This window comes from Sardina pilchardus, chromosome 21 (assembly GCF_963854185.1).
Source record: "Sardina pilchardus chromosome 21, fSarPil1.1, whole genome shotgun sequence".
Classification (NCBI taxonomy): Eukaryota; Metazoa; Chordata; class Actinopteri; order Clupeiformes; family Clupeidae; genus Sardina; species Sardina pilchardus.
Window position 1 is genome coordinate 31140796 of NC_085014.1, and position 288358 is coordinate 31429153.

Below are 288358 nucleotides of genomic sequence, written 5' to 3' on the forward strand. Positions count from 1 at the left end.
TCCTTTGCGTTTCACCCTTATCCTGTTGAGCAGCTCCGCAAATGGCACATCATCTTTCTGGCGCATGATTTCTGTGAGAGTGACTACTTGGAACCAATCCTTCCAGATATCAAGAACATGATCTTCAAACACACAGAGAGGTTTGGCTTTACCAGGAGGACTTAACTGGTTGAAATCACCACAGGCCAGGATTGAGACTCCACCAAAAGGTTTCTTGCTGCCTTTGATTTCTTGCAGTCTCCAATTGACATAAGCAAAGAGTGATTTTGATATCATGGACACTTCATCAATGACAATTATTTCAACATTAGACAAGGTTGCTCTCACTTCATCTAGACGGTTTCCGAGGCACTGGTAAGGTGGTTTAAGACTTCTAGGCAGTTTCAGGACTGAATGCAGTGTCTTGCCAGATATGTTGAAGGCTGCTGTGCCAGTAAATGCTGTGAGAAGGACAGTGGGCATAGACATGTCTCTCTCCTCTGTGATGCGAGGTAACTTGTGGAGTATCTTTGATGCCTCTGCGTAAATGCATTTGATGAGGTGAGATTTACCAGTTCCAGCTCCACCAGTGACAAAGTAAAAGAACTGATCGGCACTCTGTCCCCACACGCGTCTCATGCACCATTTACGCACTGTATAGAATATAGATGCCTGCGTTTGATTTAGATTTTGATACATATTACGGACCACAGTAGGATCTATTTGAGGAGCCTCAAACATTGGTGCTACACTTCCTCTGTTTGTGGTACTTGAGCTATATTCAGGAATGTCATCCCGTTCATTCATTTCGTCTGGATTTATTTCCTCACGCTCAGAAATGCACTCAAGTCGAATAAGCTCTGTCTCAGGTGCAAGTGTTGTCCATGCATCCTCCATAGGCCCATTTTCTTCTATGTTCTCAATAGCTTTCTCTATTGCATCACTGTTCTTTTCAAATTGTGACCTGTTCTCCCTGATAACAGAAACCACTCTCTCATTATAGTCTCTTCCAGGACGTCTTACAGAACCTGATGTGTAAAATGACTCATATGTTGGAAAACCTGTGGGTTTCAACTGTGAATCTGAACGATAAGGGACGTACAGTTTGAGCAATGTGCCATAGAATTTCTCTGGAGTTTTTTGTTCTGAAAATCGGGCATATCTGATAATTGCAGGCTTTCCTTTGGTTCGCTTCTGAATGAAGCCCATTTCATTTTGAAGTGGTAAAACATTTTTTCCTTCTTTCTGCCTTCCATACACCACTCTATAAGTGGAAGCAAACTCTGCCATACACATTGTCGTAAATTCTGGTGTATCTGGTCTGTTTTTGTATTTGTCTGCCATTCCAGACATCCAAACATTCTCTGAATCAGGAATTCTGTCATTCAGGTACCTTAATGGGACGCTCATTTTCAAAGCATCGTCATCAGTGGGTATAAATATCACATTTCGAGAGCAAGACTTCAGTTTCAAGCTACAGACTCGTGCAACAGCCTCTTGAACACTAACCTCTCTGTTTTTTGAGTATGCTTGCATGATTTGTTTCATTTCCTCAAGGTCAGAGGTATTGGATTGAGAACTGTCAGACACAACTGTTTTCAAATACTCACTCATCTCATGTTCAGCTTTGGAAATATAGGATAAAATGTACATCAGACAGGAATAAGGGTTCAAGATGAACTGAATATCAATATTTGCATTCCAGGCCCTCAACAAATGCTCATTATAGCCATTAATCCAGCAGTCCTTTGGTTGACGTTTCATCACCAGCACACTGGACGTTGTTAATGAGCTGACACAGTTTAGGTATTCCTCATAGCTTAAGTTGCATTGGGCAAGTAACTGTGGGATGCTTTCAAATGATGTTGTTGAATTATTCAGCAGTTCCCATAAAGGCCTCAGCTTAGTTTTGGCTTCTTCAGGAGACATGGAAGAGCGGTCATGATCAGATTCATCCTCAGATTCGTCCATGAGCTCTGCTGGCATTGGGCGTGTTATAAATGTGCTCTCGACAGGCTGCTTTGGAAATCCAAACCGACAGTGCTTATTTCCTTTCTTGCATGACTTAGAGTGCCTTTTGCTGTGGGTTTGCACCTCTGTCACTATTTTGAAAAGCTCAGGGTCTGTATTTGGGTCAGGCAGCTGACATGTTATGTACTTGTCCACAAATTCACACACTTTCTCATCTGGGTCCTCCTCAAATACAGGTGCGTTCTTACACCAAACCAACATATGTATATGTGGCGAACCTCTAGCTTGATACTCCACTCGAAAAAAGTAGTCAATGACCTCACCGATGGGCTGTGCTGGTGACAAAAGTAGGTGTCTGAGAAGTGCATCAACACGCTTGTCAAACATGCGCATGGTGGTGACAGGATTGCTTCGTAAAATCTCACATTTTGATGCCCAGTCGAGCTCAGAAAATTCAACCTGCTCTCCTTGCTGTGCCTTTATTGCTTCTATGACCTCTGGCCATCTCATTTCGGCAGCACTAAATGTACAGAAGAATGTTGGGGTGCCCAGCTGGCGAAGCATTGCAAAAAGGTCTCTTAGAGTTTTTTCCCAGTAAGCAGGTGATCCTCTCAAAGGCTGCATGAATCGAGTAGCATGTCTGTTCCGTATCAATTGTTCAACTTCACGTTTGTCTTGGAGCATTCTTGCCGTTATTTTTCGTCCATCTCTGGTCATAGGTTTTCCTTTACGCAGTTGAATAGACATAGAAGACTTTGCCAAATGCATTTCTGTGATAAATTGTGCGAAAAAAATATAATTGGAGTCAAGAGCAAATCGGTTGTCAACACAAAAGAGACGTGCATTGAAATATCTGCTTGGCGATAATTTCTTTGGTCTTTGCGTTTCATCCAAAGTATTAATTCCAGTAGGAAACTGCACAGGGAAAGCCATTGCCTCTAGTTTAGGAACTCTGAAAAAGCTCACTGGTCTGTTTCCTTCAGCTGGTGCCACAGTGAATATACCTTCACCAAATGTTATCATTTCCTGTGCAATATCAGCTGGCTGTAAGCATGAATCTATTGAGCATCCTCCATTCTGCTGACTTGTGTCCTCCTCAGTGTCAAGTGTATTCTGGTTATCATGTAACTCGTGGCTTTCATTATTAGGCTGATTGCCTGCACTATTTATCTCTGAGTGTCCTGGGTCACTAATTTCACACTCATCCATTGCATCAGTCTCCATTAAATCAACTTCCTCTGCAGCACTGATGTCATTTTCATCTGCCACGATATTCATTCCACCCCCAAAAGCTTGTGTATCATTAGTTATGGTTATGTCCTTGTACTCCGAATGCATCTCTTTCAGTTTTGATAAGGCACGTAAAACTTTAGTCATGTCTACAGTTTGGAACTGGTAATGCCCTGTATAGTTCATTCTTCTTTTCAACTTCACTTTCAAAAGCTGTGACTGGCTGCTGGGTCTAGGCAAAGCGTTGACTGTTGATTCAACGTCTGAAGGGACACACACAACTCCACCTTGTATTAATTTCTGCTGGCCTTTGGGAAGACTGATTATTTTTGCAAATGGTATAAACCGTGCTATGATATGCCTCTCAAGTATATTCAGATTACTGAGCTCTGGAGGAATTGGTGATAGCTCTAACATATTGTTTACAGCAATGGCCGGCATTTTCCCCATCTTCAGGTTTTCATGACAGCTGTAACAAATCCACTCTGTTTTTTCATCTGATGCACAACATGATTCAAGTGCACGGCACTGCTCGTTGCATGTATGTACATATTTGCCTGTTAAGCATTGATCAACCATGCCTCGATTCTTTCGATAACATTCATGCTTGCACTCTTTTACCTGGTTATAAAACAAAGCTCTGTGACACACTGTACACACAAAAGTAGGGCCGTTCTGTACATCCATTTGAAAAGATGTGATGGCATCATGCAAAAGGGTGCTTTCTGCTGGTGTGTCTTGTTGTTCAACCTCTTGCTCTGATTGAAGTCTGGACTGTTGTTCAACCTCTTGCACTGATTGAAGTCTAGACAGGCGTGTAAGATGATGGTACTTACGTTGTATATATAATGCACAACGCATTTTGTGAAGGATTCTCTTGAAACTGTTGTTTAGGCCCACATGTGCATTCTTTTTTGTTTGTAGAGAACGATAATGTCTGAATAGGGGGTCATTTCGGTATCTGTCAGTGTAGGCTTCCTTTTTTCTCTGCCTGTATGTTGGATCATTTGCATAGTGATGTTTCATGGTCAACTTCTGTTTTGAACAATAGGTTATATCGTGGGTATAACGTTTCTGAATGTAAGCCTTCTGCCTTGCTCTAAAATTCAGGTCATTTAAGTAACGTTTCTGTATGTAAGCCTGCTGCCTTGCTCTAAAATTCAGGTCATTTAAGTAACGTTTCTGTATGTAAGCCTGCTGCCTTGATCTATAACTCGGGTCACATGAGTACCGTCTGTTGATGTATGACTTTTTTTTCAATTTATAATGCGTTTCATGCATGTAACGGTCTCTGAGGTGCGATTTCTTTTTGTTTTGAATGCAGTTTGCGTATCTCTTTCTTTCATATTCCATTTTTTTCAGTCTATTCTGTTCATAATATTTTCGCTGTCTGATTCTGTTATTCTCACTGAAGGACATGTGTTTTTGTGCTTTGGCAGCTTTTCGGCGCCTGCGATCCTTATCACATTTAATAAGTGAATTCACAGAAATGGCTGCAACATGGAACTCTGCTGTCGGAGATGGTTGCACATGGTCAGTGTGGCGTCCTGGTTCATTATTACAATCAGATGTAAATAACACTGGCATTAACTCATAAACCCATTCATCAGATGTGTCAAAGAAGGCCCAGAATGCAAACAATTGATCAATTAAATCGCTCAAATGAACAAAGGTCAGCACCACCGCAGTGCCATCGTTTGCTGGAAATCCCTGAGATGTCCTTGGATGTGGATCAAAGATTCCGTATCGATCATTGTTTTTAAACAAGGCCATTGTTAGGCTACCTACAGTCAGCAGTGCAAACTGTACATCACCTGACAAGCAGTGTAGTCTTTCAGACAGCCTTAAAAAGTCTGCAGCACCAGCTGGTCCATCTTGTCTAAAGTAACCATACCGTGACAAACACTTCTCAATGTGATACAGCTGTCCATAGATCTCAACACTATCAGGTAGTTCATCAAGAGCCAAGTGGTCAGGTGCTACATTACCTCTGGAGCTCAATCTTTCCTGTACTTCACTGTACATTGAGTTACCTTTTTGCAAAATGTAGTCAAGATCATCACTGTTAAGTTCAGCTCTGTAATGGAGAGTGGCGAGAAATACCAGGGAGTTGCAAGTGCACTGCTTGCCTCTGTTGTTCTCGTACCTCAAATCATTTTGACTATGACTTGCCTGAACACAGGTGCCTCTCTGTTCCATCTCCACATCAGCAGCACCAATTACCTGATGTACCTCACTCTGGTCACATGAAGACTGGCATTGTGTTTGCAAATCAGAGAGGTCCAACTTTCGCCAGCGTTTTTTCTGAGCCTCTGAGCGACGGCCTCTCCTTGGCATGTTTTGAAATGTTAATTTAACACCTGTAGTATGCAACTGGATGACTGGACTACTATAGGGTACCTAAGTGCAATATAAGCTTTACAACTCGTAGTATTATTACTTACGGGTTTTACACAGTATTATTTTACTCCACTTACAGGTGATACAAACTTGAGTGGATGGAAGATTAAATATTAAAACACAATATTCAAACAATACTCTTTATTTTAGTATGTTAAGTTATTGCACTGGATGTCAGAGAAAGAAAATAACTGATAATTAACTGGTGAGGAATAAACAAATGTCTACTGCAGTTTAACAATTTCAGAATTTGATACTATTACCAATACTATTATGCTCAAAACTTTATCTGATGCTTAAATGTCAGCAATGTATCGCTGGTAATTGTGAATAGGCAGCACTGGAGTGGAGGTCACACTTGATGATGGAGGCAGCTGTCAAGGTTATGCAGACTCTGGTTGGAATATCAAAATCTTCACACTGCACAGCAGATCTTGCAGGACAGATCAGGTCTAAAAGCAGAGCTAACAGCACAGATAATTTTCACAGAATATTGTCCAAATGTGTAAATGTTTGAAAGGTATAAATGACAGATATAATCCACAGATATACTGTATATATACTTCTCTGTGTGAATGGTTCCCAGGTGTAGTTCTCAGTATAGATCAGAGTATATGTTTGATATAGACCATAGGCTTGATTCTGGGTATATTCAGAGTATAGGCTTGATTCAGAGTATAGGCTTGATTCAGAGTATAGGCTTTAGTCAGAGTATAGGCTTTAGTCAGAGTATAGTTCAAGTATGTGCAGCAGGTATGTACATTCAGGTATGTGCAGCAGGTATTTGCAGCAGGTATGTATCAGACAGTGTTAAGAATTCTTGTCAGCAATATGTATGCAGGTATGTAGGTAAGTGGGTTATGTTGTCAGAGATGATGTCAGTGATGTCAGCAATGTTGTCAGTAATGTATCTTTCGTGCACAGACAAGACAAACAGTATGTGATCAAAGTATGTGCCAGGTATGTGCAGCAGGTATGTAATCAGACAGTGTTAAGAATTCTTGTCCCAAATATGTATGCAGGTATGTAGGTAAGTGGGTTCTGTTGTCAGCAATGATGTCAAGTAATGTTGTTAGTGTGTATGCGTGTAGTGTGGACAGACGTAGACGTGTACAGGTGCGTACAGACAAACAGACACAGGTGGCAGACAGACACCCCTCTGGTGGTGAAGGCTGGTCTGGAACGAGCCTAAAAGAAAACAAGCAAATTGCATACTTACAAACACAAGCAATGCATACAATTACGCATTACCACTTAAATGTTGTAGCTTCCCTATCAAGCTGTACTAGTAATCAAGACGCTACAATATTGTAGCGTTATTGTGATATAGGTTGGTGAGTTAAGTGAAATAACACATTTTGTAGATGGCCATCATTGACATTAGCTGCTATCTTTGATGGGTTAGAAGATTCCAAGACTAATGTGATGGTTAATCAGTTCTTTTTTTTAGTAAAATGATAACCTTGCCATGTGTTGTTGGTGCTGATACATGTGACATTTAATCATAAATTGAGTTTGCAGGATTGATCATTGTGATATTAAGCAAAACAGTTGTTAAAGTTTAATAGCTTAAAGTCAACTAATTTAACTAGCTTGCTAGTTCTGTCAACCTCAATAGATTAGGACATGCCTATGCAAAGTGGGGGAAACTTAAGCCCATCAAAAGGTCAAATTAACATTAGAAAAATCTGTCTGGTTAGATAAAAAAAAGCAGCATAGCCGGTTTAGATCAAAAAAAAAAAATGAGATTCATACCTGAGACGTCACCACCTTAAGGGACTGAGGGTATATAGCTGCTGTAACCGCTGTCTTGAGGCAAGCCTGGAGTTTGTCTGTTTTCTGTAAATGAGACAAAAGGAGAAAACAAACATAACGCACAAATCTCATTAAAATGTCATAATTCAGAATGAGTCATTCTTATAATAAAATGTTCAACCATCAACTCTTTATAAATACACAATTTTTGTACCACTGGTGTTTAATCTAATATCTCTGCCTGGCAAAGATAGTGTGCATGGTGTGTGTGTGTAAGCAAGCCGCATAGCTGGTCTGTCTAGCAGTAAAAACTCACTGAAATGACATACCTGAAAAGTCTGTAGCACCGCAAGGGAAGACAAGATGGGAGGAAAGTCTTTGGAGAGTCTTTGGAGAAAGTCTTCCACAGATGGATGCGAGGGTAGAGACGGAGAGAGTCTTTAAAAAGACTATTGCTTTCTGTTGTGAATAAAGACAAAATTTTAGAAATTGTGACCACTGCTATAACATTACAATGCAAGGCAATTATGTTAATTTAACAAAATGCAGGACAACTTGTAATATGTATGATCAAGTACTATAGGTTACATGGCATGACTTGTATTCGTGCCACACTTGGAGATACATTTGTTTGCTGTAACATTAGAATCAAAATTTAATTGAATCAGTAGGTTGATAGGCTACAGTAGATTTTTTTTTTCCAGTTCAAGTCGACACGTCTGTTCTTATTTATGTATCGTTTTATAAATAAAGTGACAATATATGATAGTATTGGATTCAGGGTAGATTTTTGTGTTTTATCATTCTGTTGTCCATTGCTCTTAAGTCTATGGAGGTTTATATTACAGGCATTTTGGCAACATATAGCCTACGTTAGCCTGATTGCCATCGACTTGAAAGGCAACGCCGAAGGTGTTAGCCTTGCACGCCCTTCCAGTGACGTAGCCTAAGCCTACGTAGCCTACGTGCTGACCTTTTCATGTAGCCGCTCTAGTTCAAGACACACGGTCAAACACTACCAGATTCATTTAAGATACAAAGAATGCCATTAACTTTACCAAAACACCTTTAATGTTAACGTTAAGGAAATCATTTACTATGGAGGTAAATGTGAAGAGTCTGTATCAAGGCACAAATCTTAATAGTAGGCTACGATAAGACCACTCAGCTGCAACACGAATGAAGCGTAGCGTAGTAAAGAAGACGGAGGCTAGTCAGGCCACCACAGGTGTCAATAGAATGGAATGATTTTAAACACCGTAATGCTATGGAATACGTACGTTACCTCTCGTTAGCGAACCACGACAGTTTCGACATGTCAGACTTTACGAATCAACTATACTGACACATAGCTGCTACGTCGAATACAAGTGAGGATAATGAATGTCACAAAACACGTCTTGTTAAAAGTAGTTAATAGCTAGACACACAGTTAACGTTAGTTAATAGCCAAGTAGACAGACAGTTAACGTTAGCAGTTAGCCACGTTAACAAGCACATTTTACTGCTACCTCAGCTTGCCAGCTATGTTTCGATCATTTCCAAATAGCAGATTTAAAGTCGGCTATACTACTACCCTAGCAATTGTCGGAAACAATTCGTAAACATTTTTGACTACATAACACGTCGAATAAAAGTGATATGGAGAGGAACATCTCAACGTACGGGTCTAGTGCATAACGTGGTGGTTAGCGTTAGCTCGAACGTTAACGTTAGCTAGCCGCAACTGCTACCAGACTCATTAAAGATACAAAGAACGCGGTTACCCTTACCAAAATACCTCTACTGATAACGTTAAGTGAATGAAACTTACTTTGAAGGTGATGTGAAAAGTCACTTCAGTGCGTTTTGGACGGCTCGATCAAGCAGTGGCGACGACAAGGCGACTCAGCTCAGCTGCAAGTAGATCTAGCGTAGTGGAGGAAACGGGATTGATTGTTGATTTCAGTCAGCTGTGGAGCGCGCGACTGTGAGGACGTCATTGCTCATTGACGGAAAAGTTAGGTTTGACAGGCCAGTCACTTCACACAACATACCGTAATATCAATAATAATAGGAATATAAAATAAAGTACAATGACTACACTTCTAGTTCAGGGGAATAGCTTCAGCCTAATGTTAAAATTGACATTATATCAAACAAGGTCAGTTGAGCGTTTGATGGAATAAACAATATCTTTGATTGAATTCAAGCATATTCAAATTGCAGTTCATACTGGTCGCACCACATGATGTTAAATAAATCTGACACCCACGGAGAAAGTTTGTAAATTATGATGAATAATGTATAAATACCAATTCTGTAGAATTTTCTACATAGCTGCAAAACATTCCAACATATGCCAGTAGGGCAGAACATAAGAAATGATGCAGTGAACATACAGGCCTACTTTAAAGTGATTCTTGTAACGGTCTGTGTTAGCTGGGGATACTTTACCCGTGGATCTTTTCACACACCTAAACCACAAATGTATTATCCATACGGCCTACGTGACAGGCAAGACACAGCAATTAAGCCAGGCCTAGGCTACTATCAGTTCTGTATCAGTCCAAGAAGACTGTCTGTACATGCCTGTAACTAAATTACTATGATCAACATATACAATGCCTCATTACATGTATACATTTTTGTGTATTCAACTACCTTACCTTGCTTACTATCTTGAACTCAATTGCTGTAAATGAGCTTAACAGCCTCCCTGATAGGCATTATAAGAAGGTTAATGTAGCCTGTTCTAGATGATCTATTTTCTATTGTTTTAATGTCACATCATAACAATTGGTTGACCCAGATTTCATCCTGTCGGGAATTATTTTCCGATAATGACCGGCGTTCTATAGGCCTACATTATCCCTTTGGCTACTTATTGAAAACAATTATTGATGGATGATTTTCCTCTGTTAGGCCTAGGCTACTAGGGCAGTGCCCGTGCAACAATGTTTTCCAAGAAATATTGGCCAATGACTTTGATGCAGGTAGATCATGTTAGATTGGTGATGATGTAGCCTAGAATCAGGCCCGTGCAGATTTTTACTGTCTTAAGTTTGCAAAGTAAAAAAAGTGAAGGGGAAAGGCGTTTGAGTTGCAGCTCAATGGCAATATCAGACGCATTAGGCCTGTGCGTTTTTGCTGTTGTTGGGAAATTATAGCCTAAAGTTAACCGCATGACCATGGCCATACAGCCAGTGCTATGAACTCGAAGTGATGTTTGAATGAATGTTATGCTGAGAGTTCTAAATCAATGTTCCCTCTTTTTTTCTTTTCTTTCTCTTCTTTTTTAAAATCTAAACTCAAGCCTAGGCCTTATTATTTTTTTGGTAGGCTATTCCAAATATGAATTTCTCTGAGGAAACAGTGGTGGGAGTCAGAGTTGATGACAACTGGCAGTTGGATAAACAGTTAAATAGTTGGATAGTTTAAATATTTAAGTTTTGTGAATAATTTTTGTGAATAATTTTTGTAGTACTTCTATTATGAAACAGTTGTGGGCAGAGGAAACAGTTGGCGGGAGTCATAGTTGATGACAACTGGCGGTTTGAATAGACAAAATAGTGAGTAGTTTAAATAGTTAAATTGTTTGAATGCAAATTATTGTAGTAAGGACTTTTATTTTTAAATAGTTGTGGATAGAGGAAACCGTTGGCGGGAGTCATGGTTGATGACATATCACAGTTGGAATGGCTGAACAGTTAAAATGTTGGATAGTTTAAATATTTAAGTTATTTAATTGTGAATATTTTTTGTGAGTGCTTCTATTATGAAACAGTTGAAGGCAGAGGAAACAGTTGGCGGGAGTCATAGTTGATGACAACTGGCGGTTTGAATAGACAAAATAGTGAGTAGTTTAAATAGTTAAATTGTTTGAAAGCAAATTATTGTAGTAAGGACTTTTATTTTGAAACAGTTGTGGGCAGAGGAAACAGTTGGCTTGAGTCATAGTTGATGAAAACTGACAGTTGGTATGGCTGAACAGTTGGATAGTTCAAATAGCTAAATGATTTAATAATGAATGCTTGTACTGAGGACTTATTTTGAAACAGTTCTGGGCAGACAAAATAGTTGGTGGGAGGCAATCATACTTCATGACAACTCACAGTTGGAATAGCTGAACAGTTAAATAGTTGGATAGTTTAAACTGTTAAACTATTTGATAGTGAATCACGGTAGTGAGGGCTTTTATTTTGAAACAGGTGTCGGCAGAGGACACAGTTGGCAGGAGTCATAGTTGATTAAAACTGACAGTTAATCTCCAAATAGTTAAACAATTGAGAAGTTTCAATAGTTAAAGTATTCAATAGTAAATGATAGTGAGGACTTTTATTTTGAAACAGTTGTGGACAGAGGAAACAGTTTAACAGAATATGTAGTCTTCAGAGATATTGATACATTCTCTTTTAAAACATATATATTTGCAAACTAGTTGATTAAAGGTTTCTAATGGTGCCACGTATATGTTTCTAGGACAAAAACTAGCAGAGATTGAGATGTGTTATTGGAACAGTTTTTCAAATCCCAAGAGGGGGATTTAGACTCCAGAGGGTTAAAGCTGAAACATTCCAGATCTAACTTAACTAATGATTTCTAACAGGTATGTTAATGTTAATGCTAATAATGATAACCAGGTTGATTCGATAACTTAGCTAATGATTTCTAGCAGTTATGGTAAAAATGTTAATTATGCTAACAATGCTAACCAGGTTGATTTACTAACTTAATTGATGATTTCTAGCAGTTATGTTAAGAATGCTAACTATGTTAACAATGTTTACTATGTTAACAATGCTAACCAGGTTGATTAGGTAACTTAGTTGATGATTTCTAGCAGTAATGCCAAAATGCTAACTATGCTAACCAGGTTGATTAGCTGAATTAGTTGATGATTTCGAGCAGTTATGCTAAAATGCTAACAATGCTACCGATGCTAACAATGCTAACCAGGTTGACTAGCTAGCTTAGATAATGATTTCTTACAGTTATGTTAAAAATGCTAACTGTGCTAACCATGCTGACCAGCTAACTTGCTAGTGAGGACTTTTATTTTGAAACATGTGTTGCTAGGGTATCCATGGTGGCCACTATCAGGAATAAAGAAGTTCCGGTAGTATAATCATGTTGGTTGCTATGGAAACTGTCATAACCACTTCATTTTAATGGTTGCTATGTTGGTTGCTAGGTATGTGGAGGTTTCACATAGTTGACTGGAGGCATATTTGATGATAACTGACAGTTGGAATGGTTGAACAGTTCAATAGTTGAGTAGTTTCAATGGTTAAATGATTTAATAGTGTATTATTGCAGTGAGGACTTTTATTTTGAAACAGTTGTGGAAAGAGTAAACAGTTAACAGGATATATAGTCTTCACAGAGAGATTGTATGCTTAAAGCCTGAGAGAGAGAGAGCTGCTGCAGCTGGCCTGGCCACCTGGCATAAGATTCTAATTGCCCTATTATGATGTCATAATCACAATGTTAAGTCTATGGGGAAATTGTCATTTTAATTAATTAATAGTTCAAAAAGTATAAAAGTTACAAAGTTGAAAAATACAAAGCCCGGATGGCCTAAGTAAGACCTACGCAGCGCAGTTTGAATGAAGTTTCTACGTTAAACGGTTGAAGCTCCATTAAGTGCGTTAGAAGAAGAATAATAACTAGAGAAAGCAATTCCAGGGAATTACGAGTGCATGAAAATTGAGACAAAGATAGAGGTGAAGTAGAGAAAAGGTTGAGGGGAGTCATAGTTGATGACAATTAACAGTTGGAATGAGCAAAAAGTTAAACAGTTGAGTAGTTCAAATAGTTGAGCTGTTTAATAGAGAATTATTGTGTGAGGACTTTTATTTTGAAACAGTTGTGGGCAGAGGAAACTGTTGGGTGGGATACATAGCTGATGACAACTGTAATTCGGAATGGCTGAAGAGTTAAATAGTTGCATAGTTTAAATAGTCACATTATTAAATACGGAATTATGACACTGATGACTTATTTTGAAACAGTTGTGGGCAGAGGAAATAGGTGGTGGGAGTCATAGTTGAAGACAACTGGCAGTTAAAATGGCTGAACTGTTGATTAATTGAGCAGTTTAAATGTTTAGTTCTTTAATTGTGAATAATTGTAGTAAGGACTTTCATTAAGAAGCAGTTTCAGGCAGTAGAAACAGTTGGAGGGAGTCATAGTTGATGACAACTGACAGTTAGAATGGCTGAACAGTTAAATAGTTGAGTAGTTTAAATAGTTGAGTCCTAGTTTAAATAGTTGAATTAATTAATACTGAATTATTTTAGTGAGGACTTTTATATTTGAAACAGTTTCAGGCAGTAGAAACAGTTGGAGGGAGTCATAGTTGATGAAAGCTGACAGTTTGAATAGCCAAACAGTTAAATAGTTGAGTAGTTTAAATAGTTGAGTAGTTAAAACAGTTGATGACAACTGACAGTTAAAATGACTGAACAGTTAAATAGTTGAGTAGTTTAAATGGTTGAACGATTTGATAGTGGGCACAGGGAACAGTTGAGCAGGATCTGTAGTCTTATCAGAGTCAGACTGCTGAGAAGCCTGAGAGAGAGAGAGTTCTGGCATACAGTAGGATTCTAGAAGCCTGAGAGTTCTGGCATAGGATTCTAAAAGCTTGGGAGAGAGAGTTCTGGCATAGGATTCTAATCGGTGATGTCATAATCACAATGTTAAGTCTATGGGGAAATTTTGATAGTTTTAATGAAATAGTTTAAAAAGTATAAAAGTTTCAAAGTTGAACAATATATAGCTGAAGTCACCTAAGTGAGATCTACGCGACACAGTTTGAATGAAGTTTCAAAGTTAAACCGTTGAAGACGCATTAAACGCACAAAAAGCGTTAGAAGAAGAATAAGAACTATAATAATAAGAATAAGTGGAATAACAATAGAGTGCATTTTTCATGCACTCTAATAACTAGAAATGCAATTCCAAGGAATTACCAGTGCATGAAAATGCAAAAATAGATAGATAATGTAGATATGGTTACTAAGGTGTAGCTAGGGTAAACATGGTGGTTGCATAGTTTACAGAGTGTTGATAGTGTGAAGGTAGACAGTTTAAAGATGAAACATTCCAATTCTAACTTAACTAATGATTTATATTCATATTAAAATGTTGATTAGCTAACTTAGCTAATGATTTCTAGCAGTTACGTTAAAAATGCTAATTATGCTAGCAATGCTAACTTTACTAACAATGCTAACCAGGTTGATTAGCTAACTTAACCAATGATTTCTAGCAGTAATGCTAAAAATGCTAACAATGCTACATTTGCTAACAATGCTAACCAGGTTGATTAGCTAACTTAGGTGATGATTTTTTGCAGTTAAGCTAAAAAATGCTAACTATGCTAAAAATGCTAACCAGGTTGATTAGCTAACTTAGCTAATCATTTCTAGCAGTTATGCTAAAAATGCTAACTATGCTAACAATGCTAACTATGCTAACCATGCTAACTTGCTAGTGAGGACTTTTATTTTGAAACATTTGTTGCTAGGGTATCCATGGTGGCCACTATCAGGAAACAAGAAGTTACTGTAGTATAATGATGTTGGTTGCTATGGAAACGGTCATAAACGCTTAATTTTAATGGTTGCTATGTTGGTTGCTAGGTACATGGAGGTTTCATGTAGTTGACCGGAGGCATGGCTGATGATAACTGACAGTGGGAATGGTTGAACAGTTAAATAGATTAGTAGTTTCAATGGTTAAATGATTTAATAGTGTATTATTGCAGTGAGGACTTTTATTTTGAAACAGTTGTGGACAGAGGAAACAGTTTAACAGGTATATGTAGTCTTCATAGAGAATGTATGCTTAAAGCCTGAGAGAGAGAGAGAGCTGCTGCAGCTGGCCTGGCCACCTGGCAGAAGATTCTAATTGCCCTATTATGATGTCATAATCACAATGTTAAGTCTATGGGGAAATTGTCATTTTAATTAATTAATAGTTAAAAAAGTATAAAAGTTACAAAGTTGAAAAATACAAAGCCCGGATGGCCTAAGTAAGACCTACGCAGCGCAGTTTGAATGAAGTTTCTACGTTAAACGGTTGAAGCTCCATTAAGTGCGTTAGAAGAAGAATAATAATAAGAAGTTTTGGAATAACAGTACAGTGCATTTTCATGCACTGTAATAAGAAGTTTTGGAATAACAGTACAGTGCATTTTCATGCACTGTAATAAGTCCTCCTAATTCCATTCAACTTTATATCCATTCATCTTCTTCAAACCATTCACTCATCCACCCATTCTAAACAGTCTGCCTATCAACATCAATTAGACGCTCTACATTCAACTTTTAAACAATCTACTCTGTCTCAGGCTGACTAGCCAGTTAAATTGATTACACCTGTATCTGTATCCACTACTCTCAGTAGAGAGCTGTGTCTCTCCATTCTACAAGAATATAAGGCACATTCCATCCAACATTCTATCCATTCATCTTCTTCAGACCATTCACTCATCCACCCATTAAACTGTCTATCAACATCTATTAAACAATCTGTCTATCAACATCCATTAAACTCTCTGTCTATCAACATTAATTAGACTATCTACATTCAACTTTTAAATTATTTACTCTGTCTCAGGCTTTAAGAGTAGGCTACTCTGGCTCTCTTAAGACTAGCCAGTTAAATTGATTACACCTGTGTCAACTACTCTCAGAGAGCTGTATCAGTGTCTCTCTAACAAGAATATAAGGCACATTCCATCCAACCCTCTATCCATTCATCTTCTTCAGACCATTCACTCATCCACCCATTAAACTGTCAATCAATATCTATTAAACAATCTGCCTATCAACATCCATTAAACATTCTGTCTATCAACATTAATTAGACTATCTACATACAACTTTTAAAGTATTTACTGTGGGTCCCTCTCAAGCAGCGTTTATATGTCCTCCCTCGCTCCTCGATCCTCAATGATCTACATAAAGAAAGATAGAAGAAGGGCTAGACTATCCCATTGTTGCCGCTCCATCATTCTTTATGTAGATCAGTGAGGAGCGAGAGAGGACGCGTAAACGCTATATGAGAGGCACCTTCTGTCTTAGGCTTTAAGCATACAATCTCATTAAGACTACAGATCCTGTTTCACTACGTCCTCTGTCCACAACTGTTTCAAAATAAAGGTCCTCACTGCAATAATGCACTATTAAATCATTTAACCATTGAAACTACTCAACTATTGAACTGTTCAACCATTCCAACTGTCAGTTATCATCCACTATGCCTCCAGTCAACTACATGAAACCTCCATGTACCTAGCAACCAACATAGCAACCATTAAAATTAAGTGTTTATGACCGTTTCCATAGCAACCAACATGATTATACTGCAGTAACTTCTTGTTTCCTGATAGTGGCCACCATGGATACCCTAGCAACAAATGTTTCAAAATAAAAGTCCTCACTAGCAAGTTAGCTAGTTAGCATGGTTAGCATTGTTAGCATAGTTAACATTTTTAGTATAACTGCAAAAAATCATCAACTAAGTTAGCTAATCAACCTGGTTAGCATTGTTAGCAAATTTAGCATTGTTAGCATAGTTAGCATTTTTAGCATTACTGCTAGAAATCATCGGTTAAGTTAGCTAATCAACCTGGTTAGCATTGTTAGTAAAGTTTGCATTGCTAGCATAATAAGCATTTTTAGCGTAACTGCTAGAAATCATTAGCTAAGTTAGCTAATCAACATTTTAACATGAATAGAAATCATTACTTAAGTTAGAACTGGAACGTTTCATCTTTAAAACGTCTACCTTCACACTATCAACTCTCTGTAAACTATGCAACCACCATGTTTACCCTAGCTACACCTTAGTAACCATATCTACATTATCTATCTATTTTTGCATTTTCATGCACTGGTAATTCCTTGGAATTGCATTTCTAGTTATTATTGTTGTTGTTATTATTGTTATTGTTATTACAGTGCATGCAAATGCACTGTTCTGTTCTTCCTGGGCATCTTCTTTTTCTTCTTCTTCTTATTCTCCTAACCAGGTCCTAATTAGCTTCAACCGTTTAACGTAGAAACTTGGTTCAAACTTTGTTACGTAGGTCTTGAAAATAAGACTAAGTCTATGTATATTTCAGTTCTGTAAACTTGATACTTTTTGAGATATTAGCAAAATATGTTTCCCCATTGACTTTTCATAGACCTCTGAAGCTGCTATCCTTGCCCATATAAGGAGATCCGGGAGTTAATTGAAGCCAACTGCCCATATATGGCAAGCTTTTTTGTAGGCGAACTTCAGAGGTCTATCGCACTGCACTGCTGATTAAGCTGATTTGCACCTGTGTCAAGAGCCAGGTGCTCAAGGCCCTATCAAGTTTAATTGACAGCCAGTTAAATTGAACCTGCATTATCAGCTCTCTCTGTCTACCCATTCACTCATACACACACACACCTGACTGCAGCACTTCTTATACCACACTTCTCCATGCACTCCACAACATTCTAACCTAACTCCCCCATTTCACTGCATCATAGAAAGCCATGCTCCTTACATCCACTCACACACACACACACACACACGCACGCACACTCACACGCACTCACACTCAGAGGTGGAAAAGTCAAGCTTCAGAGAGTAAAAGTCCAATCACGTATTGGTTTGGTTTGTAAATTTAAGTTTGTTTCACATTTTATCTTATGTCTTGCTTTTGCATGCACTGGTAATTTCCTCGAAATTACGTTTTCTAGTTATTTTCTTCTTCTTTCTCTTCCTTTTTCATCTTTTCTTTTCTTTGCCATCATAGTAACAGTCATTATAGAAAATATGGCATTCACATAATTCATGAGAAAACAAGAAGATAATCCAAATAAAGCAGAAAACAAAGAATACAAATAAATGAATACCTCCTCTTTTCTTCTAGGAAGTGTTACCTTTTTTATAAATCGTCGTTGCCTTTTAGCTTATTAGTTATCAATTTATCCATCTACCAATCTATTAATTCAATCTTTCCAACATTCTGCTTCTTTGAGTTTAGTCCACCTTTCAACATATATAACATTTTTAGATTCATATGCCATTTCACATTCAATCTTATAATACAGTTTAACATAATTTTATTAAATCTATTAATATGAATTGTATTTTTACTATTTGATCTGAAGAGAAAATGTTTTCCAAGTAGAATAATTATATTTTTTATATTATCTGTCTCTGACAGGTTACCAAGTAACACTGTAAACATATCTATATGTAATTGGATGTTATATTCAGTTAGCCATTTCTGGACTTCTAACCAAAATAACCCCGCTGTTGAACAAAACCAAAATAAATGCTCCACTGATTCTTCCTCTTCTTGGCAGAAACGACAATTTGGAGATGATTCTATTCCCCATATATATAGCATCTTTTTTGTTTCCAAGTATTTATATATCAGTCTATATTGGAAATATCTAGCTTTATTATCCAGTGTTGTTTTATTTAACTCTCTAAATACTTGTCTCCATGGTATGGGGATATCCAGAAGTCGTTCCCACTTATTAAAAAGTGTATATGGTACATTTACAATTTTATTATTTTTTAAATTAAAATAATACATTTCCTTATTTATTTTTGTTTGAGTGATCCATTTGGGTGATTTCATATGAGGTCTGCATACCAGATATGATCCGAGCATGTTTTTTATATATTTTTTTCCAGAGTTGAGGTATTGATCCGATTAGCTGGTTATACTGTTGCAATGTACCTATATCACCAAACCTCTGTGTTACTTGTGTATATGACAAGATTCTACCCTCCTCAACTATATCCTTAACAAAAATGATTCCTTTTTTAAACATATTCCCCCAATAAATAATATTTCCTCTCAGCAATATATTAGAATTTAACCATAGCATTTGTTGTAATACTTGCTCCGTGTTATCAGGTGGATGGTACTGAAATTGTAACCAACTCATCAAGGCCTCTGACAGAAAACTTGAGATCTTGGTGAAAATATTTTGTATCAATGTATATTGTATATTTTCCTATTGTAAAAAAGGAAAATAATTTTCAAATATTGGATGTGCCTTTTGCAGAAGTTGGCTTGAAAACCAGTTTTTATTAAAGTAAAGTTTTGGTATAAGGGAAGCTTTCAAGGATATATTTAAAGCCTTCAGATTCAATAGCTTAATGCCCCCTATTTCATAGTCGTTATGTAAATATATGCGCTTAATTTTATCTTTTTTATTATTCCATATAAACTTAAATATCTTTTGCTCATATTCTTTAAAAATTCCTCACCAGGGGTTGGCAATGCCTGCATTAAGTATGTGAACTGTGACACTATCAATGTGTTAATTAAGGTAACTTTACCATAAATTGTTAATTTATTACCATACCATGGCTGCAAAATCTTAGAGACTCTACTGAGCTTATTACTGAAATGTATTATTGAGAGTTTTTCTATATTTTCTGGAATATGAATACCTAATAAATGTATAGGTCCATCCGTCCATTTGATGGGCATCTCACAAGGAAGAGTACAATTTGTGTTCTTCAATCGTCCAAGCCTCAAAATATTACATTTATCATAATTTGGTTTTAAACCTGACATTTTGGAAAAATTATGTAAGTCTATTATAAGATTTTGAAGAGATATAATATCAGGATTAATCATAAAGGTTGTGTCATCTGCGTACATAGAAATTTTGGATTGTAGATCTTGTATTTTTAATCCTTTGATATTTGTATTAGCTCTAATCTTATTTGCAAGTATCTCTATTGCTATAATAAATAGATAAGGTGATAAGGGGCAACCTTGTTTCACACCTCTTGTGAGTGTAATAGGGTTTGACATATCCATAATTCATTTTGCTTATTGAACCATTATAAATAACTTTGATCCAAGAAATCAGGTTCTCCCCAAAATTAAAATATCTTAAACATTTATGTAGAAAATCCCATTTTATTTTATCAAAGGCTTTTTCAAAGTCTGCAACAAAAATTAATCCAGGTTTTTTTTGCATTGTCATAATATTCTATTATTTCCACTATCTGTCTAATATTGTTTGAAATGTTTCTTCCTTGTATGAAGCCTGTTTGATCTTGGTGTACTATCTGTTGTATAACTGTTTTAATCCGTGTTGCAATACATTTCGCCAACATTTTTGTATCATAGTTTTGTAATGTAAGTGGTCTCCAGTTTTTTAAGTGTACTGGATCTTTATAGTGTCCATTCGGATCCTGTTTTAAGAGCAAGGAGATGACACTTTCTTTCTGCGTGCCAGAGAGAACCCCTTGCTCATATGAATAGTTAAAACAGGTGAGAAGTGGGTTTTTAATCTGTTCGTAAAAAGTTTGATATATCTCCACAGGGATTCCATCAAGACCTGGGGTTTTCCCTTTCTGAAAGGACATGATTGCTTGTAACATTTCAACACTTGTAATTTTGCCTTCACACGCTTCTTTTTGCTGATAAGATAATTTAACACCACTTTCTGGGAAAAAGTTGTTTTTGGTTTCCTTATCCTTTCCAAAATCCATTGTTATATCATCTGTAAATAAGTCCTTGTAATATTTTTCCATTTCATTTAAAATTTCTGTCGGGGTGCTCAATATATCTGACTCATTCACAATAAGTTTCTGTATGTTTTTTTTTGATGTGTTCCTTTTTTGCAATTCTAAAAATAATTTATTGCACCTCTCCCCCTTTTCCATCCATATAGCTCTTTTTTAATATATGAAATATTGGATTTCTCTGTTATAATATTTTCATATTCTTTTTGTTTTTGCTCCAATTTATCCAATTTTTGGGTGTTGGGATTTTGTATTTAGCATAGCAAGCACCATATCAATCCCTGCAACACCCTATAATAATCTGAATGAATTTCATAGTATTGTAGCATGTCTAAGTTCTTAAAAAGTATGTGGGTACAGTTAATGTGTTAGATGTTCTGATAGGCTCTGTTACCTGGGCCAATGGTTGGGGTGCCACCCCCTTCCGGGGTATGATGTGTGTGTTTTGGGGGGAATCAGTGTGGTGATTATGAGGAGACGTGTGTTGGGCTCCTACATCATGTACATGTCAAGAGTTGTGGCGTGGCTGTGGCCAACAACAGTCAATATTAAAAGTACCGGTTTGTGATAAACTGTCTCGTCATTGACACGGGACGTTACAGTATCAATAGTATTAGTTATAAGTTATGTAGGCCTACCTTGCATTGACAGATTTGCCCAATTATGTAATGTTAATTCAACTTCATTGCTAGCAAAATTACCATGCAATCAAGCCATTTATTAGACCTAAAAGCCTGAATAAACCAGATGAGCAACCAAACAATACGGTGCTGGGTAATATGGCGTAGGCTGTCATTTTTTCCCGATCTAAAGTTTTGCAAATGCACAAATCAATATGAAATGCATGCATTTATAAACCAGATGAGCAACCTGAATAAACCAGATGAGCAACCAAACAATACGGTTCCGGGTAATATATGGCGTAGGCTACAATTTTTTCCCCGATTTCATCAGTTTTGCAAATGCACAAATCAATACAATAACAACGCAACGAAACGCAGCTCACTTCCTTTCCCCGATTTGAATTCTTTGTTTTAGGTTTTCGGTGATTTCGTTTCCGGGACAGTGTCTAGTGTCTCGGGACAGTGCTTGGGTGTCCCGGGACAGTGGCTGGGTGTCCCGGGACAATGTCTGGGTGTCCCGGGACAGTGCTTAGGTGTCCCTGGACAGTGTTAAGTGTCTCGAGACAGTGCCCGGGTGTCCCGGGATAGTGTCTGGGTGTCCTGGGACAGTGTCTAGTGTCTCGGGACAGTGCTTGGGTGTCCCGGGACAGTGTCTAGTGTCTCGGGACAGTGCTCGGGTGTCCCGGGACAGTGTCTGGGTGTCCCGGGACAGTGCTTAGGTGTCCCGGGACAGTGTCTAGTGTCTCGGGACAGTACTTGGGTGTCCCGGGACAGTGCTTGGGTGTCCCGGGACAGTCCACAGGCCACCAGCAACAGTACAGTACAGTTATTGCTCTAACTGCCTCTCGATAAAGAGCTGTTCTGTCACGTAGAATAATTAGACTAATAATTTATAAGAAATGAAATAACAAATAATCATATAAGATACAGCTGTCGCCTATTTGGCCCCTTCCTGTTTCGTGTTGGAGCGAGGTCACTATGTTCACGTCACTATTTGCATGAGCCACGACTGAAAAGACTTCCGATAATATCAAACATGTTTGATATTGTCGTAACGGCAAAACTAGAAAAAGACTGACTCCGACGGACTTAAAACCGCTAAGATTGGCACCTTACACTAAACGATTTTGTTGACGGGAGCGCGACGCGATTCCATTACAACTCCCATGATTTCCGCCCAATTTGGAAATCTAGTCACCAACTGTTAAAACAGACCAAAATCGTACAATGTAAGCCAGCCTTAAAGGTATACTATGCAGGATTGGCGATTTCATCGCCGGTTTCGCTTTTCATTTTCGCTTGTTTTATGCTTGCATATTTCTCTGCAGAACTTCCCCTACAGCTTTAGCGTGTATATTTGACAAAACTCCTCAATCGGTCAGTCTGCCGTGCCTTTTCATGAGACTTTACATGACACTTCCTGGAGTAGAGCATGGGTGCGTGCCCGGTGTCTCCTGAAGTTGCAAGCGTGGTTCTACCGCTACAGACCACTAGAGCGGCCAAAAAAAAACACTGTTCGACCGGTAATGACTCATTTAATCATATATAACAGTATGGAACGAATTGATTAACTGAAAAATGTTGCATAGTATACCTTTAACACTTGGAGGTCCCAGGCCTTTTCAGGCACGTTGAGACAGTCAGCTATACCTTGAGATTTTTAAGTTTTTCATCTAACTAAAAACATATATGCAAAAGTGGCACATATTGTTATATTCTAGAGATCCTCCTCAATAATTATATGAGAGTAAAGTGGATGTAATGAAATTAGTTTTTTATTATAATTCAGTGTAAACACAACTACTTAAAAAAGGATTTTCGAATGTCAGAGATCAAAGGTAAAAAAAAACACTATAAATATATCAAGCTAAGACTTTTGAAGTTTGAACCTTGAAAACAACGGTGTTGGCTCCATATAAGTAAAAAGAACATTCAAAATGTTATGTAGTTTTACTACAAATTAGAAAAAAGTCAGGCTAAATGGGCCACTTAGTGAGTGTTTCTTTCAAATGCAAATTAAGTTGAATGGGCATTTTAAATTAAATGGGCCTGCTGCAGGTGAGAGGTCTGAAATCCTAGGATTTTCTTTTATTGTTTTTACAAAGTGCCATTGATACATTCTCTTTTAAAACATACATATTTGGAAACTAGTTGATTAAGTAAGGGATAATCAACGACGCGCCGTACGTTTCTTGGAAAATAATGCACGTTCGAAGTGGTAATAAGGACCCGACGCTGCAGGCGGAGGGGACTTTACACTTCGATAAGTGCATTATTTTCCTAGAGACGCACGCCGCGGAGTGTTTTTACCATTACATTCACATCGGTGAAGTGTAATAAGCCCAAAAGAAGGGAACTACTTCATAGCTGTGCGGTATATAGAAAAATAATGCACGTTCCAAATAGCGCATCACAATAGGAAATTTGACCAAGCAGTGGTAAAAAGGTTTCCAATGATGTCACTTATATGTTTCTAGGACAAAAACTAGCAGAGATTGAGATGTGTGTTTGGAAGTTTTTCAAATCCCCAGGCATAACGACCCCCCCCCCCCCCCTCCGTTTTACCTGGCAGCGTTTCAAGAGTATTTGCGTCCAAATGGATCTATCTCAATATGACTCAACACGCTACTTCATATTCCAGGCCTATATGTGGCGCTGTTTCAGTTCACCAAATCACCAAAAACGGAGGGGAAGAAGTTTTAATGAGACGTCGAGGTGAAAACTATTTTTACAGTTTATGAGTGGAAGGCTAGAGCATACCTGCCAAAAACTCCTGTTTCCCCCTTGTTTCTCTCCTATCTTAAGGTCATCTACTGCCGCCCTCCCGTTTTGTTGTTTCTCCCGAAAAACTCTCGTAATTTGCATGGACATCATACTTCTTTCGAAAATCACTGATCCGTTCATTTTCTGACAACAGGTTGCCATACACCCGACACAAAGCCTACGCCATCACTCAGTCTACTTTCAATTTATTTCAACCGTTCTGTCATAGGCTAACACCTGGCAACGTAAACCCAAATAAGGAAACTGGTGCAGTTCACAGCCGAGTCTCGCAAGCAAGCGGGCTAGTTAGCCTAGGAAACTCCAGAATTAGCAGTTGTGAAATGGTTGGAAATTGAATTGATTAACACAAACTGTTCTTGAGTGTTGGTAGCCTAACTTGTGTCCTCGGAACAAAATCTGACAGCAGCTTTGGAGTTTTGGAAGTAGGCTGTAGGCAGCAGTTGAATAGGCTGCATAGGCTCTAGGTAAGGTAAAAACAACGATTCAGATCGATTCGTTTTAGGGCTATGCGTTTGCAGTATTCGTTTGGATGAACGGCCAAAACGATGCAAAACAGCTGCGTTTAACCCAAAATGCGTCTCCGTGTGGACAGGCCCTTAGACTCCAGAGGGTTAAAGGTGTGAAAATGTGTTTTTTTACATTTTGACATTCACTGTGTGTAATGTTTTGCAAAAAGTGTCAAGCTGAATTTGTGCTTACTGTTGTACTACTCTGCGCAGGTGTTTTGCTTCTTAAGTGTTGGAAAAAACTGTAGTTTAAGGTAGTAGGCCTATAGGTACATGTGTTTGAGGTATGGTACAAAAGCTTCAAGTTGTGTTACTTTAGGCTAAGCATGGGTCTATAGTGTTCAAGCAACGCACAACAACTGTAAGTAAAAGCTCAGTTATAACTAGAAATGCAATTCCAAGGAATTACCAGTGCATGAAAATGCAAAAATAGATAGATAATGTAGATATGGTTACTAAGGTGTAGCTAGGGTAAACATGGTGGTTGCATAGTTTACAGAGAGTTGATAGTGTGAAGGTAGACAGTTTAAAGATGAAACATTCCAGTTCTAACTTAACTAATGATATCTATTCATGTTAAAATGGTGATTAGCTAACTTAGCTAATGATTTCTAGCAGTTACGTTAAAAATTCTAATTATGCTAGCAATGCTAACTTTACTAACAATGCTAACCAGGTTGATTAGCTAACTTAACCGATGATTTCTAGCAGTAATGCTAAAAATGCTAACTATGCTAACAATGCTAAATATGCTAACCAGGTTGATTAGCTAACTTAGTTGATGATTTTTTGCAGTTATGCTAAAAATGCTAACTATGCTAACAATGCTAACTATGCTAACCATGCTAACTAGCTAACTTGCTAGTGAGGACTTTTATTTTGAAACATTTGTTGCTAGGGTATCCATGGTGGCCACTATCAGGAAACAAGAAGTTACTGCAGTATAATCATGTTGGTTGCTATGGAAACGGTCATAAACGCTTAATTTCAATGGTTGCTATGTTGGTTGCTAGGTACATGGAGGTTTCATGTAGTTGACTGGAGGCATAGTTGATGATAACTGACAGTTGGAATGGTTGACCAGTTAAATAGTTGAGTAATTTCAATGGTTAAATGATTTAATAGTGTATTATTGCAGTGAGGACTTTTATTTTGAAACAGTTGTGGACAGAGGAAACAGGATATGTAGTCTTCAAAGAGATTGTATGCTTAAAGCCTGAGAGAGAGAGAGCTGCTGCAGCTGGCCTGGCCACCTGGCATAAGATTCTAATTGCCCTATTATGATGTCATAATCACAATGTTAAGTCTATGGGGAAATTTTAATAGTTTTTAATTAATAGTTCAAAAAGTATAAAAGTTACAAAGTTGAAAATTACAAAGCTCCCATGGCCTAAGTAAGACCTACGCAGCACAGTTTGAATGAAGTTTCTACGTTAAACGGTTGAAGCTCCATTAAGTGCGTTAGAAGAAGAATAATAATAACTAGAAATGCAATTCCAAGGAATTACCAGTGCATGAAAATGCAAAAATAGATAGATAATATGGATATGGTTACTAAGGTGTAGCTAGGGTAAACATGGTGGTTGCATAATTTACAGAGAGTTGATGGTGTGAAGGTAGACAGTTTAAAGCTGAAACATTCCAGTTCTAACTTAACTAATAATTTCTATTCCTGTTAAAATGATAACTATGGTAACAAGGATAACCAGGTTGATTGTTAACTTAGCTACTGATTTCATGCAGTTATGGTAAAAATGTTAACTATGCTAACTATGCTCACAGTGCTAACCAGGTTGCTTAGCTAACTTAACTGATGATTTCTAGCAATAATGCTAAAAATGCTAACTATGCTAACAATGCTACAATTGCTAACAACGCTAACCAGGTTGATTAGCTAACTTAGGTGATGATTTTTTGCAGTTTTGCTAAAAATGCTAACTATGCTAACAATGCTAACTATGCTAAAATGCTAGCCAGGTTGATTAGCTAACTTAGTTAATCATTTCTGGCAGTTATGCTAAAAATGCTAACTATGCTAACAATGCTAACTATGCTAACCACGGTAACTAGCTAACTTGCTAGTGAGGACTTTTATTTTGAAACATTTGTTGCTAGGGTATCCATGGTGGCCACTATCAGGAAACAAGAAGTTACTGCAGTATAATCATGTTGGTTGCTATGGAAACGGCCATAAACGCTTCATTTCAATGGTTGCTATGTTGGTTGCTAGGTACATGGAGGTTTCATGTAGTTGACTGGAGGCACAGTTGATGATAACTGACAGTTGGAATGGTTGAACAATTAAATAGTTGAGTAGTTTCAATGGTTAAATGATTTAATAGTGTATTATTGCAGTGAGGACTTTTATTTTGAAACAGTTGTGGACAGAGGAAACAGGATATGTAGTCTTCAGAGAGATTGTATGCTTAAAGCCTGAGAGAGAGAGAGCTGCTGCAGCTGGCCTGGCCACCTGGCATAAGATTCTAATTGCCCTATTATGATGTCATAATCGCAATGTTAAGTCTATGGGGAAATTTTAATAGTTTTTAATTAATAGTTCAAAAAGTATAAAAGTTACAAAGTTGAAAATTACAAAGCTCCCATGGCTTAAGTAAGACCTACGCAGCGCAGTTTGAATGAAGTTTCTACGTTAAACGGTTGAAGCTCCATTAAGTGCGTTAGAAGAAGAATAATAATAACTAGAAATGCAATTCCAAGGAATTACCAGTGCATGAAAATGCAAAAATAGATAGATAATGTAGATATGGTTACTAAGGTGTAGCTAGGGTAAACATGGTGGTTGCATAGTTTACAGAGTGTTGATAGTGTGAAGGTAGACAGTTTAAAGATGAAACATTCCAGTTCTAACTTAACTAATGATTTATATTCATGTTAAAATGTTGATTAGCTAACTTAGCTAATGATTTCTAGCAGTTACGTTAAAAATGCTAATTATGCTAGCAATGCTAACTTTACTAACAATGCTAACCAGGTTGATTAGCTAACTTAACCGATGATTTCTAGCAGTAATGCTAAAAATGCTAACTATGCTAACAATGCTACATTTGCTAACAATGCTAACCAGGTTGATTAGCTAACTTAGGTGATGATTTTTTGCAGTTATGCAAAAAATGCTAACTATGCTAACAATGCTAACTATGCTAAAAATGCTAACCAGGTTGATTAGCTAACTTAGCTAATCATTTCTAGCAGTTATGGTAAAAATGCTAACTATGCTAACAATGGTTACTATGCTAACCATGCTAACTAGCTAACTTGCTAGTGAGGACTTTTATTTTGAAACATTTGTTGCTAGGGTATCCATGGTGGCCACTATCAGGAAACAAGAAGTTACTGCAGTATAATGATGTTGGTTGCTATGGAAACGGTCATAAACGCTTAATTTTAATGGTTGCTATGTTGGTTGCTAGGTACATGGAGGTTTCATGTAGTTGACCGGAGGCATGGCTGATGATAACTGACAGTGGGAATGGTTGAACAGTTAAATATATTAGTAGTTTCAATGGTTAAATGATTTAATAGTGTATTATTGCAGGGAGGACTTTTATTTTGAAACAGTTGTGGACAGAGGAAGTTTAACAGGATATGTAGTCTTCAGAGAGATTGTATGCTTAAAGGCTGAGAGAGAGAGAGAGCTGCTGCAGCTGGCCTGGCCACCTGGCATAAGATTCTAATTGCCCTATTATGATGTCATAATCATAATGTTAAGTCTATGGGGAAATTTTAATAGTTTTTAATTAATAGTTCAAAAAGTATAAAAGTTACAAAGTTGAAAAATACAAAGCCCACATCGCGTAAGTGAGACCTACGCGACAAAGTTTGAACGGAGTTTCTACGTTAAACGGTTGAAGCTGCATTAAGTGCGTTAGAAGAAGAATAATAACTAGAAATGCAATTCCAAGGAATTACCAGTGCATGAAAATGCAAAAATAGATAGATAATGTAGATATGGTTACTAAGGTGTAGCTAGGGTAAACATGGTGGTTGCATAGTTTACAGAGAGTTGATAGTGTGAAGGTAGACAGTTAAAAGATGAAACGTTCCAGTTCTAACTTAACTAATGATTTCTATTCATGTTAAAATGTTGATTAGCTAACTTAGCTAATGATTTCTAGCAGTTACGCTAAAAATGCTTATTATGCTAGCAATGCTAACTTTACTAACAATGCTAACCAGGTTGATTAGCTAACTTAACCGATGATTTCTAGCAGTAATGCTAAAAATGCTAACTATGCTAACAATGCTAAATTTGCTAACAATGCTAACCAGGTTGATTAACTAACTTAGTTGATGATTTTTTGCAGTTATGCTAAAAATGCTAACTATGCTAACTATGCTAACCATGCTAACTAGCTAACTTGCTAGTGAGGACTTTTATTTTGAAACATTTGCTGCTAGGGTATCCATGGTGGCCACTATCAGGAAACAAGAAGTTACTGCAGTATAATCATGTTGGTTGCTATGGAAACGGTCATAAACACTTAATTGTAATGGTTGCTATGTTGGTTGCTAGGTACATGGAGGTTTCATGTAGTTGACTGGAGACATAGTGGATGATAACTGACAGTTGGAATAGTTGAACAGTTCAATAGTTGAGTAGTTTCAATGGTTAAATGATTTAATAATGTATTATTGCAGTGAGGACCTTTATTTTGAAACAGTTGTGGACAGAGGAAGTAGTGAAACAGGATCTGTAGTCTTAATGAGATTGTATGCTTAAAGCCTGAGACAGAAGGTGCCTCTCATATAGCGTTTACGCGTCCTCTCTCGCTCCTCACTGATCTTCATAAAGAATGATGGAGCGGCAACAATGGGATAGTCTAGCCCTTCTTCTATCTTTCTTTATGTAGATCATTGAGGATCGAGGAGCGAGGGAGGACATATAAACGCTGCTTGAGAGGGACCCACAGTAAATACTTTAAAAGTTGTATGTAGATAGTCTAATTAATGTTGATAGACAGAATGTTTAATGGATGTTGATAGGCAGATTGTTTAATAGATATTGATTGACAGTTTAATGGGTGGATGAGTGAATGGTCTGAAGAAGATGAATGAATAGAAGGTTGGATGGAATGTGCCTTATATTCTTGTTAAGAGAGACACTGATACAGCTCTCTGAGAGTAGTTGACACAGGTGTAATCAATTTAACTGGCTAGTCTTAAGAGAGCCAGACTACTCTTAAAGCCTGAGACAGAGTAAATCATTTAAAAGTTGAATGTAGATAGTCTAATTAATGTTGATAGACAGAGAGTTTAATGGATGTTGATAGACAGATTGTTTAATAGATGTTGATAGACAGTTTAATGGGTGGATGAGTGAATGGTCTGAAGAAGATGAATGGATAGAATGTTGGATGGAATGTGCCTTATATTCTTGTAGAATGGAGAGACAGCTCTCTACTGAGAGTAGTGGATACAGATACAGGTGTAATCAATTTAACTGGCTAGTCTTCAGAGAGCCAGCCTGAGACAGAGTAGATTGTTTAAAAGTTGAATGTAGAGCATCTAATTGATGTTGATAGGCAGACTGTTTAGAATGGGTGGATGAGTGAATGGTTTGAAGAAGATGAATGGATATAAAGTTGGATGGAATTAGGAGGACTTATTTTGATACTGTTGTGCACAGAGGATACAGGGGAACAGAATATGTAGTCTTCAGAGAGATTGTAAAGCCTGAGAGAAACTGACAGTTGGTGCCCAGGTGGCTGACCAGCTGGGGTAACATTCTAATTGCTGCCGTGATGTCATAATGAGCCATGTTAAGTCTATGGGGGAAATTGTAATAGTTTTTAACTAATAGTTTAAAAAGTATAAAAGTTACAAAGTTGAAAAATACAAAGCCCACATCGCGTAAGTAAGACCTACGCGTCAAAATTTGAATGGAGTTTCTACGTTAAGCGGTTGAAGCTGAATTGCGTGCGTTAGAAGAAGAATAATAAGAAGAAGACCGAGGAAGAACAGTACAGTGCATTTTCATGCACTGTAATAAGAAAAAGCCTAGGAAGAACAGTACAGTGCATTTTCATGCACTGTAATAAGAAAAAGCCTAGGAAGAACAGTACAGTGCATTTTCATGCACTGTAATAAGAAAAAGCCTAGGAAGAACAGTACAGTGCATTTTCATGCACTGTAATAACAACATCACCTTTTTAATCACCTTATGAGGACCGTAATTGAGGAGGCCGATGAGAGGAAGAGCGCAAAATACGCTGAGCTAGTGGAGGAGTGCCAGAGCAATGGGTGGCGAGCCCATCAAGGTGGGATGCAGAGGGTTCGCTGGCCAGTCTCTCTGCAGGGCCTACAACATCTTAGGCATCAGGGGCCAGTAAGAGAAGGGCCATTAAGGAGGTCACAGAGGCAGCAGAGGTTGCCTTAAAGGAATACGCCACCCAAAAATGAAATTAAGCTAGTCTCGGTCACCCCCAGAGTTAGAACAGTGAAAAAAACCCGGTTAAAATCCAGCCTATATTCAGCCTCATCGCCGACGAAGCACCGGGATTCAAGTGGTGCTACGTGAGAACTTTGCGCCTAGCTAGCGGTGCTTCGTCGGCGATGAGGCTGAATATAGTTCCAAGTAAAGATCTGCCCAGGTAATAGTCTCGTTCGATTTTGCATTATGATTTGTACTCGTTTTGAACACACGGCTCCCAAGATATATTTAGAAAAAAATGTAGACGTCTCGGTCACTTTTTTGGAGGACGTTCTCACTGACACCCGTCATCTACAGCAACTGTGCTAAGCTAAAGCTAACATCGCTGCTCCCTAAGCAGGAGAATGCCCGGACGGATTTTAACCGGGTTTTTTTCACTGTTCTAACTCTGGGGGTGACCGAGACTAGCTTAATTTCATTTTTGGGTGGCGTATTCCTTTAAGGTGGCTATGGTTAAGGAGAGGAGAACCACAGGTGCGGTAGCGTTAACTGGACACAAGCTAGGGCCTGATCAACCCCAGGTGGGTCACCTGGGTGAGAGTATAAAAACAGAGAGGTGAGAGTATAAAAACAGAGAGGTGAGAGTATAAGAACACATCAGGAAATGTGTCCTTACTGAACTGATCATAGTACAATGAAATTTGTTGTAAAGACCTTGACATTTGGGGGTGACAAAAACATAGGATTAGCAACACAGTGCAATAACAGTACCCAGTTCAAAATCATGATCCTATCCAATCAACAACTTTACGAAGAGCAATATCAAGTGGTCCAGGTACACATTGACTAAATGTTAAAAAAAGAAAAGGGTCATAAAAACGAAAACAGAAGAGATGAAAGAAAAAGGAGAAAGGAGGGGGGAGTAGAGGAAGGGAGTGTTGTGTTGATACATTCAAATGTTTCACATTGACAGTTAAAATGTTAAACATTAAATCTCGCAGGCATTACAGTTGGTATTTTGTTGTGTCCTATAGGTCTCAAGAATAACTGGACTAGATCATATTTTTTGTTTTAGAGTTGATTTTTTCTCATTTAGCTCCGAGTTTTGAACATGCCAAATGTAATTAAATTAAGTAAATTGCTAAATGGTTGTTTGATTGCATATTTGCAGTGAAAGATGGCACTCTTAAATGCCACTGTATTTTGTACCCCTAACCTGTAGCAGCCTTTGCCAGAAATGTGTTACTGTGCATTGTGATGCAGTACTGGTCATAGATAGATAAGATAGATAGATAGATCGTCTTTATTGTCCTATAAGGATATTATTTTCCACACATATCATTACATTCCACAAAAAGACAGAGAAAGAAGAAATCATCTGCACACATATGTATGTAAAGGGGATTTGGATTTTATTGTTAGATTAATTTATAAAACGATGTTTGGATTGCTATGTTTTGAACATAATGGATAGTAAAACACTGTTTTGGACGCTGTAAGTAAGTAAGTTTATTTGTATAGCACATTTCACATGCACAGAGTGCAATCTAAAGTGCTCCACACACAAGACATTCACAAAAGAACAAAAGATGCCGGACAAAGCGGCGTAGTCCCCAGCGTACCCACAGCACCAAGACATAAACAAACAAATGAACAATGAACAAATGTTAATAACAAATGACACACAAATCAAAAGATGTCAGATGGAGCGGCGTAATTGTCAGCGTACCCGAGACATAATGGTAGACATAGACAAGACAGACATAAAACAAACAATTAACAATAAAACATAAATAAGAAAAAAATTAAAAATAAAGAAAATATTGTGGTGACGAGTTCCCAAAATAAATCCATCTTATATGAACCAAAACCAAACAAATGCTTGACGTTACAGCTTGGTATAATCTTTATAGAATAGATATAATAATAATAATAATAATAATAATAATAATCCTGTACCACATATACTAAAAATGTTCACTGAGGTAGGCTTTGTATATCCTGCCAGTATGCACACACTGATTAGCTAATATGCTATTCCCATCACTGGCCAGGTACTGTTGTTCACTGACAGTGAGACTAGTCTATATTTGAATTGTGGAGTCAGCGGAGGGGGGTGGAGGGGCTATAAATTGACACCACCCATATCTTCCTCGCCACACCTCCATCTCCACCCTTTCCCATCGTGTTCCATCTTAGTAGCTCTAGCGTTTTAAGCATGCTCCACCCCCATTTCTGATCCACTGCAGATGTCAGTCTCTCAATGACTGAAGTCATGAGAAAGACCTGTGAATGCTTTAGCAGTGAGAGGGGGTGACAGACAAGGATACTAAGGGTGAAGCCCCTGCTGCGATCTATTCTCACTCTTTCAGCCTCCCCTGGAATTAGTAGCATTGGTGGTGGCAAGTTGTGGGTAAGGGTCTTGTAGATTTTACAATACTCATGTATGTTTATATTTCTTTGTTGTAAAGATTAAATAGATGGAAGGGTAAATACTTTGTGAACTGTGATGTGAACAGTTGTCTGAGCATGACAATTTCAGTGCACAGGATCAACTTTGAGTGGCTGTATGAGATTTGCTTTTGATTTTAGGAGTGGTTACACTGTGCAGACTGCAATGCATGTGAGTTCAAGCATTCAGGCTTAGGTTTAACTAAAGGTCTCAAAATACTCAAAGCAGTTGTAATACTTTTTTTCGTTTTGATAAATGAATTGCTCCTAAAGGGAGTGGGAGAAACTCAAGCTTTAATAGCTGACAGGGTAAAGACAGCAACAATCTTCCTCTAGTGTTTTGCTTTAACTTGAGTTACTTGTAATCATTAACCTACTTTGCATAATTGTATAATAATTGCATAATATAACTTCATGGTTATATTCCTTTCTTGTTATGCATCGTAAAACTACTCACAGCAGAAACTGTTTGTGAGATTTATCTGTCCACAAGTGTTTCTAAATTCACCACACCATTGGTGAAACAGAATTAGACTAGCATTTGTCTCAAATTACCCCTGCCCCCATTTGCTGTCTCACCCAGTGGATATAAGTGGCCTCGTCCTCTGTCGAAAGAAAGACATTGGATCCTCCAAGTCAGCCTTGGAATAGTGCAATGCATGGTTGAATCACAAACGGCTTTGGAAAAATCAAATTTTCACCAATATATTTTGTGAGGAACACAAAAAAGCAGACACATAAGGAATATATGTGTCATAACATATGGAATTCCTCCAGTTACAGTGTGCTGCATTGTATTAAAACATTTCCATACTTGATGTAGTGTGAAAATGTTGTGTTGACTGTAGTGCTAGCCTGGGAATTCCCATACGAACATTTGGCTCATTTGAGATTTGCTCTTTGAGATTTGCTTAGAAGCCCATTCCCAATGTCCCTAAAACGCGGGCACGCAAATACAATGGCTAATCTGGCATGGACGTGTATTTATTTGGAACTGAATAAACAATTGCATTTAAAACCTTTGTTTACAAGATTGCCACACTTCTGAAGCAAGTTTAATGCACCAATTGAAGTTTCATTTCACTGCTAGTGACGCCCCTGCTAAGAAGTCGTAAGTCAATGATCCTTTCCCAGACCCGCTCTCAATAACAATAGAGAGGGTCTGTGTGCTAATCCGGCTACTATAGTGCAGTTGCAGGCAAAGGACTTAGAAGTCTGTAATTCTGGTGAAAGATGAGTTAAACTAACACTAAAGTCCCATTCCTGTGTAGGCCTAATACTGGAATACTGACTTCGGCTGAGCCACTTGGTATCCAAGACTGTCAAAGAATATCAGATGTTTTTGACTACACATTCACACAGAGAATAGATTAAAGGAGCCGTATGTAGGAAATGTATTTCAATTAGGCTAATCATAAAATGGCCCTGATATGTCACTAGACATTTAGATGCTAATTTCAAATACTTATATCACTGACAACAGTAGTCCGGCCAAGATATTTTCATTTAAAAGTGAAGTTGCAGCCCTCAACTGATGTTGATGTTGTTATGTTGTGTTTTGGTTTGATGCGCCGCCCTACACTTATCTACGAATCACGAAGTCAGTAGTATTTCGCCATCCGGGTTGCCAGCTATGCTAGTTACCACCATAGACAGCTGCAGCTACAAACGTGTTGGATAAAATATGTCTACCGTTATGGAACCTAAAAGACCTTGTTATGAATCCGAAATACGTCTAAATAAAACAAGGATTTAGGAGATTGAGACGGCTGAAAACGGAGAAGAATTTGAAGACAGACGTCAGTGTTGTTAATTTGCTCCTGGACAGGTAAAGATTCATCAGTTTGGCTAACTTACTTGTAAGCTACTGTAAATGGACATTTTAAATAGCCTATTCATGACAGTTGAACAAATTATGCAAGTTTGTGCAAAGTAACGTTATGTTGACCATATGGAGGAGGTGGGTCATTGAATTGAAAAGGTAGGCTAAGGAATTGTTTGGGAAATAAAAGCAGCTATAGTCATTGCTAACGTTAGCAATGCATTATCTGAGTGAGTTCGTTTCTCTGTCATTATGCTGAGGAAAACTTGCCATTGAAAGCTAGCAGCCTACGTTCCTGCTGCAGCTAGCTGGCAACCGTGACTCAGAGGGGAGGGGGAGGCGATTCACCGCTCTACAGTATTTTGAAAGTAATTGCAGTACTCGTTTTGGCCAAAATCCTACATACGGCTCCTTTAAATGTCCATTGGGTTCAATATTCATATTTTAGTGATAGAGAAAATATTTGTGAAAGTGTATAAGAGATGTGTTCATTTTTCAGACTCGCTTACCAGGTATGCCAACATGCTGTCACTTAAATTTTTTGGTAACACTTTACTTGATGGGTTCGTTCATAACACATTCATAACAGTTTTCATGAACTGCATATGAAGCATTCATGACTGTTTCATGAAACATGACTCAACATTCACACCAACCCTTTCATGAATGTGGAAGGCAAAAAGTCAAAAACTTGTCAAAATAAAAGTCCAACAATCGCAAAGCAGCATTGCTGTCTTTTTTGTTTTAGCCAACCTGATCATGTCACATCTTAGTCATCATCCAGTGTCCAGGAGAATTTCGTTTTTTGTTTGTCTGTTTGTTTATTTTATGATAGTAACCTCTGAAGAATGCATAATTGTCTACACCAATGACTATATAGATATATAAAACAGAAATGTCAAACCATTCAGAGGTCCACATATGGTCAGACCCATAGGCCTATTTGTGTGACCTGGAACGGTTTGACATCTCCCAGTAGGAAAAGATGATAAATTATCAAAGGTTACATTATGAAACAAATACATTTCATAATGTAACCTAGACACCAAAAATAACTAGAGAATGTAATTCCAAGGAAATTACGAGTGCATGAAAAATGTACAGATAAATCATGTAGATATGGTTACTAAGGTGTAGCTAGGGTAGACATGGTGGTTTCATAGTTTATGAAAGTTGATAGTGCAAAGATAGACAGTTGAAAATTGAATATGGATAGCTTATTATACGGCTCTCTAGAATGTTGAGAGAGCTCCCATTCACTTTGAATGGGCCTCCCCAACGTTCTGCGGTGAGTTAAATATATATAATCACCGGTGAAAGTATATAATGACCGCTGTCAATGGCAACGGGTTTTGTGCTTCTAATTCACGTCTTTCATATCAATCCGCAAAAAAGCCGTTCGCTGGTTGCAATGGAATTTCATTGAAAGTTACGAAGTATGTTGCCAGGCAACACCGCACAACTGTCAACTGTGGCGAACTACAGTATTTATTTTCTAGAAGTAAGCGGAAGCCACCAAACGGTAGCCAAGTCATTGCTAAAGACACATTGAGTTAAGTTTCATTTCTCGTTTTGGCAAGTAGCCGTATAATAAGCGGGATAATGTATAGAACGCCGGTCATTATCAGAAAATAATTCCCTTCAGGATGAAGCAAAACTTTGTTCTGTTCATCCTGTCGGGAATTATTTTCCGATAATGACCGGCGTTCTATACATTATCCCTTACTTAACCCTTTGTTGACTGCCCCGAACATTCCATTTTTTCCACACTTGATGACCTCGTGGCACAAAAAAAGCTTACTGTGTGGCCATACTACATGACAGAGATAAAATATACACAGCATTGTAATCAGAAGAAAGAACACTTTAAAATGGTATAAAACATAAATAATTATGTGTGAGGGTAGCATAATTATGTCTAGAAATATGCTCAAAATTAATCCGAAAAAAATAAAAGAAATACAGTTTTTCAACATAAATCTTATTTTTCTCTAATTTCTGTTGTAGATAGAGAAAAACTTAGAGTATATGACAGACCAGCAATGTTGTCCCCTACTCAAGGAAAAAAACAGAATCCATTTATCACTTTCTGCTCAAAAGTTATGGTCAATTCATTATGTCCTGTACGTTTGCAGAAAATTGTAGAATCTTTACAGGGTAGAATGTCTTCACTGCCCGATTTGACATTTGACCTCAAAATCCAGACAAAATGGTCAAAATAAGTTATTTTGGCCATATATCCATGAGACAGAGCTATATATGGTATGTTTCACTATACTTTAGGACAGGTAATACAAATCCTTATGGAAAAGAAAGTGTTAACCTTTTAGTGACCCACGAAAAGTTGCATCTAAATAACCCAAATATGTACATTTTAACTTTTTTTTGTAAACCACCACAACACCCAACATCTATTTTGATTGTATTTAGTTGATTTATTTGCAAACATAAATTATTACAAATCATATTGCTTTAGTCATTTGTTTTTAGATGTGGTAACTCAATAAAGAAGTGCAATTATCAAATCACGAAAAATAACATAAGCAGCAATGGACAAAAAGTCAACCATCAACTAAAAAAGTGCGTTTTATTTAGGATGAAAAAGCATGTTATGAACAGTCAATCAATAAAATCTAAAAAAAAACGTCTTATTTATGATCAACAATAAATGTAAATTCATTGATAAGTGCATTTCCAATAAACAATCAATAGTGAATGAACACTCAATGTCAGATCAATGGTAATGGAAAGTGCCTCCTGCTGTCATGTGCAATAAACAATAATCTCTTGTCAATAACTATAAACAGTACCCAAGGAATGTGATCAGTGACAAATTCCCCAGGGTTTTGTACAGAAGCATAAACTATGTTTTGATTTCACCATTCCACAGCAACATGCTGGAATGGTTGGTAAAGTGCTTTACTACACGTCACCTTGAAAGTCTCTAACAGGCCAGTGATTTTACACAGTTTATCACGCTCATCTTCAGCACCAGTATCTACAACATGGAGCATTGGCATCAATGCTTTGAACCGGTCTCTTGACATTATGCTGCGTGCCCACAGGCCATGGTACATGGTTTTGGGGCTTCAGTATCTGTAAAAAGAACTAACTGGGACAAGGCCACAAAACGTTACAAGGGCCATCAGTCATGCCAATTCATCTGGACTGGTTTCTTTCCTTGTACCATCTGTGCCACCATAATAGGGCTTTCTGAGGATTTGCTCCCAGGCATAAGCATTTGTGTAGGTGCATTTGTAGCAGGAGGGCATCTGTATCTATGGCTTTGGTCATGGTACCTCGTGTTACTTGTACGTACATCTAGGTGAACACCAGGCTGGCGTACAGGACTGAAAGATAGCAACTGGTTGAGCATGTCTGGATCATCATAGCTATATGTCTGGACAACAGGTTGATTCACTGGATGTGCAGCTCTCCCTCGTCCTCTCCCTGCGCGCGGTCGTTCTGGCATTCCTTCTGGTCCTTTCAGGTTCAAGGCTCAGGGCTACTTTCAGTCAGAGAAGGCTGCTACTTAGGCCTACTAGACATGCCATTACTCTCTTATAGGGAGCAAAAATACACATTTCTGGAACTAAACAGAACTAGTAACACTGATATTTATTTATTCCTTCCATCCTATATTCAGCTCTTCATCCAGACATGCCCATAGAATATGCTAGCAACACTACAATGTTGACAAAGAGCGAATAATTTACCCACGAGTGAGATAAAGCGCAATCAAAAATAAACACACACGAGGCGCGATTTCTTTCAGTTGTGACAGACAAAAAACACACCATACAAAAGGCACAGTCTACTCACGAAAATATAATGTTTTATGAAGCTGTAAGTAGTGTAAGTAGTAGTAAAATACAATCTTGAGTTTCAAGAACTTTATTGTTTACTCACATCGTTGTTGTCGTCGTAGCAGCTAGTCGTCGTCGGAGTCAGTCACGAAAGTCTTCATCCAGTTCACGGTCCAACTTGTACTCTTTTCCACTAGATAAGCCACCTATTTCACTGTCTTCACTGCTATTGTCATCATTTATGTGTTGACAACACATTTCTGCCACCTCAGCAGCTGAAAAACGGCCTTGAGGATATGTACGGTCCGACATGTTAATTCATTGTACAACGGCGAATGAGCCGAACGCGGAACTTTCGGAGGCGGGGCAATCACAAGATGTAAAATTACATAAAACTAAGCCAATAGGCTATCAAAACGAACTAAACTACTTGACAGTGATTGGCTAGCTGTTGACAACGTATCTACATCGTTTTTTTCATCGGTGAGGTTAAATGCGTGCATATTTCAATGGGCCGTCCTCAAAGGGTTAAAAGCTGTTGATAAAAAGATAATTCAATGAATGTTGACAGACCGATAATTATAATTGATGTTGATAGGTAAATCATTTTAAATGGATGGCGAAAGGTATAGTTTAATGGATGTTTAATGTTTCGCTAATGTTTGCTAGCAGTTATGATAATAATGTTAATATGCTAATCAGATTGCTTAGCTAATTTAGCTCATTTTTGCAAGCAGTTTTGCAAACAATGCTAACCAGGTTGATTAGCTAACTTAGTTTATGATTTCTAGCAGTTATGCTAAAAATGCTAACAATGCTAATTATGCTAACCACGGTGATTAGCTAACATTGGCTAATGATTTTTAGCAGTTATGTTAAAAATGTTAACTATGCTAACAATGCTAACTATACTAACTAGCTAACTTGTTAGTGATGACTTTTATTTTGAAACATTTGTTGCTAGGGTATCCATGGTGGCCACTATCAGGAATAAAAAAAGTTACTGCAGTATTATCATGTTGGTTGCTATGGAAACTATCATAAACGCTTAATTTTAATGGTTGCTATGTTGGTTGTTAGGTACATGGAGGTTTCATATAGTTGACTGGAGGCATAGTTGATGATAACTGACAGTTGGAATGGTTGAACAGTTAAATAGTTGAGTATTTTAACGTGGTGGGCCGTTATCGGCGTTAACGTGCTGCGTTAACGTGCAACTCTTATCGGGCGATAAAAAAATATCAGCGTTAATCTATTCTCAAAGTTGGGCTGGGAGCTGGGTCTATACCACGCAAGCTATATGATCACTTTCACCTTGATATTTTAGCGCGAACGCGAAATGTTTATGAGTGCGCCTGAAAAAAGTCTACATGTAGGTCGCACTGGTGCACCTGACGCTGCTCAGCTGCTTCCTTTTACAAGTTGTCATTGTAGACTATGCGTGTAACTTTACCAAAAAGTAATCCCCCTCTTCCTGGCCTGCTTTCTCTTGCTCTCCTTCTCCCTCACTCTCCCGTGCGCGCCCAATGGACACCCGCGACCCGCCCCTCGACATGCACATTCAGTGTTTCCCACACATAGACAAATTTGTGGCGGTGCGCCACAGATTCAGCACCGGCCGCCACATATTGCGTTTCGTTATTCTTTTATTTATTTATTTATTTATTTATTTATTTATTCTTATTTTGAAACGCTATTGAAAAACATGCAGCATTCGTAAAGCTGAATTTCCTTTCCCTGCGCTCCCTCTCTGTCACTCGCGCGTCTGTCTCTCATACACACACACACGCACAGCCCCTACCCTCCGTGCACACCGCGGCTGTCTGTCTCCATGAAAACCAACGAGATCACCCCTGGAAGCGTGGTCGGTGGTCGCACTGATGCACCTGACGCTGCTCGGGTAGAAGCATAAAGTTCTCCCGCAACGTTTGTAGTCTATGCGTGCAACTTAATTACCAAACAGTAGAAGTAAACTTTTTCTCCTTGGCCCGCTCTCGTGCGCGCTCAATGGACAGCCGTCCTCCACATGCACATTTAATCCAAATAAAACATTCACAATCGTGGACGCATTGACGCTCAGAAGACGGCTAGCTAAATTACTGTTATATTCGGTTAGCATCATTAGTAGGCTATACTGCAGACATTTGATTAAAACTCTTGCATTCAAGTTGACTGACCAACATTGTTTTTCAACTCCAAGACTTAAAAGGGCCTGTCCCAAGGAGAAAAAGTATTAGCTTACCTTGAAACTTAAACACATGTGGGGAAACTGAACAGTCCAACCAGTAGAGTATGATAAGCTTAGCCTGCTATGTTTACAATATTTTGAGGCTTCTACCAGAACGCTGAATTTAAGAAGTGGAGTTGTAATATGAATAGTAGGCTAATCTGCATAAAGTAAATAATTACATAATGTGTGTGTGTTTCAAATAAAGACAAGCTTCACATGTTGGTAAAAAAAAAAAAGTTACATCATATGAAAGGAGAGCGATAAAAAGGCGATGCAATGAAAAATATGGGTGCACCCCCCCCCGTCAGACGTGGGGCGACCACCACACATTGCCTTCTAATCTGTGGGAAACACTTAATCCAAATATAACATTCACAATCGTGAAAGCAATGATGCTTATAGAAGACGTTAGCTAAAGCTTAATATTAATTCCGGTTAGCATCATTGCTGCAGAAAGTGGCATTGCAACCATAGGAAGACGTAGGCTATCCATCACACACAGGCTACACGATGGACCGTACTAGTCCACACTGCCCTCTATTTTGCGGTTCGGAATAGGCAATTTATCCTGTTGGCAGGGCTGGCAAGTTTCAGAAAATGGCAAGCGTGAGAGTTTGTCCGCCGACCATAGGTCGGCGAATAAATTTTTTTTGACTGTCTACTCAAAATCGTGACATTTGGCAGCTCCAATTAGAGTCGATTTTTCAAGTGTGAACTTATCAAGAAAGAGGCAAATAAATGTTACACAGCTCTGCAACAAGTACAGGACAATGGTAGACTTAGCAGCCTTAACGTTAACTTGGAAGATCAAGGAGAAACAGCGAATCAACTGCGAAAACTAGCAAGGAGAACGTTTTAAATCTAATTGTCGGAGTCGGCCCTGTTGTGTTTGAAAGACAAGTTAGAGGCGCCAAGACCCGCCTTACGTTGCTTCTGATTGGTTTATATTGCGTGATGCCTTCAGTGGTTGGTGAGATTTAGGCACAAGGGACTGATGGATTGGTTATTGCTGTCAGTCAATCAGAGCTCGAACCACGCAAGGAATTGACCAAAGTTTATCATAATGAAATATATATACATACATAGTCTATAGCGCACTGAATGGGGAAATATTTTGCGTGAGAAATGTCAAGTATGGCGTGTGGTGTGAGAATGGGTCAAATTGCGTGACTGTCACGCTCAAAGCGTGGAGTAGGCTACAGTGCCGCGCCTCCATTGCAGTGTAAATCCAACACATTATGTCAATCTTTAAATCCACAAAGCTTGCAGCCAGATAACGTTGATTGTAAGTTCCAACACAGAATGCAATCTTGCCAATTAAACAGCGATACCAACAACCATAGTCTCACGGGCGTCTGTCAAGCTTTTACATGATCACAGCCACGTAGGCTAGCCTATAAACTCTATAACGAACATAGCTAAACGTAAGGACAACGAATTCTTACCTTATGGTTTAAGTTATCCACAGTAGGCTAGTCCATACGGAGCCCGGGAAGGGTCAGGTGGGTGAATACTTTTTAAGTGCACTTTTGCGTTCCCTCGCAATAACTTTTGCGTTCCTTCGCAATACTTTGCGTTCCCACGCAATAGTTTTGCGTTCCCTCGCAATACTTTTTGCGTTCCCTCGCAATAACTTACCGTTCCTGTCAACTTGGGCTCCATACATTAGCCTACCATACAGGTTTACATGGACTGCAGTTCATCTCATGGATAATTTGGACATTATTAAGTTTTACGTTAACCTGGGGCTCACATACAGCAATATACTGTCTGTTTTGTCTGTTCTGTCAGATTTGTCTGTGAGACACAATGTGATCATAAGCATGAAAACTCTGAAGCGTCTGCTAAAGAAAAACGGCTTGTTTCGGTGCAACATGAGAGTTGACAGCGCATTAACCTGGCGTAGCCTAGGCTAGCCTACTGTATTGCGCCCAATGTTGTCTTTATGGCTTAGAACCAAGTATAGATTTAGAACGTTTGAGATTTCAGGGGTGACTTATTTGGCTGCTCCTAGGGCCGAGGTACTTGAATTGACTCGGGTTAACTCCCTCTCTCCTTCACAACAGCATGCAGGTTAATAACTTGCACAGTGGTTTGGATCCATGGACCCATGATCGAATAGTCACTTTGGTGCATATTTAACTTGAAAATTGAAACTGCACTATAGGTGAACTTCAGTAGGCTACTAAACAAAATGTCAGCGCTTGCAACTCTTGTTTTAACTTGGCAACTTAATTTCAGTCCTTTATAGTGTCATATTGTCTTTTTAACTTATATAATGCTTACAGCAACCTGTTTGCATTTACATGCAATGGTAATTACATTGCATGTAAATGCAATGCACTGTTATCCAGTGACGTGCGGTCAGGGAAGGCAGGGTAGGCAGTGCCTACCCTGAGTAAATTTCATTTTAAAAAGAGGGACGACACGTATTTTTAAAAAATATTATTAAAAGCTCACACTGAGGTCACAAACAATACAATTAGAATGCAATTTCAATTCTAAAAAGTAAATTTACGTCTTATTTAAGGTCAAAAACTCAAACAATCCGCGCAAATATAGGTCTGTTTTTTTCTTACTTGTAAAAGATGGCTGAAGCTGAAGCAGGCTCGACGTCGGACAGGACATGTTCAAGACGGACATACTTTCATTACTTTCAGTTTGTTAGAGACAAAGATATGAGGATGGGACATAGTAAGTGCACTTTATGTGCGAAACCAAAAGATCTACCTCACGCAATAGCAAGTAATTTCACGAAACGTTTATAGCGATACCACGCTAACATTACGCGAGTAAAAAGAAAGCAAACTGAGGACGAGTCGAGACTTAGAGCAGCATTATCATTACATTATCTCGTAATCTCGAGCAGCATTAGCATTACATTATCTCGTTCCGCGATGCCACTTGAACCTCAAGAAGTAAAGAGACTTGGAAGAGTAGCCTATGGTTGAAGATATGCATCCGCTGTCAGCAGTGGAGTCTCCAGCTTTTAGCAAGACCCCCGTCCAGACTAGCAATGACAAGGTAAGGTGTTGTTGCCTCAACAGGTTGTCACTGCTGTAAATAACAACATCATGTCAATCTGTAATCCAGACAAAAACGTCTGTTACACAACAAACATTAGCAATAAATAGTAGCTGCCACAAGTCTCCTTACTTCCTGAGGTTCAAGTGGAATAGAAATGCAAAAAAAAGTGTATCTTGTCAGGTCTTTGGCTTTAGGTTATTATAGTGGGCACTGATTTTAATGATCTCTAGTGCAATGTATCAGACCTTTGTCGGTTTCAAAAAATTCTACCTATGATTGAGCTGGATCAAGCATAATAAGCTACATAAAAAAATAATAAATATATATGTATATTAAAGTTTATATGAAAGTAATTCAAAAGTAATGCAATAGTAGTGTAATGCTTTACAATTCAGAGACAGTAATATTGTAGTGTAACACATTACTTTGAAATGACAGTAACAAGTAATACATAATGTATTATGTTTTTGAAGTAACTTGCCCAACACTGCGTATTAGGCCTACATGATTCATGCGAAAGTTTATGGGGAGAATAAGCATGCAATTCCCGCCAAGCGCTGCCTTTAGAACGCAGATAAGCCAATGGCAGTCCGGCCTCAACGGGACTCGGGACATCAGCTCGGACAACTCCAGATATGAAACGGCAGGGAGGAGGTAGCCTACAATTACAAATTAATGGTGGATTTATTTAGTTTAGCTAATTAAAACCCCAGACGGATAACCATGGTCAACCAAGTACACCGAGAGCCTAGAAAACGAGGTTATATTTCATCAACAGTAGCCTACAAGATGTCTCACGTTTGCAGCAGGTCTACTAAAGAAGCCAACAACGCACCAGGTATTCACTAGCCTATCCAGCATGTCACGGGCAGAAAAAAAAGTTTGGGTCTCAGTTAAAACGATTTCCCCCCTCTTAATCCCCCATAAATACCAGTAGGTCTAGTGAGGGAAATTAGCTTAGGCTATTTGTTATTAAAATATGATGAGGAGGACCCCAACGAATTTTCTTCCTTATTTCCTTCTCAAACTACGTTGAAACTGCATCTTTAACAGCCCAATTTTCAAAATTTCCCCCGGACCCCCGTAGGGTAAAAAAAAAGTTTAATTTAAAAATGCACACCTAGTGACGCCTCTGAATCTGTAAAATGACTAAGTAGGAGGAGTATTACCATGAAAATATAGTAATATTTGCGAGTGTATGGATGGAATTTACATATGTGAATGGCCACTGCCTACCCTGCCACAGACCTCACCGCACGCCACTGCTGTTATCCCTGTTCTTCTTATTATTACATTGCATGTAAATGCAATGTACTGTTATCACTGTTCTTCTTCTTATTATTATATCTTCCGACCAAAATCAACGATCAAAGGCTCTAAAACCACTGAACCGTTTGACGTCACAACACTCCTACACAGGTCTTGTAACGGAGATTTGTTCTATGATTTTTCAAATGTGTGAACTTTATGCTTTTTGAGATATTTACGATAAAAGATTTTAAAATTCCCAAAGAGTTTACATTGAGACCCTTTGGCGGCAAAGATTAATTGTTACGTCAGTGCTCAGCTGTCAGTAATCAAGGATCTCTGATCCAAAGCCATGCCGCCACCACCACCAAACCAGGCTAAACGTGAATGTTACGTTACATCTACTCATTCAGCAGTACAGCTGTGAAAACATTCTACCATGCCACGGCTGACCAGGACGTTATCATCTTGTCTCATGTTAGGCTACTCCTTACTTGATTTGTTTATATCGTTACAGTAGCCTAAAGCCCCATTCATGCTCAACGTAAAACACGGATACGGATACGTGTGGAGTGTTTCAAACGTTCATTCCGTTGATTTCGTCCGTACTTTGACACAAAATTGAGGGGCTTATGATTACGGATGAAACGGATGAAACGTTGCAATACCGAGCACTACCACACGAATATCACACGAAAAAGTGGGGGCGCTATGCATTCACACGTAAAATACGGACGGAGGTATGAAGACACCACCGGATAGAACGTGCGTACAAAATACGGACGTAAATTGCCACACGTTGAGCATGAATGGGCCTTAACTGGTTTGCTCTCGGTAACGTTATCAACAGCTAAAGACAATCTAACCTAACGTCAACGTAAACACTGTAGCAGCTAGCTAACGACAACCAAACTTACTCCAGGCTAACGTTTAACGTCGGGGTAGGCTGCAAGGCGAACACAGCTTATGGCTTTTAGACATCTCAACAGAGCAGCCTAAACGACACTGATCTTCACCCAGCGTTTTAAGTTAAGCCCAACCTGATAGACAGGCCTAGTAGTTGCACCATTTAAGTTCAAGCCTTCTTATCGCAGTCGTTTCTAATACAAACTGCATTGCTATCATTTTCATGTTTGTTTGTTAGCAATAGTCGTTTCAGCTATAGGGACTTGCCAGCCAGGCAATCATTTAAAGCTTTCGGTATTATTCACAAATTAAAAACCTTTGTTAACAGCTTATTGTGCATTCCTATTAGGACAATCACACACCTGGAGACACTTCGAAGAACATACTAGCTCGTCATCCTATAATATAGCCTATATAACATATCCTACTGTAAGCTAACGTTACATGTGCTAGATATCCTACCTGTTGCTGCATCATCGTTGATTGGCGTTGTTTGAGATTGTAGGTATTCCAATTCCTATTCTGTATTCCAATGGTGTCTAAGCCTATAGCCTAGGGCTGGGCGATATGGCAAAAAAATTTATCACGATTATTTTTCCCATATTGAACGATCTCGATTTTTAATCACAATTTTTTTTATCAGACGCACTTTGCATCCGTCGGGCTCATAGGGTCAGGGCTCCAGACTAACTTTTTGCGTTGGTTGCACCGGTGCGCCTAGCTTTTTTTTTTAGGTGCACCAGCACAAAATTTAGGTGCACCCACATTTTTCATTGCATCGCCTTTAACGCCAAAAGGACACCTTTTATTGCACTCCTTTCATATGTATATAATGTGAATGATTTTTTAACAATAAAAAATCATTCACGTAGAAAAAGCTTGTCTTTATTTGAAACACAATATATAAGGAATATGCATATTCTTTATAAAGAATTATATATATACATACAGTACATATATATATATACGTATATATATACACACACATACACTGTATAATGCTTTCTACATAGGCCTACAGAAATTTTGGATATTCATGACATTCATGACTATTCATATTACAACAACGCCTCTTTAATTCAGCTGTCGGCTTGAAGCCTCAAAATATTGTAAACAAAGTAGCATAGCATTAGTTGGCTAGCTTATTATAGTCTACTGGTTGGACTGTTCAGTTTCCCCACGTGTGTTTAAGTTTCAAGGTAGGCCAATACTTTTTCTCCTTGGGACAGGCCCTTTTGAGTCTTGGAGCTGGAACACATTGAGATGATCAGTCAACTTGAATGCAAGAGTTTTAATAAAATGTGTGCAGTATGCTATGATGCTAACCGGATTTTAATTATGATTTCGCTAGTCGTCTTCTATAGGCCTACGTCATTGATTTCACGATTGTGAATGTACATGTCGAGGGGGGGTGTTCATTAAGCGCGCCGCGCACGAGAGATAGAGAGAGAGAGAGAGAGAGAGAGAGAGGGAGAGCGAGAGAAAGCGGTCCTAGGAAAGAAGGTTTACTTCATACAGTTTGGTAAAGTTGCACGCATAGTCTAGCCACGTTTACATGGCAACTTGTGAAAGAAATATATGCTTTCACCAGTGCGACCTAGAAAAATGCACTGTTGCACTGTTGAAAAATGTGGGTGCATGCAGACAGTGCGGTGCCAGGAAAGCGGGTTGTGATGGTTGTCGTGCACTTTGCTGCAGCATGTTATGCACGTGATCGAGAAAGTATACCCACAGCTGATCACCGTGATCGAACTTAATTTGATCTCGATCACAAATCGAGATCGTATAATCGCCCAGCCCTACTATAGCCTATGGCCTAGGCCTACTTTTAACCTTCATTAGTGTAGATATGAAGGCTATAGCTATCCTACCAGTCGTTTCAATGTAGGCTACTAAAGTGTCAGCTCTTGCAAATCGTTTGAAGTTGGCAACTTCATGTCAGTCTTTTAAATTCTAATAAATGAAGAGTTATTTTCCATAATAGCCTATATCCACAATTTTGATGCGTTTTCATATACTGTATCACTTTTTAAATGTGACTTTTCAGTGGAATTGTAATTGGGTTATAGTTATTTATCTATTCTTCTGTGTAGCCTAGTTGTCTTTTTAACTAGGCCTAATACAATGTTTTACATAGTCAGCAACCTTTTTGCATTTACATGCAATGGTAATTCCTTCCATGGAATTACATTTTCTAGTTCCTTCCATGGAATTACATTTTCTAGTTTTTATTTAATAGTTCAAAATGAAATGAAAAATACATAGCTGAAGTCACCGAAGTAAGACCTACGCAGCACAGTTTGAATGAAGTTTCTAGGTTAAACGGTTGAAGCTGAATTAGAAGCACAAAAAGCGTCAAAAGAATAATATCAAAACCTATAAAAACTATGAAAATAAAAAGATGTCGGATAACAGTAGAGTGCATTTTCATGCACTCTAATTAGAATGTCTTTATTGTCATTGCATTTAAGTACAATGAGATTCATAGAGCCACTCCAGCAAATGCATCAACACATACAATATGAAAATCCATTTACAACACATTCATTGCAGATTTACACCCTCCACACACACACACGCGCGGGCGCACACACACACACACACACACACACACACACACACACACATGCATACACACGTTTCAATAATAAGAAGATATCGGATAACAGTAGAGTGCATTTTCATGCACTCTAATTATTGACCATTCTGTTTCTCTGCCACTGGACTAGCCCATTGACTTACATGTGACGGGTTGGAATAAATACTGCAATGCTTCTTTACGATTGTTGGAATTTTATTTTGACAAGTTTTCGTCGTTTTGTCTTCCACATTCATGAAAGTGTTGGTTTGAATGTTGAGTCAAGTTTCATGAATCAGTCATGAATGCTTCATGTGCAGTTCATGACAGCTGCTATGAATTTGTTATGAATGAACCCGTGAAGTAAAGTGTTACCCTTTTTTTTTTTACCTCCGCCAAGGAGGTTATGTTTTCATCTGGGTTTGTTAGTCTGTTTGTTAGCAAGATAACTCAAAAAGTATTGAATGGATTTCAATGAAATTTTCAGGGAAGGTCTGAAATGACCCAAGGAAGAAACATTTATTTTGGGGGTGATCAGTATCACCGTCTGGATTCAGGAGGGCGTTATGGTTTTTCTCTTGGCGGTGTAATTGCTTGGTATGGCCACGTGGTGGCGATCTGAATAGTTTAGGTTCAAATGTATGACAACCAAGGAAGAAGTAATAATAAAAGTTATCTAGGCTTCTGGTAATGCTGATCGTTGTGTCCTTAGATATATAGTTAGAGGAACAATACATGGTGACAGAAGCTCATAAGTCATAACAGAAGGAGTCTAGAGGCACAGATAACGTGTTGGAGAAGTTTTTTGGTGTGGAGAGTGAAAACGGGTGACCTGTGGAGCAACCAACTTCCAACCAAGCTCGTGGCCCGCATGGATAAAAAGATTCAAATTCTTCAGAATGGCTTCAGGTTTGATAGAAAAAGAAGGCAAATGCCTGGTGAATTCTCTCATTTACACAGTGGGTGATGGGCTGACGATCTCCTGAGTTCATTGCCGTTGACAAAAGCCAAACTAAAGGACTATAAGCAGGCTTTTCACGGACATTTTATCGGAGTGCATAACGTTATTTTATGAGTTGCACCCAGTAGTCAGGGAGCCATGGGGTCAGACCTGGCTTTGTCGGTTAAAGTTTTTTTTTTTGCAGAATCTAGTAGACTAGGGGTACCTCTTTAAGATTTAAGAGGGTGCCCGGTGATATCCCTTGGGCAATTTCGTATATTAAGCCTTTCTTGTCCAATGTGTTGACTATAAGGCGGATATACTACAGGTGAATAGGGTAGAAAAATTAACAAGCAGATATCACTATGAAACTTCACCAGTTGATTACTTAGATCAATATGAAAAATAAATGTATTACAAGTTTTCTGAAATTTAATGTTTGGATATGCAAATTAGGTATGATGTAATTAAATATGCGCTGATTTGCATAAACGTAAAAAGATCAAATCTGAACATTGGGTAAAGCCAGTTTCAATTTTTTTCTTTTCATTTTGTTGACATAAGAAATGAAAAGTATTTTAGAGAGGGAATTATGGATATCTCATTTAGTTATTCAGTAAATCAGAAAATACTATACCAGCCTTTAAAAAATCCATTTTCGCCATGTTTTTTGGAATAAAATGTCATGTAAATCAGGCTAAGAATAATATATCAACAAACCCCTCTGCAAAAACCTTCTAAACATGGTTAGGTATAAGACTGAAAAGTTTGGTGTATGTAGATGCTTGTGAAGTGGAGATTTTGTTCTCCGAGTGAGAGAGGAAACTCATCCATATCCGCCTTATATTCAACACATTGGACAAGAAAGGCTTCATATACGAAAATGCCCAAGGGATATCACCGGGCACCCTCTTAAATCTTAAAGAGGTACACCTACTCTACTAGATTCAGCAAAAAAAAAAACTTTAACCGACAAAAGTGAAGTGTTCCTTTAAGGTTCTCGTGAGCTTTTGGCAGACCAGACCATCACTAAGCCATGGGGTCAGGTTGCAACCAACCCAGGTCAGACCTGGTTTTGTTGGTTAAAGTTTTTTTTTTTGCTGAATCTAGTAGAGTAGGTGTACCTCTTTAAGATTTAAGAGGGTGCCCGGTGATATCCCTTGGGCAATTTTGTATATTAAGCCTTTCTTGTCCAATGTGTTGAATATAAGGCGGATATGGATGAGTTTCTTCTCTCACTCGAAGAACAAAATCTCCACTTCACAAGCATCTACATACACCAAACTTTTCAGTCTTATACCTAACCATGTTTAGAAGGATTTTGCAGAGGGGTTTGTTGATATATGATTCTTAGCCTGATTTACATGACATTTTATTCCAAAAAACATGGCGAAAATGGATTTTTTAAAGGCTGGTATAGTATTTTCTGATTTACTGAATAACTAAATGAGATATCCATAATTCCCTCTCTAAAATACTTTTCATCTCTTATGTCAACAAAATGAAAAGAAAAAAAATTAAGCTGGCTTTGTCCAATGTTCAGATTTGATCTTTTTACGTTTATGCAAATCAGCGCATATTTAATTACATCATACCTAATTTGCATATTCAAACATAAAATTTCAGAAAACTTGTAATACATTTATTTTTCATATTGATCTAAGTAATCAACTGGTGAAGTTTCATAGTGATATCTGCTTGTTAATTTTTTTACCCTATTCACCTGTAGTATATCCGCCTTATAGTCAACACATTGGACAAGAAAGGCTTAATATATGAAATTGCCCAAGGGATATCACCGGGCACCCTCTTAAATCTTAAAGAGGTACCCCTAGTCTACTAGATTCTGCAAAAAAAAAAACTTTAACCGACAAAGCCAGGTTCACCTAAATTATGGCATTTGGCTCCCGGACTACAGTAGCCTAGTTAGAAGAGCAATACAGGCGGAGGTCTGCGCTCTCTGAGCGCTGTTCTAATTGTTAGCTGCAATCATTTCAACTGACATCGGTGTCTCCAGTGTCTCTCCAGTAGGCTTGAGGAAAATTCCGAATTTTAAAATTGGCCACCATTCAATTCATGAATTGGAAAATGAATTGAATCGGCCCGCCCAACAGGAAGTTGAATTGGAATTGGAATGACAGGAAGTGGATTTAAATTCATGGCAATTCAAAGCAATTCCACAGTCACACAACAGAAAGAATGTTTTGAATCTCACATACATTAAGTTTTGGGAAGGTTATACTGTGAAAATGTAATTGGTTGCTGTTTTAAGTTATACAGTAAGTTGTGTGTTTGATGCAATCATATCTGACATACCGTGAAGCTTCATTGTTAAACACTGCCCTTAAATATGTATAATAATATCTTTGAATTTCTTCTTTATTTCAAATTTGAATTGTAATTCTACTTCCTGCTTTTGACATCAATTAAAATTCAACTATTGAATCGGAATTTAGGAGTCATTCTCAAATCAATTCTGAACTTTGCACAAGCCTGCTCTCCAGGGAGGTTGAGTACAAAAACCCAGTATATTAGATGATGTGGGCCTATTACATTATACTACTGGCACAAATGTTAATCAGTCAGGGAAATTAAGATTTTACACTGTTGTGAACTGTGTGTGTTGTTTTGTTAAGAGTTATATGAGAATTCACAGTGTGTGACCTATATATAGCTCTGGAAAAAAATAAGAGAATACTGCACATTTTTCTCATGTCATCCTACTTTTGAATGTGTTGACGGATACTTAGATACAATTATGAGATATAAAGTCATAATTATGAGATACAAAGTCATAACTATGAGAAAATAAGTCATACTTTTGAGATATTAAGTCATTATAACGAGATACTAACTCATAATATGAGATACTGAGTCATAATTAAGAGACACTTTCTCACAATTATGAGCTAGGGTAAACATGGTGGTTGTATAGTTTAAAGAGAGTTGATAGTGTGAAGACAGTTTAAAGCTTAAACATTCCGGGGCAATTGCTCTGTTGCTAGTTTGGAGTTTAACACGGTTTTAAACTCGATGGTGACGCAAGAAGTCATGTGACGACTTAAGCTCCATTGCTGTGTCATATGCACCTGGTTTAACCTGCCGCTGCGTTTTACCTTGATCTCAATTGCTGTCTTCAAGGAAATTCAAATCACCCACTAGAGGGCGCATTTAGTGCGTGTAATCTCGAAAGGGACATGGTTGTCCGGTAGACTAAACCATAGTTTGCAGGATAGCTAGATAGGTGACGGCTTACGCTTCATAAACTGACACACACACACACTGTTGGCTAGTTTGGACTTATTACAACATACACAGTAGGCTACAATAAAAGCTACAAGATAGCAGTTGCTTAAGTAACAAACAACGAGTATTCGTAAAATAAAAAGCCTAATGCACGGTAGATCGTACCGTCAACCCTCAATTATGGTCTTTATTTAGGCTACTTAGGCAGCGCAAAGCAAAGGCCTTTGAGGCAGACTTCCAGGCAGGAACTATTTGTTACGTGCATTTTATTGTGAGACCAGAGACACATGTGTTTTGTTTCTAGTGGCACCGGTAGGCTATTAAAAGCAGTAGTTTTCGGTTTAGTTTGGGGTTTAATTTACTTTTGGACTGTTTGGTGATGTTGCTAAATGTTGAGACTGATGGGCACTGAAATATGGGGGGTATTTGAAGGTTCACTATTAAGTTTCATGTTGTTGAAAAAGGATTTCCACCCGCTTGTTTGCTTGTTCCTGCTTGTTTGCGGAGGTGCTTTGATTTGGTTTCATTCATTGACTGTGTGCTGTGAAACCTTATTGCATAGTCTAGATTGAGTTTTTTTAATTATCGGTAGGCCTAGGCTATTTATATGAAACAATGCAAGAACCGCATAAACATAAAGAAAAAAAATAATTGAAAAAATAGGACTATACTGTTTGAATTGCGGTAGGCCTACTAAAATGTGTCGGGATGGCAGCATGCTGGAATCGGGGCATGTCTGACAAAAAAAACATGCCAAAGTGGAAGCAACATGACAGACTGGCGGCAACCAAGTATAGGCTAGATTAATCTACTGGCCGAAACGAACAAACAGTCACATTTAAGGCTGGCTTACATTGCACGATTTTGGTCTGTTTTAACAGTCGGCGACTAAATTCCCAAAAAGTTGTACTAGAATCTCGGCGTGCTCCCGTCATCTAAATCGTTTAGTGTAAGGTGCCAATCTTAGCGGTTTTAAGTCCGTCGGACAAGTTTTGCCGTCACGACAATATCAAACATGTTTTCAGTCGTGGCTCATGCAAATAGTGACGTGAACATTAAAAACCAATAGTGACCTTGCTCCAACACGAAACAGGAAGGGGCAAAATAGGCGACAGCTGTAGCCTATATGATTATTTGTTATTTCATTTCTTGTAATTTATTAGTCGGCTATTCTACGTTACAGAACAACTCTGTTAGTGATGTCACACATCAAACAATGCTGCAGAAACACGAAAAAATTGATATGAGTAGGCTATCATGTGAGTTCCTGTTGATGATGACGTGTAGCCTAGTGCACGATGGAAATAATTTGAAGGAATCTAGCAGCAATCTTGTAAATAGTGACCCACAGTCTTTGCAAAATCCTAATCTGAGACTGGCCTGTAACTAGACTGTGACTAAAAAATCAATGAATTGTCTTTAGATGTGAGAGGGTCTGAGACTGTAGTCTTTCAAAAATCTTTTCCAAATCTTTGCAAAGTCTGTCAATGTAAGGTAGGCTTTAGTTATTTTGTGCAATGGATTTGTGGGTATTGAAGTGTAGCCTATGTGAGCTGAGTTGTGTTTGTTAAATAGTTTAGCCTACACAGACTACAGTCTGTGAGTCGACTTTCGTTTTGACATGTCGGAGGCATAGCGGGCTTAACGCAAGGATAATTGTCTCATTGGATATTCAAAGAACTAACTCTCCACTAGTAGAGTTGAATTTGCCTACTCTTACTACAAAATATCTAGAGAGCACTCTGTTTGCGGGGGTACAGTGACCTGTTTGGGCGGGCCTGGACTCGTAAGGCCCCCCCTTGATGCTGACGCTGACTAAACATCACCTAAATTTTACAGAAAATGAACATTCATGCTTAACACAAAATGTAACATTTATTAAATTAGAACTGCAAACAAGAAACAGAAAACAAGAAATCAGAAAACCTTTACAGGATAAACATCAAATCATACTAGGGATGTTTTACTACTTTCCTCCCTGTCTTTCAAACACAAATATACAAAGAGAGAAGGGGGGTGGGGGACAACAAATGAAACATTGTCTTGCAGGTCTAGGTGTGAGATGTCGAGTGTGTCCTGCCCTCCAAGACCGGAGTCATCAAGCCCTCCTGTTTTCTGTAAATGAGACATTCTAATTAGAGTGTACTACTACCCAACAACACATGCCTCGAATAGAAGTGATGATAATCAATGTCACACAAACTACATATCTAGCTAAACGTAGATAATAGCTAGACAGACAGTTAACGTTAATCAGCCATGTTAGCAGCCAAACTTTCCCTCGGGGTTCGAGCAATGTAACTTAAGCCTACCTTACATTGACAGACTTTGCAAAGATTTGGAAAAGATTTTTGAGAGACTACAGTCTCAGACCTTCTCACATCTAAAGACAATTCATTGAGTTTTTAGTCACAGTCTAGTCACAGGCCAGTCTCAGATTAGGATTTTGCAAAGACTGTGGGTCACTATTTACAAGACTGCTGCTAGATTCCTTCAAATTATTTCCATCGTGCACTAGGCTACACGTCATCATCAACAGGAACTCACATGATAGCCTACTCATATCAAAGTAATTTTTTCACGTTTCTGTCACACATTGTTTGATGTGTGACATCACTAACAGATATAGAGTTGTTCTGTCACGTAGAATAGCCGACTAATAAATTATAAGAAATGAAATAACAAATAATCATATAGGCTACAGCTGTCGCCTATTTTGGCCCTTCCTGTTTCGTGTTCGACCGAGGTTACTATTGGTTTTTAATGTTCACGTCACTATTTGCATGAGCCACGACTGAAAAGACTTCCGATATTGATATTGTCATAACAGCAAAACTAGAAAAAGACTGACTCCGACGGACTTAAAACCGCTAAGATTGGCACCTTACACTAAACGATTTAGATGACGGGAGCGCGTCGAGATTCTAGTACAACTCCCAAGATTTCCGCCCGATTTTGGAAATTTAGTCGCCAACTGTTAAAACAGACCAAAATCGTGCAATGTAAGCCAGCCTTTAGTCAAAGATCCAGATTCTCTGAAGTGGCTTCTGATGAAGTATCTTGTTCCGCCCTAACAATCTTTCGCTTAGCTTCCTAGCAAGCTATGCTGCCGTACAAAGGCAAAACCCCTTAACATCATATTTTGTCAAAAATGAGTTAATGTCATTTTTGGGGTATTTGAGACCTCCTTTATCATGTGAATGAATATCGTTAGTCAATTTAATCGTTTTAGCGAAAAAATAAAGGGCTCTGACAGCCGTAACTTCCAAAACCGTAAGACAAACCACAATAGAACGCCTTAACAGTTATGATAAGGCTTTTAGCCTTTGTGCGGGCACGCTGAAGTTGAGTTAAGCTGTTCTGGCTTTGGTAAACCAGGCTTCACGACAGATGTTACTGTACCGCCGTGATGTTACGGCTACTCTAGCTTTGACCTACCGTCAAAGTTTGCCGTCACCAAACCACATAAGCTAGTTTGCGAGAACAACACTTAGCTAGCCAGACAAACTGCTCAGTATGCAGTAGGAATTAAAGCAAGGTGATCAAGCTATAGATTGTATGTTTTACAGGTTGTCATACATGTTGTGATTTTCGTTCAGGGCGATGGTTCAGATCTGTCGATGTCTGTGACAGCCCGGAGCTAATCTGAATCACGTAGCAGCTAACGTTGAGGCTGACACACCTCCTCATTTAGCGGAGCCTCATCAGACGCCGAAAACCAATTATTAAAACAACATACAGGCATCCTACCTTTCCATGCAATCCGATGTAATCAATGGAAGATATAATCCATAGCAAAGCACGTAATCTGCATCCAAAACAATCCGTACATGTTTGAACCATATTTTCTTCTTGCAGATGTTCATGCCAGATCTTTCACAAATCCATATTGCTAACAAAGTAAGCTAACCCCGATGGTAAAAGTAATTCCAACTTTTTTTCGGTGGACCCTGTCCATGTTAGCCTATCTCTGAATTAAAAAGTAGTAGCCTAATCCAAGTCGAGTTTGCTGACTGTGCATCTTGAGCAGTTTGGTGGCATTTAACCTTTAACCCTTAAATTTGATTGACCACGTTTGTAAACATGGGACATTGTTTTTCTCCTGTATGGGAGAGACTAAACTTCCTTCCTCAGGTGATTTCAGGTCCTTATGCAAAATAGCCTATAGAATTAGTTATGGGCCTGTGGCTCATCAAGGGTCAATCAGTATTCAATATCAATGAGATAGGTATGTATATATATATATATATAGTATATATTTTTTTTATTATAATAGAGTAATACAATAATAATCATTATCAATTACTCTAATTATCATCATCACTGAACTGGCTATTTGCAGACTGTGCGCCCCCTACTTATCCAACCTGGGCCTTCCGGGTCTCGTTGCTTGTGAACATGGAGGATGAGGAACGGTCTAATCAAATGTTTAATTAATTATTACTCTAAAATCAATAAATATACTGTACCTTTGTATTAAATTATAATTTAATTATCTGTATTGAGAAAATATCTCTTGTATTTTAGGTAAGTTTAGTGTTGCTGCGCTATCCTGATCATTATAGCACTTTGTAGGAACAACCAATGGTCTATATAATTAAAAATAAATACCATGATGACTAGACTTGGTTAAGTGTTCTTATATTGGATGTAAGTATGTTGAACAGCAGGCAAATATTTATTTTATGTCAGTTAATGCCTTTTGCCTTTGCACCACTCCTCCATTTTGTGCATATGATACAAAGGCAGGGTACAGTAACAGCCAAACAAGGGTCAAAGGTCAATTTTGAGCTCAATTTTTTTTGTATACAAACATTTCTTCACCTTATCAACAACTTGCCAAGTTTTGGGAGTCCTACCTAAAAAACTTTTGTCGGGACAAAAAATAAACTTTAAAGTCATTTTTCTCAGTTTCACACTCTAGCGAGTTAAGGTCTTTTGCCTTTGCAGGGCAGTATGGGTGTAAACAAATGAAAGTCCATTTTCCATTTACCATAATTCAGAAAATCAAGGTACTTGTCACCCTTTAATGGGTCCCTGTTGCTTTTGGAATGACATTCTCGCCTGTAGGACAATACCTGGAACAGTTTTGAGGAGATGCATGTACAGTTAGGAACAAAACTAGATGTACTGCAAAGCGATACACAATATGACCGCCGCTCAGTCCTGCACATTCTCTCCGCAAATATCAATTACGCTTTTGTTTCCATCGCCTACTCCATCCCTTACTGCAACTTTTATGTATGTAAATGAGTGTGTGTGTGCGCTTGCTTTTGTGTATGAGTGCTTCTCTGTCTATGAGTGAGTGTGTGTCTGCTTGTATGTGTGTGTTATGTGTCTGTATGTGTATATGTTCACTGTGTTCTCTGCTGTCACTGTCACTCCAATATCAGATCACACACACACGCAGGCACACACTCACACACACATGCGCGCGCGTGCACACACACACACACACACACACACACACACACACACACACACACACACACACATACACAGGCACACACTCACACATGCACACACATGCACACAAACACACACACACACACACAGACAGACACACAGATACACCCACAGAGAGAGAGAGAAAGAGAGAACACACACAGAATACACACAGATAACACAGAACACACACAGACACAGAGAGAGAGAGAGAAAGAAAGAGAACACACACAGAACATGCACATACACACATATACATGCAAACACACACATGGGCACACAGAAACCCCCCCCACACACACACACACACGCACACACGCACACACGCACACACGCACACGCGCGCACACACACACACACACACACACACACACACACACACACACACACACACAGGCTATAGTACATCACACACACACACACACACACACACAGGCTATAGTACATCACACAAACACACTCACTTCTCAGCTCTGGTGGTCTCACACAGTGCTGCATCTCAGAAAACGTACTCAAAGATGTGTGTGTGTGTGTGTGTGTGTGTGTGTGTGTGTGTGTGTGCACTGTGCATCTCGTGTGTGTGTGTGTGTGTGTGTGTGTGTGTGCACTGTGCATCTGTGTGTGTGTGTGTGTGTGTGTGTGTGTGTGTAGGTGTGTGTGTGTGTGTGTGTGTGTGTGTACTGTGCATCTGTGTGTGTGTGTGTGTGTGTGTGTGTGTGTGTGTAAGGGTGTTTGTGCATGTGTTTGTGCAATTTTTTATGTACATGTGTGTATGTGCTGGTGCGTGTGTGTGTAGGTATGTGTCTGTGTGTGTGTATTTATGTGTGTGTGTGTGTGTGTGTGTGTGTGTGTGTTCCTGCATGTTTGTATGTTTGTTGCACCCAGAGCAACCATTCTCTTTTAAAACATATATATTTGGAAACTAGTTGATTAAAGGTTTCTAATTGTGTCACTTATTAGGACAAAAACTAGCAGAGATTGAGATGTGTGTTTGGAACAGTTTTTCAAAGCCCCAGGGGGGGATTTAGACTCCAGAGGAAGATACCACCATCTACAGGCCGATGGGTATACAGTCCTGAATGTACACATAAATCCATTTATTTTATAGCCCCCCATGGATGAAATTCCACAAAACTTGGCATACTCCCACAGGGTGTCAGGTTAATCATACACATGAAATTTGGCGCAGTTCATCTCATCTGAAGATAGGGGCAATTGAAGCAATATTACATTGCATTTTAAATTTTTACCATGGGGGTGCAAATCACAAATGACTGGTTATAAGCTAAGTTGATGCGAGCTCTTGAGACCAACATACCATAAACATTTTGTCATCCTCTGTGCCACGGTTCAGGTAGTTATGTAGGAAAAACTGCAATTTTTGGGCTTCGGGCGGGGGCAGCATGGGGGGGGGAGGGAGTGACCCTCGGGGACGAAGCAAAATTTTTCCGCACAAATCTACTGGGGCTACATGCCCACCAAGTTTCATGTGCCCCGGTGTTACGGTGTCCCGGGAATCGTTGACGAAAAAAAAAAAAAAAACTTTGACAACAACTATATGACCGCTTCGCTAGCTACGCTAGCGGCGGTCATAATTATTCACACCCCTGGCAAATATTGATTTAACGTTGATTTTCTCTTCACCAAAAATTACACCCAAACGGTTGTAAGACAATGCAGGAGAAACATAGAATAAAAACATTTAGGAAAAATGGTGTGTCCAAAATGATTCATAGCCTTTTTAAATAATGAATGGAAATATCTTTATCTTTGATATATAATAATTCACAGCTCTCAAAATAATACCTACCAAGCCTCTCAATGTCTCCATAATGATTCTAGACCACAGGCAGGAATGATTCTTTGTCATCACTCTGGCCTTGCGCTCACTTATTTGATGGATTGAGGTCTGGACTCTTCCCTTGTTGGGCTATATGTTTTGCATCATTGTGTGGTTTAATGGTCCAATGATTCCTATTGGGGCGGTTCTCTCTGCCGACTGCCTGATCTTTTCCTCTAAAGATCTTAGGTGGGGATCACATTAGCCAGCGGCAAGCGGCAGGTTTCCTATTGTTCTCTATCGGTTCGGCAGCGGAATGGTGACAACGCTGGCGTAACGCTAGCGTTGAGCAAACTGTGAGTTGAACTTGGTTCAACTTTGAAGCGCAACGCTCGGCTCGTCACAATCAGTTTTGGAATGTTTAGGTATTTTAACCAATCAGATTCGTCTAAGGACGTAGCAACAAAGATTGAACTTAGTAACAAGATAGAATGTTTTGGATTATCATTATGGTCTGAGCGTTGCGTTGCGCTTGCCGCTGCCGCTTGCCGCCGGCTAATGTGATCCCTGCCTTAACGTAGCCCCTTGTTTTAGTGTTACCATTTACTATGAGAAGTTACCAGGTCCCAATGTCTGAAAAAACAATGACTCTTGGATCACAATGAAATGCTATTTCCATGTCCCATGCATGACGCTTGCAAAATAATCTATCAGCATATTTTGGGCCCTAATTTAAAAGTATCACCACTCTCATTTTAAAAGTTTGAAGGTCAATGTCTAACATACCCAGAACGCAGATAGAACCTTATAATTCTGGAATGTGCATTCCAAGAGCAAGGTGAGATACAATGCACATCACACTTTTATCGTTGTAATACTCAAGATAGTTTAATGAATATCAAATTACTGCTTGCCTAACAAACAAGCCAATCAACCAAAGGCCACGGATGAAAACATCCTCCTTGTCAAAGGATCTGTTACATGTTATGTCCGCAATATGCCATTGTATGTTGTACTATTTTTTATCTAATGTTTATGTTGCTGCCTTGGAAAAAATATTTATCTGTAAGAGTAACCTATTATCATTGGGCATAAGGGTCACCAGCGCTATCACATGATCAGAGGGTGGAAAGCATTACCAGGCCCAAGATAGGATAATCTGCATACTGGCACTCTTGCTCCCCAAAGCAAAAACTCACCAGACAAACAAATGCAATGATTGTTTTTCTCTGAGAAGTTTTACCATGCATTATTTTCAATGTATTTTCATCATTTCATTAGTTTAGTGGTTACCCAGCTAAACCTCATCACTTACATCTCTCCCTGTGTAGGAATAACCAAGACCACCTCCCTTAAGTATGGCACAGTAAGTATTGCTTAACCACAGTATACTCTATATGATATGACACGTATTTTCTTTGCCATTTCAATCAGCATTTGATTATGAACATTTACTCTTTTCTAGAATCTATATTAACAAAATGGCCTTAAGATGTCTTCAGGTGTGATACTGCATTTGTAGAGATGTATGAGGTCTGTAAATGTAAAGGTAAACCTAGAACATGAATATTGGCTTAAGAAACCCTCTTTATTCCAGGGTTCAGAAGAAGACTAGCACGGTGTCCTTGACCATTTCCCCATGCTCTAGAGAACCTGCCTCATCTACGGTCATCCAGCAGGATTCAGGCCAGGGCCAGGCCCTTTGTAACAACCCTCAGAGGGTGGGCACACACACACAACATACATACAGTAATGATACATACCTTCACAGGCATACTCGCAAGACATTTTTGAGTAAGTCAAATGTTTTGGCTTATTTGTATCTGAACAGATGCACTGACAGCTAAATGCTTTTAAGGCTATATTATTTTTGATTCACCATGCAGAGTTATTAACAAGTAGGGGACAGATGATTTTCCTTCAATCATTCAACCATCTTCACCTGCTTAGTGTACTTGACTGACAAGTCAATAGCACTGTTTAATAGTAGCAGCTCCTCGGCCGAACACTTGGTAGGGCAGATCTAGTCTAATGAAAGAACTGAACTGAATTCAAGTTATATTGTGAAAGCACAGCATGAGATGCCACTGGACCACAGGGGGTGCACCGGGGTCCGGACAGTCAAAGATGTTTTAATTCATTCATGAAGGGAATTCAACAGCATGTTATTTTCTTGATATCCATGTCAAATCCACCACTGCCTGCCTTATCTTCTATATTCTTGTAAATCATCTAGGTTTGTACATGAGGATGATATAATCCAACATGTTATAATCCACAGACTAGCATGCCACAGACTTGCTGGCCTTATTTCTTTGCCTTCTTTGTGATATGTTTGCCATGATATTATATGATGTAAACAAGAAATGACCTTATCTAATTTTAAACATTTTGGATGAGTTTTGTAATGCTAAAGCATAGGTTACATTGCTTACAGGCCATTTTTGAATACCATCTAGGCTACTAACCACCAAACTTTATGTGGAGTATATGTTTCAATAAGCATATGTTAATAATAAAATGCCCAAACCTCATATGAGCCAAGTGCTTGGTGCAGTTCCATATCTGGCCAACAGATCTACATAGGGAAAACTGTGTGGCGCTGTGGAATTTCCGGGCAGAGACGTGTGCTGCCCCATGTAAAATGTACTGTTACTGTTACAGGGGAGCTACACCAGATGCGTAACTGAAGCGTTCCGTTAGCGACGGGTAAAATCTATTTTTGAAGATGGTTCTATTTTTTTCCGAATGTACGCGCCACTGTCGCGTCTGGTGTAGCTACTTCCATTGACTACGGTGGTTATTAACTGCTGCGACCGGCTGCAACATATGCGTCATAAGCAATTTGTCGATGTCAGGCGGACACCTTGTCACTCCATTTAATTTTTTATTTTTTAAAAAAAATCAGAAATCAATATTATTTGTCAATCCTCACGTCAGTCTGATCTGAAGTTTTATACAAATGTAAGAGCCCATGAGTCACAGGGGCAAGGAAAAGCTTCCTAAAATTGTGGATACATACAGGAAGAAACCTCAGACATATCCACAACTCAAGGGCCCAAACCATCTGCCTAGGGTCAGTTACAGTACAGTAAGGTAATTTTTAGTGTCAGAAAGTTCAAATAGTCCAGTGTAGGGAATAAATTGTCCATAAGGATTAGGTCTTAAGGAAAGACTTGGTTCGCTAGGATGCATGGGCAAGGAATCAGGGCAAGGGGACAACAACAGGTAGTAGGGCAGGGATGGCTGATGACTATGGTTTACCTCAAATGTGAGGTATGGGGGAAGAAAGAGAGATATAGAGTTGGTTAGTATTACTATAAGTCATGATGGTTAGTGGTAATAGGTATATCAATGGTAGTATATAATGTGATACTATAGATAGAGAGAAAGAGGCAGAGTGAGAGTTAAGAGAGCAAGGGGAGCAGAGGGAGATTGAATGATAAGACATTCCAATAAGACCCTCAGGTGGTTGAAGTTCCACACTGCACCATACCTAACTATGGGAAGCAATTAAATTTATTCATGTGCGCTGCCATTTATGGCTTTGTTTTCAATGTTACAGTAGTTTATTGCTACTATTTTGTAATATGTTTGAGCCAGATGTATTCAACCACAGACGCTAAATTGAGTAACATGGCTTTAGCATACCTGTTAAACCTCTTAGACCTCAAGCTACTTAGAAAATGTAGTGAGCTAAGCTACCAGTTACTCAATATTAATTGAAGCTTAGCTACACAAAAGCTTCCTAAAGACAAAATGTAGGCCTACATTTTGCAAAAACAGTTTACTACATCAGAATTGTGATTTACAAAACAATGAACATCACTAATAAAGTGAACCAGCTCAATGCCAAGTCAGTCCTATGGCAATGATCTAGTCAACATAACTCAAAACGCTAAACAGATACAGTAACTTCATTACCTTGATTTACACGTGTGGGCAATAATGTTCAGTTCAAAAACAATAACCAAAATCAATTTGAGAAAAACAGGCTCCTTGTAATAGTGAGAGGAAGGTAGAGCCTATACTGAGAGAGTGTGCATATGTGTCCCAAATTACATTTGGCCATTTCAGGGTCAGTTCATTTTGCTAGGATACCAACATGGCTCAATTTAGCATGATAGCCTATTCCTGACCTGCACTGATATGAAGAACCTATTTGATAGTTACTTTATTTGTCATTCACACAAGTGAAGTTGTGTTTTTTTGTTGACAATCAATGCCTGTTCACTGTTAGACTGTAGACATTCTATGAAATTGAAATGGTGTTAAGGTGGTGTTAAGGTGCTACATTTTCTCTTTAAGGCTATAGAAAGTGCAGCCTCCAAACAAATCACAGAACTTCTCTCACAGAACGAGCTTCTTGATCCCAACCAGACTGGGTTCTAAAGTGGCCACTCCACTGAAACGGCTCTGTTGTCAGTGACTGAAGCCTTCAAATTTGCCAGAGCAGCTATTCAGTCCTGATTTTGCTTGATTTATCAGCTGCTTTTGACAGAATCAACCATCGCATCCTACTATCCATACCATACTCCCAAACACGGGCATTTTAGGCAAAGCACTCTTTGTAAATAAAAAGCAATTCTTTAAATTGAACACTAGAGGTCATATCACTTGTGAAGTAACTCGTTCCAGAAAGGAACTCCCTCTTCCACTCAGTCTGTCTCTCTCTCCCTGGTGTTCTCGCCGACACTTCACATATCCTTCCAAATAACACTCCCATAATGACCCGATTTGTGTGGTTGATTGGGATGTTACGTAGGAAACACACATAATTTTAAAATCAGTGTGGGTGTTAAAACCATTAAAGTATGTATGAACCTGGCTAGTGCTGCTTAAGCCTACCTTACATTGACAGACTTTGCAAAGATTTGGAAAAGATTTTTGAAAGACTACAGTCTCAGACCCTCTCACATCTAAAGACAATTCATTGAGTTTCTAGTCACAGTTTAGTCACAGGCCAGTCTCAGATTAGGATTTTGCAAAGACTGTGGGTTTATTACAAGATTACAAGAATTTACAAGACTGCTACTAAATTCCTTCAAATTATTAGGCGAGTTCATGATGGCTGCGCAGCACAAAAACTGCGCAGCACAAGATTCACGTGGTTAAAAATCTGTCCACTATGGTCTAGATGGGTGTTTACGACTCGGCAGTCGTTATCACATGGCCTTAACTTATCGCGGGAGCAAGGCGTGGCAAGGCGGCTGCAGAGCAGCGGCGCAGCAGCTCTCTAGGGGTGCCTCTCATGCAGCGTTTATACGTCCTCCCTCGCTCCTCGGGCCTCGATCCTCACTGATCTACATAAAGAAAGATAGAAGAAGGGATAGACTATCCCATTGTTGCCGCCCCATCATTCTTTATGTAGATCAGTGAGGATCGAGGCCCGAGGAGCGAGGGAGGACGTATAAACGCTGCATGAGAGGCACCTTAGGTACTGCGGAGCCTAGACCCTGCCTTCATGACGTCAGGACTTTGCCCTAATTGGCTTTTACATCAATGCCTCTTCATATCCACAAGGGTTCGTGTGCGTCCGTGCCTCATGTTTCGTCACATGGTCAAGTCTAGACTACGGGAAGTAGAGAGTGTACAACTTAATAGCAGCGTTTGTATCCCCTCCCCTGCTATCACCGGCACTCCACCATTTGGAGTTGAACTTGAACGCGCCGATTTCCATCATGCACTAGGCTACACGTCATCATCAACAGGAACTCATGTGATAGCCTACTCATATCAAAGTCATTTTTTCGCCTTTCTGCAGCATTGTTTCATGTGTGACATCCCTAACAGATATAGAGCTGTTCTGTCATGTAGAATAATTAGACTAATAATTTATAAGAAATGAAATAACAAATAATCATATAAGCAACAGCTGTTGCCTATTTTGCCCCTTCCTGTTTCATGTTGGAGCGAGGCCACTATTGGTTTTTAATGTTCTATCACTATTCACTATTTGCTTGAGCCACGACTGAAAAGACTTCCGATAATAGGCGCATTCGAGTTCGGATACGGCTGACTTCGGCTGGCTGCATACGTCAACGTGAGCTTGAGTCTCACCGGGAGGGGCGAAAGTTGACGCAGATGGTCCCGAACACAATTTTGCAAATTTGACAGACGTGATTCGTGTGAGACCTCGCGGGAGATATTGCGGGATTTATTTATGTATTTATACAGTAGGCTATTTAACTTTCATTCTTACTCATTAAAATGAGCATGATGACTAGTGTGACATTAATTAGTGTTTTCCGTATGTATATGTAACCAACAGCATAAAATAGCAGAATATCAAAACCTTCTCAGTAGGCTAGCCTACCGCTGTTCCAGAAATCACAAATAAGAAGGTATCCCTTCCATATCTGTTCATTTTAGTACATTCTAATGTAAGGGCAAAGATTCTACAACAGAACAAGATGGATCACTTTTGACAAGCTCAGGTATCGTCCCAGACGCTGGCTACAGTGCTGATCCTAAAATGTTAACTGATCCATCTTGCTCCGCTATAGAATCTTTGTATTCTATTGGTAAGGAGGCAGAACGAGACCCCTGTCATAATCAGTGTTGGTCATCTTACTTTTAAAAAGTAAAAAGTAATTAGTTACGTTACAAATTACTTCTGCCAAAAAGTAATTGAGTTAGTAACTCAGTTACCACACTGTAAAAGTAATTAGTTACTCAGCAAAGTAACTGACGTGAATTTTTATGTTCTATAACGCTATTACATTCTATAACATCTTTAACGTCAAACATATTTATTATAGCCTAACTGATTGAAGAATAAAAACAATTATTCGGTACAATTAGTGGGTGGAAGTCAGAACGTGCGCATGGCATCCGCCCACCCAGCCCAGGCCCGGGGTGGCTATCGGGAGATGCGGGAGGATTCCCGGTGGGCCGTTAACGTTTTGGGCCGGTCTGATTATTGTGAGCTTAAATATATTGTTTCTGACTAATTGCTGCGCTCTCGCGGTACTTCAGCAGCCAGGGCTGTGCGGTCACGGCCCCTTACTCGCATTTTCCCAAATATTAACAAAGTAGCACTCACAAAACTGTTCGGAAGTCGCAACCAAGTCTATATTTGCAATCTACAGGAGTAAATGAACAACCCCTTCTCCAGTTGAACGGCCCTGACGAATTGTAGGCTATGCAGCAGAGACGTAGCCTAGAAATCTAGACGCACCCTAGCGGGCAAAAATATTTTTGCCTAGCGGGATGGTCTAGAGTCGCACCGTTGAGGACAAGCCTGCGCCAGGCTCGAGTTCAGCCTGGCCAATCAGAACGCTCTATCTGTGTACGGAGTCCTTGAGCCCGAAGGCATCACGCAATAAACAAATCAGAAGCAACGAAAGGCGGGTCTTGGCATCTAACTTATCTTTCACACACAACAGCGCCGACTCCGATAATTAGATTTAAAACGTTCTCCTGCTTGCTAGATTTTCTTCACTGTTGATTCGCTGTTTCTCTTTGAGTTTCCAAGTTAACGTTAAGGCTGCTACGTCTATCATTGTCCTATACTTGTTGCAGAGCTGTGTAACATCTATTTGCCTCTGTCTTGGTAAGTTCACACTTGAAAAAGCGACTCTAATCGGAGCTGCCAAGTGTCACGCTTTGAGTGTGACAGACAGTCAAAAAAATGTTCGACGAACGCATCTCACTGTCGCTTGCAATTTTCTGAAACTTGGCAGCCCTGTTGCCGTTTTGCCGACCGGCTACGATTGGTCACAAATGCTGGCCTATTATGTGCAGAGGCAGTTTGAAAGACAACTGTTCATCCCACCCACAGGCTTCAACTCGGTGAATGGTCCGACCCCGGACTATACATTTCTGTGTAGTTTGGCTTGCCAGGCTAGCAGAGACGTGTAATAGGCTAATAATTAATTTTACTGTAAGGTAACCCCCGATATCAAAAGCCCTCAAAAATAAAATAGGCTATCTTTAAAATGTATAGGGTCCTCCTTTGAAGATAACGTTCAGTTGCAGTGAAGTAGCCCTGTGAGAAACTATAGAAATCCGACAGACAGAGAAAGTGCACATTTACTTGTCACTATTATGCCTATAAGCTATCGTGGCAAGTTCGCTATATATGTGTAAATGAAATGGCTTGGATTTGGTGAGTAGCCTATTCAAGTCTTTTTTCCTCTCCTGAAGTTGGAAGTGGGCCTATAATGAAATGATTTCCAGATTCCACTCTGATGTACAGTATCTTGGTAGCTATGCCTAGTCTGTCAAGGGTGATTAGGCTAATATAGATTTATTTATTAGCTGCAGGGGAGGGTATTCCATCCTATATGATCCTATCCAGTGAACGCGCTTCATTCAGCCAAATTGTAGTAACGCGACGCTTCAAATTCTCAGCAACGATAACGGCGTTGCAACGATGAGAGAAGTAATTAATTAGATTACTTCGTTACTGACAAATTAACGCCGTTAGTAACGCCGTTATACTTAAACGCCGTTCCTACCAACACTGGTCATAATCGTCATGGGGAGATTCCTTCCAAACCTGTTCCAAACGGCCCTATCACGTCTTTGAACTGACGTCATGGGGTAGGATCCAGCCGGTTGCAGGCGTTTGAAAGCAGATGCAGAGAATTGCGAAATGTGACTGTACGCGTCTTCATCCCGCGAGTTTTGAGTGACGTGACATGGTCGCATTTTTGTGACATGATCACAACATTTCTTCAAGTTGAACAACACGTCTAACCATTTGCATATTACGCAAATTACGTTTCTGTTTGCAGTCGACTGCATCCGACTGCAGTCGACTTGACAAGTCGAGTTAGCCTAATATCAAACATGTTTGATATTGTGGTAACGGCAAAACTAGAAAATGACTGACTCCGACGGACTTAAAACCGCCAAGATTGGCACCTTACACTAAACGATTTAGTTGATGGGAGCGATTTTGGAAATTTAGTCGCCGACTGTTAAAACAGACCAAAATCGTACAATGTAAGCCAGCCTTTAGAGGATAAGTCAAGCAGTCTGTTACAGTAGCCTATGACCCATGTGACCATGACTGTTGACCCCATGGCCACCTTGATCATAGTTGCCGTTCATTTCCACTCTAGCATATTCTCTAAAGTGAGTTTTCAACAAATTGGGTAGCGGTGTGCCGCTGATGAATCCATATAAGGGTAACACTAGACGATGTAGAAAGGGTTAAATGTTGTGTAATAAGTGTAGCCTATCATTGTTTCAGTATTTTGTAAGCCTTAGCTTTGAGCTTAACGTTTAAGTTCTATGCATCTACACTACATCTACAGCAGATTTTCATGAGGCAGGATATTTCATTCAGTATAGTATAAATACTTCCACACCAGACTTCACCACATCATCTCTTAGGGTTTGTAGTTTTACAAAAGCTATTGCAAACAATTTGGTTTTATTATCATGTGTTTGAAATTATATTGTTTTATTGATAATATTGTAATTTTTTGTAATTGTTCGCTGTTAATTTAATTTGTATTATTATTTATTTGTATGTCGCTTTGGACAAAGGCAACTGCTAAATAACAATAACCATAACCACCATGATGTGTTCCATGCCAATCTCTTTATGATTGGTGTTAACCCAGATAACAATTTCCTTTGGGCCGGATCCGCATAAAAGCCTTTAGATCCGCATGTAGCGGACCTACGGTATCTGACTGTGGGCCAGATGTGGCCCACACACAATAAGCGGACCCGTATTGCAGATCCGTACAACACAGAATAAGCGGACCCGTGTCACACACAATAAACGGACCCATACCACACACAAGAGGCGGACGCGTATTGCAGATCCGTGCAACACAGAATAAGCGGACCCGTGCCACACACAATAAACTGACCCGTATTGCAGATCCGTACCACACACAAGAAGCGGACCCGTAACACACACAAGAGGCGGACCCGTATTGCAGATCTGTACCACACACAAGAAGCGGACCTGTACTACACACAATATGCACACCCGTATTGCAGATCCGTACCACACACAAGAAGCGGACATGGTCAGTAGTCAATGAGTTAATTGATTACACCTTCCAGCATCGGAAGTACATCCCACCCTCCTGCGATTCAGCCACTCAGCACAGGTTTTTTTTTTACTTTTGATCGTGGCGGCAACATCAAAGAGTGTCGCAACTCTCTCTTTCTATGGCTCTGTAATAACCTAACGCCACACAATTAGTGACAAATCACCTTGGTAAAAACCTAAACGGCGTAAACGCGAGTTGGTTAAACTCGTGGAAATTATTTTTTTTTCCTCTTTTAACGTCGCGGTGACAAAATACGTTATTTAAAATGCTCTGAATCATCGCCGGGACGTTATCTTGTTTGTTGGGAGCAGTCTTAGCCCTTATTGGCACCAGATCAGTAAAACCGATACAAAACAATTTTAAACCGATGTGCGTTTAGACGCCGGATCAGGTCCACTATTCAGATCCGTGCCGGATGTCGTGGTAGGTGTGTTTTGCTATCTGGGACGGACCTGGACGAGTGAAAGTCCATATCTGCCGCAGATCCATCAAACGGATCCAAGACAATTTTGGACCGATGTCCGTTTGGACGCCGGATCAGGTCCATTATGCAGATCCGTGCCGAATGTTGTGGTAGATGTGGCCCAGTTCCGTCCCAGTGTAGTTTTGCTATCTGGGAAGCCATGCCATCTATTTATAGGGAATTATTATTATTTATTTTTTAGATATTTGACTGTCTTGTAAATCTTTTCTTCTATGAAGTGCCGTTCATATACTTTTCAGAATTTGAGCCCATCATGCAGTCACCAGGCTGGAGTGGCACCCACGTTGGTAAAGGTAATGGACTATCATGACAACAGTAGTGGATATGCCTTAGTGTTTCACAAATGCTTCCTTCAAAATAACATGAATGATACTGTGATACTGTACATGTTCTAGAGTCTTCATGATATGAGTACAGTGAAGGGCCAGCTGGTGGTTCTGGAATGCCGTCTTCGTGGAACACCCCCATTACAAGTCCTTTGGTACAGAGAAGATGAGCAAATTGTGGACTCTGCGGACTTTCGCATCTTAAGGAAGAGTAGGTGACAAAATCACTATGCAACAAATACTAAAGTAATGCACAGCCTGTACAGTTACTTTGTTGAATATTAATTTTGCCTACTTTCATACTCAAGAAAATATCCAGTTAAAGCATCTGTGTAATATACAGTGCCCTCCATAAGTATTGGAACACATAGATAGATAGATATAGAGAGATAGGCTACTTTATTGATCCCCAAGGGGAAATGCTAAAGTTGACTCTGAAGAGGAATATAAAACCATCTCTTGGAAATCGACCTTAACGCCTTGAATGAATGAATGAATAAAACCTTCAAGGACATCAATTTTCTTTGTGAATGAATAATCTATTGTAAATAAATACTGTAAATGTTTTCTTAAAATACAGAGGTCATATTGGAACGTCTATGTTAACCCTATGTGTAAAAATCCCTGGCACCTGCACTGCACACCGGCGACCTGGGTTCGATTTTCGCCCCGTGGTCCTTTCTGGATCCCATCCCCGCTCTCTCTCCCATTCACTGCCTGTCGCTTTCCCCTGTCACTATCAATAAAGGCATAAAACACCCAAAAAATATACTTAAAAAAAAAGAATCCCATGGAGGCAGGCAGATTTTTATTTTTTATTCCAGTTATTTCATGGATCCAGGACACTATGCACCCTGATAAAGTCCCCTTGGCCTTTGGAATTAAAATAGCCCCACATCATCACATACCCTTCACCATACATTGGCATGGTTTTAATTCAGTTAGCTTATTAGCTGGTATCATTCTCATTGAGCTCAATGTAAATCAAATCATAGCCAACTTTAGCATGTGTTCCAATACTTATGGAGTGCACTGTATACAAAGTATTTTTTGTAACACATTCTATGAAGATCATTGTTCAAATGAGTCATGCAAACATTCCTAACGCCATATAATGTGTCATTATAATAATCAAAATGCAGTATGAAAATTGCTATGGAGTCTCATGCTTGTTTGTAAATGATTATAATAATTATTGTATTCACTTATGATAGCATAATTGGTGTTATGTATGTATGTATGCATAACTCATTATAAAAATGACCATATGAACCATGTTACCATATTTTCTTTACTTTGACATTATTATCAAATTAGGGTCATGAGAGATACAAGTAATAAGAAATATAATCTTGCCATTATTAATTGTTGCAATATATATTTTTCTGAATCAAGGTCTTATTTCTCTTTTCATCTCTGTTAGAAGCTAGTTCAACTTCTGTACCAGGTAAGTGACCAAATGACAGTAATGACATACAGAGGGTTCTTCAGCTGTTCAACACAGAGCAGGGTTCTGATGGAGAAACAGTAATTAAGCAGAATAAATAACAGAATAAATAATATGTGTTACAGTGCCTATAGAAAGCCATCATACCCTTTTGAAATAGTTACTTTTTTTGTCTTACAGCCTGAAATCAAAACCCATAAAAAAAAAAAAAAATCCTTTTCCAGTTTTATTTACAAATGTAGCTGTACAACATCAAAATAATGAAAAAAAAGTCAACAGTTCTGAAAATTACAAAAAGAAACTAGAATAACAGGGTTGGAAAAGCTATCATACCCCTGACTTAATACTTTGTAGAGCTTCCTTTTTCTTTCTTTACAGCCATCAATCTGTTTGGATATGTCTCTATTATAGCTTTGCACACCTAGATTGGGGAATATTTGCCCAATCTTCCGTGCAAAATTGTTAAAATTTAGTCAAATTCTGTAGGGAACGGCGATGGACTGCTCTCTTCAAGTCAATCCACAGATTTTCTATAGGATTTAAGTCAGGGCTCTGACTTCGCCACTCAAGGATATTCACCATCATATCCTTAAGCCACTGCTTTGTTCTTTTGGCAGTATGTTTAGGATCATTGTCGTGTTGGAAGGCGAATGACCTGCCCATCTTCAGCTGTCTAGGAAAGGGACGCAGGTTTTCCTTAAGAATTTGGGTGTACTTGGCAGCATCCATTTTCCCCTTCTACCCTAACCAATTGCCCAGTCCCCGCTGAAGAGAAACATCCCCACAACATACTGTAATGTTGCCCCCACCATGCTTCACAGTAGGTATGGTGTGGTTTGGGTTGTGTACTGTGTTTGGTTTTCGCCAAACATAGCGCTTGGAGTTCAGTGCAAAAACACATCTGGAATATTCTGCTACCATGTGGAAAAAGCTTTTAAGGTCAGATGAGACTAAGATTGAATTTTTTGGACTGAGCTCCAGGTGCTAACCAATTACAGTATAAACAAACACACCATACCTACTGTGAAGCATGGTGGGGGCAACATTATGTTTTTGGGGATGTTTCTCTTCAGCGGGGACTGGGCAATTGGTCAGGATAGAAGGGAAAATGGATGCTGCCAAGTACACCCAAATTCTTGAGGAAAACCTGCGTCCCTCTGCTAGACAGCTGAGGATGGGGAGGTCATTCGCCATCCAACACGACAATGATCCTCAATATACTGCCAAAAGAACAAAGCAGTGGCTTAAGGATAGGATGGTGAATATCCTTGAGTGGCAAAGTCAGAGCCCTGACTTAAATCCTATAGAAAATCTGTGGATTGGCTTGAAGAGAGCAGTCCATCACCATTCCCTACAGAATTTGACTGAATTTTAACAATTCTGCACAGAAAATTAAATATTCCCCAATCTAGGTGTGCAAAGCTATAATGGAGACAGATTGATGGCTGTAATGAAAGCAAAACGAAGCTCCACAAAGTATTAAGTCAGGGGTATGATGACTTTTCCAACCCTGTTATTCTATGTGTAATTCACACAATTATCTTAAATTTGATTGACATATCTTAATTTCAGCATAACTCTTTTGTCTGTAATATGAATAGAGAATATGATTTATCTAGATGCAACTAATGAGAGGTATGATCAATCACAAATATCAAGGAGAAATAACGGACTTTCTGATCCAAGTGCCCTGGAAGGCTGCACACTGGTGAACCCACTGCTATTTGAGGCTTGATATATTACACACAAATGAGGTACTTTTGATGACTGTGGCCTCTGCTTTCATGTAGAAGAACTGTGTACTTTGGTCATCACTGAAGCCATACCTGAAGATTCTGGAATATTCAAGTGTATTGCTGGAAATCAATTTGGGACAATCTCTTGCAGTTGCTTTGTGGAGGTTCATACAGGTAAGACATGTTTTAAAAGTATGACACTTTGTGTATAAATCTAGTTGTTAAAACACACAAGTTCAGTATCACTTCCAAAGACTTTAACATCCCTTTGAACAGCTGGAAATGGAAGAAGTCAGTATCTGAAGAGTATACTGGAGTGTTATGATTTCAGGCCAGAAGGGGTCCTCAATTTACTAGCATAGCAGGGCAGAGGTAAATGTTAATGGGAAAGAGAGTGATTATGCCACCTCGGAGGGATATGCCCTCCCAGGAACTAATGTAAAGAAACCTCTAAGTGTATACCCAAAAGAACACGTTTGTAAACACTGAGAGTCGAGACATGGTTCTATAAGACAAGGCACACGTTTGACAAACTAACAGTAACATGTCCGTTATGGACTGCACTTAGATAACACAAACAGAAATACAACCACAGGACCAGTGTTGCCACAGTTACTTTGAACAAGTAATCCGATTACTGATATTTCCTTTTTAAAAAGTAACTTAGTTACTTTTAAAGTAACTAAGTTAGATTACTTAGTTACTTTTTAATCTAAGGCCCCTCCGCCGCCTCAACATAAAAATGGCAACCGGTTTTGCCAGTACTCACTTTATTGGAAGTGCATTTTAACAGTAACATCAACAATATAGACATCACAACCTGCAAAAAGTAATTTCAGGGACGTATCTAAAAAAATACTTTAACCTACTGAGCTACTGAAATAGCCTACAGATGAATATGTTTGTTCAATAATGTCTAGTCAGTATACTAAGGACGGCCTATAGATGAACTGAGGTAGGCTAATAAAATATGAAGATTTTGGTAGTTTGGGCTTTTCCTGTATCCTTCTATGTAGCCATTTAGAATATGCCAATGAAATTACACTTGTTAAACTCACCTCGACAAGTCTTTTGCAATCATTTAATCCACCATGGGCAATGCTAAAATCAGTGTTACTAACAGTGCAGTGTGCAAGACTATCACTATTTTTTACTCTTATGAGACAAGGGTAAACTTTCGTGTACTCTGGTGTTAGATGCGGTCTTAAATGTTACTTAAGGGGGTCACTGACTGACGCTACTGTACCATATTGAACTGATTAATTTAGTTCGGGAGAAAAGAGATAAAAGCCCGCCTATACTGAAAACGTATTGGTTGATATAGCGGAACAGCTCACACAGCACCCTCTCTCTCTCTCTCTCTCTCTCTCTCCCTCTCCGTTGTGTGCGTCAGGGAGCCGCTATATGCGAACTCGGGATGTTTAGCTAGATAGGCCTAGCACTTTGTCTACGTTTTATCCACCCGTCGTACCGGATTGTCAAGAATGAGGGATTTAAACACAGTCATCGCAATCGCGCTCGTAACATCATGGATTATACACAACAACAACCTGGCGCTGGCATCACTGACCAGCGACCGGAGACCACTCACCTACAGCCGGGCTGATCTCCTTCAGCTGCGCTCCTCTGCACTTTGCCTGCAAAAACCACCAGTTGAACTCCCAGAGATCAAGCCAAGGCGAAGAGGCAGACGAGGAGGCGTAAGAACCAGACTCCGAAAGCGTCCCTTCAGGCCCCCTCTCCCTTCCATCATACTAGCAAACGTTCGTTCGCTCAGGAACAAAATGGACCTGCTGCACGCCAAGTGCTCCATGGAGAGAGGCTACAGGGATGCCTGCATCATCGCGCTGACCGAAACCTGGCTGGACGAGGAGGTCCCGGAGTCCGAGGTCAGTCTTGATCACTTTACCATCATAAGAGCTGACAGGACCCATCAGTCAGGCAAGGTGAGAGGTGGTGGGATCTGCATTTATGTGAACAACAGATGGTGTGATAACATCAAGATCCATAACAAGATCTGCACACCAGATGTGGAGATGATGGCTGTGAGCCTGCGCCCTTTCCACCTTCCGAGGGAATTCCAGACGGTGGTTGTCACCTGTGTTTACATCTGCCCAAGTGCCAACGCTAGGGTAGCAGCAGAGCAGGGGCCTGTACTACGAAGGGAGCTCAACCTACCCAGATGTAACCCAGGGTTACTTTGCTAAACCGGGGTTGACAAAACCTGGTTATCTTCATTGGTGCTAATCGGTACTACGACGCTGAGTAAGAAGTTGATTTGTTGAACTGGGGTTAACCTCATCGGAGTTGGTGCGCGTTCACATAAAATGGGCGGGTTGCAGCGCATATCACCACTTTTAATGATGACGCGATCACGCTATTTTACGCATAAGGAATGAGCAATGATTATAAAAAAGTTGCGAGGAATTAAAACCCACTTTACGATACATCAAATACGTCGGCAGCAAACAAAGCAAGACAAGGCTGTTGGCAACGTAGGCTATTGCAGATCGGATATATGAAAGTAAAGTTTTATTTCATGTTCCTTAAATGGCCTATGTGTTACGGAGGATTAATAGCTTGCGGAATGTCTGAAATGTGTTGAAATAAATACATTTTGAGTTCATAAGAGTCCTACAGATGCAACACAATTCATGCCATGTATATTAATAAATATTAATAAAGGATAATTGAATGTTTAGCCCCATTGACTGATTTAGTGTATGTAGGCTATCCTGTGAACATTTTAGATGCAACGGCAGTGCCGCTGGCAGCAGGTGAAAATGAAACTCAAGAACATTCATAAGGTTTATAGGCCTAGTTATAGCTTGCATTAATATTTCTTAATTATGAAAATATGTTATATTGCCAATGCTTATAGCCTCCACTTTGCCTCGATCAGCTGACAAATGCAACGAATTCCCTCGGCTGAGAATGTATAGGCTATCTTTCATAGAGAATATTATATGGAGAAAGATTCTGGCGGTCTTAAAAAAAACTCTCGCCTTGCGAAGAGAGGCGCTTACAATTTGCGCTCCAATAATGTATCTTCCAAGTAGCCTACGTCGACATTGTGGGGTATGGTTAACCGCAAACCTCGGGTTAACCAAGATCATAACCTGCTCGGAGCAGGTTTGAGATGCAGCGTAAATTGCCATGGCAGCATACCTAGGTTAAAACCTATCCACCTTTCGTAGTACGGGTTAACCGGGAAGTTACGCCACACGTGATCAACTTACTCTCGAAGTTACCCAGCTAAGCCAGTAACCCCGCTTCGTAGTACAGGCCCCAGATCATTAGCAGGAAAGAATAGCGGAGATATTAGATGGCTACATACCACAGCGGAAAGGGTTAGCACACACTGGACGACGACCAAACAATGCGTGGGGAGGAGGGGAACGAGTCTGCCCACGAGATCTATGTGACTAAAAAGAAGTGGATGTCACAGCAGTTTCAAGAGTTGACATGACTATAAAGTTGTAAAGTGTAAAGTTCAGAGCAACGGGATGGAGTACCTGCGGTCACGATGATCAAAAACACTCAGGGGCGCAAAGCCCTTAGAACGCAACCAGTGCAAATCACAGCACAGCACAGCACAGCACAGCACAGCATAACACAACGCAACGCAACGCAACGCAACGCAACGCAACGCAACGCAACGCAGAGCGATTGATAATCCTACCAAAGAAGAATGGGGTTTAATGGTAATCACTGCAGTGATGTAATAACAAACAGCATTAGCCAATATGTAGACCTACCTTTGTACCGGAGCGAAATCTCAAAACCGGCTGCCACCCAGGAGATAACCACCGACCGGAACAGCCTAATGACCGGAAGAGTCACCACCACCGGAAAAGCCAAACGACTAGCTTAACCCCTGCTGCATACCTGGCCCACGGTGGCAGTCACCTTATAAAGAGCCCACCCCGCTGTGTCCACTCAGTTTACTAATGACAATGACTGGAGAGGAGAGCCCTTAAAGGCACAGGTGCACTATTCCACACCGCTACATAACCCCGCATTCACACTGTCTCCGTCCGTCAACGGATCTCATTCACTTTGCATGGGGCAGACTCGAAATGCATTGTGGGTCCGTCCGTCGCTTCAGCTCCGTTGCCTCCGTCAAGAAAGTTGAGAAATGTTCAACTTTTCAGGCAGCGACGGATCCGTCAGCCAATCAGATCACGTGTATGCAAATACACATACGGCAGATCCAACCTCCGTGATCCGTTGACGGACGGAGACAGTGTGAATGCGGGGTTAGGATTCAAGCAATTGCATTTCAGTGACGTCATGAACGTGACCTACGTGACTAGAGAGTAGTAGAGTAAGAACACCGTGCTGTGCCTGTGTATATTTGCTGCAAGTTGAACAAGTAAAAGAGTTACAACGAATTCCACCATCTCTTTATTGGACCAGCAAAAAGCACCAGAAACATTACACTCGTTACTGAAAAAAGTGGTCAAAATACAGTAACGCGTTACTGGCATCACTGCACAGGACACTAGTCATACACACACACACACACACACACACACACACACACACACACACACACACAGAGAACACAAATATTGCAGAAGGCCCAATAGTAGGGCTCTTAAGTCTCACGCATTGAACATGAGACACACGCATTTCAATGACTTCACACGCTCACACGCCATACATGGCATTTCTCACTCCAAGAAATTATTAACTTGCCTCGATTGACTTCTAAGGGCTATATTTTACAAACGTGTCACCAGTGTTGGGCAAGTTACTGAAAATTAGTAATCAGTTACAGTTACTAGTTACTTCTTTTAAAAGTAATTGAATTACTAGACCAGTTACTGTATATCAAAAGTAATTAGTTACTAGGTAAAGTAACTTTTAAGTTACTTTAATGTCTGCTTTTTAAATGTAAATATGAACAGTGCTGAACAGTCAAACACAATAAACATATATTTTTAGACCTATTTATTGTAATCAACAGGGCAACAGGCCTTCAAAACAAGCAGTAGTACTTAATACAAATAACTTAATACAAAATACCTGTCTCAGCCATTTAACACCAGTGTTATTTTAGCCCCAATGAAATAAAAGTGATTGGCCTACAGTATTACAACAGGGCAACAGGCCTTCAAATCAAGCAGCAGTACTTAATAATAACTTAATACAAAATAACTGTCTCAGCCATTTAACACCAGTGTTTTCTTTGTTTTTTGGCCCCAATGAAATAAAAGTGATTGGACTACAGCAGTGGTCGGCAATAGGCGGCCCGCGGGCCAGATGCGGCCCGCAAGCAAAAAACATCTGGCCCGTGAGATCTTTTGAACCAGAGAATGAAAAAATAAAAAAAAACTTTTTAAAAATCGGACTGCCAGTCTCAAACATGCTCTTTATTTTGAAACGTAACTTTCCAGAACAGAAGAATTTCAATCAATCTAAATGCTTAGATATTTGTTTCATCTGAATACGAGTGAAGCACGCAGCGAGGTGCAGCGTGAACGCACAACATGCAAAATCAAATGAAGTCAGTGGACAGCGCTGGTTCTCAAATTCCAAGCTAGTCCCTATAACACATGTTGTCATTCAAACAACGGACATAGGCTTATGGTGATAATTAAAACACGACTTCTTTTAAACAGGCCTGACATCAAACAGGCAATTTACGCACATAGAACTGTGAAAAGTAAAACACGAGTTTCAAACATTAATAGCGTGCGTGTTATTTAGGAACGCAACCTTTAAATTAGCATGCTTACTTTCGTGGTGCCGTCTTGTACTCTTTGCATGCAGAGAAACCCCCGTTAGTTGTTACAGATCAGGCATGTGGGCTTTGCATTAATACAATTAGGGAGGATGAAGGCATAGTTCTCTGTCCATTCATCATTAAAGATCCTGTTTTCGCTGTTAACTTTTCTCTTCAGATTTTTTCATAGTGCCATTTTTTGACAGCTAACAGCAACGCGTGGAAATGTTTTTCTGGTGTTTTTTATTATTATTTTTTAAAGACACAGGCATATATGTCTCTGCTCTGTCATTTCAAGAGCGCCTATCATTTTTACCTCCTCCGATATTAATTAATTAAATTAGCCATTGTTTTGGTTGTGAACTTGTGGCCCGCTATGTAATGGCTCGGAAAATATCTGGCCCGAGGCCAAACTTAATTGCCGACCCCTGGCCTACAGTATTACAACAGGGCAACAGGCCTTCAAATCAAGCAGTAGTAGGCCTACTACAAATAACTTAATACAAAATAACTGTCTCAGCCATTTAACACCAGTGTTATTTTAGCCCCAATGAAATAAAAGTGATTGGCCTACAGTATTAAATGAATTAAAAGAGAAAACAAAGGTGCCTTAAGGTGCTGCATATAATTGAAGGTGATTTCAAACAAAACGATTGATGATATGGTATGATGGAAGTATCTCAGTGCATGCCAACTCACTTGATATGTTGTCTAAAGGTCAATATCTTCCTTATGTGACTTGGCATATGACTTGAGATACTTCCATCATACCATATCATTGACAATCATTTGTTCTATAATGTACTTCCATTGAAACGCATTGATTTTGACTTGACTTGATTTCCTCATTTCTTAGGTGATATGAAGTGATATCTAATATTCCCTTTGCATAGGCTTTTGGTATCCAATATAGAAGCAAAATGCACCAGTTATTTTGAAGTTGACTGTACCTATTGTTCAGATTTATTTTTTCTAGAAATATATGCAAATTATTGCATATTTAAGTAAAACTGGTCTCATTTGCATATCTAAACATCACATTTCAGAAAACTTGCAATACAAAAAAGATTTGCCTTAATGTGAGTAAACAACTGTGAAAGTTTCAATTTGATATCCATAGTTTAACATTTTACCCATTTCACCTGTAGTAAATCCCAATGGCAAAATGCATTGGAAATTGCTACCTTTGACCTTGAAAAAAAGTATGTTCCACTAAATATAAATGGGTAGATTTTTAATATGTGATGCAGGAGGGTTTAAGGATCAATAAAAAGTATGAACCATTACTATTGCAATTAGTTTAAGTTTTGGCCCTTTTTTGAGCTAGATTGACTGGCCTATAGGCATCCTCCTCACTGTCATCGAAGTTAAAGAATTCATCTTCTTTGGTAGATGGCTGGCGCTGTGTTGTTGGTTCCTCTGGGTGCTCATCCTGCACTGGAACATACTTTCGGCATTCTGCCACAAGACTTGCTTTTACCAGGTCCTTCCTCTCCTGGTCACGCAGCCAACGCAACTTAAACTTGGGTAGGGTTGCAGCAGCCAGTAGAGCATCATTGTTATCAAGAACACGTGCAAATCGTGTTTTGATTGCCTGAATTACATGACACAAAAGACACAACAATAGTATTAAAAGAAGTTTTAAAAACAAGTGTGTTATACAATGCATATTTGGCATATAGGCTACTGTAGCATAAATCTCACAACAGAGCAGTCACTAGGCTAGCTTACTACATTGACCTGCACTCGTAAATAATTCACATTATCTAGACAAAAATAAATGCCACTGAGTTATTGTTTGGATAAATAAATGCAAAATAAAAAAAGCTGCTCTTACCTCAACAATTGCCTCTGGTAGGCCATCAAGGATTGCCAGGTGTTTTTTCAATTCCAGAGTGGGCAAGAGTGTTCCGTAGAAACAATTGTCCTCTCCTTGCAGAATGTCAAGTGCCACAGTAAGTGGCTTCATCACAACACAATACTCTTTAAGAACCTGATGTTCTCTTTCACTGATGGATTTCAGCTTAAGTTGGGAGGATATTGTATTCAGTTCGGCCACAGGAATCTCAGAACTCCGAGCAACCACGTCATAAAAGGAATTCCACCTGGTGGAACAAGGTACAAGCAGCTTCTTAGCAATGACGTCGTTAACAATCTCCGATGCCACGGTAGACCGACTTGCCTTGTTCCATAGGCCTGCGCATTTTGTTGTCGCATTTCTATAGATGGATTTCGTTTCCGGCTTTGACATTAGCCACTTTTCGACATCATTGCATGATATGAGGTTCAAAGTGTCCGATGCGCATCTGTGATGCGGGGGTAAAACCACGTTATTGACATCAGCAATATCATCTAACACATCCCCAATGTTTGTAGAAGTCGCCTCATCCTCCTCCAAATTATCTTCAGTGTCTGACTCGGGTGGCTGGTACATTTGAAACGCTTTGACAAAATTAGAACCATTGTCCGTAACAGTTGCTGTCACTTTGAAAGATAGGCCGTAGGATGAGTGGATGTTGTCTATTTCGGTTGCAATAATGTCATAGGTATGTCGGCCCTTGAATCTCTGGCATGCCAAGTTCTGATTTCCCACGTAGCATATTGTTCGGGTTAATCCAGTGTGCAGTTACACCTAGAAAGCTTTTATTGTAAGCCATCCAGATATCTGCTGTGGTGGAGACGTATTGTAAATCCTCAAACGTTTTTCTTAGCTCAACCTGCATTTTCGCATATTCTCTGTCTAAATAACTGGAAAACGTCTTCCTGCTCATTTGCCCCGAGCCTCCATTTATTACTGGTATTTTGCTTATTAGTTGCCTAAAGGCAACTGACTCCACAGTAGACAGGGGATGCATGTCATCGATAACGTATCTAGCAATCAATCTATCCAGCTCTGCCTGGCTTATCGGCTGCACTGCAGTCCGTGTGAAGTCTAGCCTTGGTTGCTTGCATGGAGTGGCTCCTTCGGCATTAGGGCTGGGGTCTTTAGCTACTAGCGTTGTTGAAGCGTGTTGTTTCGACAGATGCTTCATTAGGTTAGAATTGCTACCCTTTGATGTGGATAGGGTCTTTGAACCTGCACATAGTTTGCAACTCACCACTACATTTTTGTCTCTAATTTCGACGAGCGAAAAGTAATGTCCATATTTCCAGGAGGAAAAGCTCAGTCTATCCTCACTGTCGGCCATGATGTCGTTTAATGCTCATTGATTGATTCGATCAGTGTATCATTGCGCCACCGTGCGACGTCAGATCCGAAGCAGCTAAATAGGCTTAAGCCTATCTTGACTTCTTGTCTGCAAGTGTTCATTTTTCACAAAAGAGAGTAACGCGAGTAACAAACTCATTTAAATTTCAGTAATTGTAATTGCGTTACTTGATTAAAAAAAATACTTCGTTACATGCTCGTTACCGCTAAAAGTAGTGGAATTACAGTAACACGTTACTTTGTAACGCATTACTCCCAACACTGCGTGTCACACAACGTTGCTGTCTGTGCGCTCATTCAGCTCAGAGAGCTGCTGTTCAGTTACTAACCTATCGGCCAATCAGAAAATAGAATTTCTCAAATCTCAACCAATCAGGAAATAGTTTTATTGCCGGGCGAGATCTGAGTTTCAGTTTTATGAACGGTCTCGGCCGCGGAGGTGGTAAAAGAGGTGTAGGTGTCATCAGGTAATAACTTCATTCATTTCAATCTGTCGTTAGTTACAATAGTTTTCCTACTCATTGTTTAAGAACAATATAATTCAAGTGTTCGTTTGAATAGTAGCTTAAGTATTACGAGGATGATGAACCGTTTGTGCTGTTTATTCAGAAAGATAGGGAAGAGGCAAAATAGCCCTCTATCCTTCTGGAAGGCTCAGCCATCGAAAGAGGGTAGGTCAGAGGCCGAGGCAGAGACTAAAAGAGATACTTTATGGTTATGGTTATGGTTATGGGTATGGTTATGGTTATGGTTATGGTTATGGTTATTTAGCAGAAGCCTTTGTCCAAAGCGACATACAAATAAATAACAATACAAATTGAATTAGCCTAATAGTGAACAATTACAAAAAAAATAGGGAGAATAGCAATATTATCAATAACTGTAGCTCAAAAAAATGCTCAATAGACTAAGTAGATGAGTTAGTGGATTCAGAAGAGGAAGTGAGAGAGGAGGAGATGGCGGAGGTGAATGAAGAGGAGACAGTGGAAGTGAGAGAGGAGGAGACCGTAGAGGTGGAAGAACAAAGTGTGACAGACGATGTGTACAATAGGTCACAGTTGTCCCTAAAAAGAGGGCCTTAAGTGGATTTGCCACATACAGGTGCACCTTTAAAAATTACACAATGGCCATTTATAACAATAGGCACCACCAGCTCCTACTATTATTATTATAATTTATGTTATTATTATTCATCATTATTATGACGGCCGCTAGCTAGTTTTTTTTTTTTCTTTTTTCCCGTCGATTCCCGGGACACCGTAACAGGAGACTTTTACGGGAAAATTTTGTTTGGTCGCTGGGGGCCACTCCACCCCCGCGCTGCCTACGCCCGAAGCCCAACAATTACAGTTTTTCCTACATAAATACCTGAACCGTGGCGCCGAGGATGACAAAATGTTTATGGTATGTTGGTCTCAAGAGCTTGCATCAACTTAGCTTATAACCAGTCATTTGTGATTTGCACCCCCATGGTAAAAATTGAAAATGCAATGTAATATTGCTTTAATTGCCCCTATCTTCAGATGAGATATTATGAACGGCACGAAATGTCATGTGCACAGTATGATTAACCTGACACCCTCTGGGAGTATGCCAAGTTTTGTGGAATTTCATCCATGGGGGGCTATAAAATAAATGGATTTATGTGTACATTCAGGACTGTATACCCATCGGCCTGTAGATGGTGGTATTAACCCTCTGGAGTCTAAATCCCCCCCTGGGGATTTGAAAAACTGTTCCAAACACACATCTGAATCTCTGCTAGTTTTTGTCCTAGAAACATATAAGTGACACCATTAGAAACCTTTAATCAACTAGTTTCCAAATATATATGTTTTAAAAGAGAATGGTTGCTCTGGGTGCTGAATGCTACGGTCATACACACACACAGACATGCAGGAACACACACACACACACAAACACAGACAAGCACAGGCACACACACACACACACACACACACACACACACACACACACACACACACACACACACACACACACACACACACACACACACACACACACCCATACCTACACACACACGCACCAGCACACACATGTACTGTACATAACAAATTACACAAACACATGCACACACACACCCTAACACACACACACACACACACACACACGCACCAGCACACACATGTACTGTACATACAGATGATACGGGTTGAGAATGCACCTTCTCCCGCGGGACTCCCGAAGAGATCCCGCAGGCTGTCAAGCCGATTTTTTTCGAGGCTAAGGCAATGTACCCAAACAACCACCAGGTGGCAGAAAGTTTCAACCCACATGCATTTAATGATGAAGACCGCATATCCGTCAATAGTCGACTCCTTAATCTCATTTAATCATTAAAATGAAGGTGATGACTGGCGAAATGAATCAAGCGACGTTTCAATAAACCATTGTTGAAATTAATGAAAATGGTTATAGAAAATCGCCTACAGCCTAACGCCGACACAGCTGATTCTTTGATTGATTCTAAACTGTTTTGATGTAGGGGATGGGTAAACTGGCTACCAATCAAATGTAATATTAGTAGTATTAGCCTACTTAGACACTTTAGTCATAGGCAACGTTGCCATGTTAATTTGGGCTAGAAGTGCTTGCTTGTGGTGGTGCTCCTGTCCGCTGCTTCTCCCGAATTGTGTTTGGCAAATTTGTCAACAATCAGCTTAAATGTCAAATCATATTTATTTCTCTTTGTCGCCATGGTATTGGGGGAAACGAGATGGTCAGTCCTCGTATTTTTGCTTCACGTTTCGTTATAAGAAATATAAAAGTAATAGTTAAAGTCTTCTTCCGTATTGAACAGATACGGGACGCTCTTTGTTCCGTTTTTTAAGGAACTACTCAATGCACACACACTACAATGAAAAACACACAAAGAAAACACTAAACATATAGCCTACAACCTAATGACACTTTAATGCAGCGTTTCTCAAACTATGGGCCGCGAAACGTGGAGACTGCTGCTGGTCCGCGAGACATGGAGTGAAATTAGGTCCGGTGCTTCATCTGATAATTTGCTGCGCAATTGACCAAGCAACCGCGGACCGACAGAAAAAGAAAGCAAACGTTGCTTGAAACGTTGTTTGAAACGTTGGAGGAAATGCTTGCTAATTTGATGTGTTTGAACATAGAGCCATACAATTAGGTGTGTCTGTTATTATGAGAATTTATTGTTTTTACAAAGTGCCATTATCATTGCCATATTCTCTTAAAACATAGCCTAGGCTATATATTTGAAAACGAGTTGGTTTCTAATGGTGTTTCTATAATATGATAAAAGCAGATATTGAGATGTGTGTTTGGAACAGTTTTTCAAATCCCCCGGGGGGTATTTAGACTCCAGGGTGTTAAGCACTCATTCACAACTGTCCCATCGCTAAATGCTCTCTTGTGTTGCGTGATCACACAAGTATACCTGTCGTAGTGTGCTTTTAATTTGATAGGCCTAATTATTATCTCCGCCAAGGAGGTTGTTTTCATCGGGGCTCAGTGTGAAAGGAACAGGTCAACCCCGCGATTAGGGGTGTGTGACTGATGACTTATTTGGCAAGGCTATCATTAGGCTTACTATGCATGGCTGTAGGCAGCTATGAGGCCACTGAGATCTGGACCGCATCGGTTTTGAGAGCTGGAAATACATGTGTTTGCTAAATATCGGTATGCCATGGTAGACAAAAACACTCAAATAAAACAATAGCCTAAAAAATAACTGTAGTGCGTAATGGACACGGCTCTACAGTGGGTACGGGTTGAGAATGCACCTTCTCCCGCGGGACTCCCGAAGAGATCCCGCAGGCCGTCAAGCCGATTTTTTTCGAGGCTAAGGCAATGTACCCAAACAACCACCAGGTGGCAGAAAGTTTCCTCCCGCATTTCAAAATGATGAAGACCGCATATCCGTCAATAGTCGACTCCTTAATCTCATTTAATCATTACAATGAAGGTGATGACTGGCGAAATTATTCAAACGACGTTTCAATGAACCATTGTTGAAATGAATGAAAATGGTTATAGAAAATCGCCTACAGCCTAACGCCGACACAGCTGATTCTTTGATTGATTCTAAGCTGTTTGGATGTAGGGGATGGGTAAACTGGCGCGCTACAAACATGCTACCAATCAAATGTAATATTAGTAGGACTAGCCTACATAGACACTTTAGTCATAGGCAACGTTGCCATGTTAATTTGGGCTAGAAGTGCTTGCTTGTGGTGGCGCTCCTGTCCGCTGCTTCTCCCGAATTGTGTGGCAAATTTGTCAGCAATCAGCTTAAATGTCAAATCATATTTATTTCTCTTTGTCGCCATGGTATTGGGGGAAACGCGGAGAAACGAGATGGTCAGTCCTCGTATTTTTTCTTCGCGTTTCGTTATAAGAAATATATAAGTAATAGTTAGTCTTCTTCCGTATTGAACAGATACGGGACGCTACAATGAAAAACACACAAAGAAATCACTAAACATATAGCCTACAACCTAATGACACTTTAATGCAGCGTTTCTCAAACTATGGGCCGCGAAACGTGGAGACTGCTGCTGGTCTGCGAGACATGGAGTGAAATTAGGTCCGGTGATCTGATAATTTGCTGCGCAATTGACCAAGCAACCACGGACCGACAGAAAAAGAAAGCAAACGTTGCTGCGGAAATGCTTGCTAATTTGATGTGTTTAAACATAGAGCCATACAATTAGGTGTGTCTGTTATTATGATAATTTTCGAGCATAACTGCTTGTCCATAGCTCAGTGACAGGTGTTAATAGCCTTGACATAAGCACTGCTGCAGGTGCTTCTTTTATTATGCGGTTAGAGCATAAGCGCTTACTCATATAGACTATAACTCAGGGACAGGTGCAAAACCACCAACTGGGATGGATCGAAGGGCAAGCAAGCACTGCCACACAACGTGAAGGCCTTTGTGTTGTCAACACTAAACGTTTCCTACGATGGGGAGAAGTGGCCGCAAGGACTGCATCGATAAGATCAACGAATACAGTAACAGTAATGTCGGCGGTAGGCCTAGGCCTATTTAACTTTTTTTTTTTCAAACAACGTGCCATTCCGACATGAGGTCATTAATAGGCTATTAATGTCATAACTATTAGGCTATCATTAGGCTTACTATGCATGGCTGTAGGCAGCTATGAGGCCACTGAGATCTGGACCTCATCGGTTTTGTGAAAGCCGATTGGAAATACATAAGTTTAGAGCGAACGTTTCAACTATGTTTGCCATGGTAGACAAAAACACTCAAATAAAACAATAGCCTAAAAAATAACTGCATGCGTAATGGACACGGCTCTATATCCTAAATAATTTTCGAGGTTCGCCATTTGGTAATATGACCTATCCTTACTGACAATGATTTAGATTGAGCACAACTAAAGTTGCACGAAGGCAAAATACAGTCCTAAAAGCCTATTCATATAGCCTGGCCAATATTGTAGATGTGCAAAAGCAGCATTTGCGTGCGTGCTTGCCGGTGAGGTGTAGCCTACAAAAATGAGCATAACATCTGATTATTAAAGTATGGCTATAGGATATAGGCTAGAGAAGAGTTGGTTTAAAATTCAAGTGTAGTAAAAAAGTTTGTGCACATCCCCGGTCAAGGTGCAGAACAAGAGTAGGCTAAATCATAAAAAAAATGGAAAAAGGTTCGCACACTTGAAATCCTTCTTTTTTGATTTGATTTGTGTGGTCTTCTTCAGATTAAAATTCAAGTACGTGCGCTATTTAACCCCTCGAGACCGACTGCAGTCTGCTGACACAGCCAGACGACTCTCCCAACCCATTCATTCGTTTTGGCCGATATAACCCATTCATTCGTTTTGTGCGTATATAGATTCCTGCATGCTGCATTACCGTGACCCTTAGCCTACCTTGTGGATGATTTTTTTCTCATTGGAATACAGCAGGACAGAATGCCTTTTATCTAACAAACGCAAAAGCTGAGATTGTTGGAAGGACTAGGCTACTCAACAAACTTGTTTTTCGTTTCTGGGAGATCTCGTTATCGTTTTGGATTGTGGGATTTTTATACTTATTGTTTGGACTTATGGACAATGAACTTTGAGGGGTGGTTGTTAGTGCTTTACAAAGCTTTGTGTTAATAAGTGTCGGTCCTCCTATCCTTCAGCTCACTGCGCGATGCAGTTGCGCATAGTGGCCACGAAGTCATTAACTGTTTTACGACACAATACATGATATTTGTGTTTTTCGTTTCTTAGATTTAATGCATGTTTCACATGTAAACAGGCCTTCAGTCCGTTAACTTAAGGCCTTCTTTTGCATGGGGTTGCTCGCATCCGCCCGTAACCTAGACTATTATGTGCGTAGTGGCTGCATACTCTTGATTATAATAAGAGGCAAATTGTTACAGGACAACTTAAACTGACTTCCCCAATGCTTCCCCGCAGCACATTACATTTTAATATAGGCTAATATAGGATGAACAAAGTCTATGCTATATTAAATCCAGTAGCCTAATAATTATATGTGCCACGTCCGATTTCGCAAGTGATGTAGTAGGCTACGTTTAAACATCGACAAACGTCTGTGAGACTACCCATTTCATGAAGAGCAATTGTCTTGTCCGATCATTCCCCCTCCCCCACACTTGTCTAACCAGTTCACTAGACATTATAGGCTACCTATATGCGGCATTGAGGACGATTGCCTCCCTCCCCCCTCTCTCTCGACAGACACTTCCTGACACTAGGGCTCGGGATCATGACATCAAAACTTCGCGGGCACAGCCACATTGGCAGCTTCACTCCTTAGTTTACTATGGATTACTATGGATTTACTCCCGCCTTTTAGTGTGTTCCTGTTACTTAGTTGTTGCCTTCTTGGTCGTATGTTGCTGTGTAGTGGGGTGTAACAGTGCAACCCACGATCGCAAGAGGAAAAGAATAAATCGCTACTATTTCTGCTTCTTGTCTTGTTCATCTGAATGAATGGATATTACGTTCAGTGCGCTACCAAATGGCGGCGATATTCCTAGAATGCAAGGCGTGTGCCCGAGCCCTATTATGTAAATGTAAAAATGTGTGTGTGTGTGTGTGTGTGTGTGTGTGTGTGTGTGTGCGCTGAACCACGAATTCACATATTAACGTTTCTTTTCAGCAGACATCGCAATCATAAAAAAAATCGCAAAACTTTTTAATAAAATAATGCCTCTTGTCTTAACGGGTTCCGGAGGTTCGTAGAGTAAGTTTTGAACCCCGGTCGCTGACGTATGATTAAGATGCCTCAACCAGTTACGACAGTTCGAGTGTCAATCTCTTTGCACTTAGCCAAGAAATATAAAGGATCAGTCGAGTTCATTTATTCGCGGCATGCACTTGAAACGCCGGTCAAAAGTTCTGACATGTTAAACTGACGTTAGTCATTAATTCACCACATGATAAAATGCTGTTATATTGACGCACAGTAGCCCACGGTAGTATGTCTATCTCTGAATCAACATGAACATGCATAACGAGATCCATATATTCTAAGTTGCTAAAAACTTCTTTTGCGGAGCTAGGCGTACTAGTCGATGGTTACAATGAATCACCCTCACTGCCCTATCGCACATCTGACCATCCAATGTTACAGTGTTACAAAATGCACGATCTTCTCCATGCATGTAGCCTACGGTTATAAGTAAAGTGACATGATAGGCATGTAGGCCTATTAAAGATAATTCTGTTAAATGCATTTTATTTTCAGTTGTCAAAAGTGGTGGGGACAAAATCTGTGATAAAGTGCTGGGTAAGCTACCCAGCGTCGCCGGTTAAAATGAACATGCCTCCGTTTTAAAATAGCCTATAGGCCTACACATTTCTAAGTATTCCTAGCATAAATGTAGCCTAAATGTCCATCTTGTCCATCTCTTTCGTCTTCGCCTTGACAATAATAGCCTATTCACGGAAATGCGGTCTTGTAACCGTAATGAATTAATGAATTAATCTAAGGTTGCCTATATCGAGTCTTTCAGGTTGAATTGAAGGCTTCTAAAACCATTTTCATTAATTTCAACAATGGTTTATTGAAACGTCGTTTGATTATAATTTCGCCAGTCATCACCTTCATTTTAATGATTAAATGAGACGGATTAAATGAGACGGATATGCGGAGCATTTCTCTCCCTCTCCATTGACCAAAACGTTGCTCTGGCATCTCTGCTGGACTGACTGAGTTATAGGCTACGTCGAGTGAGAGAGCCAGCTGTGCGGTACGCTGTAAAACATTCGAAAACTCTGAAACTGCAATCTGACATGCCGAGCGTGATGTCTCTTTTCTCCGCTTGTCACCAGCGCGGTGTCTTCGGGTTTTTCCGTGTTTTCCGGTATGAGCCGAACCTTCATTTTATTAAGGCGGTCTTATGTTGCCCCCTTGCGGTTGCAGTTTTAATTAAAGTCCCGATGCTTCGGGAGTCCCGATGTGCGGGAAAGAAAGGAGCATTCTCAACCCGTACCATCTGTATATCCTAAATAATTTTCTAGGTTCGCCATTTGGTAATATGACCTATCCTTACTGACAATAAGTTAGATTGAGCACAACTAAAGTTGCACGAAGGCAAAATACAGTCCTAAGCCTATTATATATATAGCCTGGCCAATTAGCCTATATTGTAGATGTGCAAAACCAGCATTTGCGTGCGTGCTTGCCGTTGAGGTGTAGCCTACAAAAATGAGCATAACATCTGATTATTTAAGTATGGCTATAGGATATAGGCTACTGGTAAGAGAAGAGCTGGTTTAAAATTCAAGTGTAGTAAAAAAGTTTGTGCACATCCCCGGTCAAGGAGCAGAACAAGAGTAAATCATAAAAATTGGAAAAAGGTTCGCACACTTGAAATCCTTCTTTTTTGATTTTATTTTATTTTCTTTAGCACAAATGAATGACATTTCGACTGTGTGGTCTTCAGATTAAAATTCATTTTTTCATTTTTTTAATAAATCGATGGCTTTTGTCTTGATGGGTTTCGGAGTGATTCGTAAAGTGAGGTTTGAACCCCGGTCGCTGACTTACTATGCATGGGCCTTAACCAGTTACGCCATTCACGGCATGCCTAATAACTTTGATCAAAAGTTCTGAGATGTTAAACTGACGTTAGTTATTAATTCACCACATGATAAAATGCTGTCATATAGCTTGACGCACTGCAGCCTACGGTAGTCTATGTCTATCTCTGAATCAACATGAACATGCATACGATACATAAGTTGCTAGAAACTTATTTTGCGGAGCTAGGCCTACTAGTCGATGGTTACAATGAATAACCCTCACTGCCCTACCGCATATCTGACCATCCATTGTTACAATGTTACAAAATGCGCGATCTTCTCCATGCATGTAGCCTAGGGTTATAATGACAAGCATAGGCATGTATTAAAGATATTTCTGTTAAATACATTTTATTTTCAGTTGTCAAAAGTGGTGGGGACAAAATCTGTGATACAAATCTGTGCTGGGTAGGCTACATGTAGGCTGGTATGCACTGGTAAGGCATGGCAGGCTATACGACCGGATAAACTACCAATATTTAGTTTCACTGTCCTCCGCTGCTCACAGCGCAATTTCGAATAGCCACAGAGATTAAAAGAGTTAAGCTTTGAAGGCTACTATTTTGTAGAGGGCATAGGTATTAACTTTGAAAAATGTCTCTGCCCCCTGTGAAAGTAGGCATATAGCCTATATTTTCATGAGGATTACTCTGCAAACTAAAGCATGCTAACTAAGCATAGGCGTTCCAGAGCTAAAAGACCACAGCTGTAGCGCAAGTGGTTCGGGCGCCTGCACTGCATGCCAGCGATCTGGGTTCAATTCCTGCTCTGTCATCCACTCCACTATGAGAAGACAAATTTGCTCTTAAAATATATATATTTCAAAAATTAAAGATGTTTTAGTTTTGCAAATCTTTTTTATGTTTGCAATATCTGCTGAAAAGAGCTAGCCTATTTTTTTCTACATTTTAAGTTAACTTCTATGTGAATTCGTGGATCAGCATTCACACACATTTTCACATTTACATAATTAGTGTCAGGCTCAGTGACACGGAGGCAGTCGTCCTCAATGCGCATAGGTGAAGGACTGGTTAGACGAGTGTGGGGGAGGGGGAATGATCGCATAAGACAATTGCTGTTCATGAAGCTGTTACAATGGATAGTGTTATGTAGGCTACTGTAGGCCTAAAGTGCTGCGCCGACATCGGCCGCAGGCCTATACTGTCTTTAAGTGTCTTTGTCCGAATCCAATGGAGACTGAAAGTTGGTACAAAAATAACTGGGATGAAGTGGTACAAAAGTAAATGTTTCAACACAAAGTCTATGCCACTGCTCAGGGTGAAAGGATATAGTGAAAGCCTAGGCAGCGATTCTCAAACTTTTTATTATAACGCACCAACTTCAACATCTTCATCTAGGCTTTAAGCCACACGCTAAAAAGGCAACACGGGTAAAAAGGCCCTCGTTTAAGACACGACCACACAACAGCATATGCTCATTCCCACGCAACATTTCGAATTTATCATTCTGAACGTGAGCTAGATTGAGCGCTATGAAATGTCAAGTCATGCCCTATACGGGACATTCTAAAACGCTTAACGTGGCTTAAGGGCGGAAAACAACGGTCAATCATCACCAAATTTCTCATGACCATATATTGTCATGGACACTTAAACCTGTCAAAAAAACTAAACTGTAATCCAACGATTATAGAAGATATCTCACATTTAGGCTACGTTGCCTTCTTCATTGGCGCCTATGGCGAGAAAAAAGCTTTGGTTTAATGTATCTAAACAACGATGTCCACCAAATTCTCTCTCATATTGCTCATCATAATCACTTTAAACTATAGGCTTAATATATCGAGCCCAAACTCAAATTATTATGGACATTATGTCATAAAGCGTTTCTGCCCCATTGAAAGGAAAAAGCTTAACGTGATTTAATGCAACTAAACAACGATCATTGATCACCAAATTTCTCTCTCATATTACTCGTGTTAAGCACATCAAACTATCAAAAACTCGGACCCAAACTCCATGGACGTTATCTGACATAGGCATAGGCCTACAAAGGAAAGTTCTGCGTGCTTCTGTTGTGCGACAATCTGGTGCAACCAGGCCAGGACAGAAGTATACAACAATGATGAACAACTTATGTATACGACTCTAATGAAGACGTTTGTAATGTCGAAACCTTAGTCAATGTTTTGTACCTTTTAAATAAATACAAAAGAAGACATCTGTGTTGCACCTGCATTCCTCTTCTTTTCATAAGCATAGGCCTATTGCTGCCTACAAAGAGGCTTAACGTGGAATAAGTTTGGAAAACAACGACCAATGATCACCAAATTTCTCTCTTATAGTACTTCTCATAAGCACATAAAACTCTCAAAATATCGAATCCAAATTCCAATCATTATGGACGTTACCTTAATTTTCACGTTAAGCTTTTTCATGTTTCATGTTTCAGAATGTCCCAGCAATGCTGTAGCCGATTTCACAGCGCAGCAGAGCGCGGGGTTAAATGTAACATGCACTTTTTATGTAGATGTAACACGCACAAGCCTTCTTAAACTGCATGTTTTAGTTAACGTAATGGAAATGTACAAAATAACTAGCCTACTTTTTGGCTAGCAAAGGCATCCCCGTTTAGCTAATTGTCCTAAACATTGCGTTCGTTTTTGTGACTTAGCCTATGAAGCATATCCGTGATAAGTTGAGCAGACACTGCTGTTTCATTGAAAGAAGGTAGGCCTAATAAGCATTTCTCTCCCTCTCCATTGACCAGAGTGTTTTTCCGGCATGAGCCGAACCTGCATGCTATTAGGGCGGTCTTATGTTGCCCCCCTGCGGTTGCAGTTTTAATTACAATACCGCACCTTCGGCATTCCCGATGTGCGGGGAAAAAAAGGAGCATTCTCAACCCGTACCATCTGTACCTGAATTGGATACGAGGCTGCCTAAAGCAGAAGCTCAAATTAGAGCAAGTTAAGTCTACCTTACATTGACAGACTTTGACAAGATTTGGGAAAGATTCTTGAAAGATTGTAGTCTTTCAAGTAATGGCCCTCATTCAAGCTTTACTCAAAAGACTACAATCTTTCAAGAATCTTTCCCAAATCTTGTCAAAGTTTGTCAGTGTAAGATAGGCTTTACTCACTGTTGAACCACGAGACAAATGTACTACAATGCAAAAATGTCTCTTTTCCACCAGGGCTGTGCCGGTGCTGACGTTGAGCTGGTTCTGGTAAAGCACTGGCACCAGCACCGGCACGCATTTCCATAGGGTTCAGCACTGAGCAGAATGTTACTGAGCAGACGGGCACGGAACACTCTAGAATCGTGGCTGTATCAACATTTGTTACCAGGGTAACATTTACAGTGGCCTATTACATAACCATGGCGGACCGAAACCTGGGTCTAATTCTTGTAATGTTGGTGAACGTCCTTAAGAAGTTTGTTCAACTTCATTTTGAAGGGTGGTTGCATTTAAAGGATGAGTTGATACATACCTCTCACGTTTCAATGCGTGCACTCACTGGCTCTGGCACGCGGCGCAACTTTGATAATGATAGCACTTAGCTAGCCCAGTTCATTCATTAGGATCCAAACAGAGATGAAGTTAGAAGCGACCCAACACCTCCATGTTTTCCCTATTAAAATACAGTTACACGAGTAGTCACAATTATATTGTGTGGCGGAATAACAATTGGGAGCACTTAGACTCGGTGCAGTAATATCTTCACTCCAAAGTGAAACTGGAAGTACAAGAGTGAGGATATTACTGCACCACACTATAGTTATCCCTCTTACCTGCTTAGAAATGCACCATGTTTTATTTTGTCTCACCACACTTGGTCATGTGACTACTCGTGTAACTGTATTATTATAGGGAAAACATGGAGGTGTTGCTGTCGCTGGAAGGATTAGATTTATGCTAGGTGCTACATATGATGTGCTCCCATCTCCCAATAACTTAAGTCAATGGTTTGGTGAGGATGATAAATGTACACTTTGTTCGTGTGTGGGCAGCCTCCACCATATCCCATCAGGGTGCAAGGTAAGTCTCACCCAAGGGTACTGAAATGTTTAGCTGCAGCAATTGATTCAAGTTAATTCATTAGCAGCTAGTAAAGAGGTTAAGCAAATTAACTTTGTACGTCAGGGGAATCAACCTCTTTCCCACGAAGGCCAGGTGTAAAACCGGCTCTTTGGTAAATGGAGCGGGTTGGGAAATTAAGGTTGATCTAGGCTAGCAGGTGGCGGTACCTTCACATATAGTGAGCACTAGATTAAAGGGATATTCCGCCATTTTTGGAAATACGCTCATTTTCCACCTCCCCCCGAGCAAAACAATCGATATTTACCTTGTTCCCGTTCATCCAGCCATTCTGTGAGTCTGGCGATACAACTTTTAGCTTCAGCCTAGCATAGATCATTGAATCGGATTAGACCATTAGCTTCTCGCCTGCTAGCTTCATGTTTAAAAGTGACTAAGATTTCTGCTAATTTTCCCATTTAAAACGTGTCTCCTCTCAAGTTAAAAAGTGCAGTAAGACCAACTGAAAATGAAACCTGGCGTTTTTCTAGGCTGATTTGACATGGAACTACACTCTCATCTGGCGTAATAATCAAGGCAACTTGCAAACGTACCATAGGCGCAGTAATATCGTACGCAGCACCTGAAAATAGTCCCCATAGACAACAAGCAGTAGTAGTGCCAGTGGTCTGCAAGTTGCCTTGATTATTACGCCAGATGAGAGTGTAGTTCCATGTCCAATTAGTTAAAGAGAGCAAAATACATTGAAATAGCAGAGGAGACAGTCCATCAAGGTTTGAGTGTGAGACAAAGGTCTATTGAAATTGGTGCACGAGGGTTTGTGGCCAGATCTGCTATTGGCTTGCTGTCTGAGTTGGGCATTCGTGGACGAAGTCTAAGGCAGGTGGTTAGTAACATGTCTTTGGCAGCAGAACGAGCAAGTGAATTGTTGTGGGTAAAGAGAAGCTCTACTTCCTGGGGGGGCAAGTTAAGGTAAACTAGCTGGCTTATTTTCATTAAGTTCAGTCCACCACAACAGGACGGGCCAACTAACCAACCTAGACCATGCCTAGCTTGATTAAGAGTATTGGGATATTTTGTAATATGGTGGTAGCATGTAGCGCAAGCTAAGATAAGCCAGCTGGTTTGTTGCAATGTGGTAGCATGGTAGTAGCATGTGGTCATAGCATGTAGCGCAAGCTAAGATAAGTTAGTTGGTTTGTGTTGCAATGTGGTAGTATGGTGGCAGCATGGAGGAGAGTGTCTCTAGGACGCTGGTTTCACTGTTAAGCCTTCATGAGGTGTCGTGGGCCTAACTTAATGAAACATCAGTGAATGAGGGTGCCCACTTGATAACCCCAATGACATATACTGTAGGCCTATAGCCTACTACTCTTAGATTGGCCATTTGTCTGTCTTGTGTTTGTGACCATTGGTTGACAGATTGGTGGGTAGCTTGCTTCTTTAAGTTAACTTTGGACAGGTGCTTCTTAATGTGTTTTTTACCTTGGATTTTGGCACAAGGGATTTTAATACCTACAGTAATCCTGTGAATTAATGTAATTAGTTTGGCTCCTCATTGATGAAAAAAATGTTATTGTTATGATATGTTCATAGCAAAAATGGATGCATGTGATTCATATAGATTAGCTAATCACAGAGATTACGATAATTCATTCATTCCAATTTAATTCAAATTTTTTAATTGACTGATATAAAGACTTACTAAATATTTTCATCACCATTTATTCAAATCACTATTGTGAAGGAAAATGTTGATATGGCCTACTGCAACTGGCATCCACACAGCTCATGCTCATATCCCTCACTAGTCATGGCGCCTACCAGGGTCACAGTTGTGCCTTCCGTGCTAATGTAATTCAAACCCACCTTTCACTCTCACCTCTCTTCTCTGAGACTACACAGTACTTTGAAGGTCTTTGGGCACATGTGTATATCGTAAAAGATAATAATAATCTAAGAATGTAATTATTAAGTGAATAGAAGATTAAATAATGACTTGTTCAGGACTCAAAAAAGCTTGGGACTTGGACGTGGACTCGACTTAACTCTGGTGTTACTTGGACTTGGACTCGACTTGCCCTTCTCTGTCTTTACTTGGGACTTGGACTTGACTGCTAAGACTTGGGACTTACTTGGGACTTGCCAAACAGTGACCTGGTCCCACCTCTGAATAGGGTATTTTATGTTACAGCCTGTGCATAGTTACAGCCTCTGAAACATTTCCTTTGCTTGATGTCTTCAGACTTGGAGAAGGTGTTGGCAGATGAAGCTGAGTTTTTTCCTGGGCCAGGTGAGGCAGAGCTTGATGACTTTCCCTTTCTGGTACAAGATGCAGCTGGCATTCCACCACCAAAATGGCAAGAGTCTCCAAACGAGATGATCCAGACACTGTGAGTCACTGGCATTGTTTTCCCATTGACTGCAATATTTTATTTGAATGAGACAAATATAACGCTGTCAGAGTGATGACTGAATACATTTTTATTAGAACACATATACAGTGCCCTCCACGATTTGCTGCCTCGGTAGAGTATAATTTGGTGATTTGTCTTTGTGTCTCAAAGGCTCAATTCACACTAAAGATTTGTGATGCGATGAAACCAAGTTGCAGCGGTGTGAATTAAATGTTGCATAGTTGCAAGCCGTCGCAAAGCATTCAACATGTTTAGTCGCAGTTTTAGAACATCGCAGCTCGTCTCATTGCAAATCATTGATCTAAACCCCACTAAAGAAAACACGGCTCTAGTAGACTATTTCAACACAGTGTCAGTAACGTTGATAGTCTCAATTATTGCGAATGAAAACTAAATGGTATTTTAGCATTAGTTTTGGGGTAACACTTTACATTACGGCTCACTAATAAGGTGGTAATTGTATGGTAATTTCTATGTAATTTCATGGTAACAATCCCTTGTTACCACTTATTACAAGTAATTTCCATGCAGTTTCTAGTGCAATTACTCTGCAGTTTCTAGGTAATAGCAAATGCAAACAGCATTAATTAAGGTGGTAATTTCTATGGTATTTTTATGTAATTTCATGGTAATAATATTTTGTAGCCCCTTATTACTAGTCATTTCTATGCAATTTCCAGTGCAATTACTCTGCAGTTTCTAAGTAATAGTGATGCAAACAGCTTTCATTTTAAGTTTAATAAAATGGTAATGATTTAAAATGAATCTATAGTTCTTGAAATGATAGTCCAGGATTTACTTATTGTTTTTGTTTAATTACCTGACAAACAAGGAGGTAATTTCCAGGAAAATACACAGCATCAGGGCCGTAAAATGCATTATCACTTATTTCCACTCAATTACTTAGTTATTACCAAGAAAGACATAAATCAAGTCATTGTAGTAGCAAGCTGGTAAAGAAGACAGTATGAGCCTGTAACTAAACTGGAACGAATGAAGTAATTTCATGGAAACTATATGGTATCAGAGCTGTAAAATACACCATTGCCTCTTCCTAGTTAATCACCTAGCTGTGTTGGTAAACCCATCAATTATCCTTATGACATTTTTGGGGGCCAAGCAGCGAAGCTGCGAGGAACCCATTGTGATTCTTAGTTTTCTTATTATTATTATTCCTCCGCCATGGAAGTCAATGGCAGCCCATAGAACCGACTGGTGAAAAGTTGTGAAATTTGGCACACTGATTAGGGACAGTCCCATGATGCATGTCACCACATTTCATGTCGGCACCTCGAACCCTCTAGCGCCACCAACAGGTCAAAGTTGGACATGCGTTCACGCACGTAACTTTTGAACCCTTGGGCCAATTTTCAAAAACCAGGTATCTTTGGAATCCTTGGACCAGCCCGAGTTAAACGCACCCTGTGACGTCATTTTCCGCCATGATGGATTTCCCGCCATTTTGGATTTTGTCAAAAACACTCAAAATGTATCAGGGGTCACAAATTTTGTCCAACCGACACCAAACTTTACATGGAGCATCCTCAGATGATGCCTTACCAACGCATTGCTTTTTGTCTTCGGAAGTATTACCGTTCGCCCAAAACAGCGAATCGAAATTCGCGGCGAGGCCGCCAAACAGGAAGTGGGCTCATATTTCAGCAACCCTTTCACGCATCAAAACTAAACTTAGTACGTGGACTCATAACCCCATCTGGAGGACCCTCAAGAAATTTGGTGACCTTTGACCTCTAGGGGGCGCTGTTATTCAAAAACAGGCTTTTTGGCCTATAACTGCTGTTGTGCTTAGAATTACAATGTACTAGTGATGTCTAGTAATACTTTGGAAGATACTGATGTTGACAGATGACAACTTGTGACATCAACGTAATTGATTCGGCCGCCATATTGGATTTAATCAAAAACACTAACAAATTTCCCTAGGTCACAAATTTCAACTGATCCTCACCAAAATTGGCACAGACCATCTTCAGACCATGCCTTGTTAGTGTTCTGATTTCTGTAAGAATTGACAGAAGCGTTTGCCCGTCGCAGCCAATCGAAATTCGCGGCGAAGCTGGCAAACAGGAAGTGAGCCCATATCTTAGCAGCCTTTGCATCTATCAACACCAAACTTAGTATATGGGCTTGTGACCTAATCGGGATGACACCCAATACATTTGGTGACCTTTGACCTCTAGGGTGTGAAGCCGCCAAATAGGAAGTGAGCTCATATCTCAGCAACCTTTGAATCTATCAAAACCAAACTTAGTGCATGGGCTCGTGAATAGATCGCGAGGACTCTCAAGAAAATTGGTGACCTTTGACCTTTAGGATAGCTTCAATTAGCAAAAATGCAAGTTCGCTTGTAACTTTTGACGTGTTAGACATGAAACTTGTTCTGACTGCTTACGGCCATATGTCTCATTGCGGCATTGAGCCAACAGTGTCGAGTTGCCGTAGTTACTCCGGCCTACTGCTTGGCCCCCTCATTGCTGCTTGCAGCTATATTTAGTGTTGTTTTTGCTTAATTACCTGAAAAACAAGGAGGTAATTTCCAGGAAAATACACAGCATCAGGGCCGTAAAATACACTATCACTTATTTCCACTCAATTACTTAGTTATACTGTAGGCTACCATCTCTGATCTGAAATACAGTAGGTTACATGTAGCCTACTGGCATTCAACACACAACCACATGTTGAGCACAACCTTTTGTTCTGCAAAAAACATTGTTTTCACACATTTAACATGTTCTGCGATAATAAAACAACACAATCAAATTCTGAAACAGTAGGATAATTTTTTTTATTTGCAGTGCACCCTAAACCTACCAAAACATTCATACAGGTAGAGGTGACGTGTTTGTTACAGATGAAAATATTTCGTTGACTGCTCTTATCGGAATAACGAAGTCGTCCTTCTCAAAATTATGACTGCAGACACGGTAATCCATCACTTTAGCGTTTCGATTGACGTGTCAATGTCCACATTCAAAACAATAAGCCACTGGTTCACCAGAGACCGATCGTATCGCAATGACAGCTGGATTGTAAACTTTAATTTTTTGTTTCGCAGCCGGGAAAGGAACAAACACGAACCGCTCTGTCTTTCTTGTCCTTTTCCTTCTGTCTGTAGCATGTTTCACGAGAGAAAAGACGGGCTCTGAACTCACTGTAATTTGAGCACTGGACTACCCGTAGTGTCTTCCGGCAATAGCTCCTGTGCTTCCGTGTGAGAACTCTCGTGAAATTTTCTGTGCTTCAGATAGAGTTGCGGTCCTGAACTACACTATGTCTCGAACGATTTCTAAGTGTGTACAGACTGTTCCAAACTTTACAGACTGACTGATGCTTTGTTTTATGTTTAGACACCTCGAGTTAGCTGCTGACGAGGTTTTGCGCTGTTTTGAGCAATGTTAGTGGTTTAAAAATGCGATTTTGAAAGCGTAGCCTATGCCACTGTTAGCGACTTTGGGCTGTAGCTCTTGCCCGTGCTAGCTTTGTAGGCTACTGCGTGATCAACGAAAAATACTTCTTCCACGTCTTAGTTCAATTTTCGGCGGACTTATACTTTAAATGTTTTATGTTAAATGTTCACAATTTTTTTTTGCAGAACAAAGTAATAAAGGTCGTACTCAGCATGTGTTTGTTTGTGTGTTGAATGGCAGTAGGCTACATGATAGCCTATTTCAGATCAGAGATGGTAACAACTAAGTAATTGAGTGGAAATAAGTGATAATGTATTTTACGGCCCTGATGCTGTGTATTTTCCTGGTAATTACCTCCTTGTTTTTCAGGTAATTAAGCAAAAACAACACTAAAAATGTTATAAGGATAATTGATGGGTTTATCAGCACAGCTAAGTAATTAACTAGGAAGATGCAATAGTGCATTTTACAGCTCTGATACCATATAGTTTTCATAAAATTATTCAGTTTGTTCCAGTTTAGTTACAGGCACATAATGTCTTCTTTACCAGCTTACTACTACAATGACTTGGTTTGTCTCTTTCTTAGTCTTGTCTTAGGCTAATAACTAAGTAATTGTGTGGAAATAAGTGATAATGTATTTTACGGCCCTGATGCTGTGTATTTTCCTGGAAATTACCTCCTTGTTTGTCATGTAATTAAACAAAAACAATAAGTAAAGTCTCAAATAATTACCATTTTATTATACTTAAAATGAAAGCTGTTTGCATCGCCATTACCTAAAAACTGCAGAGTTATTGCACTGGAAACTGTAAAAACTTGTAATAAGTGGCTATAAAGGATTATTCATAAAATTATATCAAAATACCATAGGAATTACCACCTTAATTAATGCTGTTTGCATTGCTATTATCTAGAAACAGCAGAGTAATTGCACTAGAAACTGCATAGAAATTATTGGTAATAAGTGGTAACAAGTGGTAACAAGGGATTGTTACCATGACATTACATAGAAATTACCATACAATTACCACCTTATTAGCGAGCCGTAATGTAAAGTGTTACCGTTTTGGCATGGGAAAAATCAAACTGTCTTTCAATTCATTGGCTACATGATGGGTGAACAAAGATTTTTCAGGAGAGTTAGTGAGGAGCAGGAGAGAGACAAGGTAGCTGATGCTGAGGAGGTCTGCATGATTGAGGTCAGTAAAGGTCTACAGAGAAAACAGGGGCGAGTCCCATTCACCGTTATGAATGATGTGTTTGGCCGCATCGTAGTGGAACACTTTCCTCGAGTTAAAGATGATAAAACATTGCAAATAAGCTGAATGGGAACTGTAGAAAAAGTTTCAAGATGTTGTGGCCACTGAACTTGCCATTGCATCAGGCTTCTGACTGAGTTTGTTTTATTTTGTCTGATGGGTATGTGAGAAATGTCACCCTATCCACATTTATGTATAGCCTATTTAGGCAACATGCACAGGATCAACCTCCAGATGAATGACATAATAACAGTGAAAAGTTGAAAAGGAAATAATCCCCATATGTATATGCACGTAGCTTGGATACAAATGAAAAACTAATAGCAAGTGATGACTCATGTGTAGGCCTAAAGTATTTTTTAATAAGGTTTGAATACAATGTTTTTTGTTTTTGTCTAGGCCCTCAGAGTCAGAGGATGAAAGCATAGATACGCTTTGCAGAGTTACTACAGAGCAAAATAACTGCTCTGTGGGTCAAGTGTCTTCTCAAACTATCCATACCCCCTGCTCCCCATCATCAGTTGAGATAAAAAACAGTGTGGCCAAACCATTCACTCCTCCTTGCAAGCTCAATAATGTTGATGTATCCAGTGGCAACAAGAGCGTTGCCAATCTACCTACCTTCTTACCCTCACTCTACCCACCCAGTGCTTTCAATTATGAGAGGCCAAGCCACTTCATCCAATCTCAATCAAACCCGAAGTCCCCAGATGGTACACAGGCCAACAGAAACGCCAGAGCATCTTCACCTCCCTCCACCTCATCATGGCTGATCTCTTCAAAATCTTCTTCCCAAACTGTATCCCACTCCATGTGCCCCAGTGAGACAGCAATCACCAGAGTTTCCAGTGCCAAGCTGGGAGACAGGACTTCTCAGACTATAAATATATTTCCAGCACCGAGGCAGCACTCACCATCCATGAGATGCTCTCCTGTTTCTCCTGACCCCGTTCCTAAATCAACAGCAATAACTAGCACCTCCCCTGTCTCTACTCTGCAAGTGAGTCCACCTCCAGCACGTCCAAGTATATCTCCATCCCTGCCTAAGACAATGAGTCCACCACAGCAGAAAACATACATTTCCCTACCAGTGGGATATAACCAAGGGACCACTAATGTGTGAGTTTTCTTGTCTTTCTTCATCTACGCTCCAAAAATTTTTTCAGTATATACATAAAATGGAAAGTTTGGGCAGTCTCTTAAATTCAGACTTTTTTCTTTTCTGCGAATTAAGGTTGCCACGGCAAACAGGAGCTATAATTGTAGCTAAAGGTGGTCCAATGTGACTTTTTGGCCAGGCAGTGTCTTCAATATGTTTTGCCCAAACTTCTAAAATTCTACAATAAAATTAAATATAAATATAGCCACAAACAGTGATGGCGGGCCCAAGCACCTGCGGTGCGGACCTGTGACTTTTCGGAATCTAACAAAGCAACATGTGCGTGTTGGTGGGCATGTGCATGAGCAACACACATGCCCACCGAATTTGGTTAATTTTCCTGAATGTGTGTGTCAACCAGACAACACGCTAGGTGGCGCTTTAGAGTCCCTAAGCCACACCCTAGGCCAGAGCTCTGTCCTTGACTAGTGGTTGCAATAACATACATGCCCACCAAATGTGGTTCATTTTCGTGAATGTATGTGTCAACCACAACAGACAATGCGCTAGGTGGCACTTTAGAGTCTCTAAGCCACACCCTTGGCCAGAGCTCTGTCTCTGACACACATCCCCACCAAATTTGGTTCATTTTTGTGAATGTACAGTAGGTGTTGAAATGTGATGGCCGTTTCTCTAACGTTTTGCATGATCCACGCTCTGCGTGAAATGTATTACAACTGTATTACACCTTACCGCCACGAGGTGGCAGTACAGTCCGCGGTAGCACTTTAGCGTTTTAGGACTCCTATTTTTTTTCACTAAAAGTCATTCACGAGGCATAGCCTAGGACAGCTTAAAATAATTTGAGAAGACTCCTAACTCACCAAGACATATTTACAAACCGCTTTTAGTGGCATTTCACGTCGTGATGTAGCCTAGTGAAATGTAGGCCTACGTGCGGTTACAGCTGTCATGCGAGGGAATAATTGCATTGCAACTAAGGGATACAATAACGCCACCGACAATCAAAACCATGTAAACTAAATGTAACGTCTCATTGTAGGCCTAAATTAAATTAAATTGTTTCTGCTCTTTGCGAATGTAGGCTACGTGCTTTCATACAGATTCATTCAAAGCATCTGGCAAAGAAACTGCATCTCTTCGTGTCTGCAATTGAGTAGCTCAATGACATGAGGAATCGAGGTTCGCGTCTCTTGCACGGTGTAGTGCAATGTAAAAGAAACCAATCGTTATTTGGCATCATCAAACATGGAGAGAAAACGCCAATGAGGAATACTAAAGCCAATTTATGTAGCCTATTTGTCTAATTCTCTGCACAGCGCTGTCTAAGCATTCAGCATTCACTGTTCTGGGCTGTGTTTCTAGAAAGCCTTGTATTCTTACTTGCATCGCAACCTTGAAAGTTCCCTGGATTTGGTGTTTCTAGAAAAGGTAATTCAAACTCTCAATTGCAAACAAGGACTGGACAGTCACACCTGTGGCGTATAGGCTACCTTGGGAATTGCGGTTGGTGATGTCGTCAGTGTCAGTAGCGCCTAACCAAAAATCACAAGCGTCCAACCAAAAATCACTAAGTTGATGTTTTTTTCTCGTGACTCAATGATTGCACTTTACTGCAGGCTAATATAAATTAAAATACCGACTCCCCTGTTGGGCTTATTCTTGCTACTTGTGTTATTTTACGTTAATTTGCGCATTGGTTTAAGTTTTGGTGAGCTTCTATTATGGAATGTACAAACCCACATTTCATGCATACCAGTCTTTAGTGCAGTGGCTAGAGCGGGAGACTCGTTATCGATTCATTGCAGGTTCTAACCCCGTATGCAATCAACATGCTTTTGTTTCTGACTACAGTGAAACGTGGAAATAACCTTGTAATGCCGTGGAGCTATTATTTAATTCATTCATTCATTCATTCAACCTTTATTTATTCTCGGAGAGTCATTGAGGGTAGCCCTCATTTTCAATGAAGCCGAGATTACAGAAACAATGCATGGAGGAACAAGAGATGTTCAAATAAGATAATAATAAGAAAATATACATTGCATTATAGAGGAGGAAGGGGAAAATAAAAAAATAAAAATAATAATAACAATAATAACTAGAAATGCAATTCCAAGGAATTACCAGTGCATGAAAATGCAAAAATAGATAGATAATGTAGATATGGTTACTAAGATGTAGCTAGGGTAAACATGGTGGTTGCATAGTTTACAGAGAGTTGATAGTGTGAAGTAGAGCATGGATACCCGACCGAAGCCCGACGGGACCCGTCGGAACCCGACGGGTTCGGTCGGAGTCGGACAAATATTTAGAACTTATGTTCGGGCTCGGGTCGGACCCGGACACACCAGCGCGATAAAACATTTGAAATGTAAAATGAAAAACAGCTTATTTCACTTGATGTTCGTTTTTGTGATAGGTTTGTAATAGATTATCCTGATTATCTTGATTCCTGATCCTAACAGCATAACATATTTCCTCCTGTGCGCGAGATTTTTCTATTGAATGCGACAACGAAACACGTACAGTAAGTGCAGTTGTGAGCCGTGCTAAGATGGAAGATTGCAAACAGAAGTTAGCCTCTGGAGAGTTTAAGACCATCAAAAACGAGAGAGGGAAATCATAGCATGTAGACATAGCCTACATAACTGTGCCCGGCCTCTTGTTCTAACGTGTGCACTTCTTGCTTCGTGTGTGTGTGTGTGTGTGTGCTCATGGCTCCGCTTATCTGTGCTGATGTTTCCGAATGCCTTTCAATTGATACAATCGGACTTTCCACACAAGCAATATCCACGTGTGTCATTAGTATGCCTATGCAAATAGTGTGATTTGAACTGTGTCGGGCCCGGTCGGGCTCGGACACAAATATCTTAATGCCTGTCGGGTTCGGGTCAGATTCGATCACTGCGCTGTCGGGTTCGGGTCGATCGCGGACAGAAAAAAACGGCCCGATCCACACTCTAGTGTGAAGGTAGACAGTAGATGAAACATTCCAGTTCTAACTTAACTAATGATTTATATTCATGTTAAAATGTTGATTAGCTAACTTAGCTAATGATTTCTAGCAGTTATGCTAAAAATGCTAATTATGCTAGCAATGCTAACTTTACTAACAATGCTAACCAGGTTGATTAGCTAACTTATCCGATGATTTCTAGCAGTAATGCTAAAAATGCTAACTATGCTAACAATGCTAAATTTGCTAACAATGCTAACCAGTTTGATTAGCTAACTTAGTTAATGATTTTTTGCAGTTATGCTAAAAATGCTAAAAATGCTAACTATGCTAACAATGCTAACCATGCTAACTTGCTAGTGAGGACTTTTATTTTGAAACATTTGTTGCTAGGGTATCCATGGTGGCCACTATCAGGAAACAAGAAGTTACTGCAGTATAATCATGTTGGTTGCTATGGAAACGGTCATAAACACTTAATTTTAATGGTTGCTATGTTGGTTGCTAGGTACATGGAGGTTTCATGTAGTTGACCGGAGGCATAGTGGATGATAACTGACAGTTGGAATGGTTGAACAGTTCAATAGTTGAGTAGTTTCAATGGTTAAATGATTTAATAGTGTATTATTGCAGTGAGGACTTTTATTTTGAAACAGTTGTGGACAGAGGAAATAGTGAAACAGGATCTGTAGTCTTAATGAGATTGTATGCTTAAAGCCTTAGACAGAAGGTGCCTCTCATACAGCGTTTACGTGTCTTCTCTCGCTCCTCGATCCTCACTGATCTACATAAAGAATGATGGAGCGGCAACAATGGGATAGTCTAGCCCTTCTTCTATCTTTCTTTATGTAGATCAGTGAGGAGCGAGGAGCGAGGGAGGACATATAAACGCTGCTTGAGAGGCACCCACAGTAAATACTTTAAAAGTTGTATGTAGATAGTCTAATTAATGTTGATAGACAGAATGTTTAATGGATGTTGATAGGCAGATTGTTTAATAGATATTGATTGACAGTTTAATGGGTGGATGAGTGAATGGTCTGAAGAAGATGAATGGATAGAAGGTTGGATGGAATGTGCCTTATATTCTTGTTAAGAGAGACACTGATACAGCTCTGTGAGAGTAGTTGATACAGGTGTAATCAATTTAACTGGCTAGTCTTAAGAGAGCCAGAGAGACAGAGTAAATAATTTAAAAGTTGAATGTAGATAGTCTAATTAATGTTGATAGACAGAGAGTTTAATGGATGTTGATAGGCAGATTGTTTAATAGATGTTGATAGACAGTTTAATGGGTGGATGAGTGAATGGTCTGAAGAAGATGAATGGATAGAAAGTTGGATGGAATGTGCCTTATATTCTTGTAGAGTGGAGAGACACAGCTCTCTACTGAGAGTGGTGGATACAGATACAGGTGTAATCAATTTAACTGGCTAGTCTTAAGATCCAGAGTGTATCCTTAAAGCCTGAGACAGAGTAGATTGTTTCAAAGTTGAATGTAGATCGTCTAATTGATGTTGATAGGCAGACTGTTTAGAATGGGTGGATGAGTGAATGGTTTGAAGAAGATGAATGGATAGAAAGTTGGATGGAATTAGGAAGACTTATGTTGATACAGGGGAACAGAAAATGTAGTCTCAAGAGAGCCAGTGTATGTAGCCTGAGAGAGAGAGAGAGCTGCTGCACCTGGACTGGCCACCTGGCGTAACATTCTAATTGCTGCCGTGATGTCATAATGAGCAATGTTAAGTCTATGGGGAAATTTTTAATAGTTTTTAATTCATAGTTTAAAAAGTATAAAAGTTACAAAGTTGAAAAATATATTCCACAGGTCTCCTAAGTAAGACCTACGTAGCAAAGTTTGAATCAAGTTTCTACGTTAAACGGTTCAAGCTGAATTGCGAGCGTTAGAAGAAGAAGTGGAATAATAACTAGAAATGCAATTCCAAGGAATTACCAGTGCATGAAAATGCAAAAATAGATAGATAATGTAGATATGGTTACTAAGGTGTAGCTAGGGTAAACATGGTGGTTGCATAGTTTACAGAGAATTGATAGTGTGAAGGTAGACGGTTTAAAGATGAAACGTTCCAGTTCTAACTTAACTAATGATTTCTATTCATGTTAAAATGTTGATTAGCTAACTTAGCTAATGATTTCTAGCAGTTACGCTAAAAATGCTTATTATGCTAGCAATGCTAACAATGCTAGCCAGGTTGATTAGCTAACTTAACCGATGATTTCTAGCAGTAATGCTAAAAATGCTAATTATGCTAACAATGCTAAATTTGCTAACAATGCTAACCAGGTTGATTACCTAACTTAGTTGATGATTTTTTGCAGTTATGCTAAAAATGTTAACTATGCTAACAATGCTAACCATGGTAACTAGCTAACTTGCTAGTGAGGACTTTTATTTTGAAAGATTTGTTGCTAGGGTATCCATGGTGGCCACTATCAGGAAACAAGAAGTTACTGCAGTATAATCATGTTGGTTGCTATGGAAACAGTCATAAACACTTCATTTTAATGGTTGCTATGTTGGTTGCTAGGTACATGGAGGTTTCATGTAGTTGACTGGAGGCATAGTGGATGATAACTGACAGTTGGAATGGTTGAACAGTTCAATAGTTGAGTAGTTTCAATGGTTAAATGATTTAATAGTGTATTATTGCAGTGAGGACCTTTATTTTGAAACAGTTGTGGACAGAGGAAGTAGTGAAACAGGATCTGTAGTCTTAATGAGATTGTATGCTTAAAGCCTGAGACAGAAGGTGCCTCTCATAGCGTTTACGCGTCCTCTCTCGCTCCTCACTGATCTACATAAAGAATGATGGAGCGGCAACAATGGGATAGTCTAGCCCTTCTTCTATCTTTCTTTATGTAGATCATTGAGGATCGAGGAGCGAGGGAGGACATATAAACGCTGCTTGAGAGGGACCCACAGTAAATACTTTAAAAGTTATATGTAGATAGTCTAATTAATGTTGATAGATAGAATGTTTAATGGATGTTGATAGGCAGATTGTTTAATAGATATTGATTGACAGTTTAATGGGTGGATGAGTGAATGGTCTGAAGAAGATGAATGGATAGAAGGTTGGATGGAATGTGCCTTATATTCTTGTTAAGAGAGACACTGATACAGCTCTCTGAGAGTAGTTGACACAGGTGTAATCAATTTAACTGGCTAGTCTTAAGAGAGCCAGAGTATCTTAAAGCCTGAGACAGAGTAAATAATTTAAAAGTTGAATGTAGATAGTCTAATTAATGTTGATAGACAGAGAGTTTAATGGATGTTGATAGACAGATTGTTTAATAGATGTTGATAGACAGTTTAATGGGTGGATGAGTGAATGGTCTGAAGAAGATGAATGGATAGAATGTTGGATGGAATGTGCCTTATATTCTTGTAGAATGGAGAGACACAGTTCTCTACTGAGAGTAGTGGATACAGATACAGGTGTAATCAATTTAACTGGCTAGTCTTAAGAGAGCCAGCCTGAGACAGAGTAGATTGTTTAAAAGTTCAATGTAGAGCGTCTAATTGATGTTGTTGATAGGCAGACTGTTTAGAATGGGTGGATGAGTGAATGGTTTGAAGAAGATGAATGGATATAAAGTTGGATGGAATTAGGAGGACTTATTTTGATACTGTTGTGCGCAGAGGATACAGGGGAACAGAATATGTAGTCTTCAGAGAGGAGCCTGAGAGAAACTGACAGTTGGTGCCCAGGTGGCTGACCAGCTGGGGTAACATTCTAATTGCTGCCGTGATGTCATAATGAGCAATGTTAAGTCTATGGGGGAAATTGTAATAGTTTTTAACTGATAGTTTAAAAAGTATAAAAGTTACAAAGTTGAAAAATACAAAGCACACATGGCATAAGCAAGACCTACGCAACAACGTTTGAATGAATTTTCTACGTTAAACGGTTCAAGCTGAATTGCGAGCGTTAGAAGAAGAAGAATAAGAAGCCTAGGAAGAACAGTACAGTGCATTTTCATGCACTGTAATAACTAGAAATGCAATTCCAAGGAATTACCAGTGCATGAAAATGCAAAAATAGATAGATAATGTTGATATGGTTACTAAGGTGTAGCTAGGGTAAACATGGTGGTTGCATAGTTTACAGAGAGTTGATGGTGTGAAGGTAGACAGTTTAAAGATGAAACGTTCCAGTTCTAACTTAACTAATGATTTCTATTCATGTTAAAATGTTGATTAGCTAACTTAGCTAATGATTTCTAGCAGTTGTGCTAAAAATGCTAATTATGTTAGCAATGCTAACTTTACTAACAATGCTAACCTGGTTGATTAGCTAACTTAACCGATGATTTCTAGCAGTAATGCTAAAAATGCTAACAATGCTAGATTTGCTAACAATGCTAACCAGGTTGATTAGCTAACTTAGTTGATGATTTTTTGCAGTTATGCTAAAAATGCTAACTATGCTAACAATGCTAACTATGCTAACTAGCTAACTTGCTAGTGAGGACTTTTATTTTGAAACATTTGTTGCTAGGGTATCCATGGTGGCCACTATCAGGAAACAAGAAGTTACTGCAGTATAATCATGTTGGTTGCTATGGAAACGGTCATAAACACTTAATTTTAATGGTTGCTATGTTGGTTGCTAGGTACATGGAGGTTTCATGTAGTTGACTGGAGGCATAGTTGATGATAACTGACAGTTGGAATGGTTGAACAGTTAAATAGTTGAGTAGTTTCAATGGTCAAATGATTTAATAGTGTATTATTGCAGTGAGGACTTTTATTTTGAAACAGTTGTGGACAGAGGAAACAGTTAACAGGATCTGTAGTCTTAATGAGATTGTATGCTTAAAGCCTGAGACAGAAGGTGCCTCTCATATAGCGTTTACGCGTCCTCTCTCGCTCCTCACTGATCTACATAAAGAATGATGGAGCGGCAACAATGGGATAGTCTAGCCCTTCTTCTATCTTTCTTTATGTAGATCATTGAGGATCGAGGAGCGAGGGAGGACATATAAACGCTGCTTGAGAGGGACCCACAGTAAATACTTTAAAAGTTGTATGTAGATAGTCTAATTAATGTTGATAGACAGAATGTTTAGTGGATGTTGATAGGCAGATTGTTTAATAGATATTGATTGACAGTTTAATGGTGGATGAGTGAATGGTCTGAAGAAGATGAATGGATAGAAGGTTGGATGGAATGTGCCTTATATTCTTGTTAAGAGAGACACTGATACAGCTCTCTGAGAGTAGTTGACACAGGTGTAATCAATTTAACTGGCTAGTCTTAAGAGAACCAGAGTGTACTCTTAAAGCCTGAGACAGAGTAAATAATTAAAAAGTTGAATGTAGATAGTCTAATTAATGTTGATAGACAGAGAGTTTAATGGATGTTGATAGACAGATTGTTTAATAGATGTTGATAGACAGTTTAATGGGTGGATGAGTGAATGGTCTGAAGAAGATGAATGGATAGAATGTTGAATGGAATGTGCCTTATATTCTTGTAGAATGGAGAGACACAGCTCTCTACTGAGAGTAGTGGATACAGATACAGGTGTAATCAATTTAACTGGCTAGTCTTAAGAGAGCCAGCCTGAGACAGAGTAGATTGTTTAAAAGTTGAATGTAGAACGTCTAATTGATGTTGATAGGCAGACTGTTTAGAATGGGTGGATGAGTGAATGGTCTGAAGAAGATGAATGGATAGAATGTTGAATGGAATGTGCCTTATATTCTTGTAGAATGGAGAGACACAGCTCTCTACTGAGAGTAGTGGATACAGATACAGGTGTAATCAATTTAACTGGCTAGTCTTAAGAGAGCCAGCCTGAGACAGAGTAGATTGTTTAAAAGTTGAATGTAGAACGTCTAATTGATGTTGATAGGCAGACTGTTTAGAATGGGTGGATGAGTGAATGGTTTGAAGAAGATGAATGGATATAAAGTTGGATGGAATTAGGAGGACTTATTAGAGTGCATGAAAATGCACTCTACTGTTATACTGTTTATTCTTATTATCGATATTATTCTTCTTCCACACTTTTTGTGCGTTCAATTCAGCTTCAACCGTTCGACGTAGAGACTTCATTCAAACTGCGCTGCGTAGGTCTTACTTAGGTGACTTCAGCTATGTAAATTTCATCTTTGAAAACTTTATTGTTTATTTTATATGAATTTTTAAAAACATTTTTTCTCCCATAGACTTAACAATGGATTATGACATCACAATGAAGTCGTTAAGCAATTAGAATCTTAAGCCAGGTGTTCAAAGCCACCTGGCAGCAACTCTCTGTCTCAGGCTTTCTGGCTCTCTTAAAGAGTACATATCCTGTTCAACTGTTTCCTCTACCCACAACTGTTTCAAAATAAAAGTCCTCACCATTTTTGCATTTTCATGCACTCGTAATTTCCTTGGAATTACATCTCTAGTTTTGATACTGTTGTGCACAGAGGATACAGGGGAACAGAATATGTAGTCTTCAGAGAGATTGCCTGAGAGAAACTGACAGTTGGTGCCCAGGTGGCTGACCAGCTGGAGTAAGATTCTAATTGCTGCCGTGATGTCATAATGAGCAATGTTAAGTCTATGGGGGAAATTGTAATAGTTTTTAACTAATAGTTTAAAAAGTATAAAAGTTACAAAGTTGAAAAATACTTTGCCCACATCGCGTAAGTAAGACCTACGCGACATAGTTTGAATGGAGTTTCTACGTGAAGCGGTTGAAGCTGAATTGCGTGCGTTAGAAGAAGAACTAGAAATGCAATTCCAAGGAATTACCAGTGCATGAAAATGCAAAAATAGATAGATAATGTAGATATGGTTACTAAGGTGTAGCTAGGGTAAACATGGTGGTTGCATAGTTTACAGAGAGTTGATAGTGTGAAGGTAGACAGTTTAAAGATTAAACATTCCAGTTCTAACTTAACTAATGATTTCTATTCATGTTAAAATGTTGATTAGCTAACTTAGCTAATGATTTCTAGCAGTTACGCTAAAAATGCTAATTATGTTAGCAATGCTAACTTTACTTACAATGCTAACCAGGTTGATTAGCTAACTTAACCGATGATTTCTAGCAGTAATGCTAAAAATGCTAACTATGCTAACAATGCTAAATTTGCTAACAATGCTAACCAGGTTGATTAGCTAACTTAGTTGATGATTTTTTGCAGTTATGCTAAAAATGCTAACTTCGTAACCATGCTAACTAGCTAACTTGCTAGTGAGGACTTTTATTTTGAAACATTTGTTGCTAGGGTATCCATGGTGGCCACTATCAGGAAACAAGAAGTTACTGCAGTAAAATTATGTTGGTTGCTATGGAAACAGTCATAAACACTTCATTTTAATGGTTGCTATGTTGGTTGCTAGGTACATGGAGGTTTCATGTAGTTGACTGGAGGCATAGTGGATGATAACTGACAGTTGGAATGGTTGAACAGTTCAATAGTTGAGTAGTTTCAATGGTTAAATGATTTAATAGTGTATTATTGCAGTGAGGACCTTTATTTTGAAACAGTTGTGGACAGAGGAAGTAGTGAAACAGGATCTGTAGTCTTAATGAGATTGTATGCTTAAAGCCTGAGACAGAAGGTGCCTCTCATAGCGTTTACGCGTCCTCTCTCGCTCCTCACTGATCTACATAAAGAATGATGGAGCGGCAACAATGGGATAGTCTAGCCCTTCTTCTATCTTTCTTTATGTAGATCATTGAGGAGCGAGGGAGGACATATAAACGCTGCTTGAGAGGGACCCACAGTAAATACTTTAAAAGTTGTATGTAGATAGTCTAATTAATGTTGATAGACAGAATGTTTAATGGATGTTGATAGGCAGATTGTTTAATAGATATTGATTGACAGTTTAATGGGTGGATGAGTGAATGGTCTGAAGAAGATGAATGGATAGAAGGTTGGATGGAATGTGCCTTATATTCTTGTTAAGAGAGACACTGATACAGCTCTCTGAGAGTAATTGACACAGGTGTAATCAATTTAACTGGCTAGTCTTAAGAGAGCCAGAGTACTCTTAAAGCCTGAGACAGAGTAAATAATTTAAAAGTTGAATGTAGATAGTCTAATTAATGTTGATAGACAGAGAGTTTAATGGATGTTGATAGACAGATTGTTTAATAGATGTTGATAGACAGTTTAATGGGTGGATGAGTGAATGGTCTGAAGAAGATGAATGGATAGAATGTTAGATGGAATGTGCCTTATATTCTTGTAGAATGGAGAGACACAGCTCTCTACTGAGAGTAGTGGATACAGATACAGGTGTAATCAATTTAACTGGCTAGTCTTAAGAGAGCCAGCCTGAGACAGAGTAGATTGTTTAAAAGTTCAATGTAGAGCGTCTAATTGATGTTGTTGATAGGCAGACTGTTTAGAATGGGTGGATGAGTGAATGGTTTGAAGAAGATGAATGGATATAAAGTTGGATGGAATTAGGAGGACTTATTTTGATACTGTTGTGCGCAGAGGATACAGGGGAACAGAATATGTAGTCTTCAGAGAGGAGCCTGAGAGAAACTGACAGTTGGTGCCCAGGTGGCTGACCAGCTGGGGTAACATTCTAATTGCTGCCGTGATGTCATAATGAGCAATGTTAAGTCTATGGGGAAAATGGTGATAGTTTTTAACTAATAGTTTAAAAAGTATAAAAGTTACAAAGTTGAAAAATACAAAGCACATATGGCATAAGCAAGACCTACGCAACAAAGTTTGAATGAAGTTTCTACGTTAAACGGTTGAAGCTGAATTGCGAGCGTTAGAAGAAGAAGTTTAACTAGAAATGCAATTCCAAGGAATTACCAGTGCATGAAAATGCAAAAAAAGATAGATAATGTAGATATGGTTACTAAGGTGTAGCTAGGGTAAACATGGTGGTTGCATCGTTTACAGAGAGTTGATGTGATGGTAGACAGTTTAAAGCTGAAACATTCCTGTTCTAACTTAACTAATGATTTATATTCATGTTAAAATGTTGATTAGCTAACTTAGCTAATGATTTCTAGCAGTTGTGCTAAAAATGCTAATTATGTTAGCAATGCTAACTTTACTAACAATGCTAACCAGGTTGATTAGCTAACTTAACCGATGATTTCTAGCAGTAATGCTAAAAATGCTAACTATGCTAACAATGCTAGATTTGCTAACAATGCTAACCAGGTTGATTAGCTAACTTAGTTGATGATTTTTTGCAGTTATGCTAAAAATGCTAGCTATGCTAACAAAGCTAACCATGCTAACTAGATAACTTGCTAGTGAGGACTTTTATTTTGAAACATTTGTTGCTAGGGTATCCATGGTGGCCACTATCAGGAAACAAGAAGTTACTGCAGTATAATCATGTTGGTTGCTATGGAAACGGTCATAAACGCTTAATTGTAATGGTTGCTATGTTGGTTGCTAGGTACATGGAGGTTTCATGTAGTTGACTGGAGGCATAGTTGATGATAACTGACAGTTGGAATGGTTGAACAGTTAAATAGTTGAGTAGTTTCAATGGTCAAATGATTTAATAGTGTATTATTGCAGTGAGGACTTTTATTTTGAAACAGTTGTGGACAGAGGAAACAGTTAACAGGATCTGTAGTCTTGATGAGATTGTATGCTTAAAGCCTGAGACAGAAGGTGCCTCTCATATAGCGTTTACGCGTCCTCTCTCGCTCCTCACTGATCTACATAAAGAATGATGGAGCGGCAACAATGGGATAGTCTAGCCCTTCTTCTATCTTTCTTTATGTAGATCATTGAGGATCGAGGAGCGAGGGAGGACATATAAACGCTGCTTGAGAGGGACCCACAGTAAATACTTTAAAAGTTGTATGTAGATAGTCTAATTAATGTTGATAAACAGAATGTTTAATGGATGTTGATAGGCAGATTGTTTAATAGATATTGATTGACAGTTTAATGGTGGATGAGTGAATGGTCTGAAGAAGATGAATGGATAGAAGGTTGGATGGAATGTGCCTTATATTCTTGTTAAGAGAGACACTGATACAGCTCTCTGAGAGTAGTTGACACAGGTGTAATCAATTTAACTGGCTAGTCTTAAGAGAACCAGAGTGTACTCTTAAAGCCTGAGACAGAGTAAATAATTAAAAAGTTGAATGTAGATAGTCTAATTAATGTTGATAGACAGAGAGTTTAATGGATGTTGACAGACAGATTGTTTAATAGATGTTGATAGACAGTTTAATGGGTGGATGAGTGAATGGTCTGAAGAAGATGAATGGATAGAATGTTGGATGGAATGTGCCTTATATTCTTGTAGAATGGAGAGACACAGCTCTCTACTGAGAGTAGTGGATACAGACACAGGTGTAATCAATTTAACTGGCTAGTCTTAAGAGAGCCAGCCTGAGACAGAGTAGATTGTTTAAAAGTTGAATGTAGAACGTCTAATTATAGTGCATGAAAATGCACTATACTGTTCTTCCAAGTCTTCTTCCGCAACTTCTTATTATTCTTCTTCTAACGCACGCAATTCAGCTTGAACCGTTTAACGTAGAAACTTCATTCAAACGTTGTTGCGTAGGTCTTGCTTATGCCATGTGTGCTTTGTATTTTTCAACTTTGTAACTTTTATACTTTTTAAACTATTAGTTAAAAACTATTACAATTTCCCCCATAGACTTAACATTGCTCATTATGACATCACAGCAGCAATTAGAATCTTACGCCAGGTGGCCGGCCACCTGGGCACCAACTGTCAGTTTCTCTGGCTTTAAGCATACAGTCTCTCAGAAGACTACATATCCTGTTAACTGTTTCCTCTGTCCACAACTGTTTCAAAATAAAAGTCCTCACTGCAATAATACACTATTAAATCATTTAACCATTGAAACTACTCAACTATTGAACTGTTCAACCATTCCAACTGTCAGTAATCATCCACTATGCCTCCAGTCAACTACATGAAACCTCCATGTACCTAGCAACCAACATAGCAACCATTAAAATTAAGTGTTTATGACCGTTTCCATAGCAACCAACATGATTATACATGATTATAATATGTTTCCTGATAGTGGCCACCATGGATACCCTAGCAACAAATGTTTCAAAATGAAAGTCCTCACTAGCAAGTTATCTAGTTAGCATGGTTAGCATTGTTAGCATAGCTAGCATTTTTAACATAACTGCAAAAAATCATCAACTAAGTTAGCTAATCAACCTGGTTAGCATTGTTAGCAAATCTAGCATTGTTAGCATAGTTAGCATTTTTAGCATTACTGATAGAAATCATCGGTTAAGTTAGCTAATCAACCTGGTTAGCATTGTTAGTAAAGTTAACATTGCTAGCATAATTAGCATTTTTAACGTAACTGCTAGAAATCATTAGCTAAGTTAGCTAATCAACATTTTAACATGAATAGAAATCATTAGTTAAGTTAGAACTGGAATGGTTAATCTTTAAACTGTCTACCTTCACACTATCAACTCTCTGTAAACTATGCAACCACCATGTTTACCCTAGCTACACCTTAGTAACCATATCTAAATTATCTATCTATTTTAGCATTTTCATGCACTGGTAATTCCTTGGAATTGCATTTCTAGTTGATGTTGATAGGCAGACTGTTTAGAATGGGTGGATGAGTGAATGGTTTGAAGAAGATGAATGGATATAAAGTTGGATGGAATTAGGAGGACTTATTTTGATACTGTTGTGCACAGAGGATACAGGGGAACAGAATATGTAGTCTTCAGAGAGATTGCCTGAGAGAAACTGACAGTTGGTGCCCAGGTGGCTGACCAGCTGGAGTAAGATTCTAATTGCTGCCGTGATGTCATAATGAGCAATGTTAAGTCTATGGGGGAAATTGTAATAGTTTTTAACTAATAGTTTAAAAAGTATAAAAGTTACAAAGTTGAAAAGTCATAGCACACATGTCCTAAGTAAGACCTACGTAACGCAGTTTGAATGAAGTTTCTACGTTAAACGGTTCTAGCTGATTTGCGTGCGTTAGAAGAAGAATAATAAGAAGAAGAAGCCTAGGAAGAACAGTACAGTGCATTTTCATGCACTGTAATAATAACTAGAAATGCAATTCCAAGGAATTACCAGTGCATGAAAATGCAAAAATAGATAGATAATGTAGATATGGTTACTAAGGTGTAGCTAGGGTAAACATGGTGGTTGCATAGTTTACAGAGAGTTGATAGTGTGAAGGTAGACAGTTTAAAGATGAAACATTCCAGCTCTAACTTAACTAATGATGTCTATTCATGTTAAAATGTTGATTAGCTAACTTAGGTAATGATTTCTAGCAGTTACGCTAAAAATGCTAATTATGCTAGCAATGCTAACTTTATTAACAATGCTAACCAGGTTGATTAGCTAACTTAACCGATGATTTCTAGCAGTTACGCTAAAAATGTTAATTATGCTAGCAATGCTAACTTTATTAACAATGCTAACCAGGTTGATTAGCTAACTTAACCGATGATTTCTAGCAGTAATGCTAAAAATGCTAACTATGTTAACAATGCTAAATTTGCTAATAATGCTAACCAGGTTGATTAGCTAACTTAGTTGATGATTTTTTGCAGTTATGCTAAAAATGCTACCTATGCTAACAATGCTAACAATGCTAACCATGCTAACTAGTTAACTTGCTAGTGAGGACTTTTATTTTGAAACATTTGTTGCTAGGGTATCCATGGTCGCCACTATCAAGAAACAAGAAGTTACTGCAGTATAATCATGTTGGTTGCTATGGAAACGGTCATAAACACTTAATTTTAATGGTTGCTATGTTGGTTGCTAGGTACATGGAGGTTTCATGTAGTTGACTGGAGGCATAGTGGATGATAACTGACAGTTGGAATGGTTGAACAGTTCAATAGTTGAGTAGTTTCAATGGTTAAATGATTTAATAGTGTATTATTGCATTGAGGACTTTTATTTTGAAACAGTTGTGGACAGAGGAAACAGTTTAACAGGATATGTGTAGTCTTCAGAGAGACTGTATGCTTAAAGCCAGAGAAACTGACAGTTGGTGCCCAGGTGGCCGGCCACCTGGCGTAAGATTCTAATTGCTGCCGTGATGTCATAATGAGCAATGTTAAGTCTATGGGGGAAATTGTAATAGTTTTTAACTAATAGTTTAAAAAGTATAAAAGTTACAAAGTTGAAAAATACAAAGCCCACATCGCGTAAGTAAGACCTACGTGACAAAATTTGAATGGAGTTTCTACGTTAAGCGGTTGAAGCTGAATTGCGTGCGTTAGAAGAAGAACTAGAAATGCAATTCCAAGGAATTACCAGTGCATGAAATGCAAAAATAGATAGATAATGTAGATATGGTTACTAAGGTGTAGCTAGGGTAAATATGGTGGTTGCATAGTTTACAGAGAGTTGATAGTGTGAAGGTAGACAGTTTAAAGCTGAAACATTTTGATTTGCTGATTTCTATTCATGTTAAAATGTTAACTATGGTAACAATGATAACCAGGTTGATTGGTTAACTTAGCTACTGATTTCATGCAGTAATGGTAAAAATGTTAACTATGCTAACTATGCTCACAGTGTTAACCAGGTTGATTAGCTAACTTAGCTAATGATTTCTAGCAGTTATGCTAAAAATGCTAACTATGCTAGCAATGCTAACTATGGTAACAATGCTAACTTAAACTAACAATGCTAACCAGGTTGATTAGCTAACTTAACTGATGATTTCTAGCAATAATGCTAAAAATGCTAACTATGCTAAAATTGCTAACAATGCTAACCAGGTTGATTAGCTAACTTAGTTAGATGTTTTTTGCAGTTATGCTAAAAATGCTAACTATGCTAACAATGTTAACTATGCTAACCATGCTAACTAGCTAACTTGCTAGTGAGGACTTTTATTTTGAAACATTTGTTGCTAGGGTATCCATGGTGGCCACTATCAGGAAGCAAGAAGTTACTGCAGCATAATCATGTTGGTTGCTATGGAAACGGTCATAAACGCTTAATTTTAATGGTTGGTATGTTGATTGCTAGGTACATGGAGGTTTCGTGTAGTTGACTGGAGGCATAGTTGATAACTGACAGTTGGAATGGTTGAACAGTTAAATAGTTGAGTAGTTACAATGGGTAAATGATTTAATAGTGTATTATTGCAGTGAGGACCTTTATTTTGAAACAGTTGTGGACAGAGGAAGTAGTGAAACAGAATCTGTAGTCTAAATGAGATTGTATAGAGAATGGGAACGGAAGTTAGCGGCGCAGTGCATTCTGGGACAAAAAGGGCGTTTTCCTCCATTAGGTGAGGCCGCGGCGCGAATTATAAACAAGAAACCTATGGAAACCTATGATATTTCGAACAAGATCGGCTAGCCAAAACAGTAACACTAGATGTAAACATTTAGGCTACTATGCTAAAAACTAGTAGTAGAAGTAGTAATGGACCGTACAGAGACAAGCTCCTGCCAGACGCGAGGAAACGTTATATAGAAAAGATATCTTTGATCGGTAACATGGATCCCTATGACAGACCGTCTGGAGAGTGGACGTGAGACCCTGAAAGTAATACAAAGACACTCCGTTGTTGATTTTTTTTACCTGACGATCGTGGGCACGGACGTTACATCCAACAACACAACAGGTTCGTCCCATGATGTGTGAAAAACAGTGTTAGAAACAGCGAGTTAGCAATGTTTTACGATGTTTACAATGGTACAGCATTGGCAGCAGCGTACAAGTGGCCTCACGTATGTATCCCAGACGCCACCGCGGCGCAACCGCGAAATGTCCGCGACGTCACATTCCCATTCTCTATTCTTAAAGCCTGAGACAGAAGGTGCCTCTCATATAGCGTTTACGCGTCCTCTCTCGCTCCTCGATCCTCACTGATCTACATAAAGAATGATGGAGCGGCAACAATGGGATAGTCTAGCCCTTCTTCTATCTTTCTTTATGTAGATCATTGAGGATCGAGGAGCGAGGGAGGACATAAACGCTGCTTGAGAGGCACCCACAGTAAATACTTTGAAAGTTGTATGTAGATAGTCTAATTAATGTTGATAGACAGAATGTTTAATGGATGTTGATAGGCAGATTGTTTAATAGATATTGATTGACAGTTTAATGGGTGGATGAGTGAATGGTCTGAAGAAGATGAATGGATAGAAGGTTGGATGGAATGTGCCTTATATTCTTGTTAAGAGAGACACTGATACAGCTCTCTGAGAGTAGTTGATACAGGTGTAATCAATTTAACTGGCTAGTCTTAAGAGAGAGTGTGCTTAAAGCCTGAGACAGAGTAAATCATTTAAAAGTTGAATGTAGATAGTCTAATTAATGTTGATAGACAGAGAGTTTAATGGATGTTGATAGGCAGATTGTTTAATAGATGTTGATAGACAGTTTAATGGGTGGATGAGTGAATGGTCTGAAGAAGATGAATGGATAGAAAGTTGGATGGAATGTGCCTTATATTCTTGTAGACTGGAGAGACACAGCTCTCTACTGAGAGTAGTGGATACAGATACAGGTGTAATCAATTTAACTGGCTAGTCTTAAGAGAGCCAGTGTATGTAGCCTGAGAGAGAGAGAGAGCTGCTGCACCTGGACTGGCCACCTGGCGTAACATTCTAATTGCTGCCGTGATGTCATAATGAGCAATGTTAAGTCTATGGGGAAATGTTTAATAGTTTTTAATTTACAGTTTAAAAAGTATAAAAGTTCCAAAGTTGAAAAATATATTGCACAGGTCTCCTTAGTAAGACCTACGTAGCAAAGTTTGAATCAAGTTTCTACGTTAAACGGTTCAAGCTGAATTGCGAGCGTTAGAAGAAGAAGTGGAATAACTAGAAATGCAATTCCAAGGAATTACCAGTGCATGAAAATGCAAAAATAGATAGATAATGTAGATATGGTTACTAAGGTGTAGCTAGGGTAAACATGGTGGTTGCATAGTTTACAGAGAGTTGATAGTGTGAAGGTAGACAGTTTAAAGATGAAACATTCCAGTTCTAACTTAACTAATGCTTTCTATTCATGTTAAAATGTTGATTAGCTAACTTAGCTAATGATTTCTAGCAGTTATGCTAAAAATGCTTATTATGCTAGCAATGCTAACTTTACTAATAATGCTAACCAGGTTGATTAGCTAACTTAACCGATGATTTCTAGCAGTAATGTTAAAAATGCTAACTATGCTAACAATGCTAAATTTGCTAACAATGCTAACCAGGTTGATTAGCTAACTTAGTTGATGATTTTTTGCAGTTATGCTAAAAATGCTAACTATGCTAACAATGCTAACTATGCTAACCATGCTAACTAGCTAACTTGCTAGTGAGGACTTTTATTTTGAAACATTTGTTGCTAGGGTATTCATGGTGGCCACTATCAGGAAACAATAAGTTACTGCAGTATAATCATGTTGGTTGCTATGGAAACGGTCATAAACACTTAATTTTAATGGTTGCTATGTTGGTTGCTAGGTACATGGAGGTTTCATGTAGTTGACTGGAGGCATAGTGGATGATAACTGACAGTTGGAATGGTTGAACAGTTCAATAGTTGAGTAGTTTCAGTGGTATTATTGCAGTGAGGACCTTTATTTTGAAACAGTTGTGGACAGAGGAAGTAGTGAAACAGGATCTGTAGTCTTAATGAGATTGTATGCTTAAAGCCTGAGACAGAGGGTGCCTCTCATATAGCGTTTAAGCGTCCTCTCTCGCTCCTTGATCCTCACTGATCTACATAAAGAATGATGGAGTGGCAACAATGGGATAGTCTAGCCCTTCTTTTATCTTTCTTTATGTAGATCATTGAGGATCGAGGAGCAAGGGAGGACATATAAACGCTGCTTGAGAGGCACCCACAGTAAATACTTTAAAAGTTGTATGTAGATAGTCTAATTAATGTTGATAGACAGAAAGTTTAATGGATGTTGATAGGCAGATTGTTTAATAGATATTGATTGACAGTTTAATGGGTGGATGAGTGAATGGTCTGAAGAAGATGAATGGATAGAAGGTTGGATGGAATGTGCCTTATATTCTTGTTAAGAGAGACACTGATACAGCTCTCTGAGAGTAGTTGATACAGATGTAATCAATTTAACTGGCTGGTCTTAAGAGAGCCATGAGTGTATTTTAAAGCCTGAGACAGAGTAAATCATTTAAAAGTTGAATGTAGATAGTCTAATTAATGTTGATAGACAGAGAGTTTAATGGATGTTGATAGGCAGATTGTTTAATAGATGTTGATAGACAGTTTAATGGGTGGATGAGTGAATGGTCTGAAGAAGATGAATGGATAGAAAGTTGGATGGAATGTGCCTTATATTCTTGTAGAATGGAGAGACACAGCTCTCTACTGAGAGTAGTGGATACAGATACAGGTGTAATCAATTTAACTGGCTAGTCTTAAGAGAGTGTGTGCTTAAAGCTGAGACAGAGTAGATTGTTTAAAAGTTGAATGTAGATCGTCTAATTGATGTTGATAGGCAGACTGTTAAGAATGGGTGGATGAGTGAATGGTTTGAAGAAGATGAATGGATAGAAAGTTGGATGGAATTAGGAAGACTTACGTTGATACAGTTATGCGCAGAGGATACAGGGGAACAGAAAATGTAGTCTCAAGAGGGCCAGTGTTTAAATCCTGAGAGAGTGAGAGAGCTGCTGCACCTGGACTGGCCACCTGGTGTAACATTCTAATTGCTGCCGTGATGTCATAATGAGCAATGTTAAGTCTATGGGGAAATTGTTAATAGTTTTTATTTAATAGTTCAAAAAGTATAAAAGTTACAAAGTTGAAAAATACAAAGCACACATGGCATAAGCAAGACCTACGCAACAACGTTTGAATGCAGTTTCTACGTTAAACGGTTGAAGCTGAATTGCGAGCGTTAGAAGAAGAAGTTTAACTAGAAATGCAATTCCAAGGAATTACCAGTGCATGAAAATGCAAAAATAGATAGATAATGTAGATATGGTTACTAAGGTGTAGCTAGGGTAAACATGGTGGTTGCATAGTTTACAGAGAGTTGATAGTGTGAAGGTAGACAGTTTAAAGATGAAACATTCCAGTTCTAACTTAACTAATGATTTCTATTCATGTTAAAATGTTGATTAGCTAACTTAGCTAATGATTTCTAGCAGTTACGCTAAAAATGCTTATTATGCTAGCAATGCTAACTTTACTAACAATGCTAACCAGGTTGATTAGCTAACTTAACCGATGATTTCTAGCAGTTATGCTAAAAATGCTAACTATGTTAACAATGCTAACTATGCTAACTAGCTAACTTGCTAGTGAGGACTTTTATTTTGAAACATTTGTTGCTAGGGTATCCATGGTGGCCACTATCAGGAAACAAGAAGTTACTGCAGTATAATCATGTTGGTTGCTATGGAAACGGTCATAAACGCTTAATTTTAATGGTTGCTATGTTGGTTGCTAGGTACATGGAGGTTTCATGTAGTTGACTGGAGGCATAGTGGATGATAACTGACAGTTGGAATGGTTGAACAGTTCAATAGTTGAGTAGTTTCAATGGTTAAATGATTTAATAGTGTATTATTGCAGTGAGGACCTTTATTTTGAAACAGTTGTGGACAGAGGAAGTAGTGAAACAGGATCTGTAGTCTTAATGAGATTGTATGCTTAAAGCCTGAGACAGAAGGTGCCTCTCATAGCGTTTACGCGTCCTCTCTCGCTCCTCACTGATCTACATAAAGAATGATGGAGCGGCAACAATGGGATAGTCTAGCCCTTCTTCTATCTTTCTTTATGTAGATCATTGAGGATCGAGGAGCGAGGGAGGACATATAAACGCTGCTTGAGAGGGACCCACAGTAAATACTTTAAAAGTTGTATGTAGATAGTCTAATTAATGTTGATAGATAGAATGTTTAATGGATGTTGATAGGCAGATTGTTTTATATTGATTGACAGTTTAATGGGTGGATGAGTGAATGGTCTGAAGAAGATGAATGGATAGAAGGTTGGATGGAATGTGCCTTATATTCTTGTTAAGAGAGACACTGATACAGCTCTCTGAGAGTAGTTGACACAGGTGTAATCAATTTAACTGGCTAGTCTTAAGAGAGCCAGAGTACTCTTAAAGCCTGAGACAGAGTAAATAATTTAAAAGTTGAATGTAGATAGTCTAATTAATGTTGATAGACAGAGAGTTTAATGGATGTTGATAGACAGATTGTTTAATAGATGTTGATAGACAGTTTAATGGGTGGATGAGTGAATGGTCTGAAGAAGATGAATGGATAGAATGTTGGATGGAATGTGCCTTATATTCTTGTAGAATGGAGAGACACAGCTCTCTACTGAGAGTAGTGGATACAGATACAGGTGTAATCAATTTAACTGGCTAGTCTTAAGAGAGCCAGCCTGAGACAGAGTAGATTGTTTAAAAGTTCAATGTAGAGCGTCTAATTGATGTTGTTGATAGGCAGACTGTTTAGAATGGGTGGATGAGTGAATGGTTTGAAGAAGATGAATGGATATAAAGTTGGATGGAATTAGGAGGACTTATTTTGATACTGTTGTGCACAGAGGATACAGGGGAACAGAATATGTAGTCTTCAGAGAGGAGCCTGAGAGAAACTGACAGTTGGTGCCCAGGTGGCTGACCAGCTGGGGTAACATTCTAATTGCTGCCGTGATGTCATAATGAGCAATGTTAAGTCTATGGGGGAAATGGTGATAGTTTTTAACTAATAGTTTAAAAAGTATAAAAGTTACAAAGTTGAAAAATACAAAGCACATATGGCATAAGCAAGACCTACGCAACAAAGTTTGAATGAAGTTTCTACGTTAAACGGTTGAAGCTGAATTGCGAGCGTTAGAAGAAGAAGTTTAATAACTAGAAATGCAATTCCAAGGAATTACCAGTGCATGAAAATGCAAAAATAGATAGATAATGTAGATATGGTTACTAAGGTGTAGCTAGGGTAAACATGGTGGTTGCATAGTTTACAGAGAGTTGATAGTGTGAAGGTAGACAGTTTAAAGATGAAACGTTCCAGTTCTAACTTAACTAATGATTTCCATTCATGTTAAAATGTTGATTAGCTAACTTAGCTAATGATTTCTAGCAGTTACGCTAAAAATGCTTATTATGCTAGCAATGCTAACTTTACTAACAATGCTAACCAGGTTGATTAGCTAACTTAACCGATGATTTCTAGCAGTAATGCTAAAAATGCTAACTATGCTAACAATGCTAAATTTGCTAACAATGCTAACCAGGTTGATTAGCTAACTTAGTTGATGATTTTTTGCAGTAATGCTAAAAATGCTAACTATGCTAACAATGCTAACTATGCTAACCATGCTAACTAGCTAACTTGCTAGTGAGGACTTTTATTTTGAAACATTTGTTGCTAGGGTATCCATGGTGGCCACTATCAGGAAACAAGAAGTTACTGCAGTATAATCATGTTGGTTGCTATGGAAACGGTCATAAACACTTAATTTTAATGGTTGCTATGTTGGTTGCTAGGTACATGGAGGTTTCATGTAGTTGACTGGAGGCATAGTGGATGATAACTGACAGTTGGAATGGTTGAACAGTTCAATAGTTGAGTAGTTTCAATGGTTAAATTATTTAATAGTGTATTATTGCAGTGAGGACCTTTATTTTGAAACAGTTTTGGACAGAGGAAGTAGTGAAACAGGATCTGTAGTCTTAATGAGTTTGTATGCTTAAAGCCTGAGACAGAAGGTGCCTCTCATATAGCGTTTACGCGTCCTCTCTCGCTCCTCACTGATCTACATAAAGAATGATGGAGCGGCAACAATGGGATAGTCTAGCCCTTCTTCTATCTTTCTTTATGTAGATCATTGAGGATCGAGGAGCGAGGGAGGACATATAAACGCTGCTTGAGAGGGACCCACAGTAAATACTTTAAAAGTTGTATGTAGATAGTCTAATTAATGTTGATAGACAGAATGTTTAATGGATGTTGATAGGCAGATTGTTTAATAGATATTGATTGACAGTTTAATGGGTGGATGAGTGAATGGTCTGAAGAAGATGAATGGATAGAAGGTTGGATGGAATGTGCCTTATATTCTTGTTAAGAGAGACACTGATACAGCTCTCTGAGAGTAGTTGACACAGGTGTAATCAATTTAACTGGCTAGTCTTAAGAGAGCCAGAGTAGGCTACTCTTAAAGCCTGAGACAGAGTAAATAATTTAAAAGTTGAATGTAGATAGTCTAATTAATGTTGATAGACAGAGAGTTTAATGGATGTTGATAGACAGATTGTTTAATAGATGTTGATAGACAGTTTAATGGGTGGATGAGTGAATGGTCTGAAGAAGATGAATGGATAGAATGTTGGATGGAATGTGCCTTATATTCTTGTAGAATGGAGAGACACAGCTCTCTACTGAGAGTAGTGGATACAGATACAGGTGTAATCAATTTAACTGGCTAGTCTTAAGAGAGCCAGCCTGAGACAGAGTAGATTGTTTAAAAGTTCAATGTAGAGCGTCTAATTGATGTTGTTGATAGGCAGACTGTTTAGAATGGGTGGATGAGTGAATGGTTTGAAGAAGATGAATGGATATAAAGTTGGATGGAATTAGGAGGACTTATTTTGATACTGTTGTGCGCAGAGGATACAGGGGAACAGAATATGTAGTCTTCAGAGAGGAGCCTGAGAGAAACTGACAGTTGGTGCCCAGGTGGCTGACCAGCTGGGGTAACATTCTAATTGCTGCCGTGATGTCATAATGAGCAATGTTAAGTCTATGGGGGAAATGGTGATAGTTTTTAACTAATAGTTTAAAAAGTATAAAAGTTACGAAGTTGAAAAATAAAAAGCACATATGGCATAAGCAAGACCTACGCAACAAAGTTTGAATGAAGTTTCTACGTTAAACGGTTGAAGCTGAATTGCGAGCGTTAGAAGAAGAAGTTTAATAATAACTAGAGAATGTAATTCCAAGGAAATTACGAGTGCATGAAAATGCAAAAATGTACAGATAAATCATGTAGATATGGTTACTAAGGTGTTGCTAGGGTAGACATGGCGGTTTCATAGTTTTTGAAAGTTGATGGTGCGAAGATAGACAGTTTAAAATTTAATTAGCTAACCTGATTACCAGATTAGCTAACCTGGCTAATGATTTTAAGCAGTTATGCAAAAATGCTAACTATGCTAACAATGCTAACCATGCTTACTATGCTAAAGAGGTTGATTAGCTAACTTAGTTGATGATTTCTAGCAGTTATGCTAAAAATGCTAACTATGCTAACAATGCTAACTATGCTAACCAGGTTGATTAGCTAACTTAGCTAATTATTTCTAACAGTTATGTTAAAAATGCTAACTATGCTAACCATGCTAACTAGCTAACTTGCTAGTGAGGACTTTTATTTTGAAACATTTGCTGCTAGGGTATCCATGATGGCCACTATCAGAAATAAAGAAGTTACTGTAGTATAATCATGTTGGTTGCTATGGAAACTGTCATAAAAGCTTAATTTTAATGGTTGCTATGTTGGTTGCTAGGTACGTGGAGGTTTCATGTAGTTGACTGGAGGCATAGTTGATGATAATTGACAGTTGGAATGGTTGAACAGTTAAATAGTTGAGAATTTTCAACGGTTTAATGATTCAATAGTGTATTATTGCAGTGAGGACTTTTAATTGAAACAGTTGTGGAAAGAGGAAACAGTTTAATGTAGGATATGTAGTCTTCACAGAGAGATTGTATGCTTAAAGCCTGAGAGAGAGAGAGCTGCTGCAGCTGGACTGGCCACCTGGCATAAGATTCTAATTGCCCTATTATGATGTCATAATCGCAATGTTAAGTCTATGGGGGAAATTTTAATAGTTTTTATTTAATAGTTCAAAAAGTATAAAAGTTACAAAGTTGAAAAATACAAAGCTGAAGTCACCTAAGTAAGACCTACGCAGCGCAGTTTGAACGAAGTTTCTACGTTAAACGGTTGAAGCTGAATTGGACGCACAAAAACGTTAGAAGAAAAATAATAAAGATAAGAAGATATCGGATAACAGTAGAGTGCATTTTCATGCACTCTAACTAGAGAATGTAATTCCAGGGAAATTACGAGTGCATGAAAATGCAAAAATGTAAAGATACAGTAGATAATGTAGATATAGTTACTAAGGTGTAGCTAGGGTAAACATGGTGGTTGCATAGTTTAAAGAAAGCTGATAGTGTGAAGGTAGACAGTTTAAAGCTTAAACATTAGTTCTAACTGAACTAATGATTTCTAGCAGTTATGTTAAAAATGCTAACAATGCTAACCAGGCTGATTAGCTAACTTAGCTAATCATTTCTAACAGTTATGCTAAAAATGCTAACTATGCTAACAATGCTAACTATGCTAACAATGCTAACCAGGTTGATTAGCTAACTTAGCTAACCATTTCTAGCAGTAATGCTAAAAATGCTAACAATGCTAACCATGCTAACTAGCTAACTTGCTAGTGAGGACTTTTATTTTGAAACATTTGTTGATGGGGTATCTATGGTGGCCACTATCAGGAATAAAGAAGTTACTGTAGTAAAATCATGTTGGTTGCTATGGAAACAGTCATAAACGCTTAATTTTAATGGTTGCTATGTTGGTTGCTAGGTACATGGAGGTTTCATGTAGTTGACTGGAGGCATAGTTGATGATAACTGACAGTTGGAATGGTTGAACAGTTAAATGGTTGAGTAGTTTCAATGGTTAAATGATTTAATAGTGTATTATTGCAGTGAGGACTTTTATTTTGAAACAGTTGTGGACAGAGGAAACAGTTTAACAGGATATGTGTAGTCTTCAGAGAGATTGTATGCTTAAAGCCTGAGAGAGAGAGAGCTGCTGCAGGTGGGGCTGGCCACCTGGCATAAGATTCTAATTGCCCTATTATGATGTCATAATCCAATGTTAAGTCTATGGGAGAAAAAAAGGTTTAAAAAATTAATATAAATTCAACGATTAAGTTTTCAAAGTTGAAAAATACAAAGCTGAAGTCACCTAAGTAAGACCTACGCAGCGCAGTTTGAACGAAGTTTCTACGTTAAACGGTTGAAGCTGAATTGGACGCACAAAAACGTTAGAAGAAAAATAAAAATAACTAGAAATGCAATTCCAAGGAATTACCAGTGCATGAAAATGCAGAAATAGATAGATAATGTAGATATGGTTACTAAGGTGTAGCTAGGGTAAACATGGTGGTTGCATAGTTTACAGAGAGTTGATAGTGTGAAGGTAGACTGTTTAAAGATGAAACATTCCAGTTCTAACTTAACTAATGATTTCTATTCATGTTAAAATGTTGATTAGCTAACTTAGCTAATGATTTCTAGCAGTTACGCTAAAAATGTTAATTATGCTAGCAATGCTAACTTTACTAACAATGCTAACCAGGTTGATTAGCTAACTTAACCAATGATTTCTAGCAGCAATGCTAAAAATGCTAACTATGCTAACAATGCTAAATTTGCTAACAATGCTAACCAGGTTGATTAGCTAACTTAGTTGATGATTTTTTGCAGTTATGCTAAAAATGCTAACTATGCTAACAATGTTAACCATGCTAACTAGCTAACTTGCTAGTGAGGACTTTTATTTTGAAACATTTGTTGCTAGGGTATCCATGGTGGCCACTATCAGGAAACTAGAAGTTACTGCAGTATAATCATGTTGGTTGCTATGGAAACGGTCATAAACGCTTCATTTTAATGGTTGCTATGTTGGTTGCTAGGTACATGGAGGTTTCATGTAGTTGACTGGAGGCATAGTGGATGATAACTGACAGTTGGAATGGTTGAACAGTTCAATAGTTGAGTAGTTTCAATGGTTAAATGATTTAATAGTGTATTATTGCAGTGAGGACTTTTATTTTGAAACAGTTGTGGACAGAGTAAACAGTTAACAGGATATGTAGTCTTCTGAGAGACTGTAGGCTTAAAGCCAGAGAAACTGACAGTTGGTGCCCAGGTGGCCGGCCACCTGGCCTAAGATTCTAATTGCTGCCGTGATGTCATAATGAGCAATGTTAAGTCTATGGGGGAAATTGTAATAGTTTTTAACTAATAGTTTAAAAAGTATAAAAGTTACAAAGTTGAAAAATACAAAGCAGGCATGGCATAATCAAGACCTACGCAACAACGTTTGAATGAAGTTTCTACGTTAAACGGTTGAAGCTGAATTGCGTGCGTTAGAAGAAGAATAATAACTAGAAATGCAATTCCAAGGAATTACCAGTGCATGAAAATGCAGAAATAGATACATAATGTAGATATGGTTACTAAGGTGTAGCTAGGGTAAACATGGTGGTTGCATAGTTTACAGAGAGTTGATAGTGTGAAGGTAGACTGTTTAAAGATGAAACATTCCAGTTCTAACTTAACTAATGATTTCTATTCATGTTAAAATGTTGATTAACTAACTTAGCTAATGATTTCTAGCAGTTACGCTAAAAATGCTAATTATGCTAGCAATGCTAACTTTACTAACAATGCTAACCAGGTTGATTAGCTAACTTAACCAATGATTTCTAGCAGCAATGCTAAAAATGCTAACTATGCTAACAATGCTAAATTTGCTAACAATGCTAACCAGGTTGATTAGCTAACTTAGTTGATGATTTTTTGCAGTTATGCTAAAAATGCTAACTATGCTAACAATGCTAACTATGCTAACCATGCTAACTAGCTAACTTGCTAGTGAGGACTTTTATTTTGAAACATTTGTTGCTAGGGTATCCATGGTGGCCACTATCAGGAAACAAGAAGTTACTGCAGTATAATCATGTTGGTTGCTATGGAAACGGTCATAAACGCTTAATTTTAATGGTTGCTATGTTGGTTGCTAGGTACATGGAGGTTTCATGTAGTTGACTGGAGGCATAGTGGATGATAACTGACAGTTGGAATGGTTGAACAGTTCAATAGTTGAGTAGTTTCAATGGTTAAATGATTTAATAGTGTATTATTGCAGTGAGGACTTTTATTTTGAAACAGTTGTGGACAGAGGAAACAGTTAACAGGATATGTAGTCTTCTGAGAGACTGTATGCTTAAAGCCAGAGAAACTGACAGTTGGTGCCCAGGTGGCCGGCCACCTGGCCTAAGATTCTAATTGCTGCCGTGATGTCATAATGAGCAATGTTAAGTCTATGGGGGGAATTGTAATAGTTTTTAACTAATAGTTTAAAAAGTATAAAAGTTACAAAGTTGAAAAATACAAAGCAGGCATGGCATAAGCAAGACCTACGCAACAACGTTTGAATGAAGTTTCTACGTTAAACGGTTGAAGCTGAATTGCGTGCGTTAGAAGAAGAATAATAATAAGAAGAAGAAGAAGAAGACCGAGGAAGAACAGTACAGTGCATTTTCATGCACTGTAATAAGAAGAAGAAGAAGAAGACCGAGGAAGAACAGTACAGTGCATTTTCATGCACTGTAATAAGAATAAATCGGATAACAGTAGAGTGCATTTTCATGCACTCTAATAAGAAGCCTAGGAAGAACAGTACAGTGCATTTTCATGCACTGTAATAATAATAATAAGAAGAATAGGAAGAACAGTACAGTGCATTTTCATGCACTGTAATAAGAAGAAGACCGAGGAAGAACAGTACAGTGCATTTTCATGCACTGTAATAAGAAGAATAGGAAGAACAGTACAGTGCATTTTCATGCACTGTAATAATAAGAAGAAGTTGAAGACTAGGAAGAACAGTACAGTGCATTTTCATGCACTGTAATAAGAAACCTAGGAAGAACAATATAGTGCATTTTCATGCACTATAATAAAGACATTTACTTAAAGCAGGTACAGATTGGCATAGGAAGGTTTGTGACCACATACTTGAATTGACTATATGGAATTATAGAGTTCTCTTGATGAGCTTCAAGAGGTAGTCACCTGAAATGGTTTTCACTTCACATGTGTGCCCTGTCAGGTTTAATAAGTGTGATTTCTTGCCTTATAAATGGGGTTGGGAATCAGTTGTGTTGTGCAGAAGTCAGGGGTGATACACAGCTGATAGTCCTACTGAATAGACTGTTAGAATTTGTATTATGGCAAGAAAAAAGCAGCTAAGTAAAGAAAAACGAGATTACTTTAAGAAATGAAGGCAGTCAGTCCAAAAAATTGGGAAAACTTTGAAAGTGTCCCCAAGTGCAGTCGCAAAAACCATCAAGCGCTACAAAGAAACTGGCCGTCCCAGGAAAGGAAGACCAAGAGTCACCTCTGCTGCGGAGGATAAGTCCATCCGAGTCACCAGCCTCAGAAATCGCACGTTAACAGCAGCTCAGATTAGAGACCAGGGGCCTCATTTATAAAACTTTCTTACGCACAGATTTGATCTAAGACCGTGCGCACGCTCAAATCCATGCCAACGCTCAGATTTATAAAGACCGTCTTTGACGTGGAAAAGTGCTTATCTCCACGTCAGGTTCCAACCTGACGTACGACCATTTCCTTGTGGTAGTGCCAGGGTACTGCAAGTAATCTGAGGTCCAAATGCGATGAATTCTCAAAATTCCAAGAAGATCAACGATCTCATGTAGTTCTCTACCATATGCATGATCAATATCAGCAGAAGTTGTAAGTAGTAAGTATAGAAGTTGAAGTTTTAACTCATTCTTAAAAGATTGGAAAAGGAAAGTGAAAAAATCCTATAATATTGTAGTGGAGGCTAAAAGTGGAGGCTAAAAGTAAGTAAACGGAAAAGGAAAGTGAAAAAATCCTATAATATTGTAGTGGAGGCTAAAAGTGGAGGCTAAAAGTAAGTAAACGCAGTTTATTCACCCCAGGCATTTCAAAAATAGAGTTTATCAACCTCTCCAAAGACGTATTCACCTATTTCAACTTTTAACATTGAAAAAGCACACTGTATTATCTGCATTCACAATATGAACACTCATCAACACGAACCATTTAATCCACCAATCTTTAATTTCCCCTTGGGGATCAATAAAGTATCTATCTATCTATCTATCTATCTATCTATCTATCTATCTATCTATCTATCTATCTATCTATCTACCTATCTAGCCTATCTATCTATCTATCTATTTTATAAACACTTGATAATATCCTCTACCATAATCAAACATATTCTGAATGCGTTATGAAACGGCGCATTACCGTGATCACAGAATTCATGGGTTACCCACTTCTTATTTTACTACTACACCCGTGCCATGCCTAGGCTATATCTTATCTATTTCATAGCATTCAAAAAAGCAGGCAGGCCATAGAGTCATCTATACATTTAATGTTCCCATCGATATTGACCATAAAGTGTCCATTTACGCTTGTTTAGAAGAGGGAAATATGACTTGCGTTCATGATATTCCAAGCTCCACAACAGAAAGATAATATTATAATGTAGGCTATATATGGACTGGTATTTTTCAGCATCTTTACATCGCAAATAGACATAATCGATAGATAGATAGATAGATAGATAGATAGATAGATAGATAGATAGATATTTTATTGATCCCCAAGGGGAAATTCAAGAATTTGGTGTTAACATTCCATTCTCACGGTAATTGCATTGTTGCCTTTATCAAACGCACGCACAGGCGCATTAACGTGATCACAGAATTCATGGGTTACCCACTTTATATAGAAATATATAAAGGTAAATAGACATAATCTATCCTCTGAAAAGCAGAGTTTTGCATCTTCATAATTGCGGCTGAGTTGCAATGAGTTATAGTGTGGGTACTTGATCTGCATGGGTTACTAGATCTGCATGCGTCTGATTGCATAGCCTGTGTCTGATGGCAGTGCCCAAGACCAGATGGCAATACGTGGATAATAACAATTATGATAATGCAGGCTAAAATATAAAAATATATAAAGGTAGGCCTAAAGGTCACTGGACATTCTTGAAAGTAAACAGTCGCTGACATCGATATTGCTTGAATCCCGAATGAATGAAGAATGACCGGTGAACTACTTATACTATTCGCTATACAGTAAAAACATAGCCTATCCATAAACGTTCGGTCTACATGACATACAGTATCTCGCTTATAATGTAGTCCGCCGTAGGCTACATGGGCAGTATCTAACCCTGGGTCATATTGGAAACGCCATACTGTACCATAACGTATAGGCCTAAATTAGTATGATGTACTGTAGGTATTTCCGTCATAAGGTAGCCTACTATGTTCTATTACCAAAGTAAACCTACTACATTTGCCACACATTGCCTACTACATTACTGCAAGCAGAAGGAATAAAAGCAAGCAGAGGACAATGGACATGGATGCATATTTCTTTCCAGAAAGCGCTGCTTGGAAAATTATAATTAATTATTCGAACTAACAGCGCATACACATAGGTTAACATCAGATGGCATAGGCTAGGCCTTTACAGTTTTCAATATATGTATTTTAGGTACAACTCAGCCATTGATTGCATTAAAGCCTATGCTAATGATATTGATGAGGGGGCGTGTACAAGGCGGAGACCTAAAATCACCCGGCTGCGCACAAATTCACGTTCATTTGCGATTTATAATGGCCACATCTGCAAGAGTGGCGTACGCACGTTTTTTTGGGCGTACGTTCGTTTCTCTGAATCACACGTACGATCATATCAGAAATGATCTAAGATCAAATGAACGACGGTTTCTACGCGATACTTTTATAAATGAGGCCCCAGGTCAATGCCACACAGTTTTAGCAGCAGACACATCTCTAGAACAACTGTTAAGACGAGACTGCCTGAATCAGGCCTTCATGGCAGAATAGCTGCAGGGAAACCACTGCTAAGGACAGGCAACAAGCAGAAGAGACTTGTTTGGGCTAAAGAACGCAAGGAATGGACATTAGACCAGTGGAAATCTGTGCTTTGGTCTGATGAGTCAAAATCTGAGATCTTTGGTTCCAACCACCGTGTGGACTGCAGAGTGAAGGCAAAAGGGCCATCAAGTGCTAAGCATCTCTGGGAACTCCTTCAAGACTGTTGGAAGACCATTTCTGGTGACCTCTTGACGCTCATCAAGAGAATGCCAAGAGTGTGCAAAGCAGCAATCAAAGCAAAAGGTGGCTACGTTGAAGAACCTAGAATATAAGACATATTTTCAGTTGTTTCACACTTTTATGTTAAGTATAATTCCACATGTGTTAATTCATAGTTTTTTGATGCCTTCGGTATGAATCTGCAATTTTCATAGTCATAGTCATGAAAACTAGATGCACCGCATAGCGGTACACAATATGACCGCCGCTCAGTTCTGCACATTCTCTCCAAAACGAATTACGCTTGTCAACTTTCCTGTATCTCCGATTTGTGCAATATACTGTATGTATATATCTCCTACTCTTGCAGCTCATGTGTATATGAGTGTGTGCATGTGTGAGTTTGCTTGTATAAAGATGTGTGTGTGTCTGTCTGTATGTGTGTGAATGTGCATGTGTGCGCGTGTGTGTGTGTGTGTGTGTGTGTGTGGAATCCGTGGAAGTGTGTTTATCTGTGCATGTGAATCTGTTGATATGTGTGTGTGTGAACTTAGTTACTTTTTAAACTGCCGGCTCAACATAAAAATGGAAATCGGTTTTGCCAATAGCCTACTTACTATATTGGAATTTAACTGTTACGCCATTTTGACAGTAACGTCAACAATATGAATATATAGAAGACATCACAACCTGCAAAAAGTAATTTCAGGGGGGTATCTAAAAATACTTCAACCTACTGAGATACTGAAATACAGATGAATAGCCTCTGTTTGTTCAATAATGTCTAGTCAGTATACCAAATAAGAGAGGCCTATAGATAGAAACTGTGGTAATAAAATATGAAGATTTTGGTAGTTTGGGCTTTTCGTGTATCCTTCTATTGTAGCCATTTAGCCATCTACTTTAGGCCTGAATTATATGCTAATGAAATTGTTAAACTCACCTCAATAAATATTTTACAATCATTTAATCCACCATGGGCAATGCTCAAATTACTGTTACAAACCAGCGGCAGAGTTGGCGGTCCAACGCGGGTACCCACCAGTGGCCCGCTGGAGTTTTGCTCATCAGTTCTCTGGCGGTCCACCGGCGGCTCAGAAGTGGCTCCAGATAAAGGGCCACCCTTTTGCCGCTTACTACCCACCAGCTTCTAATTGGCCTTATTTATGGCCATAATAATGAAAATGATGTACTAAAATAGCAATAATACATTATAACACTTTCCATTTGCCCTCAATCAGAACAATTTACAATTATTTACAGGACTTACCAAAGTTACCAAATTTACTAAGGTGAAGACAGTGCCTGCTGATGAGAAACCTATAAATGTATTCTGTAATTTAATAATCCAATATAAAAACATGTATCCTCAGCAACTATCACACAGACTCACCACACATAGTATTAGGTTCAATACATTTTGTTTATTTATTTATTTTACTTGCTTTTGTTTATTTATTTTACATGCTCATTTACATGCTTTATTTATTGTACATGCTTAAACAATTTATTAAAATTATTTTTAATAATGATATAAATATGCAACACACTCTTCAGATGTAAGGAAAGTAAAGATGCAAAGAAGTTGTGACAGACATTCATGGCTTGTTTCTCCCTTGATATTGGTGTCAGATTAATGAAAATGCAGTTCTACCTTGCTGGGGTGTTACTGGCAGCGTTGTGAGCGAATTTGACAGAGGTGTAGGTCTGACTGGTAAACTCTGTTGAACAGATTAGAAATGAAAAGGCGTATTTAGTGATATGATTACTGCAATGACAGGGTTCATACAAACAAAATGAGCTGAATTTACTACCTTTTCACTACCATCAACATGTTTTCTACTACAAAAGCAAAAGGTGAAGAGTAATGTAATGCAATACCTTTCCAAAACACAATAACACATAAGAACAACAGGGATTTAACAATGGACAAAGCTACTGGCATTTGAACAGGGGTGTGTAGGCTGTCAATAGGCACTGTATTTACCGGCATGGCTGGAGTTGATGAAGCTTGCTGGGTGGTGGCGCTGGCAAAGGTGTAGTGGTCTGACCATAGACCTAAAAGAAAGGGTCTGACTGGCAAACTCTGTTGAACAGATTGGATATGAAAAGACGTGTTTAGTGAGATGATTACTGCAATGGTATGACACCTGGCATGCTAACTAGCGCCTAAAGTACAAACACTTCTAAAGGATATTTCCACTTAATTTTCAGACAAACCAAGCAAGGGACCACATGTACAGACTCTACAAATACTAACCATTATATCCATTTTTTATTTAAATGACTTGAAAGAGATCGTCAGGTATAAATGCACCATACAGTAGTGGCAGTTCATTCATTCAGATGCTGTTACATGCTAACTAGCGCCTAGAGTACTTAAACACTTCTAAAGGAAAGTTCCACTTAATTTTCGGGCAAACCAAGCTAGGGACCACATGTACAGACTCTATGAATACTAACCATGAGGTCCGTTTTTTATTTACATTACTTGAAAGAGATCGTCAGGTATAAATGCACCATGCCAGTTCATTAATTCAGATGCTGTTACATGCTAACTAGCGCCTAAAGTAAACACTTTTAAAGGATATTTCCACTTAATTTTCGGGCAAACCAAGCTAGGGACCACATGTACAGACTCTATAAATACATTTTGGAAACAGGTGTTGGCTAGAATTACGCTTTACATACAGTTTTTAAAATGAAAATAGTAGAGATATTAGAGAGGAGATGTTTTACTTACTAGTCCTAAGCCTGCTACTGGTGGTTTGAGTACTGACATTGTAGGCTATTTGCATCTGCTTGGATGAGTTTGCTTGATTACGTTTCTAAACGTAAAGACATTTACCAACTTCTTTATCAGTCTGGCGGTTACACAGTTACGTGCAAGAACAACAAGTCACGTAAGAGATGAAATCGTTTAGCTTACTGCAACATGAGAAATCAAGTAGTGTGAAACTAGCGACAGTAAAGAAAATTCCAATATGGCCGCCATTCGGAACTGAGAAATCACAACTCCATCTTCTTCGTTTGTCTTCTTCTCTCTGATCTGATCTATCATTCACTGAGCAGCGCCAGCGCCACACACCAGTGGCAGCAGGCTGCAGTGTTTGAACGTTGTTGCATTAGTTCTGCTTTTGACGTTCTCATATAAAATCGTAATAAATACATAATTGTTTTATTTGATAAGCACAGGGTAGCCACGGGGGTGGCCAGTGACACAGCTACATGGGGCACGGGCCATTCTAGGCTTCAGTGTAGAGCAGCCACGTTGAGGGACCATTTACTAAATGCACACATAAATACATTTATTATAGCCCCCCATGGATGAAATTCCACAAAACTTGGCATACTCCCAGAGGGTGTCAGGTTAATCATACACATTAAATTTGGTGCAGTTCATAGCATCTCATCTGAAGATAGGGGCAATTAAAGCAATATTACATTACATTTTCACAAATGACTGGTTATAAGCTAAGTTGATCCGAGCTCTTGAGACCAACATACGATAAAAAATGTGTCATCCTCGGTGCCACGGTTCAGGTAGTTATGTAGGAAAAACTGCAATTTTTGGGCTTCGGGCGGGGCCAGCGCGGGGGGGGAGTGACCCCCGGGGACGAAACGAAATTTTTCCGTAAAAGTCTAGTGGGGCTACATGCCCACCAAGTTTCATGTGCCCCGGTGTTACGGTGTCCCGGGAATCGTTGACCAAAAATTCAGAACCGATGACGAAAAAAAAAAAAAAAAAACTTTGACAACAACTATATGACCGCTTCGCTAGCTATGCTAGCGGCGGTCATAATAAAGAAGACTCTTTGAATGAGAAGGTGTGTCCAAACTTTTGGCCTGTACTGTACATAGGCTACGATGAATTTCAGCTGAAAATATTTCTACACGCGTAGGCCTGTCGCAACGTTTTCAAAACAAACTTGCATTTTACCACTGTAAATCGCCTCCATAGACTATGCCATGTAAATGGTAATAAAATAAATCACATATATAATACATATTGCACATATATAAACATACATGTTTTATGGTAAAATATTATTCTCATGCCCGACTGACAGGAAACCCTTGCGACATCTGCTGTGAGAAAAGAGAATAGCAGCCTGGACAAACATGGCCGAACGTGAGACAACAAAGTGTTGTCGCATAAGTGAGCGCAAAATAGCTCTAAACTAGCTTCTAGTAATGAAGCGGCGCTTGGCGCTTCTAGTGTGAAGAGTTAAGAGTTTCTCCTAAATTCGGCAGTTAGCAGCTACTTTTTAGCCTGACTCTCGCCAGACCCTTGTAGTTCCGCCATGCTCCACCAGAGGCGTTTCGCTGAGCTCCACACAAGGGTCTGGGCTCGAGGGCAATCCAAACTCCTTCCAGAGAGCAAAAAATGATGAACCAATCAGGAGCGCCGAAGCGAGTGTTTGATTCAAACAACAATGGCGGCACGCAGCGAGGAGTCTTGTGCTGACATTGTTTCTGCTATTTCAACCGTTTTGTCGAATCTATCGAGAATTCATTCTTTAAAAGATGAACAGAGAATGTGAGAGAGTGTTATCACTGTTCTTCTTAAAATTATAGTTATTCTTCTTCCGACCAAAATCAACTATCAAAGGCTCTAAAACCACTGAACCGTTTGACGACATTCAAACACGACTACAAAGGTCTTGTAACGGAGATTTGAGGAATGTATTTTTCAAATGTGAGAACTTTATACTTTTTGAGATATTTACGATAAAAGAGTTAAAATCCCATAGAGTTAACGTTGAGACGCTTTGGCGGCAAAGATGTATTGTTACATAGTGCTCATTAAGCTGTAGGCTACAGGCAGCTGTAACAAGATCCTGACCTTCATTCATATCCTCCCCTCTGCTTTAAACTTTTCTGGCTGTAACACTAGGGACTAGAAGAAGCTAATGTTGAAACCATGGCAACGTTATCGTCTTGTCTCCTGCAGTAGCCTACTCCTATCTTGATTTGCTTGTCGTTACAGTAAGCTGTTAGCTCTAGGTGACATTATCAATCGTTATAAAGACAAATCAAACCTTACCTAACGTTAACATAACAATCAGCTCGCGGCTAACGTTTAACGTTGGAGCTGCAGGGCACCGGGTCTGGTCCAGCCACGCCAGTCATAACTCGGCGTCCTAAGCAATGTTCCCTCTAAGCTGCACGCATGCGCGGATGCGCAGGCCAGTCGAAGTGGCTGCGCAACAGATTTTTCAGACCGCGCATATTTTTCAGACCGCACAAACTATTTTTTTTCAGGGGTTAAAAATGTGACTATCAAACGCGATGTAGCCTAGTTAGCAAACATTTAAAATACTGACAAGTCGGATGTAAACAACGTTACAAACAAAGTATTCTTAAGGCTCTTGGCGGGTACCATGGCGAAAAGAACTTTACGCACTTTAATGCAGCCCGCCGAGCATGCATTAGTTTATCATAGATTTTGCCCGATAGGTTATCATTGGCTGTTCGCTATTTTTCCCAGCAACAGCGTTGGCAAACGTTACAGCAAACTGCTTTACACTATTCTTAGAGAACTTTTGCAATGTCAATGTCAAAACAGCATGTTACATAGAGATTATACTCTTTATAATCTCCATTGCAATAGATCTAATTAGTTGTTGTCAAAGTTTTTTTTTTTTTTTTTTTTTTTTTTTTTTTCTTTTTTCCCGTCATTTTTCGTCAACGATTCCCGGGACACCGTAACACCGGAGCGCATGAAACTTGGTGGGCATGTAGCCCCAGTAGAGTTCTATGGAAAATTTTCGTTTCGTCCCCGGGGGTCACTCCACCCCCGCGCTGCCCCCGCCCGAAGCCCAAAAATGACAGTTTTTCCTACATAACTACCTGAACCGTGGCACCGAGGATGACAAAATGTTTATGGTATGTTGTTCTCTAGAGCTTGCATCAACTTAGCTTATAACCAGTCATTTGTGATTTGCCCCCCCATCGTAAAAATTGAAAATGCAATGTAATACTGCTTTAATTGCCCCTATCTTCAGATGAGATGTTATGAACTGCACCAAATTTCATGTGTATGATTAACCTGACACCCTCTGGGAGTATGCCAAGTTTTGTGGAATTTCATCCATGGGGGGCTATAAAATAAATGGATTTATGTGTACATTCAGGACTGTATACCCATCGGCCAGTAGATGGTGGTATTATCTGGAGTCTAAATCCCCCCCTGGGGATTTCAAAAACTGTTCCAAACATCTCAATCTCTGCTAGTTTTTGTCCTAGAAACATATAAGTGACACCATTAGAAACCTTTAATCAACTAGTTTCCAAATATGTTTTAAAAGAGAATGGTTGCTCTGGGTGCAACAAACATGCAGGAACACAGACACACACACACACACACACACACACACACACACACACACACACACATAAATACACACACACACACACGCATACCTACACACACACGCACCACTACATACACACATGTACATAAAACATTATACAAACACATGCACAAACACGCCCACACGCATGCACACATACACCCTTACACACACACACACACACACACACCTACACACACACACACACACACATGCACACACACATCTTTGAGTACATTTTGTGAGACCACCGGAGCTGAGAAGTGAGTGTGTGTGTGATGTACTATAGTGTGTGGGTGCGTTTCTGTGTGCCCATCTGTGTTTGCATGTGTGTATATGTGTGTATGTGCATGTTCTGTGTGTGTTCTCTTTCTTTCTCTCTCTCTCTCTCTCTCTTTCTCTCTCTCTGTGTCTGTGTTATCTGTGTGTATTCTGTGTGTGTTCTCTCTTTCTCTCTGGGTGTGCCTGTGTGTGTGTGTTTGTGTGTGTGTGTGTGTGCGTGTGTGTGTGTGTGTGTGCACGAGTGTGTGTGTGTGAGTGTGTGCCTGTGTATGTGTGTTTGTGTGTGTGTGTGTGTGTGTGTGTGCACACGCGCGCATGTGAGTGTGTGTGTGTGTGTGTGTGTGTGTGTTATCTGATATTGGAGTGACAGTGACAGCAGAGAACACAGTGAACATATACTCAGAGACACATTAAACACACACACAAGCAGACACACACTCACACTAGACAGAGAAGCACTCATACACAAAAGCAAGCGCACACATGCACACACTCATTTACATACATAAAAGTTGCAGTAGGGATGGAGTAGGCGATGGAAACACAAGCGTGATTGATATTTGCGGAGAGAATGTGCAGGACTGAGCGGCGGTCATATTGTGTATCGCTTTGCGGTACATCTAGTTTATGTTATGTTACTCATTTGATTGGGAACGCGTTTGAGCGTGCACAAAAGGGATCCAGCTGGCTTGTCATTGTTGATAACTGATATCTCCATTTTATAAGAAACGTTTAAAAGATAAACGCAAAGAGTAATGACCTCCTGAGCATTATAATAGATTGTGAGAAGGCCATAGGCACAGCAGAGTGCGCCAGCAAGAGTCTTAAAGTGACAGTGCACCATTATAAATGAATGAAACAGCATCATATTAACCGTCTTTAACAAAATTACTTTCTCATTATTGTCATGTAAATTATATATATATATGGGGGGGGGGGCATGGTCATTTTTGGCAGGTCGCGTGGTTGCGAATTACTCACAACGGTAAAACCTGCGCTTAGAAAAAAAAAAAAATGCTCAGTGCTGAAAAAAATTAGAGGGAACATTGGTCCTAAGTGAAGTCCAACCTGATAGATACGAGTTGCACCATTTAGGTTTAAGCCTTTTTCTCACAGTCGTTTCTACAGTAGGCTAATAAACTACATTCAGAGACATTCTCTGCTACATTGCTATCATTCTCATGTTTGTTGTTAGCAAGCTAGTCGTTTTACCTATGCAAGTTTGTGTACATTAAAATATCCTACCATAAGCTAACGTTACATTTGTTATATAATTTCCTAGGCCTACCTGTTGCTGCATAGCATCATCATCGTTGATTGTATTCCGTATTCCAATGGGGTCTAAGCTCTTAAACTTTTTACCTACATTAAAGTGTAGACTATGCTTAGCTATCCTACCAGTCGTTTCACTATAGGCTAAGTGAACTTCAGTAGCCTACCAAAGTGTCAACGTGCTTGCAACTCGTTTGAAGTTGGCAACTTCATTTCAGTCTTCTATTCTAAATGAAGTTGATTATTTTCCAAAATAGGGCCTAGCCTACTGTCCACAATTGTCATTCATTTTCATAAATCACTTTTTAAGTAATTAAATAATTCAAGTAATTTCAGTGGAACTGTAATTAGGTTAGGCTAATTATCTATTCTAGCCTACTGTGTCATATGTTGTCTTTTTAACAAATATAATGTTTTACACAGCAACCTTTTTACATTTACATGCAATGGTAATTCCTTCCATGGAATTACATTTTCTAGTTAATAATATTATTTCAGATATGCATGTATTTAGCCATTTAGCTACAAAGTCTCTCCTCATTTTATTCTTAAAATCATAGGTTCCCTAAGCCAATTTTAAAGAAGACCACATCCCGGCCTGTTTCCCATTCCACTGATGAGGAAATTCAAGGGTCAAAGGATGCCCTCATACAGGACCTTGAGAGAAAGTTGCGCTCCAAAGAGGTACAAAGAAGGAAAAGCTGTCAGGTATTAGTCTTACTTGTAATTTTTTGTTAAAATATTAAACAAATGATCTGCACCTATTATATTTTACATTGTTGACACTGACAATATCACAAAATTATGTTTACTACATATGTCGTTTTCAGTATTTACATTTTGTTGTTTCATTGATGTTTTTTTTTTTAAGCATACATGACAAGATTGATAATAATACAAACACACAATGTCCAGGGCAAACAATCCAAAAGCAGTAATCCAAAAGCATGGTCAAACAGTCCAACGTGTAGTGGGGGCGGGACGGGGTGGGCAGGGCAGGGATAAGGCGTGTTAAACTATCATTAAGTTGGAACACATTGGGAAATGTATCATTCCCAATTCCTTCGTTCAGAAATTAAAATATGTACACAGTCTTGTACCTTTACCTCTTTTCAATTTTCTGTTTCTTACTCAAAATGAAATGCCATAGCTGGTCAGCCTAAATCAAGGCCCAAAACTATTTAAAAACACATTTTTGAATGGACGTTTTGGAACCTTACACACTGCAGAGGTGGGTGGTGATTGTTGATTTATATAATCTCTTTGCCAGACTGACAAAAATGTTACAGGTTGGAGATTGCATACGATCGCTGACTGCACCTTCAGTTTAAACTAAATTGGATTTGGGTTAGAGCCAACAGGTGGACTGAGACAAGATGAGGGCCATTTCACATCAGACAAACATTGTTTTCATCTCATGTTTTGGACAAAATACCATAACAGTAATAATAAAAATAGTAGTATTTCAAGAACAGCTAAATATTGACCCCCACTGGGAAAATGTCTATCCATTCACATGCTGGTTTCTGATTTCTCATTCTTCCCCTTATGACAGAAGTTTTCCTATGAGGAACGCATGGCTCGCCGATTGCTTGGGCCCAATAATGCTTCCGGCGTTTTTGAAGTGGAGAACTCATCTTATGCACAGCAAGAGCAGGTATTATCAATTCAAACAAATACAGTATATCCTTTCTGAGCATTGGTAAAATTCACATGTGCACGTGGGGGGATTCTCCCATTCAATTATGCACTTCTGTGTTACGCGTATTCTCCTATTTCCGCTTCTGTCACACCCACAGCATGCATGTTCGAAATCAAGGCAGCCTAACGCTAGAAGTATACTCGACGCGCGACAATGTGACGTCAAAATGACGTAATTTCCTGTGTCGCAAGCCACATTTCAGCCGCGCGCCGACGTGTCGCATACCGAACATTTGATATCAAGGGCGCGCGCCAACCTCGCACGACAACTAGGAAGAGATTGAAGCCAAGCTCACGGAGCCAGTGTCCTTCTACAGTCATCAACCACATAAACCACATTCAGGCATTATCATATAGCCTATCCAACATCTTAAATAAGCCCATTAATTTTTAAAACGACTGTAGTCATGAAGTTTGAATAATAGTACGTTTGAGAAGTGGGAAGTTAACTTGGCTAGGCTGCAGCGAGAGTTGCCGTTTGGATGACTGATTTGTTTACAGTCGTGAACTACGTTGGATAAGTTAACGAAGTTACCAGTGAGAGTTGCAACAGGAGGAATTAGGGGGAAGTGACTAGGACCGAGGCACATAAGCATTCCAGCAAAAGGTAACTAAGAGATTTATTTTCAACCAAAGGATATCTGCTAGACCAAAAAAAAAAAAATCTCTTTCCATTTAGGGAGATTACACAAACTCATCTCATAAACGCGATGGTAGGCTAATCCTTCAGTTGTGCAAGCTAAGTCTGACATATCAGCAAAGAAGCTAGTTGCTACTGCCATTAACGTCAATGGATACCGTGCCTCTGTTCAGGAGAATACTGCAAATTGTGTCGCGACTACCACGCGTATAGAGTATAAGTATACATGGTTACAACGTTGATTTTGAAAATGTTGGCATGGTGAACTGAATAGAGACCTGCCTGCGGTAAAATGGTGTGTCATATAACACAGACTTGACTTTATGAAATGTCACTTTTGGCTTTGAGGTTTATTTATAAAGAGTCAAGACATGCTTGAGGTGTGTGGATCCATAATTTAAAAACTCAACGCTTGGCACCTGCTTCTCACAATATCAATTTATCTATGCTAACAAAGCTGTAGACACCTGCAGTTTTGCATACAGCAGAGAGACTGGGATAACAATATCAGCCAGTTTCGAATACAAAATACAGTAGAGAGACTGGCATAACAATATCAGCCATATCAGAATCAGAGACAGGCAAATAATAATGCTGCTTGACAGTCCAGGCGACTGTGCAAATGTATGAATGACTTCAAATTGGAAAGAAATGGACAGACTTGAACGAAGAAGACTCTGGGATTATGACTCGTCAAAACATTGTGCATGTCTCGTGGCGCTTTATAGAGTGTTCAACATTTAGGGTGTTTTCACACTTGGTCCCTTTCAGCCATCTAAACGAACTCAGATCGATGACTCAGCATTTTTTGCACATATGTGAACACTCCAACCGTACCCAGACCCCTTTAAAACGAACCGAACTGAGACTACCTCGGGAGGTGGTCTGAGTACGGTTCGCTAAAAAGTCTGCGGTACAGTTCGCCTAATCCAGGCATTGTGAACAGAAAGCGCACTGGGTTCCCATTCGCCTTTTTGCACCGTGGTTTAACCCTCTCCGTTTGCCGTAGCTTGGTCACGTGACCGTCGCAGCCGGGACTCAGGATTCAGTCAAAGATTCTTCATTACTATCAAGATACTGCAACACAATACGTTACTATGGGAGCAAAACGGGACTGTAGTCACTAAATAAACTCTCTCTCTCTTAACATGATAAGAGATAAACATAATTGTGTTCACAGTATTACTGTCTAAAATCATGCATGATACCAATGAATCATAGACACGGACTGAATAATTTAATTAGTCTGTGAACTGAGCTAGCTAGCTAGCAAACGCCAGCTTAAAAAGCTATGTAAGTGAATGGCATTAACCATAACAATACAGTTATGCGCTGCCAGGTCACTATAGTTGAAAGACTCCACTTAAACTATACCGTTGCAAGTTCATTGGAGTATAAACTACCCACTTTAACTTATGTCACTAATGTTATTCAGGTAGTTGTCACTTCAAAGAAATTACACTGCTCCGTTTAAAATGTTACCTTAGGTAGACGGCTAGCTAGCTAGCTAGCAACCAGACAGTAACCGGCAGCAGCATAGTCTGATATTAAGTTATTTTCTTAACAGATTCATACACTAAAAATTACACTATTAGGCTTGAAATGATTGGAACAACTTACAAATCATGACAAAATGGTCCAAAATGCCGTCAACAAATCCAGAAAGCCATAATGACCAATTTATTGATAACATTCCACAAGTCTCCCATTGACATTAATGCAGCGAGGGCTTACTCTGGTCTGCATAGGGGGATTCCCTCCCAACCCCATTGAAATAATAGAACGCGGAAATGGTCGAACGTTGGGGCCTCCCGCTCCGCTTTAACCCTCTCTGATTCAGTGCAGTAGGGGTCTGAGAGCTCTAGAGGACCTGGTGTGAACAGAAAGAGGACTGAGGCCCCAACAAAGCTTAACTGGACCAGGAAGAGAACCCAGTCCTCTTTCTCATAAACTCACAGTGTGAACACAAAAAGAACTGAGTTCTTTTTCTGTTGGTCCACTTTTTGGTCCACTTAAAGAGGACTGAGTTTGGTTCTTTTAAAGGGGACCAGGTGTGAAAACACCCTTAGAAAGAGCCCATGAGTAATGGGGGCAAGGAAAAACTCTCTAGATTTGGAGATACATATAGGAAGAAACCACGGGCAGATCCATGACTCTAGGGCCTGACCCATTTGCCTAAGGTCAGTTCCAGGACAGTAAGGGAATTTAGTGTCAGAAAGTTCAAATAGTCCAGTGTAGAGAATGAACTGTCCATAGAGCTTAGGAATTGTTGGGTGCATGAGCCAGGAATACGGGCAAGGGGACAGCAGCAGGCAATGGTAGGGCAGTCATAGGGTTGGTACTTCAGGTGTGATGAGGGCCAGACAAGAGGGCAATCTAAATCAACATAATGAAAATTATAATGATAATAACACATGATTGAATGGATACTTCACACTATTCAAAACATAGAAGTTCTACACGGGGACGGCACATTTACATTCACAATGCCCTGACCATTTTGGAGCTGAAACCCCAGCTTTACCCTGTGTTAACATACCAAGTTAAGACAGTAAACATGCTTTCTGTAATATTGCCCAGGCTGCTACTACTTTGTTTATTTCCAGTTTTTGAAGCCTACTCTGCAGAAAAAGAGGTTTTTCTGCTGTGTACTCACAGAATGAGCGACTTGTGGAGGAGGAGATTATTATGGGCTTGAAATTGCATACCATTCTTGACTGCACATTTAGCAGGTCATTGGTTATATGTGTTGTAGACATTGTGTAATTTCAGTGTGTAAGAAGACCGGTGCTAAAAGCATATCATTGACATCTGAATTGAGTAAAATCTATTTTGTTTGTCATAATGTAAAATATGCTTTTCCCTCAAATGTATAGCCTGATTCTGCAGAGGGACGACATATGGCAGGAATATGGTGAGTAAAAGAATGACCCTTGTGCAACACCTTGCTGAGATACCAGTACAGATGGTACGGGTTGAGAATGCTCCTTTCTTTCCCGCACATCGGGACTCCCGAAGCATCGGGAAAACTGCAACCGCAAGGGGGCAACATAGACCGCCCTAATAATATGAAGGTTCGGCTCATGGAAAAACCCGAGGACACCGCGCTGGTGACGAGCGGAGAAAAGAGACATCACGCTCGGCATGTCAGATTGCAGTTTCAGAGTTTTCGAATGTTTTACAGCCTACCTCACAGCTGGCTCTCTCACTCGACGTAGCCTATAACTCAGTCAGTCCAGCAGAGATGCCAGAGCAACGTTTTGGTCAATGGAGAGGGAGAGAAATGCTCCGCATATCCGTCTCATTTAATCATTAAAATGAAGGTGATGACTGGCGAAATTATAATCAAACGACGTTTCAATAAACCATTGTTGAAATTAATGAAAATGGTTTTAGAAGCCTTCAATTCAACCTGAAAGACTCGATAGGCAACCTTAGATTAATTCATTAATTCATTACGGTTACAAACCGCATTTCCGTGAATAGGCTATTATTGTCAAGGCGAAGACGAAAGAGATGGACAAGATGGACATTTAGGCTACATTTATGCTAGGAATACTTAGAAATGTGTAGGCCTATAGGCTATTTTAAAACGGAGGCATGTTCATTTTAACCGGCGACGCTGGGTAGCTTACCCAGCACTTTATCACAGATTTTGTCCCCACCACTTTTGACAACTGAAAATAAAATGTATTTAACAGAAATATCTTTAATAGGCATACATGCCTATCATGTCACTTACTATAACCGTAGGCTACATGCATGGAGAAGATCGCGCATTTTGTAACATTGTAGGCTATGGATGGTCAGATATGCGATAGGGCAGTGAGGGTGATTCATTGTAACCATCGACTAGTAGGCCTAGTTCCGCAAAAGAAGTTTCTAGCAACTTAGAATATATGGATCTCGTTATGCATGTTCATGTTGATTCAGAGATAGACATAGACTACCGTGGGCTACTGTGCGTCAATATAACAGCATTTTATCATGTGGTGAATTAATGACTAACGTCAGTTTAACATGTCAGAACTTTTGATCGGCGTTTCAAGAGCATGCTGCGAATAAATGAACTCGACTGACTGAATCCTTTATATTTCTTGGCTAAGTGCGAAGATATTGATACTCGAACGGTGGCGTAGCCTAACTGGATGAGGCATTTTAATCACACGTCAGCGACCGGGGTTCAAAACTTACTCTACGAACCTCCGGAACCCATTAAGACAAGAGGCATTATTTTATTAAAAAGTTTTGCGATTTTTTTTATGATTGCGATGTTTGCTGAAAAGAAAAGTTAATATGTGAATTCGTGGTTCAGCGCGCGCGCACACACACACACACACACACACACACACACACACACACATTTTTACATTTACATAATAGGGCTCGGGCACACGCCTTGAACTCTAGGAATATCGCCGCCATTTGGTAGCGCACTGAACGTAATATCCATTCATTCAGATGCACAAGACAAGAAGCAGAAATATAGTAGCAATTTATTATTTTCCTCTTGCGATCGTGGGTTGCACTGTTACACCCCACTACACAGCAACATACGACCAAGAAGGCAAAAACTAAGTAACAGGAACACACTAAAAGGCGGGAGTAAATCCATAGTAATCCATAGTAAACTAAGGAGTGAAGCTGCCAATGTGGCTGTGCCCGCGAAGTTTTGATGTCATGATCCCGAGCCCTAGTGTCAGGAAGTGTCTGTCGAGAGAGAGGGGGGAGGGAGGCAATCGTCCTCAATGCAGCATATAGGTAGGCTATAATGTCTAGTGAACTGGTTAGACAAGTGTGGGGGAGGGGGAATGATCGCACAAGACAATTGCTCTTCATGAAATGGGTAGTCTCACAGACGTTTGTCGATGTTTAAACGTAGCCTACTACATCACTTGCGAAATCGGACGTGGCACATAGAATTAATAGGCTAGCCTACTGGATTTAATATAGCAAGTCCATATACTTTGTTCATCCTATATTAAAATGTAATGTGCTGCGGGGAAGCATTAGGGAAGTCAGTTTAAGTTGTCCTGTAACAATTTGCCTCTTATTATAATCAAGAGTAACACGAAAAACACAAATATCATGTATTGTGTCGTAAACAGTTAATGACTTCGTGGCCACTATGCGCAACTGCATCGCGCAGTGAGCTGAAGGATAGGAGGACCGACACTTATTAACACAAAGCTTTGTAAAGCACTAACAACCACCCCTCAAAGTTCATTGTCCATAAGTCCAAACAATAAGTATAAAAATTCGACAATCCAAAACGATAACGAGATCTCCCAGAAACGAAAAACAAGTTTGTTGAGTAGCCTAGTCCTTCCAACAATCTCAGCTTTTGCGTTTGTTAGATAAAAGGCATTCTGTCCTGCTGTATTCCAATGAGAAAAAATCATCCACAAGGTAGGCTAAGGGTCACGGTAATGCAGCATGCAGGAATCTATATACGCACAAAACGAATGAATGGGTTATATCGGCCAAAACGAATGAATGGGTTGGGAGAGTCGTCTGGCTGTGTCAGCAGACTGCAGTCGGTCTCGAGGGGTTAAATAACGCACGTACTTGAATTTTAATCTGAAGAAGACCACACGGTCGAAACGTCATTCCTTTGTGATAAAGAAAATAAAATAAAATAAAAAAAGAAGGATTTCAAGTGTGCGAACCTTTTTCCATTTTTTTATGATTTAGCCTACTCTTGTTCTGCACCTTGACCGGGGATGTGCACAAACTTTTTTACTACACTTGAATTTTAAACCAACCATCCTATAGCCATACTTTAATAATCAGATGTTATGCTCATTTTTGTAGGCTACACCTCACCGGCAAGCACGCACGCAAATGCTGCTTTTATTGCACATCTACAATATTGGCCAGGCTATATAGAATAGGCTTTTAGGACTGTATTTTGCCTTCGTGCAACTTTAGTTGTGCTCAATCTAAATTATTGTCAGTAAGAATAGGTCATATTACCAAATGGCGAACCTCGAAAAGTATTTAGGATATAGAGCCGTGTCCATTACGCATGCAGTTATTTTTTAGGCTATTGTTTTATTTGAGTATTTTTGTCTACCATGGCAAACATAGTTGAAACGTTCGCTCTAAACTTATGTATTTCCAATCGGCTTTCACAATCAGCTACAGCTGCGCATGAAAACTTGCAATGTCTTTACAGAACTGCGTTCACTTCCCCGAGTCGCGAACGCAACATGCACAACAACCGATATTTAGCAAACACATGCATTTCCAGCTCTCAAAACCGATGAGGTCCAGATCTCAGTGGACTCAAAGCTGCCTACAGCCATGCATAGTAAGCCTAATGATAGCCTAATAGTTATGACATTAATAGCCTATTAATGTTTAGTGTTTAACTTTCTGTTTAGTGTTGACAACACAAAGGCCTTCACGTTGTGTGGCAGTGCTTGCTTGCCCTTCGATCCATCCCAGTTGGTGGTTTTGCACCTGTCCCTGAGTTATAGTCTATATGAGTAAGCGCTTATGCTCTAACCGCATAATAAAAGAAGCACCTGCAGCAGTGCTTATGGCAAGGCTATTAACACCTGTCACTGAGCTATGGACAAGCGGTTATGCTCGAAAATTATCATAATAACAGACACACCTAATTGTATGGCTCTATGTTTGAACACATCAAATTAGCAAGCATTTCCTCCCGATAGCAGCAACGTTTGCTTTTTTTTTCTGTCGGTCCGCGGTTGCTTGGTCAATTGCGCAGCAAATTATCAGATGAAGCGGACCTAATTTCACTCCATGTCTCGCGGACCAGCAGCAGTCTCCACGTTTCGCGGCCCATAGTTTGAGAAACGCTGCATTAAAGTGTCATTAAGTTGTAGGCTATATGTTTAGTGTTTTCTTTGTGTGTTTTGCATTGTAGTGTGTTTGCATTGAGTAGTTCCTTAAAATACGGAACAAAGAGCGTCCCGTAGGCTATCTGTTCAATACAGAAGAAGACTTTTACTTATATATTTCTTATAACGAAACGCGAAGAAAAAATACGAGGACTGACCATCTCGCCTCTCCGCGTTTCCCCCAATATCATGGCGACAAAGAGAAATAAATATGATTGGACATTTTAATGTTTGTAGCGCGCCAGTTTACCCAGTGTGTGTGCATTGAGTAGTTCCTTAAAATACGGAACAAAGAGCGTCCCATAGGCTATCTGTTCAATAAAGAAAAATACTTTAACTATTACTTATATATTTCTTATAACGAAACGCGAAGAAAAAATACGAGGACTGACCATCTCGCCTCTCCGCGTTTCCCCCAATACCATGGCGACAAAGAGAAATAAATATGATTTGACATTTTAATGTTTGTAGCGCGCTAGTTTACCCAGTGTGTGTGCATTGAGTAGTTCCTTAAAATATGGATCAAAGAGCGTCCCGTAGGCTATCTGTTCAATACAGAAGAAGACTTTAACTATTACTTATATATTTCTTATAACGAAACGCTGCATTGAGTAGTTCCTTAAAATAGCCTACGGAACGAGCGTCCCGTAGACTATCTGTTTAATACGGAAGAAGACTAACTATTACTTATATATTTCTTATAACGCTGGCTGTAGGCGATTTCTATAACCATTTTCATTCATTTCAACAATGGTTCATTGAAGTGTCGTTTGAATGATTTCGCCAGTCATCACCTTCATTTTAATGATTCAATGAGATTAAGGAGTCGACTATTGACGGATATGCGGTCTTCATCATTAAATGCAGTTGAAACTTTCTGCCACCTGGTGGTTGTTTGGGTACATTGCCTTAGCCTCGAAAAAAATCGGCTTGACGCACTGCGGGATCTCTTCGGGAGTCCCGCGGGAGAAGGTGCATTCTCAACCCGTACCCACTGTATGTTTGTGCTATGATTATGATTCTTAAAGGAATAGTTCGGAAATTTGTACATAGGACCTCATTTCCAACTTTACCGAGGTGATATAGGTCGGTGGAAACCGTTTTTATCGTGTTTAGCCCCTTCCTTCAGTTGCAGCATCCCCCTTTGCTAACGCTGGTTCTGAGCTAACGCATTTCTACGGTAACATCAGTCTGACATCAACAACAGTCTTACTCACTCCACCGCACACCCGAGACAAGTCAATTAAAACGTCAGACTATCGATATACATTGTCCGTGTTAGAATAATTACAGAATAATTTTAGGAATAAAAGTAACCTTGCAACTCAATGATTTATTACATTTTGAGGGACTAGTTTCTCAATATCAATCCGCCACTGCCATACAGGGAACAAAGTAGGCTATTGCAATGCGATGCAAGGTTAGTTTTATTTCTAACATTGTTCTATCAACACAGGCATGTGCATCGATAGTCTGAAGTTATAAATTATTTGTTTCGGGTGTTCTGTGGAGTGTTTTCAGTGGCAGGCTGGATGTTACCGTTGACTTGCGTTATCTCGGCACCAGGTTAGCACGAGATGAATGCTGCAACTCAAGGAAGGGCAGAAATTCACTGAAAATGGTCTTCACCGACCTATATCACCCCGACTAAAGCCTACCTTACATTGACAGACTTTGCAAAGATTTGGAAAAGATTTTTGAAAGACTACTGTCTCAGACCCTCTCACATCTAAAGACAATTCATTGAGTTTCTAGTCACAGTCTAGTCACAGGCCAGTCTCAGATTAGGATTTTGCAAAGACTGTGGGTCTCTATTTACAAGACTGCTGCTAGATTCCTTCAAACTATTTCCATCGTGCAATAGGCTACACGTCATCATTAACAGGAACTCACATGATAGCCTACTCATATCAAAGTAATTTTTTCGCGTTTCTGCAGCATTGTCTGATGTGTGACATCACTAACAGATATAGAGTTGTTCTGTCACGTAGAACAGCCGACTAATAAATTATAAGAAATGAAATAACAATCATATAGGCTACAGCTGTCGCCTATTTTGCCCCTTCCTGTTGTTCGCGAGAGGTTAGGCTACTATTGGTTTTTAATGTTCACGTCACTATTTGCATGAGCCACGACTGAAAAGACTTCCGATAATATCAAACATGTTTGATATTGTCGTAACGGCAAAACTAGAAAAAGACTGCCTCCGACGGACTTAAGATTTTTTGGAGATGTAGTCGCCGACTGTTAAAACAGGCCAAAATCGTGCAATGTAATCCAGCCTTAAGTTGGAAATGAGGTCCTATGTCCAAAATTCCGAACTATTGCTTTAAGGGCCGTTCACACCAAGAACGATAACGATAACTATAACCATAACCATAACGATAAAAGCGTCCACACTGGCCAACGATAAGAAAAGTCTCTCCTCATGTTAATGAATGTGATGGCTAGAATATTATGGGTTCTGATTGGCTGTTAGCTTTTTTATCAAAATCGCTCTGAAAGTGATCAACAACGATATCGTTCTTCATGTCGTTATCGTTATAATCTATGTGTGAACATTGTCAGTCATATTAACGAGAGCGATATTTGTTTATAGTTATCGTTATCGTTCTTGGTGTGAACGGCCCTTTAGCCCTTCAGTCCAAAGCAACTAACAATAAATGGAAAGGTATCCCGATGCTCAGAAACTGATAACCCATTGTATTTTCAGATTTTAATAAAAGCTTTATTTGACATCAGTCAAAAAATTATTTAATTAATATTGAATGGATGAACATAGTATTCTACCTTGTTCTCTGACATTAACATAGGAAACTTCTGTCTGTCAAAAACATGCTCAGAGGCTATTTTACAAGCCCATTTACAATAAATAGCTTACAACCTCACAACAAGCTCCTCAATGTAAATCCAAAGGAACTTTTTCAGGATGCATAGTCCATAGATCCATGAAATCACTGGCCTTTAAAAGTATTTGTAGGATTTGATGGATTTCAACAACTCGTAAGTTATGTTAATAACTATGGATCTATGAGACCGAACGATGACCATCACCACGGTCTTACTGCGAATGATGCCATCCTGGCACCTGCCTCGAGACTCGAATATCAACAAAGTCACATGACTGACAGGAGGCTGGTACCGCAGCATATAGCTCACCTGGGAACATGCCTCTTCCTCTTGTCTGGAACGCCTCGGTTCGTTCCGAGCGACAAGAGATGGTGACGGTCATCGTTCGGTTATTAACATAACTTACGATCTATTTTGACCTCTCTCTGACCGTCACCACGGTCTTACTGCGGATGACCAGTACCAAAAGTGTCGCGAGGAACAGAGGACTCCTCTTCCCCCAGCAGCAGACATAAGAACAGCAGAACTGACCAAGTTCGATGTCACATTCACTCTGTAGAACCTGGCAAAGGTACACGGAGTGCTCCAGGACGCTGCTGCGCATATATCCCCAAGGCAAGGGCAACCCCCTTTAATGCAGCCCACGATGTGGCCATGCTATGTGTAGAATGAGCCACCAGGCCCTCTGGGATTGGAAACCCCTGGTCCTTGTATGCCTGGGAGATGGTGTCCACTAACCAGTGAGACACTCTTTGTTTTGAAACTGGGAGGCCTGACTGTCCCTCCCCATAGCACACAAACAGCTGTGTGTGAGCTTGCCACAGCTGTCGTGTATGGCCGACATACTCCCTCAATGCCCTTACAGGGCAGAGGGCCCCAAGTTCCACCTCTGTCTGGCCTGAAGGTTCCGGGTGAAAAGAGTGCAGCTCAACAGCAGAGTTAATCGATTGAGCATTCACCACCTTGGGCAGAAAGTACGGGTTGGACCACAATGACACTCCAGTGTGCTCCAGTTTCCACCTCATGCACTCAGGACTTACAGAGAGTGCATGCAGTTCACTTACCCGTTTAGTGGAGCACATAGCCATTAGGAACACCGTTTTGAGTGTGGGGAACTTGAGACTGGATTGCTCCAGTGGCTCGTATGGGTCCTTGGTCAAAGATCTTGGCACCAATGGAAGATCCCAAGGTGGGGCTCTCAAGCATCGTCCCGGGCGTAAGCGTTTAGCACCCTTCGGGAATTGAGACACAACTGGTTGTTTGCCAATGGATAGACCCCCTACCGGGTCATGGCGAGAGGAGATGGCCGCCGCATAGCCTCGCAAGGTGCTGGCAGCCCTCCCTGCCTCCAGAAGGGACTGGAGAAAATGGAGAACAACCTCCACCGAGCATCTTGCGGGTTCTACTCCCCGGTCATGGCACCATGAAGAAAAAACTTTCCATCTCTGTTGGTAGTTTACCCGTGTTGAAGGGCCATGGCATTATTGAGGGTCTCTAGGACAGCCTGATCTAGCGTGTGAGACAAGGGCTCCACAGCGGCCAAGCCCACAGCTGCAACACAGCTGGCCTGGGATGCCAGATTTGGCCCTTCACCTGAGAGAGAAGGTCCGCTCTGAGAGGTAGGGGTAATGGTTGGCCGTGAACGAGCCGCATGAGAGCTGAAAACCAGGGTCTCGCTGGCCACTGAGGTGCTATTAACAGCACCATGTAGCATCCCTGCGCCACTCTGTTCAGCACATGGGGAATCAGAGGCAGCGGGGGGAAGGCATACAGCAGTCCTTCCGGCCACTCGTGAGTAGGGATGTAACGATTACCGGTGTGACGGTAAACCATGATAAAAATTTTGACGATAACAATTACCGTGTTCATTTCGAATATCATTATTATCACGGTTGATACTACGGTGTGGTAACTGTGTGTTTAATTCTTCCCAGCTTCATCCAAGCCTGCTTTTGATACAAGCTGGTAGGCTACTATGAAACAAAACTTTACCTTACTAATTCTGTTGTCTAATTGATGGATTTAACCATGATTCGGATAAGGCTACACCTGCTTTTAAAGGGCGCAACATTTTCACCCCAAAACGTGCGCTGTATCATGTAGCCACTTTGCGTCTTTTTATGTAGGCCTACACGTTCACATTAAATCTAGGCTATTCCACTAACGTTATCAGGAGAATGCCGTGAAGTGTTATGTTGAGTGCTGGGTGTCACTCATTGGATATGACGGATATATACCAAACTCCAAATCATAAGTTAAGCTATAAGCAGCCAATTTAACATTTCCAACCAAGGAAAAAGTGAGCACAATGCCACGATAACCTACCTACAGTAGGCTATGGAATTTAGTTAATTTAGGCCTAGTGTTTAATTCAATTTCAGATCCCAGCAATATTTTCTTTGAGTTGTTAATTTTTTGAACATTAATTTTATTCAATGAAAACGGATATCCTTGAACTATGCGTGACTAGGCTTTCCTAAAACCGAATGAAGGTTAATATAATTACTTCACGTATCTCTTAAAGTGACAGGCACGCAATTGTCACTGTAATGTCATTAAAGACAAGTGTAATAGTTTAAAAATCAATATGAAGTATCCAAATTACTGAATATTTTTTAGCTATAAGTAATTATGCAGATCCTAACATATTATAAACTATTAGCAAAGTATATAAAGTTTATGAATTCAAAATATGCAATAGAAACAAGACAAGCCATTTTGTGTGTGTGTGGAGGGTTGAGCAGAGACTAGGATTGACACTGCTGTGAATGATCGGTATCCTGCTGAAGGCAATAAGGGTTTGCCTATATTTTTAATGTAATAAACACTGTCACACTTTTTTTTTAAATACCGTGATAATACCAAAAACCGTGATCATTTTGGTCACTATAACTGTGGGGTTAAATTTTCATACCGTTACATCCCTACTCGTGAGATAGCGCATCCAGTCCGAATGGGCCCCCGGGATGATTCAGGGAAAAACCACATTGGACAATGGGTGTTCACCACGGATGCGAAGAGGTCTGTCTGAAAGACTCCGAAGTGTGCCCCTAAACCGGCCACCACCTCTGGGTGCAACCTCCATTCTCCTGGATGGGGTCCGGACCTGGAGAGGAGGTCCGCTGCCTGGTTCAGAACCCCTGGAATGTAAATGGCCTTCAGTGAGGCCAAGCATGGGAGTGACCAGAAGTGTAGCTTCTGGGCTACCTTGAGACAGCGGAGAGACCTCGTCCCTCCCTGATGATTGATAGAACAGACGGCCACTGCGTTGTCTGTCCGGACAAGGACATGCTTGCCTTGGATGAGAGGAAGGAGGGCCTTGAGGGCGAGATACACTGCTCAGAGTTCCAGAACATTGATGTGTTCTGTGTCCCATGGAGGTTGCCAAAGACCCTTCACCATCCTGCCCTCCCAGACTGCTCCCTAGCCTGTCTGGGAGGCATCTGTGGATACCAGTGTTCGTCGAAATGGAACGCAGCCCAGAGGAACTCCATGTGTAAGCAGTGTCTTGCTGCGCCATGGAAGAAGGGTTCTCAAGCACGACCGTGTCACCTTGAGTTTTTTGTGTCTGTCTCTCTGCGGGTGAAGTCGTAACGAATTCAGCCACCGTTGGAGAGGGCGAGCTCGGAGAAGGCCCAATGGAACCAGCATGCCAGCTGCCAAAATCAACCCCAGAAGCTTCTGAAAACATAGAGACTCCAACCGCCTGCCTCTGCGAAAGGATTGGAGGGTTTCCTGGATCTTGGCCACTCTCTTCCAGTGGTGGACAGTAACGAAGTACATGTAATTCGTTACAATACTTAAGTAGCATATTGATGTATCTGTACTTTACTTAAGTATTTATATTTGGTGAGACTTTGTACTTTGACTTCACTACATTTTTAAGTGAAAATTCGTACTTTTACTCCGTTACGTTTATGAAAACCCTCTCGTTCCATTTTGGCAAAGCGAATCACGTGTCCAAACTGCGTCCTGCACGCACTTCAGTGCGGCCCGCCGAGCATGCATTAGTTTAGATCTGGCCCGCCACGCACTTAGGCTATCATTTGCTTTTCGCTATTTTTTTTCCCAGCAACGACGTTGTGGTTAACATTACTGCAAACTAACACTGTTTGTTACTCATAACGTAATTGGGAACGTGTGAGCGTCCATGAAAGGGAGAGAGTGCACTGATAACTGATATCTCCGCTTTATAAAGGGCAGCCACTGAGTGGAGCCGGCAAGAGTCTTAAAGTGACAGTGTACCATTTATAAATGAATCAAACAGCGTCATAGTTCTTAACAAATTGATTTTCTACAACACAATTACTTTGTCATTATTATCATAATGGGTGGGGGGGGGGGGGGTGGCTAAGGACACCAATTCTCTTTGTGATTGAAGAATGTATCGTAAATAAATAAGTGTTCTTCCTAAATGCTAGGGGGAAGGAGGTATTTGACCCCCTATGTAACCCTATGGGAATTTAACGAAGGGGCAGGTAGATTTTTATTTTTAAAGGACAGCTATTTCATGGATCCAGGATATATGCATCCTGATAAAGTTCCCTTGGCCGTTGGAATTAAAATAGCCCCACATCATCATACCCTTCACCACAGCTAGAGATTGGCATGGTGCTTTTTCCAGTATAGGCCTATTAGCCTGTTTGATTTGCATTGAGCTCAATGAGCATCAAACAGGCTAATAGGCCTACTGGAAAAAGCACCATATGGGTAAAAAAATGCCATATGGCAATCTGTTTGTTTGCAGTTTGATTTTTACTCATTTTTTTAATTAAGGCATTAAGATCAATTGTCAAATGATGATTTTATATTTCTCTTTTTAGGCAACTTTAGCATGGTATCAAATACATGTTCTCCCCACTGTAGATAGCTTCTAAGCAAATAGACAAATGTAAGAAACTATTTGAAGAGTGGCATTAGTATTTCACCTTATATAAGCTGATTTAGCAGGAGCTTTTTTTTTTTGTTATCAACTGTTTATTGAGTTTCATAAACAGGGGAAGGGGGGAAGGGGGGGTGGCAAGACGGTTACATGAGAGCTAGATAGTAAACCATACACATGGTAAAAGAGTTTACAGAAAGAAAAAAAAACAAAACAAAAAAAAACACTCAACAGCAATATGTATCACACATAAAGGCAACTCATTGCACAAGGGGCATGAGATCTTGGACCCTGCATATTAATGCCTCCCATTTTTGCAGGGTGGACACCTGGGCCTTGTTCAACCGGGCAGTATGATATTCTAAATTTACAATGCTATCAAAATAGTTTATCCAAAAACGTTTAAATGGTATACAAGGGTTGATCCATAACTGTAAAATAACTTTCTTAGATGCCGTGAAACCTGCCATCAACATTTTCTTTTGGATTATGGAATAGTCAAGGTTATCTCCCAGTCTAGGGGCTGATTAAATGTAGAGAGCTCCCTATCCCACATTTTTTCAATGGGTAGACATTTAGCAGAATTATTTAATAAGGCGTTGTAAATAAAAGAGACTCTGCCTCTCAAGCAGTTGGAAGGCTTAACCCATTCAAACAAAGGGTGGGGTCTCGGTGGTCGGTCCCACGGGACCCCATATGCTCTGAGTGCAGAGCGTAACTGAAGAAAGACAAAATATGACGAAGCAGGTAAGTGGAATGAGCTTTGGAGATTCTGATATGAACACAGGCTATTATCATCATATAAATCACTAAACACATTTATGCCTTGAGAGGACCATAATGGATTTTGAAATGGCTTGCCACCTGTCAAAAGTTTAAAGTTGTGCCAGAGGGGTGCCTGTGCACTGGTGAGATTTAGCAGGAGCTTTGATGTGAAAATGATACATTGTAATTATAATTAAGCCATTAGAACCATAATTCATTGAAGTACTTTTACTTTTAATACTTAAGTATATGTGAAGGCAAATACTTTTATACTTCTACTTAAGTGAAAATTCAAAGTGGGTACTTTCACTTTTACTCAAGTAATATTTGACACAAGGTATCTATACTTTCACTTAAGTACATAATCAATGTACTTCGTCCACCACTGCTCTCTTCGGTGTGAGGGATGCCTTCATCCCACAAGAGTCTAGATGGACTCCCAGAAAGGACACTACCTGTCGTGGATCCAGGTTGCTCTTCTTCAAATTCACCCTGAAGCCCAGGGCCTGAACATGAGCCAATACTACCTCTGTGTCCTGCATGACCTGCTGGCGGGATGACCCACCGATCAGCCAGTCGTCGAGGTAGGGTAATATCTTCAGGCCTCTTTTTTGTAGTGGCGCCAAGCCGGCCGCCACGACCCAGGTAAAGACCCTGGAAGATAGAGAGAGGCCGAGGGAGGACTTGGAACTCGTTTGCCTGCTCCCGGAAAGCAAATCGAAGGAACTTCCAGTGTTCCCTGCAAATTGTGACATGGAAGTATGCGTCCTGTAGATCGATGGTGGTAAACCACTCATCTGGCTCGATCGCCTCCAGGATATGTTTTGTGTGCAACATCTTGAATGGCAGGCTCTTCATGTACACATTCAGGGGCCGGAGGTCCAAAAGGGGATGCAACCCCCCATCTTTTTTCGGGATGAGGAAATAAGTTGAATAAAAGACAGCCTGCTGTTCGTTCAAACTTACCTTGGCAATGGCTCTCTTTCCTAGCAGAGTCTGCCTGGACTGGATCCTTGACCGTCATCATTCGGACGCGGGTAAAGGGAGGGGGCCGCTGCCGAAAATGAAGCCTGTATCCCCTGGCTACCGTCTCCAGCACCCAAGGGTCTGCAGTTTCCCTTTCCCAGCTGTCCAGGCGTAGCTGAGAATGGACTTCGGCGGCTGCCCCCAACATCCTTTGGACGACCTCCCTGGGTCCTAGGACCCCTTGAAGGAGGCCGACCTCTGTCTGCACGCCTTGTCGTAGACCTCGGCTGCCCACGCCATGACCTTGTGGCTGCTCGGTCAAAGGTCTGAGTGTAGGCCCTCTGACCTGGAGCACCTTGCCAAGGTCCCCGACGTGCAGGTACAGTGGGGTATGCTTGTTGTACGCATTCCCTGAGCGTGCAGCACGGGCAGCTGCATTATAGGTCTTACAGACCAAGCGATCTGATTGATCACATTCCCTGTTAGGGCAGTGAGGATCAGTGGACACCCTGGTTGGGCACAGAGAGGTCAGAGCCGCCATATCCCGTTCAACTGGTGGAACATCACCTAATCCAGTCTCTAGGGGGTAAGCTGCCTTAGCCAGCTTCCTACACCCAGCATTATATTGAGTCCTGCTTGGAGCAGCCCAGGCTCTCCTCACCATCTGGCAGTAGGGTCATTCCGTGTCAAATCAGACAAAATCCAGGGAAATGGTTGCTGCACCGACTCGGATTTTCTTCAAAGTTTGTCTACACAATGTTTAGGTTCCATAACTAAAATCTGTAAAATGTTTTTTTTCAATTCTATTGTTTTCATTGTCTTTTTGCCCTTGCCTTTTTACACTCTCTAAATGACCTTATCTTGGAGGCCATGTTAAGATACTCATATCAATCATTCCTAGCCTGACTAAACTTTATAGAATGGAAGACAAGCATGTTCTCAGTAAGATTCAATGATTAAATGTTTGTACCACAGTCTCATTGGTTGTACAGAAGTCCCTCGTTTCTGAAAAAAACATGCAAAAAAAGTGATATTGAGGGTCTCAAAACTTTTTTATTGGGACACACCTGCCATCAATGAGTCTTTTCTATAGAAATATAATCCTTTGTTAATGTTGTCCCAAAATGTGAAGTCTCCAAATCAAATGAATTTGACAATAATAAGGATAAAACAAGGCATGTTTGTATCGTTGTGTCATTTTCATGCAGCTGAAAAGCTATGTGGGGTAGGTAGTAGGATCATGAAAATCTATGTGGAAATAGAAAAGTATATTGACATGTAGTGTGTAAAGTTCTAATATTGCATCTAAGCCCCGTTCACAGAGTAAATGCATGTAGTTACAGGTGTTCTGGTAACACCAGAATAAACATTTTCAGTAAAAAAAAGTGAAGTTTGGCACTCCCCTCTGGCGAAACAGTAGCATTTTGCTACTTTTACAAGGCTGGTAGCTATTTGAATGGAATGGAAAGGCTATATTTTACTTCTCGTATTCAAAAAGAAGCAGAAATTCCTAATACCTTGATATTGAAAAGGATAGCAAAAAAGCCACCAACTAATGAAAGGCCTATTTTAGATTAATGGTTAAAACATAATTTCAAGTATATAATTCGGTGTATTTGGCATCCTTTTCAATTTCAAGGTATTAGGAATTTCTGCTTCTTTTTAATACGAGAAGTAAAATACAGCCTTTCCATTCCATTCAAATAGCTACCAGAGTTTTTATTGTAAATGTTTATTCTGGTGTTACCAAAACACCTGTAACTACATGCATTTATTCTGTGAACGGGGCTTAGATGCAATATTAGAACTTTACACACTACATGTCCATATACTTTTCTATTTCCACATAGATTTTTATGATCCTACTACCTACCCCACATAGCATTTCAGTTACATGAAAATGACACAAAATACAAACATGCCTTGTTTTATTGTTATTATTGTCATGGTTATTTGTTGTGGAGACTTCAAATTGTGGGAAAACATTAATTAACTGCCGTATTTGAAGAGGAAATAGTGACTGATACCAAGTGAAAAAGATAAACAGTTTTTGAATACCCTAAATATCACACTTAATGCACGTTTTTCCAAAATTGAGGGCCCTTTCGAGAGTCAAGAGACATTTAGTACAGACTTTAAATTGTTTACACATGCTTAATATGAGTTGATCTTCCACCCTAGAAAATTTGGGGAGGCTAGGGAACATATTTGTCAAGATATTAATGCCCAGACATGGCATGTGTTTTTCAAGCTGTAAAAATGAAAGAATTTCAAGGTCTAAAAAAGATATGAAGACAGATGATTTCCACAGAAATATTTCACAGGCCTTGGTTTTAGGACCCATTGATGATATACACAAAGTTTGAACAAAATCTGAGACAGTGCAGCAACAATCTTATCTGATTTGACACGGAATGACCCAGTAGTCCTCTGTGGCAGGTATGGAGGTCGTAGGCCTCGGCTGAGTAATGCCGGCCCAAACCCCCTCAGCTGCTCGGGGTGTCAGTTGGAATTTTTAGGCCCACAATCTTAGCAACTGACAACACTCTGGACACCAAGTCACCTGTGCCGGTTTCCTCACCATCCTCCACTGATGCTGAGCCATCGGCCTGACCAGAGGAGATAATACTCCTTGATTCGTCCGGGTCCCTCCCTAGAAGGGAGTCCCGTGCATGGAGCGAGATTATATCTGGGAGCACATCCCCTGGGTCCTGATAAGATGGGAGATGTTCAGGAGAGGCTTCTCCGGAGCGCCCAGCTCTTTGTGGGGCTATTGAACCAGTCTCAGCCTGGCCAGCTTCTCTAGCTGGGGCATCCCAGTTAGTAAGCACATCCGACAGGCCACGAATGGCAGTCAAGAGCTTTAACTGGAGGTCTTCCTCATTTGATCTGTCCCTCTGTGAACGAGTGTCCCCTGAGGCCCGCCTTTTGCTAGACCTATGAGGGCGTTCTGACTTCCGTTTGGAAGCTTGCTCCTCAGGGCTTGTAGCACGCCTCCTACTGTGGGAGTGAGAGGCCCCTGCTGATGGCCGAGCAGGTACAGGTCTTCCCGCTCTGCAAGCTCGCTCCTCTAAGGGCAGTGCAACCGCTGCAGGGCACGGGTTTTCCACATCCTCTAAGAGATAAGCCCTGCCTAAACATGATGGGCATTCGCGATGACCATTACGTGGGTCCATGCTGCACCCACAGAAGACACAGAGAGAGTGCGTAGCCATCAGTAAGAATGAACACTGGGACACCACCTGTGAATGCAAACGTCAGGTGGCACCAGTATCAATGAACCCCAGCCAGCTGTGCACAAGGGCCTAGCTCAGTCCTGCAAAAGCTGTGGCTGCTACCGCTAACAGCTGTGAATGGGTAGGCTAACACTCTCAAGGGAGTTGTACACACACCAATTGCACCATTAAGGGGTACACCAGTCAAATATCCCAGCCAAAGACCAGATAATGATGTTAACACAAAAGCAGTCAGATTCACAATATGAACACAATAATTCCACTTGTGGGTCACACCCTAGGCCCAATCAACCAGCCCACACAACTCCCGCGCACAGGGGTTGTGAAAGTGGCTAACAGAAAATACAAGACAATAAATGTCCACGCAGATCAGGCGAATAACAAAAACTACTTAAAATACATCACCTGCGCACAGGGGCTTTAGTATAGCGCAATCACACAATGTTCTCAATATGACCAGACCAATAAGTTGCTGCCCTCTATGGGCCAACAGAAAATCGTTTAATAAACTCTTTGATGAATCAATTCAATTATCAAGGAACCCCATGACGGCAGGGCAACCCACTTAGCCTAGGCGAGTACATCTCGTAAACAACGAATCACAACATCCCCGCGCACAGGTGTTGAGTCGGCTAATCATGTACGTTTGAGTAGGCTAGTGAATTACAAACAACACACGTACGTAAATACAGCCTTGCCAATGCTTAAAGGCTAATCAGAATCATAAACAACAGAAAATCGAAAGAAATAAACCAAGCCGCCACGCAGGTGGCAAATAAAGATTCGTTGTCTTACCGTATGTTGGGGTTCTCTCTCAATCAAACAACGAAAATGCAATTTACACAGCAGCTACGGAACGTTCAGTTCGTACCTGCAGTCAAACAAACAAATTAGCAAACACTGACGCGGTATACACGTTAAATAGAACGCACCCGTCAATAACAATGAGAAAGGAGGAAAATCGCTTACCAATCCACAGGGGCACCAGGCACCTGCACGATAACGTGAAAGGCAAAGAGGAAGAGGTATGTTCCCAGGTCACTTATATGCTGCAGGACCAGCCTCCTGTCAGTCATGTGACTTTGTTGATATTCTAGTCTCGAGGCAAGTGCCAGGATGGCATCATTCGCAGTAAGACCGTGGTGACGGTCAGAGAGAGGTCGAAATAGATCCCCACCGTACAGAAAACCTTTCGAAAAGACAAAACAGTATTTTACAGCCCTGATACCATATAGTTATTGTGAAATTACCTCATTTATTTCATCATAACAACAGATAACAGGTCACATATTATGTCACAATAAGTAAATCCTAAATATTTATTGCTTTGGTAAGTACATATTAACAGCAGTTATCTCCCTCAACAATGGAATTCTCTTCTCTGATTGGCTGATGGGGTGGCCATTAACTTAGTATAACCTGCTACCTTAGAAGTAGTTCCAATGTGTTGCCCATATCACACTTGAACATTAATTCGCCAAACTCGTTGCGAAGTTTTAATGAACTGTCACGTTGCATCCAAGCTGAAATACAGACGTGCAGAACCATAGTAACATTGTAGCATATGACAGAGGTGGATTGTAGCTAGTTGGATGCCATGTAGACTATAAAAGTAGCGATCTTTCAAAGTTAACATTCATCAGAATGCCTGCTTGACAACGAGAGAGATAGAACTAACGACTGGCTTTTGGCCATAGCAACCAGCCATTTAGAACTAACGACTGGCCTTTGGCCATAGCAACCATGCATTTAGAACTAGTAACGGCAGTTTTGTCCTGAAAGTAGAAAGTTGATATGTGGCAGAAAGTAGTTCCACAATCAAGACAGTTTTAGCGATGTAAACGTTTACATTGTAATAGGAAATTAACACTACACAAGTGGCAACGGTGGAATAAATATACAGGTGATGAATACAAACGGGAGATAAGCGGGATAATGGCCTTCGAGGTCGACTGGTTCGATGGAAATAATGGCTAGGCAGAGGCAACTCCGCTTCGCACGTCGCCAGAGTTCTAGACCTTCACCTAGCCATTATTTCCATCGAACCGGTCACCTCGTCGGCCGTTATCCCTTACTTATTACCATTTTATTTTACCCTTAAACCCAAGTTATTTGCATTGTTGTTGTATGGTAATTGCACAGTAATTGTCTAGAAATTACACATTAATTATTTGTTGTATGTGGTTTAAAAATATTATTATCATTAAATTGCATATTACATTACATATATGCATATTAATGACATATTACCATAACATTACCCACTTATTACCGATTTGTAATGTAAAGTGTTACCATGTTCACTATTCTAAAACTGATTTCACAAATAAATAATAATAATGAATAAAAAAAATATATATCTTTAAGTATGCTATCTTTCTTGGCTCAGGAGTAAAAAAGTCAAAAGTCTAATAAAAAAAGAACACATTTTTGAGTGTGGTCACACGTTAAAGAACACATCCGATGTGAATCAATCTATAGTTCTGCTGTTTGACGTCACAGAGTCAGAAGGAAAAAGAATGTGAGAACTTTCAGTTTAATTTACCTATATACCCCATTCTGTTAATGGCCGGATTTCCCAGATTCGTTAAGAAGCTCTGTAAAGACGTCACTTCTCTGGACCAATGAGGGAACAGGAAATGGTCGAAGGAAAATCTGTGAAGCAGCCGCGCGCTGTTTGAGACATTAGTTGATTAACCCCTGTTGAATCCTAATAAAGCTGACTCCGCCAAATATGAAAAAGGTTTAGTTCAAAGTAACATTATTCTCAGGGGTCAGGCTGGTGAGCCTGGTGGTGCCTTCGAAAGTAACATTGTGTATTATCCGAGATCAGGCTTATGTGAGCCATAAGCGCCTGATCATTACTATTTACTGTGTATTGCCACCAGTCATTCTTACCGACCCCGTATCGTCAGGAATATGCTGAGGGTCCTATTCTCTTCCACTGCCGGTTAATTCGGGTGGTTCCCATACGTTGTCATTGTTACTAGTTTCCAGAAAGGATTCAGGGGCTGCCCTGGTGACTTGGACTATTTATACTGTCATACGTGCTGACCCACAACCACATGCTATGCACAGAGGGTTCTGGCTGTGCTAGGATGCGATTACTCGATGCAGACCCCGTAAACAAAACGGCCCATCGCTTCATAATATTAGTCAATTTCAAAGACAGCTTGCCCTTTCCAGTGGTTAACTCCTACGGCGGCGGTAGTTAAACCCTAGCCATCCATTACGCTAACAGGTTACCTGGGACCGGACACAGCCGCATAAGTACATAGTGGCTACGCGGATCAGCATAACAAATTTATTGGACAGGTACAAGCTAATCATCCAATACATTACAGAAGTACATCTAAATGCAAAGTGTGAAAGTTACTTAAACAGGTTCAGGAAATACTCAGGCTAAGATACAAAACAGACAGAGAATGAAACATACTTTACCAGCTCAGAGAAAGATGACTACACACCTAAGTGTGGGAGCCCTAGCTAATAGTGACTCCTCGAATTATGGGCTATCTACCCGTATATAGGCTACAATGTTTGTGATTGGTTCAGACAGTGATAGGTTACATGAATGGAGATCACATGATGAGTACTGTAGGTGAAACTGAGACCATTGTTGTAGTGAAACCACTTGAGTAAATTAATCAAGACATGACAATACATTTGGTTACATTTCCTGGTCCAAGTTGACTTCTGAGGACTTTGGACAAACATGTGACAGGAGGTCCACAATAGGCCCACACTTAGGCCGCGTTCAGACTGCAGACGAATCTGATTCAAATCTGATTCCTTCTCATATCCGATTTTTAGGGCTGACTGTTCACACTGCCTTAAGCAAGTGTCCAAATCGGATATGGCTCTGTTCAGACTGGGTCACACTAGTAACAGATCTGACAGGTTGCTGTAGCAACGAAAACAAACATTTCTGCCATAAGGAGGAAATACTTGCTAATTTGGTGTGATTAAACATAGAACAATACAACTAGGTGAGTGTTCATTGCATGCATACATGTGCGCATTTGCGCGACAGAAACCGAAACTAATCAGTGGCAAGCTCCGCTTCAAATTGTTGGAAGGCTATTTAATTATTTATCGGCATTTAATAGAACAATGTGGATTCTTGCAACTTCCGTAGAAACAGAGCAGAGACTGTATAATGCTCTATTTAGCATTGAGTATTGTTAAGTCACGTTTAATATAACATGGTCAAAAGACATAGCCGTAACGTTGCTCCACAACTCGAAATAGGTGGGCGGTCACGCACGTAAAGTCACGTCACGGACAGTCAAATCCGATCTGAGTGTTGGGAGCTGTTCAGACTGAGACGCATCTGTCCATATCCGATAGGAATGCGATATGAAACTACCTCCGGATGTGGTTTGCAAGCGTTTCGCAAAAATCGGATTTCATGTGACCTGTCACTGTTCAGACTTCAAAAGTGACATCCGATACAAATCTGAATGGGCTAAAAATCGGATTTTGGCTGGCAGTCTGAACGCAGCCTAAGTAGCTAATCAAGAGTCCATATGATTGAAAGGAATGTCATCAGCCTGGGAATGAAGAGTTTACTTATGATTGAAATGAATGTCATCAGCCTGGGAATTTAGATCCTTACAGCTCTAAGTGCTAAGCACTTCTTAGGTGCGCTCTAAGAACGTTTTAACACTTGAAACGCCAAGCGTATTACTAGAAGCGCCGTGTAGCTTTGACCTAGATATACCTAGAACTGCCGGGCTGCGGTCATTTGCGGCTCACTTATTGTCTCGCGTTCGGCCATGTTTGTCCAGGCTGCTATTCTCTTTTCTCACAGCAGATGTCGCAAGGGTTTCCTGTCAGTCGGGCATGAGAATAATATTTTACCATAAAACATATAGTTTATATATGTGCAATATATGCATTACATATGTGATTTATTTTAATAACTATTTTTCATTTACATGGCATAGTCTATGGAGGCGATTTACAGTGGTAAAATGCGAGTTTGTTTTGAAAACGTTGCGACATTGTTCTATTAGGCAAGCCTACATGTGTAAACAATATGCTGAAATTCGTCGTAGCCTATTTATGTACGTAGGGCGCGTATGCCTACGTACATTCATAGTTGTATATCTTATCTTCTATTTTTAGGCTATCTTTTAAAGCTCAGACTAGTATAAGCATTTTCTTACATATTTGCTGGACTGACTGAGTTCAAACACCAATTTTGTATAAACAATAACCCTGACTGCCACACCGGAGACCCGGGTTCGCAACCCGGCAGAAGCGAAATATTGTAGCTCATACTGACTGGAGACAATGACCGTTTTTCAACGTCGATGAACAATTATTTTTTGTTAATGGTTTTTAATAACAAACTATCTGAAATAAATGGATGAATCACAATACTGTTTACCATTAACGAAAAATAATTTTGCCAGCCAATAATTTTCTAAACCAAATTGAGCAGCCATCTGACAAACTTTGGCTAAGCCAGTTAGACTTGCATCTAAAAATAATTATATCATAGAGACACAGGCGAAAAATAAACGATAGCCTATAAACGACTCCCACTGGATATACCACATCAGTATTGTGCTCGTTGCTATGATAGGCTACACAGGACTCAGTTGCATGTTCTGTAGACATGAAGTGGCAACTAAAGCCATTATCAGCCATGAAAACTTTGGCGGCTGCAACAGCATTTAGGTTTTGGCTGAGCCAGCTAGCCAGCCATTAAACTTCATCAGCCAGCCGTTATTCTCAAAGCAAATGGCTACGGGGTCTATAGCCTACATTATAACACACTATCCATTACAAACATAGCCTATTGGAAACCGATCATTCCCCCTCCCCCATACACTCGTCTAGCTACTTAGGCTACAGACATCACCGCGGCATTGAGAACAATTAACTGCCTCCCCACCTCCACACCTCTTTCTGTCCCCTGCCTGCATATCTGTAGGCTGGCTGTTTACTTTAGGCAACTCGTGGAAGAATGCGCAATCATGTTTCATCGCATATCCGCGTTTCAGAATGTTCTAATTCGCCAGCGTGCGTGTAGTTGTGTGAATAGAAAAGAATAGAATAGAATATAGCCTGCTTTATTGATGCCTTGCTCAAAAGAACTTCAGCCATGAACAGGTCGGGGATCGAACCAGCAACCCTTGGGTTTTCAGGCCGAAGCTCTAACCAGTAGTCTAACCACCTGTCTCCTCATGATGTGAAAATGTGTGTCTCAATCCCGAATCACGAATTCACATAGAAGTTAGCGTAAATTGTAGAAACAATAGCCTAGGCCTATAGCTTTTTTTCAGCAGACATCGAAACATAGCCTACACATTCGCAAAACGGAGAATATCTATCACTCATCATTTTTAATTAGCCTACTTCTCGCGCCTATGCCTGCTCAGCATAGCTGCTCTCTCTATCTCCCCCCTCCGAGGTAGCTAGACCCTACAAGATCCCTACAAGATTTTTACACAGCCTACGTGTGCAAAAAATATGTTCAGCTGAAATTCAAAGTTTTGGCCAAAACATTCACGGCAAGCGAAACTTCAGTGGGGGCAGGGAGGTAGACTTTGTTGTTAGACTCCCCTAAAAGGAGTGTCTAAAGGTCTAAAGCTGCCAGTTACAACTGTCGTTCAAAAACAATTTACGATTAGATAGTTGTTTTTATTAAACTGCATGTGTAAAGCTTGATATTATTGGATCGTTCTGACGGACTACGTGCAACGACTTGATTATTTTCATCCGATAACTGAATGTTATAGCCTATTCGTAGATTAAGGCGAGACACGGCTGGTGAAAATGTTGTTTTTCCATGCATCGGCCAATTTTGAGATTTTGTGCTAGTTTGCTACCTTAGCATGTATTCTTTCACCCTACTACAACAACAAAGTCCGATTTGCACATTTAGGTGTTTATTTCGTGACATTTTGACTACTTGCGCCTATATATTTTTCCTAATTTCACCAAAAGTTCCCATTCTTAAGTGTCATGTCCTACCGCGACCGTGATCCGAAGCATATTGTGTGTGACACCGTTGGAAAGCCCTGTTCCTTGTGCATGACGCTATGCATCCAAATATGGGCATTTCCTTTGTATTAGCAACCAATCGCGAAAGTTCATAGGCGGGTCTAGGCTTTAGAACGGTATCTCAATGGCTGTGTTTCTATGGTTTCAAGGCTGTTTTCTCGAAACGAGTTTCCTCCGGTTTCCTCTCCCACTCTAAGCTCAAAAACTCCACTTCTGTATCACCTACATACACCAAACTTTCCAGTTTTATTCCTAAGTATATTGTGAAGACTTGTCCAGAGGGGTTTGTTGATTTATTATTCTAATCCTGATTTATATGACGTTTTATTCTTAAAAATGAGGCACAAATCAATGGGTATTGACAGTATTTTCAGGTTTACGGGAACACTAAATGAAACATCCATAAACCCCTCTGGACAGGTCTTTGGATTTACTATATATATAACATGAAAAAAGAATTTTGGACCTGGCTTTGTCTAATGTTGAGTTTTTGAGGTTTGAAATATATGCAAATCAGCGCAAAATTAATGTGATAACGCCTAATTAGCATATTCAAACATTAAATTACAGAAAACTTGCAATACATTTTTTTCACACATTTATGTGAGTAATCAGCTGGTGAAGTCTCATGATGATATCTGTAAGGTAATTTTTTTACCCTATTCACCTGTAGTGTCTCCCCTTAACTGCACTCAAACTACCGTGTGTGACATTGATTTAATCATCTTTATAACAATCTCCAAAATATTAACAACTAATATTAATATTTATTAAAAACGAAATATATAAAAAGAAAATACTACGAAAAAGTTCAAAGTCAAGTTTGCTTAAGGTTTGTTCAAGAACTCTTCCAGAGTTTTTACCTCAAACAACACAAATAAATGAACAGATAGCCTACCTCAAACGTGCTGTATGTCATAATGAAACAACCACAGACTATCAACACGGTTTGACACGAATGAGACATGGCTTTAGTGCAAACTGAATCTATGACCAAACGATTTGATTCGTGCACGAAGTGCCATCTAGCTATCATTATGTGTAAGTGACAGCGTCCCAGTCTAAGGACTCAGCGGTCATTTGACCGCCTCACCGCGCTTTAAGTAGTTCACACCAGCACGGCGCTTCTAGTAGGTCGTCAAAGCGGTCAAATGACCGGGGCGCAGCGCTTCTAGGTATAAGTGGGTCAGAACGGCCCGGCGCTTCTAGAGTTAAGAACGCTCCTAAGAAGTTCTTAGCACTTAAGAGCTTCTTAACGAATCTGGGAAACCCGGCCAATGTTAGTTCAGTGTCAGTATGCTATTTGGTCTATGTTGTATCAAATTTGCTATTTTCTTTTCCCTACAGACAGCGCTTTACTCTTCCCTACTGACCTCATACAGTAGAGCTAAGGATTGATTCACACCGGATGTCGTCTTTAACGTGTGACCCTTCACACTCAAAAAAGATTTGAATTTGGATTACTCAGGAGTCAAGAAAGTTAGCATACAAATGTATTCAGTTTGGCCTTTTTCGCTATCTCGTATTTGTAATGAAATATATATTTTTTGGTGGTTGAAATAGTTTCTAAGTTCCCCTTCAATTCCCCAAATGGTGGAATATCCCTTTCATATAAAGTGCTACCCTACTAGTCAGGTAGAACCCCAGGATAGGTGTGACATAAGGTACTAATGCAATTTTTTTGCATAATCTGATAGTTTAGGGGGTGTAGACTCAGAATCTGACGGGTGCCGCTCCGGCACCCTTGAGCATTTTCCTTAAAATTACATCATCTGCCACACCCCTTTTTGATCATAGAAAGTCGTCTAAATATACATTAACATATAAACCCATCATGTATGGTATCAAATTAAAAGAATAGAATAGAATAGACTAGAAATGCAATTCCCGAGGAATTACACGAGGGGATGCAATCTGCTGGGTAGACTTTTATTTTGACACACAGGAAACACTTCTATACTATGTGTAGTTCAGGGAGAGCCAGATTGTATGCCTAAAGGCAAAGATTCTATAGTGGAGCTCTGTTCTAGAATCTTTGCTTAAAAGTGACAGTTGGATTCACAGGGCAGTGTTCTAACTAGACTGGGAACTGAGAGTTCTGGCTCATTATGACATCACATTCTCCATTAAAGTCTATGGGGGAAAAATACACTTTTAATTACAAATATCTCAAAAAGTATAAACTTCTCAAAAATGTCAAATAGATTGTCTAGTAGATATTTGGAAGATCTACGGAACGGTGTTTCAACCAAGTTTGTACGTTAAGCGGTTCGGGCTGAATAGCGCGCACAAAAAGGTAAAAAGAATAATAATAACTAGAAATGCAATTCCCGAGGAATTACACGAGGGGATGCAATCTGTTGGGTAGACTTTTATTTTGACACACAGGAAACACTTCAATAGGATGTGTAGTTCAGGGAGAGCCAGATTGTATGCTTTGTATGTAGATTGTATGGCAAACATTCTAAAGTGGAACTCTGTTCTAGAATCTTTGATTAAAAGTGACAGTTGGATTCACAGGGCAGTGTTCTAACTAGACTGGGAACTGAGAGTTCTGGCTCATTATGACATCACATTCTCCATTAAAGTCTATGGGGGAAAAATACACTTTTAATTACAAATATCTCAAAAAGTATAAACTTCTCAAAAATGTCAAATAGATTGTCTAGTAGATATTTGGAAGATCTACAGAACGGTGTTTCAACCAAGTTTGTACGTTAAGCGGTTCGGGCTGAATAGCGCGCACAAAAAGGTAAAAAGAATAATAATAATAACTAGAGAAAGCAATTCCAGGGAATTACGAGTGCATGAAAATTGTGACAAAGATAGAGGTGAAGTAGAGAAAAGGTTGAGGGGAGTCATAGTTGATGACAATTAACAGTTGGAATGAGCAAAAAGTTAAACAGTTGAGTAGTTCAAATAGTTGAGCTATTTAATAGAGAATTATTGTGTGAGGACTTTTATTTTGAAACAGTTGTGGGCAGAGGAAACTGTTGGTGGGATACATAGCTGATGACAACTGTAATTCGGAATGGCTAAAGAGTTAAATAGTTGCATAGTTAAAATAGTTACATTATTAAATACGGAATTAGGACACTGATGACTTATTTTGAAACAGTTGTGGGCAGAGGAAATAGGTGGTGGGAGTCATAGTTGAAGACAACTGGCAGTTAAAATGGCTGAACAGTTGATTAATTGAGCAGTTTAAATGTTTAATTCTTTAATTGTGAATAATTGTAGTAAGGACTTTCATTATGAAACAGTTTCAGGCAGTAGAAACAGTTGGAGGAAGTCATAGTTGATGACAGCTGACAGTTAAAATGGATGAAAAGTTAAATAGTTGAACAGTTTAAATAGTTGAATTAATTAATAGTGAATTATTTGAGTGAGGACTTTTATTTTGAAAAGTTTCAGGCAGTAAAAACAGTTGGAGGGAATCATAGTTGATGAAAACGGACAGTTGGAATAGCCAAACACTTAATAGTTGAGCAGTTAATAGTTGAGCAGTTTAAATAGATGAGTAGTTTAAATAGTTGAATAAATTAATAGTGAATTATTTTAGTGAAGACTTTTATTTTGAAACAGTTTCAGGCAGTGGAAACAGTTGGAGGGAGTCATAGTTGATGAAAACGGAAAGTTGGAATAGCCAAACAGTTAAATAGTTGAGTAGTTTAAATAGTTGAATGAATTAATAGTGAATTTAGTTTCAGGCAGTAGAAACAGTTGGAGGGAGTCATAGTTGATGAAAACGGAAAGTTGGAATAGCCAAACAGTTAAATAGTTGAGTAGTTTAAATAATTGAATGAATTAATAGTGAATTTAGTTTCAGTCAGTAGAAACAGTTGGAGGGAGTCATAGTTGATGAAAACGGAGAGTTGGAATAGCCAAACAGTTAAATAGTTGAGTATAAATAGTTGAGTAGTTTAAATAGTTGATGACAACTGACAGTTAAAATGGCTGAACAGTTAAATAGTTGAGTAGTTTAAATGGTTGAATGATTTGATAGTGAATTATGGTAGTGAGGATTTTTATTTTGAAACAGTTTTGGGCACAGGGAACAGTTGAATAGGATCTGTAGTCTTATTAGAGCCAGACTTTATGCTTAAAAGCCTGAGAGAGAGAGTTCTGGCATACAGTAGGATTCTAGAAGCCTGAGAGTTCTGGGATAGGATTCTAAAAGCCTGGGAGAGAGAGTTCTGGCATAGGATTCTAATCGGTGATGTCATAATCATAATGTTAAGTCTATGGGGAAATTTTGATAGTTTTAATTAAATAGTTTAAAAAGTATAAAAGTTTCAAAGTTGATCAATATATAGCTGAAGTCACCTAAGTGAGATCTTCGCGACACAGTTTGAATGAAGTTTCAAAGTTAGACCGTTGAAGCCGCATTAAACGCACAAAAAGCGTTAGAAGAAGAAGTTTTATAAGAATAAGTGGAACTAGAAATGCAATTCCAAGGAATTACCAGTGCATGAAAATGCAAAAATAGATAGATAATGTGGATATGGTTACTAAGGTGTAGCTAGGGTAAACATGGTGGTTGCATAGTTTACAGAGAGTTGATAGTGTGAAGGTAGACAGTTGAAAGCTGAAACATTCCAGTTCTAACTTAAGTAATGATTTCTATTCCTGTTAAAATGATAACTATGGTAACAATGATAACCAGGTTGATTGTTAACTTAACTACTGATTTCATGCAGTTATGGTAAAAATATTAACTATGCTAACTATGCTCACAGTGCTAACCAGGTTGTTTAGCTAACTTAACTGATGATTTCTAGCAATAATGCTAAAAATGTTAACTATGCTAACAATGCTAAAACTGCTAACAATGCTAACCAGGTTGATTAGCTAACTTAGGTGATGATTTTTGCAGTTGTGTTAAAAATGCTAACTATGCTAACAATGCTAACTATGCTAAAAATGCTAACCAGGTTGATTAGCTAACTTAGCTAATCATTTCTAGCAGTTATGCTAAAAATGCTAACTATGCTAACAATGCTAACTATGCTAACCATGGTAACTAGCTAACTTGCTAGTGAGGACTTTTATTTTGAAACATTTGTTGCTAGGGTATCCATGGTGGCCACTATCAGGAAACAAGAAGTTACTGCAGTATAATCATGTTGGTTGCTATGGAAACGGTCATAAACGCTTAATTTCAATGGTTGCTATGTTGGTTGCTAGGTACATGGAGGTTTCATGTAGTTGACTGGAGGCATAGTTGATGATAACTGACAGTTGGAATGGTTGAACAGCTAAATAGTTGAGTAGTTTCAAGGGTTAAATGATTTAATAGTGTATTATTGCAGTGAGGACTTTTATTTTGAAACAGTTGTGGACAGAGGAAACAGGATATGTAGTCTTCAGAGAGATTGTATGCTTAAAGCCTGAGACAGAGAGAGCTGCTGCAGCTGGCCTGGCCACCTGGCATAAGATTCTAATTGCCCTATTATGATGTCATAATCACAATGTTAAGTCTATGGGGATATTTTAATAGTTTTTAATTAATAGTTCAAAAAGTATAAAAGTTACAAAGTTGAAAATTACAAAGCTCCCATGGCCTAAGTAAGACCTACGCAGCGCAGTTTGAATGAAGTTTCTACGTTAAACGGTTGAAGCTCCATTAAGTGCGTTAGAAGAAGAATAATAATAATAAGAAAAAGCCTAGGAAGAACAGTACAGTGCATTTTCATGCACTGTAATAACAATAGAGTGCATTTTTCATGCACTCTAATAACTAGAAATGCAATTCCCGAGGAATTACACGAGGGGATGCAATCTGTTGGGTAGACTTTTATTTTGACACACAGGAAACACTTCATAGTTCAGGGAGAGCCAGATTGTATGCTTTGTATGCAGATTGTATGGCAAACATTCTAAAGTGGAACTCTGTTCTAGAATCTTTGATTAAAAGTGACAGTTGGATTCACAGGGCAGTGTTCTAACTAGACTGGGAACTGAGAGTTCTGGCTCATTATGACATCACATTCTCCATTAAAGTCTATGGGGGAAAAATACACTTTTAATTACAAATATCTCAAAAAGTATAAACTTCTCAAAAATGTCAAATAGATTGTCTAGTAGATATTTGGAAGATCTACAGAACGGTGTTTCAACCAAGTTTGTACGTTAAGCGGTTCGGGCTGAATAGCGCGCACAAAAAGGTAAAAAGAATAATAATAATAACTAGAAATGCAATTCCAAGGAATTACCAGTGCATGAAAATGCAAAAATTGATAGATAATGTAGATATGGTTACTAAGGTGTAGCTAGGGTAAACATGGTGGTTGCATAGTTTACAGAGAGTTGATAGTGTGAAGGTAGACAGTTTAAAGCTGAAACATTCCCAGTTCTAACTTAACTAATGATTACTATTCATGTTAAAATGTTAACTATGGTAACAATGATAACCAGGTTGATTGGTTAACTTAGCTACTGATTTCATGCAGTAATGGTAAAAATGTTAACTATGCTAACTATGCTCACAGTGTTAACCAGGTTGATTAGCTAACTTAGGTAATGATTTCTAGCAGTTATGCTAAACATGCTAAGTATGCTAGCAATGCTAACTATGGTAACAATGCTAACTTAAACTAACAATGCTAACCAGGTTGATTAGCTAACTTAACTGATGATTTCTAGCAATAATGCTAAAAATGCTAACTATGCTAACAATGCTAAAATTGCTAACAATGCTAACCAGGTTGATTAGCTAACTTAGTTTATGTTTTTTGCAGTTATGCTAAAAATGCTAACTATGTTAACTATGCTAACCATGCTAACTTGCTAGTGAGGACTTTTATTTTGAAACATTTGTTGCTAGGGTATCCATGGTGGCCACTATCAGGAAACAAGAAGTTACTGCAGTATAATCATGTTGGTTGCTATGGAAACGGTCATAAACACTTAATTTTAATGGTTGATATATTGGTTGCTAGGTACATGGAGTTTTCGTGTAGTTGACTGGAGGCATAGTTCTAGTTGATAACTGACAGTTGGAATGGTTGAACAGTTAAATAGTTGAGTAGTTACAATGGTTAAATGATTTAATAGTGTATTATTGCAGTGAGGACCTTTATTTTGAAACAGTTGTGGACAAAGGAAGTAGTGAAACAGGATCTGTAGTCTTAATGAGATTGTATGCTTAAAGCCTGAGACAGAAGGTGCCTCTCATACAGTGTTTACGCGTCCTCTCTCGCTCCTCGATCCTCACTGATCTTTCTTTATGTAGATCATTGAGGATCGAGGAGCGAGGGAGGGCATATAAACGCTGCTTGAGAGGCACCCACAGTAAATACTTTAAAAGTTGTATGTAGATAGTCTAATTAATGTTGATAGATAGAATGTTTAATGGATGTTGATAGGCAGATTGTTTAATAGATATTGATTGACAGTTTAATGGGTGGATGAGTGAATGGTCTGAAGAAGATGAATGGATAGAAGGTTGGATGGAATGTGCCTTATATTCTTGTTAAGAGAGACACTGATACAGCTCTCTGAGAGTTGTTGATACAGGTGTAATCAATTTAACTGGCTAGTCTTAAGAGACCCAGAGTGTACGCTTAAAGCCTGAGACAGAGTAAATCATTTAAAAGTTGAATGTAGCTAGTCTAATTAATGTTGATAGACAGAGAGTTTAATGGATGTTGATAAACAGTTTAATGGGTGGATGAGTGAATGGTCTGAAGAAGATGAATGGATAGAAAGTTGGATGGAATGTGCCTTATATTCTTGTAGAATGGAGAGACACAGCTCTCTACTGAGAGAGTAGTGGATACAGATACAGGTGTAATCAATTTAACTGGCTAGTCTTAAGAGAGCCAGGCCTGAGACAGAGTAGATTGTTTCAAAGTTGAATGTAGATCGTCTAATTGATGTTGATAGGCAGACTGTTTAGAATGGGTGGATGAGTGAATGGTTTGAAGAAGATGAATGGATAGAAAGTTGGATGGAATTAGGAAGACTTATGTTGATACCGTTGATACAGGGGAACAGAAAATGTAGTCTCAAGAGAGCCAGTTTAAAGCCTGAGAGAGAGAGAGAGAGAGAGAGAGAGAGAGCTGCTGCACCTGGACTGGCCACCTGGCGTAACATTCTAATTGCTGCCGTGATGTCATAATGAGCAATGTTAAGTCTATGGGGAAATGTTTAATAGTTTTTAATTTACAGTTTAAAAAGTATAAAAGTTACAAAGTTGAAAAATATATTGCACAGGTCTCCTTAGTAAGACCTACGTAACAAAGTTTGAATCAAGTTTCTACGTTAAACGGTTCAAGCTGAATTGCGAGCGTTAGAAGAAGTTGGAATAATAAGAAACCTAGGAAGAACAGTACAGTGCATTTTCATGCACTGTAATAATAAGAAGCGACCGGATTTCAATAGAGGGGATGCATCCCCTCTAATAAGAAGCGACCGGATTTCAATAGAGGGGATGCATCCCCTCTAATAATACAGTGGGTACGGGTTGAGAATGCACCTTCTCCCGCGGGACTCCCGAAGAGATCCCGCAGTGCGTCAAGCCGATTTTTTTCGAGGCTAAGGCAATGTACCCAAACAACCACCAGGTGGCAGAAAGTTTCAACTGCATTTAATGATGAAGACCGCATATCCGTCAATAGTCGACTCCTTAATCTCACTGAATCATTAAAATGAAGGTGATGACTGGCGAAATTATTCAAACGACACTTCAATGAACCATTGTTGAAATGAATGAAAATGGTTATAGAAATCGCCTACAGCCAGCGTTATAAGAAATATATAAGTAATAGTTAAAGTCTTCTTCCGTATTAAACAGATAGCCTACGGGACGCTCTTTGTTCCGTAGGCTATTTTAAGGAACTACTCAATGCACACACACTGGGTAAACTGGCGCGCTACAAACATTAAAATGTCAAATCATTTTTATTTCTCTTTGTCGCCATGATATTGGGGGAAACGCGGAGAGGCGAGATGGTCAGTCCTCGTATTTGTTCTTCGCGTTTCGTTATAAGAAATATATAAGTAATAGTTAAAGTCTTCTTCTGTATTAAACAGATAGCCTACAGGACGCTCTTTGTTCCGTATTTTAAGGAACTGCTCAATTCACACACACTGGGTAAACTGGCGCGCTACAAACATTAAAATGTCAAATCATATTTATTTCTCTTTGTCGCCATGATATTGGGGGAAACGCGGAGAGGCGAGATGGTCAGTCCTCGTATTTTTTCTTCGCGTTTCGTTATAAGAAATATATAAGTAATAGTTAAAGTCTTCTTCTGTATTAAACAGATAGCCTACGGGACGCTCTTTGTTCCGTATTTTAAGGAACTACTCAATGCACACACACTGGGTAAACTGGCGCGCTACAAACATTAAAATGTCAAATCATATGTATTTCTCTTTGTCGCCATGATATTGGGGGAAACGCGGAGAGGCGAGATGGTCAGTCCTCGTATTTTTTCTTCGCGTTTCGTTATAAGAAATATATAAGTAATAGTTAAAGTCTTCTTCTGTATTGAACAGATAGCCTACGGGACGCTCTTTGTTCCGTATTTTAAGGAACTACTCAATGCACACACACTGGGTAAACTGGCGCGCTACAAACATTAAAATGTCAAATCATATTTATTTCTTTGTCGCCATGGCAGGCCTATTGGGGGAAACGCGGAGAGGCGAGATGGTCAGTCCTCGTATTTATTCTTCGCGTTTCGTCATAAGAATATATAAGTAATAGTTAAAGTCTTCTTCTGTATTCTCTGCCACATTCGACAACAGCATTCAAGTTCCTTCTCAGCACGATGACGTGACTTTGCTTGCTGTTGGCCCAGATTAGAACAACATGCTCGAATTCACCAACAGAGTCGCGGCAACGTTGGTAGATACCAGTGATGCGCGGGTACGTGTCTGAACGCCCCGCCCCGCCGTTTACAACTAACCCGACCGCAACTCGGACCGCAAAAAAAAAATATTGAAATACAGGACCCGACCCGCTTCCCGACCCGCTTATTGTAAAAAGTAGCCTAGTCTAACTTAGTCGTAGCGTCATTGAGCTATGCAAAATTGGTATCTCATATGCATGTAAAACAATAATATAGCCTATATTGCCTAATTATATATAGCCTATAATTGCTCAGAATTTGGGAAACATGCATTTAGTCTACCTTTTTTTTGTTCCGTGTCAGCATTCATCCAAAAAAGTGGCTGTTTGACTCAACATTGAACATAATTAGCCTAGGATTTTCCTATACAAATTCTGTTTCAGCCGTTCCTCACATGAATGCCTTGAAGCTCTCCCAAGCATGAAATGCAGGCATAGAATATTATTAAGAAACTCTTTATTAACGTCTTCATCAATGGACCAAAAGTCCATTGCTCCGCGATTATAAATTGCAGCGAGATGAAACCTTTATTGCACGACGTGGGGAAGAGCAGACGTGGGGCTTTCCAACGAGCCACTAGGCCTATAAGTTGCGCAAGGACGCACATATTGCATGCTCATACCAATTGTAGGCTATATGCCTTGATGACATTAAATTAAGAAATATTTCCTGATTTGGGAAACTTTTAGTTTATTTTTCTTTCCATAATACCATTCGATCTTGCTGGAAATTATCAGACTTGAGAAACACGCATTGCATCGGCAACTTCGCTGCTCAGTAGACGATTCTGCCACTTTCTGTAGAGGCCAGCAGTTCGAGATAAAAGCTGCAGATCATAGACAGAGAAAGCATATGCTCTGAGAACAGAACACAACTGCATGTCAAGTGTAGCCGAGGGTCTGTCTACGCAGAAACAACAAGTGCATTTCTACATGTTCGTGACAAAATGTGGGGGATAGAATCGCGTTTCAGTGGGAATGCTGCAACTTATGTCTTTTTCTTCTAAAGACAATTATGTACGATATAAATGACAATTTATTTTTTTTACCGACCCGACCAAACATGACCCGCATATCATTAAAAATATTTTTTCTTGACCCATAACCGCGGGTGCGCTCGATTTGGATCAGCCCGCGCATCACTGGTAGATACGGATGCCTGCTCTTCAGAGCCATCACCACAAAGGAGCACTAGAGCCTGGTGCAAAACCACCAACTGGGATGGATCGAAGGGCAAGCAAGCACTGCCACACAACGTCAAGACCTTTGTCAACACTAAGCAGAAAGTTTCCTACGATGGGGAGAAGTGGCCGCAAGGACTGCATCGATAAGATCAACGAATGCCTTCGCAAGCCCCGAAACCCTGGCGATACATTTTCTTTCCTTTAATTCAATAAAACATTGTTTATCTGAAGAACTTTTCCGAGGTTGTCTTGTCTACCAAATCCTAAACTTAAATAGAGTAAACATTTTATCTTATGAAAAAACTCTTAGGGGGAACAGTTAGGCAGCCCTTCCTCCATTATCGTAGTAGGACTATAGGCAATTTATTAGAGGGGTCAAAAAAAACTAATAAAGTAGGCTAGACTAAATGTGTCACTTTAGTGATTGGCTCTTTCAAATGCAAATTAGGTGGATGGGCTTTTGAATGGGCCTGCTGCAGGTGAGAGGACAAATCCTACGAATTTATTGTTTTTAGAAAGTGCCATTATCATTGCCATATTCTCTTAAAACATAGGCTATATATTTGAAAACGAGTTGATTAAAGGCTTCTAATGGTGTCTCTATAATATGATAAAAGCAGAGATTGAGATGTGTGTTTGTAACAGTTTTTCAAATCCCCCGGGGGTATTTAGACTCCAGGGTGTTAAGCACTCATTCACAACTGTCCCATCGCTAAATGCTCTCTTGTGTTGCGTGATCACACAAGTATACCTGTCGTAGTGTGCTTTTAATTTGATATGCCTAATTATTATCTCCGCCAAGGATATAGGATGAACAAAGTCTATGGATTTGCTATCCAGTAGCCTAATAATTAGGCTATGTGCCACGTCCGATTTCGCAAGTGGTGTAGTAGGCTACATTTAAAAACAGACAGCCGCCTGTGAGATCCATTTCATGAAGAGCATTATTGTCTTGTGCGATCATTCCCCCTCCCCCACACTCGTCTAACCAGTTCACTACATTAAAGCCTATAGCCTATGCGGCACTGAGGACGACACTTGAACCCGACACTATGTCAATGTAAAAATGTGTGTGAGCGCGCGCTGAACCACGAATTAACATATTAACTTTTCTTTTCAGCAGACATCGCAAACATAAAAAGAAGCTCAAAACAGGAAATCTTTCATTTCTTTTAATAAACCGATTCATTTTGTTTTGACGGGTTCCGGAGAGGTTCTTCAACTGGGTTTCGAACCCCGGTCGCTGGCGTACGATACCTATGCTTCAACCACATGCGCCACAACTGGATGTGAATTTCGTAAGGCTTTATTCGGCATATGCACTTGAACGTCGCCGTAGCCTACTTGAACGTCGCCGGTTAAAATGAACAAGCCTCCGTTTTAAAATAGCTTAGGCCTACACATTTCTAAGTATTCCTAGCATGTAAATGTTGCCAAAATGTCCATCTTGTCCATCTCTTTCGTCTTCGCCTTGACGTTGACAATAATAGCCTATTCACGGAAATGCGGTCTTGTAACCGTAGCCTAATGAATTCATGAATTAATCTAAGGTTGCCTTTCGAGTAGCCTATTTCAGGTTGAATTGAAGGCTATTTCCTTCTGATAGGCCTATAGGTTTCTAAAACCATTTTCATTCATTTCAACAATGGTTTATTGAAACGTCGTTTGATTAATTTCGCCAGTCATCACTTTCATTTTAAGGATATAGGATGAACAAAGTCTATGGATTTGCTATCCAGTAGCCTAATAATTAGGCTATGTGCCACGTCCGATTTCGCAAGTGGTGTAGTAGGCTACATTTAAAAACAGACAGCCGCCTATGAGATCCATTTCATGAAGAGCATTATTGTCTTGTGCGATCATTCCCCCTCCCCCACACTCGTCTAACCAGGTCACTACATTATAGCCTATATGCGGCACTGAGGACGACACGACACTTGAGCCCGACACTATGTCAATGTAAAAATGTGTGTGAGTGCGCGCTGAACCACGAATTAACATATTAACTTTTCTTTTCAGCAGACATCGCAAACATAAAAAGAATCTCAAAACAGGAAGTCTTTCGTTTCTTTTAATAAATCGATGCATTTTCTTTTGATGGGTTCCGGAAAGGTTCTTCGACTAGGTTTCGAACCCCGGTCGCTGGCATACGATACGTATGCATCAACCACTTGCGCCACAGCTGGATGTGAACTTCAATAGGCTTTATTCGGGAAATGTACTTGAAACGTCGCCGGTTAAAATGAACAAGCCTCCGTTTTAAAATAGCTTACACATTTCTAAGTATTCCTAGCATGTAAATGTTGCCAACATGTCCATCTTGTCCATCTCTTTCGTCTTCGCCTTGACGTTGACAATAATAGCCTATTCACGGAAATGCGGTCTTGTAACCGTAATGAATTCATGAATTAATCTAAGGTTGCCTTTCGAGTAGCCTATTTCAGGTTGAATTGAAGGAAATAGTCCTTCTGATAGGCCTATAGGTTTCTAAAACCATTTTCATTCATTTCAACAATGGTTTATTGAAACGTCGTTTGATTAATTTCGCCAATCACTTTCATTTTAATGATTAAATGAGACGGATATGCGGAGCATTTCTCTCCCTCTCCGTTCTCTGCTGGACTGACTGAGTTATAGGCTACGTTGAGTGAGAGAGCTGTGAGGTAGGCTGTAAACATTCGAAAACTCGGGCGGTCTATGTTGCCCCCTTGCGGTTGCAGTTTTCCCGATGCTTCGGGAGTCCCGATGTGCGGGAATGAAAGGAGCATTCTCAACCCGTACCATCTGTAAGAAGCGACCGGATTTCAATAGAGGGGATGCATCCCCTCTAAATATATACTTTTTTGATCCCGGGAGGGAAATTCAGTTCTCTGCATTTAACCCAATTTAACCGAATTAGTGAACACACAGCACACAGTGAACAGCTCTTCTCATGCAGGAATCAGCTTTGACCATCAAAAAGATGAAAAAAAATAGTTTTTAATGACATAATCTGCCACGCCCCCTTTTGTTGACCATAAAAAAAGAACTAGACTCACATCTGTATAAAACCCATCATGTGTGGTATCAAATGAAAGCTCTTCTCAAACACAAATCAATGATGTCAATTTAAAAAATGCTAAAAATTATCCCTCCAGAGAACATAATAACTGTAAAATCTGGTACGGTCACACCTCTGAAATGGTAGGCTGAGCAACAAATTGTATCAACCCTCACCAGTTAATCAAATAGACAACAAAGTAGTACTTTATCACAGGTTTCTGAAAGCAACTATCAAGAACATGTTGCCAGGCTGGCCTTGTACACATCACAAACATCAAATGTCTCCTCCAAAGAACATTCATTCAATCAGACATTTCTCCCTCGCTGTCATCAGTATCCTCCACTGAAAGTCGAATTTTTATTTGCACACTGCTCATTACCTTTGCAATGGATCCCTGAAGCAGACGACCACCTCGTGACCCAAAGAGAGAGCCATTAAGAGACCAGGAAAGGCAGTACATCTGCTACACATGTGGAGAGTCCGGTCACACCAGTCAACAGTCATGGCCAAGTCACCCGGCAAAGACATGCTCCAGGAGAGGCAGACAGTGCACAGAATACTCCACCAGAGAGCGAACCAAGGCCCCCTGGTTAATCAATGATCAGGAGTGGGCTGGCAGACACTGAAGTCGACCAGTTCCTGAAACAAAATGCAGTTGGTCACTGCTGGACGGTTGACCTGATGATCTCTGGAGTGAAGACAAGCTGCCTTTGGGACACTGGGTTTGAGGTCACCACCATCAAAGAGTCTCACTTTAGAGAACACTTTGAGGAGGAACAGCTAAAGTCCACCCATTGGGTGGAGCCTATGGACTGAACCTGCCGGTCCTTGGTTGTCTTGAAGCAGATGTTGAGTGTTTTGGAACCACTCTTTAGTGGCGGTGCATCTTCATACTGAGAGACACCCATCTGGATGTTGTAAAGATGTAAAAATGGGCTCCCTGGCATTATGGGGATGAACATCATCAAAGATCTAGTGACCTCTCTGCTGGGTGTGGATGCAATGAGGATGAAAAGGCTGCTCCACCAGAGGCAAGTGTCCGTCGTGTGTTGGCTAGGGTCAACAATGAGGTGGAATTCTTGGATTCAGATGGCAAAATTGGGTTTGTCAAGGTGGCTGGCAGAGAAGTGATCACCATCCCACCACACAGTAAGAAGGTGATTGAAGGCTGGTGCCTCCAGTGGAATGCCATTCCTGGTAGAAGCCACTCCAAAGATCACCATCCAGAAGGGGCTTCTGGTTGCCAACATACTCGGAAAGGCAGCAGGTGGAAAAGTCCCTGTCGGGGTTATGAATACCTGTGAGAAGGCCATAAAACTAATATCCAGGGCCAGGGTAGCTGTGGTGTCCAAGTCAGAGAGGATCTGTCCAAAAGAGGTGGTGGGGTTTGATGAAATGGATGGGGTATTGCATGTTGAACAGTGTTCAGGCTACCGAAGATGGACACCAATGTATGCCTCTTCCAGTACAGGTAGCTGCAGGAGAGCTTAACTCGGCACAGCATGTAAAGCTTAGTGCACTGTTGAAAAGCTACGGGGATGTCTTCTCAAGCCACGACAATGACTATGGCTACACAACTACAATGACACATGACATAACATATAAGTGACACCCACCCGATCAAAAGTTCAAGTGACATGTACAGGACATAGTGGGGCAAAGAGAGTAGCAGCCCCTGGGCATCGCCAGTGGTCATTGTGCGAAAAAAAGACGGGAGTGTGCGCTTTTGCTGTGACTACAGAAAGCTGAACATGGTCATGTGCAAAGATGCATACCCACTTCCACGGATAGAGGAGGCGCTTCATGCACTGGGCAAGGCACAGCTGTTCCCCACTTTGGACCTGACATGGGTTACTTTCAAGTGGCTATGGGTGACCAGGATAGAGAGAAGACAGCTGTCTTTACCCCGTTTTGTGTCTATTCTTAAAGCATTAAAAAAATGATAGGATGAAAAATATTATTTTCTGTCATTCTGGGGGGGGATCCAAGGACAGTCATAATTAATGTGCTTAACTACCTGGGAAGTACCTCACAACATTGCTGTCAAATTCAGTGACAGATTCAAGGGAAATTATAACTAACATGCTAACTAACAAGGGTACATCAGACTTGCTATAATATTCACAATAAAATGAATTACTATTGAATGATTGTATTCCTGTATGTATTAGGCCAGGGGTTCTTAACCTTTTCAACCTTGAGGCCCAATTTGTTATAGTAGAAAGTGGCCCGGGGCCCATTAATATTCATCATTCACATCCAAAAAGCGCACGTTTTTGTATTTATTGGTAGACATTTCACAAGTGCAATTTCATTACGTTACGTTAACGGTATTTGTTTTTAGACATGGCTTCACTTAATGGTAGCTTTCTGGCGATGAACTTCTGGCCATCCATTCATTCTAACACGTTGGGCAAGTCTCCCCTTTAGTGAAATGTGTAGTGTCAGAATCCCAGCAGTTTTGTAAGGATTCTTGTGAGTGCATAGGTATAACGACAATGTGCTAACGTAGCTAGCAGCATTTGCAGTATATCCTCGATACGGATATACCCACAAGGTGAATGGAATTAAGTCTCATGCATTACATATCTCTGATGTCTTCATTTGATAATCTACCCAGTACCGCGGCCCTTACGGCCAACAGGTGCAACACTGAACATTTCTTGCGGCCCTCAGGTTAAGAATCACCGTAAGTCTGGGCCGCAGCCCTGTGGTTAAGAATCACTGTATTAGGCTAAATGGCAGTTCCATCATTTATTCAATTTAATACCAAAATATGACATGATTTAGAGTCAGCTATTATGCGGCAAAAAGGAACGTAATCTGACCTTAAAGGTCACTTTGCAAATGGTATTTTGTTCTCTGAAGGGACCTGAACTATTTTTTTTCATCTTTTTGATGGTCAAAGCTGATTCCTGCATGAGAAGAGCTTTAATTTGATACCATACATGATGGGTTTATATGTTAATGTATATTCAGACGACTTTCTATGATAAAAAAGGGGTGTGGCAGATGATGTCATTTTAAAGAAAATGCTCAAGGGTGCCGGAGCGGCACCCATCAGATTCTGAAAGGACACCCCCTAAACTATCAATTTATGCAAAAAAATTGCATTAGTACCTTATGTCACACTTATGCCCAAATTCCACAAAGTTCTACCTGACTATACATATATACATATCTATTTGAGTGTTTAGTATATTTATTTTCCTCCCAATAATGCATTTGGAACCTTTTGCTGTAGGAGCAAACAACTCCCTGGAGCAGATGGAAGTGAGAGTGCAGCTACTACTTTAGAAAAGTGCTATGCACCAAGATTCACCCAGGTTCCTCAAGACCTTACCATGGAGGAAGGAAGGTTCTGTAGGATTGACTTCAAGGTATGTCATAATGTCTTATGAGGGGTGTTAAGTCATACCTGGCCTTTCATTAGGCCACTGATTAAATGTATTTATTTATTATTGCTATTCTCCTTAATGTAGCTTTACCATGCCATTGTTATTTTATGATTGATTGAATGACTTTATTGTTACCTCCGCCAGGGAGGTTATGTTTTCATTGGGGTTTGTTTGTTTGTTTGTTTGTCTGTCTGTCCATTTGTTAGCAAGATAACTTAAAAAGTGATGGATGGATTTTGATGAAAATTTCAGGGAATGTCAGAAATTACCCAAAGAAGTCACTGGGAGTGATATGTATCACCATCAGGATTCCAGAGGCGTTTCTATTTTTTGTTTAGCAGTGTAATGGCATGGTATGGCCACGTGGTATGACAACCTAGGAAGAACAAAACAGGCGGAGGTCTGCGCTTTTCTAGTTTACAGTATATTGCCATTCTCCCTACTGTAGTCTGACCAACTTTTTGAAATTGTTCACTGTTAAATTAACTAGATGCACCGCATAGCATACACAATATGACCGCTGCTCAGTTCTGCACATTCACTCCATATAATAAATTACGCTTGTCAACTTTCCTGTATCTCCTATTTGTGCAATTTATATGCACATATCTCCTACTCTTGCATGTGTGAGTTTGCCTTTGTGCATAAGAGTGTGTGTGTGAGTGTATGTGTGTGTGTGTGTGTGTGTGTGTGTGTGTGTGTGTGTGTGTGTGTGTGTGTGCGGGCATACGCGTTTGTGTGTGTGTGTGCATGTGTGGGATCTGTGGATGTGTGTGTATCTGCGTGTGTGTGTGTGCGTATGCGTGTGTGAGAGTGTGTCATTCTTAACCAGCAACCCTTCGCTCAAAAGCACCATCTGCAGGCCGATGGGTGTACAGTCACTAAGTATACTTAAACTGATTTATTTTATAGCCCCCCATGGATGAAATTCCACAAAACTTGGCATACTCCCAGAGAATGTCAGGTTGATCATACACATGAAATTTGGTGCAGTTCATAACATTTCATCAAATCACAAATGACTGGTTATAAGCTAAGTTGATGCGGGCTATTGAGACCAACATACCATAAACATTTAGTTATCCTCTGTGTCATGGTTCAGGTAGTTATTTAGGAAAAACTGCGGTGGTGGAGTGGCCCCCGAAATGAAAATTTTCCGTACAGCTCTACTGGGGCAACATGCCCACCAAGTTTCATGTTCCCGGGTGCTACGGTGTCCCGGGAATCGTTGACCAAAAATTCAGGAAGTAGATGACGGGGGGGGGGGGGGGGGGGGGGGGGGGAAAGAAGAAACACTTTGATAATCATGATATGACCACTACGCTAGCGGCGGTCATGATTATTGTATGGTTTATTTATTTGTATGTCGCTGTGGACAAAGGTGTGTGCCAAATAGCCATAACCATAACCATGTCTGATTCTGAGGATACATGATGGACCTTTCCACTTTTGATCCTTAGTTACTGTTAAGGTGCTAAGGTCCTACAAGCTTTTGCAGCATTATTAACTTGTTTTGGTTACTCAGGCAGAAACTCATGAAATATAAAGGTGAACCGCTAGGATTGCATTTGACTTACAATTAGAATCTTTGAACTTGAACATGAGTGATTTTGTCTCAACACAGCCAAGCATAACACCACAAGTAACCTTATTCCACATAATCCCACACTGATCCTTCTAACCATGCTATAAACTGCATCATGTTAACATCACTGTTTATGTTGTCTACTCATCTATGCCATTTTTATATATATTAAAAAAAACATAAATGTGGTGAAATATAAGTTGAAAATACATTTAAATATAGGGTGTTTTGGAATACATTTAAATATAGGTTGAACATATATTTAAATATAGGGTGAAAATACATTTAAATATAGGGTGAAAATACATTCAAATATAGGGTGAAATGTATTTTGAAATATATGTTGAAAATACATTTAAATATAGGGTGAAACATATTTTGAAATATAAGTTGATAATACATTTAAGTATAGGGTGAAATATATTTTTAAATACAAATTGAAAATACATTTAAATATAGGGTGAAATATATTTTGGAATACATTTAAATATAGGGTGAAAATATATTACACAAATTTGTCCCATGCGTCTCTGGTTTCTGTTCATTGAAACCCCTGTTTACTGTAAACTCTGAACTGACTTATATTGGTTGTCACATCATTAGACACAAGCATTATCAACTTTGAGTGGTAGTGTTCAAATTGGGACAACTGTGCTCTAATTGTGTTCACTTTCTTTGTTGTTTGGTTATCAATAATTAAGAATGTTGTTGTGTTTAGAGTTTTGCAAAACAGGTTAATGAGTTTTGTAAAATGAACCTATGGTGAAAGCAGTCTATGGTTTTACCAAAACGGAGATAAATTCAATAAATGTACTCAGGCATTTGAGAATTTGATTCAGAGAATGAGGTTGCAATATATTAAAAAATAGAAAATATATTGCAACATATATTTTGAAATATATAGATTTACAATGTAGGATGAAATATGTTTTTTAAAATATATGCAAACAAACAAACAAACAAAAAACGACCAAGTATACAGTAGTTGTGTATTCAAGGAATGTGGTTGAGGGTTGGGTTGGAGTCAGGAATCCCACATGTCCCTCATGTATTTGTGAGATGTGTTTTTTACCTTGAAATACAACACCTCATCCTGGGTTAATGAATGATGCAAAATAGATTGTTGTCAGTGAACATACACTATATTGCCAAAAGTATTTGGTCACCTGCCTTGACTCATATAAGTGACATCCCATAATCCATAGGGTTTAATATGATGTCTGTTCACCTTTTGCAGCTATAACAGCTTAAGCTCTTCTGGGAAGGTTTAGGAGTGTGTTTATGGGAATTTTTGACCATTCTTCCAGAAGCGCATTTGCGATGTTGGACGAGGACACTGACTCTCAGTCTCTGGTCCAATTCATCCCAAAGATGTTCTGTTGGGTTGAGGTCATGGCCCCTTCATGTGGGGGAACAGCCTCTTCATGTTCAAACATGACTGTCCACTAGTGCACAAAGCAAGGTCCGCAAAGACATAGATGACAGAGTTTGATGTGGATTAACTTGACTTCCCTGCACAGAGTCCTCAACCCAATGCAGAGACCAAATTCCTTTTACACGCAAGTACTGTCTACTTGGCCATAGAAACCTGATAGACTGATTTTTAAAAAAAATATACTGTATACCATGTATTTCAAAACATTTCTCCCAATATTTCAATGTATTTCAAAACATATTTAACCATGTATCTTAATCCATTTAGACAAATATTTCACCATATATTCCGTGACATTTCGGAATCTAACAAAGCAACACCTACTTGTTGGTGGGCATGTGCATGAGCAACACACATGCCCACCAAATTTCGTTAGTTTTCATCAATGTATGTGTCAACCACAACAGACAATAGGCTAGGTGGCGCTATAGAGTCCCTTAGCCATACCCTAGGCCAGAGCTTTGTCTCTGACTAGCGGCAGCAATAACACACAAGCCTACCTAATTGTCGTGAATGTATGTGTCAACCATAATAGACAACATGCTAGGTGGCGCTATAGAGTCACTAAGCCACACCCTAGGCCAGAGCTCTATCCCTGACTAGCGGTAGCAATAACACACATGTCCACCAAATGTGGTTAATTTTTCGTGAATGTATCAACTATAATAGACGATGCGCTAGGTGGCGCTATAGAATCCCTAAGCCACACCATAGGCCAGAGCTCTGTTTCTGACCAGCAGCAGTAATAACAAACAAGCTCACCAAATTTTATGCATTTCCGTGAATGTATATGTCAACCACAACAGGTAACACACTAGGTGGCGCTATAGAGTCCCTAAGCCACACCCTCGGCCATAGCAAGTTGACACTTTTCAAAATAGGCAAAGACGGGAGTGCCTCTAGCCTCGGCCTCGCTTCGAATCTCAGAACATGAATTTCTGTCAATTAAACCACCACGTCTTAGCAATACAGATTTATTGATGGGTAGCCTCATGAAAGCCTATTGTGATGTCCAAGTCCCATGTTACGGGTTCTTCTTCCACGCATGCAGTGAATTGATTTGGATGAGTCAGACAACAGTTGCCTGTGTTCAGATTACATTAAATGAATACAATTGCAATTATAACCAGTAGGCTAAATGCCTATTTTTAGCGGACATTCGTTCATCCAGTGTTGGCTACCTCAACTCCACAAGCTAACAGCCTAACTTGTAATGAATTCAGCTGTAACTGTTATCTGCCTTGCTGTGTTTAAAAGAAATGTGCTTGTCATCTTCCACTCACACATCGTTTACACCTCGAGTTCTTTCAGGGCCGGCCCTGAAGTACCTACCCCGGGGCAGGTACTCCGTTCGGCCCTGTAAAAGTTCCCGGAACGTCGCGTTACGGGGCCGTTCCTGTAATGGAAACGCGAACAAAAGTTCCGAACGTCCCGAAAATCAAGTTCCAGTTCCGATAGTGGAAACGCGTTCCTAAGCCACACCCTAGGCCAGAGCTCTGTCTCTGACTAGCAGTAGCAATAACACACAAGCCCACCAAATTTCGTTATTTTTCATGAATGTATGTGTAAACCACAACAGACAACGCGCTAGGTGGTGCTATAGAGTCCCGAAGCCACACCCTAGGCCAGAGCTCTGTTTCTGACTTGCGGCAGTTATAACACACAAGCTCACCAAATTTGATTCATTTTCGTGAATGTATATGTCAACCACAACAGGTAACACACTAGGTGGCGCTTTAGAGTCCCTAAGCTACACCCTCAGCCAGAGCTCTGTCTCTGAATAGCTATAGCAGAACATATGCCCACCAAATTTGGTTCATTTTCGTGAATGTGCGTGTCAACCACAACAGACAATGCGCTAGGTGGCGCTATAGAGTCCCTAAGCCACACCCGAGGCCAGAGCTCTGTCTTTGACTAGTGGCAGCAATAACACACAAGCCCACCAAATTTGGTTAATTTTTTGTGAATGTTTGTGTCAACCACAACAAACAATGCTCTAGGTGGCGCTATAGAGTCCCTAAGCCATACCCTAGGCCAGAGCTCTGTCTCTGACTACCAATAGCAATAACACACAAGCCCACCAAATTTGGTTAATTTTCGTGAATTTTTGTGTCAACCACAGCAAACAATGCTCTAGGTTGCGCTATAGAGTCCCTTAGCCACACCCGAGGCCAGAGCTCTGTCTTTGACTAGCGGCAGCAATAACACACAAGCCCACCACATTTGATTAATTTTCGTGAATGTATGTGTCAACCACAACAGACAACACGCTAGGTGGCGCTAGAGAGTCCCTAAGCCACACCCTAGGTTCGAGCTCTGTCTCTGACTAGCGATAGCAATAACACACAAGCCCACCAAATTTGGTTCATTTTCGTGAATTTTTGTGTCAACCACAACAAACAATGCTCTAGGTGGCACTATAGAGTCCCTAAGCCACACCCTAGGCCAGAGCTCTGTCTCTGACTAGCGATAGCAATAACACACAAGCCCACCAAATTTTGTTCATTTTTGTGAATGTTTGTGTCAACCACAACAAACAAGACGACAGAGTGTTCTTAAAGGAATACTCCACCCAAAAATGAAATTAAGCCTGTCTCGGTCACCCCCGGGGTTAGAACAGTGAAAAAAACCCGGTTAAAATCCGTCCGGGCATTGTCCTGCTTTGGGAGCAGCGTTTTTAGCGTTAGCTTAGCACAGTTGCTGTAAATGAAGGGTGTCAGTTAGCACGCCCTCCAAAAAAAGTGACCGAGACATCTACATTTTTTTCTAAATATATCTTGGGAGCCATGTGTTCAAAACGACTACATATCATAATGCAAAATTGAACGAGGTTATTACCTGGGCAGATGTTTACTTGGAACTATATTCGGCCTCATCACAGGCAAAGCACCGCTAAATAGGCGCAAAGTTCTCAAGCAGCAGCACTTGAATCCCATCCCGTGAAGTTCCAGTCGAATCAGGAAGTTAGGAGTTTTCAAGTGCTACGTGCTATGGCTACGTGAGACTAGCTGTGCTTCGCCTGTGATGAGGCTGAATATAGTTCTAAGTAGATATCTGCCCAGGTAATAGCCTTGTTCGATTTAACATTCGATTTAACGATTTGTACTTGTTCTGAACACACGTCTCACAAGATATATTTAGAAAAAAAATAGATGTCTCAGTCACTTTTTTGGAGGACGTGCTAACTGACACCCTTCATTTACAGCAGGGGTGCCCAAATACTTTCCCATCAAGGGCCAAAAATGAATCGGGGAGGAGAGTCGCGGGCCAAAAGTAAATGTTCAAGTCGTGGACCATTAAAATGAAATGTATTGCATATTTATGCAAAATTAACATTCTATAAAAAGTAGCCTAGACTATTGTTTTCAGAAATATTCAGAAAATTCAGAAATATTCAGAAAATTCAGAAATCTTTACTGTGATGGTCTTTGCACTGTGTGCTTGTAATGCAAATACTTTTTACTGTGATTGTTTGCACTATGTAGCCTACTTGTATTAATGCAAATGCAATGTGTACAACATTAATACACATAATCCAGATAGTACATTTAAAACAAATAGATTTTATTGAGAAATGACAATTGGACTATTCAGATTAGCTAGCTTCAGGGGTGCCTGCAGGTGAGACTACGGCCATAGCCGACTCACTCTCCATATCAGGCTACCTACTAACGAGGAAGAATTTCCCCTGTGTAGCCTAAACAAGTTGGCCTAGTCTGCAGTGTCCCATTAACTGCATGACAGTAGTCTTTTTACAATGTTATGCAAAAAAAAAAAACACGTTATCAAAATCAACTTCTGAACTAATCAACAACGCAGACCTATACGCACGCACACACACATTTTGTTTGAGCGGGTGAGAGAATAACAGCGCACACACGCAAAGTTGCAGGCTGGGCTAGGCCTACTTGTTGTTTTGCTTTACTTTCAGTGGTTGCTAGTTATTAGCACACAATGTTAAGCTGTTCACTAACTGAGACTTCAAGGATCATTGATAGATATTTTCTTTATAAAGAACGAAAACGGAAAGGATCGGAGGCAGCAAACTCAGATGAGTTATTTCATATGGGCAAGGTGGGCAAAATTGGTGTGCTTGTCAAAACGCTAGCATTACAGCTTGATAATGTTAAAGCTCACGAGCTGTTTAAAGCCAGACACACCGGTAGACTAGATCTAAGTTGATAAGTGTGCGTACCATGACATTAATTCCTGCCTGCGGTACGTCCCGAGCTTCTCCTCAGCCTTCCTCACTCTTGTCGTCAACATATCCACGTCCACGAATATGGATATGCGCTGACAGGAGCTCAATAGCGCCCCCCTACCGCCCCATCTAAAACAATGTTAAACGGTGGCTAGATAGTGAACTGTTTTTGATTTTTATTTTTGTCGATAAAACGTTGAGACAGAATGAAAGTCTGACAAGAGCGCGGGCCAAAAAAAATCGGGCCCCAATTTGGGCAGCCCTGATTTACAGCAACTTTGCTAAGCTAAAGCTAAAAACGCTGCTCCCAAAGTAGGACAATGCCCGGACGGATTTTAACCGGGTTTTTTTCACTGTTCTAACTCTGGGGGTGACCGAGACTGGCTTAATTTCATTTTTGGGTGGCGTATTCCTTTAAGCCTTCTTTAATCATTATCTATTATTAAGGAACGTTTCAGATCTCTTAACCAAGGTGTTGTCAAACACACACATTGCAAATAAGTTCCAGGATTGTGGTGGTCTCATCCTCAAATTGGGTTATCACCTGTTGGCCTCCTTACTACCACTGCATAACATGCATACACACCTACAATATATAACTCAAATAAAATCATTATAAACATGATCATATCTAAACCTTTTACTTTGCATCACACTGTCATTCTTGACTCCTTTCAATTCTGGTTGTTCATTTTCATGATGTTCGCTCATATCAGGAAGGGAGGGAATGGGGCTGGGATACAGAGGCATGGGGGATGGGAAGGGAGTGAGAGAGTGTGTATGTGTGTGGGGGGGCATGCGAAAGAGGGGGGTCATGGGGCTAAGATAGAGAGACAGAGAGAGAGAGAGAGGCAGGATAGAGGCAAAAGGGGGAAGGGCGAGGATGTGTGTGTGCATGTCTCTCTCTGGGAAGCTCGCGTGTGTGTAATGTATGTGCTTGAAAGTAGTTCTGTGTGTAAAAGGGGCAAAAGGAATGCGCGGGCAGGAAGGATCGGAGAGTCAGACATCCTCATCATATAAAAACTTAAATAACTCACTTTCTGTTAATGTGGTTAAAGTCAAAATGTCAGCATAGGTTCATATGAGTATTAATATTTGTAAACTTGCTTTATAATATTTTAGGTAATACTATGTGTCAACCACGATCATTAATGCGCTATTGAGTGACACAATTAACGGCACATCAAATAACATCAAAACTTGACTGTCACAACAAACACACTAACATACTCCATTAAATTTCATCCAAATTAGGTACTGTTTTCTGCATATAACGCCAACTTCCTGTTTCTTTTATAAGACTCCTGGATTCAAACCTTCGCCATTTTAATATGCTTTTGAAATTCAAAAATCTGGTCACAATTTCTCTTGGGCAACCCCTCAAGATCAGTTTACTGCTGAAACGACATGATTTCGATAAACCGTCTAGGAGAAGTGTCTCAAAATACATGATATGCAAAAATCAGAAAATCTCACATAACTCAAATTCTGTTCATATTTACTATGTGGTTTAAATGTAACCGTTACCAATTCCACACATAGCTGCCAAATTTCAGGAGTTTTAGAGCATGCCAAGTTGGTGAAAAAAGGCAATACGTGGCCCGGAAGAAATTTAATCAGAGCAAAAACAATAGGGGCTTGCACCTACAGTGCAGCCGCTTCAGCGGCAGCGGGCCAAATCGGGGCTACTAGCCCCTGATTTCTGGCCCACCAAAATAGTTGGGCCAGTCGGGGCTATGGTCGGGCCAGAGGCGGTGTCAAGGTGAAGGCGGAGTCAACCCGTTGCTGTGTGTGGAGTCGACAAACATGCACATCTAACTTAGAGATAGCAGTTATGTCCATGTTAAAGATATTTGTCTGTCAGTAGGCTAACTCCGTCCAGAGATCACCATGTAGCACAGTAAAAAATGAACTAAGATAACTAACTAACATAGACAAGCGTCCCACTAATTTAAGCTATGTTTTCTGCTATTGATACGACCAAACATCCTTAAATATTAGCCCAGCTTGACGTTATTATAAACTTTGTTTTTCATGCTAGCACGAACTTCTCCTTTTAGTACACCAGAGGAATACATAAACGCCTGGACATGGTAATGCATTTATTTTCATTTAGAAAGAAACATGGTGAGGCAATTAAAATAGAAAATGGCATTGCAGGTCGTTTGTTTAGAACAGGAAATCGCGTTGCTGGGACAACGTAACATTTTCACCCACGCACTCCAGTCCCTTTCGTACGGAAATTCTAAAATAACTGCTTGTTAATGCTTCAAAATAACATTTAAGAAATTAACCTTTTATTTTCCAGTAGTCATAGATTTGTGAATTTGAAGAAAGTCCCGTTTGGTTCTTAGCAGGAGCGTCTACTACTATTTTATTTAGCCTACTCTGCCCTCGGAGTTTGGTGCTAGGCTGTGAACTCGCGGCATCGTCTAAACTAATTCCACTGGAGCTCCATGCGGATTTTTCTGTCTATGGATTGTACACACAGCCTTACAAATGTTTACTGCTCTTCCAGTCAGGTAAAATGTAATTTATGTTACATAACTCACAGTGGCGTAGCGTAGTTGCGCAAGGCCCCGGTGCAAGTCTGGCGCTGGACTTTTATTGATTAATTTTGATTCTAACATTGAAATGTCATTAGTAAAATCAAAATGATATGAAAAGTAGGAGAAAATACAAGAATTGGGGAATGGATATGTGCCACCATGAGACCATGTTGTAGGAGATAGTGAAGCAGTTAAATAGCAATCAGTTTGCCACATATGGTATAAGAAGAGACGGCGTCATTGATGACAACAGTTGACTTCATGTCGCATAGCTGGGAGGCGCTGGGTAAATTCCGAACTGCAAAGGGCCCTGCGAAGCTCAGAGGGCCCCGGTGCGTTGCACCGGCTGCACCGTCGCACGCTACGCCCCTGATAACTCATTTAGATACACGTATGTTGTCTGTGCCATGCGTTTATTTAGGACTCCACCGTCTTGGTTTGTATAGAAATGATTAAGTGACGCAAACGGACAATAGATGGTGACTGACTTCACAGCATAGGAAAGAGATACGGGACTTTCTGCTTATCCTGCTTGAAAAGGTGTGGTAATGGTGACGTTTTCACAAGCGAGGGCTTGTCGAGGTGTAATGCGGAGAGGCTAATGGCCTGACAGTCTGAACGCAAAGGTGAGGCTTGTGGACCCGGGCTATTAGGACCAGTTTGGCCCGAAGTTAGCCTGGCCCAAGCTGGCCCGACAGTGTGAAGCCGGCTTATAGGGCCTTGCACCTATGGTGCAGCCGCTGCTACAGCGGCCGCACCTCGGTGCTCGGGCCCTAATAATAATAATCTGAGCAAAAACAATAGGGCCTTGCACCTACGGTGCAGCCGCTGCTACAGCGGCCACACCTCGGTGTTCGGGCCCTAAATTGCTGTGGCCTACTGGTTAGGGATTCAGACTTGTAACCAAAAGGTGGTTCAATCCCTGACCAAGTAAGGTAGCTCACTGCTGTGGGTTAATGTTCCAAATTCATTGCGAGTGCAAGTATACTTGGCCATACACACTTATATTTTTAAAAATAGAGCATTTCACCATATTTTTAAACACATTTCAACATATATTGTAATATATTTGAAAACATATTTCACCATATATTTAACCCTATATGCATATATTTCTAAATGTATTTAGAAATATATTTTATTTCACCTTATATTTCAAAACACATTTCACCCTATATTTAAATATATTTCCACCCTATATTTAAATGTATGCAGAAATATATTTGAAAATTTATTTCAAAATATATTTCAGAAATGTATTTCAAAATATATTTCAGAAATGTATTTCAAAATATATTTCAGAAATGTATTTCAAAATATATTTCAGAAATGTATTTGAATGTATTTTCACCTTATATTATAAATGTATTTAGAAATATATTTCAACATACAATCTTGAAAATATATGCCCAATATATTTCGTTTGTGTATGGGCAGTCAGAGGATGAACAGAAATCTGCAATGACTTAAACAGGCCCCACAAAAAAAACAAGACAGTCCAAGCAGTTTGCTGAAATGGCAAAAAACAAAGTTTAAAATCCAAAAATCATACAAGAAAACGCCAAAGATATTCACAGTCAGTCTCAAACTGACACTGTTTCAGAGTTCAAAAAACAGATTAACAATTCACAAAAATCGAGATCAGGAACAGTCAACAAAACTCACAAATTGGTTGGCAATGGACAGAGAGTAAGGACTTGACAAGAATAGAGCGCGACAATCTGACTCACTTTCAATTTCAATTTAATTTACTTATAGAGTGCCAAAACATTACACATGTCTCATGGCGCTTTACAGAGTGTTAAACATTCAAAGAGAGCCCATGAGTAACAGGGGCAAGGAAAAACTCCCTAGAATTGGAGATACATATAAGAAGAAACCTCAGACAGATCCACGACTCAAGGGCCCAACCCATCTGCCTAGGGTCAGTTACAGTAGAGTATAGTCATTTGTAGTATCAGAAGGTTCAAACAGTCCAGTATAGGGAATAAACAGTCCATTAGTAATCCATTAGTAATTTCGGAGGGTAATGAGTCGTTAGGATGCGTGGGCCAGGGATCCGGGCAGGGAACCACAGCAGGGGATGGTAGAGCAGTCATAGGGATGACGATGGCAATGGCAGGGGGATGGGACTTCAGGTGTCATGAGGGCCAGGCACAAAGATGGCTGATGACTGGTAGTGGTTCACCTCACAGGTGAGGTATAGGGGAAAGGGAAGAGAAATAAAGTGGGTTAGTATTACTATAAGTCATGATGGTTGGTATTAATACGTATATCAATGGGGATATAAATGATTATACTATAGAGGGGAAAGGCAGAGGGAGAAGTCCATGACAGCGCTATGCTAAAGCAGCATAACTAAGGCATGGTGGAGGGTAGTCAGCTCCAGCACAGGTGTGGTCAGTAGCCACCATGGGACGCATGACTGGGGCACCAGTCACACAAGCCCACAGCAGAGGTGGTCCGTTCCAGTAAGACCCTGAAGTGGTTGAAGTTCCACACTGCACCATACCAAACTATAGGAAGCACTAAAGAGATATGTTTTAAGTCTAGACTTAAAATAGGGAGGGTGTCTGCTAATCAAATTGAGGGAGGAAGATTATTCCAGAGGAGAGGTGTGCGGTAACAAAAAGCTCTGCCTCCTACTGTAGTTTTTGAAATTCTTGGAGTTACAAGAAGTCCAGTATTTTGTGATCGTAAGGGTCTAGGTGGATTATATGGGACTAGATCTTTAATATATTCGGGTGCCCTGCCATTTATGGCTTTGTATGTTAGAAGTAGAATTTTGAAGTCAATGCGACTTTTAACAGGTAGCCAATGTAGAGATGCTAGGATGGGGGAAATATGTTCATATTTTTTGGTCCTAGTGAGTGTGCGAGCAGCTGCATTTTGTATAAGCTGTAAGCTTTTTAGACAGGTATTATTACAGACGGCATACAGCGCATTACAACAGTCTAGCCTGGAAGTGACAAAAGCGTGGATTCATTTTTCAGCGTCTGGTAAGGATAAGGACTTCCTTATCTTTGAGATGTTCCTTAAATGGAAAAATTGAGTTTTTGTGATCTGCTTTATGTGACTATTGAGTAGAAGTTCTTGATCAATTATAACTCCTAGATTTTTAACACTTGTGGATGAGGTCAGTGAGAGATCACTATATGTAACTTGCGATGTGGATAAGATGTCCCTAATCTTTTTAGGACCTAAAACCATAATTTACGTTTTATCCGAGTTTTTTTTTATCTGAGTTCAATTAGTCATCCAAATTTTTATGTCTCTCAGACATGTTGAGTTTGGCTAACAGGGTTGGTTCATCGAGCTTTATGGAAATATATAATTGTGTATCATCTGCATAAGAATGGAAATTAATGGCATGTTTTCTAATTACAGAACCTAGGGGAAGCATATAAAGAGAAAATAGTAAGGGCCCTAGTACTGAGCCTTGAGGCACTCCATATTTTACCATAGTCTGGGTGGATGGTTCATTATGGACCTGTACAAATTGTTGGCGGTTAGGTATGATCTAAACCAAGCAAGTGCAGAGTCTTTGATACCTATGGAATGTTCAAGCCTGTGAAGTAGTATGTCATGATCTATGGTGTCAAAAGCAGCACTGAGGTCAAGGAGGACTAATATTGATGCATATTCGTTATCAGCAGCAATGAGGAGGTCATTAAACACTTTAACTAAGACTGATTCGGTACTGTGGTGGGCTCTAAAGCCAGATTGGTACAGTTCTTGAATTTTGTTCGTTTGTAAGAAGGCGCCAATTTGTTTGGATACTATTTTTTTCAAGTATTTTTGACATAAAAGGTAGATTAGATATAGGCCTATAGTTAGCTAGGATGTTAGGGTCAAGACTAGGCTTTTTGAGTGATGGCTTGATAAGACATCTTAAACGGCTGTGGAACATGTCCTAGTAGCATTGAATTATTTAAAATCTGAAGTAAGGCATTATCGAGGAGGGGGAGAGCAGTCTTAAGAAGGTGAGTAGGAATAGGGTCTAGCAGTCTAGTTGCAGATTTTGATGAGGAAATTGTGGAGGTGAGCTCTAATGTGTTTATAGGTGTAAATGAATGAAATGTTGTTCTAGGTTGCATCTGTGACTCTTATGTTTTTACTATTATTAAGCAGTGGAGTATGTGTATTTGGTGGAACTGACCTGACTGATCTTAACTCTAATTGTTTCAATTTTGTCATTAAAAAAGTCCATAAAATCATTACTATTTAGGCTCAAAGGAATAGATTGGCTTACTTCATTATGGCTCTTCGTTAAGCGGGAGATTGTGCTAAAAAGACATTTTGTATTATTTGTATTATCTTCAATCAGTGAGGAATAGTAAGCTGACTTGACCTTGTTAAGTGCTCGTTTGTAAGTGATGAGGCTATCTCTCCATGCTTGGCGAAAGACTTCCATTTTAGTGGTGCGCCACTTTTGCTCTAGTTTGTGTGTTTTTTGGCTGTGGGTGCAAGTTTGACACCGTATTTTGACTGTGGGTGCAAGTTTGACACCGTATTTTGCACTTTGGCCAGGGCGAAGTCAGATGCACAAAGTGGACTGAGTCAGGTCGAAGTTAATTACTAAAATATATATCAGATCTATATATATCAGAATTTAACACTGGTTAGATGTGATTGGTTTATTCAATTTCACTTCACCAGAGAGGTCTCGCCCATTTCAGAGTAACTTGATGTAGCTTCCCACTACCTACGTATATTGATGCTGATCTCGGGCCAAGGTAGAGCAGGGTATAAATGGAGCAGGTAACTCAAACACATTAGGAACAGGCGAGAACCAATATTGGTGTTAAAGAGAACAAAGGATGTACTGTAAGGGCAAGGAAAAAAGCACATTGTGGACCAAAACAAAAGCAGGCAAGATGGCTACAAGTAAAAAGAGTCTTGTGATAGCCTGCTAGAGTGTTCCTAGCTTTGTGATGATTTGTAAAATGATGTTCCTAAACATCCCCAGCCTGTAAAATAAAAGCTCCCTTTGATTCAATCTTGGAGGCAAAAGGCCTTTTCTCATCCCCAAAATGAGCTGAAGAGCACCTTCAGTGGCAGGCTAATCTACCCCAAAGACTGATCCACGATCCAGAACAATATTTGAGAGAAATTAGCCTTTTGTGTACATAGACAAAGTCTTAGATCTTGGAGTTCAGCTCATGATGAATGGGGGCAAAACAAAAGTGTTGAGTTTGTAATTTTGTTCAGTGTATGTATGTCATGCTGGCTTATTCTGAATACAGGTTGTTGGGCTACCAGCACCTGATGTGGCATGGTATCTGGATGGGAAGGCCATTCGTCAGGATGACTATCACAAAATGCTGGTGAGTGAGAAAGGCATTCACTCCTTCATCATCGAGATTGTGACAGTCCACCATGCAGGCATCTATGAGTGTGTAGCCAAGAACAGAGCTGGTGAGGGTCGCTTCTCCCTACGGCTTGATGTAATTGGTAAGAACATTTTTCTATGTATTGTCCCATCATTTTAGAAAATTTTTGGTAAATATGGAACAATGAATTTCAAATCAAATTATACATAACTGCAAAACAGTGTTTAGAATTGCAATGTGTAACAGAAATTATGATGCATATAATATAAGTATAATACAAGTAATGTAAATGTTGGTGCATTTGTCTTTTCATCTTTATATCATTACTCCTCCCTATAGCACAGGAGATGATTCGCCCACCCACTTTTGTGATGAGAATGCAGAACATTCGTGTGATAGAGGGGGACATGGTAAGACTGGAGTGCCAGGTGTTCGCCTCCCCACCACCACAACTCTTTTGGAAGAAGGACAAAGAAATGCTCCGCATTGACCCTAGCAGAATGAGGTCAGACAAATATTTCTTTCCTCAGCCAGGCTGCTACAGTGCTACAATCTGAGGGCATGTACGTGAGCCCCATGTTCATTCCCCCAGAGTGTAGCACTGTAGTTGCCTGGCTGCTTTAGCTGTCGGAAATTGTTTTGTCTTTTTTGTTACCAATGGTACTGGAGAAGGAAAGATTGCTGGATGCAAATTGCTGGGTGGAAACGCACCCCTGGACGGCTGCCCATATTGCCCAAAAACTGCTCCTGCAATCATGGTGCCAGTTAAGTTAATTAGCTGTGAAATGTTCTTCAAGAGAGATAGATGTGAAGGTTTCCAGCCTGAGCTGCAGGGCAAAATCCAAATTGCCAGTAGATCAGGCAGGGTTTACTCAGCCTACTGTATACTTAGCCCCCAGTTATAAGAAGAAAAGGTTGAAACAATATGCAGCTACGCTGCTTGGCCTCCAATAATAATATAAAAAAGTAGGCACATGATCGGTGCATTCACAGATTTGTTGTTTGCTGAGAGTAGGGCTGGGCGATATACCGAATATACTCGATATATCGCAGTTTACAGTAGGCCTACGTGAGATAATTGTTTTGTCATATCGCAAATATCGAGTATTTTACCATTTTCATCATTTTTGCAAGCGGCAACCTTTTACTGTCTACTGCGGCAACACTGTCGTTCGGGGTCCCTTTTCCTCTTAACCCTCCGTCTCAGTAACAACGTGAACAATGTACATACATCACACACTTACCAACCAATCCTGAATTATTCAGATGAGGGTGTGAAGTCTAGGTGTAGCAGACGACAAGTGAACTTTCAGTTTAAAACAAGCAGCGGTAGCATTTCTATCTATGGGTAGGCCAGTGTTGTTCAACAACGAGCTAGGTTAATAGATGCAAGCAGTTCTGATTTGGTTATTATACGAAACAAAAAACGAAACAAAACAGCAAGGGATCTTCAAATTAAAGTTACAACAATGTCTGTGCTTTAGGCAGAAGGACTCTATCTAAGTGCATGTCTGACTGTTTCAAAACGACAGCGCAAATGCGCACATCCGCGCATTTCACTCTACACACATGCATTTATTGTGCTCGTCTATGCTTCCTCCCGATTGGTTTTTAAATTAAATGTATTAGATTTGCGCATTATAGCAGATTAGGCTACTGTCTATGAGTGCATTTGACTGTCTCATAACGAAAACGCAAACGTATTATTTATCAACGAACAACCGAACGAACGACTAATTAAGGAAGCACGCACCATCGTTCTATCAGATGTAGTAGCGTAGCCATAATCATTCATATGGAGACATATCAGAGACATTAAAACAAGCTTAATTTTTTTGGAAAGTTAACTAAAGCCATGAAGCCATGCAAAAGGAGATGTGAGTTAACAGTTTCTCCTTAAAGAGTGAGGGCCTTTCAAAGAAGGCATGGAAAGAAGAGAGAATGATAAAGCCAAATAACAGGCCATGCTCTGCATAGGCTAAAATAAACCAATTGATGAACGCTATTTAGGTGTGTTGGAATTTTTGCATGCACACGTTTCCCAATGAGAAACATTCATAGATGCTACTGGCAAGATTCAAAAGTACCTTCACCCCTGCTTTTACATACACATTTAAGATAGAAACCACCAAGAATGTTTTAATGTGGATATAATTTCCAGGGTTTGGACTGGTATGATTGATCCTAGCCTGCTGCATCATACTGAAATGAATTTAAAACACCACAGGGTAAAAGTTAGATTTTTTTTTTCATGAAGTTCTTTTGAGAAAATTTTTAAATATCGAGATATATATCGTATATCGTGAAATGGACTAAAAATATTGAGATATTATTTTTTAGCCATATCGCCCAGCCCTAGCTGAGAGACTACTTTGACTTCAAATTGTGTCATTTGCTGTTATGAGTTGTTTACCATGGCTGTTCAGGGGTGCGTTTCTAGAAGAGTTAGCAACGGCGTTGCTAAACCACCGTGGTGCGACGCAACTTGCAATCAAACAACAACAGTGTTACACCTGTTTCCAGAAAGCATCGTACATGTGTCGCAATTCGCTACCTCCGATGTCCGAACACCGTTGTTCCAACAACATTATTGAGGACGCAGTGGCACATTTCATTGGTGGCAACGTATAATACCCCACCCACTAGAAATTCTCTGTCACTGGGTGCCTATCTTTTATAGATCCTTCCTTCCTTCCTCGATCCTCGTCCTCACTGAATGATGGGGCGGCAACAATGGGATGGTCTATCCTGAATTCATTATAGATCAGTGGGAACGAGTCTGGAGGACTGAGCATCGAGGATCGAGGAGGGATGTTGAGAGGCACCCACTATGTGTCAATGTGTCTATTTAAACCCAAAGTGATTAATGCTGGCATTATCATTGCTATCAGGAAAAAACGTAAACCTATGCAAGCACATGAAATAGTTTGCTTAAGCTGTCCAATATATGTCATTATTTGTGTGAAATATCTGAAAAATATCTGTAAAAAAATATTATATGGCCTAGAGTAATTACAAAGTAATTACAAATTATCACAATAATTAAACAGTATGTAGTGGTTCAGCTGTTGCGCGTCAGTACATTGCGTGCGCGGCCAAAGTTCGCATTTTACCTCTTCATGGCACGTTTGAGTAAGAGCAGGCATACCACACACAACAATAGGTTAGACCTTAAATTAGGGCTGGGCAACGATTAAAATGTCCTTGATTAATCATGATTAATCGCATTATTATATGCAAAACTCAATAATGGATTCAAAAGTAGTATAGCACATATTTATTTTAAATGTGCTGCCATATGAATGCAAGTGCCATAGCATTTTTCTCTGTAAACATTTAACATCAGCATTTTGTTCATACAGTAGCAGTTAAATAAATGATTTAGTGTAAACCTCAACATATCTGTAAAATTTCAACATATCTGTAAAAAGTTAGTACTCAAGATGGCAAAATCATGTAAAAAATATTATGCTGTACAGGAGAGTGTGTTGAACAACTCTATGTTTTCAGAATTTAAATCGGATGTAAAATAGAGTTTGTAGACCCTAAAAAGCAACTGTCCACGTATGTGGACGTTGCGCAACAGAGGAGTTAAATGGCCAAAAATTAGATTTTGTAACTAGGACTTCTATTTTATTTATTTTTTCAAATATGATTTTAACTGCTTTAAATTACAAAGAAACAAACATTTGGTAAACATATTTATAAATAATGACCTAATTACATGTGGTAATACCAAGGTGGTATGGTAATATGGGGGTAGTAGAGGGGTGGGTGGGTAGTAGAGGGGTGGGTATGAGAGTACTAGAGAGGTGGGTGGGTTAGTAGTAGAGGGGTAGGTAGCAGTGATGCGCGGGCTGATCCAAATCGAGCGGGCGACCGCGGTCACCCGCGGTTATGGGTCAAGAAAAAATATTTTTAATGATATGCGGGTCATGTTTGGTCGGGTCGGTACAAAAAATATGCCGTTATTTTTTTGTCATTTATATCGTACATAATTGTCTTTAGAAGAGAAAGACATAAGTTGCAGCATTCCCACTGAAACGCGATTCTATCCCCCACATTTTGTCACGAACATGTAGAAATGCACTTGTTGTTTCTGCGTAGACAGACCCTCGGCTACACTTGACATGCAGTTGTGTTCTGTTCTCAGAGCATATGCTTTCTCTGTCTATGATCTGCAGCTTTTTTCTCGAACTGCTGGCCTCTACAGAAAGTGGCAGAATCGTCTACTGAGCAGCGAAGTTGCCGATGCAATGCGTGCTTTTCAAGTCTGATAATTTGCAGCAAGATCGAATGGTATTATGGAAAGAAAAATAAACTAAAAGTTTCCCAAATCAGGAAATACTTCTTAATTTAATGTCATCAAGGCATAGGCTATAGCCTACAATTCGTATGAGCATGCAATGTGTGCTTCCTTGCGCAACTTATATAGGCCTAGTGACTCATTGGAAAGCCCCACGTCTGCTCTTCCCCACGTCGTGCAATAAAGGTTTCATCTCGCTGCAATTTATAATTGCGGAGCAATGGACTTTTGGTCCATTGATGAAGACGTTAATAAAGAGTTTCTTAATATGCTATGCCTGCATTTCATGCTTGGGAGAGCTTCAAGGCATTCATGTGAGGAACGGCTGAAACAGAATTTGTATAGGAAAATCCTAGGCTAATTATGTTCAATGTTGAGTCAAATAGCCACATTTTTGGATGAATGCTGACACGGAACAAAAAAAAGGTAGACTAAATGCATGTTTCCCAAATTCTGAGCAATTATAGGCTATATATAATTAGGCAATATATATTATTGTTTTACATGCATATGAGATACCAATTTTGCGTAGCTCAATGGCGCTACGACTAAGTTAGACTACTTTTTACAATAAGCGGGTTGGGAAGCGGGTCGGGTCCTGTATTTCAATAATTATTTTTTTGCGGTCCGAGTTGCGGTCGGGTTAGTTGTAAACGGCGGTGCGGGGCGGGTCGTTCAGACACGTACCCGCGCATCACTGGTAGGTAGTATGGATGTAGTAGAGGGGTGGTTGGGTAGTGGTGGTAGTAGAGGTGGGTAATATGGGGGTAGTAGAGGGGTGGGTGAGGGTCGGTGAGTAATAATGGGGTAGTAGAGGGGTGGGCGGGTAGTATGGAGGTAGTAGAGAGGTGGGTGGGTAGTATGGGGGTAGTAGAGGGCTGGGTGGGTAGTATGGAGGAAGTAGAGGGCCATAGTTTCCACATTTTCTGTCATTACATTTTATTCTTTTTTACCCCTTTGTTGCGCACTGTCCACATACGTGGACAGTAACATAACTTCTATATAAAAGCATATTTAAAAAAAATTTCAACTGATTTTCAATATTGGGCTCATATAGAGTAATAAAATCAATACTAAAAAAATCTAGAAATTTTTTTTTCATAATGCGTGCATGAAAGGGTTAAACAATGTAATCAAAACAAACACAAATTTAAAGCTTATTGTACACGCACTTTTTTGGTAAAGCCTTTAACAGTGCGTGTAGTCAGATATTTCCATAATACTTGTTGTAATAAGTCTAGCCTGGTATAATGTCAAAATATGTTTTTATTTAGGCCTATAGGTCATTAAGAAAACATAACAAATGAGACATCAGCAACTTTCATTTTATATGACCAATCACTTCTCGTGGTTGCTCCCTGTCCTCACGGCTGCTACACGTGCACTCATTTGTGCTTTTGAGCGGCTTGTTCATCAGGTCCCCGGAGCTGCCTGCGCCTCCATGTCAACAATGAATGAAAATAAGCTTATTATCAATTCGCGCGAGTAGGCTATGCTACACACATTCACCCCCTTAAACATACAGGCAATGAGCAGCCTTGAATAGTTTTTAATCAGACAATAACTAAGCTACTCGAGACTCTGCAGACTATAATTTTCGGGACAATAAGCTAATGTCACGTAACGACGAAGCAGGAAATGAGACGCCTATTAGAGCAGGATTCAGGACAACTGCTTGTCATCATGACTGTTCCGATTTTTTCGGGAGGTCTGGTCACCCTACTCCGGTGATAAGAAAATTAAAGTTTGCAGTGATTAGGCTACAAATAACTTTGCTTCTGTCGATTGTCTGAAAGAACTATGCAGGATTGGCGATTTCATCTCTGGTTTCGGTTTCGTTTTTAGTTTTCGCTCGTTTTATGCTTGCATTTTCTCTGCAGAGCTTCCCCGACAGCTTTAGCGTGTATATTTATACATGTATAGGCTATATTTAAATATATAAATTGCAAGCGTGGTTCTTCATCTCAGACTTCCAGATGTAAACAAGGAGCGATCGTCTCCTGCAGAAAGTTGCATAGGGTCTCTTTAAAATGAAAATGGCCATGTAAAAGTTCCGTTGGTCTACCGTGCTCCATGCTAGTTGGTTGGCTTGTTTAATTCTGCCAATATTGTTTTCCTTTACCGGTTCCTGTAAGCGCGGCAGCAGTCGGCAGCCTGTGAGCAACAGACTTTTGCAGTATAAAATAAATAATAAAAACTGTGTTAATGCGCGATAAAATAATTATCGCTGTTTAATTGACCCTAAATATATTGCTTTACATCGAGTGGCCAGGAACACGACATCAGTTTATATAATAGTTCCACGGCATTACATTTTAGGGTTATTTCCACGTTTCACTAGTCAGAAACAAAAGCATGTGTGATGAGTATGGGATTAAAACCTGCGATGTTTTGTTGATAAGCCACCTGCCATAGCCACTGTACTAATTAACGATATGCTTGAATTGAGGGTTTGTAGTAGTAGCCTGCCAAAACGCAAATTAACGCAAAGTTAGCATACGACGCTTTCTAGAAACGCACCCCCTGGGAGGTGGTAAAAATAAGTGTGTTCATTCTTGCATTTAGTAATGTAAAAATAATGATGAGAATTTAACACAATAAGATGTCAAGACATCAATTTCATTCCATTATCCCATTTGTAAGCTCAATTCAAGTTCAACATTCTATAGCTATGAAACTAGAAGACCTAAATGGTGGAACATGTGTAGCACTTTAAATAACACTATCAAATTTTTGTGGAGGGAAGATCTGGGAAAATGTTTAGTTTTCAAAGAGACCTCTGTTTGTTTTTGTTTCTCTCTTACCGTGTGTCTACCCTTTCATATATTTGCATGGAGTGTTGTGAACCTTGTTGAAGTTCAACTGGTTCTTAAGATATAGGCTTGAGGTTTATTTTTTGTTTTTAATACATAAGAACAATAGGCCTTCCTGTAAACTAAAGCTAACAGTCAGTGACAATAATGTTTTATAAATGTGTAAATCTGTTGGCTTATTCTGTGTGAAATCTGTGTTTAAAGGTGAAAAGTAATTTGTTAATTCCTTGGTAATTTGAATTCCTTGGTGTTGAATTTTAACAGTATATTCATCATTAATTGTTAGAGACAAGAATCACAAGAAAATTGTGCAAATGATTAGTTAATCATTTTATTGTTTGACAGCCCTAACTAAAAGATGCCTTCTGTCGTTGTGTTTTGTACTGTCCACAGTCTTACCCAGGATCATTCAGGTCAACTCTGCCTACTCATCGATCAGGTGAAGAAATCAGATGCAGGCTGGTACACTGTATCTGCCATAAATGAAGCTGGCATGTCCACTTGCAATGCAAGGCTGGATGTGGGAAGTATGTTTCCTATTCCCATTCATTAATCAGTCTGTATTAGATGTCTTACTTGAGCTAAATCTGTAAAGCAGATTTTTCCAATCATTTAACTTATTTATTAGATGCAAGCAGCAAATGAATACAGGTACAGCTCATATTGAGTTATCAGGCCTGTGATCAGAGTGTAGGTGATGCTGAACGATTGTTGGTTGTTGAGACTGGCAACTGGAACAACAATGTCACCAAAGTCGGTACACTTTCTGCACATGGCAGGAACTGGGATCAGTTAAAGGGACACTTCACCGATTAGCATTAAGCTTTGTATCTTTAGAAAACCAGTCATGTTTTTGAATGGCCGTGCATCATTCCCTCAGTTTGCCTTGAGATGGGAGAAATACGGATATCAATGTTGGACTTCCTGCTTTCAATGATGTAAAAATCATCATTTTACATCATTGAAAGCAAGAAGTCCTATTCATGGGTTTCATTGAAATCCGTATTTCTCCCATCTCAAGGCAAACTGAGGGAATGATGCACGACCATTCAAAAACAAAGATACAAAGCTTAATGCTAATCGGTGAAATGTCCCTTTAAGGCATTGGCCTTGGGGTGGTAACAAGGAATTAGGCTCACTGTGACAACCAACCACTTCATGAAGGCTTTCCGAGTTTGTGAGGTGAGAGACTGGGGACCTCGATCTGGGGACATCCTCTGGTAGGCCATACCCTGGTAGGCCATACCTATGAAACACATGGTTTCTGTAACCTGGAAAGCAAAAGAGAGGCAGGCAAATGGAATGAGGTAGCATGACTAGGACAAATGGTCTACTATCACCAATATAGTGGTGTACTGATCTGACAAAGGGAGATCTGTGATGAAGTCGTCTGCCAAATGGGACCATGATCTTTGTGTTATGGGCAATGGCAGCAGTTTACCAGAAGTAAACCTCTGCAGGGACTTTGTAGTAGCACATACTGAGCAGGACTTTACATGTAGGATCCCTCTCTAGACACTTCCAAATCTCCTCTTCATTTTGCCACAGCACAAGAGCAACTGGGGGAATTATGGTATGTCTTGTCCTCAGAGGTGGCTTTGCTTGGACAGTTCTTGACAAGGCATCTGGCCATTCTCTCAAGGATGTGGAAAAGATAAACTGAGAGAAGGAGGGCCCACCTGGCTTGACATGGATTGAGTCTCTTAAGCTGGGCATACACTGTGCGATTTTTGGCCCATTTTGTCATGATTTTTGAGTCGTGCGACTATTTTGGGGATCGGGCCGAATTTTGGCTCAGTCGTGCGTCTCGCATCGTGTAGTATACATGGGGTAACGTGAAGCAATTACCACCTCACGACCACCTCCCGACCAATTCCCGATCGATCGGGAGAATATCAAACCTGTTTGAAATCCTGGTCGCCCCTCGTGAGTCTATCACACTGTTGAAGCAGTGTTGGGTCATTCCACCTCAATTCAACGGATTTTCGAGAACATTTCTGCTTGACCATCTCAGATTTGCTTAAAAATTTTACCATCTAAAGAGTAACCATTTAAACTAACTTAGCCAAAATATTAGATTGGTATACCTAAAACATCCAGAGAAAAAAAATTTTGAACATGGTACCCCCCTTCTGATTTTTGGCACATTGGCACCCTCCTCTAAATCTGCAGCAAAGTTCAGATGTCATTATCTCAAAAGGTTTTCAAGCTAAAGACTTCCAATTTTCTGTGAATAATGATTGCTACGTATAGATTCCACATATTTATTCGTAAGCCGTATGTGTTGACACTGACTGTGTTTCAATCTTGTGAAATCAGAAGAAAAATTGCAGATTTTTTCCACATCCCCACATTGGGTGCACCATTACACAATTTATAAACAAAATGTTTGGCAAATGGTTATGTCTCTCTACAGAAGTGTTTAAGCTGTTTTTGAAAAAGTAATTAAGAGGTGTCTATATTGCTTTTTTGCTGGAAGTATTGTAACACAAAACTGAAAAATAATCAATTTGGAAGATATTGTATCTCCCAATTACAGAGGTATGACAAGCTATACCAATGAATTGAACACATCTCCAGAAAGAGTATGGAATGGGCTTTCAGACTGTGAAATTTTAAGATGGTATTATGACTATGGTTATTGAAATGTTATTTTCAGAAGGGGGGTACCATGTTCAAAAATGTTTTTCTCTGGATGTATTAGGTATACTAATCTAGTATTTTGGCTAAGTTAGTTTAAATGGTTACTCTTTAGGTGGTAAAAATTTGAAGGAAATCTGAGATGGTCAAGCAGAAGGCATTTGTTGAATTGAGGTGAAATGACCCTGTTACGAGCCGATTTACCTCAACCTGTCACACTACACATGCGCGAACACAGACACAGACGACAAAACAAACGGTGTTGCCATAGACTGCTTATTTTAAGTGACTTGGGCTTGATTTTGTGTGAAGTTACTGGTTGCACGCAGCGCCTGCACGTAGCCTACACAGAGGGCATTTTGAACCTATGCATCTACGTCGACTTTGCACTGTAACTGTAGGCTCCTCTATGACCAGTGACCACCCCAGAAATGTAACAGGGGTTCGGGGAGGGGATGCTAACTTTTTGGGGTTGTGTCTTTATTATGGCTTATTTTCAGAGACCTGCTGCTTATTTCTGCTCACGTGACCTGGCAACACTGAAAGCAAGTAGACAATACAGGGCCGCATGGCAGCACAGCTGATAAAGTTCCGGATAGAAGAGGGCCGACGAGTTGGATATGGACGTACAGTGTGAGCAGTCAGATTGCATCCGAACATCGGATCGTGTAGTGTGAGAACAGGAATTGTGAACTGCCCCTGCGAATTCACTCGTACAGTATGAGCAGCAGCTGAATACCGCGATTGAAAAAAATCGCAGTGTATGCCCAGCTTTAGCTGCTCCAGGTTGTGGTGATCAGTAAAGACAAGGAATGGCTTTAGAGATTCTTCAACCCAGTGTCTCTCTTCTTCAATTGACAACTTAACTGCCAATAGTTAATGATTGCCCACATTACAGTTACTCTTGGCCTGATACACTTTTCTGGAGAAAAAGGCACATGGATAATTTTTTTGGGGGTTAACCATGCTTTTGTGACAATACAGCCCCCATTCCACCTCCCAGGCATCCACTTTGATTATGAATTGCTTTTGTAGGATTTTCGAGGATGGGTGCTGTTGTGAAGCACTTCTTTAGCTAGATGAAAGCAGGCCTACCTGCAGAGTCACTTGGGCTGTATCTCAAGGAGGGCTGTGAGGGGAGCTGCAGCCCCACTGAAATCTCAAATAAATCACCAATTTCAGTTAACAAAGCCCTGAAAACAAGAACTCCTTAATAGTTTTGGAATCTGGCCACTTGGTTGCTACATCTCTACCCCTTTGGCCCAATAATGTACCTTAGGAAGGAGAAGGTGATATGGATCTGATGTTACAAGACCCTACTGATGAGGGTGACGCGTTCAGGCATTTTGACTGAATGGATCAAAACATCATCCATGTACAGTAGGATATGACGAACTGAAATGAAACTTGCTGTGAGTACCTTACTGCTGATACAGTGGTATCAAGCTGCCATGGCAAGTCCAGCCTTCTTGGCTGCTTGACCCCCTCATTACTGCTTGCAGCTATATTTAAAAGTAAATATACAATGTTTACCATTTTATTTACTTACCAAGTAAGTAAATAAACAAAGGTTGTAACAGATTATTCTTTGAAATGAAACTTTACTTCATTATATTGAAATTAACTTTAGCTTGGCAGAAAACACCTATTCTCTTTGATAGGAAGCACATGCCAAGACATTTTGTTGTGTATTTTGTGAAATGTATTTTCGAGTTTGTCATACAGTGGGCGTTGCTTTACATTGGCCGCTTTCACGTGAGATTCTCATGAGACCTCACACGTGAATCACGTGTATTTTATTTATTTTTCCCAAGTGAAGCTGCAATGACCCAAACAACCACCAGGTGGCACTTGTGAGCAGGGTTAGGAATGTCGGCATTTACCACTAGCCAAACAATCCAAAAGTGAATTAAATCTCGAAGCAAGCTAAATATCTTTTCTGCTTTTAATAGCCTAGTCTCACGATAAAACTTGTTATTAGTGTGCTTGCAAAAGCACACTATTGTTCTCCGTGCGTTTCATATACTACTTATTTATCTTAAGTCCAACTTTTGTCTCCCTATCTTGTCCTAGGGATTTGGAGCTAGAGACGCCGTTCCACCTCTCACGCGTGCGTCCTGATGCGAGGATGGTGGCTTGTATACAGCTTTTTGATACGCTTTGTCGTTCTCCCGTTATTCCAGTTTTTCCGGTCGATTTTTTCCCATAGGAATGAATGGAAAAGTGATTTTTGAGCGCTGATGCCCACACATTTTTCCACCTGTAGCCCAAACCGTAAGACATAAGGTCATGAAATTTGGTACGCTGATAGAGGAGACTACCTTGATTGACACCACCAGGTTTCATGCTTGCCACTCTCACGCCCTAGCGCCACCAACTGGTCAAAGTTGGAAAACGCGTTAATGCCCGTAACGTTTGATCCGTATGGCCGATTTTGATAAAACTTATACCATTTGAATCCTTTGACTTTGCCGATTCCAACGCACCATATGACGTCATTTTCCGCCATGATGGATTTTCCGCCATTTTGAATTTTGTCCAAAGTCAAAGTAAACCAACTCTGGCCACATAGTTTATCCGATCGTCATGAAACTTGGCACGCGTGATCTACAGACCAAGGCGGATCAAGCGCCTTGATTTCGCCTTCATACGTCCAAGCGTTCGCCTGTGACAACCAATTAAATTCAGCGAGCGAAGCCGCCAAACAGGAAGTGGGCCTATCTTGGAAAAGCTGTGACGTATGAAAGCCATATTTGGTGGGATGACTTGAGACCCCATCCAAAGCATCCTCAATAAATTTGGTGTTATTTGGTCTGTCGATGGCTCTATAATTAGCAAAAACGTGTGTGTTGGCGAATGTATACTATTAATCGGAATAGCTCATCTTAAATTGCTTAGGTCATGCAGAAATGACATTTCAGAGTGATTTAAGATACAATGTTGATATTTAAAAAAAAAAAATCAAATCAAGGCCATTCTTGTAAAAGTTATTGGTGCAATTATCACAGCACTATGTGGTTTTGCCATGTAATTTCATACTTTCCTCATGGTCGTAGACCTGCACTTGTCATTTAATCATTGGATGGCTGAGATGGTCCGCAACGGTGCAATGTGGGTATAGTTCTAGGGTGGTCCGCAACGGGGTTTCTCATCGTGAGACTGTTTATATCTTAGCAATGCCATGACCCCGAGGGGCAAGTATGGACTTATGCGCTGTTGAGTGTAGAAAGTGTTCATTTGGTATATATACTCGACAATCACACGATGTTTCATACTGACGGTGTGTTTTGGATGATTTGTATTGACCTGAGCATTCTGGGTAAATCACTCGAAGCCGGCGAAATACCGGAAGTAGAGCGGTCGCCCTGTCTGTGGTGTGCGTGAGGCAACGAGGATTTTAATTAGAATGTATATTTAGACTTCAAATTTCGGAATTTGAGAGGTCTAGTTATGAGGGTAGGCTAAACTAACTGCAGTTCAAATAGTTGGTTTTAACTTTACCAAGGCTGTTTTAATACTGAATTGCAACTGCTGTTATGAAGACTGTATGAAAGACTCTTATTTTGTTGAGGTGTGGTTGCCTAGCGACGCTCCCTCGTGCAGTCTCATGTTTAGTTTTATCAGACGTAGCATTCTATGATCTTTGGTTAGTAGTAGGCTATTACCAGAGAGTTGCAGTCATGACGTTAGCTTTATAGAGATTAATACAGAGTGAGTCTACTACCTGTAAGTTGAAGTTGTTTGCGTCCATGACAACAAAGTAAGTAAAAGTAATGTTTGGTTATGTGTATTGTAGGTGGGATGTGTCGTTTACGTTAATATAATGCAAGTGATTAGCATGCTAAACGGAGATTTAGCATTCAGGGGATGAATGAATGCTGTTTATGTTACGTGTGTAATTAAGACAAGTTGTGCTCATAGAGAGATAGAGATACACTTTATTTGGTAATCATATTACTAATAGCATTTTATTTGGTTCTTTACAGACCACACATTCCTATATGTATAAGTTCATCCACACTGTTGTGTGGAACCTGTTTGAAGAGAAAATAAAGAAACGACTGCTTCAACCGGTGTTTTAACTGACGCCACCCAAGCAACACAAAACCTCATTTCCATACAGTCCTTTAGCCCTCAGTAACAAAGACAGTTTGGAGCCTGGCAGACGTGAAGGCAGTGAAAGGTAATTAAATGCATGGTCCAAGAAGCCAAACTATGTTAACTGTAAATTTAATATGGAACGAGAGGTACATGTTGCTGATGTCGTTTCGCAACTCATCGAGCTAGCAATTGCTGTCAAGCTAGTCTACATCAGGCAGTGCATAGATAATATTATGACACTTTTTTACCGTCAGTGAAGCACAGAGTGAAAGTCAACGTTTGCTTTATATCCAGTGACAGTGGTGCTGATGTCGTTTGAATAAGTACAGTAAACTTATTCAGAAGATCTAAAAATATTTGCACTCATGCTAGCTATGGTCTATGTGCCACCTATGAATCCCCCTGTTGCTAGCTGCTGCCAAGTTGAAGTAGGCTGGTCATGTCTAAAGTGTGATTATTTTCAATAACTACTCTTCCTGATTGATTGTCATTGACACCGTCAGCGTGATTATTTTCAATAACTACTCCTCCTGATTGATTGTCATTGACTCCGTCAGGGTATGGCTCACCAAAAGAGGGAGAAAGTAAGCTGTGTATGGCAGGTACTTGTGTGGTAGGCTAGGCAGTACTGTTCCATGTAAACTGCAGTGGTGGACTGCGTGATCGCTGGTCAGGCCACCCCAAAGAGTAGCCTAGGCATCACCAAATGGAGGACCACGGTCCGGGTCCGGACACAGTGACGGTTCTGTCCGGACCCAGCCTAATTGTCAGCCTAATATCATCAAAGAGCATCGTCCGTAGCCAAGCCAATCAACTCGATTGTTTACCTTTCAGCAACAGAAAATAGGTCTAGCGGGAGAGAGAGGAGATGAGAGAAAATGGCTTGCTCAACAATTAGAAAAAAACAAACTTTTAAAGATGAATGGACGGACCAATACGTTCATTCTGCTGTGAATATGTGCTGTGAAACTGTAGCGACGTTAGCGTCACTAACACGGGTCGTTTGAGGAAAGGTACAAAGTCCGTGAGGGCAAGTAACACTTGAAAAACCGCCGTCACGTCATCCTGCACTAAGCTTCCTTGTACGCCGCTATTAAAAGTATTACGGTTCCCCATTGACTCCCATTGATTCCGATCGATGTGCTGAAACAAACGCTGCTGACATATGACAGTAACCATTTCACTTTGATAATAACCTACATTTTTGTCCGACATAGTAGAGCAAGAATTTCGAAATTTTATCGACGCAACGTGGAGAAACTTAGTGGAGAACAAAAACATTACATCCGTGACCCATGTTCAATGCAATTCCCCATTGACCCTGGGTCACGAAAAATGGCAGCCGTTATTTCTTGAATGTCAGAGTAATGACATTCAAAATGATACCTTAATAATACACCACCATTCATAAAGTAACGAAGTATGGAAAGCAAAACACAATTTATCACATGGATCACCCAAACGACTTTGTGCCAATTTTCAACCGCGCAGCTTTTATTATCATAATAATGGGTGTGAAATATTCCTTAACCACTAGATGGCGGCATGGCACAGCACACTTTGCATGACACCGCAACCATGATACAGGAAGTAAATGGTTGCTGTGTCATGCAAAGTACAGAACAAACAAACTTAATGTTAACGAAGTTGTTAACATTACGCCCTGAAGTAATGTAAACTGTAGCCTATTGTTGTTTGTGCTACAAAGAAAACTTTAATTGATATTATTGCAATATAATTATTATGGCCAAAATTGTTTTTATGAAATGATATATCAAAGCAGGTAGAAGTAACTGTAGTCACTTGACATTTCTGAGGATTTACATATTTCCATCAGTGCAGTGGTATAGAAATTCTTCAGTGGAGGCACCACACTAGTTAATCACGCTATCAACATCTTCTTACCTTTTCTTCTGTTATTACTATTCTTTAACTTTATGGTAGACAGTGAGTCCAGCAAATTGAGAACCTAGGATCCTGTTTATGTTTAAGAATGTGACTCCAGTATATGTTGAGACGTGGAAAAGGGGGTTATATTTATATAATGCAAATGATTATGTTAACAATGTCATCGAATATGTTGTACAAACAAGAAGAGCGAAATGGTAAGCTTTTAAGAAATCATCATCCACATCATAGTATGATGCTGTGTGGGGTTATGGACTTGACAGTTTTGCATGGAATTGCCCATACAGTATATACATACAGTATACATATTTAAGCAATATAGCACGAGTGGGAGTGGGTTGTTGCTAGATATTCCCACGGGTGTTGTTCGGCCGTAGCCTCGAGGCCGGAGGCCGAGTGGCGCAGGCAACAACACCCGTGTAAATATCCAGCAACAACCCACGATCACAAGTGCTATATTGCTTTTATACAACAATTCTACCACTTGTTTTTTGCGCTAATTTCCCATTATAATGTAAATCGCTAAAACTGTCTTGTTTGTAGAACTAACTTCTCTCCGCCACAAAGTTCTATTACTTGCAGGACAAACTGCCGTTACTAGTTCTAAATGGATGGTTGCTATGGCCAAAGGCCAGTCGTTAGTTCTAAAAGCACGTTGCTATGGCCAAAAGCCAGTCGTTAGTTCTATCTCTCCCGTTGTCAAGCAATGCAGAATATAGCCTAATAAACGTTAGCTCGCATTGCGTCTGGTTAGGACAGGCTTTTAGCTTTGAAACATAACTATTTTACTTAGCCTACATGCCATCCAACTAGCTAATATCCACCTCCGTCATATTCTATGTTCTGAGTATCTGTATTTCAGCTTGGATGCAACGTGACGTCGTTTTACACTTGACAATTTGACATTGTATCGCGGAGTGATTTATTATTAGCTGTGAAAAGTCAGAGTGGATTATCGTGGGATATTTCAACTCATGGAACGTCTCTCGGCCAATCAGAAACAAAGAAACAGCTTCATAGAACCCAATTGTTGTATAATAAGATTTGACACATTGCAGTTTTTTAATGCTGGGGTTATTTATAAATCAAAGAATTGTGGGTAGATGTGGGTGAACTGTGCAACATGCAGTTTGTGGACAAGAGGCAGACGTAACAGACAGATATTTGTGTTTGAAGGGGTGGTGTGTCTGTGTGTGTGTAAGTGTGTGTGTGTGTGTGTGTGTTTATGTGAAAGTCTTTGTTGCTAGTCAACTCAGCGACATGCAGTTTGTGGACAAGAGGCAGATGTAACGGACTGACGTTTCTGTTTGAAAGAGTTGTTTGTGTGTGTGTGTGTGTGTGTGTGTGTGTGTGTGTCTTTGTTGCCGGTGTACAGTATTTCTGAATATGAATGCTGTCTGGACAGGAAATGGCATAGCTTTTATCACATGCAACCAATCCAAAATCGATTTCATATTCAGAAACGTTAACCAGTAACAGCCTGGTTGCTTTGACATATCAAAACCAAATTTTATCCTATTACATCATTTGAACAGGTGAGTCGTCCTGTTTATTTTACCATCCATTTGAGGCTATAACACATTGCAACTTATTCAACAGTGAGTAAACTGCGGATGTTCCCGCATAACAGGATAGCTATACTCCTAACATTACTCGTATTTGTTCTAGAAACATGCCTAGTTCCTTAGGCTCCCTCCTTCCTTCAGTGGTTACGTGTTTCATGCTAGCTACACGTGAACAACTCATACTTAATTCAACACAAGGTCTACAGACCTTAGAGGTGTACATTTCATTTTCATACATCAAAGCGTTCGCCCGTGACAGCCAATCAAATTCGATGGTGAAGCGTCCAAACAGGAAGTGAGGTCAAATCTCGGAAACGCTGTGAGGTATCGAGACCATATTTGGCGGGATGATTTTGGACACCATCCAAAGTAGCCTCAGTAAATGTGTTGTAATTTGGCCACTAGGGGGCGCCGCAATTAGCAAAAATGCATTTTGGCTCATATCTCTTTACGTCTTTGGGATGACATCTACATTTTTACATTGGAGGTGCTCTGGGACATACCACTGATAAACCTAGGCAACTCGTCAGGTCAGTGTAAGAATTCGGCAATCGAGGGCAACGTCGCCAAACTCGAAGCAGCTTCGCGTCTTGGCCAAACTTTGGCACTTTGACCTGAGGGCGAGCTGTCGCGTATCCTGCCGGGGCGCTCTCGCGGCGCGTCGGAGCAAGCACACTTCGCACTTTCCCACCGGGAAATGCATTCTAGTTGTTTATGAAGGTGTCTTCTGTTAGCCTATTGTATGAAGAGGCATCTGGCTGTTTCGTTTAGGTTTGTTTTGCTGTTTCATGAGGTCACAAGGCCAGTTTCCACTAAAAGCCTATGTCCGAAGCGCAACCTGTGTTCTCGTTTTGGGTCAATTCATACATTTTATTTCAAATGTGCGGATAGGCCGATGGTAGGCTACGCTTGTTTTTATGCTGGCAACAAAACAAAATGGTTCACGAATGTTATTCTTGATTCTAAATGCGGGAAACAATTAAAAAATAAAATGTCCCATTTTCCGACGCAGCACAAACCTCTTGCCTATGTATACATTAGGCTATATGTTTATTTGAAATGTAAGCTGAATGTTGTAAAATAAATTGGGCCAACAGGAGAAACTATGGTTTATGCTCTCTTATGCTGTTTCATACCGAACCGAAAGCGAAGGAGGGAGAATAAATTACGAACGTCTCACTTTTGCATAAATAATTCCTGAACGGTTTTGATCAGGCGGGAAACAATTAAAAATAAAATGTCCCATTTTCCGACGCACCACACACATCTTGTCTATTTAAATGTTCTATTATTTGGGCCTATTATAAAAGTTAGGACTTTTTCGTTAGAAAACAATTTCATTTGAATTATGGACTGCCTTTGGACCTGCCTATGGACTTGCCTTTCTCGACTCTGCTCTGCCTCAGTGCAGGACAGGCTACATTCATTGGCGGACGTTTTTTTTTTTGTAAAACGGTCTTAAAATAGGCTACAATTGTATTTGGCAGAGGACAGGCTGCTAGTAACAAAATCCAGGAAATGCTAGTGTCGCTTCAGCGTGGCAACCACAAAGCTCTTCACGTTTTGAGGCAGTGCTCGTTACCCCTAGAACCATCACAGTTTGTGGTTTGTATGATATGTGAATGTAGGCCTACCCGAGTCAAACTGTCATTTAAAAGCATTCTGGCAACAAAACAAAAGGATTCGCAAACGTTATTCTTTAATCTAAATGCGTAGCGCCATGGGGATAAAGAGAAAGAAAGGCTATGATTTGAAATAGCTGTTGTCAAATTTGTCAAATAAAATACAGGAGAAACAATATGGTTCATGCGCTCTCATGCTCAAGGGCGTCAGTTTGTTTTTATTAGTGCCGGGGAGAATAACATAAACTTGAGTGTGGTTAGATAAGTGCTGGGTATAATTATATTAATCCGTTTTATGTTTTATTATAATATGCACTGCATTACAGTGTATTGAATATTGACAGGTTTGAAAATCATAACATTAGGCCTATTTTCAAGTTGAAAGCCACTGATGTTCTGTCTTTGTTTTATCTTATAATTTGCAGCATTCCCACTGAAACGCGATTTATTCCCCACATTTTGTCACAAACATGTAGAATGCACTTGTTGTTTCTGCGTAGTAGGGGTGCAACGGATCATCATTGATCCGTGATCCGTTCGGATCAGTATCTTCGGTTCGGCACACACATGATCCGCGGATTGATTTATAATAATTATTAATAATAATGTCCGTGTGTTCTTTTGAAGTAACATGCGTGGCCACAGGGCATGCTTCTAGTCCCTCCCTGCTCTGCTCCCCTAGCCTGCCTGTGCATCTTTTCTGCTCTCACACACGTTATTAGCGGTCATGCCATAACCAGCAATACATGGCTGCTAGTTTAAGTGCTGATGTGGCTGCATAGCAGCAACACAATAATAGCCTAATATCAAGTTCGTTTGTGCACACTCACATCTCAAGTTTTTCGCACCTACCTATGATATGATATTTAGGTAATTTAGCCTTAGCCTACTGTTGGGTTCAATGTCAGCAATAAGCTACGCAACATTGGCTAACTTGTACATCTGGAGATAGCTTGTGCTCACTAAAATCATAAAGGAGCATTGCAAGACACTCATCTCTTTTATGATCCCAGGAAGATTTTCTTCGACTTGTTCGTTTTATTAACATGTATTTTATCTAATGAAATATCCTTGTCATCATGCACTATATCCAAATTATTTTCTCAAGAATAAAACCGTGAGACTGAAGCCTAATTACCCTCACGTATTTCTTAAAGCGACAGGGACTCAATTACACACACCTCCTATGCGCACTCCTCCACACCACATTAAAGATAGCTAAATCAGTAGGCCTACACAAATGACTAAACATTTGTAGCCACTAGTAATTATGCAGAATGTGTGTGGAGGGTCAAGCAGAATCTTGGATGGCCACTGGCGTGAATGATCACACAATATTCAATATGAGGTGATTAAACACCAAATCAACTAAAATTGTAAAAAAGCATCAAAAAAGTCATTCTTGACTTAGTATCGGTATCGAAACAATAATTTTGGTATCGTGACAACACTAGCCTACTTTAAACACATGCTGAAAATGCTTGAGCCACATTACAACATCCCGCCAAAGACAAAACTATGTTTATTTGTCTTGTCTTTTTTTTTTTTTTTTTTTTTGCTGATCCGAAAAATGATCCGATCCGTGACTCTTGATCCGAGGAACGATCCGAACCGTGACTTTTTCGATCCGTTGCACCCCTACTGCGTAGACAGACCCTCGGCTACACTTGACATGCAGTTATGTTCTGTTCTCAGAGCAATATGCTTTCTTTGTCTATGATCAGCAACTTTTTTCTCGAACTGCTGGCCTCCTCAACAGAAAATTCTTGCAGCAAGATCGAATGGTGGAACCATGGACTGAAAGAAAAATAAACTAAAAGTTTCCCCAATCAGGAAATACTTCTTAATTTAATGTCATCAAGGCATATAGCCTACAATTGGTATGAGCATGCAATGTGCGTCCTTGCGCAACTTAGAAAGTGGCTCGTTGGAAAGTCCCATATCTGCTCTTTCGTGCAATAAAGGTTTCATCTCGCTGCAATTTATAATCACGGAGCAATGACGCACTCAATCGGGCTCTATGGGTTTTGGTTTTGATTTTTGTTTTGGTCCATTCATGAAGACGTTAATAAAGAGTTTCTTAATAGTAATACTGTAATATTCTATGCCTGCATTTCATGCTTGGGAGCCTCAACGCATTCATGTGAGGAACGGCTGAAACAGAATTTATATAGGAAAATCCTTAGGCTAATTATGTTCAATGTTGAGTCAAATAGCCTAATTTTTGGATAAATGCTGACACGGAGCAAAAAAAGGTAGACTAAATGTTTATCTCAAATGCATGTTTCCTAAATTCTGAGCAATCACTAGGCTTTATATAATAGGCCTATACTGTTTTACATGCATGTGAGATACCAGTTTTGGCTTACATTGCACGATTTTGGTCAGTTTTAACAGTCGGCGACTAAATTTCCAAAATCGGGCGGAAATCTTGGGAGTTGTACTAGAATCTCGGCGCGCTCCCGTCATCTAAATCGTTTAGTGTAAGGTGCCAATCTTAGCGGTTTTAAGTCCGTCGGAGTCAGTCTTTTTACATGCTGTGTTGATCCGCTTCACATCCGAACTCTCGCGCGTCAGGCTAGAGCTCCTCAATTGCGGCACGAGTGAATGGTTGACTTGAACTAGCTGAAAGGAAACTAAATGTTTTCCAAATTAGGAAATATTTCTTAATTGTGTGTGGTCAAATAAAGAGGCCTGCAATTGGATTAATTTAGTAATGTGAGCGCTGATTGAATGTGTGCGCGTCTGCGCAAGTGAAACCGAACCGAGTTCAGAGAGTGAGGGTAAACAAAGTGCTGTCCAGCAGCCTAACATCATCCACAGGCTCACCTCAGGGGTGTGTCCTCTCCCCCCTGTTATACATACTGTACACTAACCACTGCTGTAGCCAGTATGACAATAGGCACATTCTGAACTTTGCAGATGACTCTGTAATTGTCAGTCTCCTGAACTCTCACGAGAATGAGCATGGCCCTGTTATCAACGACTTTGTGTCCTGGTGTGAAGATGCTTTCTTGCATCTGAACATCAGCAAAACCAAGGACATGTCCATAGATTTTAGACGCCTTCCACCTGCTCCAAAGCACAGTGTTCTTAACAGCCAAGACGTTGAGTTTGTGTCATCTTACAAGTACCTAGGCACCTTGATTGATGACCGACTTAAATTTGACCTTAACACTAGCTCTGTGTGCAAGAGAGGGCAACAAAGACTCTTTGCACTTAGGAAACTGGCTAAGTTTCAGGTGGACAAAACATTGATGGCACTATTTTTTAAAGCTTTTATTGAGTCAATCCTCACATTCTCCATTATCTGTTGGTATGGAAATGTCACCATGAGAGATAAAAATGCACTTTCCAGGATTGTGAATATGGCCAGTAAGATAGTGGGAGTGAAGTTTGTTAGCCTCACAGAATATTTTAGCAAGCAGGTAATCAACAAAGCAACACAAATCTATCAAGACACAAGTCATCCCCTATATTCTGAATACATGCTGCTGCCATCTGGTCTGCATTTTAAAACTCCCATTGCTTTTAAACTTAAGGTACAAAAATTCTTTCATCCCCTTTTCTATCCAAGTACTGAACACACACAACAGGAAAAGATAGACCCCCCCCCCCCCCCCCCCATTCACTTCCTCCCCTGTTATCTACGTAACTTATTTACTGGATTTTATCTTTTACTGATTCATCTTTTTAGGCACTGTCAGACCTATCTTAACTAAATTATTCTTTTTGTGTATTTGTGTTTGTATTGTAATATGTTGTGTCTATTGTGGTATGTGATCCTGTCTGCAATCAAATTGCCCATTTTGGGACAAAGAAATAAACTGAACTGAACTGAACTGAACTGAGAACGATAGATAGATAGATAGATAGATAGATAGATAGATAGATAGATAGCTATCCAAAGAGAAATTACAGAATTAGGCCTACATTCATGAGGAAATACGTCAGATTACGGAACTATTATAGAGACGCAGTCTAACTCAATAAAACTTCTTTGCATAGTGCTAATCATCCTCACCGTTGTCAAACTCTCGAATGAAACATAAACTGTTATTTCAATCTGCTGCTTGTGTTAATGGCAATTTTGAACTATGACAAATAGTTTGTTAGTTCATGCTCGTCTTTTTTTAAGTACAGAGCCTTGCGAACATTTTCAGAGTGACTGAATTAACAAACACCCGAAAAAACAAAACAATAAAGGAGTTGTAGTGTTGCAGTCTGTAGGTGACTAGGCTACTGGGGATTTCTGTTGGCATTTTCAAAAGCTCGCAAAATATTTTTTCTCTAGCTTACATTTCAGTCAAAACTATGGGCTGGGCCACTTAGAGGTTGCTTCCGGGCCGCCTATTGAATGAGTAGAACTCTGGGCTACAGTATAATTCACACCGCAGCAATGCTACAGCGGACTGTACTGCCACCTTGTGGCGGTAAGTTGTAATACAGTTGTAATACATTTCACGCAGAGCGTGAATCAGGCAACGCTTGAGGGAAACGGCCATCACTAAGTAACGCCTACTGTATGTATTAAAAAATACCATGAAATACTGTACTTGTGCTCAGTATAATAAATGCATGATCACAGTGTGATGTCAGAATGTGATGCATATATAGTGGTGCCAGTTCTTCAGCAGCTTGACTGTGCTACTTCAACATATGAAAGATATGATGTGTTACGAATAACTAGATGATTTTAGACATGATTTTGTTTATATGCTGTATGCATGGAGCACAGAACAAAATGTTAATCTGAACCATTAATGGCTTCTTTACTTCTGCAACACATAATTTATCAGTTTTGTCATCTCAAAATATGACCAGCATTACTGTGTCATTGATAGGTTTGACCCTAATCAATAGCACAGGTACTCTAGCACAAATAACTGAATATCATGAGTAGAAAATGAAGCCACCCAATTTTGAATTAGGGTCACAATATATTAAATACTACACTAGCTTTGTGATTAATTAATATTCTAAGCATTTTCTCTACCCTTCCACAGCTCACTTGAACAAGGTTCCATCTCACGTCAAGCCAGCGAAAATGCTCCCCATTGTCAACCAGTTATCTGCCTTGGGTCCTGAAAACTCCACACATCATACAGCCCCACTGTATGAGAGTGAAGAATTATAAAATAATAGGTTGTTCAATAGATGGAGCTACTTTATATTTTAACCGATATCAAGCTGCTTTATAATTAGGGTATACTAATAAGGGTAAACTGATTATTGTTTTTTGTATCTTCTGTGTCTATTCCTGGATAGAAATGTGTGGATTGTTCTTCTCCAGTGCAGACCACTGCTGGGAATGTGGCCTCTAAAACAGGCTGTGTGTGTGTGTGTGTGTGCGTGTGTGTCATCATAGAGGTGTGGCAGTGGTACCTACCGTAGATTCTTTATTGTCATATCAACAACTTTTCAAAACATGATAAGATCATTTGTGTATGTTACTGTGGAATTACATTTACATTTTGTGGCCCTAAATATTTGTTTTGTTGTATCTGAGAGCAGTGTAAAATACAATTCTGTGTAACAATGCTGTCATCTCCGGCCATCTTGTTCACAAAACATTTCATTACATAGCCAAAGCCTGCACCTTTTTTTTTAGTAACATTGGTTGACCTTAGTAGTCTCCTCTGTAAAATATGGGGCTGAAATGATATAGCACATTTGTTGGGAAGTGCAATAATAACTAGAAGATGTAATTCCATGGAAGGAATTACGATTGCATGCAAATGCAAAAAGGTTGCTGACTGTGTAAAACATATCAGGCCTATAGTTAAAAAGACAACTAGGCTACACAGAAGAATAGATAAATAACAATAACCCAATTACAATTCCACTGAAATTACTTGGAAAGTCACATTTAAAAAGTGATTTATGAAAATGCATCAAAATTGTGGATATAGGATATGGAAAATAACTCTTCATTTATTAGAATTTAAAAGACTGAAATTAAGTTGCCAACTTCAAACGAGTTGCAAGAGCTGACACTTTAGTAGCCTACAGTGAAACGACTGATAGGATAGCTTATAGCCTTCATATCTACACTAATGCAGGTTAAAAGTAGGCCACAGGCTATAGACACCATTGGAATACGGAATACAATCTCAAACAACGCCAATCAACGATGATGCAGCAACAGGTAGGATATCTAGCAAATGTAACGTTAGCTTACAGTAGGATATTTTATGTAGGCTATATTACAGGATGAGCTAGTATGTTCTTCGAAGTGTCTCCAGGTGTGTGATTGTCCTAATAGGAATGTACAATAAGCTGTTAACAAAGGTTTTTAATTTGTGAATGATACCGAAAGCTTTAAATGATTGCCTGGCTGGCAAGTCCCTATAACTGAAATGACTAGCTTGCTAACAAACAAACGTGAACATGATAGCAATGCAGTTTGTGCTAGAAACGACTGTGAGAAGAAGACTTGAACCTAAATGTCTATCAGGTTGGACTTCACTTAACACTAGAAGCGCCGTGCAGTTCTGACCCACTTATACCTAGAAGCGCCGCGCCCCGGTCATTTGACCGCTTTGACGACCTACTACAAGCGCCGTGCTGGTGTGAACTACTTAAAGCGTGGTGAGGCGGTCAAAAGACCGCTGAGTCCTTAGACTGAGAGGCTGTTACTTACACACAATGATAGCTAGATGGCGCTTCGTGCACTAATCAAATCGTTTGGTCATACATTTGTCAGACCGTGTTGTTGATAGTCTGTGGTTGTTTCATTATGATATACAGCACGTTTGAGTTATCTGTTCATTTATTTGTGTTGATTTGTGTTGTTTGAGGTAAAAACTCTGGAAGAGTTCTTGAACAAACCTTAAGCAAACTTGACTTTCAACTTTTTCATAGTATTGAATTTTTTGTATTTCGTTTTTACATTTTGTATGCTACTTAGAAATGTTATTTATAGGCTATTTTAAAACGGAGGCATACGCGTTCTGTGATAAGGAGCCTGACCCGACGGGAGGGGAAGGATGAAAAATGTCGACCCAACACCGGTGTGTTAACACAAGAACGTCTGCAAGGCGTCTTGAAGATGTGTTCGAAAGGTCTGCTGGACGGCAGTAAGATGTATTCTAGAGAGCGTTTGCTCATCTGGCAGACTTATCTGATACGTCTTGTTAAGATCTTCAAACAGCGTTTAGCAGCCGTATCCCAGATGCTCATCAATACGTCATAATAGGACATCCATCTCCCTAACGTCTTACAAAGATCTTATAAAGGTATTAAATATGATAAAGATCTAGAACTACGACACGCATTCTCAGTGAGATGCCGCCGCTGTTTGTAAGATCAAAATAAGACGTTCTAAATGGAACGCGATGTAATTAAGCTGTTCAGATCTTTTCCAGGCGTCTTGGAGACGTATTTGTCTCTATTTGTGCTGACTGGGTTGGATCTCGAGATCCGTAACCCGCAGTTCGGGTTTGGGCAGATAATCTAAACTCTAAAATGAATGGGTGGCTACTTAATTCACTCCCCAAATTCACTTCTATTCATTTAATAGGTAGCCTATAGACTATGTTCGCGCCGCCGAAAATGATCGGACCTGGAACAAAGAGCCTAACCTAGTCTGGTTTCAATTACACAGTAGCCAGGATTTCATGCCGCATTTTACCGGCTACCGCGGCTACTTCCTAATTTTTATTCATTTAGGGAGAAGCATCTTGTACGGTCTAGCTACCTCGGAGGGAGGGAGATAGAGAGAGCTATGCTGAGCAGGCATAGGCGCGAGCAGGCTAATTAAAAATGATGAGTGAAAGATATTCTCCGTTTTGCGAATGTGCAGGCTATGTTTCGATGTCTGCTGAAAAAAAGCTATAGGCCTATTGTTTCTACAATTTAAGCTAACTTCTATGTGAATTCGTGATTCAGCATTGAGACACACATTTTAACAACGAAGGGAGACAGAGCTGTAGCCCACTGGTTAGAGCTTCAACCTTTACGTCCAAGAATTGCTGGTTCGATCCCCGACCTGTGTATAGCAGAAGTCATAGATATACAGTATAAAGCTTTATATACCTATGGCAGAAGTTCTTTTAAGCAAGGCATCAATAAAGTATATTGTATTCTATTCTTTTCTATTCACACAACTACACGCACGCTGGCAAATTCGAACATTCTGAAACGTGCATATGCGATGAAACATGATTGTGCATTCTTCCACGAGTTGCATGTAAACAACAGCCAGCCTACAGCCTATGCAGGGGGCAGAGAGAGGGGTGGGGGTGGGGAGGCAAGTGACAATGCCGCAAGGATGTCTGTAGCCTAAGACCATGTCCACACGTAGCAAAACGACCTCCCCCACTCCGTGAACTGGTTAGACGTGTATGGAGGAGGGGGAATGATCGGTTTCAAATAGGCTATGTTTGCAATGGATAGTGTGTTATGTATAGACCCCGAAGCCATTTGCTTTGAGAATAACGACTGGCTGATGAAGTTAGTGGCTGGCTAGCTGGCTCAGCCAAAACCTAAATGCTGCTGCAGCCGCCAAAGTTTTCATGGCTGATAATGGCTTTAGTTCTGTAGACACTTCATGTCTACAGAACATGCAACTGAGTCCTGTGTAGCCTATGCGTCAACGAGCACAATACTGATGTGGTGTATCCAGTGGGAATTGTTTATAGGCTATCGTTTATTTTTCGCGTGTGTCTCTATGATATAATTATTTTTAGATGCAAAAAGTCTAACTGGCTTAGCCAAAGTTTGTCAGATGGCTGCTCAATTTGGCTTAGAAAATTATTGGCTGGCGAAATTATTTTTCGTTAATGGTAAATAGTATTGTGATTCATCCGTTTATTTCAGATAGTTTGTTATTAAAAACCATTAACAAAAATGGTTCGTCGACGTTGAAAAAACGGTCAGTGATTTCAGTCAATATGACCTACAAGATTTCGCTCAAGTCGAGTTGTGAACCCGGGCCTCCTGCGTAATAGTCAAGGGAGTTAACGCTGCGCCACTTAACATTTTGTACTGCTCAAAATTTGAAATAGCATAGTTGCTTGACGCGACGTAACTCAGTCAGTCCAGCAAATATGTAAGAAAATGCTTATACATTAGTCTGAGCTTTAAAAGAATAGCCTACAAATAGAAGATAAGATATACAACTATGAATGTACGTAGGCATACGCGCCCTACGTACATAAATAGGCTACGGCGAATTTCAGTTGAAAATATTGTTTACACATGTAGGCCTGCCTAATAGAACAACGTCGCAACTTTTTCAAAACAAACTCGCATTTTACCACTGTAAATCGCCTCCATAGACTATGCCATGTAAATGAAAAATAGTTAGATAATAAATCACATAATACATATTGCACATATATAAACTACATGTTTTATGGTAAAATATTATTCTCATGCCCGACTGACAGGAAACCCTTGCGACATCTGCTGTGAGAAAAGAGAATAGCAGCCTGGACAAACATGGCCGAACGCGAGACAACATAGTGTTGTCACATAAGTGAGCGCAAAATAGCTCTAAACTAGCTTGTACCGGTGTGCTTTTGATCATGTAAAAATTCTGGGTGACAAAACAAGCGTATTTAGGAAAAGTCGTGAACGTAAGGTCCTGGAATTTAATCGAGTGAAAATATTTTTTTTTTGTAATCACTGCGGTCAAAAGACCGCAGCCCGGCAGTTCTAGGTATATCTAGGTCAAACCTACACGGCGCTTCTAGTAATACGCGTCAGCGGTCAAATGACCGGCGCTTGGCGCTTCTAGTGTTAAACCGCTGGGTGAAGATCGGTGTTGTGTAGGCTGCTCTGTCGAGATGGCTAAAAGCATAGACTGTATAGATGGACAGAGTGGCTGCATTCAGCAGTGTTCTATGGAATTGAAGCAACCGAGGCGACGCCATCTTGCAGCCAGTTTGAAGTACGCTTGCGCAGTAGGATTGGAAGCATGCGCAGTGAAGAGGAGGTCGGAGCAGACACGCCCACACATCGAGTGAAACCTATAAGTGAAACACGCCCCTCACCGACGCGCTGGCTGAGAAACAACCGTACCGTTGTCAGTTCGTTCTTGTGTCTATGGTTTTCGTAGTTGAATTTTCTCTGGTATGTAACACAAACCTCTTGTCTGTTAGTGAAATACACAGCTTATATTTTGTAGCCACCAGTTTACCAGCTAATAACTTCATTTAAATAATGTAGGCTATGTTATATTAAAGTTGTCAGCTCAAAAGCCTTGTCAAGCACATCAGACATTAGCTGCTACCGTTTACGTTAGTTTACTAGCATAGAAGCTAACGTTAGTAGTAGCGATAGTTAGTTGGCTAACGTTAGCACACAGACGCCAACAAGTTGTTTTTCTCTTGCCGTTATCAAATGGTTGTTTTAATATGCCACCTCAATATGGAGAGTGAATCAATGTGTTTGGTGTAGCTTAGGGTGACCAGACGTCCCGGTTTTCCTGGGACAGTCCCGATTTTGAGTGGCGTGTCCCGAGTCCCGACAAAAGCCTGTCGGGACGCTAATATGTACCGGTTTTGACCAACCACTATTGAAGTGTGGTTTTAATATAGCCCGATCACTACCTAAACCCATGTAGAAACTAGCATAAAGCGTCCGACGTATGATTTGTGTGTGTGTGATCGTGTGCCAGTCAATTGTAACAGTCTGCACAATCTTTGCAGTCAACGTTACATTGTTTCTTTGCCTCGTTGTTAGCAGGTTACGCTACGACAATGCTGAAGAGAAAGTCATCATTCTCAATAACCTATTAGTCCGTGAGCCAGAGGGGTTGGTCATTACCATAAAGGTGGCAAACCATACCTTTACTGAAAGCCTATTTTAATTATGTATAATGGCCTTCTGACAAGAGTAGCTGTTTAGAGTTATCATACATAATGTAAACTAAAGTTGAGAAAATAATATGGCTGAGTTTCGTTTTCAAAATTTTTTTTCATGCATAGGCTAGATACGTGAGGAATGTTTAGGAGTCAGATAGTGCAGGCCCTAATCTCTGACTGAAAGTGCACAGAATGTGTGCATTTACACAGCAACATTTAAGAAATTGTATAAAATAATGTATAGCCTAGTGTCAGCTGGACTAACAGATATAGTGCTACACATAATGTCAGCTATAACTCTGCACGTAGCTGGTCACTATGCAGGAATTGGTAAGTTTTGTTTCATGTTTATTTCATAACATAAGACTTGAAATATGCTTGTTATCTGGCCCTTTACTATATAACAAACGTGTTTTAGTGCTGCTTGGTTACGACTAGATTAGCTTGGTACGACTAGATTGTATGCTAGCTTGAAGTTGTGTGCGAGTTGATGAGACTTTGGTGAAGCTGTCGGGATCGGCATGTCAAACTGTCATTTGATTCCCTGCCCTCCAAGGTCTGGTTTACTGCCAGTCTACTGCCCTGCTAGTTTAGTCCGACTTTTGATCTCTTTGAGTTTTGTGAAAATTATTGGTGAAATCCGTGGCATGGCCATAACGTGAGCTGGCAATTAATGCCAATGCCAATGGCATTCTGAAATAGCCAACAAGCAGTGGCAACATTAGGGCAATACGTTTTGTGACTTCTATGTTTAATATCATGGGTGGTGTGCTGTGACATTTTCTGTTGAGACATTTCTCATAGTGTACCGTGAAGGTTTCGCAAACACTGTAGCAAAGATACTGACTGTAGGATAGCCTAGCCCTGTAGTTCCACATGACTGGCTTTTGAGTAATCGGAGCAGCAGCGAAGCAACCTAAAATAATTGCACTGTACACGATACAGCTAAATAGAAGAGCTCTACAAACAGTCTGAAGCAAGTAAGCCGATAGCCTAAATATTTCAAGTAGGGCCTAGTCTGCTCAAACCCATGCTGCTGATAAGGATAATGGCCAGGTCCCAATAAAGATGTTATGTTTACCAATAAACAATGCGGAATTCAGCTCGGACGTATTTGTTTATGTAACGAAAATAGTGATACACCGACTCAAGTTAGAAAGAGAAAACGTTTCTCTCCCACTGTGAAATGCAGGGAAATTGCACATTTTAAACTTGTAATGTAAAAAAAAATCTCCGGGGGGATCCCCCCGTAACGCCCCCCTAATTAATTTTTTTTATGCCAAAAAATAGTCATTATTGAAGGCCTAATTGCTGAACTCACGGTCCGCCACTGCTCTGGACCAAGCATCCGAAGGAGACCACGTAGACAGAGACTTCCCAACACTGATGATCTTTATTCACTGTATCACAATGATATTACAACCCAAACAATGTCTGAACTGCACTACCAAGCAATAGAGTGAAGGCGGCGCTACCAGCTGGTACCTCGACGAGATCGATCTGATTCACTGGTTGCTCTGCTCTCCCTTATATTCTGTTCAGAAGCGCCTCCTTCTGAGAACGTCACCAGATCTTGTTTAGCCAATCAGAAACGGCGGAGGAGCAAAAGGATCCAATCATAATGGTGGAAGTTTCACCCTCCTCCATTTTTAAAGAATATGAGCACACCTCTCATTAGGTCACTATGTTGAGTCATAGTTGTTTGTGCTCTTCTGCTATAGTTTGGGTTTTCTGGTTCTTTCCAGTTTTCCAGTTTGCATCTGTTTTACACTTTCAACCAGCAGGCACATTGCCCTCACTCCTACTTGAGTGGAAAGTCCCCTTTCTCCCATTTCATTCTGATCCAGTACATGTTGGTACATGTTGTTACACGTTGGTACCTGTTGTTCTTTTCTTTATAAGTGTATGGTATTAAAGGTTATTAATGCATCTTACTACTATGTGTTATTCAAACAATATAAAAAAGGAAAATACACCACATATTCTTAGCTAGCTAGTACCAATATGTGTTAACAGTAAAGGATCAGCTATAAACCTTTGCCTTTTCCTGTGGGTGGCATTTCCCATGTCCTTTCTCCAGTCCCCGGACGTCCATCTCATCCACTTTGACAGGAACAATCTCAGACATGTCGAGCGTGATATTGAAAGGTGTAGGTTGCCTGAACAGTGTAGGACACTTGCAATGTTCATGTTCATGAACATATTGTATCACATTGCAGTATATCCCTGAACTCAAACTTAAACTATTCTCACTTGCCTTCATTGTAAAGGTTGCTGGACTCTGTATACATTGTAAACTGACAATAAAAAATAATAACTTAGCAAGTAAACATTATCAAAACCATTGTTACTCAAACGTTGACATGGTCACATTATATATGGGTCATGGTTATAGAATTCAACATGATATAACATGAACAAGTTCAAATAACCAGTAAACCATTTAAAAATGGTTGTTAAGCCTACATTAAGCAAAAATAAGGATAATACAAAACATCAACAAATGACCATGTTTTATTGTGTTTGCCAAGGGGTGAGGGTGAGGGGGGGTTAGTCATTAAAGAGTCACTGCACCCTAAAATATGTTTTTTGAGCTGTTGATTGATTGAAAATACTCATAAGTGGTGAACTGTACTATTACCAGGGTTAATATTGGTTGCAGCAGTGCTGCAGCAGTGCTGCTCTCCCGCTCCAAATTTCAGAACGTCTCGCCCATTTTGAAAGCCTTTTTCAGAAATGTGAAGTGGGTGGAGTTATGGGGTGAAGTAACTCTTTAACTTTGAGAGATTTCAGCTCTGGTGGCAGCAGCGGTGTAGACCTTCAGTTCTGACGATGGTGGTGGTGTAGACCTTCGGCTATGGCGATGGTGGCGTAGACCTTCAGCTCTGGTGATGGTAGTGGTGTAGACCTTCAGGTCTGGTGATGGTGGTGTAGACCTTCAGCTCTGGTGGTGATGGTGGTGGTGATGCAGGAGGGAGGTGTAAGACAAAATACCCCCTTCCTGCACCACCACCACCATGTGAAAAAACATAAATAAAATCAGAACTTCCAGGAAGTATTACAGTTGTATAGCATTACAGACAGCACATAAAAGCTGTTAGCTAATTAGCTGGTTTCATTCTCATTGAGCTCAATGCAATTAAAACCAGATAATTACATGTAGCTAACAGCTAATAACTGACATTAAGCATGCCAAACTCTTAGTATGTGAAGGGTATGGTGTTGATCTGGGGTTATTTTAATTCCAAAGGCCAAGGGGATTTTATCAGGGTGCATAGTGTCCTGGATCCATGAAATAGCTGGCCTTTAAAAATAAAAATAAAAATCCTCTATGGGAATTTAACATGGGCGTTCCAATACTTATGACCCCCTATATTTTAAGGAAAACATTTGTTTATTTACAATACATTATTCATTCACAAAGAAAATTGATGTCATTAAAGGTTGAATATTTCCTCATTGTTTCATTTAAGGCATTAAGATCAATTTCCAAAAGATGATTTTATATTTAACTTTAAGCTTGTTTTCCAATACATTTGGAGGGCACTGTATTAGCAGCCATCATTTCACATTCCTTCTCATTTGCAGCACTTGACAAAGAAAGGATAAGAAAAGAACCACTTGCCTTTCTACTAGCAGGTCTCTTCACCAGGTGGTCAGGAAGGGAGAACACAGTTGGTACTGCAGTGCAAGTCAGACGACGATTCCCCTTAACATAATGAATTGGGTATTCATGAAATGGGTTGAGTTGGAATTTAATTTACATCACCACACAATGTTGGTCAGGAAAATGATTGGCTTACATAGGTATCAATGGTGAATTCATGGTCTTCAAAATGAAGACTACAGAGATGAGATGACTTGCTGGGCTCCCAGTCTTGTCGTCTCATGTTCACCAGCCGCCGTCTCAGTCTGTCTGCATGCTGCACACCTAAAGGAAAACTGTAAAAAAAACATTCATATGTCAAGCTGGTGTTAAGTAACCTGACTTTCGCCAGATCCTGTAGTTCGCTGTCTGCTTCACACAAGGATCTGGGACTTCTCGATAGGAGATGTATTTATGAAGGCGGGTCCTTGTAAAACATCCTCGCATGTGATTTGATAAACCACTTGCCTGTTATCTTGAATGACGTGCTAGGCTTCTTCAAGCTCTTGCCAAACCCGTTCGGAAGAAGAGTAAAAACATCCTTGCCACCAATAAATGTCTTCAAAACTATTCTCTGTTAATCTTTTAAAGAATGAATACTCGATATATTTGACAAAATGGTTGAAATAGCAGAATCAATGTCAGCACAAGACTCCTCGCTGCGTGCCGCCATTGTTATTTGAATCAAACACTCGCTTCGGCGCTCCTGATTGGTTGCTCATTTTTTTGAGCACTGGCAGGGGTTTGGATTGCCCTCGCGTCCAGACCCTTGTGTGGAGCTCAGCGAAACGCCTCTGGTGGAGCATGGCGGAACTACACGGGTCTGGCGAGAGTCAGGGTAGGTGTTAAGGGGCATAGTGTACTTATTACAACCATTACATATGCCTGCCATTCTATATACAAAGGCCAAAAACAGTTAACTCATAATGCCTCCAGGCTGCTGATGACTGGGGGCTGTAATGCCATGTTTTGATGTCTGGCTGGTTAATCCATTCACCTTCATTCATTCATTCATTCAGTCAGTCGTTGTATGACATTCATTTGACTACTAGGCCCTCATATATAAGTGTCTCTGGATATACAGTACAGGCCAAAAGTTTGGACACACCTTCTCATTCAATGAGTTTCCTTTATTTTCATGACTATTGACATTGTAGACTCACACTGAAGGCATCAAACTATGAATTAACACATGTGGAAAACGAAAAAGTGTAAAACAACGGAAAATATGCCTTATATTCTAGTTTCTACAAAGTAGCCACCTTTGCTCTGATTACTGCTTTGCACACACTGCATTCTCTGGATGAGCTTCAAGAGGTAGTCACCTGAAATGGTTTTCACTTCACATGTGTGCCCTGTCAGGTTTAATAAGTGTGATTTATTGCCTTATAAATGGGGTTGGGAATCAGTTGTGTTGTGCAGAAGTCAGGGGTGATAGACAGCTGATAGTCCTACTGAATAGACTGTTAGAATTTGTATTATGGCAAGAAAAAAAGCAGCTAAGTAAAGAAAAACAAGTGGCCATCATTACTTTAAGAAATGAAGGCCAGTCAGTCCAAAAAATTGGGAAAACTTTGAAAGTGTCCCCAAGTGCAGTCGCAAAAACCATCAAGCGCTACAAAGAAACTGGCTGTCCCAGGAAAGGAAGACCAAGAGTCACCTCTGCTGCGGAGGATAAGTTCATCCGAGTCACCAGCCTCAGAAATCGCGCGTAAACAGCAGCTCAGATTAGAGACCAGGTCAATGCCACACAGTTCTAGCAGCAGACACATCTCTAGAACAACTGTTAAGACGAGACTGCCTGAATCAGGCCTTCATGGTAGAATAGCTGCAAGGAAACCACTGCTAAGGACAGGCAACAAGCAGAAGAGACTTGTTTGGGCTAAAGAACGCAAGGAATGGACATTAGACCAGTGGAAATCTGTGCTTTGGTCTGATGAGTCAAAATCGGAGACCTTTGGTTCCAACCACCGTGTGGACTGCAGAGTGAAGGCAAAAGGGCCAACAAGTGCTAAGCATCTCTGGGAACTCCTTCAAGACTGTTGGAAGACCATTTCAGGTGACTCTTGAAGCTCATCAAGAGAATGCCAAGAGTGTGCGAAGCAGTATTAAAAGCAAAAGGTGGCTACTTTGAAGAACCTAAAATATAAGACATATTTTCAGTTGTTTCACACTTTTTTGTTAAGTATATAATTCCACATGTGTTAATTCATAATTCTAATGCCTTCGGTATGAATCTACAATTTTCATAGTCATATAGTATGAAAATAAAGAAGGGGTGTCCGAATGAGAAGGTGTGTCCAAACTTTTGGCCTGTACTGTACGTTCAAGAAACATATCTACGGAATCGCTGAATACCGAGGTAGCAGCTACATTGACTCGGTAGCATAAGGTTAGCTAAGTTAGACCGCCTTCATCGGACAAACGGCTGTCATAACACAGTGTTAACATATTTAATCTCATTAAATGTTACCAAGAATTATTTATGTTAAAGTTGGCAATACACCACATACACGGCTTCGTCTAAGTCTAAGAACTATAACAACATTGTTAAATAAACTAAACTGACAATAAGGCTAATAGATATAGCTGAATGCTGAGATAAATTAACCTGGTAACGTAATGCACCTGGTAACCTAACGTCAGCTAACTGGACCGCTATTCCTGGTACAATCAGATACATTGATATAAACTATAACCATTATTCTACCTAATCCTTTTAAGGATGTCTGACACAGATGACTGTAAAATTAAATGACCTTGCTAAAGTTAAGGGCTAAGCGATCTCTAGAAGCCTTCATAGCCTAGCTACATACCGAAAGTTAGCAAGCTAATATTAAGTTAATATTCACTTACCCAAAAAACTGCACAGAGCTTCTCTGGGATGGCCCGTTAGTACAACCAACAGCTCAGCACGACGTGACTGTCAATGTTTAAAGTGTAATAACAGCAAATAAAACAAATATGATAAGTTGCCTGACGAACGGACACCACTACAGCCAAACCTACAGCTACTCCACGGCTGCAAGCGGCTGAAGCTGCGGTCACGCACTGTCAATCAAGCTGTAACCACGCCTTTTTTTTCGATTTGTTAAAATAACTTTAAAAAATATATATTTCACAGAGAAAAGAAAAATGGTGTGTTTTGAAGCATATAAGCAAGATATAGCACATATTTGTTTAAATGTTATGCTGTTGCATATTACTTCCATTCATTTAAAAATAGCTTTATGGTGCTTACATATTTAGAAAATAACATTAAAAACAATTTTGAAATGAATGCTAACATAAGTATTAAGTAAGGTATTAGGTAGGCTACTTAAGCTGTTGTCATGACTTACACAATAACATTCATATATCCAAAATGGTTCATTATAAAAATGTCAATAAACATAGAAAATCAGAAATTAGAAATCAGAAAAACAGAAAATTATCTTCAGCGTGGCTCAACAATATCAACAACAAGGACAAAAAGACCACAGACAAACTGACGCAAAGTAACAGCATTCCTGAAATAGTGGAAAGTGGCTGGTGCAATCAATCAATACTGTATGTGCAATAAATAAATAAACTAGATGTACCGCAAAGCGATACACAATATGACCGCCGCTCAGTCCTGCACATTCTCTCCGCAAATATCAATCACGCTTGTGTTTCCATCGCCTACTCCATCCCTACTGCAACTTTTATGTATGTAAATGAGTGTGTGCATGTGTGCGCTTGCTTTTGTGTATGAGTGCTTCTCTGTCTAGTGTGAGTGTGTGTCTGCTTGTGTGTGTGTTTAATGTGTCTCTGAGTATATGTTCACTGTGTTCTCTGCCGTCACTGTCACTCCAATATCAGATAACACACACACACACACACTCACATGCGCGCGTGTGCACACACACACACACACACACAAACACACATACACAGGCACACACTCACACACACACACAGGCACACCCAGAGAGAGAGAGAGAGAAAGAGAGAACACACACAGAATACACACAGATAACACAGACACAGAGAGAGAGAGAGAGAGAGAAAGAAAGAGAACACACACAGAACATGCACATACACACATATACACACATGCAAACACACAGATGGGCACACAGAAACGCACCCACACACTATAGTACATCACACACACACTCACTTCTCAGCTCCGGTGGTCTCACAAAATGTACTCAAAGATGTGTGTGTGCATGTGTGTGTGTGTGTGTGTGTGTAGGTGTGTGTGTGTGTGTGTGTGTAAGGGTGTATGTGTGCATGCGTGTGGGCGTGTTTGTGCATGTGTTTGTATAATGTTTTATGTACATGTGTGTATGTAGTGGTGCGTGTGTGTGTAGGTATGTGTGTGTGTGTGTGTGTGTGTGTGTGTGTGTGTGTGTGTGTGTGTGTTCCTGCATGTTTGTTGCACCCAGAGCAACCATTCTCTTTTAAAACATATTTGGAAACTAGTTGATTAAAGGTTTCTAATGGTGTCACTTATATGTTTCTAGGACAAAAACTAGCAGAGATTGAGATGTTTGGAACAGTTTTTGAAATCCCCAGGGGGGGATTTAGACTCCAGATAATACCACCATCTACTGGCCGATGGGTATACAGTCCTGAATGTACACATACAGTACCCTCCAGAATTATTGGCACCCTTGGTAAAAGTTGACTAAAAATAGGTATAAAAATAATCTTTAGGTGATTTATTGTACTCCCACAATGAAAACAATGTGGAAAAATATACCCTGCAAGGCAAGCAAATTTATTCTGAGAAAAAGGAAAATCTCATAAAGAAATAAATATTTTTAACAAAAACAGCTTGCTCACAATTATTGGCACCCCTGAAACATATTACGTACAACATTTAACAGGAGCATTTTCCTATGTAAATGCAACGTTTTAAAGTAAATCAGAGTGTCTGTGAACTTTCAGAAGTAGTTCATGACGTTCTTTTTCACTATGGTATGAAAATGAAGTCACTCAGAGGCTAAATCCTCTAGTCATTTTTCAACATTGGAGAGACAAGAGAATACACTAAATTGAAATAAAAAGAAATTGTGTTGACATTTGTAAGTAAGAGAATGTCTATGGAAACTAGGTATTTTGTTGAAAATGCCTATATTTCCAGTTAAAATGATGAATAAAAGGTTCTAATCATCTGGAAATGTGGCAAACATGCTTGGACAAAGACCCATGGCTATTTTGCTCCCACGCACAGTATGGAGGATGGTATGATAGGCAAAAAAATCCATAAGAACCACTGTTGAGAGTTACAGACACAGCTATCATCTTGGGGTCACCAAGTCCCCCCCAAAAATCTTCAAAAGTGACCTCACTGCTAATAGATTATTTATACAGCATGTCAGGTTAAAGCCAGTAGAGTCATTTAATGAACAATGTAAATGGCAGGAATTACTGAATGGTACCATGACATGTCTGGGAGTGTGGTCTATTGTCAGATGAAAATAAAATTATGCTCTTTTGCTAAAAACACTTAAGGTGTCTTTGGCATACATAGAAGAATGACTATACTAAAAAGAACCCCATGCCTAATCAGAATTATGGTGGAGGGGCTGTGCTATTGTGGGGCTGTTTTAATTCCCAAAGGCCTTGGGAACCTAATTAAGGTGCATGGCATCATGAACACCGCGAAAAACCTGAACATTTTCCAAGGAAATCAAACAATCTCTGCCAAGGCCCTAAAAGTTGGTCATGATTGGATCATTCATCAGGTCAATGAACCAAAACAAATGCACAGATCAAAACAAATATGGTTTACTGAACACAAAATCAAGCTTCAGATATTGCCATAGCAGTCCCCTGATCTAAACTCCATAGAAAAACAGTGGGATGAGTCAACGAGAAGAATGCACAAGTGTGGACCTAGCAATCTGGACGATCTGGGGAGGTTTTGTAAAGATGAATGGTCTTAAATCCCTTACTTTGTATTCTCAATCTTTATGGGGTGTCAGAGAAGAATAGTACATGCTGTTTTATTGACAAAGGGAGGTTTAAGAAGGTATTACAAGTAGGGGTGCCAATAATTGTGAGTGACGTGTTTTTATTAAAAACATTTATTTCTTTATGAGATTTTCCTTTTTCTCAGAATAAATTTGCTTCCCTTGCAGGGTGTATTTTTCCTCATTGTTTTCATTGTGGGAGTACAATAAATCACCTAAAGAGTATTTTTTAGACCTATTTTTGGTCAACTTTTACCAAGGGTGCCAATAATTCTGGAGGGTACTGTAAATCCATTTATTTTATAGCCCCCCATGGATGAAATTCCACAAAACTTGGCTTACTCTCAGAGGGTGTCAGGTTAATCATACACATGCAATTTGGTGCAGTTCATAACATCTCATCTGAAGATATGGGCAATTAAAGCAATATTACATTGCATTTTCAATTTTTACGATGGGGGGGCAAATCACAAATGACTGGATATAAGCTAAGTTGATGCAAGCTCTAGAGAACAACATACCATAAACATTTTGTCATCCTCGGTGCCACGGTTCAGGTAGTTATGTAGGAAAAACTGAACTCTACTGGGGCTACATGCCCACCAAGTTTCATGCGCTCCGGTGTTACGGTGTCCCGGGAATCGTTGACGAAAAATGACGGGAAAAAAGAATAATAAAAAAAAAAAACTTTGACAACAACTATATGACCGCTTCGCTAGCTACGCTAGCGGCGGTCATAATAATACATAATACAATGGGCATCTAAAATAAGAGAGTGTGTGTGTGTGTGGGGGGGGGGGGGTCAATAAATACATGTAAAAATGTATATGTAAATTGCAAATGAGGCAATTACCATGTTGCATGTGTAGTTACAAATTGAACCCGATTTGTATCCGCAAAGGTCTGGATTCAAGCGCAAGAGCTACCCATCTCCCCCCCCTCCCCAGTAGGTTGCGGTGCAACGCCCTTTTTGGCCACTATGTACAGATATATGGGATGTGGTGCTATTGAGCACAGTATGTCAACCGCCATATGAAGAAGAAGATTGACCACAGTAGGCTTCACGCGATATGGACTCAAAACAATGGGTTTTCCTCACTACTCATTAACCCAAGGTAAGAAGTGTAATCTAATTTCTTATGGGTCTAATTTTCACGTTTATGTGGGATGTTATGGCGTAGTTGTTACAATACTGACGCTGGTTTTAAGGTATCAGATGGCTATTAGCATCGTAGGTTTGTCCACAAACAAACAAGGCTTTTGGTGAAATGTCACAGTAAATTATGAATTCATACTGTTATGATGGGTTTTCTCAATAATAAAGACTCCAACACAAAGACTTCATTTGAACTTCTTTACCGTAGCTTCTCAGCTCTGAACTCTCAACCCGGTGTGCACCATAAACAGTCCGGGTACAATACATACATTGTAACATCCTTCCTTTTTTTTTTTTTTTTAATAAAGCAGAATGAAATGTTCAACACTAAGTAAACAACAAACAGTAAACACAAAGTCCAGTCAAACAAAGTCACGGAGGTGTGCTGGCCTTTTGATGACCCTGCCACATCTTGTAGTGACAACACTCTGCATTGTCTGTGGGTCAGCTGGAGGCGGAGATGAAGCTGGAGGGTGTGGCGTGGTGTTTGCGAGTCTGGGAGTCTGCGGGTCACTCACACTGACATTCTCCTTTTTGAGTGAGACCCCAGGGGACGGTCTCAGGTGTCTCCGATTTCGTCTCAGGACGGTCCCATTCTCCAGTTTGACCGCGTATGATCTGTCCTTGACTTGGCTCATCACGGATGCTGGTGTCCAAGACTCGTGGCGGCCCACTTCCGTCTGCACCCTAACTTGCTCTCCTTCCTGCAGTGGTCTCAATTGCTTGGCCCCCTTGTTGTAGTAGTGAGCCTGTCGGAGCTTGTTTTCCTGAATGGCTGTCTCAGTGTCTACTACTGCAGGCTTCAGCAGGCTGTCACACATCGGCAGTAGTGTCTTAGTTCGTCTGCTCATTAGTCTCTGTGCTGGACTGGCCTGGAACCCTTGTGCTGGGGTGTTTCTGTGAGCCAGTATGGCCAGGTAAGGATCTGATTTGGCTTGCATGGCTTTTGTCATAAGTCTCTTTGCTGTCTTGACAGCAGACTCGGCTTTTCCATTGCTCTGAGGATATGTCGGTGATGATGTCACATGTTCAAATTCCCAGGCCCTGCTAAACTGTCTGAATTCCAGGGAACTGTACTGAGGGCCGTTATCAGAGAACAGCACATCCGGGATTCCGTGGCGTGCAAAGTGTGCCTTTAGTTTGTGAATGACTGTGACTGACCTGGCGTCAGGGAGATGGTCAACCTCCCAGAAGTTTGAGAAATAGTCCACGGTCACTAAATAGTCCTTGTTGTTGAAGGTAAAGAGGTCCGTTCCCACTTTGGCCCATGGTCTCAATGGGAAGTCATGAGAGTGTAACGGCTCTTTCTGTTGCCGAGTGTCCGCCTCTCTGCAGACACTGCATTTTGCCATGTAGGTCTTCAGTTGTTCATGCATACCAGGCCAGTACACACATTCCCTTGCTCTCCTGAGACAGTTTTCAATACCTAAGTGTGAGGCATGAATCTTCTCCATGATTTCAGTTCTCAGGCTATTTGGAATGATGGCTTTCTCGCCTCTGAGGATAACATTGTTTTGCACACTTAGTTCATCTCTCATAGAGAAAAATGGTTTTACCACATCTTCAACCTGTGCCTTGGCCTCCGGCCACCCCTGTAGTATCCTCTGTTTTAGCGTCTGAAGAGTGGTGTCCTTCTCTGTCTTTTGAATTCTCTGCAGTCTTTCTAGATATAGGCAAGTAATGAATCATGTTCACAGTTTCAATTTCAGCTTCAACTGATCCCTCTGGCGCACATTCTGGCAGGTATGCCCTGCTCAGTGTGTCGGCCACATGCATCAGCCTACCTGGGACGAATACCACATCTATTTCATACTTCTGCAGTCTTAACAGCATTCTCTGTAGTCTTTTCGGTGCGCTGAGCAAAGGCTTCTTTGTGATTGTCTCTAAGGGTTTGTGATCAGAGTGTACTACCACTTTTCTGCCGTATGTATATTGGTGAAATTTCTCCATCCCAAACAGTATGGCCAAGCACTCTTTTTCAATTTGTGCATACCCTCTTTCAGTGGATGTGAGCGCTCTGCTGCCATATGCTATTGGTTGACCTGCCTGCATGATTGCCGCTCCTATTCCCGTTTCTGATGAGTCACACTGGAGGGTAAGATCTTCCTTTGGGTTGTAGTATTTCAAGACAGGTGCTGTGGCAATCATTTTCTTCACCTTTTCGAATGCATCTTCCTGTGTATCTGTCCATTCCCAGATCACATCCTTGTGGGTCAGCTGCCTCAGGACATCGCAGCTGTCTGACAGGTGAGGGCAGAATTTAGCAAGGTAATTGACCATTCCGAGCAGCCTCACATCTACTGGTCTGGGCATCTCCTGAATAGCTCGGACCTTCTCAGCGTCTATCTTCAAGCCCTCTGATGTCAGTCTATGGCCTATGTAAGGCACTTCTCTCTGTCGTAGCCTGAGTTTGTCAAAGTTGAGTTTAATGGTTTGTGCTCTGCATCGCTCAAGAAGTCTTTTTAATTTCTCATCATGGTCCCTCACTGCTATCTCCTCTGTTTCACCTTCACCGATGATGAGGATGTCGTCTGCAATGATGCGCACACCAGGCAACCCATCAAGTGCCTGCGTCAGTCTTTGCTGAAAGACCTCGGGTGCTGGGCTGATTCCCATAGGCATTCTTGTCCACCTAAATCTTCCAAAGGGTGTAGCAAATGCTGTTGCATAGCTTGAGTGTTCTGACAGTTTCACATGCCAGAATCCATTCTTCACATAACACACTGTGAATACTTTTGCATTTGCTAGGTCTGGAAGTATCTCATCGATCGTCGGTAGAGGGAAATGTTGTCTCTTCAGTGCTTTATTCAGAGGTCTAGGGTCAATACAGATCCTCAGTTTTCCAGACGGCTTCTTGACCACTACCATGCTGCTGATCCAATCTGTGCTTTTTTCAACTTGCATAATGATTCCTCTTTCCACCAAACTTCTTAGCTCTTCCTTCAGCGGGTTCTTCAGTGCCACCGGAACTCTGCGCTTTGGTAGCTTTACAGGTGATACGCTGAGATCAACCTCCAATTCGTAAGTCCCCGGTAAACAGCCGTCACCTTCAAAGACATCTGCATATTGCTGTCTGATGTGTACCTCATCCAGTGGCTTCTGTGAATGTGTGACAATTTCGCCTATGGCCATGATGTTCTCCTTCTGTATCCTCACTAAGTCCATGCCTTGTACTGCTTTGTTTCCCAGTAGGGGAACAGATGAGTGTCCTTCTACCACCATGAATTCAAGCTTGTACAATTTCTTGTTTCTTGGGTTTTGTATTTTTATCTTGCATTTGCCTAAGGGCTTCAAAGTGCTCTTGTTGTACATGATCAAGAGTTGTTGTGTGTCCTCCAATTGAGTGTCTGGATTCAACAGGTGTATGGGGATGATGTTGCAGCTCGCTCCACAGTCAAGTTGGAATCTGACTGGCCTCTCTCCCAGTAGCATTGTTGCAAATAGGTGTATGCTCCTGTCCATTTGAATAGAGGCTAAATATTTCCTGAAATTCATCGGTCTCTGTCACACTATGTATTTGTTTTGCCTGTGTCCTTGTTTTGCCTGTGTTTTTGCAAAGTGGTTGTATTTCTTACATTTGCTGCAGGTTTTCCCGTATGCTGGACAACTCTCTTTTTTCCATTCGTGCTGTCTGCCACAGAATCTGCAGTTTTTTATTTCCTTTGGTCTTGCACCCTGATCCTTAGTTACTTTCCTGACTGCGTGAACCTCTTCAATATGTTGATCTTCGATTGTCTTTGCATTCTCTTTAGAGAGCTCTGCTGCTCTGCATATTTGCATGCATTTCTCCAATGACAAATCCGACTCACGCAGTAAGCGTTGACGCACGTGCGAATTTTGGATTCCACACACAATTCTATCTCTGATCAATGAGTCTTTAACAGTTCCGAAATTACATGTGTCTGCGAGCACTCTTAAATCAGTCACATACTTGTCAATTGTTTCTTTTTCATCTTGGTCTCTAGAAAATAATTTATATCTTTCTACTGTTTGGTTTTGGATTGCAGTGCTTGTCGAAGAGATCTAACACTTTCTCCAACGTCTCGTTTTCCTCTAGTGGGAGTGTAGCCCATAGCGTTCCGCTAAGTTCTCTTCCAGTTTCTCCTATCAGATATTTGAAGACTTTTACCTTCGTTTTGTCATCTGAATCTGCTAATGTAATGTCGATATACAGGCAGAATTCGTCCTTCCACGTCTTCCAAGCTTTTGCCAGACACGTCGAATTCCAATCCAAACTGGCGGGTGGTTTCAGTCCGAACGAATCCATAGTATAACGTTGCGTATCAACTTTTTCCTCCTCCAAGTCACCGTCTTCATCCGACATTAAAGGCCTATTCGGACGGGATTAGTTTTATGGGGGGACGTAGAGTAATGCAGGTTTATCATATGACCTCTGTAATATAAATGTCCAATTCGGACGGGACTAGACATCTCTGTCATTTTACTTGACATGGGAGAAGTAACTACGTTTACGTTCTGCCGTCACATCTTCGTCGCCGTGCACGTGATACTTTGCGTCAGGTACGTGCGGCATTTTCAGATTTGAAAGACTACACAAATTGGTTAAACTAGCAAACGTTAGCTTTATGTTATGCCATAAGTAGTTTTAAATGGTTAACAATATCAAGCTATTAGGCAAACTAGCTAACGTCCTATTAGAAGCTGCACAGCATGTTATGTTTTCATTCAGACTATGGTGGAATTGTTTTCAAATCAGGATGTGACGAAATATTACAGACATCTTTACAGAGGGTCGCGTTCGCACGGGATTAATATTACCCAAGGTAATTTCTCCGGACCGTTTTACGGCAGGTAAAAGTGTCTGTAAATGTCACCGACATACTCCGTTATGTTTACTGACATGGCGCGTCCGGACGGGACTACATTACCTGGTAATTATTACTTTACCTGATGTCACCCCATAAAACTAATCCCGTCCGAATAGGCCTTAAGACAATGTTCGTTTCATACCGCTGTCACCATGTTATGATGGGTTTTCTCAATAATAAAGACTCCAACACAAAGACTTCATTTGAAGTTCTTTACCGTAGCTTCTCAGCTCTGAACTCTCAACCCGGTGTTCACCATAAACAGTCCGGGTACAACACATACATGTACATTGTAACACATACCATGTACAGATGGTACGGGTTGAGAATGCTCCTTTCTTTCCCGCACATCGGGACTCCCGAAGCATCGGGAAAACTGCAACCGCAAGGGGGCAACATAGACCGCCCTAATAATATGAAGGTTCGGCTCATGGAAAAACCCGAGGACACCGCGCTGGTGACAAGCGGAGAAAAGAGACATGACGCTCGGCATGTTAGATTGCAGTTGCAGAGTTTTCGAATGTTTACAGCCTACCTCACAGCTCTCTCACTCGACGTAGCCTATAACTCAGTCAGTCCAGCAGAGATGCCAGAGCAACATTTTGGTCAATGGAGGGGGAGAGAAATGCTCCGCATATCCGTCTTATTTAATCATTAAAATGAAAGTGATGACTGGCAAAATTAATCAAACGACGTTTCAATAAACCATTGTTGAAATGAATGAAAATGGTTTTAGAAAATCGCCTATAGGCCTATCAGAAGGAAATAGCCTTCAATTCAACCTGAAATACTCGAAAGGCAACCTTAGATTAATTCATGAATTCATTACGGTTAGCCTAAGACCGCATTTCAAAACGGAGGCATGTTCATTTTAACCGGCGACGCTGGGTAGCGTACATGTACCCAGCACTTGTTATCACAGATTTTGTCCCCACCACTTTTGACGACTGAAAATAAAATGTATTTAACAGAAATCTCTTTAATACATGCCTATGCTTGTCACTTTACTTATAACCGTAGGCTACATGCATGGAGAAGATCGCGCATTTTGTAACATTGTAGCAATGGACGGTCAGATATGCGATAGGGCAGTGAGGGTGATTCATTGTAACCATCGACTAGGAGGCCTAGCTCCGCAATATAAGTTTCTAGCAACGTATGTATCGTATGCATGTTCATGTTGATTCAGAGATAGGCATAGACTACCATAGGCTGCTGGGCGTCAAGCTATATGACAGCATTTTATCATGTGGTGAATTAATAACTAACGTCAGTTTAACATGTCAGAACTTTTGATCGGCGTTTCAAGTCCATGGGGCGAATAAAGCATAATGATGTTAACAATCGAGTTGTGGCGCAGCTGGTTGGAGCATGAGCAAGGTACACCAGCGATCGGGGTTCGAAACCCACTCGAAGAACCTCTCCGGAACTCATCTAGAGAAAAGTTGTCGTTTTATTAAAAAATGAAAGATTTTCTGTTTTGCGATTTTTTTTTATGTTTGCGATGTCTGCTGAAAAGAAAAGTTAATCGCCTATGTGAATTCGTGGTTCAGCGCACACTCACGCACATTTTTACATTGACGAGTCGGGCTCAGGTGTCTGTCGAGAGAGAAGAGGGAGAGGCAGTCGTCCTCAGTGCCACATATAGGTAGGCTATAATGTAGTGAACTGGTTAGACGAGTGTGGGGGAGGGGGCATGATCGCACTAGACAATTGCTCTTCATGAAATGGATCTCACATACGGCTGTCGATTTTTAAATGTAGCCTAGGCCTACTACACCACTTGCGAAATCGGACGTGGCACATAGCCTAATTATTAAGCTACTGGATTTAATATAGCAAATCCATGGACTTTGTTAATCCTATATATACAATAAGTATAAAATCCGACAATCCAAAACGATAACGAGATCTCCCAGAAACGAAAAACAAGTTTGTTGAGTAGCCTAGTCCTTCCAACAATCTCAGCTTTTGCGTTTGATAGATAAAAGGCATCCTGTCCTGCTGTATTCCAATGAGAAAAAAAAACATCCAAGGTATAGGGTCACGGTAATGCAGAATGCATGAATCTCTCTCTCTCTCTTTCTCTCTCTCTCTCTCTCTATAGACCTGGCTTTTTACCAAATGGCGAACCTCGGAAATTATTTAGGATATAGAGCCGTGTCCATTACGCACTACAGTTATTTTTTAGGCTATTGTTTTATTTGAGTGTTTTTGTCTACCATGGCAAACATAGTTGAAACGTTCGCTCTAAACTTATGTATTGTTTTAAGAGAATATGCCAATGATAATGGCACTTTGTAAAAACAACAAATTCTTAGGATTTGTCCTCTCACCTGCAGCAGGCCCATTCAAAAGCCCATCCACCGCATTTGCATTTGAAAGAGCCAATCACTAAAGTGACACATTTAGTCTGGAAAAAGTAGCAGGCTAGCCTACTTTATGAGTTTTTTTGACCCCTCTAATAAATTGCCTATAAGCTTACTATATGGAGGAAGGGCTGCCTAACATTTTATCTTATGTTTGCGATGTCTGCTGAAAAGAAAAGTTAATCGCCTATGTGAATGTTTACGCTATTTAAGTTTAGGATTTGGTAGACAAGACAACCTCGGAAAAGTTCTTCAGATAAACATTTTTTTATTGAATTAAAGGAAAGAAAATGTATCACCGGGGTTTCGGGGCTTGCAAAGGCATTCGTTGATCTTATCGATGCAGTCCTTGCGGCCACTTCTCCCCATCGTAGGAAACTTTCTGTTTAGTGTTGACAACACAAAGGCCTTCACGTTGTGTGGCAGTGCTTGCTTGCCCTTCGATCCATCCCAGTTGGTGGTTTTGCACCTGTCCCTGAGTTATAGTCTATATCATGGGTCTTCAACCGGGGGTCAAGGCGTTCTGCGTGAATTCATTAATCCAACGTTCTCCGCGATGTCATACCATCAGAATGAAACGATAACCATAATCTTGTGTGTTTGTGTTTCCTTGTGTAAGACAAGTTATATTTACACAAGATGCAGAGGCTCTCTGTATCAGGTTGAGCAAATGAAGCTTTGCCTGAATTGAGCTGAATTTATACCACCACACTGTAAATTTTGATAAGTTGACTTTACTTAAAAAATTGCCTTGAAAAAAGTAAGTTCAATGAACTTACATTTTTTAAGTGAACACTGCGTGTTTATTCTGAGTAAGTAACACTTAATAACTTACACTTTTTAAGTGAATACAACTTATTTATTTTAATTAAACTGTACTTAATTAGCTCATGGTTCTTAGTACTCATATACCTAGAACCCATTTCTCATGGAAGCTTGTTTTTTCTGAGTAAATAATACTTAATTAGCTCACATTTTTAAGTGTGTACTACTGACTTGTTCTCTGGTTTAGTTTACAATGTCTATACAAGCAATGTATGTAAAAACATCTAACAAAAAAAAATGAAATGAGAAGGTTGGTTTAGGTTAATCACAATTTTTTTTATTTTTAATTATCCAGCATTCACATAGCAAACTACCCTGCTATTCAACCTATTTAAAGTAAAATAAGAGTGCTTGGACTCCGCAGTAAAATAATAATAATAGTAATAATTATTACATAGTAATATCAAGCAGAAAATGAATATTATATTATATCAAGCAGAAAAAGGTGCCACCATAACACCTGACAGCAGCTTGGACCCTGGAAATAATGTTAGCCGTCAATCTCCTCAAGAACAGTGAGCACATCAACACATGAGATGGTCCCATCAGTCACAGCGTCCTGTGAAGACACATATGCAAAAGAAAGTCTTGTTATCATGTGTTGCTACTAATGAACAAAGCTGTGACCACAAACTGAGTCCACCTGAACACAATCTACTTTCCAAGTGTCAACACTTACCAACTGTCCTCCTACCAACTCCTCCAACCCCAGCACGAATGACAGATTAACCAAATGTGACAGTTCAACGAAACCTTATGATACTGGGTTGGAGGAGCTGGTAGAGGACAAGTTGGTAAATGTTTTTTGTAATAAACTCCAGGTTCGCTAACTACGTTGTTGGTGCTTCCTTTTAAGTGTAGGGACCCTGAGCAAGCTACTGATGAGGTTTGGTGCTGTTTTTAATATTATTGGTTAAAATGCTTTTTTGGAAGTGTTTGCTCACCGCCAGAATAACACTTAAAACTATTATGGAAAATGTCCAACTGGCCCCCTCCTCACCCAAAGACATTGACAATATAAACATGCGGAATAAGTGGCAATTTCCAATGTGTATTGCATAACATACATACTGTACATACATAAATAACCATAACTAGATATGATAACTTGCTTTATTTCTTCTTATTATTATTTCCAAGTATACTTACAAATGCTATGCTGTAGAATTCGCTGGATTTGATCCATGCAAAACAGGAATTCCCTTCAGGACAAGAGTGCGTTGGGCTATCACAGTCGATGTCTAATGATAGAGAAAATAAAGATTAAGACATTCACAAGACACAAACTGCTACTTTAGCAAATAGCCTTATCAGCACGAAAAGTGCAGTACTTACAAGTTCATTCAGGGATTTGGCCTGCTTGACAACATCTCTGTAAGAGAAAAGATCATGTTAGCACCAAGCTCAATGAAATGAACTCAATTATATAAATAGTAAATAGTAAACTAATGTTTTTGCTCAGACAAAATAGGCCTACTTTGTATTGATATGAAATAACATAAAATCAAAGAATTTGAAAGCAATTCCTGTAGCTGCTACCATGAGGAAAATAACTAGCTAGTGCTAATGACCAAGCTGCAATAATTCCAGTTGAAAAATGCTAGCTAATATGGAGGTTGAACATACTAATCATGATTCATACCATTTAGCTGTTACACATGCAAACGTGAAACTGGAGTTATTGGCTTTGGAGTTTTTAGAAATAATCGTTTTCAGTGATGAAAACACATGAGCCACGTCCGAAAAGAGTCTTTGGTAGATCTACAGTTTAGTGTTTCTAACAGATAACGTTAGCAACAAACGTTGGCAGTGTTGTGCACGTTCACACTCTTCAGTAACTAGTTCAAAGTTCAGTTCACACATGTGCAAAGTGAACTGTTCACGTTCATAGTTCACCATTTTTAATTTTGAACTAGTTCAAATTCAGTTCATTTGAATGAAAATCTGTTTCTGACGGAATATAGGCTACAGCCACCTGTTGTTCTCATCTAATTGAGAATGTCCATAAATTGGGCTTTATTTCGCTGGGCAGATACATTTCTTTTAGGTCTATGGCAGGTACCGACGCCTAAGAGGGGTCTTAAGGCTTATTTGTTTAATATGCACTTAGTCCTTTGAGTTTGTGATGTGTTATGGTTTGTATAATAGTATTGTTTTGTTATAATTTGTCCATTGATAGAATTTGACATTTATTTTGCTATTGTCCTTAAATTTAGCCATACCATGCTTTAGTTATTATAGTAACTGAGTGACTTATTTGATTGCTATTCTCATTTCACTGTTTTATTTCTCATTAGGTTAGTGCTTAAAATTATTGTTTTACTGATAATATTACTATTCTCCCTATTTTGTAATTGTTCACTGTTAATTTAATTTGTATTGTTATTTACTTGTATGTCGCTTTGGACAAAGGCGTCTGCTAAATAACCATAACCATAACCATAACCATAATAAATGCGGCCGCGCATTTATTAATAATTAATAATAAATGCGTTAGCTGTGCATGCCTGACAGCGGAAGAGTGTAGCTTTTACACCGGGAGTATGGAGTATGCATTACCTGCAGCGATGGAACTGTTCAGTGACATACTGTAGGGCTCTTTGAACACGTTATGCATCCCTCTATCATCACTGACAAGTGCAAAATCTTTCCGCGATTGCATTCACATAGCAGCGGTTCCGTGTACAATGCATCATGCGTAACGTGATCATGGGTAATGTAGTAAGGTAGTGCAAAGCTGTAGTTTAGGAGTGGCGCCCGTGGGCAGTGAGTAACGACATACTGTTTCTAAATTGCCAGCAGATAGTGTCACTCGACTTCTCAGGACAAAATAAATTCCGTAGCCTAACGTTTAATTGGACATCAACAGTGACGTTCGTCGTTCATTTAACATAATCTGAGCGAATTCACGTTCAAATTCATTATTTACAAATGTGTTGCGTTCAGTTCAGCGTTCACAGAAAAATGAACGTGTTCAATGAACGCGTTCTTTTGAACTCGTTCATGCACAACACTGAACGTTGGGCTAGCGATAGCTAGACGCTAGGCTATGATACTTAACATCACGGCAGGCACAAGTCACATAGACATTGACATATGGTGAACAAAACTTAACTAACGTTGAATGAATAATACATAAAGAAAGCAAATCGATTTCAAACGTTTACTCACCAAATGAGCCTGTAAAGTACTCCAGCGATGTCCATGCGTGTTTAGTGTGTGTCGTGTCGGTTGGTTTCTACTAGTGGCTTCTGCGCATGCCCAAGTGTTGGACTAGTGTTTTGTGAGTGACCTGAACTTAAAATGATTTAGTTGGTTTGACTTTTCGCTCCCAAAGTACTACTAACTCAAATAAAGTGAGTATTCTCGACAGATTGGTCAAAACTAAGTCAATACTACTTAATATTTCTTATTAATTTGAATGTTAGAATTTACAGTGCAGAGAGGGTTAAAGCGGAGCTTCTCACACTTGAATATTAATTCGCCAATGTGAATGTAACGGTAAACACAGCAACGTTGTATCTAAGACAGCGGCAATATAAACGAAAATGATAGTAGCAGTGGTATAAACGGCATAATCAACTCTGCGCCGTGCGTTTATAGGAAGATAATGCACTGCAATAATGCCTGCGGCGTCGGGACCTTATTAACACTTAAAACGTGCATTATTTTCCTAGAAATGCACGGTGCGTCGTTGATTATCCCTTACATATCCACCTTAGTTGACCCTTGTGACATTCATTCTATTATAGGGCGAGTTTATGCAACACTATGTAAAGAATTATCAGAAACGAGTTGTATAAAGCAGTTACCCCCCTGTTAATAATAACTTATGTTTAGAATGTGTGCGTTCGTGTGTGTGCGTGCGCGTACGTGCATGCATGTAGGCACTAATGAATGACGGTTCAAATGATAGGCATGATTTGAGGTGTGCCAGGTGTGGGGGTCCGTGCTCAGTCTCTCTCACAGCCAAGGGGTCCTTGGGCTGAAAAAGGTTGTTTGAATAATTTCGCCAGTCATCACCTTCATTGTAATGATTAAATGAGATTAAGGAGTCGACTATTGACGGATATAAGGTCTTCATCATTTTGAAATGCGGGATGAAACCTTCTGCCACCTGGTGGTTGTTTGGGTACATTGCCTTAGCCTCGAAAAAAATCGGCTTGACGGCCTGCGGGATCTCTTCAGGAGTCTGTTAACAGGTAGGTTCATATTCTGTGCCTACCTGCACAACGGAATAATGCTTCCAAAGATGAACAGACGTCCCTTTTAGCCACCTCGTGGAGTTTATTTTATTGAGTGAACCGCACAACAAAGTACTCATTCGGTGAGAGAGGGAATACATTCTTCTTCTCCCTTTATATAGTAGTGACCTCATGCACTTGGCGCAACAGCGCCTCCTCCTGACCAACAGATATATGCATTCATACACTATGAATCTTAACACTCCCACTTATGAATGACATGTATCCTGTACGAATCTTACACAATCAAAATACAAAACAAAAACAAGGCATAGTCAAAGACTAACATTTTAACAAGGCACAGTCAAAAATGTACATTTTACACACCAAACATGGCAACTGCAAACTTTCGCAGCTTATGCCTGGAGGCAGGCTTGGTCATAATATCTGCAACCATGTCATCTGTAGGACAGTAAACAAGTGACATCCTATCCTCCCTTATGGTCGACCTGATGAAATGGTACTTAACATCCACATGTTTGCATCTTTGTCTACACACAGGGTTCCTGACAAGCGCAATTGTCCCCTGGTTGTCCTCATAAACAACCGTTTTTGCATACACATAGGTATCGATACCTCCCAGTAGTTGCTCCAAATAAATACACTCCTGTATTGTATGAGCTAGAGCCATATACTCGGCTTCGCATGTAGATAGTGCTACCGTGGGTTGTTTCTTGGCTTTCCAAGAGACTAAGGAGCTGTCTTTACCCATACTCACACAATACCCAGTGGTGCTGCGTCTGTCGCTAGCGTCCTCAGCCCAGTCTGCGTCACTATATGCCCGTAGGCCTAGACCCTCTTTGCTCTTTCTGAAACAGAGTTGTCTGTCAGCAGTACCCCTCAGATAACGTAAAACATGTTTCACTGTAACCCAGTGTTCGTCTGTGGGGTCAGCAAAATGCTGGGATAATTTGCTCACCACAAAACACAGGTCAGGACGTGTACAGGTGGTCAAGTAAATGAGACTGCCAACAGCCTCTCTGTACTTCTTCACATCGGACATCTTAGGTGCATCTTCAGAGTAGTCTAACTTTTGGTCACATGGTGTCTCTCTAATTCTACACTCCTGCATGTCAAAGCGTTCCAGTATCTTCTCAACATATTTCTTTTGTGAAACTTTTAGACAACCGTCAGACTGGCTAAAGTGCATGCCTAAGAAATATTTCAATTTTCCTAGATCTTTCATCTTAAATCTGGTAGAGAGCATGTTTTTCACTTTCTCTAGACTCTTGTTGTTGCTGGCTGCGATGATAAGATCATCCACCCAGATAACTACAATCACCTTCCCTACCTCTTCAGACTCTTTTGTATAGACGCAGTGATCTGTCGGGTTTCGAGTGAAATTGTCACCCACTAGACATTTGTGGAGCATCTCATTCCAATTACGCCCTGACTGCTTCAGGCCATAAATTGACTTCTCTAATTTACACACTAGCTTCTCTCGCTCTTTTTCGTAACCTTCAGGTTGCTCCATGTAGATGTCTCGATCAATGGGGGCGTGTAGATAGGCTGTCTTCACATCCATTTGATGTAAGATCAAATCATCTTGTGCTGCCTTCTGCATCACTACACGTATACTTGTGAGATTAGCTGTTGGTGAGAATGTCTCACCATAATCTATCCCTGCTCTCTGACTATATCCTTTCGCTACAAATCTAGCTTTGTATTGGTCGTGTCCATCAATATCACTCTTGATCGTGTACACCCACCTTCCTCCCACTGTCTTCCTGCCCTCTGGTAACTTAGTCAAGGTAAAGGTATGATTGTCCTCTAAGGACCTCATCTCCTCGTCCATCGCTTTCTTCCACTTTCCTGACTCAGCTGATGTCATGGCCTCCTTAAAGGTCAGAGGAACACCACAAACTGCTCGGTAGCAATAATCTACACTAGTGAGTGTACGGTCGTCATCAGTGTCTCCAAGACTATAATCCCTCAGATACCCCGGAGTTTTATGCTCTCTGGTGGGATATCTCCCACTGTCTGAGGCATGTGACGTCACCCTAGGGTGCTCCTCGCCATCATCCTCAGGCGCTGGCTGTGGTTCGTCAGTCTGCACATCTGTGCTCATAACACTGGGCTGGGGAGTCTCTACTCTCTCGTCACAGTCTACTTTGGCGTCCAGTCCTAGCTCCTGTGTCTGAGTCTCGTTTTCACAGGTTGTCTTAGTGACAAACTTTACCAGTCTGTGCTTCTGTACTTTCCCTTTGTTGGGGTAGTAAACTAGATAGGCAGGACTGCCTTTGTCATGCCCTACAAAGAGTCCTCTCTCACACCTAGAATCTAGCTTTCCACGGTCTTGCTGATAGGCATAGCACACTGATCCAAACTTATGCATCCTGGCTAGATCACACTTTTTACCGGTCAGTGATGTATATGGGGTAGTGCCTGTGTGCTTGTTAAAGCACCGGTTTCTGGTGTAAGCTGCTTCCTGGATAGCATAATGCCAAAGACTCTTAGGTAGGTCGCTGTCTATAAGTTTACATCTGGCCATCTCGAAAAGAGTGCGCCCTTCCCTTTCAGCTGTCCCGTTCTGGTGCGGGGAGTAAGGACAGGAAGTCTCATGTCTGATTTTGTTCTTTCTTAGTAGTGTCTGGAACTCTCTGTTAGTGAATTCAGTCCCGTTATCTGACCTAATACATTTCACAGTGCCATAGGGCGCTACGTCTGCCAGATACTTCTCAGTGGCCTGAACTGCATCACTTTTTGCTTTTAGGAAGTAAACAAACACTGCTCCCGTACACACATCTGTAAAAGACTGCATGTACTTGAAGCCGTCTATGGACTCATTGCTCACTGGACCAGCTAGATCTGTGTTCACCAGCTCAAGTGGTGTCTTTACCTTATCAGTCGGATCTCTGTTTCTCGATTGAGTAAATTTTCCCTCTATGCACACAGTACATTCTTTATCAGGCCTACGTTTTGCACCTTTAATGTGCATTCCTTCTGTTATACCCTGCAACCTCAATATGTCTTCGTAATTGCAGTGACCCATTATTTCATGCCATGTCTGCATATCATAACTGACATGGCATACATCGCCCACATCAAACTCGGTTTGCAAGTAGTACATCCTCTTACATACATGAATATCAAACCTTATGCCATCCGGCAACACTATGACATCTTTACCTTCTTCGAAGAACACCTTGACACCATGAGCAGTAGCAGACTTTACTGAGAAGAGTTCTTGGGGGTACGAGGGAATGTAGAGGGCGTTCTTTAAAGTCACTGCACACCGGCGCCCCTCGCTGTTTAGGAGAAACACCTGCGCGTCTCCCCTGCCTTGTGCCACCCCGACGGTGCGCTTCCCGTCTGCCAGTTCCATGCAGTGTCTCTCTGGCCTGAAGGTGTCATCGAAGGTCTTGAATTTGCTCCGGTCATTGATGATGTGAGATGACGCGCCTGTGTCCACGATCAATCCGGTTCTCTGGATCTGCAGCCGTTGCTCTGAGGGGCTGGTACCTTTCGTTTGCGCGCTAAAGGTGTAGTCTTCTCCTCCAGTGGCTCCCCGGGCGCCATCTGGTCCACGACCTGCTCTACTGCCGCCACCGTCGACGCCGCCATCATGGGCACACGCACACCTGGCATTCCGGTCACGCTCCTTCCTTGTGCAGGCCTTATCTGAGTGCCCCCTGCTTCTGCATGAGCTACACCAAACCTTCTCTGTGCAGTCATCCCTTCTATGGCCCTTTTCTCCGCAGCGCCAACACACCACCTCCACTGGTCCGGTCTTTTTCTTTGGCACCGCTTGGGCCCTCAGCACCCTTTCCCTCGTCTCGTCTGCAACTGGGTCTGAATCTTCTGAAGCTTCGAAATTTCTTAGCTTGGCCTTGAACTCTGCTAGCCTCATGTCCGCGGAACCATGCGTTACCATCAGCGTGAACGGCTTGTACTTCTCCGGTAATCCCCTCATGATCATCGCCATCATCAGTCCCTCACTCGGTGCTTCACCTGCACCCCTGAGCGCCGTAATGATCTGCTCAGCTCGTATAACGTATTCAGTTACAGTCTCGTTATCGGCTTTCTTTAGCGCTGTCATCGTTATGTACAGGGAGACAATCTGAGGCCTACCTTTTCCGATGTAATGTTCTCTTAACACTTTGAGACTCTCTCGGCCCTTGTCCTTCGTATCTCTGAATATCAGCCCCAAGCTCGTATTGTCAAGTAACGGCGCCAAAGCACAATAGGCGTCTGCATTCAGCTTATCATCCTCCTCCTGTTCTTCCGCCGTCAGCGGTGCAGCGGGCTCTGTGAGGATTGTCTGCTTCAGTCCCACTCCGTGCATGCAGCACAACATCCTTTCTTCCCAGAGCTCATACTCCTCTGCTCTCCCGTCAAACTTGGGCCACTTGCTCTTGCTTCTGTTCGCCATGCTTTTTGTGTTTGTAGTTTCCCGGTACACACGATGCTAAACTGCTAAACTCAGAATACAACTAATGCTAGCGGAGTCTTGCTAGCTATCGACGCACATGTCTGTCAAACTTTAGAGTCATTCTCGGCGTACTGGGCCCATAACCTGTTAACAGGTAGGTTCATATTCTGTGCCTACCTGCACAACGGAATAATGCTTCCAAAGATGAACAGACGTCCCTTTTAGCCACCTCGTGGAGTTTATTTTATTGAGTGAACCGCACAACAAAGTACTCATTCGGTGAGAGAGGGAATACATTCTTCTTCTCCCTTTATATAGTAGTGACCTCATGCACTTGGCGCAACAGCGCCTCCTCCTGACCAACAGATATATGCATTCATACACTATGAATCTTAACAGAGTCCCGCGGGAGAAGGTGCATTCTCAACCCGTACTCACTGTATCTATTTGTTCAGAAGTAAATTGTTAATGTCCTCGCGTTATATAAGCGTATGTGTCCGAATCAGCTTACATCTGGGGTTTTGAAAGTGACGCATGATCAGGGGTGCCGCGTAATGGTCCAGGCCTTGTTCATTTCATAACATTTTTTTTGGCCATAATAATTATATTGCAATTATATCAATTAAAGTTTTCTTTGCTGCACAAACAACAATAGGCTAGTGTACTGTACTTCAGGGCGTAATGTACAACTTTGTTAACATTAAGTTCGTTTGTTTGTTGTTCTGTATTGACAGCAGACGGCAGAATGCAGGTACACGCAATGATTATGTTTTTAAAGAGAGGACCTCGGAATGTGCCGCACCAGAACAAATAGACACCGAATGCTGAACCTATGCTTTCTATCGTGCGTGTGGCTCGTTTATCAGATTTGCTTGCTAAATTTAAAAAGCCACACAATTAAACAGAGTCGCTCGTTCTAGCCTGCAAATGGTTAAAGTGATTCTAAGGCCAGATGCTGCATAAGAAATGGCCTTGCCAGCTGATCGCTAACGTGAGATAGCCTACGTGGATGATGAGATTTCAGATCATTTTATTTGGCAAAGAACTGCACAATGCTACTACCGGAGAGATATTCATGGTAACAGAATTGTTGCCTGCTTTACAAACCATGAGCGTATAGGAGAGCTACATCAGGTGCAGAACTGAAGTGTTGAATTAGCTTTCACTATTAAAGTAGCTACAACAGATGTGGCATAGAGACGGAAAATAGACCAGTCTTCTAAAATGAATTGTACGCGTCGCGAACGTAACGCTTCAGTTACGCGTCCGGTATAGCTTTCCAGTTAAGTTAGCAGGGATATGCGTAGTTTGCACTGACGGGGCAGCATCGATGACAGGTCAAGTCAAAGGCTTCATAACAAAAGCCAAGCAGAAAAAGTCCTGCTATCGCATTGAGTGTTGTATCGGTACTTCTATACTCTTTGGGGTGGCCTGACCAGCGATCACGCAGTCCACCACTGCAGTTTACATGGAATAGCACTGCCTAGCTAGCTACCACAAGCACCTGCCATACACAGCTTACTTTCTCCCTCTCTTCGTAAGCCATACCCTGACGGTGTCAATGACAATCAATCAGGAGGAGTAGTTATTGAAAATAATGCAATAATGCATTTAATTACCTTTCACTGCCTTCACGTCTGCCAAACTGTCTTCATAACAGCAGTTGCAATTCAGTATTAAAACAGCCTTGGTAAAGTTAAAGCCAACTATTTGAACTGCAGTTAGTTTAGCCTACCCTCATAACTAGACCTCTCAAATTCCGAAATTTGAAGTCTAAATATACACACTTTATGTTGAAAGTGTAACTGCGATTACATTCTAATTAAAATCCTCGTTGCCTCACGCACACCCATGCGCACACCGCAGACAGGGCGACCGCTCTACTTCCGGTATTTCGCCGACTTTCGCCGACGGGAGTGAAGTTTACCCAGAATGCTCAGGTCAATACAAATCATCCAAAACACACCGTCAGTAAGAAACATCGGGTGATTGTCGAGTATATATACCAAATGAACACACACAATAATTAACAGCGCATAAGTCCGTACTTGTCCTTCGGGGCCATGGCATTGCTAAGATAACTAGTCTCAGGATGAGACACCTCGTTGCGGACCATCCTAGAATCACTCCCTCATTGCACCGATGCGGACCATCTCTGTCATCCAATGAACAGCACAAGATTACTATCATACCATAATGAAAGTACAACAATACATGGTAAATTCCATAGTGCTGTGATAATTACACCAATATGTTTTACAAGAATGGCCTTGATCTGATTTTTTTAAAAAAATATCAACATTGTATCTTAAATCACTCTGAAATGTCATTTCTGCATGACCTAAGCAATTTAAGATGAGCTATTCCGAATAATAGTATACATTCACCAACACACACGTTTTTGCTAATTATAGAGCCATGGACAGACCAAATAACACCAAATTTATTGAGGGTGCTATGGATGGGGTCTCAAGTCATCCCACCAAATATGGCTTTCATACGTCACAGCATTTCCAAGATAGGGGGGGGGGGGGGGGGGGGGGGGGGGGGGGGGGGTGCGCAGATGGAGATCACACAGGTTCTGCTTCATCTCTGTGGCAAAATCCACTCTTCAGGGACTAGGCAAAAAGGAGAAGGATGCTATGCCACCTCAGTCGACCCCATCCAAGCCATTTCACCTGCATTTAGTCCCAGGTTAGAGCTCAGGGACCTCCTTGCCACCTCCTCTCCACAGCAAACATAGCAGTCTTCAATGATCCACAATTAGGTACTGCCAAAATAGAAAGGTAAACATTTAATTACATTCATACCTGTGTAACCTACAATGAAATGCAATACAAGTACAACACAAGTGTCAACTAACAACACTTGTAATCACCAGTATTCACGAGTGTGATTTTGACAGTAAAATTACATATTGTGCAAATCATTGCTCTAAAATTTTATTTAGTTTTACTCATTGCATAATCCATAACACAACACCCTTGTATATTCATTGTTTTCATTAGGTCCCTTTCCACAGGTGTATAAAATCAAGCACTGACTATGAATGCAGACAGCATGGTGTTTGATTAACACTAGTGATGCTCCGATCGATCGGCCGCCGATCATGATCGGCCGATATTGACTAAAAATGGCTTGATCGGTGAAGCTCAAAAGCGCCGATCAAAAAAGCCGATCATGTGACCTACAGTAAATTACTTGCGTGACATTTTTTCACCTGCAGGCGCAGCGCACAGGCACACAACAGCCTAGAGTAGAGAGGAGCTTGCAGTGGCAAACATGAGTAGGCTAAAGGTTCAGTGTAAAATGAACCATATGCAATGTATGTCGTGCTGAAATCCCTCGAGGTGGAAGCCACCAAAGACGTTTTAACACCACTGACGGACAACTGAATATGTCGGGTATGAGAAACTAAACCAGCCAACTTCCCCATCCTTCAATCAGCCGACTGTAGGCCTAGGCTACTAACGATAGGGATGATAAGATGGAAAGGCATTACGTTCAGAATTAATTTGCCTCCTCGAACAACCTCTATTTCGTTGTGGAGGATAAAGCCCAGTTACGATTTTGCAAATATCTGTAGCCTAAAAGATTTTTGAAAGACAGTCAGACTCTCACATCTAAAGACAAATCATAGAGTTTTAAGTCACAAACTAGTCACAGACTATGCAGACATGCGATAATATCAGACATGTTTGATATTGTTGTAACGGCAGAATTAGAAAAAGACTCCGACTGGCTTACAACCGCTTGCAATTAACACCTTACATTAAACGAGTACACGGGAGCGCGCCGCACCATGATTTCTGTCCCGACTTTGGATATTTATTCATCGACTGTGAAAACATGGCAATATCGCGCAATGTAAGTCGGCCCTAACCTGCCTTGATCCACGATATTACCCCGCAGGCATAAAATACTAGCCTAATGTGTATCTCCCCGCGTTACCAAACCACATTGACAAGCTGAAGAATAGGCATATTAGCTTCCCAAGCGCAGACGCCTGTCCAATGTCCCTGCTAGCTTAACAGCGCACTTTATTGACTCAAACTGGTGGCATTTAACGGCATGTTTCAGTCATGGGGGATTCCAAGATAAAAAAAGACTTGCAATTTATTGCTTACAGTATCTTACATTATTTCTTTTTTGGGGGATTTGGAACAGAGAAAAGGCCGGCTACCGCCGTTCATTCCGACATACCAGCACTCCGACATTGACGTCCAATTGTCGTAGTGGAGGCATGTCTTTTTATGGGAAAAAGTCCCACCACTCCGACATTTGTTTTTTTCATGGTCGCAGTGGCGGTATTTAACTTTTTTTTCAAACAACGTGCCATTCCGACATGAGGTCATTAATAGGCTATTAATGTCATAACTATATCCAATTGTGTAAGATAATAAAGATTCACATTTAAAATGTCATTGTGAAGACTTCTTGATATGGTTATGTGTCTGTTGCGTGCACGACTCGGGGAAGTGAAAGCAGTTCTATAGACAAGGCAAGTTTTCTTCTCTGTCTCATTATTCGCGGACTAATTGGAGCTAAATTAAGTTATTATTTTGCTGTCACTTCGTCTGTTTTATGGCCTAGAAGGTTGTATTTGGTATCTGTGGATATAGCTCTAGCTCTCCTCTTTTATCTGACATGCAAGCCGTATCTTTTTAACCACGGTTTCACGAGTAAATCAAACGAAAGTGCCGTAGCCGAAGCTATATGATTCTTATTTGTTTGTCACTTCGTCTGTTTCTGTAATACAAAAGAATCGATGTGTTTGGTATCAATGGAAAGCTCTGTTTCTCCTCTTTCATTTGATATGCGTGTCATGTCTGTGCGATGCCTGGTCTCGGAGTAATTCAAGCGAGAGCCGTGGCTGCGTGGGTGAACGCAGAGCAATATAGACTGTATGATAGGCTACTTTCATTTAAATTCATGATTTTATTTTTATTTTCATACTTGGTCGTACAGACACGTGTCTAGTCTCGTTGGAAAGCCCCGGTTCTGAGCTCTTTCATGCAATATAGGTCTCATCTCGCTGTGACTAATAATCGCGGAGCAATGTACAGAGAAGAATGGGTGTGTTTTTTGACGCACTTTGCGTCCGTCCGGCTCATAGGGTCCGTTAAATTGACGTAAAATAGGATTTGTAAACAGTCGGAATGGGGGTACTAAAATGTGTCGGATTGGCAGCATGTCGGAATAACACCATGTCTGAATAGCGGCATGTCGGACGAAAGGGATGTCGGACTGGCAGGATGTCGGACTGCCGACATGTAACCGAAAAGGCCATAGTTTTGCACTTTGAGGCAGTAGGTTTTGATGTAACACGTTTTTCATTTAATGTAGTCAGTCTATTTAGAAGCTATACTTTTCAAGTAGCCTAGGCAATGTAATTTGGTCCCATCCCATTTAGGTGATCTGTGTGTTGGTCTGCCTGACCCCCTCCTTGTATGAAATCATTTTATGTCTCGCTGCATATTTGGAAAAGATGGCCAAAGTTATTTCATTTTCTAAATACAAATCGATAAATGGTGGTTCTTCAACATCTTGACTAGCCTATAGGCCTACTGTCTTTTATGCCACTTACATTAATTCATAGTTAGTTTAATTTCTACAAATGATGCAAACTCTGCTAGACTATTGTTAAAAGACTCTCATTCCCCTGCCATTCTGTGATCGGCAGTGATCGGCAATCGGCCGATCATGATTTTGATGATCGGTAATCGGTGATCGGCCCCAAAAATGCTGATCGGAGCATCTCTAATTAACACACCTGTGGAAAGGGACCTGATGAAACCCATGATTATTGCTAAAACATAAAACACATCAATGATGTACAACTAATACTAGACTAAGATTTTGTCAATAACTTGACGGAATAAAGCGAGCTTGATGTTGACATAAATTATTGTTAATGTTACAATGAAATGACCGCCACATTCAATGTCACAGGATCATACGTTTCAACGTTTCATAACTACATTACCGATAATAAAATGAGAACAGAGATGGGTAACGTTAATCACTTAAGCTAAAGATCAATGTATCTGTAGTGGAGTCTAACTTTCTCTATCGTTTATTGTAAATGGGGTAACGTAACGTTAACAGCTAGCTTATTTCACCTGCTAGAAGGAGCAAACACAACTCCGTTCATTATTTGTAGTAGGCTAACTTGTTAGCAGCACTAACTATTCACATGAGTTTACCCGGTTAGCTTGCAGGATACATAATCATAAGATGTCTGAACACATGCCTTTAAGAGACATACATGAACACGGTTCAACTTACCGGCAAATTCAGGTGGGTTAGAATCAGTCTTCGACTTCGGTGGCTTCGCAGTAAACGTAGCAGTAGCCTAGCTTGCCAGTCTCGTAACCGTAACGTATTAGCTGCTTAGCTGAACAAGCCGAGCAGAAGAGAACACCTGTTCGGCGCAGTTTCGCACAAAGCCCGCCCTTTCACCCATTTGATTGGATTGGCCAGAATGTGGGCGTGGTTATGATCTCCCAAGATGGCGCCGCCCATACCCCCCATAAACGGCTTCATTTGAGTTCTTCAGAAATCTATGGGTGACGTCACAGACGCTTTGTCCATATTTTTTACAGTCTATGGTGACGCCATTCAAGTTCCGGTAGATTTCCTGTACATGGGACCTCAAAAAGAAATTCTGATGCATGTAAGTCAATAGCGGAATTAAATTATTTTTTTGGTCCCGTTTGAATTGGGTCATAAATAACACATATGCTGTTCCTGAATTTTTTATAGAATTTTTAGTACCGATAACGTAACAATCTAGTGGGAAGAAGCTTGATACTGATATTTGCGGGAGCACTTAACGAACTACAGCAACGTCACCTCTCAACGTCGAGGTGCGGGAACAGAGCATCCAGGCGTTTAGCTGTTGACGATTGTTAGCTGCTAATCGAGTTAGCAGCTAAGTCAACTATAAGTTAATTTCATGTGCACATATCTCCCACCTGATAAGTTTTATCTAGCTACTCCTGCTATTTTGGTCTTTCGGGAACCACTGAGGAGCAAAACAAACAGGCATACTGAGTTTAGCACAAACTAACATTAGCGATCTTACTTGGAAAGGTACTAAGGTACTGTTGAAAGTTGGAGGGACGACGACAGTGACGTGACTTATGCGACAAATGTAGTCTGTTATCCGAACGTTATTTTAACATCATTTATCTGGACAATCTCCGAACAAATTGACAATGTTTTTGCATGAACATTTCATATTTAGTTCCTAAATCAGCATGTGTAATGCAGGTCATACAAGGACTGGGAACAGAAGATATCTATCCCCTCTCATGTTAAAAGATTGAAGCTTAAGGTCCCATGGGGAAAACGGAAGGGGAAAAATCGGGGCGTGACTTACGAGCTCTATAGAGAGCCGAAGTCCCGCCCCTTCCTATTGCCTCCATGGGACCTATCTTTGGATTTTTTTTTAATGGCAGTCAATGGAGAAATATAAATTATTTTCTGGTCCCAATTGTCTTGTGCCTTGAATTACCCATATGATGTTTGTCAATTATAATGACAATTTTTCATGTAAAGACATGAAAAAGTATGTCGTAACTAGTGAATTACAACATTGTGAAAGATCGTATTTCCAACGACTACAAACACATCAGTCGCGTTAGTGACGTTAGACCAATTCACAGCCACGGGCGCCAGCAACAGGTCTTATTTGAGCTTCCTCCTTGCCGATGAAAATATCATGAGTCAGAGGATTAAACACATCAGATAAGTTGTATTTCATTCATAGACTGTACAAACACTACTGTTAAGTGACTTAGCTGGCAGCAAGATGTAACCGTTAACTAGCATAATAGCTAGCTAACTAGCCAGCCTCTCGTTTGCTAGTTGGTGACGTGCATTGTTTGAGACGAGGGATGTAGACACTGAACGGATTCGCACAAAACGTACATAACTTTTAAAGTCTAACGAAAAACAGAACTTTATTAATGTGAAAAATTATCTTTTAAATTCCCACACATCATATGTGAAATGCACAGTCCAACTCGAACGGGACCAACAAATAATTGTTATCTCTCCATTGACTCCCATGCATAAAAAATCGTGAAATAGGTCCCATAGACCGGAAGTAGAAGGGCGTGCTCGTCAGTCAGCTTATCGCGACTTGATTCCAAGATGGCGCCCAGCGGAGAGATTCTATGAAGGCACTGCTTGTAAACAGTCTTTTTTTAATAAACTTCCTGTGCATTTCCAAAGTTCTCAGTATCTCGTTTTAAATGTCAGGACCCTCAAGAAGTCTACCAATGCAGTGTGGAGTTACTTGGAACCTTTTTAATGGTTTAAAAATAGCGATTTAGCTGCATAGGCTACGTAATGCCCAATCTAATAGATTCAAGCCTACTGTAAGCTAGGCTGAAAACGGAGGAGTTCGGAATGCTGGGGGTGAGTGAAAGTGCGTCTAAAACACGTGTGAGTACACCTTAACATGTTTCGGTACAGTTAAGCTCAATTTCACACCGGAATTCTCCTTTAACGTTCGTTTTTAATATTATCATTATGTTCACTTGCCTCTAGGTAGTGCTTTACCCTATCAAACAGTAGGCTACCGTAGGCTACAAGCATTTTCACTGATCTTGCGAATGACTTTCCGTCATGGTTTTCGTGCAGGCTCAGCTTCTTATCCAAACATTACGGGGAATCTCCCCTCGAACGTTAGCTTCCCTACAACCGACATGCTAAAATACTTCTTTACGGGAAACCAACGTAATATACGGGGAAGATGTGAATTAATTTTGCCTTCGATACCCTATATAGAATACACAGAAGCTATAAGGGAGACAAAGGGCTCATGTTACATGAAGTTATGGGATCGCAAAAAAATCTGAAATCTATGGCCGTCCAAGGGAGTTAGCAGAGCGTTGATCACCAGCTCATTTCGTGTTTCTACTTCCGGGAATATGCCTGCCCCCTTGGTAGCGAAAAGAAGTAAAGAAGTATTTTAGCATGTCGGTGGACTTTTTCTTTGAAGTTGAAAGGTGTTGTGTGGATTCTACTTTGCTCGTTTTGAACCGAAATGAAAATGCAAAGCAACAGGATTACAACAAACTTCTAGCCTACCTATGCTTGCCTGATCTGAATTCACCTTTTCTCGGTCGGAATAGGCTCACTTTTGGCCAAACAATCATTTTGTTTAGCAGTTTGAAGCTGGATTTTTTTGGATAGGACTACACCAGTGTTGCCAGAGTCCGCTTATTATAAGCGTTCAAGTCATCACTGGAGTGACCTGTGCATAACTTTGGATGAGAGAAGACTCAACGCCTGACTTAAATCTTGCGAAATTACGGTGAACTTGAGGTAAGTCTTGTAGACATTCTCTGCGGGGCGCTGCGCGATCTCCCTTGCAAGCTGCAGTGATGGTTACACCTCTTGTTGAACCTTGAACCCTGCTTTGTGATAGGCCTGTGTTTTAGCCTATGTTAAAATCTTCGTTGTGCGCAAATAAATAAATGCGTTCGTGCAACTGCGTTGATGAACATTAGGCTACTGCCACTATTAGGCTGCTACTACTAATAATATCATCATCATCATCATAATGATACAATAATAAACGAGAGAAAGGCCAATTGAAACAGATGAAAGAACAGTCTTGATTTATAGCCTACTTTGGAGCCGCGTGCTTAACATAGCCTATTAGGCTTTTGTAGGTTAAACAAGCTTTGCAGAAGTTCAGGAAAGCTGTCGTTTTTTCGGTTTAATTAGACTATGATTTGGGCTAATTATTCTTCATAAATGTAAAATGAAAATAAACAGTAGTTTCGCCAGTTGTAATAGTAAGCTATAGAATAGCTTCAGGACATCCACGCACTAACTGCGTAAAGTTCTGCGTTGTTTGCGATGACTTCTTGTCCGCACTCGCTAGTTCCCCGATCTCATCAAATTAGACTACTTAGAGGTCGGCAGTGTTGGGGAGCTTAAAGATGAATAGTCAAAAAGAACATGGATATAGCCTACTTTCGGTCATTATTAATAGAGTCGGGTGCCCCCGAAACGCAGAGACAGACAACGGAAAAGTGTGTGTCTGCGCCACGCCACTATTACAGGGGGGCTACACCAGATGCGTAACTGAAGCGTTCCGTTCGCGACGCGTAAAATCCATTTTAGAAGATGGGTCTATTTTTTTCGAATGTACGCGCCACTGTTGCGTCTGGTGTAGCTACTTCCATTGACTACAGTGATTATTAACTGCTACGACCGGCTGCTTTTCTTTTCATTTTGTTGACATAAGAGATGAAAAGTATTTTAGAGAGGGAATTATGGATATCTCATTTAGTTATTCAGTAAATCAGAAAATACTATACCAGCCTTTAAAAAATCCATTTTCGCCATGTTTTTTGGAATAAAATGTCATGTAAATCAGGCTAAGAATCATATATCAACAAACCCCTCTGCAGAATCCTTCTAAACATGATTAGGTATAAGACTGAAAAGTTTGGTGTATGTAGATGCTTGTGAAGTGGAGATTTTGTTTTCCGAGTGAGAGAGGAAACTCATCCATATCCGCCTTATATTCAACACATTGGACAAGAAAGGCTTAATATACAAAATTGCCCAAGGGATATCACCGGGCACCCTCTTAAATCTTAAAGAGGTACACCTACTCTACTAGATTCAGCAAAAAAAAAAACTTTAACCAACAAAACCAGGTCTGACCTGGGTTGGTTGCAACCTGACCCCATGGCTTAGTGACTGGTCTGGGGCCTCATTTATAAACGATGCGTACGCACAAAAGAATGCGTACGCCTCGTTCTACGCAAGCTTTGGTATTTATAAAACGTGAACTTGACGGGAAAATGTGCGCACCTCCACGCAAGCTCTGACCCATGCGTACGCACAAAAAAGGGAAAAGCAGAAACTGCGACCTCAGGAGGAAACAGGTACAACGACCCGAAATTGGTTCAATAATTGAAGTTTAACACAAGCATAACATCGCGCAATGACGCGCATCAATGACATAACTGCCTTAACCTAATCCTGTTTAAAATCTAAAACGTGGTTGATTGTTGTTTCGTGCGCCCGTCAAAAAATCCATCTTATTTGATGCGAGAAAGACATGCTGATAGGCTATGCCTATGTATGTTTTGTTAATTATCCACTTATGGCTTTCATGCATGTTTTGTTATTTGTCAATAATCAAGGCTCAAACATGTTGCTTGTTAGCTTGCAAATGGTAGGCTATATACAGTAAGTGCTGACTTGCATCGGCTTTCTTGCCACTGGCTGAATCGAGAACTGGCTGACCGGACTGGAATAGCCAACCTTCAGCCGAATTTTGCCAGACGTGTTAGGAGGTGTAACTGCTTCATCACCAAACTACATCAACTTTCCTTACATGGTGAACAGGCAAATAAAAACGCAGTCTAATTTCCCAAATGTGATCCGTGCTATTGACTGCTATCATATTGCTATAAGACCACCGAGTGAAAATAAATGTGCCTTTGTTAACAGGAAGCATTTTCATTCCCTCAATGTCCAAGTTATATATGTGACATGGACATGTTGCTTACAAATGTTGGCCTGATTCATATTGAGACATACTGTAGCAGCGTTGGGCGCAGACTGAATGCTGGAGCTGTGCGCGATGGTGGCTTCTACTGTAGGTGCGGGCGAATCGTGTTTAAATCCTGTGTGTAAATCCTAAAAGAATTTGTAGCAATGCCAATTTTTCGACCATTTCTAAACATTCACCCTTTACTCATTCAAGTTATGTTGTAGGTGACAGTGGATATCCGCTGAAACGGTGGCTGCTCACGCCATTTATGAACCCACAAACAGTCAATGAAGTTGCGTTTTTTGTCTTTCCCGCTGTTTTTGGCATGTTGTCCACAGACATCAATATTCATTAAGGGCGTTTCGCTGAATATTTATAAGCAATTATGGGTGTGTCTTGAGGTACGCACAGGTGCCGCAAATGTAGAGTAGAGCTTGATTTATAAAGGGAAATTGGCGTGGAACGTGCGTGCGCACGATTTTATAAATCAGAATATTTCTGTGCGCACGCACTTTCTGAGTTTTGAGCGCACGCCATCTTCTGGCGTACATCCTGCGCAAAGTTTTATAAATGAGGCCCCAGGTCTGCCAAAAGCTCACGAGAACCTTAAAGGAACACTTCACTTTTGTCGGTTAAAGTTTTTTTTTTTGCTGAATCTAGTAGAGTAGGTGTACCTCTGTAAGATTTAAGAGGGTGCCCGGTGATATCCCTTGGGCAATTTCGTATATTAAGCCTTTCTTGTCCAATGTGTTGAATATAAGGCGGATATGGATGAGTTTCCTCTCTCACTCGGAGAACAAAATCTCCACTTCACAAGCATCTACATACACCAAACTTTTCAGTCTTATACCTAACCATGTTTAGAAGGTTTTTGCAGAGGGGTTTGTTGATATATTATTCTTAGCCTGATTTACATGACATTTTATTCCAAAAAACATGGCGAAAATGGATTTTTTAAAGGCTGGTATAGTATTTTCTGATTTACTGAATAACTAAATGAGATATCCATAATTCCCTCTCTAAAATACTTTTCATCTCTTATGTCAACAAAATGAAAAGAAAAAAATTGAAACTGGCTTTATCCAATGTTCAGATTTGATCTTTTTACGTTTATGCAAATCAGCGCATATTTAATTACATCATACCTAATTTGCATATTCAAACATTAAATTTAAGAAAACTTGTAATACATGTATTTTTCATATTGATCTAAGTAATCAACTGGTTAAGTTTCATAGTGATATCTGCTTGTTAATTTTTTTACCCTATTCACCTGTAGTATATCCGCCTTATAGTCAACACATTGGACAAGAAAGGCTTAATATACGAAATTGCCCAAGGGATATCACCGGGCACCCTCTTAAATCTTAAAGAGGTACCCCTAGTCTACTAGATTCTGCAAAAAAAAAAAACTTTAACCGACAAAGCCAGGTCTGACCCCATGGCTCCCTGACTAGTAGGTCCGTTTCCAATAAACGAAATATAAGGGGAGTCCTATGACTGACGCGTGTTCTTTTAAAAACGTGTTGTCTTCCAGTTAATATTCTTGAATGTTAATTGTAACAAACAGCACAGTTCTCATACAATTGACACGACCAACACGGTCAGAAATACCGTGGAACTCCTAACATTTCTGCCGTGCATCACGTTCTTACCCAACAACTAAAACGTCTTAAAGTGACATGCACCTTTAATTAAACAACATGTCACCTAATCACACTAAGTAAAGTTACACCAAATTATATCCTGACATCAGAAAACATCAGAATTCTTTAGCATATTACATTTCAAATCAATTATTCCAAATCCTCAATAACAGAGGCCTATCTGACGGTTAACCAATGGCTGTGAGTTTTAATTGTTTTCAATGTTTTGGAGACATACATGCATTTTAGGCATAATGCTGGCCCTAATCTCTGACTGAAAGTGCACAGAATTTATGCATTTACATAACAGTATTTAATAAATTTTCTCGGGGGTGACAGTGACACCCCCAACCCCCTATTTGGCCAACGGGCTATGGCCGGCCCTCGGAGCACTCTTAATAAGCAACAGTGTGCAGTATTGAATAGCTGTCTACTTTGAACAGGTCCAGCCCCGCCTCTGCAAACATTTTGAATCTCGAAGGCGCTTTTAACTATGTTGTGCGTGCAAATATGTCACTACTATGGACATGCATGCCATACAATATCTGATGACCATCGACTTTTTGATGTTATAGGTTAGACACTAAAAAAGACCACCCTAGATTTCGCTACCGCTCAATTTTTCAATTTCAATTTAATGTCGCTTATAGAGCGCCAATACATTACACATGTCTCAAGGCGCTTTACAGAGTGTTAGACATTCAAAGAGAGCCCATGAGTAACAGGGGCAAGGAAAAACTCCCTAGAATTGGAGATACATATAGGAAGAAACCTCAGACAGACCCACGACTCAAGGGCCCAACCCATCTGCCTTGGGTCAGTTACAGTACAGTCATTTGTAGTTTGAAAGTTACAATGACAATGAAAGTTCAAATAGTCCAGTGTAGGGAATAAATTGTCCATTAGTAATCCATTAGTTATTTCTGAAGGTGATGGGTCGCTGGGATCCGAGGGCCAAAGATTCGGGCAGGGAACCACAGCAGGCGATGTTAGGGCAGTCATAGGGATGGCGAAGGCAATGGCGATGGTAGGGCAGTCAGAGGGATGTGACTTCAGGTGTGATGAGGGACAGGCACAGAGATGGTTGATGGCTGGTAATGGTTTACCTCACAGGTGAGGTATAGGGGAAAGGGAAGAGAAATAGAGTGTGTTAGTATTACTGTAAGTCATATTAAGTATTAATAAGTATATCAATGGTGATATAAATGGTTATACTATAGAGGGTTTACAAAACGCTTTTACACACCTCTTTTGTGGGGACAGGTGCGTAGGAATAGGTTACCCAGTTAAACCCGAAGAGGCATCCCGCACATCGTCCACCACGCATGCAAACATCCACCCACCCACCACGCACGCAACATCCACCCACCCACAATGCCCCCCCCCCCCAGGCGAACCCACACACCACCTCTGAACCGCGCGTCGGAGCAGCATGGCTGAGCGTGGCCAGCCAGAGTCCGCCCACAGGCGGCGCCACCCATCCGCAGACACCCCCCACCACCATCCGCGAGCAGAGAGAACGGGGCCCGCGCCAGCCCCACCCCAACCACAACACCACGCGAACACACACCACGGCCCGACCAGGACACACAGTCTGATCCGCCCCGCCGCCCAGGCCCCCCGGAAGCAGCGCCCCCAGAGCAAAAGTCCAGAATGCTTCATGTCTTTGGACGTGTCATCCTGTCATCCTGTTGACAGGGTCGGGAGGCGTAGGGAGGCGATGTAGTGTAATTAAAAACGTTAAAATCATTGGACATTGGTGTAATGTAATTAAAATCGTTAAAACCATTGGACTTCCACTCTAGAAACACCACCCCAAGAAGGCCCGGACCGCGAGCCCAATCCAAATACAATGCCGCAACAGCCCTCCCCTCCGCCATCCACTCCCAGCATTCCCACCTCCCCCGTCCCCCCCATCCCACTAAATGCACAGCCGTGCACATCTGATCAGACTGCATGCCCCAGCCAGACCGCCAATATACGCCCACGCAGAGCCACTGGCGAATGGAGCCGACACGAACCCCCCCCCCCCCCCCCCCCCCCCCCATCTACAGACGGCGACGGGAGGCCCCCCGCGGACGAGCAACGCCACCCGCGAACGGACCCCGACCGGCCCAGAGCACCCAGCCACACCACCCAGGCGCGCAGCCCAGACATGATGCGCAAGCCCACCCGGGGAAGGCCCATGACCGAAACGGCGCAAATGGACAAAAGCCCGCATGCGCAGTGAATGAACAAATGCCCGCACGCGCAACAGACAGCACGCGGGACCCTCCCCCCCAAGCTACACTATAGAGGACAGGACAGGGAGAGAAGGAAAGAGGGAGAGTTGAGAGAGACAGAGGGAGAGGGGAGAAGAGGAGTTGTACGGCATGCCACATAAGAAGTCCATGACAGCGCAATGCTAAAGCAGCATAACTAAGGCATGGTGGAGGGTGGTCAGCACCAGATCAGGTGTGGTCAGTAGCCACCATGGGATGCATGACTGGGGCACCAGTCACACAAGCCCACAGCAGAGGTGGTCCGTTCCAGTAAGACCCTGAGGTGGTTGAAGTTCCACACTGCACCATACCTAACTATAGGAAGCACTAAAGAGATATGTTTTAAGTCTAGACTTAAAAATAGGGAGGGTGTCTGCTAATCGAATTGAGGGAGGAAGATTATTCCAGAGGAGGGGTGCGCGGTAACAAAAGGCTCTGCCTCCTACTGTAGTTTTTGAAATTCTTGGAATTACAAGAAGTCCAGTATTTTGTGATCGTAAGGGTCTAGGTGGATTATATGGGACTAGAAGATCTTTAATATATTCGGGTGCTCTTCCATTTATGGCTTTGTATGTGAGAAGTAGAATTTTGAAGTCAATGCGACTTTTAACAGGTAACCAATGTAGAGATGCTAGGATGGGGGAAATATGTTCATATTTTTTGGTCCTAGTGAGTGTGCGAGCAGCTGCGTTTTGTATAAGCTGTAGGCTTTTTAGACAGGTATTATTGTAGCCGGCGTATAGCGCATTACAATAGTCTAGCCTGGAAGTGACAAAAGCGTGGATTAATTTTTCAGCGTCTGGTAAGGATAAGGACTTCCTTATCTTTGAAATGTTCCTTAAATGGAAAAATGAGGTTTTTGTGATCTGCTTTATGTGACTATTGAGTAGAAGTTCTTGATCAATTCTAACTCCTAGATTTTTAACACTTGTGGATGAGGTCAGTGAGAGATCACTATATGTAACCTGTGATGTGGATAGGATATCCCTAGTCTTCTTAGGACCTAAAACCATAACTTCTGTTTTATCTGAGTTCAATAGCAGGAAGTTATTAGTCATCCAAATTTTTATGTCTCTCAGACATGTGTTGAGTTTGGCTAACGGGGTTGGTTCATCGGGCTTTATGGAAATATATAATTGTGTATCATCTGCATAAGAATGGAAATCAATGCCATGTTTTCTAATTATAGAACCTAGAGGAAGCATATAAAGAGAAAATAATAGGGGCCCTAGTACTGAGCCTTGAGGCACTCCATATTTAACCATAGTCTGGGAGGATGGTTCATTATGGACCTGTACAAATTGTTGGCGGTTAGTAAGGTATGATCTAAACCAAGCAAGTGCAGAGTCTTTGATACCTATGGAATGTTCAAGCCTGTGGAGTAGTATGTCATGATCTATGGTGTCAAAAGCAGCACTGAGGTCAAGGAGGACTAGTATTGATGCATAGCCGTTATCAGCAGCAATAAGGAGGTCATTAAACACTTTAACTAAGGCTGAGGTGGGCTCTAAAGCCAGATTGGTACAGTTCTTGAATTTTGTTAGTTTGTAAGAAGGCGCTAATTTGTTTGGATACTATTTTTTCAAGTATTTTTGATATAAAAGGGAGATTAGATATAGGCCTATAGTTAGCTAGGATGTTAGGGTCAAGGCTAGGTTTTTTGAGTGATGGCTTGATAACAGACATCTTAAACTGCTGTGGAACATGTCCTAATAACATTGAATTATTTAGAATCTGAAGTAACGTATTATCGAGGAGGGGGAGGGCGGTCTTAAGAAGGTGAGTGGGAATAGGGTCTAGCAGACTAGTTGCAGATTTTGATGAGGAAATTGTGGAGGTGAGCTCTAATGTGTCAATAGGTGTAAATGAATTAAATGTTGTGCTAGGTTGCATCTGTGATTCTGTTATGTTTTCACTATTATTTGGCAATGGAGTATGTGTATTTGGTGAAACTGACTGGTTGTTGATCTTAACTCTAATTGTTTCAATTTTATCATTAAAAAAGTTCATAAAATCATTACTATCTAAGCTTAAAGGAATAGATTGGCTTACTTCATTATGGCTCTTCGTTAAGCGGGAGATTGTGCTAAAAAGAAATTTTGTATTGTTTTTATTTTCTTCAATCAGTGAGGAATAGTAAGCTGACTTGGCCTTGTTAAGTGCTTGTTTGTAAGCGATGAGGCTATCTCTCCATGCTTGGCGAAACACTTCCATTTTAGTGGTGCGCCACTTTTGCTCTAGTTTGCGTGTTTTTTGCTTAAGGGTTTTAGTCTCTGATGTATACCATGGAGCGTGTCTTGTTTGTTTCCTTGTTTTCTTTTTGAGTGGTGCTACAGAGTCTAGGGTTGAGTGTAGTGCATTCATTACATTATCAGTTAGTAAATCGACCTCTGCTGAGTTAAGGGAAGGACCTTCTGTTTTAGGAGAAGGGCCCTCTAATATATCCTGAGTCACAGATGTGGAAAGGGTTAGTGGAATTTGTTCTAGAAAGTCTGCAGTCGTTTTTTCAGATAGGCTGCGACTATAGTAGTAAGTGGAGTTAGGTACTATTTTGGGAGAAGCCGAGATGGTCAATTAGAGATTGGAATGCAATTGTGAGACTATCGTTCACATTATCCATATGAATATTAAAATCACCCAATATAAGTATTTTTTCTGTTTGGACAACTAAAGTGGAAAGAAAATCAGAGAATTCTTCTAGGAAATTAGTGTAGGGGCCTGGGGGTCTATAAAGTGTGACCACGGTTACAGGCAGATTAGTTTTCCAGTCTGGATGTATAAAATTAAGAATTAGGACTTCAAAAGATGTAAGCTTATGTGCGGGTTTGGGAGATGTGAGAAGGCTAGAGTGATAAATTGTAGCTACTCCACCACCCCTGCCAGTATGGCGTGGTACATGGTGGTTTAGATAGGAAGGAGGTGTGGACTCATTCAATGGAAGGTATTCATCTGGTTTAAGCCAGGTTTCAGTGAGGCACATTACATCTATGTGGTTGTCAGTAATAATTTCATTAACCAAGGGGGTCTTACTTGATAATGATCGAATGTTAAGTAAAGCAAGCCTAAGTTGCGTTTTTTGGGGGGATTGTGTAATCGAGGATGTTTTTATTTGAATAAGATTGCTAAAATCAATTCCCCTAATGGATCGAGCACGAGACAACTTTGGTACAGACACCCTTTCTATTTGGCCCTGTGTTGGCCTATCTGGGTGACTCTGGGACGACAGAGATCTGTGTAAGACAATATCTCTGCTGCCTGGACTAACCTCTGGTTTGTCAGGAACTAGCCTCGGTTAGGTGATGGTCTATGTTCCTTGAAAGGAGAACAGCACCCTCCGGAGTGGGGTGGATACCGTCTCTTTTCAACAGTCTAGGCTTCCCCAAGAAGGAGCTAAAATTATCAATGAAGCCCACATTGTTATTGGCACACCACTCTGACAGCCAGCGGTTGAGGTCCGAAATTCTGCTGAACATTTCGTCACCTCTTCTAATGGGTATGACGCTCATAAATGCGGAAGTAATCGTTTTTAAACCTAGGCTGTCTTGTGCGTCTCCACGTTTCCCGATTGGTCAAAATCACCCCAACCACGAGAACGCGCACAGATCTGAGCTGAAAGCCTAGTTTGACAAATTTATCACATACCTGCTGTCGTAGGATCACTTAACTTAATACCCGAGTTGAGGCTTTGTGCAGCCTCGATATGTCTAGATAACCTAGATTTGTCTAACTTGCTTCGTAGGACACCCCACAGCAGAGGGCTACAAATAAACACAGTCCCAGGGCAGAATACTGACAAGGCCCTTTGATTTGCCTCACTTGCGTGTGTCAAATTATTTTTTTTTTTGGACAAAATGTTTTCAGTCAGATGAGTTTTTTTCACTTTAATCCATGCCATTTAGCCTACAAGTAAGTCAGCCAAACTAATGAATCTGTACCTGTCCGGGAGCAAATTATCAACAGTGACGTCTGTCTTCTAATTATTCTCCGTTTTCAGCCGTATCAATCTCCTAAATCCTTGTTTTATTTCGACATATTTCTGATTCATAACAAGGTCTTTTAGGTTCCATAACGTTAGACATTTTTTATCTGATACGTTTGTAGCGGCAGCTGTCTATGGTGGTAAACAGTGGCGCCTGCAGGCGTACGGCCGTACGCACCGTGCGTACCTTGAGACTACTCACCAAGGAGAGAAAATTACCCTGGTGCGTGTGTATTCACATCAAATTGGCCTACCATAACTTCCCAACTATGCACAGTATCCCATTAGCCGCATGCCATCAGGCTATTTACAATTTTCTATATGAAGTTAGTCAACACGTTATCAAAATTAACTTAATGCAGAGCTACTGTATATCCACGCGCATAATTCATTTCAGCAGGAGAGATTACGCACGCAGGCGCGCAACTAGGCTACTTGTTGTTTTCTTTTACTCGGCTATCTATTATGGTTATCAGAACACAATGTGACGCTAAATCACTAACTTAAATGCTCATCATGGATATCGCAAGTTCTTTTAACCCTCTAACCGCCCAAGGCGCCGTACGGCGACAAGCAACATCACTGATTAAAACAGACGGTAGATCCGAGTAGGGTGACAAATCGCCTTTGTACTCTCCACCACTAGTTGGCAGACATCCAGAGCTTCGATTCAAGCCCAAATTCGAGTAAAAAAGTTTTCAGGAAGTGCCTGCATTACTCGCGAGAAACAAAAAAAAAAGACGCATTTCCTGTTTATAATGCGGAAGTGAAATGCGCGATCGCTATGCACAAATTGAAGCAGAAAAACGGCAAATGTTAAAAAACAAAGTCGTGTGTTATGAAGTCTTGAGTCTGCCATTCACCTACTCTGATTCTGAAGGAGAATATCTGCCTTTTGGAGATTATGATCGGTCGTTCATTGGCAGTGACAGTCAAGATGCGTCTGTGAATGGAGGTGGGTCTTTGCGTGTGTACGTCAATGTTTACCTGCAGCAATGTTGACCAAAGGGTTCAAATAAGCATGGTGTGCTTGGTGCCAGTGATAATCATGATGATAGTGTCTGTAATTGACATGGTACAGACAGCAGGTCTAGTAAAAATAGGGCTCTGAAGAACTACAAAGTCATCCGCGATAGGAACTGATTTGACCAGGCTACTTTATTATATAGTAACATAGGGATTGTGGTAATACTAATAGTTTACTATTGTTGGTTTACATGTGGCTGTGGTCCTGTTTGTTTGTTATGTCGGAGAAATTACAAAAATCAAAGTAAAACTGCTCAAATGTGTTCAACAATCAGTATTTACTGAAATGTGCATAATTTGACGCTATTGCCATCCTGTGACGTCATAATATGCAAATTAGATGAGTAAATGTACTCCTTTTATAAACTTTAGTTCATACTCAATGATTTTCACATTTACAGTAGGACTTTATCTCTGACCACTTTCAAGCCATGGCCTTTTGAATTTTTTATGCAAAAATCCAAAAAAACACGGGCGGTTAGAGGGTTAAACAACGAAAAGAGAAAGAATGGAAGATGGAGGCAGGAAAGCTAGAGGAGATTCCAGATGGGCAATAACAAGCTAGGTAGACAATTTGTGTGCTTGTCGGAACGTTAGACTAGCATTACAACACTGTTTAACACCAGACGTTAATGCTTGGACAAAACTAAACGTAACTTAGCAGTAACTTAGCTGTGTAATGTTGTCCAAATGAGTATTGTATTGTATTATTGCATGTGGATGTTATACTATGTAGGCAACTTTTTTTGCCGACCAATGCAATTTCAATTTCAATTTAATGTTGCTTATAGAGCGCCAATACATTACACATGTCTCAAGGCGCTTTACAGAGTGTTAGACATTCAAAGAGAGCCCATGAGTAACAGGGGCAAGGAAAAACTCCCTAGAATTGGAGATACATATAGGAAGAAACCTCAGACAGACCCACGACTCAAGGGCCCAACCCATCTGCCTTGGGTCAGTTAAAGTACAGTCATTTGTAGTTTGAAAGCTACAATGACAATGAAAGTTCAAATAGTCCAGTGTAGGGAATAAATTGTCCATTAGTTATTTCGGAAGGTGATGGGTCGCTGGGATCCGAGGGCCAAAGATTCGGGCAGGGAATCACAGCAGGCGATGTTAGGGCAGTCATAGGGATGGCGAAGGCAATGGCGATGGTAGGGCAGTCAGAGGGATGTGACTTCAGGTGTGATGAGGGACAGGCACAGAGATGGTTGATGGCTGGTAATGGTTTACCTCACAGGTGAGGTATAGGGGAAAGGGAAGAGAAATAGAGTGTGTTAGTATTACTGTAAGTCATATTAAGTATTAATAAGTATATCAATGGTGATATAAATGGTTATGCTATAGAGGGTTTACAAAACGCTTTTACACACCTCTTTTGTGGGGACAGGTGCGTAGGAATAGGTTACCCAGTTAAACCCGAAGAGGCATCCCGCACATCGTCCACCACGCATGCAAACATCCACCCACCCACCACGCACGCAACATCCACCCACCCACAATGCCCCCCCCCAATGCCCCCCCCCCAGGCGAACCCACACACCACCTCTGAACCGCGCGCCGGAGCAGCATGGCCGAGCATGGCCAGCCAGAGTCCGCCCACAGGCGGCGCCACCCATCCGCAGACACCCCCCACCACCATCCGCGAGCAGAGAGAACGGGGCCCGCGCCAGCCCGACCCCAACCACAACACCGCGCGAACACACACCACGGCCCGACCAGGACACACAGTCTGATCCGACCCGCCGCCCAGGCCCCCCGGAAGCAGCGCCCCCAGAGCAAAAGTCCAGAATGCTTCATGTCTTTGGACGTGTCATCCTGTCATCCTGTTGACAGGGTCGGGAGGCGTAGGGAGGCGATGTAGTGTAATTAAAATCGTTAAAATCATTGGACATTGGTGTAATGTAATTAAAATCGTTAAAACCATTGGACTTCCACTCTAGAAACACCACCCCAAGAAGGCCCGGACCGCGAGCCCAATCCAAATACAATGCCGCAACAGCCCTCCCCTCCGCCATCCACTCCCAGCATTCCCACCTCCCCCGTCCCCCCCATCCCACTAAATGCACAGCCGTGCACATCTGATCAGACCGCATGCCCCAGCCAGACCGCCAATATACGTCCACGCAGAGCCACTGGCGAATGGAGCCGACACGAACCCCACCCCCCCCCCATCTACAGACGGCGACGGGAGGCCCCCCGCGGACGGGCAACGCCACCCGCGAACGGACCCCGACCGGCCCAGAGCACCCAGCCACACCACCCAGGCGCGCAGCCCAGACATGATGCGCAAGCCCACCCGGGGAAGGCCCATGACCGAAACGGCGCAAATGGACAAAAGCCCGCATGCGCAGTGAATGAACAAATGCCCGCACGCGCAACAGACAGCACGCGGGACCCTCCCCCCCAAAACACAAACCTAAAACCGAGAAACGGACAAATTTTGTACAATATCAGAAAAATATTTTCGGGGGGTGTTGATTGGTGTGCGTACCATAGCATTAATTCCTGCAGGCGCCCCTGGTGGTAAATAGCATAGCTGGCAACCCGGATGGCGAAATACTACTGACTTCGTGATTCGTAGATAAGTGTAGGGCGGCGCATCAAACCAAAACACAACATAACAACATCAACATCAGTTGAGGGCTGCAACTTCACTTTTAAATGACAGTATCTTGGCCGGACTACTGTTGTCAGTGATGTAAGTATTTGAAATTAGCATGATTTCTAAATGTCTAATGACATATCAGGGCCATTTTATGACTAATTGAAATACATTTCCTACATACGGTTCCTTTAATACCCGAGTTAAGGCTTTGTGCAGCCTCGATATGTCTAGATAGCCTAGACATGTCTAACTTGCTTCGTAGGATACCCCACTGGTGGCGACCTAAGCCTAGACCAAGAGCAGACGTCTTGATGTTATCCCTCAAAATGTCAACATTATTTTTTCTTTTTCATGATCCCATGCACCCAAACAAGGCTCTCTGTGCATGAGATAGCAGAACAGCCCCATAACTTGATGCTCCCACCACCATGCTTCACTGTGGGAACTGTATTGTTATGGTTGTGGACCTTCCCTTTTTTCGGCAAACATAGGCAACATCCATGTGCCCAAACAGCTCCAGTTTAACCCTATGAGCCCTAAGCTGTTTTAAGGGCATTTTCACTACTTCTAGTTAGAAGCATTTATCCTGGTCATTGTAAGTGCCACATATTGTTTTTTTCAGCACAGTCTAGGCTACACAGATCTGTATAAATACTTGCATTGATTTGATGTAGATTTTTAAATAATAAAAATTTGAAAAGCATACTACACAGATTCTTACATTTTGACTTGTATCTCACCACAGCAAGCTGACAGCCCGACATGACTTGTTTGTGTAGGCCTGACTGTCCCGAAAATGGCAATATAAGAACCATGGTGGAGGTATACTGTGGGGCTGAGTAATTTACTGAAATATCTGGTGTGTGCCTTCCAGAAATAAATGGCCATTTTTATTTAGTGCTGAGAAATGACTTTTTGACACTTTTTGC

The 288358-nt window shown here is 40.3% G+C and overlaps 2 protein-coding genes and 1 long non-coding RNA gene across 5 annotated transcripts; 1 reads left to right on the forward strand and 2 right to left on the reverse strand.

The window, feature by feature from the left end:
• Positions 1-6335: 6335 nt before the first annotated feature.
• Positions 6336-7907, reverse strand: LOC134068362 (uncharacterized). The gene is made up of 3 exons (XR_009936697.1): positions 7665-7907; positions 7336-7419; positions 6336-6768 (listed from the first exon to the last, which is right to left on the reverse strand). It is a non-coding gene; the product is annotated as an uncharacterized LOC134068362 (long non-coding RNA).
• Positions 7908-33429: 25522 nt separating this feature from the next.
• myot (myotilin) lies at positions 33430-231717 on the forward strand. Of its 3 annotated transcripts, none has more exons than XM_062524864.1 (17): positions 33430-33582; positions 61980-62014; positions 62246-62369; positions 71394-71447; positions 71550-71691; positions 72904-72927; positions 74718-74837; positions 98918-99065; positions 104182-104901; positions 146269-146416; positions 147264-147365; positions 150926-150963; positions 191965-192100; positions 207135-207342; positions 207561-207726; positions 214734-214779; positions 231183-231717. In XM_062524864.1, exons 2-17 carry the CDS (start codon positions 62007-62009, stop codon positions 231189-231191), a joined length of 2193 nt encoding a protein of 730 aa, XP_062380848.1. In that variant the 5' UTR covers positions 33430-33582; positions 61980-62006; the 3' UTR covers positions 231192-231717. The 3 variants fall into 3 exon arrangements, with proteins under 3 accessions (XP_062380848.1, XP_062380847.1, XP_062380846.1); XM_062524863.1 differs by having other exon boundaries at positions 146269-146392; positions 214734-214867; XM_062524862.1 differs by having other exon boundaries at positions 33431-33582; positions 214734-214867.
• Positions 231718-256247: 24530 nt separating this feature from the next.
• On the reverse strand, positions 256248-264373 carry LOC134068647 (uncharacterized). The gene is made up of 2 exons (XM_062524333.1): positions 260921-264373; positions 256248-256316 (listed from the first exon to the last, which is right to left on the reverse strand). Exons 1-2 carry the CDS (start codon positions 264371-264373, stop codon positions 256248-256250), a joined length of 3522 nt encoding a protein of 1173 aa, XP_062380317.1.
• Between the last annotated feature and the right edge of the window lie 23985 nt (positions 264374-288358).

What these genes read in the sequence shown, in the direction of transcription:
- myot (XM_062524862.1), top strand. An exon ending in CTTTGTGGAGGTTCATACAG is followed by an intron (nt 74,838 to 98,917) that starts GTAAGACATGTT and finishes TGATGTCTTCAG; the next exon opens with ACTTGGAGAAGGTGTTGGCA. An exon ending in AAAGAAGGAAAAGCTGTCAG is followed by an intron (nt 146,417 to 147,263) that starts GTATTAGTCTTA and finishes CCCTTATGACAG; the next exon opens with AAGTTTTCCTATGAGGAACG.
- LOC134068647 (XM_062524333.1), bottom strand. Translation starts at nt 264,373, where the DNA reads ATGGCGAACAGAAGCAAGAGCAAGTGGCCCAAGTTTGACGGGAGAGCA. An exon ending in GTCCTGACCTGTGTTTTGTG is followed by an intron (nt 256,317 to 260,920) that starts GTGAGCAAATTA and finishes GTGTCTTCACAG; the next exon opens with GACGCTGTGACTGATGGGAC.